Source organism: Enhydra lutris, unplaced genomic scaffold (assembly GCF_002288905.1).
Source record: "Enhydra lutris kenyoni isolate GAN:26980312 unplaced genomic scaffold, ASM228890v2 scaffoldscaffold12, whole genome shotgun sequence".
Classification (NCBI taxonomy): Eukaryota; Metazoa; Chordata; class Mammalia; order Carnivora; family Mustelidae; genus Enhydra; species Enhydra lutris.
Genome location: NW_019154096.1, coordinates 27,538,334 through 27,822,973, shown reverse-complemented (window position 1 = coordinate 27,822,973; position 284,640 = coordinate 27,538,334). Strand labels below are relative to the sequence as shown.

At 45.3% G+C, this 284,640-nt stretch overlaps 8 protein-coding genes and 1 pseudogene across 32 annotated transcripts in view; 3 read left to right on the top strand and 6 right to left on the bottom strand.

Annotated features, from left to right (window-relative positions):
• The window catches only part of LOC111145183 (vinculin), a 113,357-nt gene extending 56,329 nt beyond the window's left edge, over positions 1–57,028 (bottom strand). The window contains exons 1-2 of one of the 2 annotated variants that reach the window (XM_022499901.1): positions 56,724–57,028; positions 17,670–17,740 (exon numbers count right to left, since the gene is read on the bottom strand). In XM_022499901.1, coding sequence (XP_022355609.1) covers positions 17,670–17,740; positions 56,724–56,891 — 239 coding nt within the window. In that variant the 5' untranslated portion in view covers positions 56,892–57,028. The remainder of the gene's footprint in view (positions 1–17,669; positions 17,741–56,723) is intronic. The other variant, XM_022499900.1, reaches the window with a different exon arrangement.
• A 21,929-nt stretch (positions 57,029–78,957) lies between these two features.
• LOC111144991 lies at positions 78,958–81,889 on the top strand (annotated as a pseudogene).
• A 51,403-nt stretch (positions 81,890–133,292) lies between these two features.
• On the bottom strand, positions 133,293–139,158 carry LOC111144976 (plasminogen activator, urokinase). Of its 3 annotated transcripts, none has more exons than XM_022499620.1 (11): positions 139,038–139,139; positions 138,642–138,714; positions 138,097–138,130; positions 137,839–137,946; positions 137,335–137,509; positions 137,061–137,152; positions 136,671–136,887; positions 136,307–136,455; positions 135,594–135,734; positions 135,093–135,241; positions 133,293–134,414 (listed from the first exon to the last, which is right to left on the bottom strand). In XM_022499620.1, exons 2-11 carry the CDS (start codon positions 138,681–138,683, stop codon positions 134,238–134,240), a joined length of 1,284 nt encoding a protein of 427 aa, XP_022355328.1. In that variant the 5' UTR covers positions 138,684–138,714; positions 139,038–139,139; the 3' UTR covers positions 133,293–134,237. The 3 variants fall into 3 exon arrangements, with proteins under 3 accessions (XP_022355328.1, XP_022355329.1, XP_022355326.1); XM_022499618.1 differs by having other exon boundaries at positions 133,294–134,414; positions 138,627–138,714; positions 139,038–139,158; XM_022499621.1 differs by lacking the exon at positions 139,038–139,139 and having other exon boundaries at positions 138,103–138,130; positions 138,627–138,683.
• A 29,813-nt stretch (positions 139,159–168,971) lies between these two features.
• On the top strand, positions 168,972–222,827 carry LOC111145432 (calcium/calmodulin dependent protein kinase II gamma). Of its 10 annotated transcripts, XM_022500313.1 has the most exons (22): positions 168,972–169,135; positions 170,503–170,597; positions 181,724–181,783; positions 188,864–188,918; positions 189,783–189,848; positions 192,336–192,408; positions 192,553–192,655; positions 193,085–193,168; positions 193,795–193,889; positions 194,495–194,617; positions 197,639–197,722; positions 197,959–198,001; positions 200,560–200,622; positions 202,634–202,677; positions 211,864–211,932; positions 213,092–213,136; positions 214,713–214,761; positions 215,968–216,081; positions 218,141–218,216; positions 218,526–218,620; positions 220,107–220,351; positions 220,799–222,827. In XM_022500313.1, exons 1-21 carry the CDS (start codon positions 169,071–169,073, stop codon positions 220,337–220,339), a joined length of 1,734 nt encoding a protein of 577 aa, XP_022356021.1. In that variant the 5' UTR covers positions 168,972–169,070; the 3' UTR covers positions 220,340–220,351; positions 220,799–222,827. The 10 variants fall into 10 exon arrangements, with proteins under 10 accessions (XP_022356021.1, XP_022356022.1, XP_022356024.1 ...); XM_022500314.1 differs by lacking the exon at positions 200,560–200,622; XM_022500316.1 differs by lacking the exon at positions 215,968–216,081.
• Positions 222,828–223,391: 564 nt separating this feature from the next.
• Positions 223,392–231,786, top strand: LOC111145133 (N-deacetylase and N-sulfotransferase 2). Of its 2 annotated transcripts, none has more exons than XM_022499821.1 (15): positions 223,392–223,572; positions 224,222–224,359; positions 225,826–227,167; positions 227,360–227,447; positions 227,763–227,917; positions 228,103–228,288; positions 228,559–228,687; positions 228,820–229,002; positions 229,097–229,193; positions 229,781–229,904; positions 230,033–230,207; positions 230,450–230,569; positions 230,677–230,786; positions 230,958–231,060; positions 231,158–231,786. In XM_022499821.1, exons 3-15 carry the CDS (start codon positions 226,163–226,165, stop codon positions 231,281–231,283), a joined length of 2,601 nt encoding a protein of 866 aa, XP_022355529.1. In that variant the 5' UTR covers positions 223,392–223,572; positions 224,222–224,359; positions 225,826–226,162; the 3' UTR covers positions 231,284–231,786. The 2 variants fall into 2 exon arrangements, with proteins under 2 accessions (XP_022355529.1, XP_022355527.1); XM_022499819.1 differs by having other exon boundaries at positions 230,399–230,569.
• Positions 231,787–231,904: 118 nt separating this feature from the next.
• On the bottom strand, positions 231,905–245,962 carry LOC111145131 (zinc finger SWIM-type containing 8). Of its 6 annotated transcripts, none has more exons than XM_022499816.1 (26): positions 245,681–245,962; positions 243,411–243,564; positions 243,066–243,160; positions 242,716–242,888; positions 242,434–242,541; positions 242,237–242,318; positions 241,982–242,102; positions 241,544–241,745; positions 241,249–241,424; positions 239,886–240,879; positions 238,983–239,114; positions 238,670–238,849; positions 238,381–238,564; positions 238,072–238,170; positions 237,361–237,485; positions 236,401–236,641; positions 236,144–236,302; positions 235,817–236,045; positions 235,353–235,642; positions 234,973–235,196; positions 233,921–234,409; positions 233,512–233,695; positions 233,232–233,408; positions 232,938–233,057; positions 232,503–232,681; positions 231,905–232,382 (listed from the first exon to the last, which is right to left on the bottom strand). In XM_022499816.1, the coding sequence occupies exons 1-26, from the start codon at positions 245,886–245,888 to the stop codon at positions 232,179–232,181; spliced, it is 5,529 nt and encodes a 1,842-aa protein (XP_022355524.1). In that variant the 5' UTR covers positions 245,889–245,962; the 3' UTR covers positions 231,905–232,178. The 6 variants fall into 6 exon arrangements, with proteins under 6 accessions (XP_022355524.1, XP_022355521.1, XP_022355522.1 ...); XM_022499813.1 differs by having other exon boundaries at positions 232,503–232,613; XM_022499814.1 differs by having other exon boundaries at positions 232,503–232,613; positions 239,004–239,114.
• Positions 245,963–248,251: 2,289 nt separating this feature from the next.
• On the bottom strand, positions 248,252–249,517 carry LOC111145226 (coiled-coil-helix-coiled-coil-helix domain containing 1). Its single transcript, XM_022499987.1, has 3 exons — positions 249,375–249,517; positions 249,130–249,248; positions 248,252–248,548 (listed from the first exon to the last, which is right to left on the bottom strand). Exons 1-3 carry the CDS (start codon positions 249,496–249,498, stop codon positions 248,438–248,440), a joined length of 354 nt encoding a protein of 117 aa, XP_022355695.1. The 5' UTR covers positions 249,499–249,517; the 3' UTR covers positions 248,252–248,437.
• Positions 249,518–252,631: 3,114 nt separating this feature from the next.
• Positions 252,632–256,558, bottom strand: LOC111145225 (fucosyltransferase 11). 3 transcript variants are annotated; one of them, XR_002640459.1, is made up of 4 exons: positions 255,829–256,558; positions 255,070–255,695; positions 252,982–253,505; positions 252,632–252,737 (listed from the first exon to the last, which is right to left on the bottom strand). XR_002640459.1 is itself a non-coding variant. In XM_022499986.1 (3 exons), the coding sequence occupies exons 1-3, from the start codon at positions 256,534–256,536 to the stop codon at positions 253,358–253,360; spliced, it is 1,482 nt and encodes a 493-aa protein (XP_022355694.1). In that variant the 5' UTR covers positions 256,537–256,558; the 3' UTR covers positions 252,632–253,357. The 3 variants fall into 3 exon arrangements, 1 of the variants encoding a protein (XP_022355694.1); XR_002640460.1 differs by having other exon boundaries at positions 252,632–252,734; XM_022499986.1 differs by having other exon boundaries at positions 252,632–253,505.
• Positions 256,559–256,771: 213 nt separating this feature from the next.
• LOC111144815 (SEC24 homolog C, COPII coat complex component) lies at positions 256,772–279,967 on the bottom strand. 5 transcript variants are annotated; one of them, XM_022499314.1, is made up of 24 exons: positions 279,492–279,551; positions 277,553–279,308; positions 275,382–275,517; positions 268,467–268,642; positions 267,884–268,255; positions 267,241–267,377; positions 265,951–266,019; positions 264,538–264,649; positions 264,090–264,217; positions 262,772–262,910; positions 262,445–262,560; positions 262,148–262,272; positions 261,807–261,998; positions 261,505–261,598; positions 261,178–261,294; positions 260,651–260,821; positions 260,048–260,144; positions 259,800–259,945; positions 259,437–259,575; positions 259,174–259,292; positions 258,900–259,079; positions 258,464–258,655; positions 258,140–258,229; positions 256,772–257,994 (listed from the first exon to the last, which is right to left on the bottom strand). In XM_022499314.1, exons 2-24 carry the CDS (start codon positions 277,722–277,724, stop codon positions 257,854–257,856), a joined length of 3,360 nt encoding a protein of 1,119 aa, XP_022355022.1. In that variant the 5' UTR covers positions 277,725–279,308; positions 279,492–279,551; the 3' UTR covers positions 256,772–257,853. The 5 variants fall into 5 exon arrangements, with proteins under 5 accessions (XP_022355022.1, XP_022355018.1, XP_022355019.1 ...); XM_022499310.1 differs by having other exon boundaries at positions 259,800–260,144; positions 277,553–277,752; positions 279,492–279,553; XM_022499311.1 differs by lacking the exon at positions 279,492–279,551 and having other exon boundaries at positions 259,800–260,144; positions 277,553–277,752; positions 279,049–279,219.
• Positions 279,968–284,640: the final 4,673 nt, after the last annotated feature.

Sequence of the window (284,640 nt, the reverse complement as noted above, 5' to 3'; positions counted from 1 at the left end):
AAGATATATATACACAAAGACCCCTAGCTACTCAGTCCCATGTGATTTCAATTATCACTAATCAAGGAGATTAAGTTTATGGTGAATTTTTAATTAAAGAAATATAAGAGAAAAATAGATCCAGATATTAGAGATTGATTGCCATAAGTCATTTTGCAGGTTCTACTAGACCGCATCCAATCTTAAATTCCTTTAGTTTCATTCATTCATGTATTTGTTCTTCTAACTATTGAGGACCTGCTATGAATCCTAGGAACACAAGGTATTTTTAAGTCCCTACCTTCAGAAGGTCACCACCTCAGGAGGAGAAGACATACAGGTAAACAAAAATGCCTCAGTATTTAGAAGGACATCGAGCACATGCCAAGGGGACATAAGAGTGGAAAGGGTCATTTTCACCTGAGAGATTAGGAAAGTAGTGATGGGGAAGGTGCAGACGTCACTCCTGTCTCAGAAGCTCAGGTCTACTCACAGAGATGATCCTCTGTACAGCGTCTCTCTGCATTGTTTTTCCAATGGAACAATATTCTCTATCACACACACACACACACACACACACACACACACACACACACACGTAGTCCTTTCTGTGAAAAATAACATGCATTTGTCATAGACCTGGTTTGACTAGAGAGGGCAGTCTACTCTCACAAAGTGCGGGGAACCCATCTACTCTAAAGCCACACACCCTCAGTCTGCTCCTCCAAAAATAACCTAGCAGGGGCGACTTGGTGGCTCAGTCGTTAAACGTCTGCCTTCCGCGCAGGTCATGATCCCAGGGTCCTGGGATCTAGCCCCGCACTGGGTTCCTTGCTCTGCAGAAAGCCTGCTTTTCCCTCTTCTACTCCCCTTGCTTCTGTTTTCTCTTGCTGTGTCTCTGTCAAATGAATAAATAAAAATCTTTAAAAATCACCTAGCAAATCCCAGCTCACTGTTTTAACAAAGGGAAGAAGAGAGAACTTTGGAACAAAATAATGTAAAGGAAACAGTGCACTGGGCCTAATTAGACACATATTGCTCCATAATATAAACTGAAAAGCTCTCTAAAACATCAACAAATTAAAAGTCTACGCACTGCAAAAAAAAAAAACAAACAAAACAAAACAAAAAAAAAACAAACAAAAAAAAACAAATATGTTGGGGGTGGGGGGAAAAAACCTATGAAAATCCCTGTTTAAATAAAATCTGAATTTAATCAGTATAGCCATCAAGGCTATACACACTGTCACACACACACACACACACACACACACGCATGCATGCATTCTGTTTGCTAAAAACTGAAATGCTGTGAAACAGAACACCTAAAAATTTTATTTCACGGAAGTCGGATTACCCTGGAGCACACCCAAGGAAGCAGGTGTTAACATTTTGGACCTGTGCTTTCACAAGAGAGAGTTGGTCAGGCCACACTCACATCCATCTCACAAAACAACATTTGGAAGACAGGAAGGAAAGAGGTGAAAGAAGGAGATCATGATCAACTGGCGGGTGAGGCTCCCCCCCTACCTCGCCCCCATGGCCAGTGCACTCAGCACCTCCATCACCGCAATTTCCCACCAGGCTGGCCTTGGCAAAATTATTTGGCAGGCAAAATTGCCTGTCAAGGCTATTCCTGCTCTTATCTTAATCCTCGCTGAGACTTCCTTTCCTTCCCATCTGTGTAGGGTTTCTCAAAGGTCAAAAAAGACCCAGATCACTTCCAAGTCTGAGAAGCCTATCATATTTCAAAATTAAGAAATGCAAAATCAGAGCCATAAAAATGGTGGTACACTTAAGTGTTTACATCTAATAATTTTAATTGCACGATAAACACCTTTTTTAAGGATTTTATTTATTTATTGCGGGGGGCCAGAGGAGGAGGAAAAGGAAGAGGGAAAGAATCCCAAGCAGACTCCATGGTGAGCCCAGAGTTCAAGACGCAGGGCTTGATCTCATGATCTAGAGATCATGACCTGAGCCGAGACCAAGAGTCAGATGCTTAACCAACCAAGCCACCCAGGTGCCCCAAACATTCTTTTAAGAATCCCTCTTTTAGGGGCACCTAGGTAGCTCAGTGGGTTAAAGCCTCTGCCTTCGGCTCAGGTCATGATCCCAGGGTCCTGGGATCGAGCCCTGTCTCTCTGCTCAGCGGGGAGCTTGCTTCCCCCATCTCTCTGCCTGCCTCTTGGCCTACTTGTGATCTCTCTCTCTCTCAGTCAAATCAATAAATAAAATCTTTTAAATAAATAAGTAAAAAAATAATCCCTCTTTGGGGTCATAAAAGTAGCCAGTCCATTAAGTGTCAGCCTGAGGCTCAACTCACGATCCCAGGGTCCTGAAGTCGAGCCCCCCACGGGGCTCCCTGCTCAGCGGAACCTGCTTCTCCCTCTCCCTCTGCCTGCCGCTCTGCCTACTTGTGCTCTATCTCTCTGTAAAGTTTAAAAAACAAAACAAAACAAAACCTTTAAGACTCCCTCTTTTTCTCTATGACTACATATGTGGTATCATTTGAAAATAATATTATAGTCCAGACCTGAGCCCGAGAGAGAGGCCAGGGTATGGGGTCAGGGTCAGGCCCTCAAATTCTCTGTTTTCCCATATTTAGAGCCTAGCCTCAGTTGAACATATGATAAGTGAAAATGACTGCTGAGGCCTTGAAAATTCTCCCTTCACCAGGCATTTAAGCATTTAAATCATTAACCTGAGGAATGAGCTCCTGTGAAATTTCAGGCATCGGCAACTGAGAGTTCAGCCTATTTCTTGCGTCCCTCCTATAGGAAGTCCCACCTCTATAAGTAATTCATTTCATCCTCAGATCTTATTGTATATATACACAGGATTGAAAAGTAATAATAAAAATAATGGATGTGAATGGGATGCCCAGGTGGCTCAGTCGGTTGGTCAAGCATCCAACCCTTGGCTTTAGCTCAGATTATGATGTCAGGGTCCTTGGATGAAGCCCTATAGCGGGCTCCACACTCAGCAGGGAGTCTGCTTGAGGATTCTCTCTCTCCCTCTCTCCCTGCCCCTATCCTCACTCACACGCTCTCTCTAAAATAAATAAATTCATCTTCTAAAAAAATAATGTGAAGATTACAAAAGTCTCGGGAAGATGTGTGAAAATAAACAATTCTTCTATATACTCGCCACCTGGCACAAACTTTACTTCGAAACCTCAAAAGTAGAATCATCTCATGGCATCCCAGGACTAGGACTAGCCAATATGCTTTGGTCCTGGTGTTGCCATTTTGAGAAAGGCCAAGCATCCCCAGCCATTAGTCATCTAGAAACCTGAGTGAAGGCCACAAGAATAGTTAGAGTTTTTAGGAGGGAGTCGGGAACACTGAGTACAACGACGAACTTCAATCCAGTTCAAGTAGAAAGTACATGGTAGCAATTCACCCGCATGTACACTGTGATAACAGCAAAACGGGCTGTGCCAGCCCCATGCTCCCAGATTTATAGAGCCTCCAGGCCCCCATCCACCAATTACTCCTGGCCTTTTCTTAACTCAGTGATAGTATAGGACACTGCATGTATACACCCAAAACTAAAATTAGAAACCACAATGAGTCATATTTAAAACATCCAAAGCCTTTTAAGGGCCACACCAATCTCTCTTTGCTGAACATGTACACTGAGATACCAAAGCTAAAAGATACACAGAAATACCAGTGGCTCACTAAATTCTTTTCTTTCAGATGAGAGTAGGAGAGTAGGTGACCGGTTTTAACTTAGTCTTCAAACAAAACAGGATTCTGCCAGAGCCGAAAGATTAACTGAAGAGGAAGTGGCTTGTTGGAAAGGAAGGTTAAGAGTGTCACTAATGCCCAAACCACATGCTCTCTTCATTCTTGGTATGCCGCTTATTTGAAAGGTAGAGTATGAGTCATGCCCTTTGAATCCTTTAAAGCCTGAATGATTAGTATTGGTCTTTTTCCTTACTTCCTTCACGCCCTGTTCAAATCTGATGTCTGTGAAGGGAGAGGAGATTTGAGCCTGCAAGATTCAGGCAAGAGCGGGGCGCCTGGGTGGCTCAGTGAGTTAAAGCCTCTGCCTTCGTCTCAGGTCATGATCTCGGGGTCCTGGGATCAAGCCTGCATCGAGCCCCACATCGGGCTCTCTGCTCCGCGGGGAGCCTGCTTCCTCCTCTCTCTCTCTGCCTGCCTCTCTGCCTACTTGTGATCTCTGTCAAATAAATAAATAAAATCTTTAAAAAAAAAAAGAAGATTCAGGCAAGAGCTCTGCTACCTCTAGATCCATTGGCTCCTATGGTCCTATGGTCCTTCCTCCCTACGCTGCTGGTAGGATTACAGCAGAAACAGAAGACTGCAGAAGCAAGTGTGTCTTACAGATACTAGTAGGTTTTTAATGTATCTTAAAGCTATTGTGATGAATAAAACAAAATTTTATTTTAAAACATTATAAAATCACTGCATCTTTCATTCTTATCCATTTTTAAACAAATGGCAATAAAAATCTCACTATTATTATTTGAAGGTCCTTATGCTAAAAAAAAAAAAAAGTTGATAATCACTGTTCTACAGCAGAATGTAACGAATGAGTTAGGCGTCTAAATATCTAAATACAAAATGGAATGGCTATTCCATTCCAAAACAACTGCCAAGAACTAAGATATGGTTTACAAAAAATTGGAGATACAAGTCAACAGTAGACTAACATCAATCAATAGTTATTCTTTAAAAACGGCAATAAATGGGTGCCTGGGTGACTCAGTCAGTTGAGTGTCCGACTCTTGATTTCAGCTCAGATCTTGATCTCAGTCAGGGTCATGGGATCTCGCCACATAGGCCTCCATGCTCAGCTGGGAATCTGCTAGAGATTCTCTTTCTTCCTCTCCCTTTGCCCCATCCCCTGCTCAAGCACACGAACATGCTCACCCTCTCTCTAATAAGTATATAAATCTTTTTTTTAAAAGGGTAACAGGGTGCCTGGGTGGCTCAGTTGGTTGGGGCACTGCCTTCAGCTCAGGTCAGAGTCCCCGGATCAAGTCCCGCATCGGGCTTCCGGTTCTGCAGGGAGTCTGCTTCTCCCTCTGACCTTCTCCCCTCTCATGCTTTCTCTCACTCTCTCTCACTCAAATAAATGAATAAAATCTTTTTTAAAAATGGGGGGTAACAAATAACAAACTACTTGACAGAATTTAGGACCCAGGAGAATCATAACCTTGTTAACCACTTACTACTAATAATATTGCTTTGAGATATATAAAGCTAAAGCTGACAATTATGAAAAAAACTGACAAGCCTACAATTACTGTAGGAGATTTCAACATACTTCATCATAGACTGATAGTTCAAGCAGACAAAACAGTAAGGCAATAAAATTTTGATTGGTAATATTTAGGGGCTCCTGGCTGACTCAGTCAGCAGAGTGTGCAACTCTTGATCTCAGGGTTGTGAGCTCAAGTCGACTCCATGCTGGGTGTAGAGATTACTTAAAAATAAAATCTTAAAACAATTATAATAATAATGTTTATATGTTGACTTAATGCAAGCAAAAAAGAATATACTTTCTCTTCAAGTAAACATAGCACACTTAGCAAAACTGACATATATTATATCACAAAAGAATTTCCAAGAATTGATATTATATCCATCATGTTTTGGGCACAATGCAATTAAATTAGAAATAGAGCAATAAAAAGATAGTAAAAAGAATTTTGAAAATTTTAAAACGTACTCCTAAATAAAGCATATCATTAAAGATGAGATCACAACCAAATCACAACTATTAAAGTTTCTAGAGCTGGAAAATTCACAATCCCATCTACAACTGCATCAAAAAGAATAACAAACCTAAGAATAAATTTAACCAAGGAGGTGAAAGACCTATATATTGAAAACAACAAAACATTAATGAAATAAATTTAAGACACAAACAGGTATCCCACATTCATGGCTTAGAAGAATTAATATCATTAAAATATCCATCCTACACAAAGTAATATACAGATTCAATATAATCCCTCTCAAAATTTCAGTGGCATTTTTCACAGAAATAGAACAATCCTAAAATTTGTATGGAACCAAAAAAGATCCCAAATAGACAAAACAATTTTGAGAAAGAAGAACAAAGCTGGAGGCATGACACTCCCTGATTTCAAACTATGTTACAAAGCTATAGTAATTAAAACAGTATGGTATTGGCTTAAAAACAGACACATAAATCAATGGAACAGAGAGTTCAGAATAAACCCACATATGTATGGTCAACTAATTTAAGGCAAAGAAGTAAAGAATATACAATGGTGAAAGGACAGTCTCTTCAATAAATAGTGTTGGTAAAACTGGACAGCCACATGCAAAAGAATAAAAGTGGACCTCTACCTTTTTTTTTTAAGTAGGCTCCATGCCCAGCACAGAGCCCAATGCAGGGCTTGAACTCCCAACCTCAAGATCAAGACCTGAGCTGAGATCAAGAATCAGATGCTTAACCAACCAAACCACCCAGGTGCCCCCAAAATAGACCCCTATCTTCCATCACTCACAAAAATTAACTCAAAATGAACTCAAGACTTGAATATAAAACCTGAAACCATGATACTCTTAGAAGTCAACATAAGTCGTAAGCTCCTTGGCACAGGTCTTCATGATTTTTCTAATCTAACAACAAAAGCAAAGGCAACAAAAGCACAAACTACATCATACTAAAAATCTTTTACACAGCAAAGAAAGCCATCAACAGAATGAAAAGGCAACCTAGTGAACAGGAGAAAATATTTGTAAATTGTATATCTGATAAGGGGCTAATATCCAAAATACATAAAGAACTCCTACAACTCAAGAGCAAAAAACCCCAATCAATCCAATTTAAAAATGGGCAGAAGATATGAAAGGACATTTTTCCAAAGAAGACATACAAACCGCCAACAGGCACATGAAAAAGTGCCCTATATCACTAATCATCAGGAAAATGCAAATCAAAACCACAATGGATATCCCCTTACACCAGTCAGAATGGCTATTATCAAAAAGACTAGAAATAACAAGTGTTGAAGAGGATGTGGAGAAAAGGGAACTCTTGTACACTGTTGGTGGGAATTCAAACTGGTGCAGCCACTATGGAAAACAGTATGGAGGTTTCTCAAAAAATTAAAAATAGAAATATCGTATGATCCAGCAATTCTGCTTCTCGGTATTTACACAAAGGAAATGAAAACACTAACTTGAAAAGATATATGCACCCTTATGTTCACTGCAACATTACTTATTAGAATAGCCAAGATATGGAAACATCTTAAGTGTCTATTGATGGATAAATGGATAAGAAACTGCTATATATAATTAGGTATTATTTGGCCATAAAAAAAGAAAAAACCTTGCTATCTGTAACATGGATGGACCTCAAGAGTGTATGGTAAGTGAAATAAGACAGAGAAAGACAAATACCATATCACCTCTCTTATATGTGAAATCAATCAATCAAATAAATGTATGCATGGATAGACGGTTGGATGGATGGATGGATGGATGACCAACCAACCAAGTTCACAGATACAGAGAAGAGACTGGTAGTTGTGAGAGGCAAGGGTTGGGGGTGAGAGAAATGGATAAACTGTTTTTGTCCTTTTCTTTAGTTTAAATACACTGAATAATAATACAACATACCAATAGCTGCTTCCAAACTTGTAGTAGAACTTAGAATAAAATTAAGAGCCTAAAATATATTTATTTTAAAAAAGAAAGTTTGAACATAAAGACTGAAATATTGAAAATAAAGTATTTAAATAATAAACAATATGAAATGAATAAGTCATGGGAATAAAAGGTAGAGCATAGGAAATATAGTCAATGGTGTTGTATGGTGATAGATGGTAGCTACACTTGTAAGCACAGCACAATGTATAAACTTGTCAAATCTCTTACGTTGTACACCTGAAACTAATATAACATTGTGTGTCAACTCTTCAATTAAAAAACAAATTAAAAATAAAGTTAAAGTAATTAATTAATATGAAAGAATTTAATGAAATAAACCATACAGGGAAAATAATAAAATATAAATCTCTAGAAGAGTAATAAGAAAAAAGGCAGAAATAAATAATACTGAACAAAAAAGGTGATATAACTAGAAATGTTACAGATGAAAATAATAGTAAGTCACTATGAACTTCATACTAACAAATTTGTGAGCTTAGATGAATGGATAACTTTTTAGAAAAGTATCAGATTAAAAAAGTTGACTCAAAATGAATTTAAGACTAGAATTACATAAAGAAAAAAAAAGGACACTGAATGAGTAATCAAGTTTCTTCTACCAAAAGATACTAGACCCAGGGTTTTATATGCAAGTTTGGCCAAACTTTCAAAAAACAACTAATGTTTATTTTATGTAAACTGTTTCAAAAACTAGAAAAAGATCCTATTTTATGAAGTTAAAATAACCTTGACACCACAACTGGATGAGAACAGACCAAGAAAATTATAGATCAAGATACTTCATGGACAAAGAAGCAATATCCTTTTGAAATATTAGCAAAATTGAATTTAGCACTGTATTTTCTTTTTTAAAATCACAACCAAGTAGGGTTTATCCTAGAAACACAAAGATGGTTCACCATCACAAAATCTATATTCAGGGATGCCTGGGTGGCTCAGTTGATTAAGCGTCTGCCTTCGGCTCAGTTCATGATCCCGGAATCCTGGGATCAAGTCCCACATCGGGCTCCTTGCTCATCAGGGAGCCCACTTCTTCCTCTGCCTACCTCTCTCTCTCTCTCTGACAAATAAAGACAGAAATCTTAAAAAAAAAAAAAAAATCTATATTCATGAGTAGACCGGTCTGTCTCATAAAGGATAAAAAGTGCATTATTATCTCAATAGGTACAGAAAGAGCTTTAAATAAAAACAAGCAATCATGTTTTGTTTTGCTTTTTTTTTAAGACCTTACCACAGGAGACAAAAAAAAATTGGGGGAAAATGTTCTCTGAGAAAATCTTTAAAAAGCAATTACTTTATTTGAAGAAAAGGACTGAGAAAGATTGAGAAGCTAAGGAAGGAAACTAATAATCACCAAACGTCTTTTTTTTTTTTTTCAGGTACTTTCACATACATTATCTCACTCATTTAAGCCTCACAAAAACTATTAGCCCATAAGAAGTCCTTGTAATGAAGTGAGAGTCTTAGCATATTGGAATGAGCGCAGCGTGGAAGTCAGGCCAGGGTTTGAATCCTGCCTCTACATTGACGTACTGGGAGACTTTGCAACAAGTTCCTGAGTTTCCCTGGGTCTTAGCTTCCTCAACTACAAGATGAGGTGAATTAAGGATACAACTTAAAGTACCCAGTTCATAAAAGGTATTCAGGAAATGGAGCTATTTTTATAAGGCTCTTTTGCTGTACTAAGGAAAGAACAATAAAGATTTTAAACAGATGTGGGGAAAAAATTTTAATCTTGAGGGGCGCCTGGGTGGCCCAGTGGGTTAAAGCCTCTGCCTTCAGCTCAGGTCACGATCCCAGGGTCCTGGGATCAAGCCCCGCATGGAGCTCTCTGCTCGGCGGGGAGCCTGCTTCCCCCCACCCCACTCTGCCTGCCTCTCTGCCTGCTTGTGATCTATGTCTGTCAAATGAATAAATAAAATCTTAAAAAAAAAAAAAAAAGATGCCCATTATTTAAAAAAAAATTTTTTTTTTAATCTTGAGAATTTCTTGATCTGGGACTTGACCTAGATAGGAACAGTCAAGGTAATAATTAAGGGAATACTTGTGTCTAATTATGTATAGTGTTTCTGTTTGGTTTGGAGCAGCAAGGCAGACACAGCCAATGACCTCCATTCATCTACCAAATAAAGCAGTTGGAGTAAATAATCTCTAGGATTCCTTTTAACCTTAAAATGTTATGACTTGAACTTCTTTACAGCTTAAGAGTTGCAAGACACTGCAATACATCACAAACTACATCAGTAATATTCCTTCTGTGGAAATACTTGGGAAAAGTGTAAACTGTTATCGTCTATGAGTGGTATAAAATTAGCACTGCCTAAGAGAGAGGGATGGACCACATGATTTCGTGGAAGGTCAGATGGTGGAAAGAACACGGAATCAGAAGCCACGAGACCACCAACAGGAAGAGTGTCCTGCCACATAAGAAGCTGAGCTGACCATGGGTGTGTTAAAGTTGGTAAAACCTCAGTGTTTTACTGTAAATCAATTTATCAATACTTGAAGTTGTTGTTCTCAGAAGACGGAAATATGTAAATCCCTGGCCCAATAGTATGTACTTGATAAATGTGAGTTCCCTTGGTCCCTTGAGTTTCTTTCAATCATATGATTTTGATTACTCTGTAGAAATAGAAACCAAAGGGTTACATGTTTAAAGTTTGATTTATTTCTTAATCAGAAAGTATACAAAGTAAACCAAGGATCAAATCCCTGCCAAAGTGTTTGGAACTCTTCTGCAAATTAATAATCCTGACTCAGAGTTCATTACTGTAAAGACTTAAATCATTTTTGTTTGAGAAACTCTGTGAAAAACAGTAGTACACAATTATGTTTAATGTAGCAAGTTCAAAGGTGAACTATTTAAAGTTTGAGTGTTTGCTCTAGGTCAAAAATGCAGTAAGTCAGCCAGCAGATGTGAATAACTGTCTCGCAGAACCTTGATTATCTATGTTAAGAGACAAAAATCTTCTCTTAAATAGCAGTGGAAAGGATCACCAAAAAACTCAACTTGAAAAATAAAACATTAGAATCATACATGAGTCCCACATAAGCAAAGTGCACTGAGTGGTATGATCAAAGAATTAATTCTAAAAAGAGATATTCTGGGCACTTTCACTGAGAAGAGTGGTTAAAAATATAAATTTCACCACAGATTATTCTGAGTGTTCAAAATCATAAGCAAAGGAAAAGCAAAATGTAAGGGGGCTGGTGATCTAAAAATATGACACCACTATTTTAGGTCTAAAGAGATCTAAATTAAGTGAAAGCATGTTTCAACCCTTTGCAAATTTCTTCATTGTAGAACACAAATATCAATCAAGGTAAAATTGTACAAATATTACTGTAATTGGGGTTACTAACAAAGTTTAAGAGTTCAAACAGGGCAATTTTCTAGGAAATATGATTAATGGTAATCACGCAGATTGTTAATAGTACATACACCATTTCACATGGTATTTTAGGAACATTCTTTTATTCAATAGGCCTAGACATTACAGTATGTTTCAAAAATAATCCAAGCTGGTGAATCAACACAAGTTTTGATGATTTCAAGCAGACTGTTCAGAGCAACACTGAACAGAAAGTGGCAACCCTTTGCAGTTCTAAATCAAACTATCATTTGCCTGCCAATAGACAAAGCCACTGATGCCCTTTTCAAGGAGTTCATACAACAAGGACCACCTCATAAGTGACTCATTTTCATACATTCAGATACGGAACACCCTTGGATAGGATCCAAAAACTGCCTCCACATTCATTTCTGCCCCGCTGCAGAAATAAGAATGAAATTCCATTGTACACTACAACAGCAATTTTTTCAAGGCAAATAAAATAGTTTGCCATAAACATTTTTCACCTATAAGGAATCCATCTGGAAATAAATCCACACTGGCAGAAAACGAATCTGGTAGGTTCATAGAGCTTACTCTCCTTCGATAGCCCCTATTATCCATCCAGTATTTGGCTATGAATGGTGAAAAACCACTTTCAGCTTGTCATTTTACTGCTCAAGAACTGCAAAGCTTCTGGGACACCTGGGTGGCTCAGTTGGTTAAGCCGCTGCCTTCGGCTCAGGTCGTGATCCCAGGGTCCTGGGATGGAGTCCCACATCGGGCTCCTTGATCAGCAGGGAGCCTGCTTCTCTCTCTGCCTCTGCCTGCGGCTCTGCCTGCTTGTGTGCTCGCTCGCGCGCTCTCTCTCTCTCTCTCTCTCTGACAAATAAATAAATAAATAAGATCATTATTTAAAAAAAAAAACTGGACCGCTTCTCTGCTACCCAATTCCAAATTCCTCTGCCTGGCTTCCAAGCGCCTATATCACCTGGCAGAACTTACCTTGGCTTAGTTTCTACCACTCCCAACATGACCGTCCCTTTCCTCACAGGCCCTATGACTTGCTTCTGCAGTGCATTCCACCCGGACTGTTTTCCGTCTCCCCACATCTGTCTTTCCCAAATCCCACTTCCCACATGCAACCTCTTTCTTCTATTCCTGCTTACGGTGATAGCACTTTCTCTGCATTGCTATTTTATAGTGAAAGTCGGTCTGCATTACAGCTCTTATTTATTTATTTACTTACTTACTTGAGAGAGAGAGTGTGCAAGTGGTGGGGTAGGGGCAGAGGGAAAGGGAGAGAGAAACCCAAGCAGACCCCACACTAAGCAGGAGCCAGACACCAGGCTCAGGTTCACCACCCTGAGATCAAACCTGAGCCAAAACCAAGAGTTAGATACTTAATGGACTGTGCCACCCAGGTGCCCCTCCACATTACAGCTCATTAATTTGAAACTTCTTAAAGCATTTTTTTAAACTTCTTTTTTTTTTTTTAAGATTTTATTTTTAAAAAGCAATGTCTATACCCAACATGGGGCTGGAACTCACAACCCTGAGATCATGAGTTGCATGCTCTACCAACTGAGCCAGCCAGGCACCCCCTTCTTAAAGCATCTTAAAAGAATTTCTCTGCAACAGAAGTTTGTTCCTCCATGATACACAGAAGAATAAAAACCACATGGGAGCACCTGGGTGGTTCAGTTCATTAAGCATCTGCCTTCGGCTCAGGTCATGATCCTGGGGTCCTGGAATCAACCCCAACTCAGGCTGCCTGCTCAGGGAGAGTCTGCTTCTGCCTCTCCCTCTGCCTGCCAATCTCTTTGCTTGTGCTCTAAATCCTCTCTCTCTCTGTCAAATAAATAAATAAAATCTTAAAAGAAAAAAAAGAATATGTATGACATTCCCCCACATGTGTACCTGGAATTATGCACAATTTCCAGCCATAACAGCTATAATTTCACTAATATCTTTCTTATTAAAAAAAACATAATATAAAGCAAGTGAATATATTATAGTGCAATAAAAATTAAAAGAAAACAATTACCTAGTAAACAGGGATGAGAAGGATGTTTTTATACATGTGACTCTGAATGTGCTCAATTTATTTTAAAAAAACAAAGCATTTATAAATTTTGACATATTATTATTGCTAACAAATAACAATACATCTTACAAGTGATCACTCAAAATACACTGGTAAGAACTACCATCTATGTAGCACGTGGTGTGCTAGACATAATAGAAGATAATCAATAAATAACCAATTAGTACATCTAGCTCATTAATCAATTACACATAAATATTGCTGCTGCCTGATAATGATGATGATTGACAATGATGCAAAATACTCTTCTGCTAACAGTCTCTAAAGGAACAAATGACTTTTTACAGGGAAAATCTAACCAATATTATGCAAATCTAACCAATATTATAACAGTACGGCATGACCGTTACACTCCTCAAGTTTATGAAGATTGAGACAGTTTCTTTAGCAATCATCATGCAACCCTACACCTCCTGTGCAACAGTGTGGCTATTATTACAATCTTGGGTAAAATTAGTAAATTGTCAATGCTATCTGCTAGGGCAGTTAGAGATCAGACAACTTTTGCTCCACCCAAGAGAAAGCCTTTCTGTAACAGTGGAAATTTTGCTCTATATTATAATGTTCTCACTTTTACAATAAGGAATTGCCCAAGCACTAGAAGGCCCTCATTGAAACTTATAACTCAGATGTATAATTTTTAACTGATATTAAACCTATTCTCCAACATATCCACATGACCTTAACTGCCAGTCTCTCAAATAGACCATGATGTGATTTTGACAACCCCCCCAATCCTAAAAATGTCAAAAATCCTGAAAAATATATCTTTCCCTAAAAAACCTCTAAACGTATTATCAGATTGCTTAGGTATAAATCTGCCTACAGGCCAGGAGTCTTCTGTTTTCTCTAGTCCTGACATTCTAACATTCTAGGAGCAGGAATTAATCTAAGAATAAATTTTTAAAACATCTTTTAGTCTTTAGCATTGCCTAAGCAGACACTATTTAGAAGTCTTTGTAAAAGTGGATGACAGAGGAAGCTCTGTCATGCCCTGGAAACCTCCAAACATCAACCAAACAGCCCAAAAGAATGTCCTACTCAACAGTTCCAAGGATGTCATTAACTGCTTCCATCTGTTTCCCCTCTATGTCCCCTCCCCCTTCAAGCCAAGGCATCTACTAAAGTTATTTTCTGCTACATTTTGCATTCTAAAGAAAAGCAAGAAAAGCATGAAGAGCCATAATATTTTAAATTATGGAATATTTGCCCCCCAAATCTGTTTGACAACCATAGCCATTTTATTTATACTCTATCCTATTTCCAAGTAACATGTTAAGTTATGTACTTTTTAAACAGTGCTCAGTAAATTTTTCAGTTGATGGTAACATAGTGTTTTTCCCTGATTCCCCACAGAGACCAGGATTTTTCCCCCATGGTGGAATAAAGGTTAAAACCTCTGAAGGGTTTCATCTATTGATGATCCCTATCTAAATCAGCTGTTTAAAATTGCATAATTTTATTACGCATAATTAAAACTGCATAATTATGACTTTTTAATTCTGTCATTAATTCCACATTTGTTGGTTAGGATTCCCCTCATCAACTAGGGTTATTGGGCTACTCTGAGATAGTCTGTACAGGGGGGCAAGATAGTTACAATATTGGAGGAGGGGAGAGGACAACTTTTGACATCTATTCCCTTAGCAACTTCCAAATATACAGTACAGTACTGTTAACTATAGTTACTATGCTGTACATTATATCCCCAGAACTTATTTATCTTATAACTGAACTCTGTACCTTTCAACCACCTTCTTTCACTTCCCTCCACACACACACACACACACACACACACACACACATTTTCTTTATCCATTCATTCTGATGGACATTCAGGTTGTTTCTATGTCTTGGCTATTATAACAAATGTTGCAATGAACATAGGAGTGCAGATTATCTTTTTGATATAGTGATTTTGTTTCCTTTGGATGAATATACGGAAATAGAATTGCCGGATTATACGGTAGTTCTATTTTTAATTTTTTGAAGAACCTCTGGAAAGCCAAGATAAATGCTTTTTTTTTTTTCTCTAAATTACCAATTACCAATAAATAAATAAATAATTACCAGAGTAGGGGATTGGTGTCCTGGTTACCAAGGGCAATGAAGTTTTATTTTGTTTTAACGTTACCTACTTTTGGGGCGCCTGGGTGGCTCAGTGGGTTAAAGCCTCTGCCTTCGGCTCAGGTCATGATCCCGGGATCCTGGGATCAAGCTCCGCACTGGGCTCTCTGCTCAGCAGGGAGCCTGCTTCCTCCTCTCTCTGCCTGCCTCTCTGCCTACTTGTGATCTCTCTCTCTCGCTCTCTGTCAAATAAATAAATAAAAATATTTTTAAAAAGAAATAAATAAATAAAGTTACCTACTTTTTTAAAAATATTATCACAACTAAGACACACTCCTTAATTTTTTTTTTTAAGTCCCCAAGGAAGCCTATGAGAGCACATAGCATACTTCAGGGATATATCTCTGGGAATGAGCAGAAATGAGTTTCCTAAAGAAATTCTTTACCAAATGATATTCATAGACTTAAATGATAGGGCTGAAAGGAACTTTCTAAGGGGTTATATAGTTCAAATATCCACCTAATGTTGGAACCCTCTGTACATTATCTGCCCACACCGTGTACCTTCCAAGGGGCTGAGGGGAAAACAGGTACAAGTTAGACCTGTGTTTCTAACATAACATAAATATAAGTTTAACTACAGTGTTTATTGACAGCATAGGACTGATCTTAATATTACCACGCTGATTAAATGGCATGCAAACAAAGTAGGCTCATATTGGTTAGAACTGGAAGAAGCCTTGGGGGTTAATGAGTCCAATGAAGGCAAGTCAGACAAGTCAGACAAAACAGGCTCTACCAAAAAAAAACAAACAAACAAACAAACAGATGCTCTGGCCCCTTACTTCCTGACACATGAATATTTTGCAGAATTAACAGAAATACCGTTATGTAGAAGCACCCACTCAAGTAAGTTAGAAATAAGAAGACATCAATATGGGTGAAATTTTGCATCTGTTCAAAGAAAACAGAACATAAGGAGGATAAAAATAAAGGAATACTTCTCACGTTATTTAAAATTGTGATATGTAACATACATACTGAAAATTGTATAAAACATATGTATAATACAAAGAATAAAACAACCACCTATATAATTCAACACTTATATCAAGAAATACATTACCACTGTATTTATTTGTTTGTTTTTACATTATTACCATTTTAGAGGCCCCTGTGTGCCCCTCCCCAAGTATAACCCTCTTCCTTCCTCCCAGAAATACTACTATCCTGACTTCTGCAAGCATTATTTTCTTATCTTTATCCTTTTATCACATAAGTAGGCATTCCTAAACAACACAGTTTATTTCTACATGTTTTTGCACTTTAAATAAATGGGACCTACCTACATATCTACCATTCATTTCTCTTAATTATTTTTGAGATTCATTCATTTTTTAATTAAATTTAATTGAAATTCATAACATAAAATTAACCATTTTCAATCCTTTTCATTACTGATTAGTATTCTAATTTATAACTATACCATAATTGTTTTCTTCCATTCTACTATAAATAGATCAGAGGGTCATCATGAGTAATGTTGATACCAATATTTTCATATTGTCCTAGAGTACATGAGCATAAGTTTCTCTAAGAATTGCCTATCTTCTAATTTACTAACACCAAACTGTTTTCCAAAGAGGCTGCACCACTTTACATTCTCAATCGGAGTGTATGAGAGTTCCATTGTTCCACATCATTATCAACAACCGATATTATCAGACTTCTTAATTTAGAGGTCCTAACAGAATAATTTGCATGGCTCTGATGACTAATGAGATAAAGCACCTGTTCATCTTTTTTTTGGCCATTTGGGTTTCCTCTCTTTTGAGGTACCTATTCAAATCCTTTGCCCTTCCTTTTTGTAACTGAATAGATTTACCTTACTCTTGACTTGTAGAGATCATACTTTTTGGGTTTTTTTGCTTTATGCATCAGCCTTTACTTTTACATAGTACTTGACTGCCACAGAACAAAGCCATTGATCAAAGACAACATAATCAAGAACTTAACAAAGTTTTAACTAGTCAAAAGTTAGCATCTCTGCTTTTACTCAGGATAGGCCAAAACACCTGCAAATTGTTTGTAGGAGTTTGAGTGATATGTAAATATAACTTAAATTTAAAATGCCACTGGAAATACATTGCAACTAATTTTTTGAACTTTGTATCTATTGTTATTTCCTTATCTTCAGGTGAAGGTGTTCAGCATATTACCCAGATTCATGCCTGCTAAGGTCAGAATGTTTCTAAATCCTTCCCATTCCAGACAATGAAATTCAGAAGTCATAGTTTTATTAAAAATTATTATGTCAAAAATGCTTAACAGCAATGAATACAATCAACAGTAGGAAACCAGAGTGTTAAAAGATCAAAAGTCAAATTTCAATTGTAAATACTTAAAAAAAAAAAAAAGCTGTTCCTGGAATCAGTTAATTTTCTTTTCTAACAAGAGGATTATTCTGCTTAGCAAGAGAAGAATGTTTTAATTACTCACTTAATAAATGCTGGTGGCATATCTCTCTTCAAAATTTGATCCTCAGTGGTTTGAACAGTCTCTTTTCCAACCTACAGGAGAAAAAAGATTCACAATTCAATAATAAATTCTCAGACTTCTAAAGACTATTACTTCAACATATTTGAAACATATACTTTATATATAATCTATCCTTGAAGTTTTGGATTCAAAAAAAATTTCTAGATTTTTGAAATTATCAAGACTGTTCCCAGATATGCTTCCACAATACGCCTGGACAACAATATGGAGTACAAACATAACGTATTACCCCTTCTTCAGAACCATTCATTTGAAGGCATCCCTGAGCACAGTAAAAAAAAAAAAGAGAGAGAGAGAAAAATGCATCACTGAGATTTATGTGTATATGTTTAATTGACAAACTGCTATCTCTCTCTCTTTTTCTTTTTTAAGATTTTATTTATTTTTTGACAGAGAGAGAGATCACAAGGAGGCAGAGAGGCAGGCAGAAAGAGAGAGGGGGAAGCAGGCTCTCTGCTGAGCAAGGAGCCCGATGTGGGGCTCGATCCCAGGACCCTGAGATCATGACCTGAGCCGAAGGCAGAGGCTTAACCCACTGAGCCACCCAGGCGCCCCTCTCTTTTTTTTTTTAAATAATCTCTACACCCAATGTGGGGCTCGAACTCACAACCCCAAGATCAAGAGTCATATGCTCTACTGACTGAGCCAGCCAGGTACCCCATATCTCTAAAACAATGCATGAAGTACATGAATCAAGCAAGGTAAGTAGGCCAAAATGTCTATACAGAAAAAAACAGATGTTACTGGAACTGAAGAAATATGAAGAAATTATGATGTTGAAACTAGAAACCAAACATACAAAAATACACAACCTCACCATCATCTAATAAATTCAAACTAAAACAACATGATTTTTCCCCTAATTATAGAACAACTATAAAAAAATAATATATAATGCTGAATTCTACAATGGAATAGTTTTATACCTTTCTGGTGGAATTATAAACTGGCATACTCTCTTTGGAAAAGCATTTGCTGGTATGAATTAAGAAATACAAAAAATACCTAGGAATTCCCCTATAAGCAATAATACTAAATGTGGTAATAACAATATTTACAAAAATATTCATGATCATGTTAGTTATAAAAGCTGAAATGTTTTTTTTTTGTAATTTTTTTTTAAACATTTTATTTATTTATTTGAGAGAAGAGAGAGACAGTGAGAGAAAGCATGGCAAGGAGAAGGTCAGAGGGAGAAGCAGACTCCCCATGGAGCTGGGAGCCCGATGTGGGACTCGATCCCGGGACTCCAGGATCATGACCTGAGCCGAAGGCAGTCGCTTAACCAACTGAGCCACCCAGGCGCCCCAAAGCTGAAATGTTTTTAAACAACTAATCCAACAATGAGGAACAGTTAAGCAAATTAAGATCTATCTTTAGGTAGTATACTATAGGGCTATTAAAACAATGGTTATAAAGACGCAACACTACAGGAAGATGTTTATGACATTTTATTTCATTTAAAAGTTATAAAAATAATAAATACAGAATGATTAAAACAAACCAAAAAAATCTATATGCACGAAGTAAAACACTGAAAAAATACAAAACAAAATGTTAACAGTGGTTATAATGATGCTTAGGAAATTCTGTACCTGTATATCCTACATTCTAATTTTCTGAAATGAGAAGATACAATTTTTATAATTTAAAAAGTAATATTAAAATGTTACTTTAGGTTATTTAGATGCAATTATTTTCCATCTAATAGCTGTAGTAATTATGTCATTTCATATAAATCTTCCAAACAGTAATAGCTAAAAATATAAAAATATATCAAAATACTAAAAGTCACACTACCTAGATTTTGTTTATGTGCAGATACACTTATTATACCACAAATAGTACATATACTCACTTTCTTCAAGATTATTCCTATGTAGGGCTTGGATGTCGATTTTTCTTTCACTATAGTTATATCATATATCACAAAGTACTCTTAAAAGAGGTTATACTTGAATATAGTGAACAAGCAAATTCACTCATTTTATCAAGATAAAGCTAGGTAAAAGTGCTAAATCACAAGTATAAACCATAGTATAATGCAGAAATCTGTGAAAATTTTTAAAATCCGGAAAGGAAAGTATCTGCATCCTACTATTTAACCATTTAACTTTCAGTTGAATTTAAAGAAGAAAAATGAGTAAGAAAAATCCCTAAGTGCACAGTACATCAGCTAAAGAAAAATAATACAATAAACTATTCTCCCGGAAGAATACAAGTCATGCGTAAGTTAATGAATACAAGTTTTTTTTCTCTCAAGTTAAAAGCTCAGAAAAAAGCAAAACACATATACCACTGTGTAATAGCCAGTACTTTTGTAGACAATAGGCTGTCTGTATCATAATAAAAGCCTTTCAAATCAGCAGCTGGTTCTCTAGAGTTTCTCAGATCAAAACATGACAGAATATTTCCAGATGTATTGTTCACTATATTTTGCAACTAAAATCAACCATTCAAAAAGCTGTGGGCCATGATCTCCCAAAGTAAAAAATGAAGTTCAGCAAAAAAGTCACTGGTTCATACTAAGTATAAAGGGCCTAAAAGGACATTCACATTTAGACACATGGAGATTTCTTTTATTTGACACACACATAGAGAGAAAAAGGGAGGAAGAGGAGTGAGTTCCTCTTACGTCTCCTTTAAGAAGCATTCGGTTATTCAGCATTATTAAACATCAACTGAGTACAATTATGTAAGCCAGGCACTGTTCTACCACTGTTCTAGGTATAGCAGGGAGTAAAAATAAGTCTCCTGCCCTCATGGAACTTAAATTCCAGTAGTAGCTAGAGAGTACTCAAGTAAATAAATAAACCAACAAAATCATCCCAGATAAGGGCAATGCCATAGAGAGTAGGGGGTAGGAGTAGAGGGAGCCTACTTCAGAAAAAGTAGATAAAGAAGGTACCTCTCTGAGGAAGTAACACTGAAGTTGAGGCCCTGAAGCTGAGACGAAACCATTCATGCCAGAGCTGGGAAAGAACACTCCAGAGGGAGAAACAAGAAAATGACCCAAGGGCAGGACAGTCTGAGTGTATTCAAGGATGTGGAAGGAGGCCAGAGTGGCTAAAGCTCAGTGAGGGGAGAAGGTGTGGGGACAGGGTTGGATAAGAAGGCAAGTACCAGATCACAAAGAGCCCTTTAAGTCAGGTTAAGATCTGTGGAATCTTTTCTAAACACAGTAAGAAGCAGGAGTACTAAACAGGAGATTGACATGATCTGACTTTCTTTTTAAAAAGTCATTTTGCCTGTTATGTGGCAAAGGGATCTTAGTGGGCAAGGGGAGGCATGGTGACCAGTTAGGAGGCTACTGCAGTCTTCCAGGGGAGAGAGGGCAGTGCCTTAAAACAAGACATGAAAGTGGAAATGGAGAATTCGTTCTTTTGGAGGAAGAAGTAATAGGACGTGCACTTAGACTGGGAGGTACAGTGGAAGGGGAGTAGGCTGAGGGGAAAAAAATCAGGAATGACTTCTAGATCAATTAAGTGAAAGGTTTTTAAAAGCGGCAATGCTAGAAGACTGACAGATGGCTACAATTTATCATCAAAAAATAAAACAATCATGAGTAAATCCAAAAAAACCCATTAAAACATTTTTGCAAATAGCCAATATTCTGACCCCAGGGGAGGTAATTACTAAAGAATATTTAATTATTTTATGTCTCTATTTTTAAGGGTAGGGGTGGGTGGGGAAAGAAAAATAGATACTAAAAATTTACCCAGAGGCGGGCACCTGGATGGATCACTCAGTTATGCATCTGCCTTGGGCTCAGGTCATGATTTCAGGCTCCTGGAACTGAGCCCCAAGTAGGACTCCCTGCTCATCAGGGAGTCCTGCTTGTCCCTCCTCCTTTTCTCGAATAAATAAATAAAATCTTTTTTTTAAATGTTCAAGGCCACTTATCCAGAAGCTATTTTTAAGTATTTAAGTGACAGACACTAAATTTGATTCACTGTTCTAAGCTGCATTCATATTGTGGTGATATCCACAATCACTCCAATCTTCATACACTCAGTCCAGAATTAAGTTAGGTACAATGAATACATGATCCCATTTTTAAGGCACAACACATAAAGCATGACTATGTAGAATGAATGCCATTTCCCTTGAGGAATTGATTTTTAGCAATGCTGTCCAATGCAAACTTTAAGACAGAAATGTTCTATTTAATTTATCTTACCCAATACAGTAACCATTAGCCACATGTGGCTATTGAGCATTTGAAATATGGCTAGTGCACCTGAAGAATGAAGTTATTACTTTTAATTCAATTTTAATTAATTTTAATTTTTATAATTAAGATTTTTTTTTCTCATAGCATTTTAGATTCGTAACAAGATTGAGGGGAAGCTGCAGAGATTTCCCAAACATTCCCTGCTCCATAAAATAACAGCCTCCCCCATGAACATCCCTGCCAGAGAAGTACATTTGTTACTAGCAATAAACCTACCACTGACTACATCATAATCACCAAAAATGCATAGTTTACATGACAGTTCATTTGGTATGGTACATTCTATGGGTTTGACAAGTCCACAAGAACACGTATCCATCATTATGGTATCCAAAAAGAACCATGCCAATAATCCCTGTGCTCTGGCTATTCCTGCCTCCCAGCCCCCAGATCCCTAGCAACCACTGATTTTTTCTCTGTCTCCACACTGTCGCCTTTCCCGGAATGTCATATAGTCAGAATATCCAGTATGTGTAACTTACAGATCAGCTTCTTTCAATTAATTGCAATTTAAATTGACACATGTGGCTAGTAGCTACTATATTGCACAAGTCAGGTCTGTGGGACTTTCACTGTCTCCTAAAACTGGCCTTCCTGCCTCCAGACTTCCTTCTTCTAATACACTATTCACACAGCTTCTAGATGAACTTTCATTTCTACCTTTGCTAATGTGTTCTCTTCACAGAAGAAAGGAGCTGGGCCTGGAAAGGCAGAGGTTGACAGATGGAGAAGAGAAGGATCAGACAGCCTAAGCAGAAAGGAGAAAACAAGCAAAAGCTCAGATGTGTTTGAGCACATGGTTGACTAGACAGGAAAAACAGGCTGGTTGCACCTCAGCAAAAGAAATGAGGCTAGAAAGGAAAGCTCCAGTCACCCTGGGAAAGGCTTTGTATACCAAGCAAAGGCAGAGAGGATTATGTAACTTAACCTGCCTATTTATTCAAAGGTTGTCATCCTATCTTCTAGATCTTTCCAAGTCAGTGTTCTATCACTAAAGGATCAACTCAAGAAATTCCAAAGAAGCCAGTTCCTGAAGATATGCAGGACCAGAAAGACATCTTCTGTTTGTGATCAACTGGCAAAGTCTGTCTAGGAAAGCCAAGACAAAACTGGACATTTTTAAGCCATCACCAGGAAATGACAGGAAATGCACTTTTCTCCTCCTTCCCCACACTATCTAAACAGAAATAGTTTTTTCAGCACCCATTTTTTTTTCAAGTAAAAAGAGCAGAACAATTGGGGATTAATTCACAAAATGCTCTTTGTTAACTAGCAGGAATCTTCATGGCTTGCAGAAAAACATATTCCTGGAGTTCAGCCTTAGAATGGGAAGCGTATGATTCATATTACAGGCTAAACTTTGCAAACAAGCAGGTCAGTAATAATTTTTTTTAAGATTTTATGTATTTAAAAAAAAAAGATTTTATGTATTTATTTTAAAGACAGAGAGACAGACAGAACATAAGCAGGGGGAAGAGCAGAGGGAGAGGGACCAAGCAGACTCTGCACTGAGCACAGAGCCTGACTCGGGGCTCAACCCCATGACCTGAAATCACAGCCCTGAGATCATGACCCTGAGAACTGAAATCAAGAGTCCCATGCCTAACCAACTAAACCATCCAGACTCCCCTGGTCAGGAATAATCTTAACAAATGCTTCTCAAACCTGTACTGCACCAGTCACCCATACACTTGACTAGTGCAAGACATATGTTTTTGTTACACACCTGTTAAGAACACATTTGGTGATTTGGTTTCCAGTTCCAGCTTGGCTAATAATGGTAATGTGACCTCAAATAAATCATATAATTACTCACATATGTCTTCTAAGCTATGTGATCTCTTTAGGTATCTCCTTACTTGTCTACTGTAGGTTGGCCAAACTCCCTTTTAACTCTGACAAAGGAAATTTACCTTTATCTTTTCTACCTTAAGTCCTCATTAAGACCTCAAATTCTTTTTAGGAACAAAGCAAGGTATGGAACGATTAACAAATGCAAAATTTAAAAGCTCTCACTGCCTATATATTTTATCTATACACTTTATGATTGTGAGTTAAAGGAGATGCCTGATTTTTCTAACCTTAAATCTTATTATAAAGACCCACAGTTAAAGGGTTAAAAAAAAAAAGGCAAAGAAAAGAATGACAAATAGTCTTAGTTATAGTTTAAGTTCTCAGCAGGTTTTCCAGATCAGCATTTAAAAACAACCCTTTCGAAGTAATCTAACTTTACAATAAATATATTTTATTACTTCCAAGCTTATTCCATTGCTGAAATTAAGATTTGTTGGTTCTATTCACTGCTAAAACTATTTCTCTTTTAATTTTTTTCTTCAGAGAATTGCCTCTAACTCTTGAGGCCCAATTCCGCTCAATTCAATCAACAGGCTGTTGAGTGCCAACTATGTGTCTGCTAGGTGGTGGGAAGAGAATGAGATAAGAAATAAAGCATACTTAGATAAACTGAAATAATGGTAGTGAATGAGTAAGAGGCCTAGGGGCAATTTTTATGGGGCTTGGCAGGAAGCCCTGTTTCTTTTGAAGAGCTCTTACTTTGTTCAGTAGTTAATTTAAATATCTTTTGTTCAATATGTGACTTTAGTTCAAAATTCCTTGTGAGAGGCCTTTTGTCTTCTACTGTTGTTATTATTACTCCTTTTATCACAATCTACTCAATTTAGTTCAGTAATGTAGAGAGATTTGGTTTCTTTCCAGCAAAAAGAAAAAAAAAAAAAAGAGCTTGGCTGGTTCAAGTCATTACCCAGACTAAAAAAAATATGTTAATGCAGATGTCGCCCTTAGCTAAACTAAGAAAACAGGAAGACAAAACACATCAGGGAGGACTTGGGTTACAAATTTGTACAGTATGAGTGTATAGAACAGAGAACATCTATAGAACATCACATTTAAAGGAAGCAGGGAGATGGTAATCAACACAAGTTTCTAATGTATTTGGACAAGAAGATGCGAATGATGAAAATGTAAGCCTAATGTACAGTTAAAGTTATAGTAGGCCAACTATGGAGCTAAATGATGGAAACCAACTGACTGGGACCTGACAAGGGAATGTGCATCCTTCTGCCTATACTTAGTTTGGTAGGGCGCCTGGGTGGCTCAGTGGGTTAAGCCTCTGCCTTCAGCTCACTCAGGTCATGATCTCAGAGTCCTGGGATCAAGTCCCGAATCAGGCTCTCTGCTCAGTAGGGAGCCTGTTTCCCCCCTCTCTCTCTGCCTGCCTGTCTGCCTACTTGTGATCTCTGTCTGTCAAATAAATAAATAAAATCTAAAAAATAAAAAAGTCTTATACTTAGTTTGGTTCAAATCACTGTTTCTACAGTGAAAGCATTAGGCTGATCAATCCATTATACTGAATGGCTATTACAATACACAGCTGTGTCCAGTACCACATCTGGGTAATACAAGGACAATGACAACATACGTGCCCACCATCAGCAACATTTTTGGTTGTTTTCCTGCAGTGGGGATGGACTTGGGATTCATCCACTCCCACGGTACCTTTTGCATCATTCATAGATGATATACTAGAGTTGGGTATTTAAAAAGCTGTATATCCAGAAAAACTAGGACTCTCTAACCTACTCTGGTTTCCAACTCACTCACTTACTCAAGAACTTATTGAGTACTTCCTATGTGGCAGGAACAACCCTGTGTACAACACTGTGTGTGACGGCAATACAAAAATAAATGAGACTCAGTCCTTGTCTTTCACAGACAGACAAGACAAATGCTTAAACAAATCATTGTAACGCAGTGTAATGTGTCCTCTAATAGAGTTACATGCAAGCGTCAGCTCTGCGTCAGTGAGGCAGGAGAGGTTTCACAGAGGAAAAGAAACTCTAGAAAGGCGGGTAAGAGTTCTCCAAGAGTTATAGGATTTGGGGAAGAAAGGATAGCTTCCCAGTATGGCCAGTTCGGGGAACACAGATCCACAGGGAGGAAGTATAGAGAGGATGAGAAGTTGGAGAGGCAGTAAGGGACGTTAGGGAGGGCCAACAAGGATTTAGGCTTTATTCTGTAAGCAGTGGGAAATTATTTAATAGTTCTAAGCAAAAGACATTATTAGGTTTCCATCTCAATAAGAGAAATACAGCAGCAAAAATGAACCAAATATTTTTTAAAAACTACAAGGACAAGTTGATGCATTAGTTCATTTATTTGATCAAATATTTATATAACATACAATGTCCTGGTATTATAGACAGTAGTGAAGAAAAGACATATGGCCCCTGACCTCGCAGAGCTTAGAGTCTTCGTGAAAGATAAACTACAGATGAGCTAGGGTACAGATGGATATGAAGGCAGACTTAAGAGGTGCACCTACATAACACTCCAGGTGGAGAGTAAGGGAGAAATTTAGAATGACTCCCAGCCTCCTGACTCAAATAGACTTGGGAGTAGAGATAATATAGGAAGAGCAAACCACATCTGAGAGGAAAACTCATTAGGACCCATGGGGTGTTTAGATGGAGATAAGCAAATGTTCCGTAAGCAACTGAAGAGATGGTTCCTCCGTTGACTGGCCTGGGCTGAAGAAACAGACTGCAGCTGGTGGAAGAGTAAGTTGGTAAAAAAGAGCTGAGAAGGAAATGTCTGAGAGCCATGTGCAAGAAATGGCAGAACAATGCCATGAAAGCCAAAGGAATCGAGTTTCAAGGATGTGAGAGACAAGTAATTAGTGTCAACTGCCAGAGTTAATGGTTTCTAGTATAATCAGAGAGTTGTGCAAGCATCACCACAATCAATTTTTGAACATTTTCATCACCCCATCAAGAAACCCATTAGAAGTCACTCCTTTCATTTATCCCCAACCCTTCTCCAACCCCATCTAGCTGTAGGCAATCAGTAATTTACTTTCTGTCTCTACAGATTTGCCTATCTTTGATACAAATGAAATCACACAATATATGACCTTTAGTGACTGGCTTCTTTTTTGTTGGAGTATGTATCAGTACTTCATTGCTTTTTATTGACAAATAATTGCTTTTTATTAACAAATGTGGCTATACCACGTTTTGCTTATCATTCATCAATTGGTGGACATTTGGATGATTTCCACTTTTTGGCTCTTATGAATAAAGCTGCTATGAACATTAGTGTACATGTTTTTTTGTGGATGTTTGTTTTCATTTCTCTTGGATATATATCTAGGGAGAGAACTGCTGGCTCACATGGTAACTCTATGTTTAAACTCTTGAGGAATTGTCAGAATGTCGTCCAAAGAGGCAGTACCATCGAACATTCCCACCAGCAACAGTAATGTATGAGAATTCCAATTTCTCCACATCCTCAGCAATATTATTATCTGTCTTTTTTATCATAGCCATCCTAGTGCAGTGGTGTCTCAATGTGGTTTTGATTTGAATATCCCTGATGGCTAATGATACTGAACATCTTCCTATGTGCCTATTAACCATTTGTATACCTTCTTCAGAAAAATGTTCATTTAGATCCTTTACCCATACCTTAAAAACAATTTTAGTTCTGTGTCTTTTGCAAATACTTTCTCCCAGTCTGTGAATTGTCTTCACTCTCCTGATGGTGTCTTCTGTAGCACAAACATTTTTAATTTTGATGAAATTCAACTTACCTTTTTTTTTTTTTTGGTGGCTTGTGTTTTTAGTTTAGTATCTAAGAAGGCTTTGGATAACCAAGGTCATGAATAACTTCTATATTTTATTCTAAGAATTTTATAGCTCTTACATTTTTAGGTCCACACTCCATTTGAAGTTTATTTTTATGTATGCTGTATGGAAAGGGTTACTACTTTGTTTAAATAGGAGAAAATCAAGCATGTTGATAGGCTGAAGGAAAAGAAGCAGGAAACAAGGCACTGATTATGAAGCAAGGTCTCTGAAGACACAGGGAAAGAACCTGGAGAACAAGTAGAGAGACTAACATTTACCAGGAGGAAATCACTTCTTCCTTGGAGACAAGAGGGATGGTGAGGTAAATGAGTAAAACAGAGATATTAACTGTGCTGTGGGGTCTATGAGCTGTATCTTCTTAGGAATTTACAAAACACTAATTTAAGGATCTAACGTAATCTTCAGTCAGGAAATGTTTAATTTTATTTAATCCACCACTTTCCAAATTCTTTATTTCTTTTTTTTTTTAAGATTTATTTATTTACTTATTTGACAGAGATCACAAGTAGGCAGAGAGACAGGCAGAGAGAGAGGAGGAAGCAGGCTCCCTGCTGAGCAGAGAGCCCGATGAGGCTGAGGCAATACTGGGCTTGATCTCAGGAAACCTGGGATCATGACCTGAGCTGAAGACAGAGGCTTTAACCCACTGAGCCACCCAGGCACCCTACTTCTTAATACCTACTAATCTGTGATGGAATTTGGATTTGTAGGATATACTTAGGGAGACAGTGATCTAGACCACGAGTTACAAGCTAGTAGCCTTTGTGCATAATTTGGACCAAGGATAATTTTTGTTTTGGCCACTTTTTTTTTTTGAAATCAAGAAATTTCATAAGGATAAAAATTCCTGACATCTCTCGAAATATCAAAAGATTTGGCCATATCAGATCACATTTCTGCAAAAAAAAAAAAAAAAACAATTTTCTAGGACCCAAATGTCCCCTATTAGGATGTATACTCTCTGTATCCTTCCCTATAATCTTAACATCCAGACCTTTTCACTCATTTATATCACTTCCTGGTCCCTGTGGGTATTTGGGTTTATCATTTCTACACTAAGCAACCCTCTCAGTGTCTATACAGAGTGAAAATTCCTGAAGCCACTCTTAGAAATTCCTCATCCCAAGTCCTCTAAATATTTTCTCTTATAAAAGTGCTCTTCTTGTGAGAGCTATGAGAGAAAGACCAAGAGATGCATTTATGTCAGGAATGACAAAATGGCAGTGTATGGGCCAGGTGCAATCCACAGATCTATTTCGTTTGAACTGCACAGTGTTTTTTTAAATGAAAACTTCACATTAAAAAGAAATATAGGGGCACCTGGGTGGCTCAGACAGTTAAGCATCTGCCTGCAAGTCAGATCATGATCCCAGGGTCCTGGGATGGAGCCCCATGTCCAGATCCCTGCTCAGCAGGGAGCCTGCTTCTCCCTCTCCTCCCAGCTTGTGCTCTCTCTCGCTATTTCTGTCACTATCTCTATCTTTCTCTCTCAAGTAGATAAATAAAATCTTTAAAAAATAAAAAGAAATACAGATTTCTAGATTTTATTGGCTATCAGGAAGATCCAGTAACACGAGGCTGTTTCCATATGGTAACAATAAGCTGGAGATAATAGCAGTTTTCTCCAATCTTGTATTTTTCTTCAGGTCTTGTATTTTTCAGTTTACCACAGTCTCTGCCACTCCCCAGTGTCCTCTTGCTGGTCTGATTTACACATTTACCTATCTGGCTATGTAGGCATCTGAGTTAGTACCATCTAATTTAACAAAACATTCAGTTCTTAATTAGCACAATACAAGAGGCAAGATTCCCAACATCATGAGTGTCATGGGGAATTCTACTTATGCCTCAGCTATCTCCCTAATGAAATACCCCACTCTCCCCCAAATACATATCCACATCAAAAAAAAAAAAAAAAAGGACTGGAAGGAAACACAACACAGAAAGTAGAATTTCAGATAGTCTCTATTTTCTTCTTAATCTTTTTCTGTACTTTCCAGATTTTTAAAAATAGACTATGGGGGTGCCTGGGTAGCACAGTCAGTTGAGCGGCTGACTCTTAGCTTCGGATAGGGTTGTGAGATCAAGCCCTACAACAGGCACACTCCACCTATAGTCTTCTCTCTTCTTCTCCCTCTCTAAAATAAATCTTTTTTCCCTTCTCTCCTCCCACTCGTGGTTGCTTTCTCTCTCTCCCTCTCTAAAATAAATCTTTTTGCAAAATGACTACACGATGCTTTCATAATCAGAAAAATATAAACTAAATTTCCAAAATGGGTCAACAATATTCTTGATAAGTAAAAATCTATAAAGTAATAAGAAATCACCAGTGCCTAAAAGGTTCAAATTTTGACCAACTGCCAAAAACTGAATTTACATGTGTATCAATGATAACACAATCCCATGAGATAAACAGTAGATGAACCACGTCAGTGGCAAGTTCTATTGTCAAGCAAGCTTATTTGTTGCAACAGACTTTCCTTAGAACTAGTGTTAAGTTGCCTGGGCAGCAGCTGTTAATTGTAACCCAACATAAGATTGACTGTATCAGGGGTGCCTGGGTGGCTCAGTGGGTTGAGCCACTGCCTTCGGCTCAGGTCATGATCTCAGGGTCCTGGGATCGAGTCCCGCATTGGGCTCTCTGCTCAGCAGGGAGCCTGCTTCTCTCTCTCTCTCTCTCTCTCTCTCTCTCTCTCTGCCTGCCTCTCTGCCTACTTGTGATCCCTCTCTGTCAAATAAATAAATAAAATCTTTAAAAAAAAAAAAAGATTGACTGTATCAATTAAGACTAGATCAATGTTAGCAGGGAAGCCTGCTCACCAGATTCCTATTTATGGAGATGCTACGGGCAGGCTTCCAATTTGCAAATACCATACTTCGTTCTCTCCCTCAACTCGGGATTCTTCTGTATACTTCACAATTACTTACACTTGTGCTCTGGATGGCCACTAATTTAATAATAAACCACGTCATCAGTACTGGGAACTTCTTCCCAGCACCACTTTCTCCCGAGCCCTCTCAAGTGACAAAATATGCTCCTTCCATTTCACAGAAAATTTCAGAGTTAAAGAGAATCTGGGGGGCGCCTCAGTGGCTCAGTCAGTTAATCGTCTGCCTTCAGCTCAGGTATGATCCTAGGGTCCTGGGATTAAGCCTGGTGTTAGGCTGTCTGCTCAGTGGAGAGTCTGCTTCTCCCTCTCACTCTCCCTCTATGCTCGCTCTCTCTCAAATAAATAAAATCTTAAAAAAAGAAAAAAAAAAGAATGTGGCAGTCTAATCCAAATACATCACACAAGAAAGGAGGCTCAAAGAGTTAAGTTCTCTAAGACAGTTGCAGAACTTGAATGCGAATCCAAGACTCTTGACTCCATTTCCCATGTTTTTAGGTACTTCCTAACTTGTGAGCAAGACATTAAATGACAAATATTCCCACACCCATTTCCAGCATACCAAATCCTACTTAAAGCGATTTCTATTTTGTTCTGAAACATACAGAAGCAAATACTACATCACACAAAGTTTCACCTATTCTTACCCTTTAGTCCTACATTTAGGAAAAGGAAAGTAAGCAATAATTATGGGAAAATAAAAGGGTTGTTTTCATTCAATCTGCTTTAGTTTTTCTAACTTTTTTAGTTATTAAAAAGATAACTTAAACAAGAACTCAGTAGTAGTCACACTAATCTTATAATTAAGTAACTATTGCATAGTCATAAATACTGGTGGGGAGGAAAATATCATCGCATGACCTGAATGTAATCTTCAGCAGATGCTTCATGTAAAGAACAAATTCCATTGGGGTCGGGTCTAGATTGTTCTTTCCTCATAGCCTTGATACACAGTGACAGACAAAGTGCTCAAAAAATAGTGCCAACTAGGGACTCCTGAGTAGCTCAGTCTGTTAAGTGACCAATTCTTGATTTTGGCTCAGGTCACAGTCTCGGTGTCCTGGGATCCAGCCCTGGATCTGGCTCCATGCTCGTCAAGGAGTCTGCTTGTCCCGTTCCCTCTCCCTCTGTCCCCCACCAACAATGTGCAGGCATATACGATCTCTATCTCTTGCTCTCTCTCAAATAAATAAAATATTTTTTAAAAAAAATAAAAATTGCCAACAAAAACAAAACAAAATTAACATTTAATTCTACTATTTTCATATCTGCCCACATATACTCTTTACTCCATTCTAATTCATTCTATTTCTGCACAATTAACTCAGGAAGATCTACATTCTTTTATTTTCATTCAATCCTCAATATACTCACAAACTAATCCTCTATTAAAGGGACTAGCCGGCTCCTTTAAAAAAAAAAAAAATCATGGATGAAATCACGAAAAAAGAAAGCTAACTATTGCCAAGGAAAATTAGCTCGACTCTACCACCTGTCCTATATGCCTCATACACAATTATAAGGAAATAATGCATAAGAATGTGCTTTGTATATCATCAAAGTGTTATCAAATATACCTGTCTCTGAGCTATAAATGTTTAGTCTCTCAAAGCATCCCAGAGGCCCCATCAGCATCAAAACAGTCTCCATTTTCTTCTTACTGCTCTCTAACCAAATCCACTTTTCTCAAAGAACTACTGTTCCACAGAATTTAAAATATACTTTTTTTTTTGTTTTTTCTGCTTTAATAGCCAGAATTGCAAATGCATTTTTTCCTAACAGTTTTAGTTCACAAATATGCAGAATTTCAATAACAATGTAGCTTTTCCAGATAAGTCTGGGTATGTAGCTACCATTTGTAACTTTGTCCCTATGGAAAAATAACTCCAAACCTATTTGCAGATAAATTTTCAAAATGCAACCCATTTTTACGTAGGGAAAACTGGGGACCTACTGGAAGGTAACATGGGGCTGCTGTGGGAAAGGTACTGGGGCTTTGGAATGAATCTCTCCTCCTCCTCTGCTATTATTAATACTGTCCCTGGGCAAGTAACTTAATCTCTTTGAGTCTCAGTCTCCTAACCAGTAAAACGGGAAAAGCAAAATCTCTCTCAGCGCTAAAGAATGTAATACATATGTAAATATACCTAATACATATGTATCTTCCAAAGCCTGGAAGATAACAGGTACCAAATAAATATTAGTCCCTTTCTTCCCCTCTGCTTTTGTGGTATTCATTTGTAACTTCTGTTTCCTTTTTTAAAAAAATTTTTGTGAGGCACCTAGGTGGCTCAGTGGGTTAAGCCTCTGCCTTCAGCTCAGGTCATGATCTCAGGGTCCTGGGATCGAGCCCCACATCAGGCTCTCTGCTCAGCAAGGAGCCTGCCTCCCCCACTTCTCTCTCTCTGCCTGCCTCTCTGCCTACTTGTGATATCTATCAAATAAATAAAATCTTTAAAGTTTTTTTTTTTTTCAATTGAGCACATGCTGTAAGTTAGGAGCTCTTCATTACCTCCCTAAATCTTTATAACAACAACCCTATGAGTTAGGTACCTTTTACGATCTAGTTTTACAGATGACGAACAGAGGCACAGAGAGGTTCCTTGATTTGTCTAAAATTACTTGATGGTGGGGCGCCTGGGTGGCTCAGTGGGTTAAAGCCTCTGCCTTTGGCTCGGGTCATGATCCCAGGGTCCTGGGATCGAGCCCCGCATCGGGCTCTCTGCTCAGCAGAGAGTCTGCTTCCTCCTATCTCTCTCTGCCTGCTTGTGATCTCTGTAAATAAATAAAAAATCTTTAAAAAATAAAATAAAATAAAATTACTTGATGGTGTTGACTTCAGCATACACATTCTCTAATTCTAAACCACTCTACTGTGTATGTGTGTGGGTTTTTTGTTGTTTTTTTTTTAATGAGGGAGAGGGATCCAATGATGTGTAATGTTTCCTATTGTTATATTGCATGATTCTATAACTCTACGAAGCTATCAGTTGGCAAGGACAAGAAAACCTTCAGGCTCACAACGGGCAAATATAAACCATCAGGCTGCAGTCTAATCAACCCATATCTAATTGTTCTGGTTTCCCTTCCCAGAAACTGGAAGGTTTCCACAGGCAGGACGGTTAGACTCACTAGGCTGCAGCTGCTTCAGCTCCATAACTGTTATGGGCTTCGGAACCATCAACTGAGTCAACCTGGCCTCCATTCATTTTTAAAATTGAGCCAGGACTGACAAATAACATAGCTTTTCACTTTTTTTTTTTTTTTAAAGACTGATTTATTTATTTATTTAGAGAGTGCACATGAGCAGCGAAAGGAGTAGAGGGGAAAAGGAGCAGGGGGGATAAATGGGCAGAGGGACAAGGAGAAAATCTCTGGCTCTGCACTGAGCACAGAGCCCGATGAGGGGCTCAATGTCACAATCCTGAGACCACAACCTGAGCCAAAATCAAGAGTTAGACACCACCTGAGCCATACAGGTGCCCCCCACCTTTCACTTTTCTTTCTTTTTTTTTTTTAATTACAGGTGTGGTCAAAATTTGAAATAGTTTTTAAAAAATTGAAATAGTTAAAAAAAAATTTTTTAATAAAAAAAAATTTTTTTAATAATAAAATAAAAAAAATTTTGAAACAGTAATCCAATAGCAAAAGTCTTTAAGTCTCTTTACTCATGTTGGGAGCCATCCTGCTTGCTAACTGGAGATCATTCAGAGTCACTTCTACAGTTTAGTAATTAAATTTGGCTCCAGGCTGTAATAGACACTCTGACCCATTAAATTAGGGCCAGAAGCAAAATTACTCTATTTCTCCACTCAAGCCACAAACACATTTCTCACAAACAGCCAGAACTGGAAATCCAATGTTTCAGAGCATTCACAAGGCAAGTGGTTAAGGCTACCGATTTGAAATGCCCATAGAGGGGCACCTGGGTGGCTCAGTGGGTTAAGCCTCTGCCTTCGGCTCAGATTGTGACCTCAGGGTCCTGGGATCGAGCCCCACATCTGGCTCTCTGCACAGCAGGGAGCCTGCTTCCCCCTCTCTCTCTGCCTGCTTCTCTGCCTACTTGTGATCTCTCTCTCTTTAAAAAAAAAAAAAAAAATGCCCATAGAAAAGACCTGTTTAATGGTACCCACACTAAACAAACCCCCACCGTTTTACCTGCAGGCTTTTGTTTTTTGTGTTTTTACCTCTTCTTCTCAATGACTACAAACATAGTCAGTGTGACTACATATGGGCTGAGCAGGACTCAATTCTAAACTTGATGAAAAGTGAAATAAGAGCACAGACCAAACTGGCCAAGATGTACAGACAGAAAAAAAGTTGTCAACCAGCCCCAGCAATAGTGTTTGTGCCTCTGGCAGACTGTATTTCATCACTGCTCCTCATACAACATGAATAGATTAGACACAGCCTCAGTTTAATCAGAAGCCTTCTGCAGGAATATTAAGTTTATTTCCTTTCATTTCACTTGCTTACTAACACAAAAGATCAGTACTACAACCTACCTATTGAATAGCCGCCACAGATAACTAAACCCTTTGGTAAGTTCTGGCTCTACCATCTTAGATAACTTATGTCCAATTGGGCAAAAGGAAGAAACACAATTAGTCAGAATTGAAAGAATTACACTATCATGGGAGACCATTCATCTATTTTTTTTATTGTTAATGTTTTAAGCAAAGTATTAAAAGTCAATGCTAGCAAAGCACCTATACACTTAACTACAATCCTTTTATCTTCAGTCAACACTAAATATTAAGTTCACTCCTAATGATTCATTACAGAACAACAGAAGTCTGTATTCGTTCATAATTGGAAAACTTCCCAAATTGAATTTATGTGGAAGATAAAACAGCAGAGAATCCCTGGAGATCAACAATGTATAAGGTTATCACTGTTGAATTTGAAGTTAATGTGTGAATTCCTACCTGAGCAGGCAAGTTTCCATAAGCCTAGCAATCAAATATAATTGTGTTGGGGCAACTGGATGGCTCAGTTGGTTAAGTGTCTGCCTTCAGCTCAGGTTATAATCCTGGGTTCCTGGGACAGAACCCCAGATCAGGCTCCCTGCTCAGCAGGGAGTCTGACTCACCCTCTGTCCCTCCCCCTCTGCTGGTATTCTCTCTCTCTCAAATTCATAAAATCTTATTAAAAAAAAAAAAAGATTCTCTTTCTCCCTCTCCCTCTGCCCCCTCCCCTTCTCTCTCAAAAAACACAATATATATTTAGGACAAATCCAAGTTCTCCGTAGGGTATACATCATCGATTGCTAGATAGATATTGTGTAGGTAAACTCACCATGAATTCTTCTATACAGCTGATGCCATCAAAAATATTACATAGTGGTGCTGTATTTTCTTTTCTTTTTTTCATAATAGACATAAACTAGAGATGTTAAAGGCACCTCTTGTGTCCTGACATTTTTAGATTAATTTATTCTTTAACTTATGCCCTGAGAATTCTATGTGGAAGGCCATGTGTAGGTGACACAAAGATGCAGTTAAGGAGTTTATGGCCTGGAAGAGCATCAGCACTACAGGAATGCCAACAGGGAGATCGAACTTAGCACCACCAGGAGTAAGTGGACAGACAGTACAAGCTGTTGTTGAGATTAGGGCAGTCTTTGGTATTTGAGCTGAGCCTTAAAGCGTGGATATAATTTCTGGAGGGAAGAAGGTGTCTTAGATGGAAGAAAATGCAGTATATGCAAAGAAACACAACTGAGAGGGGCGCCTGGGTGGCTCAGTCATTAAGTAGCTGCCTTCAGCTCAGGTCATGATCCCGGGGTCTAGGGATCAAACCCCACATCGGGCTCCCTGCTCGGCAGGAAGCCTGCTTCTCCCTCTCCCACTCCCCCTGCTGTGTTCCCTCTCTCACTGTGTCTCTCTCTGTCAAATAAATAAATAAATAAAATCTTTAAGAAAGAAAGAAAGAGAGAGAGAGAGGGAGGGAGAGGGAGAGGAAGAGAAAAAAGAAACAGAACTGAGAAGGACTTGAATTTGCTCATGAAATGCCAAGCCGTCTCACTGGGCTAGCATAGGCTTTGAGGGAGGGCCACTATGGTGGGGTAGGACCAGCAATGGAATCTGATTTTTACTTTTCCACTGTTCAAGATACCTTCTTCAGACACCCTGTTGATCATGTCTGAGAATACAACTTCTCATTTTTAAAATGATAGCCCTCAAGAACTAGAATAAGGAGATTAGATTAATTTAGAAGACAACTGGAGGAGGTACAAGCTTTTGAGCAAGAAAAGTGTTGAGATCAGAGCTGTACTTAGATTTACTAAATAAACTGGCAGTAATGGATGGGAGTGAGAGACTAGAAGGTAACTATCAAAGAGGAGTACTATTAAAGCCTAATCTAGACTGGTAGCTTTTAGGAAGGAGAAGAAGAAAAAAGACATGGAAGGAAAAATCAACAGAACACTAGTCAGAAAAAAAGAAAAGAAAAGAACAAGAAAAATAAAAGAAAAAAAGAAGAGGAAAAGGTTTATCTGGCAAACATAATAAAAGGACTCGATTTCAGGACAAGGGGGAAGATGGGGTTATCGCACTCTAATTCCTCAGTGCCATCAATACATGACCACCATAGACTGAGGAAGTTGTCTGTGTATGGAAACTTCAGAACAAATAACCCATGTTGGAGCTCCCAGTTCAAAGATAAAAGTTTTCTGGTATAATTCAGGTAAAATGCAACATTCAAATTTCCATGTTAGAGATGCAGTAGAGAGTTTCAGAGATGATGTTTACTATTTATGGCTCCTTGTTCTCCAGAGACATTTCAGCAGCCTTCTCAAATTAGGAAACAGTATTCATCTGTGGTATATAGATACATCGTTGCACTCAGAATTTTAAAAAATCACTCTGCTGACTGTGACTGGGAATGTATATCTATTTTTTTCTCCCTCTGACAGAAAAAAAACTCCAGTGCTGCAAAAACAACTGATTTAGCATTACACTATCTCCCAAGTGCAAGTAATCCCACTGTATGAGAGTACTGCATGCCTTCCAGGTCTCATATTGTAAGGTGGGTGAGGTTGGAGGGACGACATAAGTAGCTCTAATTCATGACAGCATCTGAGAGAAAACACAGGCAAGCCTTAAGGAGAGATTAATTTCTACTGAGTAGCCTGGAAAGGACTTCATGGAGAAAGTGACAACCACATTTTAACAAGAGAGGAAGGGTGATTCCAAGCACTGAGAACAGTGGAAACAATAAGAAGAAAAAGATGTAGGAAAATACTGGATTTATCTTTTTACTTCAAAAGTGATACAAGTTCATTGTTAAGAGAAAAACATGAATTATGGTAAGAAAAAAATGTGTACCCTGAAATCCCACTACTCAATCCCACCACATTTTAGTGTATGCTCTTCCACACACAGGATAATACAAAATGGGATCATTCTAAATATATAACCCTACTGTTTTTTGCCTAACATCTTAGCACAGATATCTGTCCATGTCAACCTGGAATACGTAGTGGAGTGATTAAAAAGCCCAGGCAGGGGCGCTTGGCTGGCTCAGTTGGTTAAGTTGCCTTCAGCTCAGGCCATGATCCCAGGTCCTGGGATCGAGCCCCGCATCAGGCTCTCTGCCTGACGGGAAGCCTGCTTCTCCCTTTCCCACTCCCCCTGCTTGTGTTCCTTCTATCTGTGTTTCTCTCTCTATCAAATAAATAAAATCTTTAAAAACCCCTGGCATAGCTGAGTTCAAGGCCAAAGTATGGTCCCTTCCTTAGAGCTCTCACTTCAACTTGATCTTTTTCTGTTTTCTTCCAAGATCTCTACAGGTAGATCCATGCTACTAGCCACTGTATTTACTTTTCTTTCTTCCATATGAAATCAAAAAGATACGGGTATGATGAATTTAATAAAATAATTCTTAAAACCATTTTGTTTTACTGGTGCATTTCTGAAATTGAGAATACTGTGAATTCAACTGTAAAGTAATAAAGAGCCTCTCTAGAATTTGCCCCCCTCTTTCTCTGTTTGCAGTTCCCCAGTGCTTGAAGGCAACCCTCACTGGAGGGAGAGTATGTCTCACTCTCCAACCTATCTTTCTCACGACTACCAGGGTGAACTTTACCAAACCCAAAACTGTCCATGTTATACCATGATTTAAAATCCTTCCATTGCTGGGGTGCCTGGGTGGCTCAGTCGGTTTAGCGGCCGGCTCTTGATTTTGGCTCAAAGTCATGATCTCAGAATTGTGGGGTTGGGCCTCCTGCCGGCTCCAAACAGGGCATGGAGTCTGCTTAAGATTCTCTCTCTCCCACTCCCTCTACCTCTCCTCCCCTTCCCTCATAACTAATAAATAAATATATATATATATATATATATATATATATATATATATAAAATCCTTCCATTGACTAACATCCAGTGCTTGGAATGGTCTGCTTCTAGAAATTACCCTACAAATATACCTGCACAGGCATAAAATTACCCAACTGTGTCATTCATTGCCACAGTCAGAAACAGCAAAAGATCACAAATAATCTAATGTCCTTCCATAAGGACCTAGTTACATAAATTATGATACAATCATCAATGGAGTATTATGTAACTGTCAAAAGACTCAATATACATTGATAAAAAATGTTCTCCAAAGTATGTTAAGGGGCAAAAAAGAAAATCAAGGAACAGGTACGATAGGTCACCATTCGTATAAAAGGGGAAAACCTATCACCTGAATATGCATAAGCCATCTCTAGAAGCATACCCAAGACATTGGGTTTCCTATGTTCGTTGGTTACCTAAAAGGAGGGAACCTATTAGTTTCCTAATGAAACAGTGGCTGGAGTTCAAGGGTGGAGAGAGACTATTTACTAAATCCCTTGCCGAAACTTTTAAATTTGGAACCAGGTGGGGGCGCGCCTGGGTGGTTTAGTCAACATACCATTGGCTCCAGTCATGCATGATCCCAGGGTCCTGGGATGGAGCCCTGCATTAGGGTCCCTGCATCTCCCTCTCCTTTTGCCTATCCCCTCCTGCTCCCTTGCTCATGCATGCGTACACATCCTCTTTCTCTCTCTCTCTCTCTCAAATAAATAAATAAATAAATATAAAATCTTTTTTAAAAGTTTTGAACCAGGTGAATTTTTTACTTACTCAAAAATTAAAGTTGGGTTTTTTCTGATGGGTTAATATGGCACATAAGTCCCTTCCCAAACTAGCACAAATCTACCTTACTAGTCTCTTTACTAAAGCTGCCCCACTCTCTCACTGCTCATTCACACTCCTGCCCTGCACAGAAGGATTTCCCATTTTTCTCTGGCTGGCAAACTTCGTGTTTCAAATACTGGCTCTCTAAGACAGAATGAACTTCCCCTCCTGTCTTCCTGCCATTTTGAGCAAAAGGCCCTTTGGCCTGATTTGATCACATGTTTGCTCCCTGGCATCACTGGCTGGGTTCACAGTCTTACCTGACTCCATGAGAACATTCTACCCCTCAGGGACAAAGTCTAGGTCTCAGGGCAATAAAAAAAAATGATGAAATAGCAGGATTACTCATAGTAGCCAAAAAAAAGGAACCCAAGTGTCCATCAGTGGATAAATGCATAAGCAAAATGCAGTACATACCTACAATGGAATATTACTTAGCCTTCAAAGGATGGAAATTCTTTTTTTTTTTTTTTTTTAAGATTTTATTTATTTATTTGACAGACAGAGATCACAAGTAGGCAGAGAGGCAGGCAGAGAGAGAGAGATGGGGTTGGGGGAAGCAGGCTCACTGCTGAGCAGAGAGCCCCAGGCGGGGCTCGATCCCAGGACCCTGGGATCATGACCTGAGCAGAAGGCAGAGGTTTTAACCCACTGAGCCACCCAGCCACCCCAAGGACGGAAATTCTGATATAAGCTACAACATGGATGAACCTTGAAGACATTATACTAAGTAAAAATAGGCCAGTCATGGGGTGCCTGGGTGGCTCAGTCATTGGGCATCTGCCTTTGGCTCCACTCAGGATCCCAGCGTCCTGGGATCGGGCTCCACGTCAGGCTCCCTGCTCGGTGGGAGGCCTGCCCCTCCCTCTCCCACTCCCCCTGCTTGTGTTCCTGCTCTTGCTGTCTCTCTCTCTGTGTCAAATAAATAAATAAATAAAAATTTTTTTAAAATAGGCCAGTCACAAAAGGACAAATACTGTATGATTCTACTTATATGAGTTACCTAGACAAGTCGAGCTCAAAGCAATAGAAAGTAGAACTGCAGCTGTCAGGGACTCGGGGGAATAAGAAATGGGGTAAGGGTTTAATGGGTGCAGAGCTTCAGTCGGGGGCAATGAAAAGGCTCTAGAGGCAGAAGGCAGTAAGGGCGACAGAACAATGTGAATGTACTTACTGTCACAGAACTGCACACTTAAAAATAGTTAAAATGGTAACTTCCATGTTATATATAATTTTACTGCAACAAAAAAAATTAAAGAAGGGGCACCTGGGTGGCACAGTCAGTTAAGCATCTGACTTTGGCTCAGGTAGTGATCTTGGGGTCCTGGGATCAAGCCCTGTGTCCAGCTCCGTGCTCGGTGGGGAGTCTACTTATCCCTCTGCCCCTCCCCTTGCTGGTGCACACTCTCTCTTTCTCTCAAATAAATAAATAATATCTTTAAAAATGTAAAAGAAAAAAAGAAAATAATCAGAGATTTCTACAGCCTCAAGATAGTAATATTATCCTGACATTTCTTCAGATTATTTTTTAAGATTTTATTTATTTATGACAGAGAGAGATAGTGAGAAAGGGAACACAAGCACAAGGAAGCTGTAGAGGAAGAAGCAGGCTCCCTGCTGAGCAGGGAGTCCTGATGTGGTGCTTGATCCCAGGACTCTGGGATCATAACCTAAGCCCAAGGCAGATGCCCAACGACTGAGCCATCCAGGTGCCCCTTCTTCAGATTTCAAAAGTACCTTTCTATTCTCATCCCGGTATTAGCTCTTACAGGCTCTATGCTCCAACATATTTTTTTACCAAACCAAAAGAAAAAAAAAAAAAGAGAGAGAGAGAGAGAGAGAGAATACAATCTTTTTCAAAATGTTTGATTAAAGAATGAGAGACTATCAGAATTGCTAGCAGATTTTGAAAAACATACAAACAATTCTAGAAGTAAAAAATACAGTCATTTAAATTTAAAACACAGTAGATCAATTAAATTACATTAGACACAGCTGTATGAGAATTGTATGAGAATAGACCAATGGCTGATATGAATGCAAAAACACTGGAATAATATTTTCAAAGTGCTGGAAAAAAATTACTATCAGCCCTGATTTGTTGATCTAATGAAATTATGTTTCAAAAAGAAGACAAAAGAGGGCGCCTGGGTGGCTCAGTGGGTTAAAGCCTCTGCCTTTGGCTCAGGTCATGATCCCAGGGTCCTGGGATCGAGCCCCGCATGGGGCTCTCTGCTCAGCAGGAAGCCTGTTTCCCCCAACCCCATCTCTCTCTCTGCCTGCCTCTCTGCCTACTTGTGATCTCTCTCTGTCAAATAAATAAATAAAATCTTTAAAAAGAAGAAGACAAAAGATATTTTAGACAAATAGAAACTTAAGAGTGTGGACTGCCCAAAGATCCCATTAAAGATACTATTGTACGGTGGACCTCAGGAAGTAGAGAGATACACCTAGAAGGATGAGCTATTCATCATTTCTCCTATATCTCAAAGAAAATGGTAAATGTGAATAAATGGGGGGAAAAGCAACAGAATAAGAAAAAAATAGTATCTAATTTATGGAGTGAAGAAAGAAGACAGAACAAAAATCTTAGACAACCATATATAAAGGAACAATGGAACTGAAGTATTTTACAATCTTGATATTACTCAGGAAGACAGTAAAAATGCTAACTAATTTAAGACTTTCAAGTTAAATACACAGGGTAAAATTCTTCCAGAAAATTGGGGCACCTGGGTGGCTCAGTGGGTTAAGCCTCTGCCTTCAGCTCAGGTCATGATCTCAAGGTCCTGGGATCAAGCAGGGAGCCTGCTCCCCCCCCCCCATCCCCACCCCCACCTGCCTCTCGGCCTACTTGTGATCTCTCTCTGTCAAATAAATAAATAAAATCTTTTTTAAAAATTTTCTTCCAGGGGCACCTGGGTGGCTCAGTGGGTTAAAGCCTCTGCCTTCGGCTCAGGTCATGATCCCAAGGTCCTGGGATCGAGCCCCGCGTCGGGCTCTCTGCTCAGCAGGGAGCCTGCTTCCCTTCCTCTCTCTCTGCCTGCCTCTCTGCCTACTTGTGTCTACTACTACTGTCTGTCCAATGAATAAATAAAATCTTTAAAAAAAAATTTAAAAATTTTCTTCCAGAACATCACTATAAGACTAGAAATAATAGATATACCTTCCAAACTAGTAGTGGGACCAACACTTTCAACACATACTCCCATGCTGACAGGACACCTGAAATTCTAGCCCTCCTTTCAGGCAAAAGATACTAAGCCCATCTAATGTCTACCATAGTATGTAGTCATTACATATTTGTTACATTAATTTGGCTGTTCCAGAATTAAATGAATTCTTTTCCACACATTGATTATACTTCTCAACACTACCTAGAAGGCTGATTCCATCTTATTATTTTAGTGAGTGGCCTGATTATCCCTTCAATTTTTTTCTTTTTTAGAAAATAGGACAATGAATGCTTGGGATAAAATACCAAATCCTAAGCCTCATTTCTTGTTTCTAAGCTGGGGAAAAAACATATTTATATAAGTTCTATATATATATGCTTTTTCCCCTTACTATTGCTCCAAAGGAGATATGAATCAAAAATTTAGATGTTTGATTTTAATCATGGGAAAATGGCAATCAAAAGCTCAGGCACCTAAACTGTAAGTGATATTTTCCCCACAGTTGGTAAAACTGTATATCCCACAACATATGGAATTCTACTGAAAGCTTTCACTGGCACTTTGCCTTGTTAAGCAAAAGTTAGAAGTTATGCTAAGACATTTAAAAAAAAAGTGAACACTGCCTTTTCATTAGACTAACATTTAAAATAGGACTTAAATACCATGGAAAATATACTAATATATCTAACACTCACTGAGCTCTTAACTCTATGTCAGGCATAGTTCTAACCATTTTCATGAACTCATTAATCCTCCCCAAAATACACGATGAGTCAGGTAGTACGGGGGTAGCTTTGCTTTACAAAGGAGGACCATGAGAAAGAGATTAAATACTTTCCCCAATTTACATACCTCAAAGGGGTCAATCAATATCGGGATCTGAACCCAAGGAGTTTAGCTCCGGAGCATTTACTCTTAACCATTACACTGTACTGCCTCCCAAGATTCTTGTCATGTTTATATGCTAATTTGCCTTGTATCTGTATCTAAAGTCTGACTTTGAGATTTGCTAACTCATACCAGATACATTTTGCCCAAGTTTTCTATTCCATTTCTTTGCAAAGGATTAAAACTAATAGAGAATTCCAAATCCATGTTATATTTTTACTTACACTTACAAATTCTGCATATTCCTTTGTTGGGCAGGATTATTCTCATCTGCGCCCCAGGACTTCATGCCTGGAATTTATTCATTCAGGGAACAGGAATTGGATGGTCCTACCACATGTGATGCCCTGTGCCAAGCAACAATTTATAGCTACTTCCTAATTGGCAGTTAAATTTCACCAAAGATTCACTCACAGCATGATATATATTTTTCCAAAGAAGCATAAAACAGTTTTGGTAGGGAAGCAGTAAATGGCCTTCCCATTTGTTCATCAACAGATATTCTTCAAGACTCTACTATGTGCCAAAGTACAAGTACACTCTGATGGGTGCTGAAAATTCAGGAGCAAACACAGCAGAATCAGTATTTGCCCATTAGGGATCTAGCGGGGAGAAAGACATTAAATAAGTAATAACCACACAAATAATTACATATAACTGTGATAAGCAAAATAAGGGGGAAAACATAGGAATCATATGATAAGATGGACCTAACTCAATTTTAGAGATAAAGTCAGGGAGGTAGTCCCGAAAACACTGACATTTAATATGGAAGTTGAGGATGCGTAGAAATTACCCAAATAAAGAAGTACTGGAGAGTAGTTCAGGCAAAGGAATAGCACTGCGCTTTGGAGGAAATGAAAACAAGTGTGCCTGGAGTACCACAAGAAGATAACAGCTGAGGCCGGTGCTCAAAGGTCTTTTCCTCACTATGACAACCACAACTGGTTCATTTTGCCACTGGCCCACTCTTACTTCCTCCATGGCTCCAAGGAATAAATTATTTGCAGTACTAGCGCACAACCCTTTAAAATGAATAACTTAAATTCTGCAAACAATTTCACTGGTAGAGAGGATGTGGATAAGATACATCTTTTATAAGATTATAAATTTCATCTGTATTTTAACAACCTGAGGCCAGAGACCACATCTTATATAATATCCCACCATCATTCAGAACACCTAGCAATGTGCATAGCAAGGGTCTGATGACTAAGTCTGCCATTTGGGGAGAAGAGCTGTAAGATAAGAAATTTACGTGTTGGGGCACCTGGGTGGCTCAGTGGGTTAAAGCCTCTGCCTTCAGCTCAGGTCATGGTCCCAGGGTCCTGGGATCGAGCCCCACATTGGGCTCTCTGTTCAGCAGGGAGCCACTTCCCCCTCTCTCTGTCTGCCTCTCTGCCTACTTGTGATCTCTCTCTGTCAAATAAATAAATAAAATCTTTGGGAAAAAAAAAAAAAAAAGACCCTAAGTCGTACATGTAATTTCAGGTCACAGGAAAAGACTTTAAAAAAAAAAAAAAGAAAAGAAAAGAAAAGAAATTTACGTGTTAGTAGTCTCAATTTTTTCCTATGTTAAGAATTACTTCCCCATTCATATATCCTTATCTACTTTAATTGTATGAATAAAAACATGTTGTCTACCTTACAGATAAAAGATGAGCCAGTTCTTCAGAGATGGGTTGGAGAATGAAAGAAGGCTTGAAATATCGGGAGCTAGATAATAGAGGTCCCTCACCTCCCAACTCTAAGAACAAATGTGCTATTTCTCTTTCTTCACAGAAAGCTTACTTATGGGAATAAGTTAAACTTATTTCAAAAGAAGGAATGACTTTTACTTGGATTGTGGCCAACTACAATGAAATTCAGCCACTTTCCTCTTAAAAGTCATTCAACTGGAAATCTTATCAGTGGGAAATTCTCTAAGGGCCAAAGATTCTATTTTCTGTAACTTAACAGTATTTGTATAACATTTTTACTTCTAAGATTCACTACCTCTCATCCTCTGTACACACATACATCCCACAATCACACCAACCCAATGAGCTGACTCCTAACAGAAGTGACATAAAATTTTTTGGACTCTAAAAGTCCAAATAGGGGCACCTGGATGGCTCAGTGGGTTAAAGCCTCTGCCTTCAGCTCAGGTCCTGGGATTGAGCCCCACATCGGCTCTCTGCTCAGCAGGGAGCCTGCTCCACCCTACCCCACCCCACCCCAGCCTGCTTTTCTGCCTACTTGTGATCTCTGTCCGTCAAATAAACAAATAAATAAATAATCTTTAAAAGTCCAAATATGTAACCACACAATATAACATCATTTACGAATCTTTGTTTCTCGTATATAACAACACTGGAGGGCAGGAAAAGAGAATCACCATGCCTTCCAAAGGAGGCAAGAGACAGTGAGCTATCCTCATCAGAATGACTAGCTGGGATAGCAAGTATCAAAGCACAACACACCTATGGAAGGAATACCATGAGCAAGGGACTAGGATAAGAACAGCACTGGAAATATCAAGAATATAGCCCAGTGCTTGCCCTCCAGAAACCAACAGTCTAAAACAGAGATACCCTGAGGGAGTGGGGATAAGTGGAAAGAAAAGTCACAAATCAATCATCAAAGACTAATGATCCAGCATACGAGGACACAAAATCTACAAGGAACTGGAAAGAAGGCAACAAATCCCCAACTTCCTGAGTATAATTATCCAAGTCCCCTTTCATTCATTACTGTCATATTCTATCTCTCTGTCTGCACATAATGCACATACCTAAATAGACTTAATCATACTAAAGCCCCCATATCTTTAACAAGCATGTCCAGATTAGAAATTTTAATCTAACCTAGATTAGATTAGGACCGAGCCTATTATTTTGAAGTCATCTCATTCCATATTTACTGAAACAAGCAGTTAGCTAAGTACATTATGACTCCTTAAATGGCATAGGACAAAGTCTTGGGATATTGTATCAGACTCTGTTTCCTCACTTTTCTTTGTAAATTTTTTTTTTTTTAAGATTTTTATTTATTTATTTGACAGAGAGAGATCACACGTAGGCAGAGAAGCAGGCAGAGAGAGAGGAAGGGAAGCAGACTCCCTGCCGAGCAGAGAGCCTGATGCGGGGCTCGATCCCACTACCCTGGGATCATGACCTGAGCTGAAGGCAGAGGCTTTAACCCACTGAGCCACCCAGGCGCCCCTGTAAAAATTTTTTTTTTTAAGATTTTATTTATTTACTTGACAGAGAGAGATCACAAGTAGGCAGAGAGGCAGGCAAAGAGAGAGAGAGAGGGAAGCAGACTCTCCGCTGAGCAGAGAGCCCGATGCGGGGCTCAATCCCAGGACCCCGAGACCATGACCTGAGCCAAAGGCAGAGGCTCAACCCACTGAGCCACCCAGGCGCCCCTCTTTGCAAATTCTTAAATGGGAAAGTAATTTAAAGGGCTTGAGGTTTTTTTAAATAGTGAAAAAGGATAAGAACTGGTGCATCTATATATAGTTTAGTTTGTATTCATATCCAGCGAAACACAAATTGGTTGGGAGTAGAGAGAAAAGGAAATGAGAGAGTAAGACAAGTCAAGTTCAAACAGACTGAAAAGGCTGAGAAAACTGAGAGAAGACAGATTTTCTAAATTTCAACAATGAAAATGCAATACTTTTGTAATAAGAAAAATGTTGTTCCTTTTGGAAGACTATATGAAGGCTCAGCATGATAATAGTATACAGTTCAATATTATTTATATTACTATATGAAGGATATAAAACTTCAATTATGATAAAATACAGTGAAAAAATTCAGTACCTACATATTTTTTTTAAAGATTTTATTTTATTTATTTGACAGAGAGAGAGAGACAGCGAGAGAGGGAACACGAGCAGGGGGAGTGGGGAGAAGGAGAAACAGGCTTCCCGTTGAGCAGGGAGCCCGATGCTGGGCTCCATCCCAGGACCCTGGGATCATGACCTGAGCCAAAGGCAGATGCCTAACAACTCAACCCCCCAGGCAGCCCCCTGGTACCTACACATTAATCTCAACCTCCTTCCCTAATAAATCTTTTTGTAAATTACTAAGAAAAACTGAACGCGGGGAGAGGGCCCTGGGTGGCTCAGTCGGTTAAGCGGGCAGCTCTTGGTTTCAGCTCAGGTCATGATCTCAGGGCCAAGGGATTGAGCCCCACACAGGGCTCTTGGCTCAGCAGGGAGTCAGCTTGAGGATTCTCTCTCCGTCTCCCTCTGCCCCTACCCCCACTCTCTCTCAAATAAATAAATAAATAATAAATCTTTTTTAAAAAAGAAAAAACAGAATTAAGTTCAGATAACATAAGTTTTTTTTTGTTTTTTTTTTGTTTTTTTCAGATAACAAGTTTTGAATGATCAAAGTGTTTGCTTCTCTGTCTTTTACAGTCATTTTAGTACTTATTTAGTTTTCATTGGGAATGGTTATGGAGCAGAAGACTGTCTTTTTTAAAAAAGATTTTCTTTTCTTTTTTTTTTTTTTTAAGGGAGTACCTCTCATCCTCCAATACATTCACTTTCTTCTCTGGGTGTTTCAGAGTCTTATTACATAGTCAAACTTTACTCTTTAAACCTCCCTTTGATGTATTTATACTAGTATACAGAACTGAAGGCTGCTGAAGCTTACAAAGTCAAGGCTGAAATTTATATTTTCTCCTTCTAGTCCTGTCTATATGGGAAGGTTTAAGGGCAGACCTGCCCCAAAACAACATGAAGCAACTGAATGACCCTTCCTCGGCAAGAATACTGAGCATGTAGGATTATTCTAGAAAGAAATCCTGCTGCGATACCAGCTGATCACTAACATTTGCTGATTAAGGACTAAGACCTCTTTTGATACTGCTCTAATGCAGGTTTATTAGGTAAAAATGTACCCCACTGTCATGACCATGACACAAGGTTCAATGAAAAGGCTGGGCCAGATCAGTCAAAAAGCAAAAAAGACACAGTTCAACTTTATGATAATCTTTGTCTCCTGCCATATAGTTCAAGGAAGTGAGGATCTTTTAATGAGGAATTCAGGACTCACAATATGCTACCACACTGTAACCAGCAGGACTCCAAATAATGTATCAACACCTGGTCTAAATTGTTAAATTTTAAAAAGTAACTTCCAGGGGCGCCTGGGTGGTTCAGTGGGTTAAAGCCTCTGCCTTCAGCTCAGGTCATGATCTCAGGGTCCTGGGATCGAGCCCCGCATTGGGCTCTCTGCTCAGTGGGGAGCCTGCTTCCTCCTCTCTCTCTCTCTCTCTCTGCTGCCTCTCTGCCTGCTTGTGATCTCTGTCAAATGAATAAATAAAATCTTTAAAAAAAAAAAAAAAAGTAACTTCCAATGTTAAAAGAATGCAAGATCTCAATGTCTCTTTCAGATAGCAACATATTCTCATTTATGAATTTAGAAGGTGGCCTGCATAGTTGAAAGCACTCTGAGACAGAGAACCACAACCCAAAATAGCCTGAACACTTTTGTTATCTCAACCAATGGGCAGTTAGCCATTCATGCTTTCCTCTTAGTATATATATTTGTTTCAGACACAGCCCATAATAAATTCAATTAGAGTGTTCAAATTCAGCTGTGTCAGATATTTAAAAGCTGGAGAAGAAAAGTATTCATTGCACAAAATTTCTATTACAGTATTCTGCACATAAAAAATAAATACTATATACATGTTCACTTAGTTAAAAAAAAAAAAAAATCGTATTGTACCGCTATGGTCACAGCCAGGCACTGGAAATTAAGTAATGAACACAAAAGATGTGGTCCCTGACACTGAGGAAACTACAACGAAGCAGAGAAAACAAACCCTGACCAAGTATGGTAAATATTACCAGACCATGGATACATGCTATGCTGAGCTGCAGTAAAAAAAAAACAAAAAAGGAATAATAAAACCCTCTTAGTTGTGATACATGTAAAGCATAAGCATTTTATATGTGTATAAATGACCACTAATTAAATAAGTATCTGAAATGATCAAACTCCTTTTTTTTTTTAAAGATTTTATTTTTTTATTTGACAGACAGAGATTACAAGTAGGCAGAGAGGCACGCAGAGAGAGAGGAGGAAGCAGGCTTCCCGCTGAGCAGAGAGCCCAATGCGGGGCTCGATCGCAGGACCCTGGGATCATGACCTGAGCCAAAGGCAGAGGCTTTAACCCACTGAGCCACCCAGGCGCCCCTGATCAAACTCCTTTTTTAACAAATATACAAGAAATATTAAAATCCAAATAGTTCCCATCCCCATAAAAGTAGTTGTTTTAGGGGCACCTGGGTGGCTCAGTCATTAAGTGTCTGCCTTCAGCTCAGTTCATGATCCCAGGGTCCATGATCCCAGGATCAAGCCCCACATCAGGCTTCCTGATCAGTAGGGAAGCCTGCTTCTCCCTCTCCCACGCCCCCTGCTTGTGATCACTCTCTTGCTGACTCTCTCTGTCAAATAAATAAATAAAATCTTCAAAAAAAAAAAGTAGTTGCTTTAATGCTGCCCTTATTCCTGGACTGTAACAGAAGGATGCAACTTAAGATACTGTGCTTAATACCAACAAGACTTTTACTCTAACTTTTATTCTGTCCTCTCAGAGTTATACCAGTGCTATTTATAAAACAACTTTGGAAAAGCCCAACTTTCTACTGTGCAGATATATAAACAAATATTTTTTAAAAGATTTTATTTATTTGAGAGAGAGAGAGTACGCACACACACAGGCAAGCAGGAGAGGCAGAGGGAGAGGGAGAAGCCAACTCCCCACTGAGCAGGGAGCCCAACAAGGACATGGAGCTGGATTCTAGGACCCCAGGATAATGGCCTAAACCAAAGGCAGATGCTTAACCAGCTGTGCTATCCAGGCGCCCCTAAACAAATATTTAAATTAGGGCCCTACTAAAATTAAAAAGATGGTTGTAGAAACATTATTATCTTCAAAACTCTTCTGTTCTCTCAATCACATGAGTAAATGTTAAGTATTATTAGAACAAAGTTCACAATCTGAGTCATTCATTTATCTCTTTTGATTCAAGGTTTTCATTTTCAAATGAAACTTCATGATTGCCCAAAGAATCCACAAACCTACCTTAAATACTATGTAAATACAGAAATCCTATAAAAGTACTTTAAATACTATTAGTTCTAAGAGGCTTTCGAGCTGAGCAACCATATATACTATAAAAAGCCTTTATCTGTTTTGCAGGCATAAATACTTCTTTGCTGATCTGTAGCTACTCTTACGTTCTTTTTTTTTTTAAAGAAAAGCTGCAAAATGGAAATGTTGCTGTGAAACAGAACCCTACCTTCATACCATTCTTTTCATATATGGACCCTTCGTGCAGGCCTTGCCAAAGCCAGGCTTTTAACAGGTAATTGTGCCAGGCCCAGGTCACATGGAAACTCTATGACTAACAGCATTCTTGTTGCTTCAAATTCTAGGTGGAAACCTTCCACTGATATTTAACAGCTTTGCTCTAATTGGACACAGAATAGTGCAGTAGAGAAAGCAAAGGGTACAGAGTAAGAGAAACAGAGTTTGGGTTCAAGCTCTCCGACTAACTAGCTGCGCCACTGAGGGCAGATTACTCAAATTCCCTAACCTACAATATCCTCATCTGTAAAACTGGGACCATCACAATATCTACCTTAAAGGATTACTATGATAGTGTAGATGAAAGTGTTTTATTAACTATAAAGGATTATACAAATGTTCTTTGTAGTCACTTGATTACTTTTTTCCTTAATGTAGAAATATGTTCATTTTAAAAACTGGAAAATACAGAAAAATATTAAAAAGAAAAAAAAATCACCCAGAGGCCTATCACCATTGTTGTTATTTATTTTATTTATATTTTTCTTAAGATTTTTTTTTTTTCAGGGCGCCTGAGTGGCTCAGTGGGTTAAGCCCGTGCCTTTGGCTCAGATCATGATCTCAGGGTCCTGGGATTGAGCCCCACGGCTGACTCTCTGCTCCGCAGGGAGGCTGATTCCCCCCTTCTTTCTCTGCCTGCTGCTCTGCCTACTTGTGATCTTTCTCTTTCTGTCAAAGGAATAAATAAAATCTTAAAAAAAATATATATATATATATATTTTTTTTTTTCCTAAGTAATCTCTTGGGGCAACATGGGGTTCAAACTCTACAACCCTAAGATCAAGAGTCATATGCTCTTCCAACTGAGCCCAGCCAGGTGCCCTGTTGTTATTTATTTTAACTGAAAAATATCTAACATCAACCAAGAAAAAAAAAATTAGAGCAAAAATAATTTCAGATGCTAATATCGATCATTTACAAATGACAAAATTAATTGCCAATCTCTTTTTAAGAGCAGAACAATCTTCCCCATCTATCAGGTTAAAGACAATGCTGCTATTTATACCAGAGCTGGTCTCAAGAGGGTATGATATATGGGTGAGGCTCATAAAAGTCAAGGCCACAAAAACTCCCAAAATAAATATTTCATGAGCCCAAGGAGAAGTTACAACACATGCCCTCAGATGCAATGGAGAAGGCAAAGGGTCTGAAGCCCCTTTAATAAAACTACCACAACTATAGGGTCACAAAGACTGACAGATGGCCATGGGTCACTTCAAAAAAAAAAAAGAAAAATGTATATACCACACTACAAGCAGGCAGTCTAAGACTTCTGACTTTTTCACACTGCTCACAGAATCTCACCCTTGGAACTTCTTACCCTTCCTCTGTTTTTCCTTCTTTCTCTTAGCTCCCCTTCCTTGTTTTATTATTACATTAGAATCACTCTCTGTATTTAAAATGGCCTTATTCCATATAATGGAATATTATTCAGCAACAAAAAGGAATGAAGTTCTGATACGTACTATATGACCCCCTGGATGAACCTTGAAAACATGCAAAGTGAAAGAAGTCAGACACAAAAGACACGTTTTATGACTGCATTAACATAAAATGTCCAGAATAGGCAAATCCACAAAGACGGACAGTAGACTGGTGGTTGCCTAGGACTGGGAAGGTGGGGGATGGGAGAGACTGAGTGACTCAGGTATGAGGATTCTCTGTGAGGGGACACAAACTTCCTAAAATTAGATTGTAGTGATGGTGGCACAACTCTGTCAATGTATTTAAAAAACAAAACAAAAAGAACACTTAATTGTCTACTTTAGATAGGGGAATTGTATGCTATGTGAATTATATCTCAAAAAAACTGTTTTTTAAAAAATGGTCTTATTCAGGATTGAGTCCTGAGTTGAAAAAAGGACACGTGAATAATTTCCCATCCTACTCCTCCCTAAGTGTGCAGTCAAAGTGATGATTCCGTTGCAATAAGATGTGTGCGTTAAGTGACCAGACTACATTTGTTTAGCAAATACACATGAAGTCGTAAATCCAAATGAGTCTTGCCCCTCCAAAAGTAGTCACCCGACTGATGCCTTAAATCAAAACGTGGTCCTCAGATGCTCAATAATTCTATGCCTTTGTCTGGGTAGTTCTTTCTGCTTATAATGCCTTTCTTACCTCGTCTTTAAATCAAATCCCACCTGTCTCAAATGTTACATCCTCCATATAGCCTTCTGGATTCTCCCCTCAAAAGTAATCTTACCTTCCTCTGAACTTCCAGGGTACTTCACTTCCTTACAGTCACTTAGCCCTTTCAGTCCAGTATTGTACTTATTTTGTCCAGAATCCTACACTGCTTTGACATTAAAAGGGAGTCTCAATAAATACCTATTTGGTAAAGGAAGGACGATGCTTAACAATTGACAATTTCATCTTCATCTGGTAAACTTTAATTTTGGAAATATCCAAAGCTCATTTAGACTCAAGAATGGCACATAAAATAGTAGGGCTAATGGAAAGCCCACTGCAGATGAAATTTTCTTGACTAACTTGACATAGGTATGTAAATAATCTGAGAGAAATTCTCAAACAGAAGCACTGGAATAAAAATATAACCTCCCAAGGTAACTGAAAGAAACCTGAATTATGTAAGTTCCATAATATTCGTTCAAAAATCGGTTTCCTTATTTTATAATAACACCACATTTTTTCCTAGCAAAACCTGAGAGTTCTTTTTTTTTTTTTTTTAAGATTTTATTTATTTATTTGACAGACAGAGATCACAAGTAGGCAGAGAGAGATAGGAGGAAGCAGGCTCCCTGCTAAGCAGAGAGCCCGATGTGAGGCTCAATCCCAGGACCCTGGGATCATGACCCGAGCTGAAGGCAGAGGCTTTAACCCACTGAGCCACCCAGGCACCCCAAAACCTGAGAGTTCTATCATCAAGTTCTATTAACAATTCCTCTACTATATTTCTAATTAATTCCTTCTCCATTTTCCCTGCCATATCCAAAGTCCAGGGCCTCATTATATTCATGACCAACCAGTTCAAAAGGTCTCCTAATTTATCTCGCCTCCCACAGTTCTCTCTTTCCTTCAGCAATACTTATTGGGCCATCATGTGTGCCAGGGTTGAGGGGAGGAACCGGGGAGCACACAAAGAAATATCAAATGAGGCCTGTTCTCCAGACACAACCTAGTTGGGAACTTGACACATGTACATAATTCATCACAATATTCAGTAACATATATAAGGGCCACAATTGGCATTGAGAATTTCAAGCAGTGGGCAGGTCATCTGGCCTCCAGAGAACACAACCTATACAGTCTCCCTGAAACACTATTCTCAACCCCTCTCCCCTCCCACTGTCTTTGTTCATCTTATTGGATAAGGCCTTCTGTTAAAGTGCCCATATGTCATACACTGACTTCGTCTCTAATTTCTCTCCAACTTACTTCCTGAGCTACTCCAGACAATATACTTGTTGTAACCTGGAAATGACTTACCAGTACCTTTGTTCATTATTGACTAACAGCACAATCCTCCCAACTTTCTCTCGGCTAATTCAGATCTACCAGCAATCCCAAGTCCCTTTTCTTGTATGTACTGGGATATAACTGTACGTAATTTTTTTTCAGCTCCTGATTGGCATTATTTCTTTAGTATTTGTCTCACAATGTCTTCGCAGTGTTTCCTAACAAAGCATGTATCACAACCACCTATGGAGCTTCTAAAAAATACAAAAGGCCTTGAGACTACCCCATGAAGAGCTCCACAGTTAAGTCTGAGATGGGAGTTGGACATCTTTATTACTAAAAAGCCCCACCGGTGATTCTGATGCACAGCCCAACCTGAGAACTGCTGATTTATTACAATGCTCCCTACGCAGCATTCAATTCTTATTAATTCATGCAATGAAGCTCATAAATAACTTTTCTCTAAATAGCCTAACCAGATATCAACCTCTAGACTAAACTTGCTCTGTTCCAAGTGCAACATGTGGTTTTAAGATTTCATTTCCTGAAGTACTCCATGGAGGGACACTATTACCCTGTCTCTTTACATTGTTTCCTATTTGTTGAAAAATGGAGGCCTGGAATGCAGCCATGTTAGACAACACTACATAAGAATGTACTCTGGAGTCTTAGATTAAAATTAGATATAAAAAGAACAAGAACAATGTAGAACTAGATGTTCTAAATGAAGACAGTATTCTTACTGAATAGATTCTTTCTAAATCTATACAGAAAGAAGGAGGATTTGGTCAATAGAGTTCCCCCCATCTTCCTAATGATCAGTCTCTCCAAATGCCTGAGAAGGGCCCAAAGACTGAAGACTTTCAGCAGCTACAGTGCCCCTTGTGCAGTCAGGGCTCTAATCAGATAAGTAACCCAAGCCCCACCCAGACCCACAGTTGCCTCCCAACCTGCCAACTACCCGGACACAAACTATTTACACAGCCCGGTGGGGGAGCAGTATGAACTTTTTCCAAAGTTGTCCCTCACAGGCAGCAGCGGTCTGAGTCACCCACCCAGGGTGGTAAAGAAAGTGTGATATTAGTCAGGAGAGTTTTAAAAGACTGGTCACAGCACCTCTTTCCCCATTTCAGGAGTGAGCTCCGCCTCCCCTAGGCACCACCTAAGTTATGAGTCACAGCTCTGGGCTACAGGGGTCTGCAAGGGCCACTCAGACACCCACGAAAGTTGCGGGTCGGGGAGGAGACGCCCGGTCCTTCTCTCCGGCAGGGGCCGCAGATCCCAGATTCCACAGGCCTCTCCCAGCACTCCATCTTGCTTCCTGCCAGGAGGAGGGGCCGAGGAGGAGGGCCCCCGAGGCTGGAAAGGCCCCAGGGGGCGGAAGCCGTTTGACAGCAGGTAAAGCCAGGTGGAAATCTCCACGGGAGGGAATAAAATGAAAGGCGGCAGGTGAAACGAAAGAGGAAAGAGGATTCGTGGTCATGAAGTACTGCATAAAGAAATATAAAGAAATTACCCGGTGTTTGAGAGTGCCAGAGGTGTGAGCCGAAGTAGAAATGCCTAGGCAGGAAGGAGGAGCCCGGGAGACGAGTGGCCAGGAAGACAAGTGGACAAAAGAGCCAGACTCGGGGAGCACTGGGGGAGGGTGGTGGGTGAGGCAGGTTTCAGGGTGAGGGGCAGGAGTACTAGAAAGGTGAACAGCGCGGCTCAAGTAAGAATCCCTGGAAGGAAAGGCAGGGAATCCGTAGGGGAGCGCGCCAGCTCATAGGCCAGACTGGGGAGGCCTAAAAAGGATCTGAGAGCAAGGCTGTCAACGTGAGGGGCGACAGCCTGCTGAGTGAAAGGGGCCATCAGACACCCTAACAACTATCATTTACGGAGCGCCTACTATGGGTCACAGGCTGCGCTGGGCACTTTACAAATACCCACCTCGCTGAATCTTCACAACAAACCCGCAAGGCAGGCATTTTTATGATTGCCCCCATTTTAGAGATGAAGAAACTGAGGCCCACAGAAGCTCAGGGGCTCGCTCAAGGTCACAGAGTGGGGGGAATCGGCGTTCGAACCCATGACCATCTGGCTCCAGAGCCCACGCGCAAAGCCACAAGGAGCTAGCTGGTGAAGGGGACCCACTGGGATGTCTCCTGACCCCGCTCCCGACCCCAGGCCCAGAGCGCTCACCCGGACAAGGTTGCTGACGGCCGCCTGCACGGCGGCCACGGGCGCGGTGAGGTCAGGGATGGCTTTGCCGTCCACCTCGCCTTCCTCGTGCATGATCACCAGGTGCGAGATCTGCTGCGCCACCGGCTCCAAGATGCTCTCGATCGTGCGCGTATGGAACACCGGCATCGCGGCGGCTAGCGGGGCGGCGAACCGCGGGCTACAGAAAATTGGGAACGGCGGGGCCGGGAACCCGCTGAAAGACAGACTGCGAGCAGCAACTACGGAGTCCGGGCTTCCCTCGGCGTAACCAGCCCCGCGGGCGCCCCGCCCCCATCGCGTCGCCGCACCCAATGGCAGCACGGCTCAAACCGGTGCCGCCACTCCTATTGGTCCTGCTTCGAGATGCTCCGCCCTCGCAACCTCGCCGCCAAGACCCCGCCCCGCCCCCATTCCCAAGGGAGGGGCCTGGGATTGGGGCTGCGCCGCAGGGATTGCAACCGGATTCCGGAGCCCTAACGCGGGGCGCTCCTTATAAGGACATGGTGGGAGCGGAGCGTGCGGCTGGAATCAGTGGCCCCGCCCCCAGGAGCCACCTCCCGCTTGGGCTCTGCAGAGCTCCGCCCCTCTGCAGAATCACCTCAGCGGGGCGGGGTCTCCTTACCTCCAGCGGCGCTGGGGTCTCAAGAGACCACGGAGCCGTAGGTCTCTCTGCCCCGCCTCCTCAACTTTTCCCTTTGCACAATGCCTTCAAAATAGTCTTTCCATTTCTTCTCAGTAATACATGAAAATGTTTTTGGTAAAACATTCAAATAATAGAAGTGCATAGAGAAACAGGAGTGTCCCATTCATTCACACACACGTTCCACCGACTCCCTCAGAGATACTCACTGTTAACAGTTTAAGTGTGTAGCCTTCTAGACTTTTGCCTATTCATTTTCTTGTACATATATATTTCTAAGTAAGTGGGATTAAACATTTCCTGGAATTTGATATTTTTCCCCTTAATTAAAATCCCCCAGTTATCTTTCACCATTGATACAGGTCTACTTCATTCTTTTTTTAGTGGCTGCATGGTATTCCAGTGAACGAAATCAAACAATTTATATAACTAATTTCCTAGTAATGGATATTTAGATTGAATTCTGTTTTTCAGTATTAAAAAAAATAATTCTGCATGAGCATCATTGTACTTGTCTCTGTATTGTGCACGTGTGTATTTCTCTAGGATAGATACCTAGAAAGGAAGTGAAAATTTAAAAAGTATATACATTTTGCATTTTGATAGGACCAAATTTCTAATCCTCTCATAGTGCACTTTGTGTACATCTTATGAATGTCTTCCTCATCTCACATTCTCTCTTGCCCAAGCTTTCCCATACGGATGTAACACTTTCACTAATACATCCAAGCTGAAGATCTTCAAGTCAAATGAAAATAGTTGTCAAGGTGCCTGGGTGGCTCAGTTGGTTAAGCGTCTGTCTTTGGCTCAGGTCATGATCTCAGTGTCCTGAGATGGAGTCCCACATCCAGCTCCCTGCTTAGTGGAGTGTCTGCTTCCCCTCTCCCACTCCCTCTACCCTTCCTCTACTCATTCTATCTCTCTTTCAAATGAATAAATAAAATCATTTGTTAAAAGGGGGGGAAAAGAAAATATTTCTCAAGGTCCCACATTTTGCAAGAGGCAAAATAGTCATATAGACAATGGAATTCTTTATCCCTCTATTTTAAGCTAACATTTATTTAGTACTCTGTAAGTTCTAGGCATTGTATAAGCCCTTATTCAAATTGAGGTATATGCAGTATATATTATTTTATTCTCCCTCATTTTACAGATAAGAAAACTAAACTCTGCAGTTTACCCAAATTTTCACAAGGGTCAAGCTACCCAATTTGTGGGACCCAGTGCAAAATGAAAACATGGATCCCCTTGGGGAATCTAGGGAAAGCTGCTGTTAAAAACACTAAAATAGGGGCACCTGGGTGGCACAGTCATTAAGCATCCAACCTTTGGTTTTGCTCAGGTTCTGATCTCAGGGTTGTGAGATCAAGAGTTTGCTAGAGACTCTCTCTCCCTCTCCCTCTCCCTCTGCCCCTCCCTGCTCTCTAAAATAAATAAATCTTAAAAAAAAAAAAAGATTCCAAAATATAAAATTTGTTCCTTTCTTTGGCAGTCTCTCTCTCAACCTGTAATGGTATTTTTTTTAAAAGATTTTATTTATTTATTTGACAGAGATCACAAGTAGGCAGAGAGGCAGGCAGAGAGGGAAGAGGAGGAAGCAGGCTTGCCGCCAAGCAGAGAGCCCAATGCGGGGCTCGATCCCAGGACCCTGAGATCATGACCTGAGCTGAAGGCAGAGGCTTTAAACCACTGAGCCACCCAGGTGCCCCCCTGTAATGGTATTTTTAACTTACTATTTAATGTCACGTTAACCTGATCAGAGAGATACCTTTTAAATAAATACAGAACCCCACAGGAATTTGGGGGCCCATGCAACCCACTGGCTGCCTGGAGCCCCCTCCTGTCAGCTGCTAGACTAATGTACTGTTCCCAGCTAGAGGCATGGAAGCCACGTCCGGCATCTCCCCTTCCCACAGGACTTCCCCCACAACCCACAGCAGATGCCTGATCTCAAAAGGCATCTTTCCCTCCACACTGAGGCTTGCTCAGTAACTGGATCAAGGGAGGGAAGGAGGCCCACTGCCACCTAACAACTGCCAAACATGCTTTAGCACTAATAGCTTGAGTTGAGAATGACCACCATAATGCCTCACCCCTAGACACTATGGGGAGCACACTTGAAATCCTGCCCAAGAGGAGAAACCAGCCGTGATCATTGGACAGGAGTGGGGAGAGGGAGGTGATGTGGGGTGGGAATAGGGGACCAAGACATTGGGGGAGACGATATATTTACAATCTCCAAAAATCACTAATGGAGTTTCTCTTTTGAGCTTTTGCCTACATTTCTTTCTCAACTAGAAAGCCTTATCTGCTTGTCTAAGTCTTACCTACTGTGGTAGGTAAAATTCTAAGAGGTCTTCCTAGATTTCCTATCCCTGGTATAATCCGCAAGACTACAAATGTAATGAATTTCACCTCCATGGAAATGTTTGATATAGCACGTTGACTTTAAAATAGGGAGAGTATCCAGGCAAGTCTGACCTAATTACATCAGCCCCTTTAAAGCAGAAAGTTTTCTTTAGCTCTCCACGGAAGAAGAAGTTTAAAATTAGAACCATAAGAAGGATTTTACAAGCTGTCGCTGGATTAAAGTTGCAGGAGGCCACATGTCAAGGAATGTAGGCAGCCTCTAGGAGCTGTGAGTGGACTCTGGCTGACAGCAGGAAAATGTGGACCTCATTCCCACAGCTTCAAGGAACAAAATTCTTCCAACACGAAGAATGATCCTGAAACAGATGTTCCTGCAGAGCCGCCAGACAAGAAGAGTCCATTCGACACCTTGATTTCAGACTGCTTCTGAGCATTGAACCAAGCCACACCATGGAGGACAAATGTCTGACCTTTACGATTGTGAGACAATTCATGAATGGTATGAGGAATTTGTTACATTGCAATGGAATACTAATGTACCTACCTTCAAGGCTTACTTTTAGTTCTTTCAATATGACTTCCCACCACAAAACCCTGGCATAAACTATTAGTAAAAATCCTTTTTCATTCATAACACTTGCCACAATTATCACACGACCATTTTACATTTCTCTCCTCTATTACAGAGACTGCTAGATGTCCCCAATATTTGTTCTATTCTTTCTCCACAGGAACAAAACCCCAGATTTATAGCTAAGCATTTAGCCACGCCATTCCAATTTGACACATGGTGAGTTACAAAGCTTTGGTTTTTCTCATCTCCAAAACAGGGATAATAATCTTTTCAATCTTTTTTCATGCAAAGGGATTAGCACATAGGCAGCATGAGAAAGATGTTAAGCGAGGTCAATTCACAGCCAACACTGGACTAGGAACCATCATGAAACTAAGTCACAAATAATGTGGTGAAGACCATGTAGTCATGTACCAACTAAGAAGAGATCAGCATGGCCCTAAGGATAATAAAGAATTTATGGGACAGTGAAACTAAATCTGGCCTCAAAGGAAGAATACTGTTTGGTTAGGCAGACAAGAGGCAGATGTTCCAGAATGAGCAAGCCTGGATGTGGGAGCACATTCCGGGACAGTGATTACAATACAATTGTCTACCCTTTCTCATGGGGGAATACATTCCAAGACTCCCAGTGGATGCCCGAAACTGCAAATACTATCAAACCCTATATACCCTGTTTTTTCCTACACGTACATACCTATGATAAAGTTTAATTTATAAATTAGGCACAGGAAGAGATTAACAACAATAACTAACAATAAAATAAACAATTATAGCAATACAGTACAATAAAAGTTTGTGAGTGTGGTCTTCCACCCAAAATATCTTACTGTACGGTGTTCGCCTTTCCTCTTATGGTGCTATGAGATAATCAAATGCCTACATGATGAGATGAATAAGGTGAATGGCAGGCGACTATCAACCTTCTGTCATCTGTCAGAAGGAAGATTAACTGCTTCCACAGTTGACAGTGGATAACTGAAACCCCTGAAAGTAAAACTTTGGATGACGAGGACTACTGTCACCAGAGTACAGTGAACGTTCACACAGCTCAAAGATAAGAATGAAGGTAAATTTCCACAAGATTTTAACCTACCAAGGTTAAGGACTGTGTGACATTTTCTCGTGGTCACAGCCAGCTCAGCATTGCTCTGCCATGCAATTAGTCTGAAGGCCACCAATGATAGGGAACCTTGAACGAGATGTTAAAATTTAGCATTTCTCAGTTAAAAATAATCAGGGGAGGGTTTTGGATGGTGGCAGTTATTTTACAAAGTGCCCATTGGCATGGGGAACTTTGGATTCTCAGCAGTTCTCTGAGACAGGTGGAAAACCAGGAGTACAGCTTTCTTTTATTACACAGATTGGGAAATTGAGACATAGTAGCAACTGTCAGTAAGAATACAGTTTGCAGAAAATTTAATCAAGGAAAGAGCTGGATAGAAAATCTGAGTCTTCTGTATTTACTCGTATGTATTTGTTCAGTTTCTGTGCTCTCCTCCTGATTCCCTCTTGGGCCACTCTACTTCAGTCGTGTGTCTATTGGTTCACACCTTCTCAGTCCTCTCTGGTATACTTCACACCCACATGAGTAAGTCAACTCACACACACACACACAGAGGGATCTTCACTATTCAGACCACCTCACCAATCTCTTCCCCCACATTGTCCCCACATCAGAACCACACAGTAGCTCATTTAGAACTTCTTCCTTTTCTTCCCTAAATGCTTCATGTACACCATACTCCACCCCATAACCCCACCCAAAACCACAACCACTTCCCCCATCACTTTGAAAGCAACATGGATCTTCTTTTCTTTTTCTACCCTGTCTTTACTGAGGTGTAATTAACAAAACTTAATACACACACACACACACACACACACACATAGTGTACAACATGTTTTGATATAATATACATTTTGAAATGATTACCACAATCAAGATATTTCACACATTCATAATCTTATACAGTTACCATTCTTTCCTGTGCATGAGAATACTTAAGATCTACTCTCTTAGAAAATGTTGAGTATACAATGCATTATCATTAACTATAGTCACCATGATGTACATTATGTCTCTAGAAGTTACTCATCTGATAACTGAAAGTTTGTACCCTTTGACAAACATCTCCCCATTTCTCCCACTATCCTCCATACCCCATTCCCTGGTTATCACCCTTATTTCTTTTCTTTTTCTTTTTTTTTTTAAATTTTAAAACTTGATTACAGTTGATACACAATGTTACACTAGTTTCAGGTATACAACACAGTGACTTCACAAGTTTATACATTATGCTATGCTCACCACAAGTGTAGCTACCATCTGCCACCATAAAACACTGTTACAATATCAATAACTATATTCCCTATGTGTACCTTTTATTCCCACAACCTTTCTACTCTGTTTCTGGGTTCAACTTTTTTAGATTCCACAGATTGTGCATTTTATCTGTGTGTGTCTGGCTTATTTCACTCAGTGTCACATCTCCAGATTCATCCATGTTTTCGCAAATGAAAGAATTTACTTCTTTGTTAAGGGTAAATAATATTCTACTCTATACATATGCCACATTTTCTTTATTCTTTGACAAGCGCTTAAATTGTTCCATGTCCTGACTGTTGTGAATAATGCTGCAATGAACTTCTCCTCAAGGTCTAGATTTCATTTCATTTGGATATATGCCCAGAAGTGGGATTGCATTTTCCAAGAAGACAGCCAAGCAGCCAACGGGTATATGAAAAAGTGCTCAACGTCACTAATAATCAGAGAAATGTAAATCAAAATCACACTGAGAGGGGCGCCCGGGTGGCTCAGTGGGTTAAAGCCTCTGCTTTCGGCTCAGGTCATGATCCCAGGGTCCTGGGATCGAGCCCCACATCGGGCTCTCTGCTCAGCGGGGAGCCTGCTTCCTCCTCTCTCTCTGCCTACTTGTGATCTCTGTCTGTCAAATAAATAAATAAAATCTTAAAAAAAAATCACACTGAGATATCACTTCATATCTATTAGAATGACTATTATCAAAAAGTCAAAAAATAATAAGTGTCGGTGGAGATGTGGAGAAAAGTGTATCCTTATTCACTGTTGGGAATGTAAATTGGTACAGACATTATGGAAAACAGAAGGGAGGTCCATCAAAAAAAAAACAAAATAAAACTACCTTATGATCCTGCTCATCTCCTTTTTGACCAATTTTTTAAAAATTCAATGTGGATTTAAATAATTTTTAGCTTCACACTTTTTCTGGTGTTCTCACTGTTTTATTGCACTTCAACCTTCTACCTTGTGTGAGAAAGCTACCAAGAAGGCCATTAAAAACTATGTAAAATTTCAGCTCCCAGAGATAAATGCTAGTAACATTTTAACATATTCCCTTTCAGCCTTTTTTCTGTTCATATACATTTTTATGTATGTGTTCATTTTTTTCTCATACAAATTTTTTACTGAGATAATTTACACATCGTAAAATTCACCCTTTTAAAATATACTGTTCAATTTTTATTCCTGCTATTTTCACCTTAACATTATTATATCAAGAACATATGCTCATGACATTGAATATTCTTCAAAACTTTTTATATAGTTATTTTTAGCCATATTACATTTAAAGTGTGCAAGAATCATAACTTATTTAAACATCTTCTTACTAGACATTTAGGTTGCCTCCAACTTTTCTTTGTTGTGAATAATGCTTTGAAAAATAGCCTTGAGTTTTTATTTTTATAGGCACTGAATTACTGTTTTAACACATTCGTTACTTATGAGAGGGGCAGACACCATTGGTTGCCTACCCAATAGACATTCTCTCCTTCATCTTTAGCTTATAGAATCTCACAGTTGGAAGAGTTATATTACTTCTCTGTCGTTGCCTATAAATTACTCCAAAACAACAATCCTTTGTCCTCTGTCATGTTTTCTGTGCCTTAAGAATTTGGAAGTGGCTTGGCTGGAAGGTTCTAGTTAAGAATCTCTCAAAAGGTTGCAGTCAGCCGCAATCATCTCCAAAGCTCCCTTAGTCACATGTTTGGTACCTGGACTGGAAAGATAAGGAGAGCTGGGGACTTAAATGGTAGTGACTTTCAAGAAGCTCTTTCTAGGGGCGCCTGGGTGGCTCAGTGGGTTAAAGCCTCTGCCTTCGGCTCAGGTCATGATCTCAGGGTCCTGGGATCGAGCCCCGCATCGGGATCTCTGCTCAGCAGGGAGCCTGCTTCCTCCTCTCTCTCTGCCTGCCTCTCTGCCTCCTTGTGATCTCTCTCTCTCTGTCAAATAAATAAATAAAATCTTTAAAAAAAAAAAAAAAAAAAAAAAAAAGAAGCTCTTTCTATTTCTACATGGTCCCCCCACCATCACCTCTCAAGCATGCCAACTTCAGGGTAGCCAGACTTCTTATACAGGAACTCCGTACTACAAAGGCACATCTCTCAAAGGACAGCTAGGGAGAAGCTGTCTCACCTTTTCTAACCTAGTCTTGCAAGTCACAAATAGCACTTCCCACCTGAGTCATGCACAGGCCTACCCAGATATCAGAAAAAGAACAGAGAGAAGTATCAATGTCACATTTAAGGAGAACATTTGGGACATCTAACCTGCCAGAAGAGGTGCTCAGAAAGGGTGGAACCCTTCCCAGACCTAAGGGAAGAACCATGCATTGTCTGAACCAAGTATGCTAATCCCACTCTTTGTTATTAGTATAGACACTGCTAGCTGTCCACCCAAAATGTATTTCCCCTTCCTCCTATCAGAATGCAGCTAAACATACCAAATGACCCAGGCAGTCTTGCAGCTAGGATAGCCGAGGGATAAATTCGGCCTTAATGAAACCAAGTTAGGAGATCTAAGAAACCTTTCATTTTTCTGATGTAGGTCCTTGCCCCTTTCTGATGCACAAGAATACACCTCCAGGGATAGTGCCCGATGGGCATGGGCCAATCAATACTGTCTATCTACCTGCTCAGGGTGGGTGGTTCAGGAATGAGCATTTGATCCAATCTGGCCCAATGCAAGAAAGAGTGACTCCCAAGTACACAAGCTCCCAAAGACATGTTTTCTTTTTCCCTCAAGGCATGATGTGAAAATAGAATCTGCAATCATTTTGCTTTCATTAAGGAAAGGTTTGAGCTCTGAGGAACACCGTAGGAGCTTGAATTTAAAGGTGATGTCAAGAAGTGAGAGGGAGACAGAGAGAAATACGTCTGCAGTGAAATTTTTATTCTAGACTCAGTCCTCTCCTAAAGCCAAACTGACCTCAAGATTTTTCAGTTACTGAATGTATTAGTCAGGGCTCTCTTGAGAAACAGAGCCAGTAGGAATGAAAGAGACTTTTTTTAAAAAATATAAGATTTTATTAATTTATTTGTGAGAGAGAGAGAGGGAGCATAAGCTGGGGAAGCGGCAGGCAGAGGGAGAAGCAGGCTCCCAGCAGAGCAAGGAGCCCAATGCGGGACTCTATTCCATGACCCTGGGGTCATGACCCAAGCCAAAGGGAGACGCTCAAACAAGTGAGCCACCCAGGTGTCCCCGAAAGAGATTTATTATAAGGAATTGATTCATACCGTAATAGAGAAGGGCAAGTCCCAAGATCTGTAGGATGACGGGCAATCTGGAGACCCAGGAGAGCAATGTTTTCGTTCTAGTCTAAGTGTGAAGGCCTGAGAACCAGGAGAGCTGATGGTGTAACTCCTGTCAAAGGCCACCAGGCTCAAGACCCAGGAAAAGGCCATGTTTCAGTTTTAGTCTGGAGACAGGAAATTAAGCTAATGTCCCAGTTGGAAGGTAGTCAGGAAAGAAAGAATTCTCTCTTACTTGGGGGAGAGTCACCCTTTTTGTTTCATTCAGGCCTTCAGTTGATTGGATGAGGCCCAGTCACATTAAAGAGGGCAATACTGCTTTAAAATAAATTGGTAAATTTATTTTTTACTTATATTTATATATTTATGTATATTTATATATGTATTTATATTTTTATATATTTATTTTATTCTTTTTTTTAAAGATTTTATTTATTTGACACAGAGAGATCACAAGTAGGCAGAGAGGCAGGCAGAGAGATAGGGGGAAGCAGGCTCCCTGCTGAGCAGAGAACCGGATGTGGGGCTCGATCCCAGGACCCTGAGATCATGACCTGAGCTGAAGGCAGAGGCTTAACCCACTGAGCCACCCAGGCGCCCCTATTCTATTTTTTAAAGATTTTTATTTTTTAAGCAATCTCTACCCCTAATGTGGGGCTCGAACTCACAACCCTGAGATCAAGAGTTGCATGCTTTAGAGACTGAGCCATCTAGGTACCCCTTTTAGGTTTTTTGTCTGTTTTTTAGGTAAACTTTATGCCCAATATGAACGATCAAGAGTTGCATGCTCTATCCCCAGTCTACCAATTTAAATATTAATTTCATCCAAGAACGCTCTTCACAGAAAAACCCAGAGTAATGTTTGACCAAATATCAGGGCACCCATGGCCCAGGCTAGCTACACAAAATTAACCAGCACACTGAGCGAATTAACTCTTCTTGTAGTTTAAGCCAGTTTGATTCAGGTTTTCTTTCACTCGCAACCAAAAAAGACTGAACTGATACAGGGAGCCCACTGTGAGCCAGACTGTGCCAGGTGCACCAGAACAATGAATAAGACAGAGCTTCCCTTCTAGCAACATGTGTAGGGAGACCATTGCTTTTTCTTTTTTTTCTTTTCTTTTCTTTTTTTTTATTTCCTTAAGTAATCTCTACACCCAATGTGGGGCTCAAACTCGCAACCCTGAGATCAAGAGTTACACCTTCCACTGAGTCCCAAGACCAAAGCTTTTTTTTGAGAAATGGTATGAAAGCATAACATTCAGATAACCGTAAGTTGGTTGTCATTTTGACTGCAGCCTCATGAGAGACCCCAAACCAGAACCACCATGATAAGCTGCTTCTAAGTCCCTGACCCACAGACATTTATGTGAGGTAATAACCATTTTTGTTTTGTTGTTGTTTAGAAATTTTATTTATTTATTTGATAGAGCAAGCTAAAGAGCACAAGCAGGGGGAGCGAGAGTGGAGGAGGGAGAAGCAAGCTCTCTGCTGAGCAGGGAGCCCAGTTCGGGGCTCAATTCCGGGACCCTAGCGTCACCACCCAAGCTGAAGGCAGACACTTAACCAAATGAGCCACCCAGGGTTCCCTATTTTTTCTCGTTTGATGCCATTAAGATTACAGGTAATTTTTTACTCAGGAATAGATATATAATACACCCCTTCCCCAGACATGTCCACTGATCTGACTCCTATCATCATCATAGGTGACCTTTCCTTGTTCTTGAAATTTATATAAAGGAATTCATACAGTATGCATTCTTTTGTTCTTGGCTTTTTCTACTCACCATGATAGCTATGAGATTCATCACATGCTTCCATCTAGCAATAGTCTGTTGTTTGTTATTGTCCTATAAATATACCAAAATAGGGGCGCCGGGGTGGCTCAGTCAGTTAAGCATCTGCCTTTGGCTCAGGTCATGATCTCAGGGATCCGTCTCTCTGCTCAGCGGAGAGCGTGCTTCTCCCTCTTCCTCTGCCTGCTGCTCCCCTTGCTTGTGTTCTCTCTCTCTCTCTCTGTCAAATAAATATAATCTAAATAAATAAATAAACCAACATGTATCCTTTCTACCTGTGGTGGACATTTGATTTTTTTCCCCACATTTTGACTATATAAATGAAACTTCTATAAACATTCATGTAAGTCTTTTAGTTGGATACATCTATACTCCCTTTTCTTGGAAGCAATTTTTAAAATTGCTCAGTGGGTGGCTCAGTGGGTTAAAGCTCTGCCTTCAGCTCAGGTCATGATCTCAGGGTCCCTGCTTCCTCCTCTCTCTCTGCCTGCCTCTCTGCCTACTTGTGATCTCTGTCTGTTAAATTAAAAAAATAATAATAAAATAAAATAAAATGTAATATTTCTTGCTTTAACTTCCCCATACTACTGCCTACTCTGATATTTTATTTATTAACTTGTCCTGATGTTCTTTTGAAAATGAGAACTCAATCTCCTCTTTTAAACATCTCCAAAGAACCTTTAATTTGTAAATCTTACCTACTTATAATGGCAAAGGAATAATCAGAGGACACTATTTTCTTAGCTGTGTGGTGACTGAGTTCTAGCTCCCTCATTTCCATGCGTTTTTGTAATCCATCAAATGGAACTTTCATTCCCAGATTTTTATGTACAGAGAACTTGTTTCAGCAATGTTTTGCAGATCCCAGAATTATGCTAGTGAGTAAAACCACTACATAACAAAACTGATGAATGGCTCATTTTGCATATGACAGCAGTTCTCAAATGTTTTGATCTCAGGACCTCTATGCACTTCTAAAAATTATTGAGGACCCCCCAAAGATTATTTGTTTATGTGATTATATTTATTAATGTTTTCTGCTTTAAGTAATTGATAAAAATTTTACATATTTATTAATTCATTTTTAAAATAATGATAAACCCATCATGTGTTAACATAAATGACATATTTTATGAAAAATAATGTCGATCCCCTGTAAGTTTCTCAGAGACTCAAAGCAGTCCCTGGTCCATGCAATGAGTTCTTTTACCCCATCATATCATTTTGAAGCAATCATCTTTTATTTTGACTTTCCAACATCACATTCCTCTTTATTTGGTGACAAAACACTTCTTTGCTTTTCTTTTTTTTGAGTTTTTGGTGTATGGTGTAAGGAAGTGCTCCAGTTTAATTCTGCATGTGACTGTCCAAAATTTTCCCAACACCATTTGTTGAAAATATTGTCTTTTTTCCATTGGATATTCTTTCCTCCTTTGTTGAAGATTAGTTGACCATAGAGTTGAGGGTCCATTTCTGGGCTCTCTATTCTGTTTCATTGATCTATGTGTCTGTTTTTTTGCCAGTACCATACTTGATAATTACAGCTTTGTAATAGAGCTTGTAGTCTGGAATTGTGATGCTGCCAACTTTGGTTTTCTTTTTCAACATTCCTCTGGCTCTTCAGGGTCTTTTCTGGTTCCATATAAATTTTAGGATTATTTGTTCTACTACTTTGAAAAAAATGGACGGTATTTTGATAGGGATTGAATTAAATGTGTAGATTGTTTTAGGTAGCATAAACATTTTCACAATATTTGTTCTTCCAATCCATGAGCATGGGACATTTTTCCATTTCTTTGTGTCTTCTTCAATTTCTTTCATGAGTACTTCATAGTTTTCTGAGTACAGAATCTTTGCCTTTTGGTTAGGTTTATTCATAGGTATCTTGTGTTTTTTTGGGTGCAATTGTAAGTGGGATTGATTCCTTAATTTCTCTTGGTGTATAGAAATGCAACTGATGGGGTGCCTGGGTGGCTCAGTGGGTTAAAGCCTCTGCCTTTGGCTCAGGTCATGATCCCAGGGTCCTGGATTGAGCCCCGCATCAGGCTCTCTGCTCAGCAGAGAGCCTGCTTCCTCCTCTCTCTGTCTGCCTCTCTGTCTACTTGTGATCTCTATCAGATGAATGAATAAAATCTTTTAAAAAAAAAAAAAAGAAAGAAATGCAACTGATTTCTGTGCATTGATTTTATATCCTGACACCTTACTGAATCCCTGTATGAGTTCTAGCAGTTTTGGAGTGGAGTCTTTTGGGTTTTCCACATAAGGTATCATATCATCTGCAAAGAGTGAGAGTTTGACTTCTTTGCAGATTTGGATGCCTTTTCTTTCTTTTTGTTGTCTGATTCCCAAGGCTAGGACTTCTAGTACTATGTCGAATTGCAGTGGTGATAGTGGACATCCTTGCCATGTTCCTGACCTTAGCGGAAAAGGTCTCAGTTTTCCCCCATTGAGAATGATATTCACTGTGGGTTCTTCATAGATGGCTTTTATGATATTGACATTTGTATCCTTTATCCCTACACTGTGAAGAGTTTTGATCAAGAAAGGATGTTATACTTTGTCAAATGCTTTTTCAGCATCTTTTGAGGATAACATGTGATTCTTGTTCTTTCTTTTATTAATGTATTGTATCACATTGATTGATTTGCAGGTGTCGAACCAACCTTGCAGCCCAGGAATAAATCCCTCTTGGTCGTGGTGAATAATCCTTTCAGTGTACTGTTGGATCCTATTGACTAGTATTTTGGTGAGAATTTTTGCATCTGTGTTCATTAAGGATATTGATCTGTAATTCTCCTTTTTGATGGGTTTTTTTTTTTTAAAGATTTTATTTATTTATTTGACAGAGAAATCACAAGCAGGCAGAGAGGCAGGCAGAGAGAGAGGAGGAAGCAGGCTCCCTGCTGAGCAGAGAGCCCTATGTGGGGCTCGATCCCAGGACCCTGAGATCATGACCTGAGCCGAAGGCAGCGGCTTAACCCACTGAGCCACCCAGGCGCCCCTTTGATGGGGTTTTTGTCTGGTTTTGGGATCAAGGTAATGCAGGCCTCATAAAATAAGTTTGGAAGTTTTCCTTCCATTTTTATTTTTTGGAAGAGTTTCAGGAGAATAAGTAGTAATTCTACTTTAACTATTTGGTAGAATTCCCCTGGGAAGCTGTCTAGCCCTGGGCTCTTGTTTGTTGGGAGATTTTTGATGACTGCTTCAATCTCCTTACTGGTTATGGGTCTGTTCAGGTTTTCTATTTCTTCCAGTTCAGTTTTGGTAGTTTATATGCCTCTAGGAAAGCAGATTCTTCCAGATTGTCAAATTTGCTGGTGTATAGTTTCTCCTAATAAGTGCTTATAATTATTTGTATTTCTTTGGTGTTGGTTGTGATCTCTCCTCTTCCATTCATGATTTTATTAATTTGGGTCCTTTCTCTTTTCTTTTTGATGAGTCTGGCCAGGGGTTTATCAATCTTGTTAATTCTTTCAAAGAACTGGCACCTAGTTTCATTGATTTGTTCTACTGTTCTTTTCATTTCTGTTTCATTGATTTCTGCTCTGATCTTTATTATTTCTCTTCTCCTGCTGTGTTTAGGCTTTCTTTCATGTTCTTTCTCCAGCTCCTTTAGGTGTAGGGTTAGGTTGTGTACTTGAGACCTTTCTTGTTTCTAGAGAAAGGCTTGTATTGCTATACACTTTACTCTCAGGACTGCCTTTGCTGTATCCCAAAGATTTTGAACAGTTGTGTTTTCATTTTCATTTGTTTCCATGAATTTTTTCAAAATATTTTTTAAAAATTTATTTATTTGACAGACAGAGATGACAAGTGGGCAGAGAGGCAGGCAGAAAGAGAGAGGAGGAAGCAGGCTCCCCGCGGAGCAGAGAGCCCAAAGTGGGGCTCGATCCCAGAACCCTGGGATCATGACCTAAGCCAAAGGCAGAGGCTTTAACCCACTGAGTCACCCAGGTGCCCTGTTTCCATGAGTTTTTTAAATTCTTCTTTAATTTCCTGGTTGATCCATTCATTCTTTAGTAGGATGCTCTTTAGCCTCCATGGATTTGAGTTCTTTCCAACTTCCTTCTTGTGATTGAGTTCTAGTTTCAAAGCATTATGGTCTGAAAATATGCAAGGAATGATCCCAATCTTTAATACCAGCTGAGACCCAATTTGTGACCCAGGATGTGATCTGTTCTGGAGAATGTTCCATGCACACTAGAGAAGAATGTGTATTCTGTTGCTTGGGGATGGAGTGTTCCAAATATGTCTGTGATGTCCCTGTGGTCCAGTGGGTCACTCAAAGCCTTTATTTCCTTGCTGATCTTTTGCTTAAATAATCTGTCCATTTCGGGGAGGAGGGTGTTAAAGTCCCCTACTATTATTGTATTATTGTCAATGTGTTTCTTTGAATTTATTATTTGGTTTATATAATTGGCTGCTCCCATATTAGGAGCATAGATATTTAAAATTGTTAGATCGTCTTGTTGGACAGACCCTTTAAGTATTATATAGTGTCCCTCCTCATCTCTTATTATAGTCTTTGGTTCAAAATCTAATTTATCTGATATAAGGATTGCCATCCCAGCTTTCTTTTGACGTCCATTAGCATGGTAAATGGTTTTCCACCCCCTCACTTTAAACCTGGAGGTGTCTTTGGGTCTAAAATGAGTTTCTTACAGACAGCATACTGATGGGTCTTGGTTTTTGTTTGTTTGTTTTGTTTTGTTTTTTGTTTTTGTTTTTATCCATTCTGATACCCTGTGTCTTTTGATTGGGGCATTTAGCCCATTTACATTCAGGATAACTATTGAAAGATATGAATTTAATGCCATTATATTGCCTGTAAGGTGACTGTTACCGTATATTGTCTCTGTTCCTTTCTGTTCTGTTCTTTTTAGGCTCTCTCTTTGCTTAGAGGACCCCTTTCAATATTTCCTGTAGGGCTGGTTTGGTATTTGCAAATTCTTTTAGTTTTTGTTTGTCCTGGAAGCTTTTTCTCTCTCCTTCTATTTTCAATGACAGCATAGCTGGATATAGTATTCTTGGCTACATATTTTTCTCATTTAGCACTCTGAATATATCAAGCCAGTCCTTTCTGGCCTGCCAGATCTCTGTGGATAGGTCTGCTGCCAGTCTAATATTTCTACCATTGGAGACCATTGTATGTTATAGACCTCTTGTCTGGAGCTGCTTTCAGGATTTTCTCTTTGTCACTGAGACTTGTAAGTTTTACTCTTAGATGATGGGGTGTTGACCTACTTTTATTGATTTTGAGGGGGATTCTCTGTGCCTCCTGGATTTTGATGTTTGTTCCCTTCACCAAATTAGGGAAATTTGCTTCCATAATTTGCTCCAATAAACCTTCTGGCCCTCTCTCTCTTTCTTCTTCTTCTGGGATTCCAGTTATTCTAATATTGTTTTGTCTTATGGTATCACTTATCTCTCGAATTCTCCCCTCGTGGTTCAGTAGTTGTTTATCTCTCTTTTTCTCAGCTTCCTTATTCTCCATCATTTGGTCTTCTACATCACTAATTCTCCTGCCTCATTTATCCTAGTGGTAAGATCCTCCATTTTTTATTGCTCCTCATTAATAACTTTTTTGATTTCAACTTGGCTAGATTTTAGTTCTTTTATAAATCCAGAAAGGGATTCTCTAGTACTTTCCATGGTTTTCTTGGTTTTTTGTTTTTTTGAGCCCAGCTAGCACCTTGATAATCATCATTCTGAACTCTAGTTCTGACATCTTACTAATGTCCATATTAATTAGGTCCCTGGCTGTCGGTGCTATCTCTTGTTCTTTTTTTTTTTTTTTTTTTTTTGAGGTGAGTTTTTCCACCCTGTCATTTTATCCAGATAAGAATAGACAAATGAGAGAACAAAATACTAAAAGGTTAGCAATGACCCCAGAAAAATATACACTAACCACATTGGAAAAAACCTGAAACCGGGGGGAGAAGAAAGGAGGGAAAAATAAGAAAAAAAAACATATATATATACTAGACTGGCGAATAGAACAGAACCACACACTTGATTTTGGGTGTATTTTGGTCTGTTAGAAGAAACTGCCTCTCCAAATTTTAAAGAAAGAAAGACATATATATACAAAAATAAGGGTAAAGACAATGAAGGGATAGAATATGACTGTAAAGATGAAAATTTAAAAAGATTCTAAAAAAGGAATTGATAAGAAGTCAGTTGAAAAAAGGAAAAAAAAGAAGAATGTGATCAGGCTGGAGACTAGAGCAAAGCCATGTGTTAGATTTAGGGTACACTTTGATCTGTTAGAAGAAACTGTATTAAGGAGGACACATTTTGCATGGAGCCCTGGGTGTGGTGCATAAACAATGAATTTTGGAACACTGAAAAAATATAATAAATTTAAAAAGGGGGCATCTGGGTGGCTCAGTGGGTTAAGCCTCTGCCTTCAGCTCAGGTCATGATCTCAGGGTCCTGGGATCGAGCCCCACATCAGGCTCTCTGCTCAGCAGGGAGACTGCTTCCCATGATCTCTCTCTGCCTGCCTTTCTGCCTACCTGTGATCTCTCTCTGTGTCAGATGGATAAATAAAATCTTTAAAAAAAAAAAAAAAAGAAGAAGAAGAAGAAGAAACTGTATCCCTAATTTTAAAGAAAGAAAAACCCATATGTATATTAAAAATAAGGTTAAATACAATGAAGGGATAGAATATGACTATAACAATGAAAATTTAAAAAGATTTTTTGAGGGCACCTGGGTGCTTCAGTGGGTTAAGCCTCTGCCTTTGGCTTGGGTCATGATCTCAGCGTCTTGGGATCGAGCCCCGCATTGGGCTCTCTGCTCGGCAGGGAGCCTGCTTCCCCCCTCTCTCTGCCTGCCTCTCTGAATACTTGTGATCTCTCTCTATCTCTGTCAAATAAATAAATAAATAAATAAATAAAATTTTTTTTAAAAGATTTTATTTATTTATTTGGCAGAGAGCGATCACAAGTAGGCAGAGAGGCAGGCAGAGAGAGAGGAGGAAGCAGGCTCCCTGCCAAGCAGAGAGCCCGATACGGGGCTCGATCCCAGGACCCTGAGATCATGACCCGAGCTGAAGGCAGAGGCTTAACCCACTGAGCCACCCAGGCGCCCCAAATAAATAATTTTTTTAAAAAGATTTTTCGAAGAGGTATTGATAAGATAAAATAGTTTTAAAAAGGTCAAAGTAAGAAAGAGGAAAAAATAAAATAAGAAAAAAATAAAATTTAAAAAATTTAACTTTGAAAGACTAAAGAATCATGAGGGGAAAGCCATGAATTCTATATGCTGCATTCCCCTAGCCCTGGAGTTCTGCATTCTCATTGATAAGCGAATTTGGTCTAGGCTGGATGTTCTTGCTGATCTTCAAGGGATGGGGCCTGTGGCAGTGATTCTCAAATATCTTTGCCAGAGGTGGAATTGCACCACCCTTGCCAGGGGCCAGTCTAAGTAATCTGCTTGGGTTTGCTCTTGGGAGCTTTTGTTACCTGAATGCTTTCCATACAGGTTTAGAGGAGGAGAATTGAAGATGGCGGGCTCCCAGTCTCCAGCATGGAGGAGCCGAGAGCTCAGGGCCCCACTCCTCAGTGCCCCCTCGAAGAAAAGAATTCAATCCCTCCTGTCTCCCTGATCTCCGGCGGCAATCTGAGCTCACCTGGCTGTGACCGAGCATGTCTATCTCTAATGCACAGTCCCGTTTGGAGTCTCCAAACGCAGCAGATTCCTGCAGCACACTCCTGCACCACTACCCCCTGGGCAGTATCTGCCACTTGTGGGGTCCCTGCTCAAAGAGCAATGATCCAACTGTGCCTCCGATCATGGTTTAAGGTAACCCCGAGCTGGGAACCCCTTCCTCGGCTCTGTCTCTACAGCTGGCTTCCCCGCTCTGATACCTGGCAGCTCTGCCACACTCAGACAACCCTAGTCTTTTTGTGACCCAGCGGGTCCTGAGACCACACTGTCCCTGTGAGGGCTCTACCCCCTGCTTAGCCTCTGGAGCAACATCCCTCAGTGGAGCAGACTTCTAAAAAGTTCTGATTTTGTACTCAGCTGCTCTACCACTTGCCGGGCCAGCCCCTCCCCCAGCAGTCTATCTTCCCGTATATCACCTTAGATTCACTTCTCTCACATCCTACCTTCCAGAAAGTGGTCACTTTTCTGTTCCTAGAATTGCTGCTCTTCTTCTCTTCAATCTCCTGTTGAGTTTATAGGTGTACAGAATGGTTTGATAACTATCTAGCTGAACTCCTGGGACCTGAAAATATTTAGGTCTCCTGCTCCTCCACCATCTTGCTGCTTCCCCACTTATAACTTTTAAGTAATGCTTTTTATTTGACTTAAAAAATCTCAAGATCCAGTTTTTATCAAGGTAATCCTTTGTAAATATGTTGTTTTCATTTAGTCCGAAAAACAATAATGTCTTCCATTCATCTCCATTTTACAGAAGAGGAAACTTAATTTCAGAGAAATTGGGAAATTTACTCAAGGTTCACTGAGTCTTAGAGACAGATATTATACTGAGTTCCTTCTAGCTCACAATCTCATTCTTTTTATACTTTTTGAGATACCACTGAACCTTGAGTTTGCTAAAATCTTTGTTAATGATAATAATATGGATCTTTAAGCAAACTTGTTTGTCCTTTTTGTTTTTTTTTTTTTTTTTTTAAGAGAGAGCTCATGAGGTGGGGGAGGGAGGGGGAGCAGAGAGAAAGAGAATCTCAAACACCACACGGGGCTCAGTCTTAGGACCCTGAGATCATGACCTGAGACAAAATCAACAGTCAGATGCTTAACTGACTGAGCCCCTCAGGTGCCCCTATCGTTTTTGCTATTTAAGAAAATTGAACTGTGAACTGCTTGGTCAAAAAGTTGAATATACATATATGTTTACTATATGTTGCTCAAATTTCCGACACATATTTTTAAAAAAGTCTTTTCTTTTCTCTTCCTCTTTCCCTTCTTTGCAGCTGAGCTTTCCACTTTTCCAGTAAGAGGTGGAGGTTGGGATGTCCAGGGTTAGGCAAATAAATAAATACAGATTTTTCACTATCAGAGAAAAGTGTTACAACTATGGAAGTTAGGAAGTCCAGAATATATCCTGGAGTGTTGCATAGGAATTGGAGATATCAGTATTATGGCCTGATAAGATAGATAGATAAATATAAATCTAGGGGCATCTGCCTTTGACTCAGATCATGACCCCAGAGTCTGGGATCAAGCCCCTGTCTAGCTCCCCACTCAGTGGAGAGTCTGTTTCTCCTGTTGCCCCTACCCCAACTCATACATAGGCATGCTCTCCCTCTCACTCCTTCTCTCAAATAAATAAAATCTTTAAAAATGCTATAAAAATAATACTAATTCTGTGTGTATATGTGTGTGTGTTCTAACTTGTTCACTAAGAGGGTCTAGAAGCAATAGTATTCTGATAACAATGAGTTTATTTAGATCTTGATTTCTAGATAACATTATCCACTAAAAGGAACCAGTTCTCTGCCAGAATGACCAACTCCAGGGGAAATATAAGATGTATGTATTTAGAACATTTTATGACACTAAAAAGTTAAAAAAAAATGTTCGAAAAATGATGGAGACATGTCTGTGTAAGACGTAGCAACCAGTTTGAAGGGGCTACTGCTGGTCAAGTCTGGGACAAAGTGAGTACCAAAATAAGTAATGATACCAACAGATTGTAACTCTGTGAGTAAAAGAGAAATCCTGAAAAAAAAAAAAAAAAAAACAACGAGAGATCCTGAGTCCATATTGACATTAATTAATAGGAGAGAAAGGAAATTTCTATCCTACCTAATGAATCTAGAAGGAATAATAAGTTTGGAAAAATCCATATTTCATAATCATCAGAATAATTTATTCAGGTTAGAATAATTAATCAATGCTTAAACTGATGGAAATTTGATAAGAAACAAGATATTCAAATGATCTCAAAGATTCTTCATACAAAATAATTAATAATTATGTTACAGTAGAGAACCTGGAAGACACCATCTTAACTAAGTAATAGCAGTTGACATCACCATTAATGGAACAAATTGACATCATGTGGCTGCTCATATGATTCCAGGAGACTCACTCAGCATTACTTCTATGAGATTCCTGACAAAATGCATACATTAAAAAGAAACAGCAGACAAGTTCCCATAATTGAGAAACATTCTCAAAAGTAATTGGTTTCGGGGCACCTGGGTGGCTCAGTGGGTTAAGCCTCTGCCTTCAGCTCAGGTCATGATCCCAGGGTCATGGCATCAAGCCTTGCATTGGGCTCTCTGCACAGAGGGGAGCCTGCTTCCTCCTCTCTCTCTGCCTGCCTCTCTGCCTACTTGTGATCTCTCTCTCTCTGTCAAATAAAAAAATAAAATCTTAAAAAAAAAAAAAAAGTAACTGGTTTGGGCTCTCCAAAACTGCCAAAATCATGAAAGAAGACTAAGAAACTGAGAAACTTCCAGGTAAATAAGACTAAAGAGACAGGACAACTAAATGCAACATGAGATTCTATCTCAAATCCTGGACATATAAGGGGCATTACTGAGATCATGGGTAAGACTCGTATGGGGTATATAGATGAGATGATATTATTGGATGGAGTTAATTTCCTGATTTGGATTGTTGTACTGAATCCCTGCACTCACGAAATACAGACTGGAATATTAAAGGTAATGGGGCATCATGTCTACAACTTATTCTCAAATAATTAAGAAATAATAATAATAATAAGTGGAGGATCAAGATGGAAGATATATGGACGGTCTGTGTACTATTTCGTCACTTTTTTATAAATTTGAAATTATTTCCAAAGAACTACGGCAGTTTCTTCCCCCAAAGAACTTTAAGAACAGCAAAGCCATGAACACCTGTGGGATTAAAAGATTGGAAGAATACAAACCAAGGGGTGCCTGGGTGGCTCAGTGGTTTAAGCCTCTGCCTTCTGCTCAGGTCATCATCTCAGGATTCTGGGATCGAGCCCTGCATCAGGATCTCTGCTCAGCGGGGTGCCGTCTTCTCCCTTCCCCTCTGCCTACTTGCAATCTCTCTCTCTTTGTCAAATAAACAAATAAAATCTTTAAAAAAAAAAAAAAGAATACAAACCAAAAATATTCATTTCAATTATTTATGGCTACACAATAAAAACACTCCAAAATTCAGTGGCTTTATTGTCTTATCTGTCACTCTTCCATGGATTGACCGGCCTCAGTTGGGAGTCCTGCTCCATGTGATGTCAGATGAAGCTGCAGTCATTTGGGTCTCCATTAGACCAGAACATCCAAGATGGCATACCTACATGCCTGGAACTTTGCTGAGGTTGGTTAGGAGGGGAAGGGGAGAAATGGGCTGCTGGGATGGCCGAACCTCTTTCTCCATCCAGTCTCAGGGTCTCTCCCTTTCTACCTGGCCTCTCCAGATCACTTCTCTATGGGACATCCAACTGGGTGGAGGCCAGCAGTGCGAGTGGTAACAGAATTCACACAAGACAGAGCAAAGGAGATAGAAGTTTACTGAATATACTGCAAGAGAGAAGTGGGCAGGACAGTAAAGGAGACACTGTCAGGAGGCAGTGGTGGGGGGCTGCAGCTAAGAGGGAAGTTGAGGAGCTATGGGAACTGTGGAATTTTCCTTTTTTGGTAACTGTGTTAAGGTGTAAGTAACACATTGGTCAGCTAGGGCTTATGGATATTTTGAGGTGGGCCTGTTTGTATTCAACTAGGGCTTCACTGTGGGCCCTTCTAACCCACTCAGGTTTCCGTTGTTTAAGTAGGTTGCCTAAAAGTGGTCTCTACAATCTCTCCAGCAGGGCAGCCAGACTTTTTACATGGCACTTTAAGACTCCCCAAAAGTGCAAAAGCAGGGTGCCTGGGTGGCTCAGTTGGTTAAGTGTCAGACTCGTGATCTCGGCTCAGGTCTTGATCCCAGGGTCTTGAGATCGAGCCCCACCACCCCCCTACCCTGGCCCCACCATGGTGCTGGGCTGAAGCCTCCCTGAGATTCCCTTTTCTTTTCCCTTTTGCACAAAAATGTGAAAAAGCAAAAATTGCCAAGTATTTGCAAGGTTTATGTCTAGATCTGATGTTACTTTCACTGTAGTCTACTGGTTAAAACAAAACAAAGCAAAACAAAAAAGTAGAAAAATGTAGAGAAATGTTCAAAGATACAAAAACTGTATCATGCACCCATCATCGAGCTTCAAAATTTTGGATGACACTTTAAATCTAATTTAAAATATTACTAATTTTAGGGGCGCCTGGGTGGATCAGTAGGTTAAAGCCTCTGCCTTCGGCTCAGGTCATGATCCCAGGGTCCTGGGATGGAGTCCCAAGTCAGGCTCTCTGCTCAGCGGGGAGCCTTCTTCTTCCTATCTCTCTGCCTGCCTCTCTGCCTATTTGTGATCTCTGTCAAATAAATAAATAAAATATTAAAAAAATAATAAAATAAAATATTACTAATTTTAAAAAAGAGAGGATGTCTATCCAGATTCTATGTGAGAGGGGACCATACAAAAGCATATATAATAGGGAGCCCCTATCAATCAATAGTTTATGGATATTTGAATTGTTTCCACTTTTTGGCTATAATGAATAATGCTGCTATGAGCATTCACATACACATTTTTATGTAGACATGAGTTTTCATTTCTCTTGGGCTGACATCTGAGTCCATGAATATTTAAGTATATTTTAAAATAATTCTATATATTTAATTAATTCTATGTAATTAATTAATTATATTTCATTACATGTATACATTTAATAATTTTATATAATTTATAATATATCTGATTCATTGATATTTTCATGAGAAAACTAATGGTTATTTTCCAGTTATTAAACTTTATCTTTCTAATCTACAGTGAATAGTAAATAATAGTTCATTTGGGGGAAGACGATTAGAGAATTTGATGGGTCCTTTACTTGAAGGATAAAGGAGTTTAAGAGCTTAGACGCTGAAGGCAACTGCATGGTTTAAAATCCTGATTCTAGCTCATTCGCTGTAGCCAGACCGCACTCCAGGTTCTCCCGCCACCTTCACTGATCTCAGTGGAAAAGGAGATCCTAGCGCTTGTCATTGACAATGGCTCTGGCAGGTGCAAGGCTGACTTTGCTGAGGATAACACCCTCCCCCCACCCCTCCACCAGTTGTGTTCCCATCCATCATCTGGCAGCCCCGACATGAGGGCATTACGGTGGACATGGGCCAGAAGAACCCCACTGAACACAGCATTGTCACCAATGGGGACGACATGGAGAAGATCTGGCACCACACCTTCTACAACAAGCTGCGCATGGTCCCCGAGGAGCACCCCATGCTGCTGACCGAGGCCCCCCGAACCCTGAGACCAACCATCAGATGACTCAAATCATGGAGACCTCAACACTCCAGCCACGTATGAGGCCATCCAGGCTGTGCTGTCCCTGTATGCTTCTGGCCACACCACTGGTATTGTCATGGACTCTGAGGATGCAATATCCCACACTGTGCCCATCTATGAGGAGCACACCTTACCTCACACCATCCTGTGTCTGGACCTGGCTGGACAGGACCTGATGGACTACCTCCTGAAGACCCTCATAGAGGGTGGTTACAGCCTCACCACCACCACTAAACAGGAAATCCTGCATGACATCAAGGAGAAGCTCTGCCACATCGCTTTGGATTTTGAGCAGGAGGTGGCCATCACCTTGTCTTCCTCCTCCTTGGAGAAGAGCTATGAGCTGCCAGATGGGCAGGTGATCACCAGTGGCAACAAGGGGTTCCACTATCCTGAGATGCTCTTCCAGCTTTCCTTCCTGGGTATCGGTACGGAGACCACCTTCAACTTCATCATGAAGTATGACATCAACATCCAGAAGGACCTCTACACTGACATGGTGCTGTCTGGTGGGACCACCGTGTACTCCAGCATCAGAGATAGGATGCAGAAGGCGATCATAGCTCTGGAACCCAACATGATGAAGATCAAGATCATGTCTCCTCCTGAATGCAAGTACTCTGTATGGGACCACCATGTACTCCGGCATCGCAGATAGGATGCAAAAGGAGATCATAGCTCTGGAACACAACATGATGAAGATCAAGATCATCTTTCCTCCTGAACGCAAGTACTCTGTGTGGGTTAGAGGCTCCGTGCTAACCTTCCAGCAGATGTGGGTCAGCAAGCAGGAGTGATGAGTTGGGCCCCTCCACCATCCACCACAAATGCTTCTAAATGGACTGCAGGCAGATGCTTAGCATTTGCTGCATAAATGAACTCCAGAGTATAAATTTGCCCCAGTATGTGTGTATACCTCATGCTAGCCTCAGGACACTGGAATAAGACTTGGAGAGGAAATTTGTCCTTGAAGCTTGTATCTGATATCAGCACTGGATTGGAGAACTTGTTGCTGATCTTGACCTTGTATCCAAGTTAACTATTCCCTTAGTATATGTTTAATACCCTGCACATATCTTTGATTTAAACCCTTAACACGTGTGGCTCAGTCACTTCATCCTGAGGTTGATGATAACATGTTTATGGAAGAGAAATCCATTGACTTGAGAATCTGCGAGACCATGAGGTTCTTTTTTTTTTTTTTAAGTTTTTATTTATTTGATAAGGAGCACAAGTAGGCAGAGTAGCAGGCAGACGGAGAGGGAGAAGCAGGCTCCCCACTGAGCAGGGAGCCAGACACAGTGTTCAATCCCAGGACCCTGGGATCATGACCTGAGCTGAAGGCAGCCACTTAACAACTTAGCCACCCAGACGCCCTGAGACCCTAAGGGTCTTGATCTGTGCAAGGTATTCATGTGTTAAGAGCTGCTTATTCTCTAGAATTTCTTTAGAGGCTGGCAAGAGTCCTGAACCAGTTGTCATTTCTGTCTTGCTGGTCTGACAGGGTTGGGAAGATGTGAGCTTTAGGCAAACACACTTTCCTTTCTTTCTTTCTTTTTTTTTTTTTTTTTAAGATTTTATTTATTTATTTGACACAGAGAGAGAGAGAGAGAGATCCCAAGGAGGCAGAGAGGCAGGTGGGGTTGGGGGGTGTTGGGGAGCAGGCTCCCTGATGAACAGAGAGCCCAATGCATGGCTCAATCCCAGGACCCTGAGATTATGACCTGAGCCAAAGGCAGACACTTAACCCACTGAGCCACCCAGGCGTCCCCCACTTTCCTTTCTTAACAGATGTTTTCCTGCCAAAGCATGGTGGGTTGTTGGTTGCTTTGAGTTGGAAAATGGTTTGCATTTCCAACTATAAATTTATTCATCCTTTTAATTTATGTAAGGTTTTTATACACAATACTCAATTCTTTAAGAGAGGTCAACAAATTTTGGTTTCCTACTGTCATGTGAAAACATTAGGCCTCAGCATGCTTCACTGTAAATGAGCAAAATAAAATAAAGTGGGAAATAAATAGTGCTGAAGTAAAAAAAAAAAAAGTGCTGCAGTAAAGAAAATTAATAAATCAAATCAAATCAAATACTGTTCTACTATTTACAAGATGTGTGACCTTAAGGAAGTTACTTTACATCTCTGAATTTCATTTTCCTCTTCTGCAAAGTGGAGGAAAATATCATAATTACTTTATCAGGTGATTGTGAGGATTAAATCAGATACCTCTAAACCTAGTGCTGGGTACTTTGTAGGCATGTATTAATTGTTAGTAATTATTAGTAATAATTTATATGCCACTGAATTCTTACATTTTTAAAGAAGATTTATTTATTTTAGAGTGGGCAGAAGGAGAAGAAGAGAGAATCTTCAGCAGACTCTGCCCTGAGAGTGGAGCTGAGACGGGGCCTGATCTTATGACCCTGATTGCAGGACCTGAGCCGAAACCAAGAGTCAGTTGCTTAACTAACTGCGCCACCCAGGCACCCCTACATTCTTATATATATATATATATTTTTTTTTTTTTTTTTTTTTAAGATTTTATTTATTTGTCAGAGAGAGAGGGAGAGAGAGTGAGCACAGGCAGACAGAATGGCAGGCAGAGGCAGAGGGAGAAGCAGGCTCCCTGCCGAGCAAGGAGCCCGATGCGGGACTCGATCCCAGGACGCTGGGATCACGACCTGAGCCGAAGGCAGCTGCTCAACCAACTGAGCCACCCAGGCGTCCCACATTCTTATATTTTTATAATTAACATGCATTGCTTTAGAAATTCCAAAAACAGTTTTTAAATGTGTGAAGTCAACTTTACTTTTGAGTGTTTACTAATTTAAATGTTTTCTTAAGTTATCAAATCATGCTTTGAGCTGGAAAATTTGACCTTACTCTCTCAGTATTTCAGAGAAAATGGAGGTTGCTGACAAGGTCTGAATTGTACTTTATTTATTTGTTTCCATTTTATAAATCAAGGAGGGAAAATTTCCTGGGCACAAAAATTCATGAAGTCATGGTACCAATTTTTATCAAAATTGATCCTGAAACAATGACGAGCAGTATTAAATTTTCTTTTTTTTTTTTAACTTTTTTTTTTAAAGATTTTATTTAATTTTACTTGACAGACAGAGATCACAAGTAGGCAGAGAGGCAGGCAGAGAGAGAGAGGAGGAAGCAGGCTCCCTGCCGAGCAGAGAGCCCCATGCGGGACTCGATGCCAGGACCCTGGGATCATGACCCGAGCCGAAAGCAGAGGCTTCAACCCACTGAGCCACCCAGGCGCCCCGCAGTATTAAATTTTCTAATCTACAAAGAGTTCCTTTTAATATTCCATTGGTCATTTAGATCTTTGAAACAAAACAGTTCCAACTAAATTTCATGTTGACCCCTAAGGCTTTTTGTTTTAGTGCAAAAATCTCTTAATAATCAAGCATCTTTCCCAAGATCCTGTCTCATTTCCCTTTGGCTGATTTGAGCATTCCATTTTAATTCATTGCCTGTGGAATTAGTAATTATATGATTTCTCTTGTGACTCCAATCTTAAATAATGATATCCATTCAATAAGGCTTGTTCTATTTATATGGTCTAAATAGAAATTTTATTTTAAAGAGAAAACAGCAGCAATAATAGAAAGAACTGTTTTTGTTTTTTTTTTAAGATTTTATTTATTTGACACAGAGAGAGAAAGAGAGAGACAGTGAGAGAGGGAATACAAGCAGGGGGAGTGGGAGAGGAAGAAGCAGGCTCTCCACTTAGCAGGGAGCCCAATGGGGGGCTTGATCGTAGAACCCTGGGATCATGACCTGAGCTGAAGGCAGATGCTTAACGACTAAGCTACTCAGGTGACCTGAAATAACTGTTTAAACATATTCTAGAAGCCATTTTCTGGCCTGTTTTTATTGATTTATTCATGTTTCTGGTCAAAAGAACCAGAATGCAAAATGAGGAGCTTGTAAGATTCTCAACCAGCCCCTCCCACCAATACTTGGACTTAACTAGTGGCCACTCCCTAGGATCTCCAAATGGATACCAGGGCCATTTTCCAGACCCCAGGAGTCCTATAGCCTTTAACCAACCAAACTCTAAGTACCTACAAATAACAACTACTTTTTTTGATGCTATCTTTCTGTGTGTGTGTAACCACTTTGTTGAGATACAGTTTATAAACTGTGTAATTTACCCATTTAAAGTGTACAATTCATTGATTTTTTTAATATATTCACAGAGTTGTGCAATCCTTACCATAATGAATTTAGAACATTGTCGTCACCCTAAATAGGAACTCCATACCCATTAACAACACTCCCCTTTTTACATAAAGACAACAAAGCTTACCAAAAATGTATTTAGTCTTACCCTACTGAGACAAGAGAGACAGATCAGAAGGAAAGCTCAAACTGTTCACAGTGGTCTAATTTTTAAATTCTATAGTTGTGTTTTGTCCTACCTCAAATTGTGGAAAGAATATTTTTAAGGATTTTTAATATTTTTTAATTTGGGAAATTTATATTTTATAACTCAGAAGGTTGAAATTGGGAAGATACAGAATTTTCTAGCATCTAAAATTGTTCAAATGGGCACCTAGGTGGCTTGGTCAGCTAAGCACTGACTCTTGATTTCGGCTCAGGTCATGACCTCAGGGTGGGGAGATTGAGCTCTGCCTCGGGCTCCACCCTGGGTATGGAGCCTGGTTAAGATTCTCTCTCTCCCTCTCCCTCTGCCCCTTTCCCCAACACACACAATCGATCACTCTTTAAAAAAATGAAAAAACAAACATAAATAAATAAAATTATTAAAAGAATTAAAAGAATCATAGAAATAAAGCAAAACCCCGCCCTAGGCTAGTACTAATCTTTTTTCTGTCTCTATGAATTTGCCTAGTCCAGAAATTTCAAATAAATGGCACCATATAATATGTGGCCTTTTGTGTCAGACTTTTTTCATTTATCATAATGTTTTCAAAGTTCATCCATGTTGCAGTGTGTATCAGCACTTCATTTCTTTTTATGACTGAAATATATTCCATTGTAAGGATGTGCCACGTTTTGTTTATTTGTTCATTAGTTAATGGACATTTGGATTGTTTCTACTTCTTAGCTATTGTGACTAATGCTGCTATGAACATTCATGGGCAAGTTTTTGTGTAAATATATGTTTTCATTTCTCTTGGGTGTATACCTAAGAGTAGAATTACTGGACCTTATGTTTAACCTTTTGAGAAACTGCCTGATTGTTCTCCAAAGTGGCTACACCACTTTATATCAAGGCTATCTTAAGATCTGCTTGGCCTTGGGTTAATTGTTGTCCCATTTGTGTATGACCTTGGGAACAGACCCTTACTGTTCAGGTAAGAAAATTTGTCAAAGATTCTCACTATATTATGATCTGAATTTAGCAGACTAAAAGAGTATGAGTTTTTCAACATTTTTGACAATATGATGATGAGCATTCTTCTATCTAGAATGGAAAAAAAAATGATCCTGTTTATCAAGTTTCCAGAATTGTATAGACTCTTACGGAGCACTTGCTTCTTCTCACCCTAAAAGGCTTTAGGAACAGGTGGAGCAAGGCGTAGTGGTATAAATTAAGGAACATCACAAAAGAAAAAATGTCTTCATTACAGCAAAGAAATTCTTCATTTCACTTACAACAACATCCTTGGCTACAGAAGTGAGAAATTCATATGTGCTAATAAATTTTTGTTGTAGTCACTCACACCTTAGCATAAATTATTTTAATAATCACACTTTCCTCTTAATCCTTGGTTCAGATTAAGGTAGCAGAGGAGGTACTTTAAAAAGGATAGAAAACAAGTAATTGTAGAGCCTAAGAAGGGGAATTAGGACATACTACATATATTACATTTATTAGGTTATTTACTGCTTAAAACAATGCCATGAGATAAACAGTATCATGTTTATTTTTATTTCTTTTAAAAATTGTGTTTATTTATTAGGGAGAGAGAGAATAAGTGCACAAAGAGGGGGAAGGGTAGAGGGAAAGGGAAAAGCAGACTCCCCGCTGAGCCAGGAACCCCACATGGGGCTGGATCCCAGAACCCTGGGATCATGAGCTGAGCCTAAGGCAGACGCTCAACCGACTGAGCCACCCAGACACCCCTCATTTTTATTTTAAAAGAAAGGGAGGAGGCTAAGAGCACCTGGATGACTCAGTTGGTTAAGTGACTCACTCTTGATTTCAGGGTTGTGAGATCAAGCCCCTTGTTGGGCTCTGTGCTCAGTGCAGAGTCTGCTTGGGATTCTTTTTCCCCCTGTTACCTCTGCCCCTCCCCACTCATGCTGTTTGTAAATAAATAAATAATTATTAAAAAAAAAAGAAAAGAAAAGAAAAGGCAAAGTCTAAAAAAGTTAAGTAACTTACTGAAGATCACATTATATGTGGGGAGTCAGGATTTTAACTCCTATTTTTCTGATTCCAATAAATTAGAGCATCCACTTTCTGTCCTGAACAGAGAATAAACACTTGGAGGATGCTGGGCTGGGAAGGAGGGAATGTGGAGAGTAAGGGTGTGTTGAAACCAAACTTTGCCTTCTCTACAAATTTCTTTTTCCATGTCGTTCCTTGGGTTGCCACAACCACCTGCTGGCAGCTCCCCTAACCCCAGTGGTTCAGCTCTGCATACATGCTAATGGGTCCCTAAATGCTTCCTGGCTTTAGTGGAGAGTGGAGCTACTGTATTTGACTAAGTTAGGGTGGCAGCAACGGTTGCTGCCTGAGCCACACTCACTCCAGCAAAACTTCCTTATTTGGAAAAGTCTCTTCCATGCTATCTGGGCAGAAAGAATACAGACTCACATTTAAGAAAAACAAAACGCTTTGACCTACATCAGAAGGGACACTTGAAAACACTCAAATACAAAGAAATGATAAAAAGATCAAGTGTATTTCTTTCTTTTTTTTTTTTTAAGAGTTATGTATTTGTTTGAGAGACAGTGAGAGAAGGCAAGTACTTGTAAGCAAGCGAGCAAGCAGTGGGGAGGGGCAGAGGGAGAGAGACTCCTGAAGCAGACTCCCCTTCCCCAGTGCAGAGCCCAGTGCAGGGGTCAATCCCAGGACCTTGAGATCATGAACTGAGCTGAAATCAAGAGCTGGCCTCTTAACCAACTGGGCCACCCAGGCACCCCATGATCAAGTTTATTTCTAAATATACTTGATCACTGACTTTCGTCAAGTGGAAGGTGGGGAGAGGGGAGGAAAATGCTTCATCAGATAGCTAAAAGAACATTCACGAAGCCCTTTTTCTTTAACCCCAGAAGCTGTTCTAGTTAGCAGTAAGCTTTGTTTCTCAGTTGTATGAAATTTAGCACACTTCTTACTGGAACAAAGAAAAAATACATTTTGAAATTATTTTGGGATTCAACCCAGGAGGGACCTCAGTGGCAATACACTGTAGTATCTCAGGCAAGGTTTAGCATTGCTTCTCCTCCCCTGTGCAGAGGTTATATTTGAAAAGGGAGAACCAAAGGGATATTTGCAGGATTGGCCAGGGAGGTCAACCTGAGTGTTAGCTCCTATGGTTCCTGGAGCAGCTTGCTAGAGAGATGAAGAGCGGAAACTTTAAGTCTCAACTCTGCCACTAACTCGCTGGGTGAACGTGGGCAAATTACTTAACCTCTCTGGGGGGACCTCAATTTGCTCTTCTTTGAAGAGGGGTTGGACTAAATGACCTCCCCCAGCCTTTCTAGAATTGACTTTCTATTTTATGATTTCCATGATTTGGAAATGGGCTTGTTTAGGCTAAAGTGTGCAATAGAAACCATGGCTTTCCAGTGCCCTCTAGACACACCCCTCATTTCCTAACTTCTCTCCTGGTAGTCTCTCCCAAAAGACCCATTGGTATGCAAAGCACAATAAGCTGAATATCATTCCCGGTGCTTATCAAATTTTATCTGTCCCATGTTCCATTCCCTCAGAGTCTGCTTTCAACCACCTGGCCCTGAGTGATGGTGGATTAAATCGGATAAAATAACCTCATTGGCTAACACGTAACCCTCCTCACAAAATGCCTTAGAAATAACCAGCATATACCTCCACCCCTCCAAGGTTCCTAATAGCTGCATTTTGTGGAAGGAGACTACTGATGGAGGGGTCTTCCCATGCCCCTCAAGTTGCATTAATGTTGGATTGCCTTCTCTGACCAGTGACACCTGGAGAAGTTGTCCTATCTTGGCAGGAAGATTGTAAACTCAAGATGGAGATTTTGTTTTCCTCCGCATTAATCTGCAGCTAATGCCAGTGAACATTATCCTTGTTTAATTACATTCACTAACCAACTGACACAACTTCCCCTGGGAAGAAGCTTATCCGACTCTGACTCATGCTTTACAGCATGTTGGATTTGAGGAAATGGATAATATACGCCCCACTGGCTTTGGAATTTTAAACAGAAACCCACATGCCGCCAAGTCTCCAGCTTACTCCCAAATATGGGAGAATGTGTGCCCCAGCCACGATTGCAAGAGGCATGCTCAGTGTGACAAAAGACAAAACCCACGGTGTGTGCCGAGTGCCAGGCCAGGCATGGAGAACCAGAGCAAGCATCCACTTAAAGGAGAAGGAACCCCCCCAACCTCAGAGAAGGGAGGGAGGATGCCCCCTCTAAGGACTAGGTCCCTTTTCTAGAGCTATCTATTTTTTATTATTATTAACATATAATGTATTACTTGTTTCATAGGTACAGGTCTGTGATTTATCAGCCTTACACAATTCGCAGCATTCCCTGTAGCACATACCTTCCCCAATGCCCATCACCCGGCTACCCCATTGTTCCCTCCCCTCCAGCAACCCTCATATCTGATGATAACATAGCAGTGAATGTCTTCTTAAACGTGAAATGAATCACCAGCACCAGGGTCTAAAGAGGTGTGATTTCAAGGGGCCAAGCTTTAGAGGTTTTTAAAGCAGTACTCACAGACACAGCATGGCAGAACAGGAGATGAAATGATAGGAGCTTTTTGCTGAGCTGGTCAGGTCACCCTGCACCCAGACCACCGCAAGAAACCCTCTGGTAGCCCGAGTGCCCCAGGATTCTCTAGAATCAGAGATGTTGCCAGAGTAGAGCTAACTGGGGCAATTGTCCTTGTGTCTGAGCTTAGGGTGCAGGAGGCAGTGACCCAGAGCAGGAAGAGATGGTTCCTCAGCTGGAGGCCAAAAAAGAAAGGCTCCTGGTCTAATTCAACCCCCAACCCCAGTTCCATGGCTGAGGCCCACCCTCCTTTGGTCCTGCACCCCCTAAGGCTCTATATGCCCTCTTACAAACTGTCTTCCCTTTCAGGGCAGTCCCTGTTTGGTTTGTTTTGTTTCATTTTTAAATTTAAAAAAATATTATTTTTATTTTAAAAATGTGTTTGTTGAAAAATATCAAACAATAGAGAAATATAACAATAATTGCACCCGTTTACAGAGTATTTTCTTTGTATAAGACACTGTACGAAAGCATTTACTGGGCATTATTTTACTCAGGTATGTTTATTATCATCCCCGTTTACAGATAATAAGATGAAAGTTCATATGCGTGAAGCCAGTTGCTCAAAGTCACATGGCCAGTATACACCAAAGCTGAGATTCGAAGCCAAGTGCTTATTTTCCAAAGGCTGTGTGTTTATTCCACAGGCTACTTTAAAAAATACAAGAAAGGGGGAAATATCAACCCTAATCTACTACTCAAAGATAACCACTATATTATCTTTCCAGACCTCTCTTTACATAAATGTTTGTGGTGTTTATTTCTTTTTTTTTTTAAAGGATTTTATTTATTCATTTGACAGACAGAGATCACAAGCAGGCAGAGAGGCAGGCAGAGAGAGAGGAGGAAGCAGGCTCCCTGCTGAGCAGAGAGCACCATGTGGGGCTTGATCCCAGGACCCTGGAATCATGACCTGAGCTGAAGGCAGAGGCTTTAACCCACTGAGCCACCCCCAAGGCGCCCCTGTGATGTTTATTTCAACCTGATTTTCGGAGAATAAAATCTGGGGTTGATTGGGTTTCCAGGAAGAAGGAGAATGAGTAACTCACTGTAATTTATCCAGATTTCTCTTCCCCTTAAAAAGCTCTAGTTCAGGGGCACCTGGGTGGCTCAGTGGGTTAAAGCCTCTGCCTTCGGCTCAGGTCATGATCCCAGGGTCCTGGGATAGAGCCCCGCATCGGGCTCTCTGCTCAGTGGGGAGCCTGCTTCCTCCTCTCTCTCTCTCTGCCTGCCTCTCTGCCTACTTCTGTCAAATAAATAAATAAAATCTTTAAAAAAAAAAAAAAAAAGCTCTAGTTCAGGGAACCTGCACTTGGCTGAGTCCTGAGCCCTCTGCTGGTCTCCAAGAGGCATGGGTGTCATGGTGGGAGCTTCATGCCAAGCACACAGTAGGTACTCAATTGTTTCTCTCCAGTGGTATTATCAGGGACAGGTTTTTCTGTGATTCTTGGCCTCTGTTCCAGTGCAGGTTTTTAAGAACTATGAGTTCCTTCCCCCTCCAGATGGTGCTGGTGTTGGAGCCAAATAAAGAACCAACTGCCCAAGTGAACCTAGAAATGCAGACATGTCAACGCTCTGAAAAGCAAAATTGATGTCACTACTGCTGTCCTGGGACTGCCCTTTAGTACCCTTGCTGAAGGCACCTGGGTGGCTCAGCTGGTTAAGTGTCCAGCTCTTGATTTCTGCTCAAGTCATGATCTCAGGGTTGTGAGGTCAAGCCCCATATCGGGCTCCGCACTGGGCGTGGAGCCTGCTTAAGATTCTCTCTCTGCCTCTCTTTCTGCCCCTCCCCCCTCATTCCCCTCAAACAAGCAAACCAACAAACAAAAAAATCCCTTACTGAATTTGTAATGTTGGTCTTTCTCATGGCTGCTGACGGAAAAGAAGAGCTTCGCGGGTAGAGATAGTCCCAGGCAAGGTCAAACATGTGTAGTGTGGTAGTGGAGGAACAGAGTGGGATCTAGATTCAGTGACACTTCTAGAGCTCACAGGCTCTCCTGTCATCAGATCTTGCCTGACTTCAGGGGGCTGGAGACTCACCCATAGCCAATGAAGGGACTGACTCCCTGCTTGGTCATGAGATCTCAGAGCAAGCCGAGTGAATGAAGGCAGGCATGACAGAAGCTAATCAGGGACACAGGAGACCTGTCTTTCCTTGTCACTTCTCACTAACTAGCGCCTTCCCTACAACACATACAACCACACATATCCTCTTAAAAAGAAAACCAAAACCATTAAGTAGTAAATTTTATGTTGCATATATCTTACTGTGATGCAAAAGAAGATACCAACCCAGGTGAAATATTCTCTCTCCTTATTCCTATGTCTTCGTATTCCTTCAGGTGTTTTTCCCAAGCACTATAATCCACATGATTGCATTTGAATCCCTGACATTTGTGATATAATAAGAGTAGTTACCGCTAGTTTCCTAAACCAGAATTACTAAGGTGTTTTTTTTTTCTTTTTCTTTTTTTTTTTTTGGCTAACTTTTCGTGGAAGTATAACATATACAGAAAAGTGCACAAATCATAAATATACAGCTCCATAAATTTTCAAACAGCAAACACCTTCATATAACCAAAACCTAAATGAAGAAACAGAATGTCACTAACCTATCAGAAACCCACCCTGGACCCCTTCCAGTCACTAGTCTCTCAAGGAAAATTCCTGTTCATAGATTAAAACCATAGATTAGGGCGCCTGGGTGGCTCAGTGGGTTAAGCCTCTGCCTTCAGCTCAGGTCATGATCCCAGGGTCCTGGGATCGAGCCCAGCATCGGGCTCTCTGCTCAGCGGGGAGCCTGCTTCCTCCTCTCTCTCTGCCTGCCTCTCTGCCTACTTGTGATCTCTGTCAAATAAATAAATAAAATCTTTAAAAAAAAAACCCATAGATTAATATTTTTCTCTTTTGGAGCTTGACATAAATGGAATTATAAGTATGTATCTTTTTCTGTCTGGCTTCTTCCACTTAACACTATGCTTGTGATACTCACCCTAACTACCGTATGTAGTTATAGATTATTTTTTCCCCCATGTTGTATAATACTCCATCATATGAATTCACCATGATTTATTTATCCATTCTCTTGCTGGTGGACATTTGAATTGTTTCTGGCTTTTAGCTATAACAAATAATGGCACTATGAGCAATCTTGTATATCTTTTAGTGAAAATGTATTTTTCTAGAAAGGTAATTGCTTATCATAAGATATGCATATGTTCGACTTTGATAGACATTGTCGGATATTTTTCCAAGGCGGCTGTAACCAATTTACACTCCCACTAGCAACATACGAAAGTTCCAGTTGCCCTATAACCTCACCAACATGCACTGTTGTCTGTCTTTTTTATTTTCGCCATTCTGGTGTGATGCGTAGGGATATCCTATTGTAGTTTTAATTTGCACTTTCTGGCTGATTAGAGCATTTTGTCATGTATTTATTAGCCATTTGAATATTCTAGAGACTTTCTAAAGTTTTGTTTTCCCGGTTATTAAAGTAATACATGCTAACTGAAAAAGGTTTGGCAAATACAAAAAGGAATCATGATGTCTTTGTACTATGTCAACTCAGCTAAACTGGAACTACGTTTTTCAGAAATTTTTCCTTGTTTGCTTCTGGGCTAAGGTTGGCTGCAAGAAAATTTACATAAGACTTGAAGGGCAGATGGGAAGCAACCATGGTTATGCTCAGAAGGTCGGTATAGAGGTAGGCCCTTGTGCACCTCGCACGTGTTGTCTCAGATCTGCTGGCTCACCTTGTTGGCGTGGGAGAGCTATTGAACCCACCAGATCTCGTCCTTCAACCTGTTCAACTCCTGGGTCAAATGTGTGTTTAGCTCCATGCCAAAGGACCCAGCTCCTTTCGAAGGTCCCCGACATCCCTCAAGTTGGAGGTCAAGGAGGCAGTGAGAGACTGATGCAGGTTCCACATTTGTGGGTGCCACATTTTTGTGGGTGCCACATTTTTCTTGCAATTTCCGGTTTGCCCTCACTTCCCCATAGTTCATGTCTCTTTATTCTTCCTGACTACCTACCCTCCTGATCTCAGGCCCAGAACCAAAAACGTAAGCAGCAAGTGCACACAAGCTGTTCAACTAGTGCCCACAATCGCATAACATCAAATCCCTTTAATAAACCTCTGACTCTATGTCATCCTTAGAAGTTCTGTATCTCTAATTAAACCCTGATACAGGTGTTGAAAAGAAACCAACTTTATTACCTGTAATCCTACACCCAGAGAGGACCACTGTCAACCTCTCAGTGTGTATTATTCCTGCCTGGAGTATTTTCATGGAAAGAATGGAGCTCTGGAGAGGGCTGCTCAGAGCTCCACTGGCAAAATGGCAGAGCCCTGCAGTCAGAGAGCTGGTTTCATTCCTGCCAAGGTGGCGTTGCTTGCACTGGGTCTCAGAATCCCTGTGTGACCCTTCCCTCCTCCAGCTTTCCTGGGGCCCTCTGTCCGAGCACGAGCTCTGTGCCTGGGAGAGCAGCTTTTGAACACATCTTCTTGGGCTTGACAGCCACCTGCTTTTACAGCTTCCCCATTTTGTTCTGACCAAATTATAGGAGTTCCACCTTTCTGTTCCTCTTCGGAAAAAGAACAGTGTTTTATAAAACGAGTCATGCTGTGTCATCCACATCTAGAGAACCCACTGAGAAGCGGCGGCCACCAGGGGGCCAGGGAGAGTCCTAAGGCCTTCCTCTCCCCACCAAACCCAGCTTGGGGGAAGTCATTTAGAGACGGAGTCCTTTGATTTAAGCATTACTTGTCTTGAGAGTTCTCTTTTAAAATATAAGTGTTCCTGAGAGAGGCAACACATGAAATCCATAATCCTTCAGAATGAATTTCCCAGATGTCTTCGTAAGTGACATCGCATCACGAAAGCTTTGGTGGAGAATGGGCTGGGCAGGAGAGGCTGCGGGAGGCGAAGTCAACGACAGACTGCTTACTATGCAATTTGGCCAAGAGCCTCCTGGACACTGAGTTTTAAAAAAATGGATCAATGGCACTTTTTTACTCAAACCTGAGACTTGGGCCTGGGCTCATGTCTTCATCTGGAGTTTGGACCCACTAGGACAGATCAGCTTCTCTGAGAAGAACCAGTGGGCAGCATCCGGAGATGGAGTGCAATGTAAAAACTAGTGACGATGAAAAGAAACTGTTGACACATACTCTCTGAGTGTGTCAGTTCTGCCTGGCTGGTTTCTTGAAGAAGAACAAAAAGTGGATGTTGTAGTTAAGGTTTCTTGCTTTGCTTCATTTCCTCTTCCAACAGCCATCCCTCCTGTGGGTCTCACTCCTGGTTTATTCCTATCACTGCCACCCAAGGAGAGGGGACAGTTACCCCACAGGTTGGCTGCTGAGCTGGGAGCCCCAGGGAGGCAGGGAAGCCACAGCCCGAAGCCCAGGAGTGCCCAGGGATATCATTATTCCACCACAGCTAAACAAGGAACTGAGTGTTTAGAATAACTTCAAGAAAGTCGTGGGTGTTTCCTCTGCCAGAGAAACAAGAAACCACAGTGAGATAATGGATGACTATATTCAGTCACAGATTATCAGCTGCCATTGCTGCTTCCTGTTCAGAAAGCGATGAAACTTCTTTCTAGTCACTGGAGTCACATGGATTCTGCAAGTGACAGCATTTAGTGATGTGGGGCTTGGGAGCACTACTAATCAGAAGTGGAAATGGGTGCTTTTTTTTGGGCAGTGGGGACTGAGGCTCCAGGGCCCTGTTCTTGGAAGTGTAGGAGGTGAATTAGAAGCCAACAGTGAGAATAATTTTTGCCAAACTCTTGGTATTTTTCAGGCTTTTAGACTTAGAGATTTTTGTGCATTATCGCATTTGACTCTTGATTCTTAAAGACTTTATTTTTAAGTGCTCTTGACACCCAACATGGGGCTTGAACTCACAACCCCAAGATCAAGAGTCACATGCTCCACCAACTGATCCAGCCAGGCGCCTGTCTTTTGACTCTTAAAAATGAAGTACTATGCAATAGACAAGTATTGGTGAGGATGCAAAGAACTTGGAACCCTTGCATGTTGTTGGCAGGAATGCAAAATGGTGTAGTCACTATAAAAAGCAGTGTGGAGGTTCTTCAAAACACTGAAAATAGAATTAACCCCCAATTATGTGATCAACTAATCTTCAACAAATCAGAAAAGAATATCCAATGGGAAGAAGGCAGTTTCTTCAACAAATGGTGTTGGGAAAAGTGAGCAACAACATAAAAAAGAATGAAGCTGGACTACTTTCTCACACCAAATGCAAAATTAATTCAAAATGGATCAAAGACCTAAGTGTGAGACCAAAACCATAAAAATAACAGATAACAGAGGAGTCAAGATGGCGGAGAAGTAGCAGGCTGAGACTACTTCAGGTAGCGGGAGATCAGCTAGATAGCTTATCTAAAGATTGCAAACACCTACAAATCCAACGGGAGATCGAAGAGAAGAAGAACAGCAACTCTAGAAACAGAAAATCAACCACTTTCGGAAAGGTAGGACGGGCGGAGAAGTGAATCCAAAGCGACGGGAAGATAGACCGCGGGGGGAGGGGCCGGCTCCCGGCAAGTGGCGGAGCAACGGAGCACAAAATCGGGACTTTTAAAAGTCTGTTCCGCTGAGGGACATCGCTCCAGAGGCTTAACCGGGGTGAAGCCCACGCAGGGTCAGCGTGGCCTCAGGTCCCGCAGGGTCACAGAAGGATCGGGGGCGTCTGAGTGTCGCAGAGCTTACAGGTATTAGAACGGGGAAGCCGGCTACAGAGACAGAGCCGAGGAGTGACTCTCAGCTCGGGGTTACCTTGAACCGGTTGCAGGCTCGGTCAGCTCGGAGCGCGGCCGGAGGCAGGGTGACGGGAGTAAATCGGCGCTGTTCTCTGAGGGCGCACTGAGGAGTGGGGCCCCGGGCTCTCGGCTCCTCCGGGCCGGAGACTGGGAGGCCGCCATCTTCATTCCCGCCCTCCGGAACTCTACGGAAAGCGCTCAGGGAACAAAAGCTCCCGAAAGCAAACCCGAGCGGATTACTCAAACCGGCCCCTGGTAAGGGCGGTGCAACTCCGCCCGGGGCAAAGACATTTGAGAATCACTACAACAGGCCCCTCCCCCAGAAGATCAACAAGAAACCCAGCCAGGACCAAGTTCACCTACCAAGGAGGACAGTTTCAATACCAAGGAGAGCAGCGTAATTCCAAAGGAGGAGAAAGCAAAACACGGAACTCATGGCTTTCTCCCCATGATTCTTTAGCCTTGCAGTTAATTTAATTTTTTTTCTTTTTCAATTTATTTTTCTTCTTCTGCTAAATTTTTTTTAACTTTTACCCTTTTCTTTTTTAACGTTTTTTAACTAGTTTATCTAATATATATATATTTTTTTCCTTTTTATATATTTTTCTTTATTGGTTTTCTTTTTTTAATTGTTTCTTCCTTTTTTTTTTTTCTTCCTTTTTTTTTTTCTTTTTTTTCTTTTTCTTCTTTCTGAACCTCTTTTTATCCCCTTTCTCCCCCTCATGATTTGGGATCTCTTCTGATTTGGCTAAAGCATATTTTCCTGGGGTTGTTGCCACCCTTTTAGTATTTCACTTGCTCCTTCATCTACTCTTATCTGGACAAAATGACAAGGCGGAAAAATTCACCACAAAAAAAAGAACAAGAGGCAGTACCAAAGGCTAGGGACCTAATCAATACAGACGTTGGTAATATGTCAGATCTAGAGTTCAGAATGATGATTCTCAAGGTTCTAGCCGGGCTCGAAAAAGGCATGGAAGATATTAGAGAAACCCTCTCCGGAGAGATAAAAGCCCTTTCTGGAGAAATAAAAGAACTAAAATCTAACCAAGTTGAAATCAAAAAAGCTATTAATGAGGTGCAATCAAAAATGGAGGCTCTCACTGCTAGGATAAATGAGGCAGAAGAAAGAATTAGCGATATAGAAGACCAAATGACAGAGAATAAAGAAGCTGAGCAAAAGAGGGACAAACAGCTACTGGACCATGAGGGGAGAATTCGAGAGATAAGTGACACCATAAGACGAAACAACATTCGAATAATTGGGATTCCAGAAGAAGAGGAAACAGAGAGGGGAGCAGAAGGTATATTGGAGAGAATTATTGGAGAGAATTTCCCCAATATGGCAAAGGGAACAAGCATCAAAATCCAGGAGATTCAGAGAACCCCCCTCAAAATCAATAAGAATAGGTCCACACCCCGTCACCTAATAGTAAAATTTACAAGTCTTAGTGACAAAGAGAAGATCCTGAAAGCAGCCCGGGAAAAGAAGTCTGTAACGTACAATGGTAAAAATATTAGATTGGCAGCAGACTTATCCACAGAGACCTGGCAGGCCAGAAAGAGCTGGCATGATATATTCAGAGTACTAAATGAGAAAAACATGCAGCCAAGAATACTATATCCAGCTAGGCTATCATTGAAAATAGAAGGAGAGATTAAAAGCTTCCAGGACAAACAAAAACTGAAAGAATTTGCAAATACCAAACCAGCTCTACAGGAAATATTGAAAGGGGTCCTCTAAGCAAAGAGAGACCCTAAAAGTAGTAGATCAGAAAGGAACAGAGACAATATACAATAACAGTCACCTTACAGGCAATACAATGGCACTAAATTCATATCTCTCAATACTTACCCTGAATGTGAATGGGCTAAATGCCCCAATCAAAAGACACAGGGTATCAGAATGGATAAAAAAACAAAACCCATCTATATGTTGCCTACAAGAAACTCATCTTAAACCCGAAGACACCTCCAGATTTAAAGTGAGGGGGTGGAAAAGAATTTACCATGCTAATGGACATCAGAAAAAAGCAGGAGTGGCAATCCTTATATCAGATCAATTAGATTTTAAGCCAAAGACTATAATAAGAGATGAGGAAGGACACTATATCATACTCAAAGGAACTGTCCAACAAGAAGATCTAACAATTTTAAATATCTATGCCCCTAACGTGGGAGCAGCCAACTATATAAACCAATTAATAACAAAATCAAAGAAACACATCGATAATAATACAATAATCGTAGGGGACTTTAACACTCCCCTCACTGAAATGGACAGATCATCCAAGCAAAAGATCAACAAGGAAATCAAGGCCTTAAATGACACACTGGACCAGATGGACATCACAGATATATTCAGAACATTTCATCCCAAAGCAACAGAATACACATTCTTCTCTAGTGCACATGGAACATTCTCCAGAATAGATCATATTCTCGGTCCTAAATCAGGTCTCAACCGTTATCAAAAGATTGGGATCATTCCCTGCATATTTTCAGACCACAATGCTCTGAAGCTAGAACTCAATCACAAGAGGAAATTTGGAAAGAACCCAAATACATGGAGACTAAACAGCATCCTTCTAAAGAATGAATGGGTCAACCAGGAAATTAAAGAAGAGTTGAAAAAATTCATGGAAACAAATGATAATGAAAACACAACGGTTCAAAATCTGTGGGACACAACAAAGGCAGTCCTGAGAGGAAAATATATAGCGGTACAAGCCTTTCTCAAGAAACAAGAAAGGTCTCAGGTACACAACCTAACCCTACACCTAAAGGAGCTGGAGAAAGAACAAGAAAGAAACCCTAAACCCAGCAGGAGAAGAGAAATCATAAAGATCAGAGCAGAAATCAATGAAATAGAAACCAAAAAAACAATAGAACAAATCAATGAAACTAGGAGCTGGTTCTTTGAAAGAATTAATAAGATCGATAAACCCCTGGCCAGACTTATCAAAAAGAAAAGAGAAAGGACCCAAATAAATAAAATCATGAATGAAAGAGGAGAGATCACAACTAACACCAAAGAAATACAGACAATTATAAGAACATACTATGAGCAACTCTACACCAACAAATTTGACAATCTGGAAGAAATGGATGCATTCCTAGAGACATATAAACTACCACAACTGAACCAGGAAGAAATAGAAAGCCTGAACAGACCCATAACCAGTAAGGAGATTGAAACAGTCATCAAAAATCTCCAAACAAACAAAAGCCCAGGGCCAGACGGCTTCCCGGGGGAATTCTACCAAACATTTAAAGAAGAACTAATTCCTATTCTCCTGAAACTGTTCCAAAAAATAGAAATGGAAGGAACACTTCCAAACTCATTTTATGAGGCCAGCATCACCTTGATCCCCAAACCAGACAAGGATCCCATCAAAAAAGAGAACTACAGACCAATATCCTTGATGAACACAGATGCAAAAATTCTCGCCAAAATACTAGCCAATAGGATTCAACAGTACATTAAAAGGATTATTCACCACGACCAAGTGGGATTTATTCCAGGGCTGCAAGGTTGGTTCAACATCCGCAAATCAATCAATGTGATACATCACATTAATAAAAGAAAGAACAAGAACCATATGATACTTTCCATAGATGCTGAAAAAGCATTTGACAAAGTACAGCATCCCTTCCTGATCAAAACTCTTCAAAGTGTAGGGATAGAGGGCACATACCTCAATATTATCAAAGCCATCTATGAAAAACCCACCGCAAATATCATTCTCAATGGAGAAAAACTGAAAGCTTTTCCGCTAAGGTCGGGAACACGGCAGGGATGTCCGTTATCACCACTGCTATTCAACATAGTACTAGAAGTCCTAGCTTCAGCAATCAGACAACAAAAGGAAATTAAAGGCATCCAAATCGGCAAAGAAGAAGTCAAACTATCACTCTTCGCAGATGATATGATACTATATGTGGAAAACCCAAAAGACTCCACTCCAAAACTGCTAGAACTTGTACAGGAATTCAGTAAAGTGTCAGGATATAAAATCAATGCCCAGAAATCAGTTGCATTTCTCTACACCAACAACAAGACAGAAGAAAGAGAAATTAAGGAGTCCATCCCATTTACAATTGCACCCAAAACTATAAGATACCTAGGAATAAATCTAACCAAAGAGACTAAGAACCTATACACAGAAAACTATAAAGTACTCATGAAAGAAATTGAGGAAGACACAAAGAAATGGAAAAATGTTCCATGCTCCTGGATTGGAAGAATAAATATTGTGAAAATGTCTCTGCTACCTAAAGCAATCTACACATTTAATGCAATTCCTATCAAAGTACCATCCATTTTTTTCAAAGAAATGGAACAAATAATCCTAAAATTTATATGGAACCAGAAAAGACCTCGAATAGCCAAAGCAATATTGAAAAAGAAAGCCAAAGTTGGTGGCATCACAATTCCAGACTTCAACCTCTATTACAAAGCTGTCATCATCAAGACAGCATGGTACTGGCACAAAAACAGACACATAGATCAATGGAACAGAATAGAGAGCCCAGAAATAGACCCTCAACTCTATGGTCAACTAATCTTCGACAAAGCAGGAAAGAATATCCAATGGAAAAAAGACAGCCTCTTCAACAAATGGTGTTGGGAAAATTGGACAGCCACATGCAGAAAAATGAAATTGGATCATTTCCTTACACCACACACGAAAATAGACTCAAAATGGATGAAGGATCTCAATGTGAGAAAGGAATCCATCAAAATCCTTGAGGAGAACACAGTCAGCAACCTCTTCGACCTCAGCCGCAGCAACATCTTCCTAGGAACATCGCCAAAGGCAAGGGAAGCGAGGGCAAAAATGAACTATTGGGATTTTATCAAGATCAAAAGCTTTTGCACAGCAAAGGAAACAGTTAACAAAACCAAAAGACAACTGACAGAATGGGAGAAGATATTTGCAAATGACATATCAGATAAAGGGCTAGTGTCCAAAATTTATAAAGAACTTAGCAAACTCAACACCCAAAGAACAAATAATCCAATCAAGAAATGGGCAGAGGACATGAACAGACATTTCTGCAAAGAAGACATCCAGATGGCCAACAGACACATGAAAAAGTGCTCCATATCACTCGGCATCAGGGAAATACAAATCAAAACCACAATGAGATACCACCTCACACCAGTCAGAATGGCTAAAATTAACAAGTCAGGAAATGACAGATGCTGGCGAGGATGCGGAGAAAGGGGAACCCTCCTACACTGTTGGTGGGAATGCAAGCTGGTGCAACCACTCTGGAAAACAGCATGGAGGTTCCTCAAAATGTTGAAAATAGAACTACCCTATGACCCAGCAATTGCACTACTGGGTATTTACCCTAAAGATACAAACGTTGTGATCCGAAGGGGCACGTGCACCCGAATGTTTATAGCAGCAATGTCTACAATAGCCAAACTATGGAAAGAACCTAGATGTCCATCAACAGACGAATGGATAAAGAAGATGTGGTATATATACACAATGGAATACTATGCAGCCATCAAAAGAAATGAAATCTTGCCATTTGCAACGACGTGGATGGAACTAGAGGGTATCATGCTTAGCGAAATAAGTCAATCGGAGAAAGACAACTATCATATGATCTCCCTGATATGAGGGAGAGGAGATGCAACATGGGGGGTTAAGGGTGTAGGAGAAGAATAAATGAAACAAGATGGGATTGGGAGGGAGACAAACCATAAGTGACTCTTAATCTCACAAAACAAACTGAGGGTTAATGGGGGGAGGGGGTTGGGGGGGTGGGATTATGGACATTGGGGAGGGTATGTGCTATGGTGAGTGCTGTGAAGTGTGTAAACCTGGCGATTCACAGACCTGTACCCCTGGGGATAAAAAGATATTATATGTTTTAAAAAAATAAAACTTAAATAAAAAAAAAAAAAAAATTATAAAAAAAAAAAAAAAAAAAAAAAATAACAGATAACAGAGGCAGTAGTTTCTTAAACATTGACTGTAGCAACTTCCTCCTAGACATGTCTCCTGAGGCAAAGGAAATAAAAGCAAAAATAAACCATTGGGGCTGCATCACAATAAAAATCTTCTGCACAGTGAAGGAAACAATCAACAAAACTAAAACACAACCTACTGAATGGGAGAAGATATTTGCAAATGACTTATCTGATAAAGGATTAGTATCCAAAGTATAAAAAGAACTTGTCAAAATCAACACACAAAACAATGAATAATCCAAATTAAAAAATGGGCAGAAGACATGAATAGACATTTTTCCAAAGAAGACATAGATGGCCAAAAGACACATGAAGATGCTCAACAACACTTATCAGCAAGGAAAAGCAAATCAAAACTACAGTGAGAGATCACCTCACACCTGTCAGAATGACCAAAATTAACAACACAGGAAATAACAGAGGTAGGTGAGGATGCGGAGAAAGGGAAACCCTCTTACACTGTTGGTTGGAATGCAAACTTGTGCAGCCACTCTGGAAAATGGTATGGAGTTTCTATAAAAAGTTAAAAATAGAACTACCTTATGATCCAGCAATTGCACTACTAGGTATTTACCCAAAGAATATTAATTATAAATATATAAAAAGGGATACTGAGGCACCTGGGTGGTTCATTCGATTAAGTGTCCTACTCTTGATCTCAGCTCAGGTCTTGGTCTCATGGTTGTGAGTTCAAGCACCGTGTTTTAAAAGGGGGGTGGAGATTATAAGCACACTGATGTTTATAGCTGCATTATCTACAATAGCCAAATTATGGAAACAGCCCAAGTGTCCACCAAGATAAAGAAGATGTAGAGGGGCACCTAGGTGGCTCAGTCGATTAAGCATCTACCTTTGGCTCAGATCTCATAGTCAGGAATCAAGCCCCATGTCAGGCTCCGTGACCAGAGGACAGCCTGCTTCTCTCTCTCCGTCTGCCTTTCCCCCCGCTGGTGCTCTCATTTCTCTCTCTTCTCTCTTTCTCTCTCCCTCTCTCTCTCAAATAAATAAATAGATAAAAAAATAAAGTGTTTTTAAAAAAGAAAGAAAAGATGTGGTACACACACACACACACATACACACACACACACACACACACACAGGAATATTACTCAGCCATAAAAAAGAATGAAATCTTGCCATCTGAAATGACATGGGTAAAGCTAGAGAGTATTATGCTATGCAAAATAAGTCAGAGAAAGGCAAATATCATATGATTTTACTCATATGTGAAATTTAAGAAATAAAACAAATAAGCAAAGGGAAAAAAAGAGAGAGGCAAACCAAGAAATAGACTCTTAATTACAGAGAACAAACTGATGGTTACCAGACTGGAAGGTGGGTGGGAAGATGAGTGAATTAGGCAATGGGGATTAAGGCATGTACTTTTTTGTGATAAAACTGGATGTCATATAGAATTGATGAATAACTATATTGTACACCTAAAACTAACATTACACTGTATGTTAACTAACTGGAATTTGTTTTATTTTTTTAAGATTTTATTTATTTATTTGACACATAGAGAGAGATAGTAAGAGAGAAAGCACAAGCAGGGGTAACTGCAGGCAGAGGGAGAGAGAGATACAGGTTCTCTGCTGAGCTAGTAGTCCAATGAGGGGATCTTTGGATCCCAGGATCCCGGGATCATGACCTGAGCCAAAGGCAGACACTTAATCGAATAAGCCACCCAGGTTCCCCAACCAACCGGAATTTAAATAAAAACTTTTTAAAAATTGAAAATAGAACTATTGTGTCATCCAGTAATCCCACTACTGGATATTTATCCAAAAGAACTGAAATCAGGATCACAAATCAGTATTAGCCCTTCTATGTCCATTGCACCACTGCTCACAATAGTCAAGATATGGAAACAACCTAAATGTCCACTGATGGATGGATAGAAGGATAGAGAAAATGTAGGGGCACCTGGCTGGTGTAGTCAGTTAAGCCTCTGACTCTTGGTTTCAGTTCAGGTGGTGATCTCAGGTTCTTGGAATTGAGCCCTGTGTGGGGCTCTGTGCTCAGTGTGGAGTCTACTTGGGATTCTCTCTCCCCTCTCCCTCTGCCCCTTACTCTCCAACTCCCCCCATGTGGGCGCTCTCTCTCTGTCTCTAAAATAAATCTTTTTAAAAAGGAAAGAAAAGGGCACCTGGGTGGCTCAGTGGGTTAAGCTTCTGCCTTTGGCTCAGGCCATGGTCTCAGGGTCCTGGAATCGAGCCCCGTGTCGGGCTCTCTGCTCAGCAGGGAGCCTGCTTCCCCGTCTCTCTCTGCCTGCCTACCAGCCTCCTTGTGATCTCTCTTTCTCTGTCAAATAGATAAATAAAATCTTTTTTAAAAAAAGGAAAGAGGGGCGCCTGGGTGGCTCAGAGGGTTAAGCCTCTGCCTTCGGCTCAGGTAATGATCTCAGGGTCTTGGGATCAAGCCCTGCATCGGGCTCTCTGCTCAGCAGGGAGCCTGCTTCCTCCTCTCTCTCTGCCTATCTCTCTGCCTACTTGTGATCTCTGTACATCAAATAAATAAATAAAATCTTTAAAAAAAATAAAATAAAATAAAAATAAAAAAGGAAAGAAAATGTATATATACACACAACAATATTATTAAGCCTTTAAAAAGAAGGAAACTCTAAAAATATGTGACAGCATGGTTGAGCCTTGAAATAAGCCAGTCACAGGACAGATATTGTATGATTATACTTATACGAGGTATCAAAAATAGTCAAACTCATAGAAGCAGAAACAGAATAGTGGTTGCCAGGAGCCCGCTGGGGAATTGCTAACCAACAAGTTTAAAGTTCTAGGAATGCAAAATGAGTAAGTTCTAGAGATCTGTACAACATTGTGTCTAGAGTTAACAGTATTGTGTTGTGCACTTAAAAATCTGTTAAGAACGGATATCATGTTAAGTATTCTTACCACAATAAAATAAAAATACAAACTAATTTAAAAACTACCCTATGAGGGATGCCTGGGTGGCTCAGTCAGTTGAGTGGCTGCCTTCAGCTCAGATCATGATCCCAGGGTCCTGGGATTGAGTCCTCCATCAGGCTCCCTGATCACTGGGAAGCCTGCTTCTCCCTCTCCCTTTGTACCCCCCCCACCCCATGCTCATGTTCTCTCTCTCTCTCTCTCCCTCCCTCTCTCAAATAAAATAAATAAATAAATAAAATCCTTGGGGGGAAAGAAACACACCCTATAAGAATGGTACTATTATTATCTCCATTTTATAGCTGAGACAAGAGGATCATAAATGTTTAAGTAATTTGCCCAGGGGTCACAGTGGTAGAACTAGGAACTAGAATCAAGACTTGCTTCTCTCTCCCAGTACTTAATTGAACTATCACTTACATACACTTAATATGTATATACCCATGTGGCCACCACCTAGATTAAAATCAGAACATTAATATCATTCTGAAAAGTCCCCATAATCCCCCTCCCAGCAAGTACCCACTCCTCCTAACTTCCAAGGTAACCAATATTCTGATTTCTATCTTCATAGATTCATTTGACCTATTCTTGAACTTCATAGGAATGAAATCATCCTCTTCTCTCTGGCTTCTTTTGCTCAAGATAGTATGTCTAGAATCGGTCCACAGTGTCATGTGTATCAGCAGTTTATTCCTTTTTATTGCTGAACAGCATTTTATTCTATGAATATACCGCCCAATTTACTTGTCCTTCCTCTTGTAGATGAATATTTAGGTTGTTTCCAGTCTTAAGCCCTTTTGAATAACAGTGTCATGGGCATTTTTCTTAGGTAAGAAGTTTTACTTTACTAAATACTGCCACACAGTATGATTACTCCTCATCCCTGCCCACACATGGCATTGGTGGCCTTCTCATTTTAGCCATTAGGATGAGTGTGAGAATCAGCTCTTTCCGATTCCAAAGGCTGGCAGCCTCATAAAGCTCTGGGGCTGAGCTCCTGCTACATGCATGGCTCTCTGTCTTGGGTGGAAATAAGTGGCCTAAGTACCACTTACATGCTGGCAGCAAGAACGGAAAGTGGCTTTTCCAGAACAGCCAGGTCCCAGGAGATCTGCCTCCTCCATCATTTCTGAGGCGTGTCTGTCAAATTCAAGATCGAGCGTGCATGCCATTCTCTAGGAAAAGCTCTCTTAGAGAAAGCTCTCTATAGCTTCAGGGACAAGGGTGTGCCAAGTGTGCGGCCAGTGTGGTCAGAGCCTCGTGTAAGGTTGGGCCGTTCTTCACTGTTAACAACTTGGGTTGGTTCAAGCCAGAACATCAGAAGGCTCTCAAGGATGTCCTGGCCCAGGAAGCACTGTAGCCAGAAGCACAAAAACTCTAGAATTATTTTGTAGCTTGATGTTATCCCCCAGTGTGGCCTCGGGCAAGTTATTTAAACTTCTGTGACTCAGTCTTGTCAATTCTTAAATGGGGCAGTAATGCCTGCACTTAATATCTCACACAAGATTCTTCAAGAGCTTCTCCCTGTTCTTCACGGGTCTATTTTTCCAGCCCCTCTTTCCCGAATGTCCTGTATACTTCTACCACACTGACCTATTTAATGTTCATGAGCAGGATATCTTCTTCTTCTACTCCTCCACATTTTTATAAAAGCTGCTTTTATATGGGGTATTCCCTTTCTCTGGAATACTTCTTCCTGCCTAGTCTGACTGGCAAACTTCTCTTCATTCTCCAACACTCAGCATAAACAACACCTCCTCTGTGAAGCCTTCCCTGGGCATTCCTTGACTCTTCTGGCAGATGGATTGCCCCAAAACACTTGGTGTTATATAACCACTCATAACACACTGTTTTCTTCTGAGTCTTCCCCATCAGAGTGTGAGCTCCTTATGAGGAAAAACTCCTAGACCTGTGTCAGGCTGAGAGCAGTTGCTCAGTAAACATTTAGCGAATTAATGAATAAATCTTGAAAGAAAAGAGAATGTGGAAATAATTTTTTTAAAAGGAAATTAAGCCTTCATTATTGTCTTCATTCATAAAAATAAATTATGCATATTATAAGATATTCAAGCAAGAGAAGTAGAGGTTTCTCCTAATCCACCCCACATTCAGGGACAACCCTATCAGCATTTGCTTTCAGACCTTTTACTCTATGTACAACTTTTTTCCCAAAGCTGGGGTCATATTGTTCAGAACCTCTTTCTATTAATTATATCTTGAACACTGTTTAGAAATGTCTTCTCTTTTTTTTCATTATTATTCAAATATAAGTTGGAAGGACAAGTCTCAGTCTTTGTAAATGGGTCAAGGATAGAAACTTAAAGACAGAGTTTTTTTCTTCATTCACCCCTCTAGAAATCAAAAAAGTCCCTTATTCTTTCGTTCCTTTTGTTCTTTTTTTTTTTTTTTTTTTGGCGTGGAGCCCGCTGCAGGACTTGAACTCATGAAATGACCCTGAGATCAAGACCTGAGCTGAGATCAAGAGTTGGATGCTTTAACTGAGTCACCCAGGTGCCCCAAATCCTTTGTTATTTTCATTTTTTAAAAAATTTTAGGGAGGTTGGAGGGAGAGAATCCAAGCAGTGTCCATGCCCAACACAGAGCCCAACATGGGGCTCAATCCCACAGCCCTCATGACCTGAGCCAAAATCAAGAGTCAGAGGCTTAACTGACTGAGCCAACCAGTGCCCCAATCCCTTTGTTCTTTTTTTTTTTTTTTTTAAGATTCTATTTATTTATTTAACAGAGAGAGAGAGAGAGCCCAAGCAGGGGAAGCAGCAGGCTGAGGGAGAGGGAGAAACAGGCTCCCCACTGAGCAAAGAGCCTGCTGTATGGGATCATGACCTGAGCCAAAGGCAGACGCTTAACTGACTGAGCCACCCAGGTACCTATCCTTTGTTCTTTTAATTACAGAAGTAACATGCGTGCACTGTAACAAATTCAGACCACATAGAAATGCATAAATAAAAAAATAGATGTTTTCCATATATGTATGTGTATAGGTGTATGCACAATTTTTAAAGAAGAAAAAGAAGACTATACTATAGGTGTTGCTTTTTTTTCACTTAATAGCTCATGAACAACTTTCTATATCAATAAATACGTATCAACCACATTCCTTCTGATGCTTGCATAGTATTCCTTTGAATGACATACCATGATTTAGATGTTTTCTAACCCTCTGTTGATACAATATATCCATTCCAAAAATACTTATGGAGCACCAATAGGAAAAATTAAATATCAGGGTGGAGCTCACTGGACAGGTTTATCCCAGGATGCTGAGGGAGCCCAGAGGAAACAGAGACTGGAAAGCCTATACCTGATGACACCAGCAGCATTGGGGATGGAATAGAAAGTGTGAATCTAAAAGGCCAGCTGCCCAGCACTCTCCCTCCCCTTCAGGCCTTGCATCTCATTGGCAAGAACAAGACAGGGTCCTGGATCCAGGACCCCCAGAAGAAGCTTCCAGAACATGAGCTGAATGGAACAAGCATAGTTTGCTTTAGATGAACAAATTGATTTTGCAGAAACAGGAAATTTCTCTCATACTTTAAGTCCTAAAATAGAAGAAACATTCTGGGATGCACAGGGACTTAGGGAATTTGGTTAATGTTGTGAAGCAAAGTTGATGTGCACTTTAAATCTCACAATCTCAACATGAGCTCTTCTTCACTTCTCAGAAAGGCTTTTACTGAAAATCAAGCAATGGCAACAATCAAGAAATGGTCACACAGTAACAGAATGGGGTAAGAGAACACTTCTGAGTATTGCTGGTCTCAGAGCTGCAGGAAATGGAACCTTTATGCTCCGTTGGGGAGACTACAAATTGGGCAGCCTAGAGAGCCATCTGTGGCCTGACCCAGCCTTTCTCTTCAGGGGCTGCCTTCGGCTCAGGCCATGATCCCAGGGTTCTGGGATCAAACCCCAATTTGGGCTGCCTGCTCGGCGAGGAGCCTGCTTCTCCCTCTCCCACTCCTCCTGCTTGTGTGTTCCCTCTCTAGTTGTGTCTCTCTCTGTCAAATAAATAAATAAAATAAAATAAAAATAAATACTAAAGATCAAAAAGAAAGTAAGAATAAATACTATGAGTCTATATATATATGTATATATATATATACATATATACACACACACACACACACACACACACACACATAGTCCATACTGTACAATTGTATATAGGCACAGTAACGAGCAGATGTGCAAACAGTGTCTAACCACCAATAACAGTATCCAAGTTTTTCCCTGAACATCTGCAGGGCCACGCATTTTCATTCAGTGTAGACATTACAGAGGGAGAGGAAAGCTGCTCAACTACAGGAAATTAGATCAAACCTGGTCCTGGGAGAGCATGAACCTGGGATCCAGTGATGGTTGGAATCTGCAAGACATCCAGGGAGGTGTCTTCTGAGCCTGGCACCCTGTTCTTTCAAGTGGGCCCAAATGAGGTTGTCTTGTTTTTTTTTCTCGCAATTATAACATTTACATAGTTTTTAAAGACTTTTTTATTTGAGAGAGAGCAAGACAAGAGAGTAGGGAGGGGGTGTAGGAGGGAGGAGCAGAGGGAAAGGGAGAGAGAATATCCCAAGCAAAGTCAGAGCTAAGCTCAGAACCCAACACAGGGCTCAATCTCACGACCCTGAGAGCATGACCTGAGCTGAAATCTAGAGTCAGATGTTTAACCGACTGAGCCACCCAGGTGCCCCAACATTTACATATTTTTATTGTAAAATTGAGAAAATTCAAAAAAGTACAAAGAAAAGAACCAATAACCTATAGTTCCACTACAACCTAGAGATAAAAACACTTTGGGGTAAATTCTTCTAAAGTTAAAAATTCGGACATTTATAAACACATATGTATGCAATCATTGTCTATACGACACAAACCTAATTGATACATTTCCCTATTTTCATTTCTTTTTATATGCCTTTGCACTGGAGCTGTCTTTCACTTTTCTAAAGAAACATTTTATTTTGGAATAATTTTAGATTTACAGAAAAGTTGCAAAGATAGTCAGGGGGGTTCCTATATATCTCTCACCCAGCTTGCCCTAATATTAACACCTTACATATGCCAGAAGGTGGCCGATAATCAAAACTAAAAAAATTAACATCAGTATAGTATGATTAATCTAAATTTAGACACTGTTCAGATTTTACCAGTTTTTTCACGTATGCCGTTTTTCTGCTCCAGGATACCACGCTGTATTGAGACGTGTACGTTTTCACAAATTTCACCTACTTCTTAAGTTGCTACTGCAGGGAGCACTAACGTGGGTTCAGATTTCCTCCTTCATTTTTCTATCTCCTTGCTTTCAGGCCAAGCATTGGCCTTTCTTATGTGCTTCTCCGTAGACTGCCTTTGGGAACCCCATAGACGTGAGGTCTTCTGCTCACTGCCCTTTCCCTGAGTACAGTTATTGCAGCCGGGAGGTTTGCCTGTTAGGAAGCATCTCACCCAGGACTGGATTGGATCCTTCGGGTTCTGGCTTCCCGCATTGTGCATCTTCCTTATGACTTCCGTTGTAATTCCAATACCCTGACTTCCCTGAGTGTGGCCCCTGGGAGCCTAAGCCTTTCCCTGCTTTCTCACTCGCACAATTCCTATGTCGCTTTTAAATGTCTCCAAGAGTTCCTGGGAGGCTCAGTTGGTTAAGCAACTGCCTCTTGGTTTCTGCTCAAGTCATGATCTCCGGGTCGTGAGATGGAAACCTCGCTGGGCTCCATGCTGCGGCGTGAAGCCTGCTGAAGGTTCTCTCCTCTTGGAGCACCTGCGTGGCTCAGTTGGTTAAGTGACTGCCTTTGGAGTCCTGGGATCAAGTCCCGCATTGGGCTCCCAGCTCCGTGGTGAGTCTGCTTCTCCCTCTGACCTTCTCTCCTCTCATGATCTCTCTTACTCTGTCTCTCTCTCAAGTAAATAAATAAAATCTTAAAAAAAAAATATTCTCTCCCCTTCCCTCTATCCCTCCCCACTCCCTCTATCTAAAAAAATAAAATAAAATAAAATAAAAATAAAATGCCTCCAAAATGCCTGAAACATTTTGTGATGACCTTCATGGGTATTCTTTGATATGTCTATCCAGTTTTATATAGCCGTCTTCTATAAGGGAAGCTCCAGATGCCCTTATTATTGGCCAACTTTTGGGGGATAACTTTTTTTTGTCTCTGGTACAGAAAGTTGGGCAAACCTCTTCAGTTCATTATTGTACATTATTTCATCATCTGTAAGTAGGTGCCTTCTTTTATTTTTTTCCCCCATTCATCCCCCTACACACTCATCCTTCTCCTCACCCCAGAAGGGGCCTCACTGTAATGCATTTAATACCTGTCCTTGGGAGGTTCCTGGATGGCTCTGTTAGTTAAACGTCTGACTTTTGATTTGGGCTCAGGTCATGATGTCAGGGACATGGGATGCAGCCCCATGTTGGACTCCCCACTCAGTAGGGAGTCGGCTTCAGGATTCTCTCTCTCCCTCTGCCCTCCCTCCCTCTCTAAAATAAATAAATCTTAAAAAAAAAAAAAAAGCTACAAATCATATGTAACTCTTTTTTAAAAAGATTTTATTTATTCATTTGAGAGAGAGCAGGAGCAGAGACAGGGCAGAGGGAGAAACAGACTCCCCATCGAGCAGGGAGCCTGATGCAAGGTTCGATCCCTGGACCTCTGTATCAGGACCTGAGCCAAAGGCAGACCAATTGAGCCACCCGGGCACCCCTGTAACTTTTTTTTAAAAAAAGAAAATTGTTGTTAAAAAAAATATATGTTCTTGGGTATGTAGGCATTCTTAAAAGATAACATAGTGTTCTTTTCTGGATAGGTGTGATGTTAGCCTACATAAATGGTATTATGCCATAAATTTTAGTGTATTTCTTCCTTACATGACATATGTTTTTAACATTGTTCTGTGGCTCTAAGTACATTTGGTTCATTACATCTGACTGCTGCATAGTACTGTAAAATGGCCATCCATACACTTCACTTCATCCTTTCTCCAATGATGAACTCCTAGGTTGCCTCTTCACACATTCCTCTAACAAATATGCTTGCTTTTGTTCCATTAGGGATGTGTCTGCAAGTTTTTTCCAGGGCACTATACCCAGGAGTGGGATTGCTGGCTCTTTGGGTATAGCATATTTAAATTCATGAAATAGAGTCAGATGGCTCCTAGAATGGTTCTACAAGTTTATACTCCCCACCTCCTGTGGTTCCCTTTTTCCCACATTCTTGCCAACAACATACGACTTGTCTAAATTTTGCTACTCTAATGAACACGAAGTGATATCATGTTTTAATTGACATTGCTCAGAATGCTCCTAAGGTTGAGCATCTCTTCACACACCGGTGAGCCATTTTGATTTCTCTTCTGTGATTTCCTGATCTATCAGTTGTTCACTTCCCATTGGGTTTCTGGTCTTTCTCTTGTTGATCTGTGGGAGTTTCCTATACATTCCAGATAGTAATCCCGAGTCTGAGCAAACTTGATTCCTAAACACAGACTGCTCTAGAAATGGGCTTTTTCAATGGTTACACATATGCATTTCCTCTTTACTGTCCATTGATTTAAAAAAAAAACCAACCGCCCTCTTACGGTGGAGCCATAGTCTCTGGCCTGTGAAGTCCACAGTCATGATAAGGGTCTATGCAGAGGCCAGCCAGGGCTGACCTGGGCATACGAGCAGAGGGGGGCATGATTTAAGGAGCTGCTGAAACTGTTTCATGGCTGGGTAATACACAAAGGGAGAAAGAGGACAGAATTGGAGACAGCTGTTACCACTATCAACTTAATGGCCCCAAACTTCACACGTGAGAGTTCTTAGTCCATGTGAAACTGAGCTGTTTTTTCTATAGGTTTTTTTTTTTTTTAAGATTTTATTTATTTATTTACTTGACAGACAGAGATCACAAGTAGGCAGAGAGGCAGGAAGAGAGAGAGGAGGAAGCAGGCTCTCCACTGAGCAGGGAGCCCGATGCGGGGCTCGATCCCAGGACCCTGGAATCACGACCTGAGCCGAAGGCAGAGGCTTTAACCCACTGAGCCACCCAGGTGCCCCTTTTCTATAGTTTAAAGTTTCCATCTGCGATATTGGATGAGAAACAGGGTGAAGGGGGTAAAGCAAGCTGTGGTGATATAATCTGCTTTATCCATGATGACTACAACCTCTGTCTGGTTGAAGTGAGCCTTTGCTAGACCTAAGAGGCTCTCTTTTCTCAACAACCTGATACCAGCTTCTGTCACGAGCCTCAGCAGCAGCTGCAGTAAGCTGTGGGCTCCCGTGTGTTATTTTTATCCTAAATACTCACAGGATCCCATTTGGTCACCAGTATGTGCGAAGAAGAGTTTGGGGACCTGAATGCTTCCATCTAGTTCACAGGGATGAATGCCACATGGGCAAGAAGTGTTTTTAGTAAGTGGCCATAAGGCTCTCGCGTGCCCTCAGAACAAGGGTCTTCAGTAAAAGTTGGATCGGAGAACTCAGCTGTGGCCAAGAGGCCTCAGCGGGCTTCCTATTCCTCTCTCTGAATCAGAGCGTTCATGACCCAACCAGCTGCATGGAGGAGGTCTGACCTTCTCAAAGAGGGTCATGATCCATACGGAGGTAGGAAATAGAAGAGAAAAACTTGAGTCATTCATCCCCACCCAGCAACAGATCATTTCTCTCCCTGGGCTAAGCCAGCTTGCCCTCAGACCTGGACTTCCCTCCCCTCCTCAGCACCACTGTCAGAACGATTTCTAAAACCCAGAGCGTGCCATAAACAACCTTGAGGTAGCCAGAGCTTATCTTCTCTGAGCCCCCTTTGACAGCAAGGTCCACACACTGCCCCTCAGGCCATCTCACCCAGCCGAAGCTGTGGGCGCCACCCTATCCCGGCCGCTTTCACCCCCCAAGCCCAGCAGAGGCCGCTAGAGGAATGCGGATGGAGCCAGAGTTGGCCAGCGTAAGGAAGGAAGGGCTCCCAACAGGGCCTAGGGGCTGGTGTGATAGTCTGTCCTTCAGAAGCTCAGTCCAAGCACCCAGCTGGGACAGCGCTCTGAGCCTCCTGCTTGGCACTCCCTTTATCCCTCTCACAAGTGAAGATAGGGCCAGAGTACTTGCATTTTATTATTTTTAAAAATATGTTTCCTATTTCCATTTTTATGGTTCCTGATTTTTTTTAATGTCCCCCCAAACTATTAAAATTGTGGCTTATTTCAAATATTTATACTTAGCAAATTAAGCCTTGTGATACCCCCACCCACTCCCTCCACACACATACTGTAACATAATGGTACCATTCACAAGCTGTATGAAAAGAATTTACAGCACACTGCAGTGGACGTGGTCTGGTAATGGGACATGCTGGGGATGCATGATTTCTGTTGATCCCAGTAAGTGAGACTGAGGGCAGCTCTGTGACAGATACATAAGCCCCACATTTCAGGTCTGTTTCTGAGGCCCTTCAAAAATGGGAGGCCCTAGCCAAATGGGCCTCGTAGTCCACTGTCTGCTCTCCACCCCTACCCTCCAAGGACCAGGCCACAGTGAAATATTACACTTAGTGCAGAGTAAAGAGGAAAGGGGGTGTCAGAAGTCACCGGTACCCCTCTTCCAGCTCCCAGCCTGTCACCCTTAGGTGAAGGAATGCACTCAGCGGGCTTCAGGAATATAGCTGATGCCAAGAGGGAGGCTCTTCTGCTCCCAGCTGCTCTCTGTACAAGCCTCTAGCCCCTGAAAACCTCCTGTTCTGGGCCATTATTCCCATCCCATAGGCCCCAGAGACTTTTCCTGTGGTTGCGTTGTTTTTCTCAGAGCAGGAAGTCTTCCTGGAAATTCTCCAGGAATCCAACATCCTCCTCCTTACCCAGGGGACACTGGCCTCAGGCGTGCCGCCCCCCCCACCCATCCCACCTCCGCTAAGGGCTGGGACATGAGGCCTGGACAACAGGAAGTTATCTTCCCAGAGACCTAGTATCTTGCCCTCAGAGTGCCCTGGGCCTCTTCTCCTAAGCAACATTCAGAACAGCCTTTTGCAGTTGAAGAGAAAACAACAAAATCATATTGCCACAGGGCTGCTTGGCTGAATGTCCCTTTTCTCATCTGGGACCTAGAAGCTGAGCACCATGAACCCCGGCACCACATCCCCCATCCCCGCATCCCCTCCACCCCCACAAGATCTATGGCTTCTGCTCCGGTTCTCAGCACTTTCAACCTCTTCCTCTTTGTTCAATTGTCAGAATCCCCATCTCGTCTGGTTGGCATGGGGAATGATAAGGCTAATGGGAAAGACTGGTTGGACCCCAGTGTGTTCCCTGTCCTGGAAGATTGTATTATAGACTAATAGCTCAGGGTATCCTAAGAGTCTATACAATGCTAGTCCTCCTGGATGTTCTTGAAAAATGGGATTCTGTGGTCAAATATGTTCGGGGGACATCATATATGTATCTATGGTCCTTTATTCACAATGTTGAAGTTTTAAAAAAGTACCGAAAACAAAGGCTTCATCACTCAGGGATAAAACCTGACCTAAACGATGTGTAGTTTTTCTGATTCTTTATTTAACCTCCTTGGTGTGACTGTCCGTATGTTTTGGGCAGAAGTATTTGATTAGAGGGCCTGTTCCACTCCGCTGAGGAGGCTATGGAATAAATAGCATGTTCACTGTATTATCATATTAAAATATGAAAAATTCCAAATTCTGAATACATCTGGCCACAAGGGTTTTGGATACTGGATTGTGAATGCATAGATCCCCTCTACTGGATATGTATCCTATCCATAGCATTTTGAGGCTCTGAGCAACCTTGTAGCCAAGAAACTAAACTTAGAGCATTCCCCAAATTTATTTGGCTACAAAACTCTTTGTTCCATTTCATATCTATTAATACCTCACAAAATTTCCATGTGGACACACGAGATGTTGAGAAGAATTTGACTAACAGTGGCCTTTTAGATGTAGGAAAAGGTGGGTCTTCCTGAAAGCAATTAGATCCGAGGCCCTAGGGATAATTTTTCCTTATTCTCAGGGCTAACACTGTGGGCAAGACACAAAACTGGAGTAGGGTAAACTGAGGCAAGACTTTGATGACTCATGTGGGCTTGGGACAAGGACGGGGACAGCTAGAAAACCCAGTTAGGACAGACACATGTGTCAAGAGTCAAACCAGAAAGCCAGACAAGAACCAGGAGTGAAAGAGTTAAAAGTTCAGCTAAAGATCAGAAATCAAGAGATACACAGATTTTAAAGCAATCGGGAGTCCAAGTACCCAACACAAAAGTCCTGGAAACTAAGACAACATTTTGCCCCATCCTATGAGCTTTTACATGCCTCCTATAAAGACCCATACTCATTCTAGAGTGTACAGGTACAAAGCCATGTGAAAGCTCCTGGTGGTGTGTTAAATCAGTGAATAGACAGCTAACCCACTTAATGTCCTTTCCTGACCCAGGTGGAAGGAATACTAAGGGATTTGTAAGAATAGCAAATTCAGGGGCACCTAGGTGGCTCAGTTGTTAAGCGTATCCCTTTGGCTCAGGTCATGATCCCAGGGTCCTGGGATTGAGCCCCATGTTGGGCTCTTTGCTCAACCAGGAGCCTGCTTCTCCCTTTTCCATTCCCCCTGCTTGTGTTCCCTTCCCCCCCGCATCTGTCAAATAAATAAATAAATAAAATCTTTTAAAAAACAGCAAATTCAGGCAATAAGGACTTCCAGGGTATTTCTTGAATCTCTGGCTTCTGGCTGCTGTATGTTATCATTCTTTGAAATTACAGATTGGTTTAAAAAAAAAAATGGGCTCAGCTACCCGGGGCAGTAGGACCAGAGCTGGAAGCGTCTGCCTGTCAGAATATGCTAGTGAGGAGGCATTCATTCCCTTAGCAGTCTTGGGTCTGTTGGATGTCAAGAAACTCTTCAGAGTTGGTTCTGGGTAACAATCATTCATTAATGGCCATCTCTGCACTCTTAAGGCTGTGCTCCGAGGGGCAGGAACACACCGGGAAAAGCATGTGCCCAAACCACCACAGGCTTTGTTGCAGCTGACCCCTGCCTCTTGCTACTGTGAGTACAGTATGTTCAAGGCCTTTCAAAAAATGTCTCTTCCAAGTCTCACGCTCATCTTCTGACTATCTCCCTGTGCCTGCCCTCGATGGCTCATTCTCAGTGTCAGGATTTCTCAACCTTGGCACTATTGACATTTAGGGCCAGAAAATTCTTTGCTGTGTGTAGCTGTCCTGTGTATTGAAGGATGTTAGTTACCCACTAGATGCCAGTAGCATCTCCCCAGTTGTGACAACGAAAACTGTTTCCAGAAACCTCCAATTGTCTCCAGAGGGGCAAAATCATCACTTCCTGTTGAGAACCTCTGCTCTACACAATTGAGGAGGTAGCATGGCAGACTGAGTGCCTGGGTGAGACCCCAGTTCTGCCCTAGGCCAGCTGTGTGCCTAGAATCTATATGATTTCCTATGTGACCCTATAATATTTCTGGCTGAATTTAACCTCTCTGATCCTCAATTTCCTCATAAAAGAGAGAAAAATGATAATAAATATCTCACAGGCTTGTTGGGAGGGTTAAATGAAATAACTCATGTAAAAAGATTAAAGTGCTTGGCACAAAGGAGCATTCCAAGACCTGTGGGTTATTATTTACCCCTCAGGGCTCCACACCTGCTTTGAGGGTGACCACTAGCTGACTTTAAAACCCCTTATGAAACATTTCAAAACATTTCATTCTGACCTTCCCTCTGAAACTACATATCCTTGACATTGCCTCCAACTCAACATTCCAGACCTATTGACTACTTGCCATTCTAGGGAAGCAGCCAACCTTTTTAAGGCCCCTGGGGTCTTTGTAATGCAGGTAGGTTGCTCCTTGTGCCTGGTACTCTCCTCCCCTCCCCTGGCTAATTGCTACATTCCTTTCAAGTTTCTGTGTGGAAAGCACCAAGTCCAGGAAGGCTTCACCTCCCAAGTCAGGGCACAAGAGTCTCCTTTGTCCTCTCGTCGTGAAGCTTCTGATAGTCGTGTGGTCATTGCCCAGTTCTCTGAACTACTCTCCTGACAGGGATCCCTGTGAGGCCAGGGATGCTGTGTTGTTGTATGCAGTCTCCAGAACTCTGCATACAGCAGGACTTGATGTCCAACAGGGAGTTTGGGATGTGTGTGCCGTCAATAGCTAATTCCATGAACTTCTTCAGCACTAATACAGAAAAAAAACTTTTTCTCTTCCTTCCCAGATAACTACATATTATCCTTTCCACTTCAATAGGTAGTATTTGAAAGTGGAACAAAATTCGAGTTATCAAAAGGTATAGGGAGGGGGTGCCTGGGTGGCACAGTTGGTTGAGTATTGACTCTTGGTTTTGGCTCACATCATGATCTCAGGGTCCCGGGATCAAACCCCATGGCAGGCTCCACGCTTAACAGGGAGTCTCCCTCTCCCTCTGCCCCTCCTACTCATTCTCTCTCTCTCTCTCTCTCTCTCTCTCTCTCTCTCATATAAATAAATAAAATCTTTAAAAAAAAAAAAAAAGGTATATGGAGAAAAGTAAGGCTCCTTTTCCCATCCTCCAGCTACCTAGTCTCCCTACCCAGAGGCCGCTATAGGACCATGCAGCCTTCCACTGATGTCCCACTATGTACTCTAAATGGAGTTCTTGTAATTTAGTACCAGGATTTCCTATGTGCTACCCCAGTCCAGGAAGCCAGCATGAGTCCTCCCCATTCCCCAAATCCCAATTTCCATACTCAAGAAAATGGATGCATTGGGGCAGGAAACAAACTTTTGACTTTCTTCAAAGGCAGCTAGGCAGGAGGTGGCAGAGGGCAGAGGTGACAGACAACAAGGGGGAGATCTGGAAGATCCCAGCATGGCCACCACCCCCAAATCTCCTGAACTGTCTAGACACAGACACGGACACACGCATGTACATACGTACACGTACCCAGAATAAAAGCAGAAGCTGTGGGGACACTCTAGGGGACATCCCCTGGAGCACTGTCACCTGCAAAGCCTCACGCTCTCCCTCACTACCTTGAGAAATCTGAGGGAGAGGGAGCACCAGGCCCAACTTCAGGCTTCCTCCTCCCACCCCAATAAGCGGAAGCAAACTTCAATGCTGAGTCATTTCCCATAGGGTTGGGCTTTACCTGGGGGTCTGAGTCACTACACAGGTGTCAGTGAGGGAGAGGTGCTCTCCAACATGACACATCTGCTTGCCCAGGAAGGACATTAGCCACTGGGAGTTTCGGGGGCCACTACAAATCGGACCCCGGTTGCTAAGAACCCATGCTGTTCTGTGAAGGACTTTGCATTCCAGGCCAAGGGCAAGACCTTAGGATCCTTTGCTTGTCTAATAGCTTTTCCTCTCTCCCTCTCATCTCCCTCCATGGGGAACCAGCCATCCTGAGTTGCAGCTCTCAGCACCTCAGTGGGTAAAGCCACAAGCCTCCAGAGAGGGCAGGGGTAAAGTCCACTAGAGTCCCAGGCACTTGGTGGGCCTTCAACAAATGTTATTTGCCTTTCCCTCCCTGAATTGAGGAGAAAGTCCAGGGCCTGAGGGGCACCAGTCCATATACTGATCCCATGGGAGCCTCAGCACCTGACCAAACATCTCAACCATGCCAGCGGCTTTCTGAAGCTGGCCAGAGGTGACCGACCAAACCCTGGGAAAGGCTGGACTCTGTCCTGGGAATCTTCACCTTGGCTTGACTTTCACTGTGCCTACAGCAACTGTGTCCACTCCTGTTAAGCTGTGCTAACCATAATAGGCTAAACAATGACTCCCCAAAGATGTCCACATCCAAATCCCTGGGACCTGTGAATCTCAGCTTACATGCCAGAGAAGACTTGCCAGATGAAGTTCAGTGAAGGATCTTGAGATGGGGAGATGATCCTGGATTAACTGGAGGGGCCCAATGTCATCACAAAGGTCCTTGTAAGAGGGAAACGGAGGAACCAGAGTGAAAAGAGGAGATGTCATGATGGAAACAGAGGTCAGAGTGATATGGGACCCTGAGCCAAGGAATGCAGGCAACCTTTAGAAGCTGGAAAAGGCAAGAAAACAGATTCTGGGGTGCCTGGGTGGCTCAGTGGGTTAGAGCCTCTGTCTTCAGCTCATGATCTCAGGGTCCTGGGATCGAGCCCTGCATCGGGCTCTCTGCTCAGCAGGGAGCCTGCTTCCCTCTCTCTCTGCCTGCCTCTCTGCCTACTTGTGATCTCTCTCTCTGCCAAATAAATAAATAAAATCTTTAAAAAAAAGAAAACAGATTCTGCCTAGAACTCCAGTCTTGCTGACTCATTTTGAACTTTTGACTCCTAGAACAATAAAATAATACATCTGTGTTATTATAAGCCACTAATTTTGTGGTCCTTTATTACAGCAACAGTAGCAACTAATACAGATTTTAGTACTAGGAGTAGGGTGTTGATATAACAAATCCCTTAAAAACCAAGTGGCTTTGGAATTGGACAGTAAGGAGTGGACAGAAGAATTTTAAGAAGAATGACAGAAAAATCCTAGATTGCCTTGAACAGACTTGTTAGTAGAATTATGGATGTTAAAAACTCTGCTAGTGAGGAATGAGAAGTGAGGAACACAGTAGAAAAAACCTATGTTGTCCTAGAGAATATCTAAATATTATCAACAGAATGTTAATAAAAATATGGACATTGAATGTGAGATGCTGGTGAGATCTTAGAAGTGAGGAATATTTTATTGAAACCTAGAGGAAGGCGAGGAGGGGTTTTTGTTATTAGTGGTGGAAAATTTATCTGAATTGTATCCTTCAGTTCTATGGAAGGCAGAACTTGTGAGGAATGAACTTGGATATTTAGACTGGGAGATTGAACTTGGATATTTAGACTGGGAGATTCCCAGGCAAAATATTGAAGCTGCAACATGGCTAATTTTTATTCTTTATGGTAAAATGTGAGAGAAGGAGATAAATTGAGGGAAGAACTATAAACAAAAAGGAAGCAGGACTAGTAATTTGGGAAACTCTCAGCCTATCCAGATTGGAAAGGATGCTAAAATTAGGAGATTCACTGTCAGAAAGGAATACTCTGGAGAGAAAGCCAAAGGTGTGACTAGACAACCTTTTGTTAATGCCTTGAAAGGATCAAAAGGTATTCATTTACACAGAGGACTCTTCGAAAATTTTAGGCTTGTGACTCATGAATCCCCACAACCATCTCAGGGAAATCCAGAAATAGAGGTGGGATCATCCAGGAAAAATCTGTGGAGGAACCTTTTGTCTAATGAAGTGAATCGCTGTGACATACATTGGAGACCCACAAGATTCTTGTTAATTTTACACCAACATAAACACTGTCAACTCGGACTGAAAGAGACAGAGAAAAAACAAAATGAAAGAAGATTGACAGACTCCCAACATTCTACAGGCAAGAAACAAGATGACAAAATTACTCAGCTGCAAACAGAATTATCTGTCAAGAAAAACGTAGAACGACAAAGAGAGAGGGGTAGGCCCAGAGGCTAGAGTCTCGAGCCACAGAAGATTACTTCCAGGCCTTGAAACCTAAAGGAGTTTACCCAGCTATATTTTAGAATGTCTTGGGACCGGTGACTTCTTTTTTCCCTTCCCTTTTCTCCCTTTTTTTTTTTTTTAAGATTTTATTTATTGACCCGACAGAGAGAGATCACAAGTAGACAGAGAGGCAGGCAGAGAGAGAGAGAGAGAGAGAGAGAGAGGGAAGCAGGCTCCCTGCCGAGCAGAGAGCCCGATGTGGGACTCGATCCCAGGACCCTGAGATCATGACCTGAGCCGAAGGCAGCGGTCATAACCCACTGAGCCACCCAGGCGCCCCCCTTTTCTCCCTTTATTGAGCAAGAATGTCTAGAACTATTATTCAGTGCCTATCCCTGGAAGCTGATAATTTGTTTCTTGAGTTTCACAGGTTCTCAGGTGGAGGGAAAATGGTCCTCAGGATGGATTGTATGCAGTGTCTCACCCATATCTTATTTAGAATATTTCCATGGTGAGATGTGAGGATTTTGAGCTGATGAGGTTTAGATCAGATTTTAGACTTGAGTTGATGCTCTAATGGGTTGAGTTTTTCGGGAGGCTGGAATGGAGTGAGCGTATTTTGTATATGAGATAAATGTGAATCTTTGGGGCCCAGAGGGCAGACTGTGGTAGGCTGAGTAATGACCCTTGAGAATATCCACATCTTAATCCCTGGAATCTGTGAGTATGTTGGCTTACAGGGCAAAAGGGACTTTGCAGATGTGATTAAGTTAAGGATTTTGAGGTGGGGAGATTATTCTAGATTATCTGGGAGGGGACAATGTAATCACAGTGTATAAAGGTGACCCTCATAAGAGGGAAACAGGAGGTTCAGAGTGAGAGAAGGAGATGTGATGACAGAAGCAAAGGTTGAAATGATGTGGAGTCGTGAGCCAGGGAATGTAGGCAGCCTCTAGAAGCTGGAAAAGGCAAAGAAATGGACTATGCTCCCCTAGAGCCTCCAGAAGGGATACACCCCTGCGGACCCATTTTGGACCCATTCTGACTTCAAGAACTATAAAATAATACATTTGTCTTATTTTAAATCACTAAATTGTGGTAATCAGTTGCAGCAGCTGTAGGACACTCATACACTAGCCCTCTTCATTCACCAAGCTCCATATCTCCCAAGCCAACCTACTCACTCTTCCACCTGAGGCACTTTCCACCTTTCCATCTCCTCTAGACTTCCAACTTGACATTTATAACTAATTTCCACCCCCTGGGCTTCCACCAACTCTTTCCTTGACACAGCTTCACTTTTTCCTGTTTCCTGACCCTTCCCAGATCTGCATTATCCTTTAACTGGATGGTTTAACCCTAACAATACATTAAAATCATGGGGATGTGGCTGGGCAAGGTGACAGGTGAAGGAGGGAGAAGACTTGTAAAAAGTACTGAAGCTCCAGCCCAGAGAGATTAAAGCAGACTCAGGTATGTCATGATTAAAGTTCCCAGGTGATTCTATGTGCCATACCATCATTGAGAACACCTGCCCACCTGTTGCTCCAGGGTTATCAAACTTCCACATACATACGAATTACCTCAAGAACTCTGAAGGTAAGTGCCTGGGCCTCAGGCCCGGAGAGTATGGTTCAATACATTACTCAAATCGTACTCTTCTAACAGGCTCCCCAGAGGGTCAGATGCAGGTGACATTTGGAACTTGGAGAGACATTTCCACAGCCTTCTGTCTGCTCTCTCCCCAAGAGACTCAGCTAATTGATAAGATGAATCCCTTAGATCAATGATTCTCAATCTTTGATGAATATCAAAATCACCTAGGGAGCTTGCTAAAAATAGTTTCCCAGACACCAGTCGGGTTCGTTTAACCAGGTTATGGTTAACAAGCTCCTTAGGTGGTCTGGGCTCCTACTGCAGTCTGAGAATCAGCGCCTTAGATCAGAGATTCTCAAACTTGGGTATGGAACAGAATCACCGGCAGGGCTTCCTAAAACACAGATGGGTGGACACCCCTCTAGAATTTCTGATTCAGTTGATCTGGAGTAGGGTCTGATAATTCACATTTCTAACAAGTGCCAAGTGATACTGAAGTTGCTGATTTGAGAACCATCTTGGAGGACCACCACTTTGTTCGATTAAAACAAGCTAGATGCCCAACATGGGGCTTGAACTTGAACTCACAACCCCAAGATCAGGAGTCCCATGTTCCCCGAACCAGGACCCCCCCACTACCGCCCTGAGAACCACCACTTTAGATTGATGTTCTAAGCAAAGTGTTTATCTCACCATATGTGTCTCTCTCTGTCCTTTCTCCTAATTCTCTCAGCCATGAGAGAGCCTAGCCGAAGAGAAAGAAAGGGCTAAGGCAAATGGCCAAGCAAGTCTTGACTTGAGGGGGGTACAAGAAGGGCTATCAGAGAAGGGCTTCTGGTAAGCTCACCGTGGGCCATCCTGGCATAAATCTTATAGGTCTCCAAGGCCAGGGATGGTGGCCAAATTCCAGTGGAAAGTGATATGATCAATAGCTGTTAACTCCACATATACGTTCAGCCCCACTGGGACTCAAGGGCTTAGAGCTTCCCTGGCAGAGCCTCTCAGCCTGGAATGGTAAAGGTTATGCAGGTGTAGCGAGTAATAAGAGAAAACCTGAGGTCACCTCTTTCACCAAAGTAATTAGGGGAAAAGCCAAGCTGAGACTATAGAGTCCTGCTCACCAACAGTACTGACCTCAGCTTATGCACATGCTTTGGAGAGGAGAGCTAAAGAGACCAAAAAGCGAAGATGGGAAGAGCCAGGTGAGAGAAGAAAGTCATTCTCAGCCCTTTTTATTAAGAAGGAGTCAATAATTAAGGGCAACTGGGAGGCCACAACTGGCAGGGGGATGGAAGGATTGGGCTGGGAAGCCAACCAGCCAGAGTTCTTACAAAATCCACTTCATTTTCACACTCTGCATGCAGATCTTGGCTATGTGCTAACTGCACATGACCTGCTCGAACACCAGAAGTCACATTTCAGTTTTAGGAAGCCAGAGGGCAAAGAGCCAGATCCAGTCTGCAGATCCCCTTATATATGCCACAGAACCATCTACTAACTCACCGACTGCGCATCACAGGACTAGAAGTTTTAAAGAAGTTCCTGGAATCGGAACCACAGTCACAGGGCTGAACAGATTTGGGATGTTTAGGCAACAAGCATCAACGCCTGCAGGATTGGATAACATCACTACTTAGTGATTTTGATGACCGGGAACTTCAACTGGGTGGACCGAGTCCCAGAGACCATCAGCAGGGCTAACTTGCCCTGTAGATACTGATTCCCCCAAACTCCACCTGGTAATAACTCTAGTTTGTTCAACTACCTACTAGATATGGCTTTAGGGAAATCACTTATGGTAGAAACTCAACTATGAAATTATGCACGTCTTACCTGTCTGAAAGCAGGAGGCTAAGCCAAAGGACACTTCCTTCTCCTCCCACACCCCCTCTCCACCCCCTCCTGCAGCCAGGCACCAGGTTAATCCTATCTTCACAAAATCTTCCAGACCTTCACACTCTCCTTGCAGGCCACTGCCACTGCCCGGGTTCAGGCCAGCTCTCCAGCTCTCATTTGGTTCAGCGTTGTCTGTTCTCCTTGTCCATAATATCACCTAGGCTCAAGAATCTTCATTTAAGGGCGCCTGGGTGGCTCAGTGGGTTGAGGCCTCTGCCTTCGGCTTAGGTCGTGATCTCGGGGTCCTGGGATCGAGCCCCGCATCGGGCTCTCTGCTTAGCGGGGAGCCTGCTTCCTCCTCTCTCTCTGCTTGCTTCTCTGCCTACTTGTGATCTCTGTCAAATAAATAAACTCCTTAAAAAAAATCTTCATTTAATCCATCGTTCACACTGCTGCCACATGCCCCAAACTTTTTACTGAATTTACACCGTAATAGAGTCCAAAGTCCTTCACGTGGCCAGCACAGTCCTCTAGGCCCTCAGGTTGCAGCTCTCATCAATCCCTCCAGACAAATCTCCTTGCCATCTGGCTTTACACCCCATCCACTTGAACCACCTGCAGTTCCTTGAGTGCCCCCTTGCTTTCTCCCTCCTCTTTACTTCTGCACATGCTCTGTCCTCTGCTCAGATTGTCATTTCTCCTTTCCATATTTGCCCTCCAAGTCTGCACTCTTAGTCATCCATGACCATCTTGTACCTCCTCCTCATAGCTATGCTCTCACTGTACTCCATTCATTTGCGTGTCTGTTTCCCTGCTTAACCTTTTATCCCACTGAAGCTGAGACCAGAGCTTTTACCTCCACAGTACAGTGCCAGGCCTGCAAGCAACTCTCAATGAGTGTTTGTTAAATGAATGAAAGATAAATCAATGAATCAATAAATATCTTTGAGTCCCCTCTCACCCTCCCAGACCTCATCAACTTGGCCTGAGTGTCCTTCTGTTAAAAGTCCTTTTAAAAAATGCAAATGTCCTTGGGCTGGTAGCATATAAAAGTTAATGAGTTATTTTAGACTTTAACTGGGTGATCTGGCAGAACAAGAGCACCAAAAAAAAAAAAAAAAAAAAAAAGCCTCAGGAGAGGAGGTATAAAGGCAAGGGTAGGGAGGGCACCTACATTTCCTTTTAAATGCAAATAATATTGCCTCATATGAATATACAGTTTACAAAGAATGTTCACATATTTTATCTATGATGCCTGAATCTAGAAAGGTAGGTTGTAAGTGTTTTTATCTACATTGTACATATAAGCCTTGGAGATGTTTGTATCACCATAGGAAAAGACTTATGACAAAATACCTTATGACAAAATACCCAAAGGAAAAGGACAAGATACAAAGTTATGTGTAGATGGTGAACACAACTATGTAAAAAAGAAGGAAATAGGGGGCGCCTGGGTGGCTCAGTCGTTAAAGCGTCTGCCTTCGGCTCAGGTCATGATCCCAGGTTTCTGGGATCAGGCCCCGCATGGGGCTCCATGCTCAGCAGGAAGCCTGCTTCTCCTTCTCCCACTCCCCCTGCTTGTGTTCCCTCTCTCACTGTGTCTCTCTCTGTCAAATAAATAAAAAAAATTTTAAAGAAGCAAATAGGAACGAAGGAGAGAAATACAGCAAAATGCATCCATTCAATAAATATTTATTAAATGTCTGCTATATTCTAGACATCGTGCTAGATTTAAAAAAAAAGTAATGATCAAAACACATCGTCCCTCATAGAGGTTATAATCTGATGAAAAGGTGAACACTAATCAAATACTTATGCAACAAAGGTAAGAGTGCAACAACTGCAAGTGCATCAGAGAGGTGGTACTTGTTGCCATGAGACTATGGACAAAATAGAGGGATCTTATATAAATAGAGGCAGCCTAGGAAAGACTCCTTTGAGGAAATGATCTCTGAAGCACAAGGAAAAATTTAACTAGTCAAAGTCCCAGGCAGAAGAAACATCATGAACAAGGGCCCCGTGGTAAGAGAGGGACTGATGAGTCAGAGAATGGCACAGTAGGTCAAGACTGGGAGAGGTTGCTGCCAGGTGGAGCTAGAGAGGACGTAGAGGCCAGACGCTGCCCAAGACAGCCAGCCAAGAACAACAGGAGTCATTAGGCACACTTGTGTTTTTCAAGATTTCTCCAGAATGGATTGGTGGGGTGTGGGAGGAAAGGGAGTAGGGATAGAGTCAATGGGGGAGGCCAACTGGGAAGCTTTTGTGGTAGTCCAAGCAGGAATTGATGGTGGCTCAACAAATGGTGATGGTGTAAATGGAGAGAAAGGGAGGACTTCAAGAGCTATGAGGCAAATTGCCAGGATGGGATGAGGGAATGAGAGGAGAGAAGTATCAGGATGACTTCTAGGTTTCTGGATGTGAATGGAGATGGTGCCATCATCTGAGACAGAGAGTGATGGTAGAAGTTCATCGGGTTGAGACCTGAAGAGAGGGCCAATTTGGGGCAGGTTAAGTGTGAGATGCCCTGCAGGTGACAACCAAAAGGGGGTGTCAAGTAGACAACAGGAAATAAGGGTAGGTCTGGCTGGAAATAAGCATTTGCAAGTCAACTGTTTACTGGTGGTAATTTAAGCTTGGGTGTGAATAAGACTGTGTAAGAGAAAGTTTAGTGTGGGAAAAGGAGAAGGTCTAGGATGAGGCCTTAGGGAACCCAATATTCAAGGCCAAGTAGAGGAGGTTGATTGCAAAGGAGACGCAGGAAATCAGAGATGTTAACAACAGCTATGAAATACTATGAGAGCATTTTACTTTTACAGTTACTTTTTTTTAAATAAATAAATAAAATTTATTTGAGAGAGAGAGAGAGAGTGAGAGAGAGCATGAGAGGGGAGAGGGTCAGAGAGAGAAGCAAACTCCCTGCTGAGCAGGGACCCTGAGGTGTGTGGGACTCGATCCCAGGACTCCGGATCATAACTTGAGCTGAAGGCAGTCGCTTAACCAGCTGAGCCACCCAGGTGTCCCTACAGTTACTTTTATAATTGGGCGGAATTTTTTTTTTTCAAGATCCATCCATTTATTCTGGTGGTGGGGAGGGACAGAGGGAGAGGGAGAGAGAGAATTCCCAGGCAAACTCCCTGCTGAGAGCAGAGCCCAACATGGGGCTCTATCCCACAGCCCTGAGATCACGACAGGAGCCAAAATCAAGGGTCCAACACTTAACAGACTGAGCTACCCAGGTGTCCCTATTGGGTGAAAATTTTTAGTTGAGAGAAAAAAAACCCTTTTTATGGCTCCTTGAACTTAATTAACTTTCTAGATTTTGAGAAAAACAGTACCTGAGGGCAAGAGGTGATATTCAAAATATATAAGTAGCAGGACTTTAGAGTACCAATACTTGGATGGCAGCTGGAGGAGGAAGCTGTAACCCTATGGTTGCTGGATCACGAAGTAGAAAGAGGCTGGATGGCAGGAGGACATCTGGAAGGAATCTTGGAAAACAGCTATTTCATGATTGCTACCGATTACCAGCCCTGCCTAAGGGTCCTCACCTAAGGATCCCACCAGCTCCTTCCCCCGCTATTGTCTGCCTGCTCATGGCCAACCTCCAAACTCTTTTCTCTAGCACACCAGTTTATTCACCATTTCTTCCTTTTTTTTTAAAGTAATCTCCATGCCCAACATGGGGCTTGAACTCACTACCCCGAGTTCAAGTGTCACACGCCCTAATGACTGAGCCAGCCAGGCACCCCTAGTCATCATTTCTTGAGAATGCCTCACATTTTCATGTCCTCATGATATTCCCTATGCCTAGAATACCTTTCTCCCTCTTGTTTGGCAAATGTCTTTGCATCTTGATCGGCCCAGGTAAAATATCACCTCCTCTATAAAGTCTTCCCTGACTTCCCAAGGCAGAATTAACTGCTTCCTCATCATTGCTCCTTGCACTTTATACATACTTTTATCATAGCATTTATCACACTGAATTGTGGTCTTGGTTCTGTCTCCTTCACAAAGTTGTGAACTCCTTGAAGACTAGGACTATGTCCCATTCATTCTTGTATCCCAGCATCTAAAACAATGCCTGGTGTGCAGGCACCTAAAAGTTGTTTGGTTTTTTTTATTTCTTGAATGACTCTCAATGAGACTGCAAGGTTAGAAGAAGGTCTAGTCTATCTTTTCTCCCAATTTGCTATTTAAAACTCAGCAACAGGGGAGCCTGGGTGGCTCAGTCACTAAGCGTCTCCCTTTGGCTCGGGTCATGATCCCAGGATTCTGGGATCGAGCCCTTCATTGGGCTCCCTGCTCAGTGGGAAGCCTGCTTCTCCTTCTCCCACTCCCCCTGCTTGTGTTCTCTCTCTCGCTGTCTCTATCTCTGTCAAATAAATAAAATCTTTAAAAATAAATAAAACTGAGCAACAGTCCTGATGCATGCTACAACATTTATGAAACTGGAAAACATTATGACAAGCAAAAGAAGTCAGTCACAAAAGACCACATATTATATGATTCCAGTTTTATGAAATGTCCAGCATAGGCAAAGCCATAGAGACAGAAAAGATTAGGGGGTTGAGGGGAAGGGGAGAAAAAAGGAGTAACAGCTCACGAGTATAGGGTTTCTTTTTGAGGTGATAAAAATGTTCTAGAATTAGTTGTGATGATGGCTGCACCCTTCTGTGAATATAAAAATTATTCAGTTGTTCACTTTAAGGGGGTGAATTATATGGTATGTGACTTATTTCTCAATAGCACTGTTCTTTAAAAAAACACCTCAGCAACTTCTCCCACTATGTCTGATTTAAAGGGAAGGTTCAGATGTTTGCTGCTGGGGAGGAAAATGGACAGCCTGGGAGTGAATGTGGAGGGTAAGTGAAGTGTGTGGTTATTGTGGGGGTTGACATAAGTGGAAATAAAGTTGAGTCCTCGTGATAGAATGGGCCACAGAATATTTCAGAAGGAGGGGTTCTGGTGAAAACGGAAACCACTTCAATGAAATCAGGTTTCAGCAAAAAAGGATGAGGTTAGCTTGAGAAGAGTGAAATTTTACTTTGAAACTTGTTTCTGAGTATGGTCTCCTCACTTGGCCTGGGAATCGTTAAAGAGGAAAGAGTTATAATAGATAATATAGCATATCATATAACATATCCTATAATACATAATATAAAATATCCTATAGACATGGGTGGAAATTCTTATACACTTAGCCTAGAAACCCAGTATCTCTAAAGTAGGGAGCTTAAAAGGGGGGCTGTTCTCCTTTTCCCAGGTTGGGCCCTTCTGGGAGGTCAGATGTCACGGTGCTGGGTCTATGTATTCTGAAGCCATCTGAACACTGGGTCCGCCACTTACCAGCTGTGGTGCCTCGGGCAAGTCACTCAATCTCCTTCTGTGCTTCCATTTTCTCTACCATAAAGTGGGGTGATGATAGCACCTTCCTCACAGGACTGTTGTAAGGATTAAATCAGATCACATATGAAGAACTTAACAGTGTCCAATGAAGGGGCACCTGGCTGGTTCAGTCGTAAAACATGGGGCTCTTGATCTTGGGGCCATAGGTTCAAGGCCCATGTTGGGAATCGAACTTACTTAGGAAACAAAACAAACAAAACAAAAGCAAAACACAGTGCCCCGTACACAGTGAGGACTAGAAGAAGGCAGGCCCCAAAATGAGTGACAGCTTAGTATCTAGAGCTGCGATTGCTGGAGAAGTAACTGTTCCCTGGAGAGCCTTGAGAGAGATTAGGGAAGAGGTAACAACAAGGCCTGGTGGCAGCTGGGGCTGCGGTGGCAGCAATGGGGAGGTGGGGGTGTCAGGTCTGGGTGGCGGCTGGGAAATGGTCTGAGAAGAGTTAGCAGTGTCATTGCTCAACCTGGCCAGTGGGGCTCATACTTCCTGTTTTCAGTGTCTGTGAGCCCTGATGCTGGAACAGCTCATGTTGGAACAAGATCTTTCTTGGCCCCTGGATGGGTGGGGGAGACACACAGAGGCTGAAAAGCAACTCAGCCTGGGCTGGGCCCCTTAGCTTCACATCATGCCTTTTCTTTCTGGAAAGTTCCAGCTCCCAAAAAACCCACTAATGCAGTCCTGGGGTGGAAGAGTAGAGGGGGTTCCCACTCGGTTCTATGAGAATTTACATAGTTTGGTAATAACAGCCATCGTGTCTTTGTCTTTACTAGCTTCCAGGATTTGTGAACTCATGCATCCTTATAACAGTCCTAGGAGGTAAATATTATTATCTCTTTTTTACAGATGGGGAAACTGGGGCACAGAGACATTACAAGTCTTTCCCAAGGCACACAGCTAGTGTCAGAACCAGGATTCTAGTCCAGACCACCTGACTCTGAAATCCATGCTCTGAACCATTGTATCACAATAAATAAGATAACATGTTAGATTATAGGGATGAAATGCAGAATACTCTGGATCCCTGCCCTCCAGGGACCCATGGTCTAGGGAACCTCTGAACAGGAAGAACTTGCACTCTCAAACTCCACTCAGGAAACTGACTATTCATGCAAAGAACACATACTGACTGTATCTTGAATTTACTTGGCCCTTCACATATTCTGGCCAGTTGTCCCCAAAGGATCTCAACCAGGAGTGCTTATCAGAACCACCTGAGGATCTTCTGTAAATTCACAAGCCCTGGCACCAGCCCTGACCTGAATCACCCACAGTCTCTATGGGTGGGGCATCAGCATGCATATATTTTTTAAAAAGGTTATCAGGTGACTTGTTAAGAAACACTGTCCAAACCCAATAACATAGCTTGGAAACTCCAGCATTTTAACATCCAGCTGTATCTCCCCATTTGCCTTCTTTCTTTTTTTTTTATTTTTTTAAGATTTTCTTTATTTACTTGACAAAGAGAGAGCGGAGCGCACAAGCAGGGGGGAGCAATAGCGGGAGAGAGAGAAGCAGACTCCCCATTGAGTAGGGAGCCCAATGAGGGATGCGGGACTCAATCCCAGGGCCCTGGAATCATGACCAGAGCCAAAGGCAAATGCTCAACGACTGAGCCGTCCAGGCACCACTTGCTGCCTGCCTTCTACACCCTAGTTCTTCAGAAACCTATGTTTGATTCAAAATGTGTGGTCACCTCCATTAGGATGATACCTAGCTTTAGATTCCGAGTCCCCTAATATTAGGGATCATAGTGACTGGTCATGAGCTCCATCAACACACTGAGGAAACTTAGTACCAGCTCCTCACACAGATGATGGGAAATTGTTTTCTGTTCCCAGAATGCCACACTCAAGCTGGGCTGGGTTTGGGATCAGCAATTTTCACTCATGCAGATATTCTCCTTGGTTGAGGTCAGCCCCAGGATTGTTATGGGCAGAGTGAAGAGAATATGGCAGGACTTATCCTAGAGGATCACTGTGTACAGCTGTACAAGATGTGCACTGTACAAAGGCATCAGGCTAAGGAGGGAATTCATGGTTGTTATGTAGCCCACACACCAGGCTGTACCTTATGTGCTATGGAGAACCTACTCTACAACTCTTCTAGCCTCTATTCCCAAAGCCCCACTAAGTACAGAGATTCAGCCCCCAAGAAACTCTAGGGTACACACTAGCAATATTATTTTCCACTTTTTATGCTCCCCAACTCCTCCCATACAAGTACCAAGAAAAAACCAAAGTCTTCAGAAAAATCACATTTTATTGACCTTTATTAAAATTACAAAAATAGATATAAATAAAAATAGTAGAATATAATTATTAAATATTCAGTGTATAGGAGTGGGCCTCACCTCACCCAGTGAGGATTGGATAAACTCAGACAAAAGGTCAGAAGGGATAACTGGCCAAGAAAGAACATCTATGTAAAAGTGAAACTGAAAATTTACTGCTGGTCACAGGCATGCCCCAGAACGATACATTCATGGGCATGATCACATGACAGACCCAAGAGGCCCTAGGAGTGGCCCAGGACCTCCCAGACAGACCCTTCTATGTGTCATCATAGTCCATTCAGTTTAGGGAAATAGACTTGCAGTCACACACAGGGACACTAGCTGTTACACTGACTGCCTGTGCACAAGGGTGCACACATATACACCCATATATAATATTTCCTGATACGTTCATGGAATGTCAGAGCCCTTCCCTCAAGTCATTATTGTCTCCACTCCCCAAGCCACTGTTCCACAATGGCCAATCTCCCTCAAGAGACCTCGGTTCTTTTTGGCTTCCTAATTGAGAAATTATTTGTTTCCCAACAGTGGGCCTCATGAATGCCTGCTGTTGGGGGTTCTGGCTCTCCTTCTACCCATGCACAGGAAATGGCATTTTTTCTCTCCAGGAGGCTTCAGTTCAGAAAAAGACAAACAACTGGTCAACAACCGTCCTGGGTCAGGGCCATCCCTCCATCCTGGCCCCGGGGACTCTGGGCACTCAGCACCCAGGCCTGTAGCTGAGGATCAAGCTTTTGGCCCCACCCCGGGGGGGGCAGCACTCGTAAAAACCATCTCTGCGAGAGCCTGTCCTTCTCAGGTTCTCCCTTATATAGAGCCGAAGCAGACGCTTCTGCTGAAAAAATGACAGCCAGCATGGGAGTGGGTGGTACCCCTCGCTTCCCTTGACTCCCTGGGGAGCCTCAGAGGGTTAGGCCATTCTGTTGCCTGGCGTGCATGTGGATCCAAGGCAGGAAGTGTGAGACCCTTGTGTAGACGCCTGGCTTGTCCTTCATGGCACAACCACTGCCCCAGCTCACAATCCCCGTCAGAGTCAGGCGGCCTTGGATAGAGCAGACCAGGGGGCCCCCGGAGTCTCCCTGTTAAGCCAAAGACACAGAAGGTGAGCCCTGGGAAAAGGGAGGAGGGAGCCATCTGATCCAATCACTCAGTCATGCCCGAGAGAGAGAGAAAAAGAATTTCTTAGAATCCCCAAGTCCTTAGTGGCTCCCCATTTCCTACCATATCAAGTTTAAAATCCTCCACTTGGCTTTCAAAGCCCTGCTATCTGCCACAACTCCATCTACACTCTCAGACCCTTTTCCTCACCATGCTGGAATATACCATGCTCAGGCTCATTTTTGTATCTTTCAACTGGAATGGTCTCCTTTCTTCCCTCTGCCTCCCCAAATTCTTCCAGTCACCTTCTCTCTAAAGCTTTCCCATTATAACCACCTCATTGGTACTAACCTCCAGCTCCCAAACACTGATCATTTACAATTCATATCATATCCTGAGCACTGAGTTGTATTATTTTCTAGTGTTTTCCTCTTTCTTATGGTCCTATTCCCTTCCCTTCTCCAGTCTGAAGTGCCTAGCACAGAGCCAGGCTCATGACAAACGTTTGGTAAATGCATAATGATTAGTTTAAGACCTGAGCTCCTAATTCTGACTTCTTGGGGCTTTGGCTGGAGAGGGACTCTCTGAAGCTGTCAGGGATAGGCCCAGGAGCCCAGGGGAGATTTGGGGATTCCAGGAAGAGAGGATGGAACTCTCACCTGGCAGGAATCTGTTTCCCACTGTGGGTCAGCGGCACACAGCATTTTGGTGGTAACTTCGGAGCCATAGTAGTGTGGCTGCTGACACTCCTGGTAGGAAACCAGCTTCACAACAGTCATTTTTAGCTGCTCTGGATAGAGATAGTCAGCTAGATGGAGGAAAAAAGGAGAAGTTTACTTTAAGATGCGTCTGTACAGCCTTCCCACAGGGACTCTCTGCCAGGGAAGGGACCAAAAAGTGTCCCTACCAGGGAAAGCCTTTATTCTTTCCCCCACAAATCTGAGCCTTACCCCATGTATACCCCCTCACGCCCCCCCATCTGTTTACCTTTATGGCCCATCACTCCCTAAACAGTGCTCCCCACTCCCTCCCTGGACTATCTACTACCTCCACAGTGCTCCCATCTCTATCTCCACAGTCCTGTCTTGATCAAGTTGAGCTCACTTCCAGGTTATAACACTCCTCCAGAACCCTCTGAGCCAGCCCCAAATGTCACTTACTGTCATTCTCTTTTCCAAAGCCAGCGATCTCACAGCTCATGCCAAAATTAGCATCTCCACGCACTGGAGGCAGGCAGATGGTTTGTATGGACCTGGATGGCTGTGCACACTGGCCCGTGTTGGAGCGGATCTTCAGCAGGGCTGGGGGAAGAGGGAAGCAGGGGAGGTCAGGGAGGAAGATCTCTACCTGGCCAGGTGGTCACCCTCGCTCCCCTCCAAATGCTGAAGGACTGGATGTCTATCCCTACATCATTTAGGGTCAGAGGCCATCCTGGAAAGTCTGCTGGCAACTTATTACTTGAGACAAGCCTCTCCTGTCCCATGCCTCAAGGGTTTTGTTCCAGCTGCTGACACGGGCCTTGGCCAGCCAGGGCTGGTCTATACAGATGTATGGGTGGCTGAGGCAGATGGACCAAATTCAGCTCAATGCTCTAAGTTCCAGATCCTGGAACAGGCAGAGGTTGTATCCAACAAAAGAAGGGGCCTCCCCACCCATGTCACATGCTTACCGGGCCATTGCCGTCTAGAGGAGGCTAAATGTTTGGAAATTCAAGGTTTCTGCAGAGGAACAGTAGGCCTCTCCCATATGTCCCTTTGCTGTATAAAGCAGGATCTCCAGTTTCCCTGCAACCTCAACCTCCCATCTGGGTCTCTTCTTGGATGCCTCTTCTTCCAACCATCATCATTATGGCAGATAAGGGCTTTCCACTCACCAATATCATTGTGGTGAGCAAGGTTGTCAGCATTGTAGTCCTCATGCAAGATGAGCTTCTCCACCTCAAACATCATCTCCCCAGGTGTCCCGGAGTTACGCTTCGACCGACCCAGGTAGACAATGTAGTCCTCCTTCTTCGGGTGATTACTGTGGGAGGGGAGACTTGTCAGATAGATCTCATGAGATCTCATCTCGTCCCCTCCCCTCAAGGTGGCCTCAGAGCATGACTTGCACCCAAGGCCATGGACTGCACGGGAGGGGCCTAAGGGGGTACAATTTAAGTGGCATCCTTTGCTGGGAAGGAGAAGGAGATGCGTTTGGGGTAAGACAAGAGGGTCAGGGAGAAGGGATGGAGGACGTACATGAAGCAGTGTGTGGCGCTGAGCACCCAGCAAGGACTGATGAGGCTGCCACCACACAGGTAGGTGATAGAGCCTCCGTGGTGCCTCCTGTAGATGGCGGCAAACCACGGCTGGTTCTCGATGGTGGTGAATTCTCCGCCAATAATCTTAAAGCGAGGCCTCAGAGCCTTCTGGCCACATTGAAACTCAGCTTTTTCTGGAGTGAGGGGATTTTTTCCTGGAGAAGAAAGAGAAGGATGTCTTGGGGAGGCAAGTAGGAGAATGTCTCTCTCTTGTCTTCTAACCTCCCAGTTTTTCAAGGCCAGGCAGGGTCCCTCCTTGACCCTCCTGTGATAGGATAAAAGGACATATGATCTTCCCTACTGTCACAAACAGGTCAGTGACACTCACCAGAAGAGCATTCTGGCACCATGCACTCCCGGACAAGCTGCTTTAGGCCAACCTGCACATAGCACCAAGGACTTCTACGGTTGTTTGGGTTCCTGGTAACACAGAAAGGTGGGGAGGGGTGTCATTCCAACCCAGAATACATCTCTTTCCCCTCCAGGGAAAAGTCAACCAGAGGCTTGCTTTCCTCAGGCTATGGACAGCACTCTGGAAACACAGGGGGTGGTAGCGAGGGATCCTGGGGGGCTGTGAGAGGGTCTTTGCTGCCACCCCTCACCTGCAGTAGTTGTGTTTGCCCAGGCCCAGCTGAAGGGCATCGGGTCTGAGGGCGTGGTACTCTTTCAGAAGAACAGTGGCAGAGTTCCAGGCCAGGCAGGGCCGGCCTATGATGTCAGTGTCGGCCTTCCCTCGGTAAGAGTGACCATTCCCCTCAAAGCAGGTTTTCGTTGTATCTAGGGAAGAATGTGAGGATGAGAGATATTAGAAAGAAGAGGAAATTCAGACAGGCATTTTAGAGATCCTGTCAGGCCTCACATGTTTTCAGGCCCAGCAGGAAATGCCAGAAAGTGTCTTCTTCCATCCCCGTCTCACATTTGTGTGCCGCCAGAGATGCATGAAAGAGGATGGGGCTGTGCTTGACTGTGTATCACACCCAGGGATGAAGACCCCCACTCCACCTCCAGCTCCTAACTCCCCGCCTGCTCTCCCACCCCACCCATCTCTCCCTGCCCCCAAATCTCTGGTGCTGCCTCCTGCCCAGTTAGAGTCAGGATCCCCATACCTATCTCGCAGTGTTCCCCTTGGAATTTCTTTGGACAGTTGCATCGATGAATGTTGGAGAAGTACTTGTAGGACACACATGTTCCTCCATTCAGACAATGGCAGTTTGCTGGGGATCACAAAGGTGGTGAGGTAAGAAAGGAGCGTGGGAGGAGGCAAGGGGGAGCCAGCCCTGCAGCAGGGTCAGGGAGGGGCTGCCCCCTGAGGCTTTTCCAAGAGGTCTGTATAGTCAGATATTATGCAATGGGTGGATACTCACATGCACTAGACACTGGGTGAAGTTCATGGCTTCCCTGGAAGAGATGGAGGGGAGGGGAAAAGTTCAGCAAAGGTCCCGCAGTCCTGGGACTCAAGGGAAAGGACAAACTGGCCCCAACCCCAAATCTCACCCTTTCCTCCGGCTCCCTCTCTCTTCACCTTGTTCATATCTAACTAGCCCTCACATGGAAGATCATAGGTTTCTAGCAGGGAGAAACGGATTGACTCAAGCACGCTTCACATACAGGGTGCAAGGAGGCGGGGGTGGGGCGGGGAACGACGTCTCTGCGGCTTCTTCCTCCCTTCCCTGAAAGTGCGAACTCTCTTAGTTCTCAGGATTCCCACTGCCACACCTGTCCTGTTTTCCCCGAGATGGTCTGGTCGCCGCCGTTGATGGAATCCAGAGGATTCCAGCTCCCTGTGCAGCCCCATCCTCCCCCCACACACACACCCGAGTGCCACCCCCGGCGCTGCTCGGGATCCTGCAAGCCCCCTCGGCCCGCTATAGGTCAAAGCGGGAAAGCCACTTACTTCGGAGTCGCTCACCACTAGGGCACAGAGGAGCAGGCACGTCAGCAGGATTCTCATGGTGGCGAGGCTGGGGCTCTAGGCAGCGCCTCTGCAAGGGAGGGAGAAAGTCAGCTTGACACAGAAGCCGAGGAGCGAGAAAGTGGGCCGGCTGGGTTAGCGCAGTTCAGGGCAGGAATCCCTAGGTCTCCTGCGGGGCGCACCGGCGGTGGCCAGGGCCCCTAGGCCTGCCGTCTCTCCCCGCTGGGGGCTCAGGGGTCCGAGCACCCACAGAGGGTGCACAGGCACCGCGAGCGGTGAGTCAGGCTTGGCCGCGGCCGAGCGGGGGCAGCCGGGGACCGCCGAGGCAGCGGGGGTTGGGGGAAGGGACGCCCGCAGGAGCAGCTCTGCGCAATTAGGGTGGCCCGCACTCACCGGTAGCTGCGGCAGGAGGGACACCGAGCAGGGACGGCGGGATGGGTTGACACTCTGACAATCCGCGAGGCTCTGGGGCTTCCAGTCGCGGCGCTGTGCTGCCGGCCGGCTGCAGGGCTCTATATCAGGACCCGCCCCAGCCTGGCCCCGCCCCAGCCCGGGATCTCCCCAATGCTTCCCTTCCCTCAGCTTCCCTGGGGACTGGCGCGACCTGGACCCGTGGGCTTCCACAGCCTTGACCGAGAGTGAGGGGCAGCGCGGTCCCCAGCGGAGGGGAAGAGCGAGGTCTGAACAGAGAGACCTAGAGGCATCTCAATTCCTCAACTCCTCTTCCCATTCACCTGGCTTGGGCCCCTCTCCAGGGCAGAGGCCTCCGAATCGCGCTACAGAGACTCCCCTCCAGCTCTGCTGACTCTTCCCAGATCCCCTAAATCAGCTCTTCTCCAGTCTTTCCACCTTTGGCCCCCAACCGCCTAAGAGTGATTCCAAACCGTGGGTATAGGGGCATAGTGTGCAGCTCCTAGAGTTAAGCCTCTTTCTCAACGTGAAAATGCACTTGACAGGGGCACCTGGCTGGCTCAATCCGGGGAGCACGGGGGACTCTTCATCTCTGGATTGTGTGTTCCAGCCCCAGGTTGGGTATAAAAGATTACTTAAAAATAAAGTCCTTGAAAAGAAAGAAAGTGCACATGACACACGCTGGCTAACTCCAGCTGACAGGGTCTTCCAATACTAGCTCCCCAAAATTCACCAACATAACCAGCGGATAAGACAAAGTTGAGTTCATTGCTCACGGAGGTAAGGGCCTTTGGTAGTGGCTGGCAGGGGCAGCGTTTAGGCAAGATGGGATTTTACTGAGAATTTGCCAGTTTGGTTTAAGGGGGGTGTTTGAAAGTGACAGCTTGATAAGGATTGGCTATGGATCATGGTATAATATTATAGGATTGTGAGAACAAGTCTAAGGGCACAAACTATTGATGCTTTTTACTGAAGTGTTGATGGATATTCCAAAAAGCTCCTATAACAAGCAATCCCTTTATTTGCCTGGCCCAGAGTGTAGGTAGTTAATAAAGACAAAATAATAGGAAAGCCTTGTTAACATAGGCAGTAAGCTGTGGAGGGGTAGGAAGTTCTGTTTTCGCATCTGAGGAGAGGAACTGGGGAACTGGAGGACAAGAATGAGATTTATTTTTCACTGTATGCCCTTTCGTGCTGTTTAAATTTTTTTGAAAGCTTACCTTTGTATCCCCCATTCCAAAAGTCTCATTATAGATCTTTAAAAAATGCATATGTATTCTAGACTTCATCCTAAAGCCTTGCTTCTAATAAGATAAAATAATTGTTTATCCAACAAGATTGGCCTCCAGGAAGACAGACCGTGTGTAAAGGACTCCACCCGCTCTTCCTGCCTGAGGGCAAGCTCACAGAGCTGCATAGACACGCACAAGCACGTATTCCTCAGACACAGTTGAAGGAGCCCAGCGGGGACTTGGAAGCTCAGTCAACCCCATCCCTTTCCCCTAGTGTTGGGAATCAGGGCTTGGGGGAGGTCACTTCTTTCTACCCAGAAGGACTGTCCCCCCCTAATGGGAGGAAAGGGGGTTGAGTCCCTGTAACTCACCAGGGCTCTAAAGCCAGGCCCAAGGCTTGGTCCCTTTTTCTGCCTAGGCCTACAGCATTTTGTTGCTTGGACCTTGGGTCTGGATCCACTTGAGAGGGCCAAGAGGATGGCAGGGAGAAAGCCATCAGAGTAGGGAAGAGGAATGCTTCTCTGCTCTGCTCCTGTCAGAGGTATCAGGATGCCAGCCTCTGCTCCAGGTAAAGTGCAAGTTAACCATCCAGCTTTCTTGAGGAAGGTGACCCATTACCCTCTGTAGAGAGTTCTTCTGTGCCCAGCTGAGCTGCCAGCATCTCAGGGAAAGGACTGAGTCAGAGGTGCTATAGGTCTCAGAGTGGGCCTCACTACTTCCTCTAAAAGCCTGAAGCATGTTTTGTTTGGATTTAGAACCCATTAATTGCAAATAAACGTGATCAAAATGTAAACAGAGATGTTGCAGCCTGAGGACTTACCCCGAAACTACTAAGTTAAGTATCAGGAAATTCCCAGCACACTGTCATGATTCATAGAGCACCCCCAGCAGCTCTCATGACTCCAGATTACTTGGCTGGAGGCTGTCATGCTCATTCTTGAGAGCAGGATGACCTCATTTCCTCCTGGACAAAGAGGCTTGGAGACCGTTATGCAGCTGACACTCTTCTTCCCCTTCCTTCCCACTACAGTCCTTCACCTGGTACCATCCAAAAAGCTTAAGTTAAGGCTCTTAACTTTCTTTCCACTCTGCCATCCTTTGGTGCTTCCTGAAATCTTCGTGTCCGTCTTTTCTTGCACAGCTGTGCTGGTCTTTCCCATTCTTTGAGGACAGGGACCACATCTTAAATATATTTGTCTCTTCCTCAGTACTGGGCACAGGCCTTGCTCACGTAGGTGCTTAATGAGGGATGGATCAACAAACAAGTGGGAACAGAGAACTTTGAGGCATCCTGTTACTTTCCCTACTCTCTTTTCCTCTTGCCATAAAAAAATAGTACTGGTATTATTTCTGTCTTGTGCTGAAAAGCACTTTGAAAAACACTTTGTGGCATAGCTGGAAACCATTATTCCCATTTTGCAATGAGGAGAACAAGGTAGAGAAAAGATACAGACTAGATGAGTCGGCAAAGCCAGCACTAAGACCCAGGTTTTCTGATCCTTGTTGCCATGCTCCATACCTCACTGCCTCCATGGAGAGGGGTACAAGAGGTGTACAAGACAGAATACTGTGAAGATGAGGGCCAGGTGATATATACAATATTCTGGCTCAGAGAACCCTCTTGCTTCTTTTGGAGACTGCCTTCCAGAATACTCCTCAGGCTGTGGGTCCCTAGTTCCTGAGAAACCCTTGGTATAGTATGATTTAATTGCTTGCCTGAGTTCCAGGAACTAACCTGGTGATCTAGGCTATCTGAAGTTTTTGTCAAGGGTAAGAGAATAAGGAACATGATTTCAGAACTTCATTCCGTTCCTGACTCACAGAGTCAAACCACCACTCTGCCTCTGTGTTTCAGGGGGCCAAGTCGGATGTGGCAACAGAGACTAATAAAGGAGCCCCCTTTCCTGAAGCTTCTCATAAAAGAACAGGGAGATGTCAGCTGTGCAAAGAGAACCAGGATGTCCAGACTTGACCCTGAGACTATGTCCAGGAAACTGGGCCCCTGAAAAGGCTATTTTCTGACCAGTGGGACCTAAAGGGAAGTTCACATCAAGTCACAGGACATATTCCTGGGTTGCTACACCAAGAGTGATCAACATGGTACTATACCAAGAGTACAGTGTCTAGTCCCAGGTCTACCACATCCAAGTTCAATAACCTTAAGCAAGACACTTAACTCTCTTGCTCTCAGTTCCCTATCTGCAAAACAAGGCAACACCCACTCTGCCTGTGCCTCACACTGCAGATTGAACGGGATCATGCTTGTGTGGGAAAGCATCCATTCATTCCTTTATTTATAAATATTTATAAATTTGTAAATTGCTTCTGGAGTGCCTGAATGGTTCCATCACTTGAGTGAAATCTAACACCTGATTTCAGTTCAGGTCATGATCTCAGGGGCCTGAGATCAAGCCCGGGTCTACGCTGGGCATGGAGTCTGTTTGAGACTCTCTCTACAACCCCCCCCCCCCCCCCCCTGCTTGCACATGCATTTTCAAATGCTCTCTCTTTCTCCCAGAGAAAAAAAAAAAAGAAGGATGAACTTTGTAAACTACAATTCCTACCCTGAGTGCCTGCCTTGCCTTCTTGACTATGGCTGTACTGGTTGAGAAGACCAGCAATTCTCTGGAGTGGATCCCAGAATTCCAGTTAAGTCGGGATGCTGTGTCCTTAGCCAATTCCCAGCAGCTGGCAAGCTGCATGTGCTGATCACTCCCCATCGCCCTGATTCCCATTACCTCCCACCCTTATCCGCTGTCTGTGGCTTGAAGCTCTACTGTTTTCCCCTCTGTACCCAGGGCAGACGGATTCCTCTGCAGTTCTGGGAAAGAGGCCCTGAATGCTGGCCACGTAGCTTCCGTGGGTCTTTTGTTCCTCCCTGCGTTTAGCTTAGCGCTCAGGGAAAAGATGCTGCTGTCACAGCAGGCACTGAAACACAATGGGGGAGGTGCTGGAACTGCTAACCCCCATCAGCCTGTGGAAAGAGTGGAAAGAGCAGGGCAGAGGAAGCCAAATACTTGCTTCCTTACTCATGGAAAACGGAGAGCCCAGGGGCTGCACCCTGAGGTTATACTCTGTCGTCAATAATGCCCTGAACAGAGAGGCTGAGTTGGTCCCTCCAGCTTCAGCCTCTGACCCCTACTCTTTCTCACCCTTCCCTGCCTCACCATCTCTGGCCCAATTCCTAGTCCCACCCAAGCCAGCTAGCTCAGATCTCTGCGCGAGTATTTTGAGCCCTGGCCAAAATTGTCTTTGTCATTAATCCAAACCCAGTTACTTCCTCAGTCAGGAACTTGTGACCTTAAAGGAGTGTTGGTCATGGGTTTCCAGACCTAGATCTTGAGTTCCTTCCAGGAACCAAAGCTAGGTCCTGGTCCTGGAAGTTCTGCTTGGGTTACCATGGGGGATGGCAATGGCTACTTACTTGGAAGCTGAAGGGAATACCCAGGAAGAAAGGATTAACAAGGCAAACTGAAAACTGGTAGGTAGGGCCAGAAAGTCAATGATGTTTAAGGAAATACTTTCAGCCAGGAGCTAGTATATTCAAAATTTTTGCACAGAAGCAAAATCACATAACATCCATAGCCCATATGATGTATAATTTCATGTGTTCATGGTTTCCGCAAGCTGGATTCTATATGCTCCTCTGTCTTTAAAGCAAGTGCGAGCATTCCCCTTTCCATTACACAGAGAGGAAAATGGAGGGCTAATGAAGGGAAGTGAATCATCTAAGTTCATTCACTGAAAACGATGAGATTCAGAATTCACGGATTTTGAAGAAACTCATGACACATTTCCACCTTCTCCTCTCCTAAGTCTGAATCCTTACTCCTCCCTTCCTGACCAGCGTCAACCTCCACCCCTAGTCTCTTCATCTTCCTACCCACCTGCAGAAGGTACTTCTTTTCTCCAAGCGGTGATTGGTAACAGTGTGATGAAGCAGCCAAGTCCTGGGGGCCAGGGGCAGGTGTGTTTCCTTTCAGAAGGTATATAGGATGAGATGTATGGAAGTCTGTGAGAGGAGGGAGCAGGGACAGAGATCGGAGCCTTTGAGATAGGTGTGTTTGCAGAATGAGCGGAAAAACAGCATGAAGGTATTCTGACCAGGAGGCTCCTCTTTACTCTGAGGGCAGTGATGGTGGGAGGTGTGACAGCAGTTCAAGAAGGGGAAAGTGGGAGGTACCGGGCTGGCTCAGTCAGAAGAGCATTTGATTCTTGATCTTGGGGCTGTGAGTTCAAGCCCCACATTGTGGGGGAGAGATTACTTAAACAAACAAAATGAATCATTAAAAAAAAAAAAGAAGAAGTGGAAGGCTGCTTCCCACAAGGGGATATTATAATCTATCCTTTGTTAAAGATAAATGATATAACTGACTTGTATTTGCTTAGCATTCATTTCTTTTTCAATCTTAACACACAACCTTTAAGGAAGCTATTATCTTCCCCATGTTGTGAATGAGAAAACGGAGACTCGCAGAGTTTAAGCAGTTTACCCAAGGGCACGCTATAGGTAAGTGGTAGACTTGGGACTTAGTCCCCTACTTGCTCGATTGCAGGAGGTAGAGAACTATCTCTGATGCAGTATCACATTCTTTTGGGAATGTGGGGATGCTTGTTCTTACACCTGGGAATCTTCCTACTTCTAACCAATGGTGCCATCCCAGGGTAGCCCCAGCTGTCCAAGTCATGTCTGTGTCGGTTCCTGCCTACTTAGGTCGAGCCAGACTTTAATAAAAATGCTCTTCCTTTTCCTTAATACAGCCAGCCACAGCTGAGGCTGGTCAGAGAAGCCATCACTGGGTCTTCTGGCTGTGCTTATAGCTATGTGGATCTCTGGGAACATCAATGGCCAGTTTTCCTTGTTTGCGACCATTATTCACCCATATTAAATGATGAGGATAGCCTAGGCTTCTTCTGTGGGGAAATGACAGTAGCATCTCTTCTAATGCATTGCATTACGTGCAGTTTACTTAGCAGGGCATTGGGCAATAGTCCTGTGCATTATCTCACTTAATCCTCAATGAGGGAGATGCAACACCATCCCACTTTATGGATAAGGAAACCAAGGCTCTGAGCAGTTACAATCACACAGCCACGCCAATACCTGGCAAGTCAAAGCTAGATTTCTGACTCCAAAGCCGGTGTTGATTATCACTATGATAGTGTTATCTCTTTACCCCTCCCCGAGGGAAAAAAACGTACCCTGTTGAATGCATGCCCAGGAATCTGTAATAATAAATATTCACTAATGTTGGATTTTCTGACCTTGTTTGATTATAAGAATCACCTGGCTTTGGAGTGCCGGGATGCCTCAATCGTTTAAGCATCTGCCTTGGGCTCAGGTCTTAATCCCAGAGTCCTGGGGATCAGGATCAAGCCCTGCATTGTTGTTGTTGTTGTCTATTGTGGGGTTCCCTGCTTAGTGGGGAGTCTACTTCTCTCTCTCCCCCTGCTCCTCCCCTCCCTGGTTCCCCCACTTGTGCGTGCCTGCTCTCTCTCTCTCTCGCTCGCTCTCTCGCTTTTTAAAATTTATTTGACAGAGACAGAGAGCTCAAGCAGGGGGAGCAGCAGAGGGAGAGGGCTCTGCAGGCTCTCTGCAGAGCAAGGAGCCAGATATGGAGCTGGATTCCAGGATCCTAGGATCATGACCTGAGCCGAAAGCAGACTGAGCTTAACAGACTGAGCCACCCAGGTGCCCCCCGCCCCATACTCACTATCTCTCTCAAATAAATTTTTTAAAACTTAAAAAGAAAAAATTACTGGGCTTGAAGATTGAAAAAATGTAGAATGTCAGGTTACTTCCTTGGAAATTCTGATTCATTAGGTCCAGGTTGGAGCCTAGGAGTCGATTCTTTTTTTTTTTTTTTTTTTTTTCTGCATTGGGTTCCCTGCTCAGTGGGAAGCCTGCTTCTCCCTCCCACTCTCCCTGCTTGTGTTCCCTCTCTCACTGTGTCTATCTCTGACAAATAAATAAATAAATGAAATCTTTTTTTAAAAAAAGGTAATGTAATAGTTCCAGTTAATGTTCTCTTGAAAATTTATAATTTGTGGATTACTGGGCAGTTTTACAGGCCAGTCCCATCAAACCACTTTAGAAGGTATCTCTAAGATGCTTTTTTTTTTTTAAAGGTTGTATTTATTTATCTCAGAGAGAGCGAGAACAGGAGCAAAGGGAGAGGGAGACTTCGAAGGAGAGGGAGACTCAGACTCCCTGCTGAGCAGGGACACTGCTTCAGGGCTCCATTCCAAGACCCAGGGATCATGATCTGAGCTGAAGGCAGATGCTCAACCAAATGAACCACATAGGCACCCCTCTAAGTTGCTTCTTCTTCTTTTTTTTTTTTTCAAATTACATTTTTTTTTATAAACATATATTTTTATCCCCAGGGGTACAGGTCTGTGAATTGCCAGGTTTACACACTTCACAGCACTCACCTTAGCACATACCCTCCCCAATGTCCATAACCCCACCCCCCTCTCCCAACCCCCCTCCCCCCAGCAGCCCTCAGCTTGTTTTGTGAGATTACGGAGTCACTTATGGTTTGTCTCCCTCCCAATCCCATCTTGTTTCATTTATTCTTCTCCTACCCCCTTAACCCCCCATGTTGCATCTCCACTCTAGGAGTCGATTCTTAATACGCATCTTAGAAGAGCCTTACCACCAAACAAGCTTGGGGAAAATGTCAGTCAGTGCTTATATAGGGAGTGTTGATTGAATTTTTTACCTGGGAAATGCCCAATTAAATCACAAACTTTCTATCTACTGGGGCTTCTACTCCAACCCTATCCTTTGAAATGAGGGCCCGTATAGAGGTGGGAAAGATCCAGGGCTGGAAGGCCAACTTTTGGGCAGAATTTCTCAGACAAGGATGAATCAAGAAGGGAATGTACACCTGAGAGTCTTGTGCAAACCCAGCCACCCTGAGGCAACTTTTCTAAAGAATCTAGTCTCAAAAATTAATTGCTTCAGCACTCTTGTACTTTGTTCTTTTTTTAGATGCTAGTGATCAGTTCATTTTTAAAATGCCAAATGGGGGATGCCTGGGTGGCTCAGTTGGTTAAGCAGCTGCCTTCGGCTCAGGTCATGATCCCGGCATCCTGGGATCGAGTCCCAAATTGGGCTCCTTGCTCGTCAGGGAGCCTGCTTCTCCCTCTGCCTCTGCCTGCCATTCTGTCTGCCTGTGCTCGCTTTCTCTCCCTCTCTCTCTCTGGCAAATAAATAAATAAAATCTTTAAAAATAAATAAATAAATAAATAAAATAAAATGCCAAATGGATGGCTAGTGGAGGGATTTTTCCATATAGAAATTAAGAGAGTCTGGGGAATGAGAGCAACCCTCAAAGTCATGGCAGTGGATGAGAATTTGGTTCCTGAGGATCTTAGGAAAATTGGGAGAAACTGGGTAGAGGGGAGAACAAAGCAGAATTGAGACTAGCTGTACTTTCTGAGGAATAATTCCTGACCTTTCCTTTAGTCATAGTTCCTGCAGGCAACCTTCTGAATGCCTCGATTTTTGTTTTTCCTCTCTGGGATTTTCTGGTTCCACCTGAGTAAAACAGGGTTTCCAGAGCACTGTCCCTTGGGACAGTGGGAGCATGGGTGGGAGAGGGTGGGAGCGTGGGAACTATCCTCAGCAACAATGGGCCCAGCAACTTGTGGGATGACCATGATGTTTGCATTTTTAGTCAAGAAGGAAGCAACAGTGACATGTGACATGAGCAGACCCTCTGCTCCATGGCATACTAACCTAAGATTTTTTCAGTCTATCCTGGCAGTCAGCTCATTCTATTTGTAAAGAAAATTCTAGGGGTACCTGGGTAGCTCAGTTGGTTAAGCGTCTGCCTTAACAACAACAACAACAAAAAAATAGTGTCTGTCTGTCTCCATTCAGGTCATGATCCCAGGGTCCTAGGATCGAGCCCTGTATCAGTCTCCCTGACAGAAGAAATAAATAATAAATAAATAAATAAATAAAATCTTAAAAAAAATTCCACCCAAAGTTCAAAAATAAAAGAATTAAGCTCAACTCAAGGTGTTAATGTCATTCAATCAACCAAAAATTACTTTTAAATACCTAAGGTGGACCTAGTGCTGGGCTGGGCCCTGAGGGTACACAGAAGAACATATGTGATCTGTACTCTGAAGAAGTTTAAAGTCTGGTAAGGAAGACAAAATGAGTGTACATGAAACAATTAAAATGCCATTAAGCAAGATGGGTACTATTTAAAAAAAAAAAAAGAAAAAAGAAAAGAACAGCGTTGGCAAGCTGTGGAGAAACCGGAACCCTTTGGCACTGTTGGTAAGATTGTAAAATGGCACAGCCACTATGGAAAAAAGCATGGAAGTTCCTAAAAAAATTAAACACAGAATTGTCATATGATCCAGCAATCCCAACTCTGGGTATATATCCAAAAGAATTGAAAGCAGGCTCTCAAAGAGATATTTGCACACTGATGTCACTGCAGAATGGTTCACAATAGCCAACAGGGAGAAGCAAGCCAAGTGGCCATGGACAGATGAATGGATACAAAAAATGTGGTCTATACACAAAATGGAATATTATTCAGTCTTGAAAAGGAAAGAATTCTTGTCACATGCTACAACATAGATGAATCTTGAGAACATTATACTAAGTGAAATAAGCCAGTCAAAAAAAAAAAAAAAGCAAATACTACATGATTCTACATATCTTTAGATATAGAGATTTCCAAAGTAGTCAAATTCATAGAAACAGATAGTGAGGGGCGCCTGGGTGGCTCAGTGGGTTAAGCCGCTGCCTTCGGCTCAGGTCATGATCTCGGAGTCCTGGGATCGAGCCCCGCATCGGGCTCTCTGCTCTCTAGGGGAGCCTGCTTCCTCCTCTCTCTCTGTCTGCCTCTCTGCCTGCTTGTGATCTCTCTGTCAAAATAAATAAATAAAATCTTCAAAAAAAAAAAAAAAAACAGATAGTGATAGTTACCAGCGGTTAGGAGAAATGGGAAGTTGATGTTTAATGGGTAAGATGACGTTCTGGAAATCAAGGGGAATATACTTAACACTACTGAACTGTACATTTAAAAACTGTTAAGATGGTAAGTTGTATGTGTGTTTTTACCATAATTAAAAAAAAAAATTACAGGGCACCTGGTTGGCTCAGTCAGTTAAGCATCTGCTTCGCCTCAGGTCATGGTCCCAGGGTCCTGGGATGGAGCCCTGTGTCAGGCTCCCTGCTCAACAAGGAGTTTGCTTGTCTCTCTGCCCCTTCCCACTGCTTGTGCTCAGGCTCTCTCTCTCTCTGTCTCGCAAAAATTAAATAAGTACAATCTTTTAAAAATTTAAAATAAATTTAAAATAAATAAAAATAAAATAAAATAAGTTACATTAAACACTCTGACCACTGACCAAAATTGCAGTAAAGACAGAACAGACACACTGAAGTTAGAGACTTCCTAGACCTGACCAGATCATAAAGGATGTGTCATACTGGATTGGTAAAGCACATGGGGAAAAAGAAGTTCCAAATAAGAGTCCTGGAAGATGAGAGAAGCTGCAACTTTGTATATATTCTGGAGAGTAAATAACTGTGGGTGTGTGTGTGTATGTGTCTACACATGTATACAAGTAGTGAGAAATCTGGCACAATTAGGAAGAGTTTACACTGAAGATCAGTGAGAACAAAGTAGAGCTAGGAAAGTTGAGGTCTGATGGTAAAAGTTCTTAAAAGCCAGGTGGAAGTCTGTACCTGATACCATAGACTCTAGGAAGGCACTATTAGTTCTTTTCTTTTTTTTTTTTTTTTTCCTCTCTTTTTTTTTTCCTTTACTTTTTTTTTTTTTTTTTTTTTGAAAAAGAAAGAGAGAGAAAGTGTGTGTGAGGTGGGGAGCGGCAGAGGGAGAGAATCCCAAGCAGACTCCACACCAACCGGGGCTCGATCTCATGACCCTGAGAGTTGGACCCTTAACCAACTGAGCCACCTAGGCTGCCCACGGCACTATGGGTTCTCAAACAAGGATGTGTATAAGGTTTCTAGCAAAACTGAAAATCCCTACCAGTCTCAACTGAAATAAGTGAAGCAAAAAACAGTGACTTGTCTGGGCTTAGGCTGGAGGGAATGGGAGAATGAAAACTCCCCCAGGGCTGGGTGCCGGAGTTGGATGGAGGATTGAAATGAAAGGACAGCAGAAGGGAAGTGAGAATGAAGGAGAATAGAGGAGAGCTAAGCTGCCTCCTCATTCTTGGTCTTCAGGAGCTTTGTTTTTCCAAACTTGCAAGATCATGTGTTTTGATTTAGAAAGAGCCTTAGAAATTTCCTTTCAACAGCTGTACCATGAAATCCATATTTGAAAATCAACACAATAGTCTCATGGGTTAGAGTGGGAAGAATGAAGGTAGAGAGTCCCACCGCCCAATCCCAGTGGCACCTGTCAAGTACAAAGGCCCTATCTTGGAGCACAAGCTGAGAGCTTTATCGTGAGGAAGAGGGTGACCGCTCGTGGTGAGGGCTGTGGTTTCAGAGTCAGAGAATGGAACCCCATTCCCAGCTTGGTTGCTGACTCCATCTCTGCACTGGGGTGAATCACTTCCCTCCGTAGGTCTCTATTTTTTTCCACCTGCTTTCACAGAAAACAGAAAAGATCAAAAGAAAAAGAAATGTACATAGGCACCAAATTTGAGCAAAGAGGTAAGGCCTGGGCTGTAACAAAGCTTAGAATGTGCACCCACGTGGGGACCAGGTCTGACATGCTCTGCTCTTGACATCAGAAGTCCACGGAGAGGACGTAAGTATTAAACAATATAAACAAATGTTGCCCCAGAGAGTCTGGGTTCTGGGAATACAAACTGGGAATCCCAACCAAAATTCCAGGTCTCCAAGTTCCCCTCAAGGAGTCATAAGGCTTATGCAGGAGGTGAATCACCACACCCAGGATCTGTCTTGGAGACCTAAACCACCGAATCTGAGCCCCAGCAAAGGAAAGGGCTCGATTCAAATAGCTTGAGGGTTGTAACTAGAACATAAGTGGTTCCCTTGGGTCCTAATGAGACCAAGAAACAATTTTGCCCAAGGATCTGGATGCTGTTCTGGTTCTGAGGTCAGTAGCAGGTCAAAGCCATAAAGTCGGTCCCCATGGAGTCCTATGGTCTCTGGTCTGGAAGACTACATGAATTAAAGAGCTCAGAACACCGTGGGCCTAAAGATACTGAGTTTGTATTCCTCCCAAAGCCGATATTATTTCTCAGTCCAATTCTCCATAAGCAAAAGGCAGAGAGATGGGCAGCGGCTTGTTACAGTTTAGAAGAAAGACCAGAGGGTACATGGAGAAAAACGTGTGTTGGCCGCTTTTCAGCGATGGTGGTTTCTCTGCCACAGGGAAATGCTAATCCTCACGGCCAGGGGAAGTTGAAGAGCCCAGGGGGAGGAGTGGACCCTCGGAATCTGGAATGCTAGAAACACTATGTGCAAAAGGGATTTCACATACCACTTTGAAACCATTAGGATGGCTGTTACCAAAAAAAAGTGGAAAATAACAAGTGTTGGCAAGGATGTAGAGAAATTACAACCCTTGTGCATTGCTGGTAGGAATGTAAAATGGTGCAGCCACTATGAAAAACAGTTTGTCAGGTCCTCAAAAAGTTAAACATGGAATTACCATATGATTGGATTTCCATCCCAGGTATATCTCCAAAAGAACTGAAAACGGGGCCTCTAAAAGATACTGCACACCATATTCACAGCAGCATTATTCACCATAGGTGAAGCCAAAAGGTGAAACAATCCAACTGTCCACTGACAGATGAATGGGTAAACAAAATGTGGCCTATACATACAAGGGAGTATTATTCAGCCTTAAAAAGGAATGAAATTCTGATATACGCTACAACATGAATGAACCTTGAAAACGTTATGTTTAGTGAAATAAGCCAGACACAGAGATCACATATCATATGATTCCACTTCTGGGAGGTACTTAAAATAAAAAAATTCATATAGACAGAAAGTAGAATAGAAGTTACTAAGGTAGGGGCACCTGGGTGGCTCAGTGGGCTGAGGCCTCTGTCTTTGGCTCAGGTCATGATCCCAGGGTCCTGGGATCGAGCCCCGCATTGGGCTCTCTGCTCAGCGGGGAGCCTGCTTCCTCCTCTCTCTCTGCCTGTCTCTCTGCCTACTTGTGATCTCTGTCTGTCAAATAAACAAATAAAATCTTTTAAAAAAAAAAGAAGAAGAAGAAGAAGAAGAAGAGGAAGAAGTTACCAGGGTTGAGGGGAGAGGGTTTGGAGAGTTATTGTTTAATGGGTACAGAGTTTCTACTTGGAAGGTTGAAAAGTTCTGAAAATGAGTAGCAATGATGGTTGTACAACAAAACGAATGTACTTGATGCTACCAAATTGAACACTTAACAGTGGTTAAAAAGGTAAGTATTATGTCTATTTCACCAAAATAAAAATTAAGTGATTAATATTTTTAAATGGTTAAAATGGTCAATTTTATGTTATGTATATTTTACTAAAAAATGATTACCAGAAAAGAGGGGGTACACAGGAATCTACCAGGTACTGAGAATAAGATTCAGAGAAACAGGGCATGAGAAGATGGCCACAATGATGTTCAGAGTCAGGAGCTGAGATGGGGATAAGAACTGGGATGGAAACAAAGAGCCTGTCCATGAAGGAGAAGGATAGAATGGGAGAGTCAGAGATGAAAGACAGAGAAGTTGACCAAAATGGAGCCCTGTTAGGGAATAGGGCTGAGTATGGAGAAACAAAGGGGGATTGGCAGGTCTAATTTTTTCAGTGAATCTGAAGTCTGGGTCTTTTCTTTGGCAGGCACATGGATTTCCATGTTTAACCGCTACAGGGCCTGTGGGTGATGCCTCTGGGACCTTCATCCCCTCCACACTGGTCATCGGGCTGTTACCCTCTGAGGCTTCCTTTCCTGTCTCCTTTTAGAGCTGACAGACACCACAGTGAGTCAGTTCTACCAAGACTTGACTCATTTTTGACCCAGTTTTGGTGATTAAACACAGAACCCTGGAATTTGGCACTATGGCTCAAAAGGTATGGGGGGTACACGGTTGCAAGACCCAGGTTCCTAGCTGCTTCCTGTTGCCTTCCCATTTCTTTGTAAAGGTTGACATGAACTTCGTTTAGATATTTTATTATTTTTAAGTAATTTCTACTCCCAAAATGGGGCTTGAACTTACAACCCTGAGGTCAAGAGACGCAAGCTCCATGGACTGAGCCAGGCAGACACCCCGGAAATGAAATACATTTAAAATCAGAGACTCTTGAGTCCAAATTTGGCTTGCCTCTAACTAGCTATGGGACCTTGGGCAATTTACTTAACCTCCGAAAGCCATGGTTTCATCACTTGTAAAATGGAGCTACGGAGCTCTGCAGCCTTGTGGTGGGGATTAGATGAGATAATGTACGAAGAGCTTCTCAGCACTTTGCTTGTCACAAAGAAATTGCCCAGTAAATTAAGGTATTATTATTACGACTACTATTAGTACCCCGAGATCTTTGATTATCTAGGATTGCTTTGCCACAAAGGCAATGAAGATTTATATCTGGAGAGTCAGTAACCCTGATTCCCATAGCCCTGGATTTAGAGCAAGAAGACCTGAATCTGATCTGGGATCCCCAGTTACTACTTGTGTGACCTTGGGCATTTTCTACCCTCTTGATTTCCTCATTTGTAAAATGGGGATGATTATATAGAGTTGTTCATTTCAAATTAAACTCTATGTGTAAAGGCTTTATAAATAAAAACCACCAAAAAAAAAAAAATCATGGATGTATACCGTACTCAGGATCAGAAGCAAGCTATGTCTGGGCCAACGTTAAGGTCAATGTGGGAATCAAGGTTGGGCTCAGGACAAGAGCTATAAAACAACTATGATAGAAATCAGTGTTGGCCTTGGGGTCAAAACAAACTTTGGGGCTAAAATAGGGAGGGAGTCATGAACAGGATAGTAAGGGGTTGGGCGGAGTTTTTAGTTTGGAGCTAGGAATCCATGCGGATGGTGCCCACTGTCTGAGCCCTGAGGGGTACAGCAGTTCTGTGCAGTGATTCAGAGGCTGCTGCACTCCCTGGGATAAGGCTCTAATCCAGAGAATTTGGTTTGGGGGAAAGTAGAGTACAGGACTTAACAAATCCTGAGAGACTTATAGAAGAGTAAGCCTTTAGGCAGGTAGTCCAACTGTAGTAGTTCAGCATCCTCATCTCCTTCATTCTTCTCCTAGCAACCGGGGAAGTAGCTAAGTCTTATTAAGTATCATCCCATCTCCAGGTGTGTCCTGCACAGCGCTGGTCCTCACAAACATCCCTCCTCCATTACCCATCTTCTTTCATCCGCCATCTACCAATCATCATCCATTCCACAAAAATTTATTGAATACTTACTATGGGGCCAGCACTCTGCCAGACCTTGGGGATCCAGTAATGGATGGAGGCAAGCATGTTCTCCGTCCTCATGGAGCTTCAGTCTAGAAGGAGAGACAGATAATGCAGCTGACTGCCACCTTCTACATTTGTGTGCATTAGTGGGTGGTGGCAGATTCTAAAATCAGTGCATGAGGCAAAGATTGGAAAATTATTCTTGAAAATGCCTTACATTGCCAGCACCTTGGCATTTAGAAGCACAAAAGCCAAGAAATAACATCTATTTCTCTTTGCACCTTGGGTGGTACCCTGAGATAGTAAATGTCAAGATCTGGCTTTAATGGTGGAGTGTGATTTTAAATAAAGGGATTTCTTTGTTTCTGGATCTTTCAGCTGAGGGTAGAAAGTTGGGTTTACATAAGTTAATGTTGTTAATGATGGGACTCCAGCGTAAATACAAATTACACCAATATGTATGTAATTATTATAAATATGTAGAGGAAGAATACAGTGCACTGTGAATATGTACAGTGGAGGGACATAACCTAGTAAGGGGTAGACAAGTGAATGATATGGAAGGCTTCACTGAGGAGGTGACATTAAACTGAGTCCTAAATGGTGAATATGAGTTAGCATGTCATAAAGGGAAAGAAAGGACTTTCCCGGGATGCCTGGGTGGCTCAGTCGTTAAGCGTCTGCCTTCAGCTCAGGTCATGATCCCGGGGTCCTGGGATCAAGTACCACATCAGGCTCCCTGCTCGCCAGGAAGCTTCTTCCTCTCCCACTCCCCCTGCTTGTGTTCCCTCTCTCGCTGTCTCTCTCTCTCTGTGTCAAATAAATAAGTGAAATCTAAAAAAAGAAAGAAAAGAAGGAAGGAAGGAAGGAAGGAAAGGAGGGAGGGAGAGAGAGAAAGAAAGAAAGAAAGAACGAAAGAAGAAACAAACTTTCCAGGCAGGGGTATTGACCTGAGGCAGAAAGGAGCTCAGTGCATCTTAGGAACTGAAAGCCAATTAAGATGATGTTGAAGAGATAAAAAAGGGCCTCCCCAAGTCAGCCCCCAAAGTGAGGACCTATTCAACATGCTCTGAGGCGATGTATAGAACATCACAGAGGTAAGGAAGCCTGAGACTCAGAAAATTAAATAATTCAGAGTACAGGGCTAGAGAAACAGAAGTCATCAGTCAATATCTTTTGGAATCACTGGGCGAACTGCCCTGTGAGATGCAAAGAAAAATAAGAAACAGGTTATTGGAAACAGGAACAGGAACATTCACAGTGATAGCTCTGCAGAGCCTATAGAGAGACCTAAACCAGGAGTCACAAATGCAAACACCTCAGAGGCAAAGCAGGTCCCAGCCAATGACTGCTGGGTTTGCTGGATAAACATGCTAATACTTTTGCCTCTTGGATGAGAGAATTTTGAGGCCTGTGTCCTACACTGTTTCTTTGAGTTCCCCAGGAGAATTAAGCTCCAGATGTCCAGATGGTAATTTCCTTAGTAACCTTAACCTTATCCCTTACCTTTCCTGTCTCATTTCCCCACTCCCTACCTGGAGTTTCCTAGGATCACCTTCCCAATAAACTACTTGGAACTAAAAACTTGGTCTGGGAGGAACCAACCTAGGACACAAAATGTTAAGAAACATTTGAAATCCGGATTTTTTTTTTAAGATTTATTTATTTATTTATCTTAGAGAGAGAACAAGTGAGGGGGCAGAGGAAGAGGGAGAAAGAATATCCAGCAGACCCCTTGTTGAACACCTCTTGGTCTGTTGACTAAGTGTCCATCGCTTAACTGACTAAGCCACCCAGGCATCCTGAAATCTGGATTGTTTTATGTTAAAACCTCCCAAATGAAATTGTGCAAGTCAACAAAAACAGGCTGAAGGGCTGGATTTAGCCAACGGACCATCAGTTTGGGATTCCTGACCTAAACTAAGACTTCATCTTTTTACAACAATCCCCCAAGAGAGGAATACCTTTGGCTAGAGGAAAGTGTTTAAGGCAGAGTTGGATGAGAAAGTTCTAAGGGTGGGACTCAGGGCTGCATGAAATGACCGCTTCCAAGATGGGGAGTTAGGGAGGTCTCAGCGATGAGGAACGCTGCTTTGAGGTCGGCAGCTCCTGCCCCTGGCTCCCCGCATGCCTCCTCCTTTGGATACACCCAGTCCCTGGCTCCCCGCATGCCTCCTCGTTTGGATACACCCGGTCCCCATGCAAAGTCTCAGAGCAGAGTCAGGCCCGGCAGCGGCCTATCCCAAACTGGTTCTCTAGCAAGAGTGACAAGCCAGAGCCTGCTGGCCGCAGGGTCCTCAGAATCACACTCTCCTGGCTCCCAGTCACAGCCCTTCCCGGAACTGTAAGACAGCTGCCTTTCTGCAGGATCTTAGCCCAGCTCGCCTCTGGTGCAGGGAGAGGCCTCAAGAGTGTGTGTGTGTGTGTGTGAGGAGCTGGTTGGGGAGAGCTGTGAGCCCCCACCCCCAGCACCTCTAGCCGCCAAGCCAACTTTCTAGGCAGTCATTCCAACTCAGCCACCTAAAGTGCTGACAGGAGGCACTGTCATCCTCTGTTGCATGGAGGAAGACACACCAGGCCCTGGAGGGGTGAGGGCTGCACCTGGCCGGGATGCCCAGACAGGCCCATGGGTGACAGGCCACACCTTATGCCCCAAGCTGTCTCCAGCCGTGTTTGCAGAGCCTGGGCTATTTTAGGTTCCTTTGTCATCACTGCAGGCAAACTGGACTGGAGGAGTCTGATTAGAAGGGAAAGAACCGGTTTAACAGAGCTGGGCTGGGGGAGGCTGCTTCCCTAGGTTGGCACCATAGCACCCAGCAGAAAAGCCTGTGTTGCTGCTTCTGAGGCTCAGGCCTGGGTTAGGATTCCAGCACTGGCTTTAGAGCAACTTGACAGACAAAAGAGGCAAAGAGGAGGACTTTGAGGTTCAAGGGCCAGTGGCTTTAATGCCGTCTTAGGAATAACCATGACAATAATAATACCTTATTATAAACATGCTGGAAAGTATTTAAGTATCCTTCAGAGAGATGATCTTATTTGATCCTTACTGCAGTCCTTTGGGGCAAGCAGGCATTACCCGTCCCACCTTAAATATAAGGAATCAAAAGACTCACCAAAGTCAAAGTGGCTTGCTCAAGGTCACAGTCTTAAGAAAGTGACAATGGCAGGGCCTGAATCAATCGCAGCAGGGGGTTTTGGGAATCCAGCTTTGCACATCTAGAGGTCTTTGGAGGAAAGGGGACTGGAGGGGGTGGGAGGGGGACTCCTGACCTTCTACTGGGGGCCCCAGGACATGTGGTGCTTGCTGGTTCAGTGGCTGAGGAGGGGACCCTCCCACAGAGCCTGCTGGTGGTCTGCGCTACAGGACAGTCACAGTGAGCCTCGGGTAAGCTTCACCTCCTCTCTTAGCTGGTGGGTGAGAAGGGTTTTTCTCTTCCCCTCATGCCGCCCCCTGAGTCAGCTCGCTGGCATTGCCCTGGCATGTCCTGGGCCCCACGCCCAGGCAGTGAGAAGGAGCTGGCAGATTGCCCAGGGAATGCTGCTGTCTTCACTCCAGACAAGTCCTAGTTAAGACCCCTTCCCCGAGGAAGCCCAACAATGGCTGCATTGGGAGCTTTGACTTGTAGGCATGGGGTGAATCTTCCTCACCCCTTGGACTTCCTGGCATAGATGGTATGGGGCACACACCTTTAACCTAAGGTCTGCAGCCTAGGACGGGATGCAGGGACCAAAGGCATTTTATAGACCGGCTGAGCCAGGCTGCCACCCCAGAGCCCTGCTTGGGTTTCTGGTCACATCCAAATAGCTAGGGAGGGAGTTGCTTTTGGACAGAAAAGGGGAAAAGAGAGCCAAGACTCCAGTCTGAAGCTGCCTCAGCTGTTTCTGGGGCTCTGACTCAGAAGCTGCTTCTCAGGAATGTTGAGCACATGGGCCTCTGAGCCCCTTGTCCAGGCACAGTGGAATGAACAGCTGGGGCGTGGGGGCTGTTTTATCCTCCCCTCTGTTCTCTGAGGATGTCTCTCACAGAGAAACCCTACCAGGATAGATTGAGGGCTCATCCTGGAAGGCTCTGGTCTCCCTGTCTAGGAAGGAAGCCTCCCCGGACCACATCAGCCCCAGGGATGGACCCCAGCAATGAGGGTCTGTAGCCACTGATTTGTACTTGTGAAAATGCTGTGCTACATGGGTGTCTGTCTCTTCCCCCTCTCTAATGACCTCATCTCCCTAACTGTTGCAACTCCTTGACTTCATGCTTCTGGTAAAAAGAGATAACCTAAGCATAATCTTCATTTGATAAATATGTTGGTTGACAAATAATCTGAGAAAAAGGAACAAAGAAAAGAAAGAGGCAATGAAAAAAACAGTGAGAAAACCTGCAGTCTGGGTCACACCCCAAAATCTGGGGACTCTCCTTTCCTTTCCAAGCAAAGCTCCCGGGCCACTTGGAAAAAGGAGAGAAGAAAAGCTGTGGAGAGGTGGCCTGGCATTTCCTTGCCCCAGCACCCCCCCCAACCCCAAACACCCTCAGATCTGCCAAGATCTGCCAAGGAAGGGGGTTCCCCGGTGATTCTCCAAATGTGGACAAAGGTTCTTTTCTCTGCCTCTCACCTTTATTAATTTCATTTCTCTAAAGCAGGTAGATATCCCATGGGATAATCCACACCGAAATGAGACCCAAGGAGAACTAATCCTGGAACAGAAATCATGTTAGCTACTTATAATACAATATAATGTTTTTAGGCTTGTCTGTGTACCTCCTTAGAACATAAGAGCTGGGAGGGCAGGAACAGAGTCTGTCTTGTTCACCAGGCTAGTCCCAGAATCTAGCACACTGCGTGGTACACAGCAGGCGCTCAGTACGGTGCTCCGTGCATGTTGGTAGATTTGGCTAATTGAGGGGCATCTGGAGCCTGCCAGCAGCTGCCATCAGCACCTTTTATTTTGGAGCTAACTTATTCCAGGTCCGCGAATCTGATGAACTATTGCAAGGAATTGGAGCCAGATGCACTGATAGGCTGTCTCTGCGCCTGTGGGCTCTCAGACAGACTTGGGACTGGAAATGACTCCTGGGGTGGGGTCTGCTGAGTAATCTACAGCCCTGACGTCTCTCTAAACCCGAGCCTACTGCGGCCTCTAGTGGACAAGCCGAATCACTGCCCTTTTGTGGGGGGAGGTCCAACTTCCTCATTTCTTTGTCCCCCAGGATCTTCAGGTTCTCCACCTGCAGGCTCAGGGTCAAGAGTATACACGATGGCACCACCAGCAAGACAATGAACCATATCATAACAATAGATCAGACATGGAACAGAGCAATCCATTAAAAAGCACCCTTTAAGTCCAGTACATAGTAGTCTGATAAAAGCATGAGGAGGGAGGAAGAGGGAGACATGAGAATAAGCAAGGACTCTGCCCTTAAGAAACCTATGCTTTAACCGAGAAGGCCAAACTAAAATTTAAAACAAGCAAACAGCGAGCCTGTCATCAGGTGCCAAACACTTCAAGAGCTGAGTTCAGAGGACTAGCTTAACTTCTCCGTGCCTCAGTTTTCTCATCTGTAAAATGGGGATATAAAATTTACCTTGCAGGGTTGTACGAAAATTATAATAAGACGACGAGGGGGAAACATGGCATTGTGTTTCTTGCTGTTATTCAAGTAATCTACGTTCAGCATTAAAAAAATTTAGAAAGCAAACCTAAGGAAGAGGAAAAAGTTCACACTGATACCACAATCAGAGATAAGTACTATTAACCTAAAGATGTACATTCTTAATGTGTTAAGCATGTGTGTAGAAGTAGGGGCATTCTGGGAGCTGTGTGAAATCACAAAACCAACTAGAATTACAGAGTTTCTGGGAGGTTATGCATTAGCATTCATGCTTAATTCTGAAGGAAACAGCATTTCAGCAAAGACACGTCCTACTGAAAGCAACATTATTTCCTGCAGCTCTCTGCATATATGTTCATCTTAGCAGAGGGCCTTCCCTGATTACCCTATGTTAAATAGCACCTCTACCCCCCTTTCCCCACCTTGCTTTCCTTCATAGCATTTATCACCACCTGATGTATTAAATATTTATTTGTTTATAGTTTGTCCCTCTCACCGGAAGGTAGGCCTGCCAAGGGCAAAGACAGCATCTATGTTGTCCCCTGCTCTACCGGCAGCACAGAGACAGTGCTTGAAAAAAGTAGGTGTTCAACCAATATTTCTAAAAAGAAAGCACGAGAAAGAAAAGTGAAGTATAAAATAGAGTTGGCGGGGTGCCTGGGTGTCTCAGTGGCTTAAAGCCTCTGCCTCAGGCTCTGGTCATGATCTCAGGGTTCTGGGATGGAGCCATGCATTGGGCTCTCTGCTCAGCAGGGAGCCTGCTCCCCCTCTCTACCTGCCTCTCTGCCTACTTGTGATCTCTCTCTCTGTGTCAAATAAATAAATAATCTTTAAAAAAATTTTTTAAACATCTTTAAAATGGAGTTGGCAAAGGTAGGAGAGCTACTGCAGCAACTCTGGAGGGTGAGGTAGGCCAAGTCTAGGATGGTGGGAGGAAAATGCAAAAGAAGGAATGGGCACAAAGACATTTAAAGCAGAAAATGTGCTGGTGTTTGGTTCCTGATGACACACAGGATGATCATAATAATAACTACCATTTATTTGGCATCAGGAAGTGAGCTATTAACCTACAAATATTATCAGTAAATTATTATAACCACCCTATAGTGAACATTGCGACATCTTTATTTCACCAATGAGGACCATGAAGCTCAAGGAGTTCAAGTAACTTGGCCCAGGTCACACAACTAGTGAGTGGCAGAATTCAAACCCAGCTCTGCCCTCTAAGTGAGATAAGGGATGAGTCAAAGTTGACTTGGAGATTCTGAACATAGGTCATTGGCGGGAGAATCATGTCATTGTCAGAGCCAAAGGAACTATAGGAAAAAACTGGGCAAAGCAAGAGAAGCAATTATAATAGTTAATTTATTGAGCTCTTGATATGCAAGGCACTATTTTACGTTTCTCATGTACTAATCATATACTCCTCATAGACCTCTATGAAGTGAGTGCTATTGTTATCCCTATTTTGCAGGTGAGAAAACCAAGGCCCAGAGAAGTCATAAAATGTGCAGACTCCCATAGTTAGTAAGAGGCTAGGATTTGGCTTCATTGTTTTTAACCGCCATATTATACTGCCTCTCAATCTGACGAATTTGGATTTGGATCATTTTTAATTTGGGGGGACAGCAGGACATTCAAGTGGGAATACCTGGTAAGTAATCATCTCTAGCCGAGGTCTGGGATCTAAGAGCCTCTCACCTGGTCTGGTCAGAAAGTTGGACATTGGTCCTTCCCGAAGCCCATCTCTGCCCTGCCCAGAGCCAAATACTATTAACATCTGGCTCATCCCCAGATTTATGTTCTTTTCTTGACCACCCAGTTTCCCATGCACCTGCCAAGCCCTCAGCATCTCAGCACCTGACTTACACTCTCTTTGCTACCAGCAATGACCCCTCACTTACAACTCCATCTGCCAACATCCTTCCCCTCCTTTCATCTGCTCCAGTTTGTCCAATTGTTGCAACATGATCTACTTACCCCCCTCATTAAAAGTCCCATAGTATTTTGCTTTGACCCTCTGGGCATTTACTGAGTACCTACTAGATCCTGGGAACTTAAGAAGATATGAGGATGAACATGAACAGACACAGACCCTACCCTCGGGAAGTCTGTAGTCACACAAACGTATATATAAGATTACACTTGGGATAAGTGCTTTGAAGAAGTGGTGATGGAACTTTGGAGGGCTGTCATTCAGGGATCCGATCTGGTCAAGAGACCAGGAAAAGCAACTCTGAGAAAGTAACACCTGAACAGGGAACTGAGGTTAGCCAAGGGGAGGGCAATGTGACTCAGGTAGCCATTTGTACTCATACTAATCTTCTGTTATATCATTGTTTTATTATCATGCTTATCTTCTTGCCTCCCGTGGGTAAAGCTCCTTCAAGGCAGGGCCTATTTCTGGCCCATCTTTTTATCCCTTGTAAGAATTGGGCCTGAAGCTTGCCCAGGGCAGTGAGACTGTTGTCTAAATGGACAGAGGGATATTGGCTCTCTCTGCAGAACTCCTCAGCACAACAGCCACAGAGCCCCAGTAGTGCTAAGGGGTCACCCTGAGCCCACCTCCAGTACCTTCCTTTGTGGTAGACAAGGAACAGCATCACTTCCAGCTTCGGGCCCATTTTTATGTTCACCCTTGATAAAGGTATCTTCTGGCATTAAGCTGGGGTTTCAGGTGTCCTGCCTTTGTGAGCATGGAGGCAGCCTGCCCTCCTGGACTCCCTGTGACCCACAGTTTGGAAGGAGCACCAGGGGGCTTGTACCAGGACAGTGGGGTTTACTGGGGCCTCCCAAGTCCTGTTAGCATATGGCTTCCCGCTTGCCCACTCTGTTCCTGCCACACAGCCCTTCTTTCCACCCCTTAAAAATACCGTGACCATTTTCATCCCAGGCCTTTGCTGCAGTTCCTTCCACCAGGAATGCTCTTGTTCCACACCTCCAAGGACTATTTAGGTCTCCCTTGTAAGTCCCTTTCAAGGGCAGCCATGCTCGAGTACCTCATTTAAAGGAATTCTCTATTCCTCTCCCACTCTATCCCATCGCTTTATGTTATGTTCTCTGTAGAACTTACTCTAAGCTAAAAGGACCACTTTCTAGGTTCATTGCCTGCTGGCAATACAGACCCTATTCCAATGTAAGTTCCATGAGGGCAAGAATTTTGTCAAATTGTTCTCTTGGGTTTCTAAGTGACAGGAACTGAGAGGTGATCAAAAAACTAAAGAAATGAATGACTGAGTAAGTATCTGGATTCAGAACTAGGATTAGATTGGGATAAATCCACCTTGGGTTTAAAATTCCAATCTAGATCCCATTGTTGGTATGAGTACATCTGAACTGAACCACCCCCCTCCAATGCAATTTCCCACTCCCCCCACCTCAATACCCATTTCTATTCTCTTCAGTCACATCATGTCCTACAACATGTTAGTTGTTTGCTCTTAGGCAATCTACTTTCCTTCCCCACCCCCCACCTTTTTTTAAGTAATCTCTACATCCAATGAGGGGCTCGAACTCACGACCCCGAGATCAAGAGTCAGATGTTCTACCGACTGAGCCAGCCAGGTGCCCCTAATTGCTTTTCTAGATTCCAGTCTCCTTTTCTGTAAAATGGGGCTGATGGCTCCTACACTCAGAGTGTGGTGGTGACGGTGAAATGAAAAAGGGTAAGCTAGAGGACTTAGTGCCTCCGCCTTTCTGGTAGCAAGCGCTTCCTAAAGGTTAGCTACAATTGAGGTTTTATTATCCTCACCACAGGTCTCTTTCTCATTCAAATTCCTCCCGCCTCAGCCCCTCCCTTGAGCACCCTGTGAGCCTCAGGTCTTCCCACCAGGGGGCCCCACATGCCACTCTTTCTGCACTGACCGTCCCTGCTAGTGCAGGCAGCCTACCCCTTACCCCATTATCTCCCTTCTTTCTCTCATGACAGTTTTGTCATTCCTCTTCAGGTGCCCCCTCTTCATCCTAAATATCTCAGTCTCGTGGCCCCAGTACTCCATTCATTCTACAAATAATTATTGAGCACCTACTATATGCCAGGCTTTGCTCTACCTGTTAAGGATGCAAGGAGAAAAATGAGGTACCCTCTGTCTTCAAGGAGTGCACAGTCTCTAGGGGGATGGTGGAGAGGAGGAGAGGCAGAGAGAGCCCTGACCTGGAGTTGGGGGTGGGAAGGGGGGAATCAGGCTGCCCTTTGGAACCAACCACCATTGGAAAATGGAAGAGAGTTTCTCCTGGCTGGTCCCTCAGTACCTCCCTCCAGATACCACAGCTCCTCACAATATATACTCCCACAACTCACCCGAAATTCTGAACTCATCTCATCCCCAACACCTCAGACCCTGTTCCAAACACTTCAGTTTTTCACACCAAAGTTTTCCGCCCACAGCCTGAATGTCCTTAGCCTCTCACCCCAAAAGTTCATCCCCTATGCCCAATCTTTCAGACCTCAGCCCCCCACTTTAAATTCCTCAGCTCCTCTTTTAAGAAATATCGTAGTTACTGGTTAAATCTGAGGTTCCTAATCCTTTTTTCAGCTCTTAGACGCAGCAGGGATAGGAAAACACTCCCGCTAAGGACAATGGTTGTTGGGAGTAGTTACTGAGAATGGGGCATGTCAGCTATTCCGTGCATGGTTGTGATTTCACGTGTTTTCCATGGAGAGAGGAGCATCTCTCACTAGACCCCCCTCGTTTAGGAATCGTTTATTTAAATGTTTTCGTTTGTAGGGGTGTCTTCCTGGCTCAGTTAGAAGACCATGCAACTCTTGATCTCAGGGTCATGAATCTGAGCTTTCCAACAGGTGTAGCAATTACTTAAATAAATAAAACTTCAAAAAGAAATGTAAGTGTTTTCATTTATCTTTCTCACTCTCTTTTTTTATTTTAAAGATTTTATTTATTTATTTATTTGGGAGAGAGAAAGAGAGAGCACGAGCAGAGGGAGGGGGATGGGCATAAGGAGAGGGAGAAGCAGACTCCCGGCTGAGCAGAGAGCCCAACAAGGGGCTGGATCCCAGGACCCTGAGATCATGACCTGAGCCAAAGGCAGATGCTTAACCAAATGAGCCTCCTAGGCATCTCTTTCTCACTCTTTCTTATCCCCATTATCATATCTTGTCACTAGTTTGAAATACATTACTACTAAAAATTTTCTCAGAGTCCTTGGGGAGAGGCTATGACCTCATCACCCCTAATTCTCCAAAACTAGCCATAGAATCTTAGAATTGGAAGGGACTTCAGAAACCACTGGTCCAGTGATTTTCAAACTTATTTCAGGGACTATTTTTAGCCTAGAATTCTTCTTCAAGAAAATCTTATGCAGTACCCCAATATATAGGTTGAGCAGCTGCTGAGGCAAAACCATATAACCTGTAGGTTTCTTTGGAACATGGATTGAAAACCCCTCACAGGCACAAGACTAAATTGTCTTCAAATGTGTTTTACAACATCCCTCAACAAGCAGGTTAACTATTCTTTGTTTCCAGGAGCATCGTTCCCCTTGCATTTAAACACCTCACTTTCAATTGCCCTATTTTCCTCAAGTCTGAAGAATAAGTACCTTTACAATCTAAAATCGCATTCCAGGGTGCCTGGGTGGTTCAGTTGGTTGGGCATCTGCCTTTGGCTCAGGTCATGATCCCAGAGTCCTAGGATGGAGTCCCATGTCTGGCCCCCTGCTCAGCTGGGAGTCTGCTTCTCCCTAAACCTCTCCCCACTCATAATCTCTCTCTCAAATAAATAAACAAAATCTTTTTTTAAAAATTGCATTCCAAAATTAGGGAGGGAAGCTTCTGGCATTCAGGGGGCAAGTTCCATGGTGTAATTTTTGGAGACTTCGAAGAGAAAGGTTGGAAGAATGACAGAGGGTCCCACCCAGTGGAGCACCTCTGGTGATTACTGGGGCATCGATTTCTTGCGTAATCCCCTGTTCCCCATGCTGTGGGCACTGAGTGCTGGTGCTGCCCAGGGGACTGGCTGCAACCGGAACAGCGCAGCTCCAGGACCCCATGAGGTTGCCATAGATACTGATGCGCAGGGAGCTGGTGAACTCATTATTTGTATGTATCTTCCCTCTAATTGCTGTGGGGTAGCTGGAGGTTGTGTGGGTGCTACAGCAATGGGGATCAGGAGGGTGTGTACCAGGGTGTGTATTTGTGTGTGTGCACACAAAGATGTCTATAGGCTCCAAATGGCCACTCTGGCCACGTCAGAGTCTGACCAGTTGACAGAAGTAGGGAGAGAGGGAGAAGTGAGTAGATGTAGAAAGAAAAAAGGAGAGATCGATGTGAGTTTTGTTTTAATCGTGAAGTCTAATTTTTCACTTTATTTGGACCTTTTAGAAAATGAGAAGTAGTGCCCAGCAAATAGTAGGCAGTGGATAAACATTTATTGCATGGCAGTCAGGTCCACTTACATGGCAGTGTGGGTCCTCCCCAAGGCTTCCCCCCACTATTTTTCTCATCACTCTTCCTTGTACCCACAGACTCAATGCAAAATGCTTATACGGTTACCCTCTAAAACGCAGCGTTGAAGGCTCACCCTCGGCGGGGAAGATACCCCTCTCCCAGTGGGCACCTGGGAGTTGTAGTCCTGATTTTACGTTTCTCCTTGAGATAGCCTAAGGGATGGCACTGCAGCTCTAGTTTGTTCTGATCTCCCTCCATCTTCTCACTGCACCTTACATTAATGAATATAAAGTTTCAGCACGAGGAGGTCAGAAACCAAGTTGTCCTGAGGGCTCAGGAAGGGCACACTGATGATTAATACGCAGCCCCTATTTCTGGAGTGCAGACTAGCCATCTCTGCTGCCTTTCAGGTGGATGACAGAAACTCAGGACTCACTGTCATCCCGACGACGCATAATCTCATTGCCTTGACCCGCGCTGGGACTTGGAACTCGGCTCTCACCCCAGTGCTTTGAGATAGGAAGTGGCCTTACTCCCCAGCGTCTCACTTCCTGTTGCCCTGGGGACGGGTGGAGCATGGTGTTCTGTCTCCTCAGCCCTTTCCTCTGGCCCTCTCTGCCCTCCACCAAGCAATCTGTTAAAGTTTTTCCTCTCCTATTCCCTTAATCGCCCCCACTGGGCAGTCTGGTTTTCCCCAGCTCCCAGGGCTGTTGGGTGAGGAAAGGAGGGGAGACTTCTTTGGGAGCTTTGCTCCACCCACCCCCCCACCCCCCCAGGGAGGCAGCCTGGGAGGCTGGGAGGCCTCTCAGCTGCCTTCTCGGTGAGCCAGCCTGCTGACAATGGAGGCCTGACTCCCAGTGGGCGTCCTGCTGTAATCAAGACTGAGCCGCAGCAGTTGGCCCAACTCCATCCTGCCCAGTTGGGACTGGCCCCTGACTTGGGGTACAGCTGCCTGGGCAGGGAGGGTTGGGAACCTGCCCAGCTTGTTTCTCCTCCACAGAGACAGTTATGTGCCTCAGTCCTAGTGTCCTCTGACAGTGGCAACAGAGAAAGGGATGGTAACTCCCCCTGCCATGGCCCCAAATAGTCCCTTCATTCCACAAATGTTTACTGAGGGACTGGGGCTACGTATACAATGGGCAACAGAGGAGGCAGAGGCCCTGCCGGGTTGGAGCCTACAATTTAGTGGGAAGGCAAATATTAAACAAATAATAATAGCTACCTCTGTTCTAATTAGGTGCCAGGAGCTATTCAAAATGCTTTATGTGATTTAGCGCATTTAATACTCACAACACTGTGAGGTAGATAATATTATTCTTCTCAGTTTTCAGATAAAGTATTGAAGCACAGAAAGGTTAAGTGACTTGCCCAACATCACACAGCTGGGTCAATGAGTTGCCCAGAAATCCAAGCAGGCAGTCTGACATCAGAATTCACTCTTCAGACAACCACATTCTAGCTCTACTAATTGTCATAGCAGTAAATTAAATATATCATTACAAAATGTGATGAGTGCTATAAAATAAAAATGCAGGGTGCCCTACAAAAAAATGGGGATTTTCCCCCCCTCTTTCCCTCCACTTGTTCTTCTAGCCCACAACCGCACAAAACCTTTCTAATCGTTCCCACCTCATCCCTTTGGTTACTGGCCTGAGAGAGAACATTCTCTCATCGCTAAGGTTGGAGTGTGGGAAGGCAGAGCTCCACCTGCATCGTTGGCCCTGGCCTGGTCTCCCTGAACAAACTGTGCCTGAAGGGTTTTATCTAATAATGGCCCTGATGCTTACACAAGTCTAGACTGTCCGCTTCCAGAGGGAAGGCTGTTGAGGGAGCTGGCTCTGCACAGGCTGGGGGCGCCTCCCGGCCGCGCAGTCTGACAGCGGACTTTTTGACCTTGGCCCTCTCACCACATCCTGTGAGCCGGGCTGGGGTCTAAAGACGGCTAGAAAACTCGGTGGTCCAGACCCCTACACACTCCCAACACACACACATAGCACGCACATCCCCAGCCCTTTGCAGGGTCTGCCCTGGGACAAACCCCACAGGGCGTGAGGCTTTCAGCAACCTTCGGGTGGCCCAGGGCTGGGACCACCCCCCTCCCTCCCGGCTCCCCTACGCTCTCGGCCCAGCCCGGGCGGCTCCCGGGGCGGGGCGGAGCCGGCGGCAGGAGGCCCCTCCCCGGGGGCGGTCCGGGGGCCGGGCGGGGGGCCGGCGGGGCTGGGGGCGGGGCAGGCGGGCGGGCGCGGGGGTGTCCCTCCCTCCCTCGCTCTCCCCGGTAAAGTCTCGCGGTGCTGCCGGGCTCAGCCCCGTCTCCTCCTCTTGCTCCCTCGGCCGGGCGGCGGTGACTGTGCACCGACGTCGGCGCGGGCTACACCGCCGCGTCCGCCCGCCCGCCAGCATGGCCACCACAGCCACCTGCACCCGCTTCACCGACGACTATCAGCTCTTCGAGGAGCTCGGCAAGTACGGCCCGCCCGCCGCCAGCCGCGGCCCCCCATCCTGTCCCCGCCGCCCGGGCGCTATGCGGCTCCTCGCCCCGCCCCCCGGCCCTGCACCGGCCGCTGCAGCGCCCCCTCGGCCCGCCCCACCCCCAGCCTTTCCCGCCCGCCGCCTCCGGCGCCCCCTCGCCCCAAGCTCCCTGCCCCGCAGCCCCCTCCGCGCCCTGCAGCAGCTACCCGGGCTGCTGCACACCGCGCTGCCGCGGTGACTGCAGCCCCGGGACCGCTCCTGGGCGCCCTCCAGCCCCGCCCCTCCCTCACCCTTCAGGCGCCCCCCATTCTGACCCCGCCTGCTCGCCGCGCCCCCTCCTCACCCTGCTTGGGAGCTCACTCAGCACCCTGTCCCATGTCCCATGCGCCTGGCACTCTAGACCTTCCCCGGCCCTGCAGCTCCAACCCCGCTGCGGTGCCCGAGTGCGGGGGGATGTTGGATGTCCGGCCCCGCCCCCCGCTAGTGATGCTTCCAGGATCCCAGCCCCGCTGCTGGGCAGTGCTGCAGCACCCCCTTGTCCCCTCCCCCTATCCCTGCAGTGGTCCCGGGAGCCGCGCGCCGCAGCCGCAGCATCCCCCTCCCCTCTGCACTGAGCTGGCCGCCGCAGCAGCCCCGGCCCCCCCCCCCACCCCCACCAGCGGCGCCGAGCCCGGCCACTGCAGCCCCCGCCCTGCCCGCCCCCCTAGACGTTTCCATAGCTAGAGAGTGCGAGCTCCCATTTGGGGGGAAAGTAATGGGGAAAATCATGGGGTAGGGGAGCTATTGATGTCTGAGACCCACAATTGGATCCTCTGTTTTCCTGCTGTCAGTTGAGCTAGGGATGCAGTGGGATGAAGCCTGTCCTGGGGGGTGGGGGGTTTGAGCCTCACTATCCTCACCTACCCCCATGACTGAGGGAGATTTCCCTCTTGGAATCATACCCTCTTCCTAATCTCTTCTTCCCCTACCCTCAACTATTCATGCTGAGAAAAGAGCAGGGTCTCTGTCCCTTCTCCTGGTTCTCTTGGCCGGGACTGCAGGGCTGTCCCTGAGATGCAGCAGGTGTGTGTTTTAAACATTGCCCACCAGCTCCTGATGTACAGCCTGAGGTTGGGGCTGTTGCTTTGTCCAGCAGCTAGACATGGGGGTGGGATGGGGTGGTCCTCCAACCCACATCCGTTCATTGTCACGCAGTGGCCACATCCTTCTGCCCCACATTAGAGGGTGATGGTCACAACGCTGGTGTGTATGATTTTGACTAAGGGGCTGGTGATGGGAGCATCACTGTTCTCAGACCCGAAGTGTGTCTGTGTCACTCTGCTCTGCTCCGTGTCCCAGTTTTTTCCCCCTTCTCCCTCCAGGGGTGCTTTCTCTGTGGTCCGCAGGTGTGTGAAGAAAACCTCCACACAAGAGTATGCAGCAAAAATCATCAATACCAAGAAGTTGTCTGCCCGGGGTGAGTGTTCCCCCATCTGGGTCTCCGTAGGCTGCCTCCAAGGGCTGTAGCTCTGAAGATGCTCCAGGAATTGGGAGTTGTGTATTTTAACACCTGCAGAAGAAGTGGAATTTCAGGGTTGGTTGACTTGGAAACCAGACACGGAGTGACATGGGGAACCAGAAGTGCTCAGGTAGAAATGAATGAGAAAGATGTAAGGCATGTAGGTAGCGACAGGGAGGAATGGTGCCTGAAGGCTCCAAGGAGTTTGGTTTTTAAGGGAGGCGGAGATATGGGGAATGGTGGTATCATGGAATGGAGAGCTCTTAATTTGGAGTCTCTGTGTTGGGGGCAGTGGGCAGCCCCTCCAGGCCTGTCCTTGTCCCCGTGCCCCAGGGGTGACTTGGGATGGAAATGCAGTAAGTGAACAGCTCTGACAAATCCAGCCTCCCCCTGCCCACCAGGCGGCAGAACAGACTCCCAAGGGAAGGCAATCTGTAAACATCAGGGGAGGCTGCTACTGGCGAGGGCTTCTTCGGGAACAAATCCTGCCAGATGAACTTGATTGCTTTTTTGATCAAATTACAAAGTTGGTGGTGCAACAACAGATGCAGCCTGTCCTGGGTGGAGGGTGATGCTTCATGGTCTGGAAATCTCAGTGGCCTGGCCAGGGTGGGCGCAGCATTGCCTCCAGGTCCAAGGATTGTGAAGGCGCAGGCGTTGGAGCTGATTTGGGAGATCCTCCCAAGTACCTGAGGCCAGGAGGGTGAGGCCCTGTCTTTCACACCTCGAACCTACACTCCTTGAACCTTCTATTGGGTGCTTGCCAGACTCACCTCATCTGATAGGTATAGACCCAGCAGTGTGTGTGTGAACAGGTCTGGGGAGTACAGAGGTATGTGGATGGGTTGTCATTGAGGGCCGCGGGGTGTAGCAAGGGACAAAGGTTTTTAGACCCAGAGAAAGGAGTTCGTATGGGGCAACAGGATGCCATACATATATTAGGAGCCAGGACCGATGCCCTGGGGAAGGTGAGGGCTGTGGCTTATAGTGACCCAGGCGACTCCGGGAAGAGATGTAGTTGACGTCCCTAAGCATCAGAGAAGCTATTAAATTCCTCAGAGATGACAGTGGGCTCCTGTCATGTGTCCAGTTGTTCTGGGACCTGTTTAGCAAGGCTGCCTCTGCCTCCTGGCTGAGAGGGCTTCTCTTCATTCCCCACGAACAGGGCTTGTCTTGCTGTCCCCCTCCCAGCCTCCATCTCTTCCTGTTCCTCTACACTGGCTATAAAGTTGACTTATTTGTTTGTTTGCTTTCTCTCTGGGTACCTTGAGTCGGAGGCGACGGTTGCCATAGAGATGTGTGGGCAGTCAGATGCCCTCCTCTCCTGGGGTAGGGGGATGACACAGTGGGCTGGACTCCTTGGCAGACATCCTGTGGCCACGGGTGTAGGGCGCAGGCGGGGACGCAGCTCAAGAGTGGACGCCTCCCTGTGCCCACACAGCCGAGCCCTGGTGCAGCAGAAGCGGGGCTGGTGTCTGTGTCTCCAGTTAATGACACAGTGCTGATTTGGGAGATCCTCCTCATTTCACCAGTGTCCCCTGACCCAGGGGTGAGGGAGGGAGAAACACCGGGAGCCGCACTCTGGATTGTGAAGCTCACTGTCGTGGTGACTTTGTGGAGCTGCCTGCCCTCGGCTCTCGTTCTGTCCTCCTTCCCTACCCTCCTGAACTTCCCTGACCTGTGTCATCATGTCCTATTCCCTTCCTCACCTCCTTTCAACCTTGTCTTGTCTTTTCCAACTGACAGCTTGCTTTCCCTGCCCAAACTGGATGAGGTTTGATTTCTCTTTGATTTTTTTTTTTTTTTTTTTTGGTCCCTCAAGGAAAGGATTCTTGTGTAAGATCATATGCTTCAGACATCAACTCCCCCTCTCTCAAGATGCTTATGCCAAAACTGGGGCTCTGTCGTGTGGCTTGTGTACCAGGTTAACCTAGGGACAGAGGCCTGGTCCTGGCTGATGGGCACAGATGCCGACAAGACGGGTCAGGAATCTGTCAGTGCCAATACTGTTTGGAGGTGGGAGAGTGGGAGGGTGTTGTCTTGGAGATGGAGGGACCAAGCCGGGGGCTGTGCCGTAGGTGTGGGCCCAGGGGATGTGAGCTCCTGGAGAGTTGGGCCAGGGTGCCCACTAGGCTGCCCGCGGGGTTAGGGAGTGAGGGCCCATGGCTTCCCTGCAGCCTCTCAGTTTACGCTGTATATTTTATAAAGGTGCAGCAGCTGGGGCTGGGTTTCACTCTTCGTTGTCTGTCTGTCTAGGGCTCCGCAGGTGTTGGATTTCTGTGTCTGGGAACGTGGTGGTCCCACCAGTCATCCTTGGGGCTCTGAAGGGGCTCCCTCTGTTTGCTGAGTCTTTCTGCCTTTTTTTCTTTCTTGTTTGTGATTTTCTGTGCTGCGAATCGAAGGGAAAGAGAAGGGTATCAAGCTGCTTCTCCTTGGCATCCTCGGCAAAGTGCTCAGGAGGCATGGGGAGACATCACCAGGTCTTACCGGGGAGTTTGGATCTGGGTGGGAATCCTTCTTTGGCTCCATTGTTTCTTGTCGATGTGGCCTCAGAGGCCCACGTTCGTAGCTGTGTTACAAGGGAGGGAGTTCGTGTGGCTGGGCATCGAGCACCATTTCTGTCTGCAGGCCTGTCTATGTAAAGTCACTGAAAGTCATATAACGTCACTCCCTCTGCTTGGAACAGTGATAGGTGTGGAGCTGGGCCTCTTAAGGGAGCCCGCGGTTCCAAGCTTAGCTCTCCACTAGGCTGAAGGAGGCATTTAAAATAGGCTTGGATGCAGGAGCTAGTGGGCCAGGTGATGGCAATGATAAGTCGTTATTTTAAGATTTAAGAGCATCCCCCCAAGGAGCCTGAGCCCTTATGTCTTTTTTTATTTTTAAATCTTCAGATTCCCTTCTTATCTTTATTCATATGCATATAGATTTTCACCTCGTGGAGCATAACATTTTATATCCTGCTCTCTTGCTTACATCCAAAGCGTTTCCCCATATTGCTATAGTTGAAGGGCAAATGGTCCTTTCTTCTTCCGTAGCTTAGGGTTTATCTTTGGAACAGTTAGCATCATAAGGAACCTCTGTATTTGGACCATTTATCTGGAGTCCAGTTGCTGTTACTACTGTGGATACTTGGCCTTACTAAGAGGTGCTACCAGAAACAGTATTTTGAAATCTGTTATAGCACTTGCTGTGTTTATTTATTTAATCTGTATACGCCATGTGAAGAAGTTTCTGTAGAGGCTAAATGTAAGCAAAAGCTTTCCTCTTCCTGCGGACCGGGGAGGTAAAGGGTTGGGACCATATGTTTCTTTACCTTGGTGTGGGCAGTGCCCAGCCAAGTACCTGACACATACCTAGCCTATACATGTCAAATGAATGGATTCAGAACACTACGTAACTAGTCATGGTTACTTCTTGGCTTTGGCTCTCATGAAACTCAGAGTTGAGTTTTAGGAACGCTTATATCCTGGTGCTGGCTTGGGTTCCCCCTTCTGATCCGTGGAACCTGGCATAGGCGTGACATGGCTATTGGATAGGACACATGAGGTTAAAGACCTGTGCTTGGGGCATATATAGTGGGTGGGAGACGTAGGAACACAGTGTAGCTTATGATTCTTTCCTCCCTGTCAGTAATGACCTTATAGGGCAATGTTGGGACTTCCTCTCAGCAGCGATTTTCAATTTTAGTGTGCATAAGGATCACCTGAGTACTGGTTAAAAAATACAGATTCCTGGGTTCTATCCACAGGGGCCTGGGGTTGGACCCCAGAATCTACACTTTAAACAAGGGCCCTAGTGAATTTCATACACGGGGTCCCCCAGCCACGCTTTAGGAAATGCCGTCTGAAATCAGCAAACGCACCACCAGTCGCTCTTGTCATGTTCTCTGAGATTTCCCAGACAAACCTTGGCCCAGCCTTCTCCAGGTGGCATCTCTGCCAGTATGTGGCCATCTGTGCCCATGGGTTTTTCTGAGATTAGGGGCCTTCTTCTGAGCCCCCAGACTGGGGTGTCAGCCTGTGTCCAAGGCTGTAGCAGGCTGAGTGGCTAAGGTTGTGGCATGTTGGCCGCCAGAAGGGCAAAGGCTGTCCCTTTCTGGGTCCAGCTGGCCCTGGGGACTGAAATCAGATCCCCCTGGGTGGTGCCAGCTGTAAGTCCCCACCCCCTTAGTGCTGGCCTGAGTAGCCCCCATGACATTTGTGTCCCCTGTGGTATCTCCAAGTGAGACTTTCCTGTTAAGGATCTGGGTGAAGCGAGGGGAGGCTGGGAGGGGAGGGTGAAGCAGCAGTGCAGGGCTGGGGTGGCGGGGTGGGGGGGAGAGCAATCTGTGCAGCGCTGGAACGCTGGGACTCTGCTACTTGAGGAAGCATTTAAGGAGGCTGTATGCAAAGCTGTGCTTTCCTCCTGAGGATAACAGGCCAGTCAGTTTCTGTTGACAGAGAAATGGGCATCCTGTAAATAAATGACTGAGCTTCCACTGACTTATCCCCCTAAGAGGATGAGAAAGCAGCCTGAAGGCCCCTTCTCTGTGCCAGAGGCTTCTGCTGGGTTGGTCTTGTCATTCTGTCATGCTGTGAGCGATGTGACTTAGTTCGTACAACACTGGCCTGTCACCCTGCCGTTCCACCCACCTTCCCAGAGCGACTTTGGGTACTGGCCTCATGGAGTGGGGATGGCGGTTGGAAGGTGGCCCCATCCTTGCTCTCTCCGGGCTGCCCTAGTCTCTTGTCAGAAGCTGTGCTCTAAGCTTCGAGGCTCTGCTGAAACCCTAGAGGTGAGTGGCTGACCCCATTCTCTGCTGAGGCTGGAGACAGGGAAGGGGAGGAGTGGGTAGGACAGGCTCCTGCCCCCAGCTCTGTGCTTGCTCTCTGGACAGCCTTGGCAGGCCAACAGGGCCCTGATCCCATGGGTGCCAAAAGGGTGATGACAGGAAGAGATGGGCACTTTGCACCTCTTGAGTGCCTCTCGGCAGAGGCCTTTTGTCATCTGCCCGTGGCCAGAAGGATCTGCCCCAGGGCCAGTGGGGAAACCAAGGCACAAAAGATTGGTCTGTTTCCTTTGAGCTGTAGGTATGCCAGTGATTTTGCCAGTGCTCAGACCCCAGCATCCTCCAGCAGTACGGTCTTCACCTATCCCGTGGCTCCTCCCTTGAAAACACAGATTCTGGGCATTTTGTTCCTGTGATACATGCTGCTCTCTTATCTCCACACCTCCAGCTAGGCCCAGAGCGCTAAAGCCTGGTGGAGCAAATTCCTCTCTTTTGCTGGCTGAGGCCCTGCTCTCATCTGTACCCACCTCTCTGGGTATAGACCCCTCTGTGGTGGGGATATTTCCATCCTCTCCCCCTACCCTCCAAAACCATCTCTACTTCCTGGGTCCTATCAGCAACAGCAGCAGCAGCTTCCCATCTGCTCCCCTCTTTTCTCCTCCCTCTTTCCCCTCCCCCTGCTTGCTGCTGCCCTGGGAGGAGCTATTTTTAGGGGCTGCTTCCTGGGATGTTTTACTTGGGGCTGGTTACCATGAAGGAAATGTCACCAAAACAGTGGGCAAAGGCTGCAGGCACCCAGATCCCGGCCGTGGGCATGGAGAACCAAGCTGCTGACCCTGTTCTGGCCCGGAGAGAATCCAGAGTGTCTAGAGGCAGAACGCTGCCTTCTTGGAGCTTGCGAGTGACCCCACGGGGATTTTCTCCATCCAGGCTGGTTTGGGAGACTTTCACTGTGGGGCACTTCTTAGTGCCTCTCTCCTCTCCCTTCTTAGTTAAAGCTTCTCTTAAGAGACAGAGGCCACATTGGGGCTTGGGTCTCTGTGTCACCTGGTGAAAGTTGCTTGAGTGAGGACTGAGGAGAAAGGGAGGATGCCAGCTTCAGAGACAGAGCCTTAGGGGATCATGCGAGCTCGTTTTGGGCCCCGTCCCACTGTCCTCACAGCACGTGGCTGGTCCCGGGTGTGTGAGTGTGAAGGAATTCCAAGCTGTGACCCCGGCGCGGACATGGTGGGTGGACTTTGCTCTTAATTGGAGACTCTTTGCACCTTTGGAGTGAGACTCAAAGAGGAAGGGATGTGGCATCGCAGTGTCAGGATGAGGTCAATGGGATGGTGGCCTGGGATTCCCACTGGTCCGTGCCCAAGGCCAGGGGCTGTTTATAAGCAGCTGGAAATGTGCACTACAACACCAAATCCCTATGGTGCCCTTGTTCCTTCTCCTGAGAGTGAGGCCCCGGGGGCCAGACGGAGGCCTCTGCCACTTGGGAAGGAGGAGGAGGGCACTCCGGAGGGCAGCAAGAGGAGACGCTCCTTGTGGAGCATCTGAAATTGGGCCATAGGAAGCTGTAGGAATCTTCTCATCATTCATCGGGATCACAGGCACAGATCCTTGAAATACCCTTGAAAAGTCAAGGTGTCATTGGGATTGGAACTTGGGGAGGGTCCTCATAGCTGGCATAGGGCTGTGTGTTCTTTTCCATCACAGAGGTTGCTGTGTTTAGGTGGCAGGAGGCGCTTAGGTGAAGCTAGTGCTGGCATTTATGGTTTTAGAGAAATGTCACTAAAGCAGTCATGTCCCTGCGGGGCCATGGAGATCAATGGCCAGCCTTCCCTGGCCCCCTGTCCTGTTGGGGGGAAGGCAAGTACATCTGGAGTAGGCTTCTGGTTTGGATTTAGGGGAGAGGTGGTTCTAGAACCCTGCCTCCCCTTTGCCACATGCCATCTCCTCACTGCTTCCTCTTCTGCCTCCCTTGGTACCAACTACCTGGTCACTCCTTGCCGCTCTTCCTGTGATGGGTACTTGGCCTGGACCAAGTCTCAAAGTGCTGGGGCCAAAGGCAAGAGAGGCAGGGCCTCCAGGGATGCTTGTTTCTTGGGCCTGGCTCTACGCTGGGTGGGCTGTTGGGGAAGGCCTGAGCAGGTCCCTGATAACGGCCACTTCTGCTTTCTGCTCCTGTTGCTACCTCTGCTATTGAGGGGGAAAACCTTGCAGAGAGATGTGGTTGGAGCTGGGCTGAAGGTCGGCAGGGGTGGGTCTCTCCATGGCAGTAGCACACAGGCGGGCAGGAAGTGGCCCTGTGCAAAAGCGGGAAGTGGCTCTTGTCAAACAGGAAAGGGGGGCTGGGCCACGTGAGGGGGCGGGGAATAGCCCAGCTGAAAGGTGGGTGGGAAAAGGATCAGCCTTGGAAGGCCTAGGAAGAGCGAGCTCTGGGGTCTGTGGAAAGAGGGGTATCTTGAGGGAGAAGGCCATCTTTGGGACAAAAGCACCAGCTGGTGTGTTATCCCCTCAGGATGCCCAGACAAGCCCTGGCGTGGCCACTGTGGACTGACTCAGTTCAGTGGCTTCACCCTTTTTGGGGCTGTGATGCTGTACTTTAGCTGGGACAGCCCTTGCCATTGGGAAAGATACTCTACAAACCATATTTGTTCCTGAAATACCACTCTGCTGCTGGGGTGGAGCCCTCTGCTTTTTTCCCCAGACGGCCCAGTCCTGGAGGGGACTCCAGGACAGGAGGTATGTGGGGGAAAGGGGCTGGAGACGACAGCAGGGAGCCTGGGGCACGGTATAAGGATGCAAGGAGAGGATGGTAGGCAAAAACCACATGGCCCGTTGACCAGAGCTTCTGGAAGACAGGATGCCACAGCCACCAAGCGTGAGGCTGAGGAAGAGGAGGGATCCCGCAGGCAGTGGCACTTCTAAGCTGTCCTCTCTCGAGAAGCCCCCGTTGCTAACCTTTCCCCAAGGTGGGCCCCAACCAAAACAGGCAGGAATATCTCCCCACTCGGGATGGCTGCAGCGAGCCAAGGCAGAAGGCTCTGCTGGTGTGCTGGGGACTCTGGCTGCCCAGGCTGCGGGAGGCTCGGTCCGACTCGCTGTGTGTCTCTGGCAATAGCCACGGCTCAGATTCTCCTTGGGTGCCAGGCACTGCACTGAGCATTTACCCAATTACCGCATTTAATCTGCAGAGAACACCGCCTCCGTTTTCAAAGCGAGGAAACTCTTTCCCAAGATACGTGCCTGGCTCCTTTTGTCACCTCCTTCAGGTCCCAATCAAACGTCATTTCCTTGCTGAAGCTTTCCATGACTGTCCTATTTAAATGTGTGCCATTCCTCTTCCCTGCTTTATTTTCCCACATTGCACTTGCCACAACATTTCATGTCCCATCCCCTTCGTCTCGTCTGTCCCTCCCCCAACCCAGCCCCGCTGGAATATCACCTCCATGAAGGCAGGGATTTTGTCTTGTTTTGTTCAGTGCTGTAGCCATAGCATTTAGAACAGTGTTTTTTGAAAGAACGAAGGAGGGTCAGATGGATTTAATAACTCACCTGTCATAAACATGCTCAGACTGGGGCTGTCTGACTCCAAAACTGTGTGTTCATGGATGGAGTACATGCTAAGGACCGGCGCCTAGACCAGGAGCAGCCTGGGATTCAGAGACGATATGGGGACTCGGCTCCTTGGAGACAGGGTTGAAATAAGTGGCTGACAAGGACCCTCTGGGCACTGGGCAGCTCCTTCGAGGAGCTCGAAGTATGAGCCTGTGTCTCTCCTCTCCCGGCTCTGAGTCACTGGTGAAGCCAGAGCACCCTTATTTTTAGTGCTGTTGCTCTTATGGGCCTGCAACCATTAGCCAGTAAGAGACTTAAGGGAGGAGATAAACATTAATCTTCCAGGCCTTCCCCTCAGCAGCCTCCTCCGCATTGCAAGATACTGTTCTCCTGCAACTGCCTGGGCAGCTAAGCCCAAGAGTTTTGGGTCAGAGGGCGGCGAGGTGAGTGGTCAGAGGGTGGAAGCTTTGGGGCTCCCTAGCTTGGTACTTCCATCCCGGGTCCAGGAGCTGGGAGGAAGGTGGGTAACCTTGACATCTTCCCAGCCAGATCTGGAAGAAGCAAAACCTCTGCCACTGGGCAGGGTTAGCCCTACTTCCTCAACCCCAGGGTCTGAAGATCCCCAGGAACGATGGATCCCAGGTGGTGTGGGAATGTGGCGTCTACCTGTGGTTCTCTGGCTGCATCCTGGTTGGTGGTAATGCCAAACCTGAGGATGGAAAGGAGGGCCTGACCCAGATCTTTGGGCAGCTGGGACGGATTAGCTGGGCAGCAGGAACTAATCTCCGCCTGTCCCCACCTCCTTCTTCCACAAAGCAGAGCTATTGCTAGAGGGAAAGTTTAGGACAAAACTGGGGGTGACTGCTGAAACAACAAGTATGAATTCCTTTTGGTCTGTAATCCCTGCATTATCTCAGACTACATTATTTTGCCAGGCCTGGGTTTGAATCCCAGTTCTTGCCATTCCCCGCTGTAGGGCCTCAAGCGAGTTATTTAACTTCTGTGGGCTTCAGTTTTCTTATGTGTGAAATGGTGACCGTCATGGCGCCTACCTGGTAGGATGGTTGTGGGGTTCATGGGGAGCTCTGCAGAGGCTCTTTGCTGTTGAGCTGGAGGTAGCGTGGAAAGAACCCCTACCACGGGAGGCCGGAAGTGCCTGGCAGGTGTGGATATGAAGGCACTTGCCTAGACCTGGAGAAATGCCTCCCAAATCCCAGAGTCATTACCAGGTGCTCTCACTCTGTCCTGTTATCCTAGCACAGTGATGGAGAAAGGGCTCCAGGCTCAGACTGCCGGCATCCACTGCCTGGGACCTTGGATGGGTCACTTCAACTTGTTAAGCCTTAGTTTCCTCATTTGCCGTGTAATGGAGTTCATCGGCTCCTTTACTTCACAGGGTCTCGGTGAGGATGATCAAGTAAGATCACCCATGCTTCTGCCTGGCGTGTAGTGAATCCTCAGTAAACAACGCTTGTTAGTACGATTGGTGTTATTGATAGACCGATACAAAGCCCCTGTTGTGGCAAGACCTTTAGGAAGCAGCACTCAGAAAGGTCCCACCCTTTGAAGAGCTTGTGACCAAAAGATACTGGACATATTGTATGATGTGACAATTCGAAGACATGTGGTGGAGGATGGGGGGATGCTCAGAGTGAGGAGAGGTCACACCTGCTGGCCGGAACAGGGAAGACTTTGTGAAGGAGGGGACTGTTGGGCAGGATTCCAGCAGGTAGAAGGGGAAGGGCTGCTAGGCCGTGCTGCTTTGAGTAGTGGTGTCCTCTCTTTCTGCTTCCTGGAGTTCTGCCTTCCTGTGGAAGGAATTGACTAAGGCAGCTTGTTTGCACTGGGGGACTCCTGGATTCTGGTCCTTTCACCAGAACAGAGTAACCCCCGTGCCTGAGTGCCAAGAGGCGAGCACTCACAGCAGGCTGTGGCCAGCAGGATCCTGGGGAGAAGCAGGATGACTGTAAAGTGGGCAGCATAATAGCACCAGCCTCATAGAGTGGTTATGAGAATAAATTAAAAGATGTTTTTCTGGGGCACCTGGGTGGCTCAGAGGGTTAAGCCTCTGCCTTCGGCTCAGGTCATGATCTCAGGGTCTTGGGATCGAGCCCCACATCGGGCTCTCTGCTCAGCAAGGAGCCTGCTTCCTCTTCTCTCTCTCTGACTGCCTCTCTGCCTACCTGTGATCTCTGTCAAATAAATAAATAAAATCTAAAAAAAAAAAAAAGATGTTTTTCCCTGGTATAGAAGTAAGCTCTCAAGAAATGTTAGCTCTGCTTATCATTTTGTCAAATCATTATCATCCTCATCATTATCTTGGTTGTCAGCCTCATTATGTTTCAGGGATACTCTGAAGACCAAGTCAGAGGATATTTGCACAATTCCTAGCACAGTGCCTGGTCATGTAGTGGGTGCTCGGTAAAATTTGGTTATTAGTAGCACCTCTATCAAGAAAGAGATTCTGGACGCCCTGGCCCAGTGAAATCCCTGCTGTAGTGAAAAGGGTACCAGAGTTATAGTGGAAGACCTGGATTCAAGTTCTGACTCTGCCTCTCACTAACATGAGGGACTTTCCTAGGGCATTTCCTCATTTGAAAAAAGTCATAATACCTGTATCTGGGATTGCCGTGACTTGCTCCATTAATTTGGCAAATTAGTAAGAAGTGCATAGTTGGTGCCTAATAACTGAAGGACTATGAATAGCCAGGTGGCCACAAATAGAACAGATGGCTGATGGGTTTTGTCTTCTCTCTTCTGCTTTTAGATCACCAGAAACTAGAACGTGAGGCCCGGATATGCCGACTTTTGAAACATCCAAACATTGGTAAGCACCTTCGCTTGGGGTATTTCTTGGGCATCTGGTAGAAGGTAGGGAGAACAGAGATCCACTGCTTTGGTGTCTGAAACCAGGTCTGACCCTGGACCTTGGCCTGGTATAACTTTTTTTTGTCCAAGTGGGATAGCAGTTGTGTCTTGCTCAGAATTCTGGAGCCTTCTGCTCTAGACACCTGAGGGTCTCCAGCCCTCCAGTGCCATTCAGGATGGGAGGTGCTGGAATAGGTTTCAGACTCCCTTTCTTCCCCTTCTCCTTCCGTCTTTGGGCTGAGGTCCAGGGTCCACAGCGTGTGAGGCTCCGGGCTAGTAGCCTGCCAGCGTCTCTCACCAGGGGCCTTCCACAGCCATCATAAAAGGGTCCGGATTTTGTTTCTGGACTTGAAAGAGTTTTGTTCCTGTTACGGTGTCGTGCACACTCTGGGGGTTTCCATGGTGCTCCCGTTTGTATTCCCCAGAGCCAGGAAAGCAAGCTGCCCACCCGCCTGGCTTCTCTGGAGAAGGGGTGGCAGGAGCCACTCTCATGGGGAAGGAGGAAAAATTAAGAGGATTTCTCCCTGCTCCCACCCTGACTTGGGGGACAAGAGCACATTGTTGGTTGTTCTAAAGCCTGAGGAGGTTTGCCTGCCACAACCCACTCCGGCTCAGTTTTACATTGTTCAGCTGAAATAGTCTTTGCCAAAAGCGTTGGCCCTGATTTGGTGCTTCTTGCAGTGGGGACAGAAACCGGGCTGGCTGCAGTGTCTGAGCAGAAACCCCGGTCTTAACTTGAGGCAGGGCAGGGAGCATCTCCTAGGTTTCTCCCTGAAAGCCCTGAGTCATCACAAAGAACAACACGTGTTCCTTACTCCTCAGGCATGGCCTAAATATCGGGGATCCCACAGTGCCCCGGAGGCCGCCTGCTCTGCTCTGCTGGAGGCCAGGGCTGGGAGGTGACTTGCTGAAGCTCGATGCTTCCTCCAGAGCTGCCCAGCCTCTGGTCTCCCAGACCTCAGGCTGGGAAGCTTAACATGAGCTCTTACGTGGGAGAGCCGAGGTCGTACTCCAGCCCAAGGGGAGAGGAGCAGCTCTGAGGTACCAGAATGCCAACCATGCAGGGCTTTACAGATCGCAGGTAGCAGCTTGGATTACACCTGAAGCAGACTGGCATAGCCAGGGCTCAGCTCTGCTGGTGCGGTGTGTCCCACTGAGCCAACACTGCTCAGCCGACGGGCCCCGGGCTGAGAACTATTGGAACTCCCTGGGTGAGCTCCGAAGTCAGACGCTACCTGCAAATAGCACGATGGGGACCAACGTGTCACCTTCGCTAGGAGAGAGACAATGAGAGGAACGCCTAGAGCAGCAGTTGCAAATTTGGGTGTGTTTTGTTTGGCCGGCTCAGCGGTCTAAAAATATTTTATTATTTGCCAGTATTTAAAAATGAGATTTCGCATTTTGGGGAAAAAAATTCTGTTTCCCAGTCTTTCGAATCAGACATCGGGGCTCTGCTGAGCCTGCCTCTATATGCCGCCATAATCGGCTCAGGCTGGTCAGCGGCTGTCCCCGTAGTCTGCCAGCCAACTGTCCTTTGCTAACTCCCCATTACCTCATGTTTGCGCTGCCTACCTGGAGGCTTTTGAGCTTGTGACCTCTAACCTGGAAGTTTCATAACAGGAAGAAGGAACATATGGGTGACTAGAGGCATCCCTAGAAGGATTGGGGTAAGGTGAAGACGGTGGAGAAGTGACCGGGAAAGACAAAAATGGGATTCTAGGCAAAAACAGTCGTACCCTTCTTACTATGCCTTTCTAGAAATTAAATACATACTTTTGACCTTTTAGACCTCACTTGGTTTGGTACCTCTTTCCTTTTTATCACGTGCCCCCGCTGGACCCAGGGACCTAGCCGTTGGGGGACCGTCTACCCTAGCCATCTACCCTGTTAGGGCGCCCGAGAGATCCAAGCCAGGCCGGGCCAGGCACACTCCATTCATCAGCATCTGATTGCCTAGAGCTGTGCTTCATTTCACAGCTGCTCCCAGATCCTGAGGGATGTTGGTCTGAGGCCTTATTCTGGGGTCAAGAGCAGTGAGAGCGAAGGGGGAGTCAGGACTGTGTCCTGGAAGAGCTGGCCGGCCAGGCTCTATGGCTTCCGGTGGGAACCGGGGCTCCTGGAGATGTGGTGGGGCGCTGGATCCGGGAGGCTGAGGTTGCTATGGCTCCCGATCTGGCTTGTGGCAGAGAGGAGGCCGTTCTGTGCCCTAATTCACTATTCTTCCACTCTCTTCGCTGCCCTGTCCCTCAGAGCCGTGGCCCTTTTGGCGCCAGCCTCTTTAACTCCATCCTGCAGGGATACAAGTGGACCAGCCCACAAGGGGCTCAGAGCTGAGGAAGCTCAGAACAGAGAGCACACGGTCCCCTTCTGGCTACAGTCAGATTCAGAGGCACTTGAACTCAGGAGGATATTTGGTGCAAGGAGCCAGGCATCCCCAGTTTTCTTCCCTAATCGATATTCTATCCCAGAAGTTAAAAAGCTGCTGGAAGAGCAAACGCTCATGTAAACTGCAGAGTCTGGGTGACAGCGATGCGTAGTGTAGGTTCATTGATTGTAACAAGCGTGCTGGTCTGGTGGGGGTACCGGTGGTAGGGAGGCCGTGCGTGGGTGGGGGGCCAAGTGGTATGTGGATGTTTTTCGGACTTCCTACTCAGTTTTGCTGTGAACCCTAAACTGCTCAAAAAAATAGTTTATTGATGGAAAAAAAACCAAAGCTTGTCAGTTAGGAGGCGTGCTGTAGAACCTCAAACAACTTGGGGAGGGTGGCCAGAGGTGTGGAGTGGAGAGGAGGAGCCGGCAGTCCTCCTGTCTCCAGTCTGAATGGAGCGTGTTCTACCTGTGATCTGCTCGCCTCCCTGCTTTAAATTCCTCTAATGAATAGACCCTGTCTTCCTTCGTGCTGAGTTGCCCCAGCAGGTTCAATCCCAGTCTGGCGTGATGATTTAGAGCAGCACTACTGAGACTTTCATGTGCTCAGACATCACCAAGGGATCGTGTGAAGCTCCGGTTCTGATTCCGTAGGTCTGGGGAGGACCTGAGCGGCCTCTGGAGTGTGGTCTCCAGGGCAGGCTCCCGCTGCTGGTGTGCGGGCCGTGTGTGGGGAAGCAGGGTCTGTGGCTTTGCCGTCCTGTTGTCCAGGTTTGCATGTGGGATTGGCTGGTCTGTAGCTCTGACTTCCCTCAGAATATTTAGCCTCTTTGTCGAGTTTGAGGGTTCAGCAGGCAAAGGAAGCCTCGGCTTAGAAAGAACGGAGGCGATGAAAAGCAGGACCGCAGCTCCTGGAAGGGACCTTCCCTAAATCCTCAGCGCCCCAGCTCAGTTCACAGGGTATTTACGCCAGGCTGCCATTTACCTTGGACCTAGAGCCCATTCAGCTAACAGGAAGTGGAGCAAAAGCAGGGGCAAAGAAGAAGAAGAACACCTTGAGCCCTGACCAGGCCCTCCTAGATCTGTGCCTCAGGCAGTCCTGCCCACCTGCTCCTGGGGGGCAGCCTCGGTCCCCCACCAGCCCCCCGGGAAGCAGGATCTCCTTTCCACTGTGCTCTTGCTGCAGACACTTTTAACACTGACACTTTCTCAGAGCTTTTTGAGCCAAGATTTGCTAGTTAAAATGTGGCATATTGCTGGGTGGTTTCTAGAACCGGAAATAGCCACAGCATTTGGGTTATGGCGTTGTTAGTCCTTGAAGGTATGAAACATTAAGTTAAGGTATTTAGGTGTTTGGACCATTTTTCTCTCCACAGTTTTTAAAGAAAAATAGCTAGTTTTATTGCTGAAGTGCAATAGATGCTTTTTAATCCTTTTCCAGGTCTTTCTGTCTGAGGAGTTGGTCTGGCCCTCCTTGGCCTTCAAGCTATCTAATCACTGTGGAATGGACTGGGTGTCAGATTATTTTTTTTTCCACACCTCCATAGCATCCTTTACTTCTACTTTGTAGCCTTTTCCGCAGTAGGGCGTAGTGACATCTTTGTGTAAGTGCGGGTTTCACTCCCGTCTTCCCCATTGACCCGGAAGCTCCGTGGCAGCGGGGCCAGGTTTCTCTTCCTCACAGCCGAGTCCGTGGCATGTGCAGCCATGCCTGCTTCCAGAAAGGCACCTCATGGACACTGTCGAGCAGATCAGAGCAGCCAGAGCTAGTGGGGACAGGTTGGAGTTCCTCTGCCCAAGAGGACAGAGAAAGGGACTCCCTTGCAGGCAATTCCACAGTGTTAAGGATCTTGATGTTAGTTTGTTTTGACTTCAAGTCTCAGTTCTGCCACACGGGATGACCTGGGATGAGTTCCTTTTGGGACCTCAGTCTTCTCTCCTGTCAGATGGGGGTAACAGAGGTAATGTGAGAGCTTAGAAACATAATGTAGGTAAAGCACTTGGCACAATGTCTAGCACCTAGAAACAACTAAATGGTAGTGATCACTTGGGTTGTTATTATCAAGATGCTGCTGGGTAGGCACTTAGAGTGGCACAGTCAAGTTTTTTCTCTTCTCAGTTCTCTTAATTTTCTTTACAAATGGAAAAAAAAAAAAAAAAGATAGTATCTTGTTCAGCTATGAGGCCTTTTGCACCTGTCCCTTCTTGTCTCAGTGGTACCTTGCTCTGGGGCACACATCAAAGCCATTCTCTGGGCTGGGTGTCCTGGAAGGATTAACCAGCTCTGCTGCTCTTCTCTTCTGGTTCCCCTGCCCTGCTTCCTCCCACCTGAGCTCCGTGTGTGGCCTTCCTGGAGAAGGGCACATGCCCATGCCTCCCTGCCTTGGCATAGGCCTGGGCACCTGGACTTTTTGCAGCACTATCAGCCCCACTGTGCAGGATGAGGGGGGCAGACCTGGGGGCCGGGGGCAGGGAGAGGCAGGGCCACCACGGGGCAGGACTGCCCTGGGAGTGGTTGTTAGCATCGTAGCTGCTGTACTGTTAGCTTGCCGTCCTGCCACTGTTAGTCACCTCCCTAATGAAGCTGGTCTTTAGCTTCTGGGACAGCTGATTTCCAGGGGATTATTTGTATTACACACTTTAATGCTTTTTAATAGCAAATTTTTAATTAAATGTAAAGTCCTTTTGGAAGCAAGGGAGCAGCAGCTGCAACAGGACTCCCGTGTGTAACTCCGACTTAGACGAGAGAAGCACACGTGAGGAGGGGGCTGGCAGGCTGTGAGGGAGCTCACTTGAGCATGCCTGGGTTGATTGGGGGGGAGGGAAGGATGGGTTTGACTGTAGCTTCCTTCTGTCATCTGGGGGCCTAAAGAAGTATGAACTTGCTCGCCCAAGTATCGGAGAGAACAGTTGGAGGAGGAGGGCTTTTGAAGTACCCCCCTGCCCTTGATGCCATTGATAAATCACAGCTGGGGGTGGAATTTGGGGCAACCAGATCAGAGTTGAGTGACCAGATCAGATTAAATAAAGCAGGCAGTAGGAAGCGTCAACAGTCGCTAGGCCCTCCATCCAGCCCTGTCAGGCCCAAGTCCTCATTTTTGTTGGCTGAGAACCACAGAGCTGCAGGAATGGCCAAGGGCCTGTCTTCTGTGATCTTGCTGTGGTGGGAGAGGCTGCAGGAAGACACCCCAGTCCTGAGGAAACAGTCTGACACCAGAAATGGAACCTGTTGTGTGGGGCGGTTGGCAGCCTGGGTCCACCAAGGAAGAGACATGGTGACTCCCGTGTATCTGAGAACTTTGCGGGTCGGTTTGGTGTCAGGTCATTCCTAAAGTGCTCTGTGAGGTACTCCTGAAAATGCCGAGGGCTGGCGTGAAGGTCAAATAGAGGTTCCCCTTCTGGAGAGTTCAGGTGAGGGAAGGGACAGGGACTGCCTTGCCACAGTATCGCCTTGTGTTTGCATGAGAATGGTGCTCAGGGGTTGGCATTTAAGCCTGAGGTGGCTTTGTGGGCAGAAGCTTGAAGAGGAGACCTCGGAAGACATTAGGTTGGTTTTTTGCCCAGGAGCTCTGGAGGCGGGGAGTGGGAAGGGATTCTGCTTGCCAGCGTTTTCCTGCAGCTGGTGAGCTGCCCCAGTCTGCTCGGTGCCGGGGCCTCCCGGACCCATCCATGCTGCTGCTGCAGCTGCACTCCTGGTTAGTCTCTCTCCCAGGCTCCATTGCTCTGGTGCCTGGCTGTGCAGGCTTCACCACATTTCTTAGAGGGAGCAGTGGTGTAGACCCATCTTTGGAGTCAGAAAGAGCTGGACTGATATCTTGACCTATTGCATCTTTGGCCTTCAATAAGATACGATGTCTCTGAGCCTCCACTGTCCTCATCTGTAGGATGGGAGGACTCCTTCTCTCGGGGTGGTCGTCCAGAAGAATGAACTCCTCAGAGACACCCCCTGTGTCCTTCCTGAATCCCACCATCTAGCATGGAGTCTGATGCTCAGCAGGCACTCAGTAAATCCTTGTAGAATAAGTCGTATCTGCAGAGAACCTAACCCCAGGCCTGGCATGTAAGAAGCACCGAATAAACAGTGATTGTTGTCATTGCCTAGTCTGCCTGTTGCCTCCCACCCTCACCATCCATTAGCCTCACTCCCCACGCCTTCCTGCTGGACGCTACCTTTCCAGCTTCCTTCCTGCCCTTTAATTCCCTGTTTGCCATCTATTCCTGTGGAAGGGCTCTCAGGCCCTCCCGTCTTATCATCCTCTATCCCTCCATGGTCAGCCTCCCTCAGGCACCCCCACTCTTGCCCCGAATTACACGATCACACAGCAGGTCCCAGGACCTCCTTCTCCAGGACTAGCCCCTCTGGGAAGGTTCCTGCTTTTCTCTGTTTTGTCTTATTTCTTAGCCACAAACCTCTCTCTTGCCTCCGTCTGAGGCAGTCCGAAGTGGCAGCCGGAGCACTGGACCCGGGGTCTGGTGGTTTCTCTGCTCTGTGGCCATGTCACCTCACCTTGGGGGTGGGGTGGTGATGGGCACATTGCCACTTCTCACTGCTGTCAGAAGACCATCCAGGGAGGCTGGCAGGCTGGGGCAGGGGTGGGGTTGCTGAGAAGGAGAGGAGTAGGTTTCCGAGGTTTCTCTCTGTTAATCTCTGTCCCCCTCTCCTCTCTTGCAGTGCGCCTCCATGACAGTATTTCTGAAGAAGGGTTTCACTACCTCGTGTTTGACCTGTAAGTGCCTCTTTCTGAGGGTGTGGGGGCCTTTCCCTCCAGCTGGCTCACCATGAAGGCTTGGAGAAAGACCTGAACTAGGTCTTCAGCTTCTGCCGAGGCCCCTCTCCTTTACCCGAGGGAAAGGATTTGATTTTGACCTTCCTCTGGTAATGGTCAGGTTGTGGAGGGGACTGCATTGCTCCCTCACGGTCTCCCCAGGGCTCGAGACCCCGGAGGACATTGCGCTCGCATTTCTGTTCAGCAGCACACCTTGTGCAGACGCTTTTTTCCTTGTTTCTTGGTGTGTTGTCTTCTGTGGAGAAACAGAATAGAGCTCTTCGCATGACCTTAAAAATTCTGGGAAATTAAAGGTGGCTTTTATTAGTCATAAGCTGGACTCCACTTGGTCTCTCCTCCACTTTGGTTGTGGTTTAATATCTCAAAAGTAGCTCTTCACCTCCTGGAAATGCCTCTCCAGTATTTTCGGGATCCTTGATCTCATTATTCTTCAGCTCTAGGAGTAGGTCTGTCCTTCTTGGGCAGCTGCATATCTTAGTATTCATATTGGTCTCAGACAAAGCTATGACTTTCTGAGTAGGTTGACAATTTTCTCTTAGATCCCTGTATATTCATCTTTGCCTGAGTATTAGCTGATCTGTGGGTTATAGGCAGAGACGTGCAGGAGGAAGGGAGGGCCCATGTTACCCCAAGGAGAAGCCCCATGTCATTGAAGGATCAAACACTTTCTGGGTTCTTGGAAGGAATGCATGTGGAGTTGGGATTTCCTTAAAAGCTATTCCGTGGTGTAACCTGTTGCCTGCTGGATGCTGGGGTTGGCCCCCTGACCTGCCTCCTCTGACGCTCTCTGTCTGTTGGTTGCAGTGTGACTGGCGGGGAGCTGTTTGAAGACATCGTGGCCAGAGAGTACTACAGTGAAGCTGATGCCAGGTTAGGCAAGGGTCCTTGAGTTCACTGTGAGTCTCAGCCACTTCGGGGGGCGGAGGGGCAGGCATTGGGCCTATTTGAAGAGTCTTTGGATATAGATCAGAAGAGCTCCCTTCTGGACAAAGGTTCCACACAGCTGGACCTGAGCTGCATTTTATGGGTGATGTTAGAAGTTAGAGCCTTTTTTTTTTTTTTTTTTTTTTTTGCTAAGCCCTTACAAGCCTCCTTTACCCCTTCACCCCAGAAATACCTTTTCTTTGCACTGCTGTGTACTTGCCAGCCTGCCCAAGGGCCCCTCCTACTCTTGCTTCTTTTCTCTGACCAATTTGACTGTGTGCAGGGCACCCTGAGAATGTTCCAGAGATGGAAGAAACGTGGTTTGCGTTCTGAAGGAGTGTAAACATCTGGGCTAATGAACCAGGAACCTTCTCAAAAGAGATTCCAGCCTGAATCCCTTAGTCTCTTGACCACCACGACCAGCCTTGATGTGGGGCTCCTCAGGCTGGAGAACCGTTCCTTGGCCACATCCCTCAGCCCTCAGCCGCCCCTGTGGAAGCCCTGGCAGAATTCCGCCCACACCACAGCTCTGGGGTGTTTGTGTGGCCAGTCCTTCCTGCCTCGGCTCCTCCCCCGGCCCCAAGTTTTCTCTGAGGGTGATGTCCATACAACCTGGTTTTGATCATCCTGCCTGCAGCTTATCTGGCATATGTGGCAGCTCTGGCTGCCTCTAGAGAGTGGGGGAGTACAGCTTCCTCACAAATTTCTCAACTCTGAGAGGCCAGTGTTTGCTGATCAACTTCAGATGCTTCAGCCTCAGGAAAAATTCTCAAGTGGGGAGATGAATTCCAGTGCCAGCAGGGGAGGACCGGACTTCGGGGCAGGAGGAGGCGGTGATAGCTCTGGGAGCCCGGCGGGGAGGAGGGCGAGCTGGCTAGGGGGAGGGGAGGGGTGGTGTGTGACTGTACCAGTGGGCTTGGCCTGGCTCTGCTGGGACACTTCGCACTTTTGCCATTTTTGGCCAGAAGGCTCTCCCTGCTAGCCTGGCTCTGTTCTAATTATATATTTCTGTGGAGACTTGCCTCTTCAGCTCAGTCTTAAAGTCTCTTTGGCCTACTCATGGGCTGTGTCTTGAAAGGAGGCCTGAGCCTCAGCCTCCAGGAGCCCGGTAAGACCCCTTGGCTCTTGTGAAAGCCTGAGAATCAGATTTTAGAGGAGGAGTCAGAAGTCCAGGTCACCAGCCCAGCATCCCTCCACAAGCCTGCTCCGCACACATGCTAGTACCTGCGAACAGGGGCCTCATTCTCTAGGCCAGTGATCCTCAACCTCAACACTACAGATATTTGGGGTCAGTTAACTTTTTGTTGTGAGGGCCCCTCCTGTGCATTATAGAGTTTTAGAAGTATCTCTGGCCTCTAGCCACTGGATGCCACTAGCATCTCCACCTTAATTGTGACAGCCAGCAATGTCTCCAGGTATTACCAGATGTCCCCCCAGTTTTTACCCTTGCTCTAGATCGCTAATGCTCCCTGCCAGGAGTTTGACTGCAAGTGTGGCCAGATGTTTAGGAAGGTGGGCAGCCTGATTAAAGAAATGGCAGAGAGGGCATCTGGCTGGCTCTGTTGATGGACCATATCAACTCGAGGTCGTGAGTTCAAGCCACATACTGAGTTCAAGCCCTGCATTGGGTGTGGAGCCTATTTGAGAAAAGAAAGAAAGAGAAAGAGAGGGAGGGAGGGAGGGAAGAAAGGAAGAAAGAAGGAAAAGAAAAGAGGAGAGGAAAAGGAAAGGAAAGAAATAGGAGCTATAGGTGACTTGGGTTAGTTTATCTTTTTCTATCAAAAATCATTACCAGATCCTCCTCAGTTGCCCTGTTTGGAACCTTCTTAAGGACATCGTTTCTTAAAGGTCTTATATCCTCTACTAGATGATAAACTTCATGGCAGGCACAGGGTCTTACTGATCTTCAGAGTCTGTGTGGTGGTCCCAAGCACAGTGCCTGGAGGTAGTCAGTAAATGTTTAAATAAATGAATGAGTGTGCCCCCAGCGAAACAACTGAGGTACAGTTGTATTCTCCTTCCTAAGATGCAACCGCAAGCCTCTTCTCTAAGGAGAGGTACTATAGGGGGAAAAAAAGAAGGAAGGGGTTAGATGGTATCTTTTGCTCAGAAGTATCCCCAGTCTCTTGGAAATGGACTGGTGATATTGGGCCTTTACCGTCCAAGGAGGTATGGTGAACTCTCTTCTAGTCTGTTCTCAGCCATTATCTAGTGGGAGACCCCTGATAAACCACTTAATATGCATGGCCCTCAATTTCTTCTTCTGTACAATACGTTGAACTAGATGATGTCCAGAGTCCCAAGCTTTTAGCTGTTGTTCAGGGATTCCCTGTGACTCTGGAACCCAGATTTCCATGCTTGCATCCGTAGTGTGTGGTTGTGGATGAGTGGCTTAACCCTGCACTGACATTCCTTCTCCTTGTGCTTTTGCAGCCACTGTATACATCAGATTCTGGAGAGTGTTAACCACATCCACCAGCATGACATCGTCCACCGGGACCTGAAGGTACTACCCAGGCTCCCTGTTTGTCTCCTGCTTGTGAAGCGTAGGCGCCACCTGGTGGCAGATGATGGGACTGCGGGGACCCAAACTAAGCTTCCTCAGGGCCAGAGAGCGGGTGCTTCACCAGGTCTTCTCTTCCTTATACAGCCTGAGAACCTGCTGCTGGCGAGTAAATGCAAGGGTGCCGCCGTCAAGCTGGCTGATTTTGGCCTAGCCATCGAAGTACAGGGAGAGCAGCAGGCTTGGTTTGGTAAGAGTGACCCTGTCTTCCTGGAATGTGGCCCCCGCCCTTCCTCCTCTTCCTGATCTGCTTTCCTCTTTCAGAACTGGAAGCCAGACCCTTCACGGCCCGTGTCTCAGAGACTGGAGAAGGGGGGGAGGGTACGGAGTGTCCCCTGGCCCTAGGTGACTCAGTGCAGTGAGTCTAGCTGTTGTCAGCCCGCATTCTTGCTGCCTCTGGGGAGAAATGGGAGTTCCTGGTAGGCACTCGGACTTGCCCTGTGATTTTATTCTGAGCACTACAAGAAACCCAGTCTGCGTCTCTCAGGCCGCCCATGTGCTGAGAGCTTATATACCCAAAACAGCAGGAACGAGGAGGGACCTGGAGGAAGATTGCTGATGTGGTTTTAACAAGAGAAAAAGCAGGTTCAGTGTGCCTCTGCCCTCTCTTCTGCTACAGGTTTTGCTGGAACCCCAGGTTACTTGTCCCCTGAGGTCTTGAGGAAAGATCCCTATGGAAAACCTGTGGATATCTGGGCGTGCGGTAAGCCCATTCCACACTCTCAGTTTTTTGGTGTTAAGGGCCCTCAACTTCCAGCGATGGTGAGAAAGAGGCATCGCTATTCCTTGGGGGCCCCACAAGTGTCTGGTGTCTGTGAAGTCATGGTGTTGGCTCTAGGGCCCCTGGGATGTCTGTTGTCATCACACGCTCCTCCCCAAGTATTTCCTGGATTATCCTCCAGCCTTCCTTTTTTTAAAGATTGTATTTATTTATTTGCAAGAGAGAGAGCACGAATGGGGAGGAGAGGGTGAAGCAGTCTCCCCGCTGAGCAAGGAGCCTGATGCAGGGCTGGATCCCAGGACTCTGGGATCATTACCTGGGCTAAAGGCAGCGGCTTACCTGACTGAGCCCCCCAGATGCCCTATGCTGCATCCTTCCTAAAGAGGGACTGACCCACACCTAGAGGATGGGGTATGCCTAAAGACATCCCCGATGTGGCTTGCTGACATGGGGAGGGAAGCAAAGCAGAAGGGGCCAGCATTTTTAGCTGATAGCCACTTCCACCTCTAGTATAACCTTGACTTTCCAGGTGGCTGAGCCCTCTGTGGCTTTTCTTGGTTCCTCAGTGGAGTCGGTGACTGACCCCAGTGACCTTTGTTCTCTCGTAGGGGTCATCCTGTATATCCTTCTGGTGGGATACCCTCCCTTCTGGGATGAGGATCAGCACAAATTGTATCAGCAAATCAAGGCCGGGGCCTATGATGTAAGGACTGGTTTGTTCTTGACATTCGGGCTGTTTCCACAGGAGGGGGCATATTTAGTGTGTTGTGGGGTACAGGGAGTGTCAGGGGACTTTGAGGACCCAAGGATAGGCATACAGGTCTCAATTCTTGCCACACCCTATCCCAGGAGCAACTCTTTTCACAGTCTTCCTTGGTAGCTATAAAATCAAGAAGCCCACCGAAGCTCTTTGATCCATTATTTGCAGAGAATGGCCTGAAAAGTGTGATGTGCCGCCAACATAGGGGTGAGAAGTGGCATGGCTCCCTCCACTGCAGTGGGCCCTTGGGCACACTGTCGAGCCAGTTTCCTTCTAGTAAGGAGATGGGGTTGAACCAGGACATGTTAGAGTCCCCTTCCTGCTCTGACTGGATATTCTGGCATTCTAACCGTGATTCTGTCTTTCTCTCCTAGTCCTTTAAGTTGACACGGGTGCTGGGATGCCCCGGAACCTCCCCAGTTCTCGGCGGGGCAGGTTTAGCTAGCACAGAGTATCCCGATTATAGGAGCTGGGAAAAAGACAGAGCCTCCCTTTCAGGGTGTGAGGCTCACAGAGGTTATATGCCTCCTTTCCCTCTTCCTGCTTAGTTCCCATCACCAGAGTGGGACACGGTGACTCCTGAAGCCAAGAACTTGATCAACCAGATGCTGACCATAAACCCTGCAAAGCGCATCACAGCTGACCAGGCTCTCAAGCATCCGTGGGTCTGTGTAAGTGTCTTCACCTGGGGTAGAGCGGCTCAGGGATGTCAGCCCTTAATGTGCCCTCTTACTCTCTCCAAGCTACTGTCTATAAGCAGGGAATGACTGTTCTGGGCCCTGAGCCGGGACCCAGCAGAGAGGGAGGGGGACTGGGTGGGGCCCCGGAGGGATTCAAGGAAGCAGGTGGCCTCATTAGATTCAACCTATCTTGCCCCCCACTCACTTGTCAGGTGTGACTTAGTTCTGATATTGAATGAGGGCTTAGGTTAACCTTTCGGACTCTGGGTAGTTGAAGATGGAAAGCAGCTGGCAAAACCCAAAGTGAATTGCCAAGTTGAGGGTACATATTCAGATCTCAGCTGTCGCACGACTGTAACAGAAATGTGACCAATATCCAACAAATAAAGAAAAGGGGCCTCTGGGAGTTAAAAAGAGTATCTTGAAGTTCATGACTGAAAGAAAAAAACTCACCCTAGGAGAATTGCCCCCCACAACCAGCTGTCAATGTGGATCGACATACTCTGTTTTCATAAATACTTCTGTAAAATTCTATAAAGTGAAGTGTGTTTTCAAACTAAGAAGAGGGTCTGCTACAGTTAGGCCTTCTGACAACCATGATGCATTTATGTATTTGTCCTTTCCCATGTTTACTGAATGCCTCTTTGGTACTAGTCACTGCCTGGGTCCTGGAGATAGAAAGATGAGTGAGGCGTGGTCCCTTCCCCCATAGACCTTAAAAATCATCTGGGGAGCTAGGCACTCAAACAGGCAACCATTCTGCAATGTGAGAAGTACATAAAAGAACCTAACGAGTGCACAGCAACTCTTGCTACCTGGTGAGCAGTGAGATTACTGAAGGCTGCATGGAGGAGGTGACCCCATCCTGGTTCTTGGCAACTGACTGGGAGTTCCTCAGGATGATAACCTGCAGGCAGAGCTTAGCATTAGCCAGGGTGAAAGGCCATGGGAAATTGTGGCACGTTGAAGGAATGTTAAGTAGTTTAGTTGTAGATGAAGATATGCCTACAAAAATGCAAGAGAACAAAGCCAGAAAGATTCCATGACATACAAGTTTCTGCCTAATGAGTTTGGATTTTATTCAGGAAGCATAGGGAACCATTTAAGGGATTTAAAGAGGGAACAAAGGAGCGCCTGGCTGGCTCAGGCGGTGGAGCATACAACTCTTGATCTCACAGTTGTAAGTTTGAGCCCCACATTGGGTGTCGAGATAGCTTAGAAAAAAATAAAATCTCTCTGTCTCTTTTTTTTTAAAGATTTTATTTACTTACTTGACAGAGAGAGAGAGCATGCACAAGCAGGGGAAGGTGAAGGGGGAAAGGGAGAAACAGGCTCCCCGCTGAGCTCCCTAGCCCAGTGTGGGGCTCAATCCCAGGACCCTGGAGATCATGACCTGAGCAGAAGGCAGACACTTAACTGACTGAGCCACTCAGGTGCCCCCAAAATAAAATCTTTTAAAAAAATAAATTAAAAACAGGGACGCCTGGGTGGCTCAGTTGGTTAAGCCACTGCCTTCCGCTCAGGTCATGATCCCAGGGTCCTGGGATTGAGTTCCGCATTAGGCTCCTTGCTCGGCAGGGAGCCTGCTTCTCTCTCCACCTCTGCTTACTGCTCTGCCTGCTTGTGTGCTCTCTCTCTCTGACAAATAAATAAATAAAATAAAATCTAAAAAAAATTTTTTTTTTAATCAATAAATTAAAAACAAAACAAAGAGGGCATGAAATACACAGCTAAGAAAGGTCACTTTGGAAGCTGTGTACATAATGGAAGTTAAGAGGAGGCTGGGGCAGGGAGTTCAGGAAGCTGTTGTAATTGCCTGAGCAAGACTGGATGAGGTCTCAGCTAAGGGTAGTGATAGCCTGGGTGGCGTGGCAAGGAGTAGACAAATTTGAGACATGTTTGGTAGGTAGACTCAAAAGGATTTAGTGACCAGTTGGATTTAGGGAGTGAAGAAGAGCAAGGGACCCACGGGGACCTCCAGATTTTGAGTTGGTAATAAGCAAAGGTTGTGCCATTTACTGACTCAGGAAACCGGAGGAAGAGCCAGTTTGTGAGAAAGGATGATGATCTTAGTTTGACTGAGTGTGGTGTCTGAGGACCTCTAGCTGGAGACATCAGTTGGGTAGTTAGAAATGTGGTTCCAGAAATTAGAAAAGAAGTTAAAATTGGAAATGCAGGTTGTGGTCATTTCTGTGTGGGTGGTGTGGAAATAAATGGGATTGTTTTTACACGGATCGAATTCCCTACGGACTTGTATTTGCTTCAGTAAGAGAAGGAATAGCCACCGAACACCAGCACGTAAAGACAGGCAAAGTTAGAGGCGCCAGCAAAGAAGGCTGGGAATGAGAACTTCTGTGGCAGAAGGAGGTTCAGGAGCAGGAGACCCTAAGAAACAGGTGGTCTCAGTAAGGGAGCATCTGTAATCAGATGCCACAGAGTCCCTGATAAAGATGGGAAAGATTCCATGGACTCTGACCAGTTGAAGCCCAGTTTCATTATTTCACTAACAGATGCAGTGGAGTGAGAGACTGAAACCTTTCTTCAGTGAGGTGAAGAGGGCATGAGGAGGAAGAGAGAAAGAAATGGCATTATACAGAGAAGGTCATGAGTCAGGGGAGTTTTTAAATTTTTAAGGAGAGGCCCAGGCACGCAGTAGGGGCTCAGTAAACAGTTGCTGAAGGAGTGACTGCATGGGGATCACAACACACAGGATACTCTCTTCCGTTCCATAGCTTCCATTTCCCAAGGAAAGAAATGGTCCCAAGGGTCTCATGCACCCTCCTCATCTAGCATCAATTCTCCGTGGTGTTTTTGTGTTTGGATTGTTGTCCTTAAATAACCTTGAGTTTGGGGTAGTGCTTTTCTTGTAAAAGCATTTTCAAATCTATGACTTCATTTTAATCTTCAGATCAACTCTGGGGTGGCTGAGCACACAGCCATCAGTGCTGGGACTAGGGTGAGGGGCAGGGGGCCCGGCTGGAGGGCTCACAGGCCTGTCTGTTTGGCTTCCAGCAACGATCCACAGTGGCATCCATGATGCATCGTCAAGAGACCGTGGAGTGCTTGCGCAAGTTCAATGCTCGGAGAAAACTGAAGGTGAGTCTTGCCTTTCCTGGCTGCTGACATCCTGAAACCGTAGCTTTTGACAGCCCACCCCCTACCCCAGCACAAGAGAAAGCCCCCTTTGTGGCTGGAGCTGAGCTGGGAAGGTTATACCTGTTGGGGGGCCCCAAAGACCTGAGGGCTTGAAGCTCTGGCCAGCAGCTGCCCTCTGCCTAACTTTTGCTTTTCTAGAGTCCAGCTGAATTCACAAGCCTCTCTTCTTTTCCCAGGGTGCCATCCTCACGACCATGCTTGTCTCCAGAAACTTCTCAGGTATGTTTCCTCAGCCGTGCACTTTAATTCTACTGAGGTGAGTGGGTCAGAATGGGGTGTTGCCATCCCAGTGCTGGGTGTCTCAGGCAACACCTTGACCAAGATGAAGAAGACCCTGTTTTGAGGGGGCTGCTGCTGCTGGGTCCTACAACTTGACATTCTGGGGGACTTCTCTTGGGTTCACATTGATGAATTCTATTCCCTACACCCTCCCAAGGAGTAAACTGCCCAGCCTCCCATCTCCCTTGCCCCTGGGGATTCTTCTTTAATTCTCTAAAGACTCTCAGTGCTTTAGGATTTTAGCCGGTCGATAGGGTATTGGACAGTGGGCTGGGGAAAAGAAAGAGATGAGGTGTAATGAATCTTCTCACCCACCATTAATTTGTCTACTGGGACGATCTCTACTTCACTGTGTCTAAGTGGAGATGACTAATAGAAATTTTTCCAGATGTTTAAACATTTTACAGAGACTGTGCTTGTAATATGCTTTGCGATACTAGCTGTAAAAGTGAAGAAAGAGAGAGCAGCAGGATGGAGGGAAAGCAACTTACTTAAATTTGACGGGGAAGTTGGGGGAGCTGGGACCAGTCATTTGTAAATCACTTGGCCTTTCGTTTTAAGATGCAAGACACTCCACCCACCCACCCCACCCCATACCCCCATCTTGTTTGCCCTCAGTAGGGAAGCAGAACAGCTTTCTGTGAGGAAAAGGTTAATGTCAGAACTTAACTGAAGACAGAAGGTCTCTTCCCACCTTGCCCACCACCCCCCACCCAGCCTCCCCAGCCCTGCAACCCTCCAGCCCCACTGTTTTGGTTGAAGACTCCCTTCTCTCATTCTCATAGTGGGATTCCTTCCCTTGCTTTCCTTCTACACTGATATGGAAACAGGATTGTATGGCAGCCGCCCTGGGCTAAGGTTGCTCCCTTGAGCTTGAGGGGTTTGTCTGTGCTGGTTCAGGGTAACCTAAGGGCCCTGGGTCCGAGGATACCACAGGTGAGAAGTCATAGGGCTTCTTGAGATCTAACCGAAGCAAGAGCCCCCAGGCACCAGAGGGGCAGGACTGGCGAGTGTGCCAGGGGCGTGTCCCACCTCAGGTCCATCCCCTGTGCTCCTGGTTTGGGGCTCATTCTTATGTGGGTATCCATGAGGGGAAGACTATTGCTATGGATTCAGCTCTCACAAATGAGAGCAGGAGGGCACAGCTTGGCTGCCTCCAATGGAGATGGAGCTATAGTTCCACATCAGGCTTCTCCTCAGAATTACTGGAAGCTTCTACTTTCTCAGAAGTGTGAGAGCCTTTCTAGAGGACGCTTGAGGGCATTTCTGTGCCCAACTAGAAGGGTGATCTGTTCTATCTCCAAATGGAAGAAATGTCATAATAGGCTACTACTTCTTTTCTAGACTGGGAAATCAGTAGCATGTGCCCTGTCCCATGGCCTCCATCCACATCAACCTCCCCCACCTCCATTCCATTTCAGGAAACTGGTATCCTGGTTTCAGGAGACTGGCCTCTCTGTGAGGACAAAGCACTTTCACTCATTCCTAAAAAAGCCTCCTCCTGTCCTCGTTGCCCAGACCTTGTCTGCCTTTGAGCTCACTTTGCCCTGGGTCAGAGGAGACTGAAAAAGTGCTGCAAGCATTACAGGATGCCCTCTGCTGCCCTGACTCTGGAACAGGTGGGGGCGGAGCCTATCTCTAGAAGCTTCTCTAGAAAGAGGTGTCACCAGGTATAAAATCAAGAAGGAAGAGCACGTGTGTGTGTTTTTTAAGGCATGAACTAGGCTGTTTCCTGAGTCTACCCCAAATAGGGGGTGCAATCTGGACTCTAGCAGGTTGGCTAATCGTGGAATCAGGGCTTCTAGAATGTATTGCTTCAGCAGCTTTTGTTTTCTTTCTGGAGGCTCATTTCTTGGCATCTTCACCCTTGGAATACTGAAGTACAGGCTGAGAAAAACTGTCCGTCCTGGCTACCTGCCTTGAAGAAGGAAAGCAAACCATGTCTCCAAGGAACTGGAGGATTAGGAGAGGGATAGGGAATTGGGGCCCATCAGTGAACTTAGCTGCATGAGGGCCATGTGCCCTCCGTGGGCCCCAAATGTTTGGAATATGGCCAGAGGAAAGGGCTCTCTGATAATGTCATCATTTAGGTCCCCTAGAGAGGGCAGGTCTGAAGCTGAGTCTCCCTTTCCTCACAGCCTCGAGCTAGGGCTCGGTTGCCTCAGAAAGGACCCCTCCTCTCCCCAGTTCAGGCTCTCCCTTGTAGACCCTCCCCTACGCGCTCACGGACCAGGTGCTAGAGCTGTGGTGATCCCTACACCCTGACCGAACCCCATCCTCTCAGGCCCCCAGACTGCTGCAGGGCTGGCCGCACCTGCTCCTCAGCCTGCCCCCGGCGCCTTCGCTCCCCCAGCTCGGCTGGCTTGGCCACGCCGCCTGGGCCCTGCTGTGCGTGGGCGGCCAGCGGCTCCCGCGCCTCGTGCTGGGGCATGCTCGCTGCTGACTGGCCCCTGTGGCTTTGCGGCAGCTCTGTGCACTGAGAGATTGTATCCCCTCAGTTGGCAGGCAGAGCTCCGCCCCCGCCTCGCCTGCCGCGAGCGCCGCCGGCCTGGCCGGGCAAGGTACGTGGCATGAGTCCCCTGACCGCCTGCCTCGGCTCCCTGCCACCCCACCAGGAGGGCCAGCATGCCAGGCCTGCTCACCAGGGAGGCGAGTCCCATGCTTGCGGGCTGAGATGGGCATGCCGGACGGACCACCTAACTTGGCATCTGCGAGCGCATTGGTGTCACAGAGCCCCCTAACCAGCCGTGCATGCTGGGCGCTTGCCAACTCTCAGGAGGCAATAGCCTGGGGACGTGGAACTGGGCAGCAGGAGGCTTTCCTCCAGACGGCCGAGAGCCTGGCCTGCCTGAGGGCTGCGGCCAGTGGCAGCCCCCCAGAGACAGTCCTGGGCGTGGCTGGAGCTGCCCAGTGCTAGGAGTAGGCAACTTCAGCACTGCTGGGAGACCCACAGGGGAAGCCGTGCCCCTCGAAACTGTGAAGTCTGGCATTTGCAGGCCTCCAGGTCTGAAAGGCTGTGGAGCGTAGAAGCTGTGGGGAGAGCCGTCCCTGGGTTTGGATCCTAGCCCTGCCACGCCCCAAGCGAGTCTCGTCAACCCTCCCAGCCTCCGTTTCCTCCTTTTTCTGGTGGCGCTAATAAATAATGTGGCGATGGTTAAGATCATGTATGTCAAAGGCTCTCAACCCTGCCTGTAGAGGACAGTTTGTCAAACGTCCTAATGCGGACACCTCTACCCCAGACCAATAAAATCAGAACCCCTAGGGCATGGGATAGGCATAATGATTTTTGTTGAGCTCCCCAAAAGTGATTCTAATGGGCAGCCAGAGTTCTGAACTCTGATATATATAAAGCACCTAACACAGTAGGTGGTCAGGCATCATAGTAAACACATTAAAAAAATAAGTTTCAGATTACCCCAGCATGACTGGAGATAGGATCCTAGGCCATTTGGGGAGGTTAGAATTCTTGTGAGGGAGGGATCCCTGTTCTCACTGGAAAGAGATGGGCCCCAACTTGGGTAGGAATCGCCACCTGAAGGGAAGAACGGCAGCAGTAATAGTGACAATGGTTTACACTTAGTGAGTACTTGCTACATGCCAAGCACTCTGCCTAGTGCTTTTCATGCATGGTCCCCTTAGGTCCCCACCCCTTCCTGTTACCTAGGCCCTATTTTATCCCATTTTCTAGATAAAGAAACTGAGGTTCAGAGAGGTTAAGTAACTCACTCAAAGTCATACTGGGAGCAACTGATAGAGCCATTGAAGTCCAGGTGGCTCAGACAGTTGGGCTCTGTGCCTCCCAGACTCCCCCATCCACTGTCTGCTACATTCCTGTGGCTTTGGTGACCAGCAGGTGTCACCAGCCTTCCTACACAAAGCCCATCAGCCTTGAGCCTCTTCCTGTGCCTGGCTAGAATCCATTTAATACCTCGCTATTCTGCCCAGCCTTTCCTGCTCAGTGGGTCCAGAGAGTAGACTGAGGAAAGAGGGGTGGATAGGACCCCGTGATCCTGGTGAGGACCTGCCCAGTCAAGGCTTCAACCCCCCAGCAAAACCCTCCTGTAGGTGGTCCTGGTCTCTGTGTCTGTGTCTGTCTGTCCTCACGTCTGGTCTCCTTCGTGAACTGTGACACTCTCGTTTCTTAAGAGCTCTCAGGAGATGTCTTGCATCCTTCCAGCTTGGCCGTTCTGAGGAACTCCGTGGCATCTAGGGACAGAGCCCTCACTTTTCACCCTGGCACTCTGCTTCCAGACGTGGGTGGAAGCGGTTGAAGGCAGAGTTCCCAGTACCCCAGGCAGCTCCTGTACTGAATGTGGTTTCTCCTCCCATGTGCAGTGTGTCCCTGTCCTCTTCTGTGGCAGGAGAGATCCTGGGGTGCCACCCGGAGGGTCTGAAGCAGCTTGAGATGCCCTTCTTGCTTTGGGGCTCCCAGGAAGGGCCTCTTCCAGGGGCTTCAGGAGACTCCTGGCCCCCTTGTCAGACACAGCAGACTCTTGCGGATCCGGCTGCCAGACTTCAGGCTAGGGAGAGCGTACAATGCAAGAGGCTTGATTTTCCTTTTTGTTTTCACAGCTGCCAAAAGCCTACTGAACAAGAAGTCGGACGGTGGTGTCAAGGTAGGTGTCTGCATCCCTGTAGCCCGAGACTGGCCTCTCTCCCTACAGTCTCTGTGGGGGGTTCTTAGCTTTGTTCCTCCTTTCCCCCAGGAACCTTCCTATCCTTGCTTTTCTGCTTTAAAACCAGAAACCTTTGTGCTCAGAACAGCAGGTTCCATTGGCCTGAGAGGGCAAAAGAAAGATGCATTTCTTTTGACCTTAGCTTGAACGTAAAGACTCAGGGGAAGTGATCTAAATTTTGGTTTCCTAGAGCTCAGTCCTGAACCTCACGGCAGACACATGCCTCCTCTCCACGACTTTACTCTCAGGGTTTTTGAGGTCACTTGGGTAATCTTCTTTTTTCCTTTTTCCTTTTGGAGCACAGACCCTTTATATGAAATGAAAGCAAAGTAGGCCTGGTTGACTCAGGGTACAGGGCTCGGAACCTGAAGCCACTATCCTTTTAATTTTTCTGTCTTATCTCCAAAGCACTTCCAGAACCCAGCTCAAATGCCACTAAGTGAAAAGTGTCTTAAACTTTCTAGAGGCATAGGCTCCTCAGAAACAGGCAAAAGAGGTGGTATATCACAGCTCATTCCCATTTGGTGAGGGAGCTTTTCCTGTAGGATCACAGCAAGAGGAGAGGGGTCCCATGGGGACCAGCGGAAAGCCCTAGTGGGCGTGGCTGCTTGGTGAAGGGGAAGGAGAGGTGGCTAGGGGTCCTCACAGGGCCCAGAGTGTTCTGTAAATGCTTTGGGGGCAGAACGGGTCCTGGGGCTAGGGCACTGGATAGGAGTCTGTACCATCTTGAAGCCTACCAATTTACACCATCGAGTATTTCAAACGGTGAAATTATCCAAACCTTTATATTCCAACAAAAGCTTAAATTGGGCCTTTCCCCAGGATCTTCTGTCCCCAGCTGAGATACACACTTGTGCCCCATTCCCCTCCCCGCTCTCCTTCCTCTTTCCCTCATTCTCTGCATGCCTGCTTCTGTGTGCTTCTGCACCAAGGAGGGGAGCTTGAGCTCCACACACACCAGCTGACATGGATCTGGGGGTGACTAGCAGCCTCCCAGTAATAGGGACGTGAACTGGAATGGGTGGAACCAAGTTAGGAAAAGGTGCCAGGCTTAGTTGAAGAAAGCGTTTGCATATTTCTATCCAGGAAAGAAGCTAGAATCAGTTATACTTTACAAAGTGTTGAGTAAGTTCCTGTCAGAGGCCCAGTGCTGTACTCAGTTCTAGGGGCCCACCAGAAGGAGAAGAGGTTGATGTAGTTTTCATCTAGCTTTGAGAAGTCGCAAGGTTAATTGAAGAGGAAATTGGACACACCTGGAATCAGCTAAGCACTGACTGGTCTGTGGTACTGGATCCTACATTGCATGGCTCCATCCAAGAAACTACTGGGCAAAAACTTACTGGAGAAAACTTAAAGGATGTAGGAAGATTGGAGCCCAGTCGGCGATTGCCTCGAGAGAATGGGATTGGAGGCGAGGACGGGGTGGAAAGACACACCTTTCATTTTTTACCTTGTACACGTTTTCTTTAAAAGGAGAAGGTGTTCCTGCTATAACTTAAAAGCAACAAAATATTTTTATGGTTTCTATTCTATATATTGATGTTCTTTGCCCAACTGGAACATGGTGTTTGTGGTGGAAGGATGTCGAAATTACAGCTGGATTGGTCTGGTTGGGTGGTGGGTTTGGAGGTTTGTGTGTCAGACCACAGGAAATGTAGGCCACTGAGCAGGGAAGCTATGGTGAGAGCAATGGTTTCAAAGGATTTGGCTGAGGGTGTAAGATGAATAGAAGAGGGTGGGAACTAGACACAGAGGTCTCAATTAGGATTTGTTGTAATCTGGGCATAGGGTGAAGAAAAGGTGGTTAAAAATAGAAAGGACTGATGTTGAAAATATTTAACCACCAGAAGAACCCAGGCACTGACCAACGGGAACAGGCCCTACCTATGGAGAACTGGCCCTGCTGTCACCAGGGATGCAAGGCACTGACTAGATCTTAGCTCCCTGTAGAGATGTGTCAAAGTTCACACCGGATGTGTTAGAAAGGACCCATCAAGGATGATGTCAAAGCTCCTTGGATGTTGGAAGGATTAGCGGTACCTCAGCTAGAAATGGGGGTGGTTGTGAAGGAATGCCCATGATGACAGCAAGAGTTTTACTTGGACCCCCCTGAGATGAAGAGACAGGTGGAGATCTGTGGGGAGAGGACTTTTAAGGTGCTGGGAAGTACCTGAGGTGGCCCAGGAAAGAGGTCAGCACTGGACATGCTGATGGGGACTCGTGTGAATGAATTCCATGAGTTCACTCCCTCAGCCGGTTCCATGCTTTGGGAGCTGGGAAGACAGCGACATAATCCACCCTTTAAGGTGTTCAGAGACCTTAAAGGGGAGAGACAGGGGAACCAGCAGTGCTGCATGCTCCGGGCAGGTCTGTCAAAGGAGGTGTGCTAAGGGTGGGCCCTGGAGGAACAGATACCAGCATTCATGCCAAAACAGGAAATCTTCCCGAAGGTGATGGCCTATAAACTGAGTTGAAGGATCTTGCTAGGTTGCAGTGAGCAGGAAAGGGGGAAGAATATTCCAGGCAGAGGGAATAGCGTAAGATAGAGAGGTTTGAAACTGCGATGATTCTGGGAACTTCAGTAGCTCTGAAAGGCTAAAGGAAAGACTGATTTCACTACTTTGTGAAATAAAATTAAATAAATAAGATAAATTTCACTATTTTGGACCTGAAATAAAGCAGTAACAGCCAAGACTGTGGTGAAAAGATGGATAAAGGAGCCATTGAAGGATAGGTTTCTGATGGAACTTTGTAGAGGGCTGGCCCCAGGGATGAGTGTCAGGCGCAGCCATGCAATATTAGTGTAAGGAGCTAATTTAAAAAGATACAGCTCTCAGGGTCCAGGCTGGAATTCAGATTCAGGAAGACTTGGGTGGGAGGCAGAATCTGAATTTTAATAATACTCCCCTTCTCCCATATGAATCTAAAGTGTGTGAAGGTTTAAGAGTTCCATAAAGACAAAATTTCAGGGCCATCTGTCATTGAGAGGCTGGAAGAAGAAGAGTCATCAAAGGAAACAGAAAAGACAGAAAAGGTGGGGGAAGAACAGAAGTGTCAACAGTGTTGGACCTTACAGAGCACTGAGAAGGATGAGGGCAGGGCCAGCAAATGGTTAAATAAATCACTTCAAACAAGAACATGTATGGGGAAGCTAGTGTCTGACCCTGCTATGCACTCAGTGAGTTTTGTGCATGAGAAAAGACTTTGAATATAGTGGTGGGAACAAAGGCAAAGATGCAAATGTTTAAGAAGGGAATGACCAACCAAAATTGAAAGGCCAGAACAGGTTGAGGAAAATATTCACAGCGGTGTGATGGGAAGGGTTAATATTATTTTTCTACAAAAAGCTCTGCCTAGCAAACAAGAGTTCCCTCTAAAGCCCAGTAGACAAATGGTCAGAGAAGTTGCGCTGACAACCCAGAGAAAAGGAGGTAGAACTGGTTAACAAACGTGGAGGTTTAGCCTCACTAGTATCAGCGAAATGCAAGTTGAAATGAGCCTACATATTTTGACTCTTAAGTTTGGGATAGTAGAGTAAATTGCAATGGCCCTTTCGGAAACAGCCTGCGTGTCAAAAGCTGTAAAATTATTCCTGCTGGTTTTACCCTTTAATTTTACTTCTGGGAATTTCTCCCAAAGAAATAATTCAAGGTTGCACCTGGCTGGCTCAGTTGGAAGGGCATGCCACTCTTGATCTCGGGGTCGTGAGTTTGAGCCCCACACTGGGTGTAGAGATTAAAAAATAAATGAACTTTAGGAGAAAAAAGAAATAATTCAAAATATGGAAAAATTGAAAGCAGAAGGATGTTCAACATAACATTATCTCTAACTGAAAAAAATTGGAGACGATTTCAAAAGTCAATAAGATAAAGACTAAATAATTACAGGAAACCCATTTACTAGACCTTTACAGAGTTATTAATTTTTTCATGACTATATAATCATATGTTTTATATCAAGTGGACAAAATGGGATATAAAGCAGTATGTACACTGTCATCTAAATTTTGTTTAAGAAAACAATATGTTTGTCGAGTATATTCAGTATATATTATGTGGATAGATGAAACCCCATGAAGTGTTAATAGTAACTTCACTGGGTGATGGGAATTTGGGAAACTTTTATTTTATAAATTTTTCTGTGTTTTCTACCTTTTTTATGTAGACCATGCATTGCTTTGAGAACCAGAATAAAAATCAAAATACTATTTGTTTTAAAAGTAAGGCATCAACTTGGATATAGCTTATAATGGTATTTTTAAATTATGTAAGAAAAAAGACTAGCAAGAGAGGTAGGATTATGGATGGGTTTTATTTTTTCCCCTTCTTTGTTTTCCAAGTTGCTCTTAATGCGGCTGCAGAACCTCTTAGAATGGGGAATGTGTATATAACAATGAATGGCATGGTTGGACGGAAGTGCTACAAAAGGTAGTGGGGGACGACAAAGCAAGATGTGTGCGGTTCAACTTTTCTGGACTCTCTTGAAGGTCAAGGTGATGACCCGTGTGTATGAGGGAGGCCTGTGAGTTTGCTCAGAAGATGCTGACCTGTGAGCAGCCTGGGTCTTTTAGAGACCACACCTTGCTTTCCCAGCATCTCCCTTCCCAGTTCCTGGTGCTTAAGGTCTGTAGGAAAGTTTCCTCCTAGCTGTCCGAAAGCTTTCACAAGATGCTGGAACATTAGCCCTGGTTTGAGCATTGAGTCCACTTTGTGCTCTCGAGTGTAAGGACTCCAGGTTCTGATTCGGTTTCTCTGAGAGTGGATACAGGGACCCAGGGTCTGTAGAAGAATGACAGCCACTTGCGAGGACAAGACTGGAGGGGCCACAGACTCTCAGATCCTGAGAGGCCCCTAGCTGAGGACAGTTAGTGCATTTCGCTCGTCCCAGGCCAGAATGGCCATCCAGTCTTTAAAAAAGTAATAAAGGAAGAAAAGAAAAGAAAAAAACAAACAGAAAAAGGGATATAGCCATTTCCTTAAGTACTGTTTGAATATTTGTTTAAGTGTGGAAAGTAGGTTTGAATCCTTTTCTGGCTTCCAATTTTAAATAAATATTTAATTTGTAAATAAAAGTGAGATGTGGTTCTTTATAAATGATCTGGTATTTAAACAGTGCTGCAGTGTGCTGCTTGAGAGGGGCTCAGCTGCGCATGGCTGAGGACAAAGCCCTGAGAAGATGGAGAGAGGAACTGACAGAAGTCTACTAACCCAGTAGAAACCAACCCTTGACTAGAAAAGGATTGTCTTGGGTTTTCATGCAGGACAGTTGAGGAAAAAGAGAGCCCGCTACAGTTGGGACTCTCCTCCCCATGAGATGAAGCAGAAATTTTTTTAAAGTGTTTGGCTGCCTACACAGGCCTTTCGCAGCAAGCGCCTGGAAATCACCAGGACCAAGGGTGGGCCTGGTCTGTGCTCCCAGAGTTTTCACTCCATTGATCCTGGGCAAGTTAGAGATCTGTGTTCTGGTTTAGCCTGAGGGAAGACCAGAGCCAGCAAACCCAGTTCAACTCAGCAGAAGTTTGTTGATCGTGTGCTTCCTTTAAGGGATTTTGCTAGACACCAAGGAGATGACAGAGGTGGACATTCCCTCACACTGTAAACACTCTAGTTGGATAAAAGGATAAGTATGAAGGTAAAGCAACTTCCTCTTTTTGAGGAATAACTGGAAATAAAATCCCACATTGGGCATAAACAAAAGGCTAATGCAAAAGAAGCCCAATTCAGGGGCTGGCTGGCTCAGTCAGTAGAGCCTGCGACTCTTGATCTCAGGGTCACGGGTTCCAGCCCCATGTTGGGCATAGAATTTACTTTAAAAGAAAGAAGGAGCAGCCCAATTATTTTTAGGCTTCCTTTTTCTTTAGATATAATTTTAAATTCTTTTAAATACTTCTAGTCCTCTTCTTTTGAATTAAATATTGTCCTGAAAATGTCCTCTAAAGTAGGATGTCAGCCTCTGGAGGAACGAAACATTTATCTGACACGTTCACTGTGCCTACAACAGTAGTCAGACAACAGATAGACAGGTTCCAAGGGGACTTCTGTCTCCCAGCAAGCTAATTATAAACTTCTTAAGTGCCTTTCACCTTTTAGACAGTCTTCTGAGATGTATTTTCAGTGTTCCATGTGGTCTTTATTTTTATGCTCTTGTTTCACATCTGAACCTAACGTCCGTGAGCAGCTGGCCAAGACTGAGAAATCACTCCTTTCAGCATCCCTGCCTGGTTTCCGTCTTGACGTCTTTGTGATCACTCCACTTTTAGTCACCAGGACTCCTGTTCCCTGTGTCCTGCTAGTTGCAGAATGTAGTGAGATACTGAAATCTTCTGGATAAGCGCGGCCATACTGACAAAGGGATGCCCCCGACTCACCGTTTATCAGATGATTTTCCAAAGCGCACCGTCTTTATCTGAAAAGCAGTATAGGGATGCAGCAAAAAAGGTCTCGGTTCAGGAGCCCAGGGTTTCCAAAGTCGAGGATGGCCTCGAATGGCTTTTTACTATTTACCTGGTAGATGCTCAGCCGAATTTCAGGCAGACCTAGTAATGAGAGAAAATAAAACACCTTACAGGGAGCCAGCCTTAGAAGCTCAAACTTATAACTTTGCAGCCAAATGTTACCTTTATAAACTCGTGACTTCACCTTCACAAAGCTTTCTATGAGCAAGGCCAAGAACCTTAGAATATACTCAGTCCATGTCTGTGAGCCTGACGGCAAAGGGCCCAGAGGCATGTGTGTGCCTGGTGGGCTAGGTGCTGTGTGAATCCTTCTGGTGCTGGGCTCCAGGTCCCCTTCTTCCACTCTTTTCTCCGGACGCAGAGCCCACGCTGGTGCACTAACCTGCAGCATCTCTGTGCTTCTCTTCTTACCTCCTCTTTCCCCTTCTCTTTCCCTTTCGCTGTGGTGTGTCCAGAAAAGGAAGTCGAGTTCCAGCGTGCACCTAATGGTGAGCCTTGCCTGCCCACCCATCTGCCTAGTCCATGCTGCCTGTGCCCGCCTGCCGCCACGCAACCCCATTCCGCCATGTGCGTGTGCTCCACTCATCCTCACTGCATGTCTGTGCTATGCGGGCAAGCGCGGCCTGTCCTGACAGGTGGGGGCCGTGGCCCAAGGTCTCCTGGTGGCCTAGCCAGTGGGCATCGGAGTGCGCGCTGTGGCACCCCCTCCCTCGCCAACCCCCCGCAACCTGAGTTTGGATTGCCTCCAGCAGCCCAGGGCAGGAAGTGAAGCTAGCAGGGACTCCGGGCCAGGTGGCAGTCCCAGGGAGAGACCCTTGCTCACTGTTGCTCAGGAAGAGAGGCCCTGCTCACTGGGCACTTCCCACACACTGGCATCTGGTGGCTATCTGTCTGGTGGGCAGAGGAGCTGGTCGCAGGCTCACAGCCCCAAGCCTCCCTCTCCAGGCCTGTGCCTCTGGGCAAGTGCCTGTGAACAGGCCACTCTCAATGTTTCATCCATCCCACCCACCCCTGGGGGTGGGGGACAGCTGAAAGACTAGAGAGGACGCATCTTCTTTCATATGGAACACAGGCCACCAAAGGGAGCGTAGCAGCCTGAATCATTATGAAACTGAGCTTTAAAGTCAGAGGTGGGGCCACATGAGTGACATCTCCACCCTCTGCGGATATGGCAGTTTCAAGGGTGCCCTGGAGTCCTCACCCCCAGCCAGGGTCCCTTTCTCATCTGGGCTTTGCAGGCAGGACAGCCTTATCCAGTCAGGCCAAACAGGTCGGACTTAGTAGCTGAGCGAGAACAGCTCTGCTCCTTCTGGGGTGGAAATGAAAGAGAGCAGAGGTCATGGGAGTTCAGACCCACATCCTGACTCTTCCTGGGACCCCTCTTCTTCAGCCTGCAGGGTTCAGTGGGGATCTGGTGGCATTTGGTCCCTGGCTTAAGGTTCCATGCTAGCCCTGGGTTTGGGACATCTCCGCCATTGACCACAACCTAGGATTGGATGCCTTCAGGTCTGGTCCAAAGAGCCATAAAAAGAAGCCTCCAAGCAAGAAGAAATAAGACAGTCTGGATAGCTTTCCGTGTGTGTCCTCGAAGAGAAGCAGCACATCCTACCTGCCAGGGTGTCATTTGTGCCCGGCTGAGAGATGGTAGCTACATGTTTGTCTCTCTGTCTTCTGAAGAACTTGCAGGCGTCAGGCTGTTCCTTGGTGGCCACTGGTTCCACTGGGACTCCCAGTGAGACCCAGTACATTGGTGAGGGCATACGTAAGAGGTTCCCTGCCCTGGAGATCAGTCTCCTTCCTTCCTTACCATCCTTCCCACACCCTACCTTGCTGTGCCACTCAGCGTCACGTTTCAAAAGGCAAGAGATGTCCCAAGATACCCTGGTGGTCTGCTGCTGTTAGGAATGTTGGCCCACTGGGCAGCCTACTCTCCCAGGGGCTGGGTTCTGGGACTGCGGCCACAGCCACCCCCAGCCCTGGATTCACCTGCCCCTCCTTGGAGCTCTACCCTCACCCCCAGTTGTGTAAGTTCATGATTTATCAGGCAGAAAGGCCAACAGCACAGCCCTGTGTCTGCTCCCTGGCATCACTGGGTGCATTCCATATCCAAAGTCACATTCTTCCGTTTCCTCTCTCGATGCCATCTTCTAGGCAAGGTTTTCCTTCTCTTCATGTTCCTCCTCTTTTCATATCAGGCTTCAGGCGGGTGTCTTAAGGGAAAGGAAAGGCAGGTGGCAGGTTGAAAGGGCAGCGGGAGCCTACCCATGGATAGGGGACCCAGAGTGTCTGCATTTTGTTCGGCTTCCTTACAAACTGCCCTTCTTTTTCCCTGTGAAGTGAGAAGATCCTGAAGTTCTTTGGGTAAAACATGATTGTGCAATGACATGGCATCTGGCATAAGCAAAGATTTCTGGAAACATGCTTTGAAACAAGTCTTTGGCCCAGTCCCACCTTAAGGATGCCTCCAGAGTTAGGTCTCTGGGCCCCTCCAAATACTCCCATCCTCCAGTGGATCATCTCTCCAACCATTGCTCCCATCCACACAGTATTACAGAGGCCAGCTCAGTCCTAGCTCCTCCGGGCCAGGCCGGGGGGCAAGGGAGGTCTGGGAGTCGAACCTGAGCAGTTTTGGCGACTCTAGAGGAACTAAACCATCTGTTTTCTTGTCTCAGCCACAGAGCAACAACAAAAACAGTCTCGTAAGCCCAGCCCAAGAGCCCGCGCCCTTGCAGACGGCCATGGTACCTCCTGACTCCGGCTTCTCCGCCCCTGCCCCTGGCTGCCTCCCGCTCCTTCTCCCTTCCTCTTCTTGCCCTCCCTCCCAGGCCTCCTTGGCCTTGACCTTCTCATCCCTGTAGAGCAGGCTGCTTTGTGTCCTGCCCTGTGGGCCCCTTCCCCCTCATTGTCCCATGTGCCATGCTCCTTCCTGCACCTCGGAACTACCGCTCCTGCTCCTTCTGCTGTGGAGGGTGGGGAAGAGGGGTCAGGGCTCTCAGCTAAACCTCTTAGCCCCAGGCTGGGCCCCCTTGGGTCTGCTGTGGGGGCCGGGAAGGTGAGTGGCTTATAAAAGAAGAGGGTAGGAGCTTTCTTGGGACCTGTCGTTCATTTCCTGGAGGCCTCCTTGTAAAACCTGCCTCACCCTCTACTTCGCAAAGCTACGAGCAGGAAGGAGGACTGGGGTCCCCCACCTCTGGATGGTGCTGAGGTCTCTAAGATCCTGGAGAGCCCCATGCTGGGGGCACCATGTGCTCCCAGAGCTCTTTCTGCTGGTAGTGACTAATGAGAGAGTTGGCAGGGGGGATGCCTGGGAGAGAAGGAGGGGTAATTGTGCCTGCTGCTCCTACTGCCTGCAGCCCTGGACCCTTGCACTGCCTCGGGGCACATCAGGGACAGGAAGTCTGGGGAACACAAAAGATGGTAAAGCAGGCAGTTCCCTGGCTCAGCTTGCTGAGGGGGCGTTCTGGGTCTTTCTGGGAGACTTTAGTCTGGTCTGTGTCCCTACCTCCTACACACCCCTTGGTGAATGCTGTTGGCAGGGCCTGGCCTGTGCCCTCAGCCCCATGGCTCCTCCAGCATACTTGTTCCATGGGGAAAGAACCCTCAGATCCAGCAGGAATCACGGACAGAGGCTCTTGTCCTCTCCTCTTTTCTGGTACCTGCTCTTGCTAAGTTCCAGCCCTGTCCTTCTTACTCAGCCAGTACTGTCCCCTAAATCTGAGGCTTCCTAGCTGCCTGGGACTCAGATGAGCCGGGATATTTTGTCTTATAGGAATAGCTGGTGGGCAGGCCTCAGTGGTCATCATAGAGTCTATGAGGGACTGGGCTACGGATGGGGTCCCTCAGGAAAGAGCCAAAGGTCTGTCCCCAGGTCAGGAGGATAATTTTCATCTTCTCTCACAGGAGCCACAGACCACCGTGGTACACAATGCTACAGATGGGATCAAGGTGAGTGGCTCATGAGCTGGTCTCCTGCTTTACGGATCAGCAGGAAACAGGTGGACTGGGTCCCAGGGTCTAGGGTCCTGCAGATGGCAGCCTGCAGGCCGCGCCTTGAGGCCAAAGTGTGTGCGGAGTCTAGGCTGGGGATAGCTTATACCTGTTTGTCACTCTGTTCCCTGGAAGGGCATTATACTTTACGCCCTCTAGTCACACAGGCGGGGGTTTGAATCCCGGGCCACTGAGTCAGCCACTATAGCACTCTGCACCTCAATTTCCTTATCTGTAAATGAAGGATAATAACAGTGGAGTCTCCCTCCAGGCTTAAATGATAGCAAACAGCTAGAAAAACAGAGACAAGAATATAATCAGACCCTAGAGCATCCTCCATTGCCTCGCCCTATTATGCCCTCAATACCCTTGTTGTCTACTTGGCACCCCCTTAGTAAATATTTATTGAGCCCCAGACCATCCATGGGTCTGGTTTGCAGAGGTGACACAAGACAAAAATCTCTCTCCACAGGTGTAGGGGAGGCAGATAATAAACCCCATACCAAATAAGTCAGATAAAATCCAGTAGTGGTAAGTGTTACAAAGAAAATGACACAGAGAAAAGAGAGGGGGTGAGCAGTGCTTTTCTTTAAGTGGTCAGGGAAGGACCTCCCTCAGGAGGCAAGTCTTTGAGCTAAAAACTAAACGGTGGGAAGGAGACAGCCAGGCAGACTCTGGGGCAGAGTGCCCTAGACAGGAGAGCTGTAAGTGCAGGGCTTAGCCTATACGCAGAACAGAGGAAATGAAACAGAGCCTACAGCGTAGGGCCGGGGGAGAGCGACAGGAGTGGGAGACGCTGGAGAAGTAGGCAGGCGTGCTACATAGCACCACATGGCCGGATGCATCTTCTTCCAGCAGCAAGGAGAAGCTATCCCAATGTTCTTTGCCGGGGAGTAATAGTCAGTCTAATTGACACTTTGGAAAGCCCCTCCAGCCATGTTGTGGGCAGGAACTTTAGGGAGGAGGCAGGCATGGGTGCAGGGGTACTGGGAAGCAATTGTAGTCTGGGTGCCAGACACTGGTCACTTGGACTCAGCGTGTAGCTGTGCGTTTGAAGAGAAGACGTAGGGGTGCCTGGCTGGCTCAGTGGATAGAGCGTGTGAATCTCCAGCACAGGGTGGTGCATTTGAGGCCCACATTGGATATAGAGATTGCTTCAACATAAAATCTTTGAAAAAAAAAAAAATGAAGAGAAGAGGTAGGAGACAGGAGGTAGGACTGACAGAGCTGAATTTAGATTGTATGATTAAGATATAAGGGAAAGAAAACCAAGATTCAACCTAGAATCAAACCTAGAAGAGGACTCTAACTTTTAACAACAGGATAGATAGTGTCATTTACTGAGTTGGGGAAGACTAGGGAGGGAGTTTAGGAATCCAGGGTTCTGTAAAAAAAGTCAGATGGCAGGGGTGAAAATCAAACCTTCTCTGATTCTTCCTTGCATCTCCTGCAGGAGTACACTCTACTTTTGTTCTGTTTGGTTCCTCCGGTGTAGGGCCTGAGTGTATAGAATCATATTCTTTTTGGCCTACAGGGCTCCACGGAGAGCTGCAACACCACCACAGAAGATGAAGACCTCAAAGGTAGGTGCTGGCCCTTGGTGGGGAAGGGACCCTAGCAGTGTCCCAGGTACCTTGGCTCCAATGGGCACCTGTCTTGTCTGTACCCAGAACTGAGAATTGACTCCTTCTACTCCAGGAGAGGGCTTTGGCATAAAAGCTCCTTCCCATGGGCTAAGATGTGAGGTCCCTGGCTGGCCTGGTTGGGTTGGGCAAGAGGCTTCTCTTCTTTAACCCCCAAGTCTAGAATAGCTAAGCTAGAGCTTTACCTGAGGCTTTCCGGGGCCAGGGCTCAGAGAACTGTCCCTGTTGCCAATAGTGATGTGACATCCCAGTACAGGAACGTCCGGAGTCCCTGCAGAAGTAGCCCACAAATACAGTAAGTCATTAGGAGGGTGACCCACCATCCCGATTTCCCTAGGACTGAGGCGATTCCCAGGATGTGGAACTTTCACTTTTAAAACTGGAACAGTCCTGGGTACACTGGGATCAGCGACTCTCATCACAAAGTCTTGGCATGAGTGGTGGAGTCAGAACCACATTTGGCCATGTCCTGATGGTCCCGTGAGGACCACCAGCCTAAGTGTGGACCTGGCCAGAGGGCCAGGGGGTGTGGGAGGGCGTGGCAGACCAGACCACAGGGAATCTCAGCTCTGCTGTTCGGTTTGGCCTCCTGGAATCGCTGCCTTTGCCAGCAGTAAGTGACCCGAGGCCAGGCTCACAGAACAGATGGAGAAATGCAGAAGGACAGAGCTGAGAGCACACCCAGGGGCAGTAGAGGGCCACTAAACCGTTGGGAACCAAAAAATAGAAAGCATAAACATATAAGGTAGTGAAGAACAGTACCTCTAGGGCTGCTGGGAATTGGGCCAGAGCAGTTCAGTTCTGGGGGTGCTGTGGAGTAAGTGGCTCCTTCTTGGCTCTTGATTTTGTAGCCTAGCCCCCTACATCTTCCCTGGGAGCAGGGGTCCTTATAACAGGCTATTTGAAGGCTCCTCTGGGAGCCGCAAGCCCAAGTCTGTGTACCTTCCTGGGGCTGTCAGCTGGGAGGCCTCTCTGGCAGGGGCGGCAGCGTGGGATGTGGTCCAGTGTCCACAGCAGCCCGAGGCGTTGCCTTGCCCCGGCTCTGCAGTGCCACGGGCTTGGGTCCTGTCTGGCTTGCTCGCTCACCTGCCTTGTTCTGTTTGTTTTGGCTGCTCTGCCTTGCCCTGCCCTGCCCTGGCTGGCTAGCTGCCCCGCTCCGCACTGGGAATGGCAGCTCGGTGCCTGAAGGACGGAGCTCCCGGGACAGAACAGCCCCCTCTGCAGGCATGCAGCCCCAGCCTTCTCTCTGCTCCTCAGCCAGTAAGTGTGAGGGAGGCACAATCTGGCTTCTGTCTCCCTGGCTCATCCTGAAGCCCCTCAGGGATTCCCCCACCCCCCCACCCCGAGCTGTCAGCCCAACCCAGCTGTCTTAGTAAGCTTGGGGAGCTCAGCCTCTGCTGGGTGGGGGAGCTGATTGGAGGTGCTGTTAATAGCAGGCAGGGGCCTCTGAAACCAGGGCCCAAAGACATAAAGAAGAGGGGGTGGAAGAACAGGGCATGGTGGGAAGGAACAGGAAGCCCCTGGGATGTTCAGTGGGCCTCGCCTCAGCAATGAGCCAGGAAGAAAGGCTGAGTCAGAAATCAGGTCAAAGGTGGTGGGAGCGGGGGTGGTGATGAAATTGCTGTAGCCAAGAACCATGTTGGGATGTGGTGTTGCCTGAGGCTCAGCATATCATATTAAGAGTGTGAGGCTTGGGGTGAGACAGACCCCAGTTTAAATCCCATCTACGCTACCTTTGGAAATGTGTGAAGTAGCTTACACCTCCCAGAGCCTCGGCCTCCTTATCTATGAAGTGGGAGTCAAATAGCACCTACCTCAGAGCACTGTCATGAAAAATAAATGAGATAGTAGAATGTCTTGATACGATGACTTGCTGGGTTAACGGTAGCTCATATTTATATTTTAAGTTGTGTCTATGTAGAGAATGCCTTTGTCTGCTTCTTTTCCTTCTACCATCTATCCTTTTAGAGTTAATGAACACAATCCTCTTCACCCATAGGGCCCCAGTCAGGTCCTGCAAATGGGTTTGGTGGGGTTGGAGAGGGTGTGTATGTGTGTGTATCTATGTGTGTGTGTGTGTGTGTGTGTGTGTGTGTGTGTGTGTACACACTTACCTGCTTGCCTCTGGGAAGTCGATAGAGCTCGTTTGTTCCCCTAACATGCTGCTTACTCCCCGGAGCTGTCTCCCTGACAGTGCTGGTGGCTGTGGGGCCCCCACCTGGCTGTGTTTTTGGCTGCACTGCCCTCTCCCAGCTGTGCCTCTTGGCTGTGCTATCCTAATGCTCACATTTGTCTCGCAGCCTCTCGCTCTTATGAGGAGAGGCTTGTGGCCTGGTCCAGCCCGGGGCTCTGGTCAGGGTTAGCCTGAGCTCAGTCTTGAGCCCTCACTTACCCTAGCGGTGCCCCTGCTGATAGTGGTGCTCCCTGTCAGGATACAGCCAGCAGCAGTCCCTTGGCTTTGGATGGGCTGGGGGTGGGGGGCTCTGAGGCCACCAGTCTGCCTGCCTATCATTCTGAACCTTGTCTTTGTTTTCTTGAGGGACACATCCTGGCATGAGAGCTGGTGTGAGATTTAGAGCTTTCCCAAGGCTCGTCCAGGGTAAATGGAGCCATCTCCTCAGCGGGAAGCTCCACTTTAAAAAAGTGTTTATAGTTCCAAGATCCCTTATCCGAGAAAAGCCCTGTGGAGGAGATGAGCAGGGTGAAGAGAATTAAGCTTCCATCCTGGGGCTCTGTTCATCCTTTTAGCGCCCTTATCCCTGGCTAGATTCTGCTCTCAGGCTGGCTGCTGCCCAGGGCTAGGTTCTGGACCACTGAGTGAGGGCTGGGGCTGGTGTGGTGGTGCTGGTAATTGAGACCTGACTGAGCCCCTTCAGGTGAGAGAAGTAAACAGGTAGTGGAAACAGCCATCTTGGGAGATGCTTCTTTGAGAGGCTGAACGTGCTGGGGATGGGATACATGGACTCTGGGCAGAGTATTAATGATGGCCAGATTCCTCAACTGTAAAAGATAAGAATGTTTTCTGCATCCTGGTTGTTGATGGAGAGGGAGACAAAGGCTAGAAAACCATACCTAATGGGTAGGCTTCAGGAGGAGGGGGCTGTTAACTCTGTAGACAACAGAGAAGGAATGAAGAGAAAAGTGGGCTCACTCTTCCTGCGGAGGGACTTAGTGTTCAAGACAGGGAAGAGGGATGTCTTTGTCACAGAGATCACAGGGGATTCTCTGAAGGATTGGGGAGGGCTCTCTGTCACTTGGGAGCTCCCCAGTCCCAGGCAGGTAAATTGCTGGATTTCCCCCCCCCCCCCGCCCCGCCCAGTGCGAAAACAGGAGATCATTAAGATCACGGAACAACTGATTGAGGCCATCAACAATGGGGACTTTGAAGCCTACACGTGAGTAGAGACCCGTTTCCTTGTGACCTAAATTTTCTCTTGAGGCCTCCTCTCCTCCCCAAAATCAACTTGGACCCTGGGAAAAGAGAAAGCCGGGCCTTGGGCACAGTGCCTGAATTAAACACCCGGCCCTTGGGCTGGGGTCTCTCCCGGGCAGATACCCTGTGATAGTACTCCGCACCCCCTAAGGTCTTAGCCATCTTGTCAGGCCTAGCCCACAGCTAACCTGCTGCAGGACAGATGCCACTGACAAGAAAGAAACACAAGTCATCCCTGTAGGAGACTGACAGGCTGCTTTTCTTTCTGCAGGAAGATTTGCGATCCAGGCCTCACTTCCTTTGAGCCTGAGGCCCTTGGTAACCTCGTGGAGGGGATGGATTTCCATAAGTTTTACTTTGAGAATCGTGAGTGGGTTCGTGCTGCTGATATACTCCTGCCTGCCCCTTCACCCCCTTTGCCTCTGTCCCTGCTCACCTTCTCCTCTTCCCAGTTGCCCGCTTTTCCCTTATTTGACCTGCTTTGGCTGCACCCTGATCTATGCGTTTGCCTCCTTGTACCCTGAGGATGGTCTTAAACTGACATCTTTGAAGGACCTGCTCCAGAGCCCCACGTGCGCCTTCATCCTGCAGCAGCTTTGTGGCAACACTGGTTTCACAATCAGGGTCTCTGTTCCTTTAAGCCTCACCTCTTTCCATGAACACTGGAAACCACTGAGATCAGGTTGACATGATGTCAGCAAGTAATAACGAAAGCTCTCTATCTACAGGTTTCACAGTAGAGGAAAGTAAAACCAGGATAAGGATGTACAAGCAAGTAGCAGGGCACTGTAGGTGATCTGTGAGATCAGAAGTTGTGGCTTGGGTCCCTCCTGAATATGGAGGGAGACAGTCCTGCCTAAGGGGCTGTGCACTCTGGACAGTTCGTGGAAGTCCCAGGGGAGAAGATGAATCACCACCTCTTCCTATCTTTCTCTCCACTCTCTAGCACCCTCCTCCTCCCTGTTTTTTTTTTTTTTTTTTTCTTTTCTTTCCTGCTTTATCCTAGGCCTTCCCCATCCTGCCCCAAGTTTTATTTTGTCACTGTTTTCTCTACTAACTACCATCCTCTCCCTGTCTCAGCTGCAAATGTAAGCCTTTGACTATCTAAGTAATTCTGTTAGCCAGAAGCAGTTTCAGAGTTTATAGAAGCCCTAGAGTGGGTCTCAGGTAGCCCCTATCCAACATCTGAAATGAATTAAAATGTGAATCTCATTTAAACCAATTCAATCTGCCGTGTTTGCTGATAATGGCAATACAACTTCTTTTGGCTTTCCCCCAGAAGAACCTGGGAACCCTGGGAACATCCTGAGCTTGGTGCTTTGGTGATTCTGTTTTAACTTCAGACATTTTTTTTTTTTTTCTAAATCACAAATGCACTTTGAAATCTTAAGCTCTGGATTTTGCTCTGCAGCCAGTTAGGGACAAGCCAACCCTTATGAAATCTAAACATCAGCCTGGAAGAGTGGAAAGATCTTAGGCTTTAGTTAAGAGTCAGCTGGTCCTGAGTTCAAATGTTGTGTGATTTGAGCAAATTACTTAACCTCCTTGAGCCTGTTTCATTATCTTATAATAAATACTGACCAAGAAATATAGCTTATGTATGTAAAAATCCCCAGCACAATGTCTGATTAAAGTAGCAGTTGCTATTATCATCGTTCTCCACCTCTTTCTTCCTTTTGGACAACTGAGACTAATGTTCTGGGATTTCCTGGCCTCTGGTGTGTGGGGGACTTAGAGACTCCCAGAATGGTTGCTGGAGAGAGGGTGAGACCCAGAAGCGCAGGCTGGGAGGGAAATCAGTGCCCAGGCCTGACGCCCTCCTGCCTCCCACACTCTGCCTTGCCCCCTGCAGTTCTGTCCAAGAACAGCAAGCCCATCCACACCACCATCCTGAACCCGCACGTCCACGTGATCGGGGAGGACGCAGCTTGCATCGCCTACATCCGCCTCACCCAGTACATCGATGGGCAGGGTCGGCCTCGCACCAGCCAGTCGGAGGAGACCCGGGTCTGGCACCGCCGGGATGGCAAGTGGCTCAATGTCCACTATCACTGCTCAGGAGCCCCTGCTGCACCGCTGCAGTGAGCTCAGCCACAGGTGCACCTGGTAGGGGGGCGAGGAAGGGGACAGATGGGATCAGAGAAGGAAGAGGAGGTTGAAAAGTGGCACTGGGGGAGGAGACGTGGACCGTCCCAGGGGAGTGGCAGAGGCCGTCAGACAGACTTAGGTTTGGCTCCAGAACTCCGAGTTGAGTGACTTTGGGCAGGTGATTTCCCTACCCTAAGCCTCAGTTTCTTTAACTGTCAAAAAAGAGAGAGAGAAAGAGAGAGTGGTACCTACTTCATTGAGGATTAAATAAGATACTCCTAAGTGAAGCATTTGCTCAGCAAATGTGAAGCGATGTTATATTTGAATGCTAGCTTCTCCCCCATCCTCCACCTTCTCAGGCAGACTTGGCCACGTGTGTCGTGTGTTGAAGTCCCTGGAACTCATCTGTGTGCTTATTGTCCTTTGTTCTGTTACCACATCTGTCCTCTTTGACAGGGACATTAGGAGATCCCAGCCGGAGGTCAAACCTTCGCAGCCAGTGGCTCTGGAGGGCCTGAGTGACAGCGGCAGTCCTGTTCGTTTGAGGTTTAAAACAATTAAATTACAAAGCGGCAGCAGCCAATGCACGCCCCTGCATGCAGCCCTCCCGCCCGCCCTTTGTGTCTGTCTCTGCTGTACCGAGGTGTTTTTTACATTTAAGGAAAAAAAAAAAGAAAAAAAGATTGTTTTTAAAAAAACAAAACAAAACGGAATCCATACCATGATGCGTTTTAAAACCCGATAGCCCTTGGGCTGGCAAGAAGGCAGGAGTTTGTGTGACACCCGTCCTGGCATGAGCAGCCGGCTCACCCGCCAGCCCTGAAGAGGTGAGCCCGGCCTCTGGCCTCCGTGGACCCAGGGGACCAGGCGAGAACTCTGACAGAGCTCTGGGGGCTGTGATGTGACTGCAGCCCCTGAGGTGGCCTGCCTGCCCCAGGTCTAGGAACGGACTTCTTCTGAACTTGCATAGCGCCTAGAATGAGGCTGATGAGAACATCGTGGCCATCAGACCTACCTGGGAGAGAACACAGAGCTCCCAGCCTGCTGTGGAGGCAGCTGAGAAGCAGTGACCTCGGGACTGAGGGCCTGGACGTTGCTGTACTGTTTCGTTTAGTGTAGAAGGGAAGAGAATCGGTGCTGAAGTGTGACCGCTGCAAACCAGATGAGAAACCTCGTGTTAGTCTGACATGTACTCACTTACTTACTCATCCATTTCTCTAGGATGCACAATGCACGTGGGCCCTGATACTGAGGCCCCATACCTGCAGCTGGGAAGAGGGAGGGGTTGCTGCTTTGCTTTGTGTTTGTTTTCTTATAACTTAGCAAGGAGAGAGCCAGGCCCAGGGCAGGGCTCTCCTTGCTGCCTTTGGCGGTTCTGTTTCTGTGCTGATTTGGACCATCTTTGTCTTGCCTTTTCATGGTGGTGGTCCCCGTGCTGACCCTCATCTGGGCCTGGGCCCTCTGCCAAGTGCCCCTGTGGGATGGGAGGAGTGAGGCAGCGGGATTGAGTTGATGGTTGTTTCTATGCATTCAGGCTGCCCTCAGGACTGCCTCCCTTCTTACTCTTTCCTTGCTGCACGTCCATCTCTTTTCCTGTCTTTGAGACTGAACTGACTGCTCTAGCAAGAAGAGGTGTTCTCTTTAAAGAGGCTTCTCTACTGACCAACTGAAGTATATGACTTACTGCTGGACAATCTGCATGGGCATCACCCCCCCCCAACCTGCATGTATCCAAAAGAGGTGTCCAGAGCCAAGGCTCCTACATTCATTGTCCCTCTTTGTGCTCAAGGAGTTCCATTCCAGGAGAGAAAGATCTATACTCTAAACAGTTAGGAGAGAAGATAATGGAGGAGCAATTGGTCATGGCCTCGGTTTCCCCAAAACAACTGTGCAGACTTACCTGCACAAATATCTGCACTATTGGGGGAAAGGTGGGTAAACCCAGCTTCCTGGACTACGTGTAGGAGGCACAGGAACTGGGAGAAGAGGCAAAGCTACAGATTTACCTTGGAGCCAGCTGAGAAGAGAGCAGACTCACAGGTGCTGGTGCTTGGGTTTAGCCAGGCTCCTCTGAGCACCTCATGCATGCCTCAGCCCCTGGGCCCTAGCCCTTTCTTGCCCTGCAGCCTGCAGTACCAGCACGCAGACGCCTTCACCACAGGGTTTGGTTTTGCTGGCTTGAAGACAAACGGTCTTGGAGTTCATTAAGACCCATAGCTTCATATGGCTGCTCCAGCCCCACTTCTTAGCATTCTTACTCCTCTTCTGGGGCTAATGTCAGCATCTATAGATAATAGACTATTAAAAAAAAAAATCACCTTTTAAACAGGAAATGGAAGGCATTTGATGCAGAATTTTTGCATGATGACATAGAAATAATTTAAAAATAGTTAGTGTTTGTTCTGAATGTTGGTAGACCCTTCATAGCTTTGTTACAATGAAACCTTGAACTGAAGATATTTAATAAAATAACCTTTAAACAGTCCATTGTGTTACTGCTGTTGGAGGCTTATAGCCAAAGGCTTAAGAGTTTAGCAGCCTGGGTTACAAGGCTTCAGATGGAGAGATGGATGTAGCTTCTCCCACTCCCTTGGGGCCCATTTTTGAAGAAAACTTGCTCATAAACTCATCGACCACCAACCGGCCCACCGGGCTGCACAGATGAGTTTGGGGGTGGGGGTGGGGGAAAGCTGCGGGCCCTTCACTGGTGGGCCAGGGGTCTCGCCCCGCCCCCGGGCCCCGCCCGCGCCAAGGGCTGCCCCGCCCCCCGGCCCCTCAGTGGGTCGACTCGGCTCCCCCTCCGCCGGGCTGAGTGGACGAGCCCGCAGCCTGGGCCCGCCCCTGCCCGGGGAGTCGCGGCGCCCGACGCTCGCCAGACTGTGCCACCGGGCGGGGAGGAGGGGGTGCGCCTCTGCGGGCGGGGCGCGCAGCCCACCGTCCCGGAGTCCAAGGTTCCACAGAGCGCTGCGGAGGACCGTTCGGCTGCCCGGCATCTCGGCAGTGCGGCTGCGAGGCCCGGACTCTGAGGGGACCTGAGCGGGCGCCGCGAGCGGCAGCGCGCCGCCTCCCCCCCGGGTGGGAGCGGTGGTTGGGCCCGGCTGCGGCAGAGCGTTCGCTCGGAGATGGCGGAGCCGCCGCGACGCGGCCCGAGGCCCCGAGAGCTGGGAAGCCGGGCAGCCCCGGGACGCGGCGGAGCCCGGGGCCAGCGGGGACGCCGCCTAGTCCGCCGGGTGAGCCGCCCTTGAGGGTAACCACCCCCACTCAGAGTGTGGCCCCCACCCACGGTTCCCGCAGTTCCTCCCCTCACAGACTTCCTCTCACTGTAGCCACCATAACCACCCGCGGGGTTGTCCTGGGCGGCCCCCAGTGCGGCCCAGAGCGCCCCGGTCGTGCGTCCCTTCCACTAGCCTCCCTCGGAGTGGCCTCAGGGCCCTCCGTACGGGGCTCCTTCTCCCTTCGGGCTCTCCCAGCCCAGCGCCTGCCTCGATGTCACGCCAGGCTCTTCTCAGCGCGTCCCTTGCCTGGTCCCCAACCAGCGCTCCCTTCATATCCACCTGTGACCTCATGTTCCCCCTCAGCAGGTACCCCCCCCCGGGGTGCCAACCCCGCATTCCCGTGTCGCGGCTGGGTACCCCCTCCTCCCACGGCGTCTGCACCGCTCGTCTCCCCGCGCGGGGCCCCCAGCCCTGCCTTCCCCAGTCCCTACCACTGGTTCTGTCGCCCAGCCCGGGCCTGGGTGACCCCTTTGGTTTCTGCCTCAGAAACCTCCCGCTGTTGCCCACGGGTACAGCATACCCTACCCCGCGTTCCTATCCCATCCCACACTCTACCCCATAGCTCCCTCAGCGCCCCTTCCCTGAATATTGCTGCTGCTTCTAGGTGTGAAGCCAACATGCAGTGGTTTAAGATCCCCGGCTGTGGAGCTTGACAGGCCTGACTTTGAATCCCAGTTCTTCCACTGACTGAGCTGTGTGATCCTGGGCAAGTTTCTAAGCTTCTCTGGACCTCAGATTACTCGTATGTAAAATGGGGGTAATAATAGTCTCTACCTCTTACCTACCTCCCAGGGCTGATGTGAGCATTAAACATATGAGAAGCTCTTAGAAGAATGTCTGACAAAGAATAAGCTGTCAGTAACTATTTACTGTTATTCTTAACATTAAGGGGTGAGATACCCTGAGTGTCTCACCTCAGTGATGACTTTGCACTACTGTGTTTCCCCCCAGGAGTTTCCTTTACCTCTTAAGATTCCCTCCTTTCCATCACCATTTTGATTCTCTCCCAGCTTGCTTTTCACATCAGTTAATTTGACCCAGGCCAAAGCTGAACTGTTTTTAAATTGTCTCTCTCAATTCTGAGAAACCCTGTCTCTGCCTAATCACCCCCTGAGATGTGTATGTCTGGGAGGGGGTAGTAGAGAAGGATTGCCAGCCACTGCACTTACTAGGAATGGCTAAGCTAGAGAGAGCAACGATAGAGCTTCTAGAAGCAGTCTGTCTATTGAAGAAAACAGTCTTCAAAATTAGGTCTCCCTGAAACTGTTTTCTGATCACATTGTCCTTACCCGTCTCTTATTGGTTGGATATGACTTAAGCTCCTGTTGCTCTCATCCAGCCCCACACAGTTTGCTCTGTTTTTTTGTAACGGGATTCAGTCCCTCATATCTCCACAGGCTGGCTCAGAACCTTTCTGAGCTGTTCAGTGATGGGATATAGTATCACCAAGGCTGAGTTAGGAAGGAAAACTGAGGTGATAGGGAGAGGGACTCTGGACTCAGAGCTTATCTTAGACCCCTGTGATATGGCCTGCCCTGGGGGTACATTTTTATCACCTCTCCCACACTGGTGCAGGTGAGGTGAAGGGCAGGGGATGAGTACTTTTCGAAAGCCATGGAAAATAGAGTCTCCAGGTTCTGGGTTTGGAAGCGAATAGAATGATTAGCTAGCAGCATTTCTCTGGCCTCTTCAGCAACCCCCACCATAGTGTTCTCCTGACTGCAAGTTCGTTAGTGCTTTTAACTTGTGATGTTGGGTTTGATTGATGAGGAAGATTAACAGACTCATGGGTTTCCTCTTATCTGATCTTTCGTTGGAGCACAGGACTTGTGGGTCTTTCCGTCTTTTCCTCCCAGGCTGACCACTGACCCAACTGCTCCGTTGTGGGCTGGAAACTTCTTTCAGAGCAGGTTCATTTTCAGTCTCCTGGGCTGTTTGGTCTCTTGCTGGTGGAAGATTTGTTCCCTTCCAACCCTTGGATATACTCCTCAGGAAGGAGAATTTAGACAGTATTCTAAGAAAGGGAACAAGCTATGAAGTGAAGGTGTGAGACTCAGATTGTAGTGTTCTTCTACAGAAGCTTTTTTTTTTTTTTTTTTTTTTTTTTTTTGGGAGAACAGATCATCCTGTAAGCAGGAGGTAAGAGAGATGGGTGAAGAGGGGAATGGATGAACGAAGTAACCCTTGATTTCTCTGTCTTACAAATAGTGAGAGCAGAGATGATGAACTTTGTTGACCTCTGATGTGAGGAGCTCAGCAGGACCAAGAGTGGAGCCTGGCTAGATTTGCATCCTGAAGCCATGGACCAGGGGGCCATGGTGACCTGATATCAATGGACTTTGTCCAGTTGCCCCCTGTTGCCCCTTCTAACTCCCCTACGCTAAAAGTAAGGGAACTTGACTCCAGCTTTTCAGGGAACTGACCCTGAGGAAATCCTTTTCCCTTGTTTTTCTATCCTTCTACCCTCCTGCGAGAGCCCCAGCCTATAGAACTCCTACCTCCCATCCCCTGAGGTAGTCCCCATCCCTACTTCCCCTTCCCCGCCATGCTCAAGCTGTGGAAGGTGGTACGCCCAGCTCGGCAGCTGGAACTGCACCGCCTCATACTGCTGCTGATCGCGTTCAGTTTGGGCTCCATGGGCTTCCTGGCTTACTATGTATCCACCAGCCCCAAGGCCAAGGAGCCCTTGCCCCTGCCCTTGGGAGACTGCAGCAGTGGTGGGGCAGCTGGCCCTGGCCCCGCACGTCCTCCAGTCCCACCACGGCCCCCCAGGCCACCAGAGACAGCACGAACTGAACCTGTAGTCCTTGTGTTTGTGGAGAGTGCATACTCACAGCTGGGGCAGGAGATTGTGGCCATCTTGGAGTCTAGTCGTTTTCGTTACAGCACCGAGCTAGCACCTGGCCGAGGGGACATGCCTACACTGACTGATCATACCCGTGGCCGCTACGTCTTGGTCATTTATGAAAACCTTCTCAAGTATGTCAACCTGGATGCCTGGAGTCGGGAACTGCTAGACCGGTACTGTGTGGAATATGGTGTGGGCATCATTGGCTTTTTCCGAGCCCATGAACATAGCCTACTGAGTGCCCAGCTCAAGGGCTTTCCCCTTTTCCTACACTCAAATTTGGGGCTCCGGGACTACCAGGTGAATCCTTCTGCCCCCCTACTGCATCTCACACGCCCCAGCCGCCTGGAACCTGGGCCACTGCCTGGTGATGACTGGACCATCTTCCAATCCAATCATAGCACATATGAACCAGTGCTTCTTGCCAGCCTTCGGCCAACTGAGCCCCCTGTGCCAGCACCAGTGCCTCGCCGGACCCGGCTTCCCACCATCATACAGGACCTGGGGCTTCATGATGGCATCCAGCGGGTGCTCTTTGGCCATGGCCTTTCCTTCTGGCTCCACAAACTTGTTTTTGTTGATGCTGTTGCATACCTTACTGGCAAGCGCCTCTGCCTAGACCTTGACCGTTACATCTTGGTGGACATCGATGACATCTTTGTGGGCAAAGAAGGTACCCGCATGAAGGTGGCTGATGTTGAGGTCAGTCTTTTTCCTGACTCAAGTTTCTTTCCTCAGAAGCTGTTTCAGGCTCTGTCCTTTCAGACTCCCTTGACTCTGAGCTTGTCATAGGTATTAATCCCTGCCCATTTTGGTCAGGAAGAGCATCACTTTTCATTTTTCTCCTACGTAGTCTGCTCTCATGATTTCTCATGTTCCTGCCACCCTTCCCAGGCTCTGTTGACCACCCAGAACAAACTCAGGACCTTAGTCCCCAACTTCACCTTCAACTTGGGCTTCTCGGGCAAGTTCTATCATACTGGTAAGTGTATTCTCCTGCTCCCTCAGCATATCAAGCTTAGTTTGATCTGACCCCTCACTGTTCATCTTCCTAGGCAGAGAAGTTGGAGGAAAGCGTCAGGGCTTGGGGACCAAATGTTGTGAGGAGCTAGCAGTGGATATGAATTTAGGTTAGCATGGGTGGCTGGAGAGCAAGTCAGCAGAGGGGGCAAATCGGCTTAGGTAGTCAGAGGTCAGCAGTCTTGTCCTGAGAATGGGAGGTGGTCAGTATTATTACAGAACAGAGGAGGGCACATGGCCTGACTGGCTGTGGTCAGTGGTCAGTGTGTGATCATAGGGACAGAGGAGGAGGATTCAGGGGACGACATGCTGCTGAAGCACCGCAAAGAGTTCTGGTGGTTCCCCCACATGTGGAGCCACATGCAGCCGCACCTGTTCCACAATCGCTCCGTGCTGGCTGACCAGATGAGGCTCAACAAACAGTTTGCTCTGGTGAGACCCTTGGATCTCTTTCCTATACTTTTTCCCAGAGATAATGCTTCCTTTTCAACCTTCTCCTAATGGGGTGCCCTCTCCCTACCCTGTCCATTTTTCTTTCTGTGGAGGCATCCCCACCCTCTTTACCCTCTACTCCCTGAACCTCACCAGGTCCTGGTGAGAGTCTATGCCATTCCCAGGAGCATGGGATTCCCACGGATCTGGGGTATGCTGTGGCCCCCCACCACTCGGGTGTGTACCCCATCCACACGCAGCTCTATGAGGCCTGGAAATCTGTGTGGGGCATCCAGGTGACCAGCACTGAGGAGTATCCTCATCTCCGCCCTGCCCGCTACCGCCGTGGCTTCATTCACAATGGCATTATGGTGAGGGACCCTCAATACAAACTTGAATCAAACTCCTGTGTTTAGACAGCCACTAACCTGCATTGTCCTATGTCCTGTCAGCTTCTAGTCCAAGTTCACATAGTAGGGGGTAGAGGGGTAAAAGTTATAATGCGCATAGTAAGTTCTATTGGTATAAGTCACTCCTCTGCAAACCCAGGGAATCCTGATGCTGTAGGGACTTTTGTCCCTTACCTACTTTTCGTTCCACCTTTCAAATCTCATCTGTCTCTTTCTTTTCCTGCTTTCTAGGTACTGCCACGGCAGACGTGTGGCCTCTTCACTCATACAATCTTCTATAATGAGTATCCTGGAGGCTCTCATGAACTAGACCGGAGCATCCGAGGTGGAGAGCTCTTTCTGACAGTGCTGCTTAATCCGGTAAGGTGCTGAGAGGAAGGGCTAGAAGACTGGCAAGTCAAAGTGTATGTAGGCTAGGACCTTTGCTCACCAAGCCTGATTCAGAGGTGGGGTAGGCTCTCCCACTTCTGACATGCAGGCACCCCCTTGCAGATCAGCATTTTTATGACCCATCTATCCAATTATGGAAATGATCGGCTGGGCCTGTATACATTTGAGAGCCTGGTGCGCTTCCTCCAATGCTGGACACGGCTGCGCCTACAGACCCTTCCTCCTGTCCCTCTTGCACGAAAGTACTTTGAACTGTTCCCTCAAGAACGGAGCCCCCTTTGGCAGGTACGGATGGAGCTCTGGCTGACCAGAGAGACATGCTAAGGGTGGTAAGGGTTGAAGGAAAGATTAGACATCTGATTCTTTGCCTCACTTTCAGAATCCCTGTGATGACAAGAGACACAAAGATATCTGGTCCAAGGAGAAAACCTGTGATCGGCTCCCCAAGTTCCTGATTGTGGGACCCCAGAAGACAGGTGAATCATCTCTAGCTAACTATTTCTTGCCCTGCCTTAAACCCAGAGGATTCTTTGGCCAAAGAACTCCCTTCTCGTACCCACCCCTCCTTTTTTTTTTTTTTTTTAAGATTTTATTTATTTATTTGACAGAGATCACAAGTAGGCAGAGAGGCAGGCAGAGAGAGGGAAGCAAGCTCCCTGCTGAGCAGAGAGCCCGATACGGGGCTCGATCCCAGGACCCTGGGATCATGACCTGAGCCGAAGGCAGAGGCTTTAACCCACTGAGCCACCCAGGCGCCCCCCTACCACTCCTTAATCCAATCTCCTGAGACAGTGCTTCTTAATTCTGGTGGTACCTCAGAATCATCTGGTTGTTTTTGTTTTTGTTTTTGTTTTTAAAGATCCACGAGTGATTCTAATACAGTCAAGGCTGAGAACTACTATTTTAACCCTTCCTTGGGCCTTTCTTAGTCTTTCCTTCTCTCACTGTAGTTTGTCCAAAGGGGCTATTACTACCCAGAGTAGTTATTTTCTCACCTTCTTAAAGCTCATGTTGTTGATCTGGCTGCTTTCCCACAATACTTTGGACTTTCTCTCCCGTTTAGGGACCACAGCTATTCACTTCTTCCTGAGCCTGCACCCAGCTGTGACTAGCAGCTTTCCTAGCCCCAGCACCTTTGAGGAGATTCAGTTCTTCAACGGCCCTAATTACCACAAGGGCATTGATTGGTGAGACTGAGACCCCTTGGAATGCTTCTCAGAGGAACACTCCCTTCCCCACCCAGTACCCCATTCTAGCTTCCACTAGCACAGCTTACTCTGCAAATTATCTGCCTCATATCTGTACTACTCCCTAGGTATATGGACTTCTTCCCTGTCCCTTCCAATGCCAGCACTGACTTTCTATTTGAAAAAAGTGCCACCTACTTTGACTCAGAGGTTGTACCACGTCGGGGGGCTGCCCTCTTGCCACGAGCCAAGATCATCACTGTGCTCACCAACCCTGCTGACAGGGCCTACTCCTGGTATCAGGTGAGCCTGAAACTAGGGCTACATTAGGGCTTAAGGGAGATGGTGACTGCTAGACAGGAAGCAAGAAGGTAGGGAAACTAAACCAGTTGCTTTGGGGAAGGATTCCTATGCTGTTTATTCACTAGATCAAGAGTAGGGCAGAATAATTGTCACATCACCCATCCCTTCCCTTCCTATTCCTTGTCCTTCAGCACCAGCGGGCACATGGAGACCCAGTTGCTCTGAATTATACCTTCTACCAGGTGATTTCAGCCTCCTCTCAGGCCCCTCTGGCACTTCGCTCCCTGCAGAACCGCTGCCTTGTCCCTGGCTATTATTCTACACATCTGCAGCGCTGGCTGACTTACTACCCCTCTGGACAGGTATGATCCCCCAAGAGCCCTTGTTAGGGTTCCCCTTCCCCTCCTCTTCCCCTTCAGCCTAGAGGCTTCTAAGGAATACAGAGGGAACCCCATCCCTGTCCCTTTAGTTGCTGATTGTGGATGGGCAAGAGCTGCGTTCCAACCCAGCTGCCTCAATGGAGAGCATCCAGAAGTTCCTGGGTATCACACCCTTTCTGAACTACACACGGACCCTCAGGTGGGAGAGTATGACCCAGGGGAGGAGGAATCTGGGGGAAATGGGGCAGCAGGTTGACCATGTCTGCTTGGAAGAGACATGTGTCCCTATGAGCTGGGAGAGGTAGTGTACATTTATGGGGCTTGAATTTCCTTTCTCCCTACCAACTAGTGGCCTCTTCCTGTTGAGCAGATTTGATGAAGATAAGGGATTCTGGTGCCAGGGACTTGAAGGTGGTAAGACTCGCTGTCTAGGCAAGAGCAAAGGCCGAAGGTATCCAGATATGGACGCTGAGGTGAGTAAAGCCTGGGACAAGGTATTCCTCTCTGCCTCTAAAATCTCATCCTTGTCCCCACTCCTTACCATTTCTGCCTCCATTTTTCTCCTATTAGTCCCGCCTTTTTCTTATGGATTTTTTCCGGAACCACAATTTGGATCTGTCGAAGCTGCTAAGCCGGCTTGGACAGCCAGTGCCCTCATGGCTTCGGGAAGAACTGCAACATTCCAGTCTGGGCTGATGTCCGGGCCTCCTGTACCAGCAGAAGCCCCCTGGTTCCCTAAAGGGCAAGCCCAGAGCAGGGCCCACAAGGGGGATTAGTGGCCCAGCCCCTACCCCTTCTACCTCAGTGGCCCCGAGGCCTGGGATGGCTGAGAAGGGAAGGGAAGTCCTTTCCCATAGCTCTGGGGTCTTCTAAAGGGGCTTCCCTTGATACCCCACATCATGGTACTAGGCACCTTTGACCCATGGTCTTGGAAGGTGGGCAGGAATGAAAGGGTCCAGGCAGGGTGTAGAGGAACATATTAATCCAGTGATTTCCCTCTTCATCCTCAGCAGTACATCTATACCTGACTGTGGGAGGGACCCCCTACTGTGGGATCAGTGGGATCTACCTGTGGCCCAGCCTCCCTACTGTCATTCACATTGAATGGGGATGAGGCTGGACAGTGGCTCATAGAGCTAAGTATGAGCCCTAGCTGTGGGCTAGAAATGTCCTTAATAAACATCCTTATTTTTCTGTTTTGTCTGCCTCACTGGAGTGGGAGAAACTTAAGACTAAAGCAAATAACAGTCTTTCCCCCCACATCGCTTCAAAGCTCATCTGCACATGGAGGGAAGGAAGGCGAAGTCCCAGGCAGACTAGAGTAAAAAAGAAGTTTATATATTTATAAATGCCAAATAAATACCAGAGGCCACCCAACGCCCCCTCCCAGACAGGGTGGTCTCCCCCAACCCTAGGCTTCTAGGGTCTGAGACATCTTGGCCCCAAGCTACAGCCCAGGAGCAGCTGCCAGTCTGGGCTACCAGAGAACTGAGTGGGGATGATCTGTCCAGCCACGATTCACTCCCTCTGTGTGAGGGGCCCCCATAGCCACAGGCCTGTCCCCCCGTATAGGACCCTAGAGGGGCCAGATTCATGGGGAGAAGGTGGTCATCTCGAGTGAGACCCGCTGCCACAGCTCCTTGGTCTGTTTGCTGCGCTTGAGGTTCTGCAGGATGTCGTTGAACTGCATCATGCCCATGGGTGTCAGGCAGAAGGCGCTGCGGGCACTGCGGATCGCGTTCACAAAGTCGTCGTAGTCGGCAGGGGTCAGGTGAATCAGGCGGTGGTGGATATACTGCAAGAGGATGAGCCACTAAGCACAGAACCAGGCCCATCCTCCCTGGCCCGTGGGGGAACCTGTTCCCTGCCTGCTCAGGAGGGGCTCCCCCCTCCTCCGTCCATCCTGGGTCGGCACCTGCATGTATGCCTGCTGGCAGCGCTGCACCAGTTGGTGGAAGGCCGGGGCACGCAGGTGGTTGTGGGCATGAGCAGGGCTCAGCCGCTGCAGCGTCTCCATGACGATCTCCTGCAGCACAAACGGGCTCAGCACCCCCTTGGCTGCCCCCACACAGAACTGGTGCACGTAGTTCACTCCTGGGGGGCAGGGGGAGGGGCATGAGACGGGGGTGGCCACCTCTGCCCTAGGGACCCAACTTTTCTCTCTCAGCTCTGGCCTGGCAGAGAGCCTCCCTCCACCCCAGGAGCTGAGGTAGCCCCCCACCCCCCGCGCACGCACACATACCCGACCAAGGCCTCAACTCTGAGCAAGAGCTAGGAAGGAGGTCTGGGATAGGAAGGTGGGGGAAGTGGGTGGGGGGCGGACAATGGTCCTGGGGAGAGGAGGTGTTACCCAGCTTTGCTGCCAGCCCCAGCAACCATTTGACATCATCAGTGTAGGGGGGGGAGCGGGAGAAGTTGTTGGGGTGATCATTATGTGCTCGGCGACCCAGCATCTCCAGTGCCAGCATTCCTGGGAGAAAAGGGTGGGCACATGGTGGGGGTACATCCTTTCCCTCCTCTACCCCAACCTGGTACACCTGATCCCACAGGAAACAAATCAAGAGCTGTAGGGAGGGAGGGAGGTGTCACCAAAGAGCCTGTGGCACAACTGCAAGTGGGGGCACAAAAGGGGACCTCCTCTCACCAACACGGTAGGCAGCGTGCAGGTGGTGTAGGCTGTGTGGGTTGACAGGCTGACTGTGTGTCTCCTCCTCGGGTGGTGGAAACCCCCCGCTCACCAGAGGGCTGGGCTGCGTAGTCAGGGCAGGCAACGAGGCACCCTGGATGGCTGGAAACGTGGATGCTGGATGGACACTGCTCACTGTGGGAGGGATGAAAGCCATATGAGCAACTCACAGCCCACAGAAGGACAGAGAGGGTTCCTCCCCCATCTCCCCTGCCCAGTGGACCTCCCCTCCATTCACCTGTTCCCTGTCCCCACAACTCACAGGCCACACTGGTGGGCAGTGGGAGCCCTGGCTCTGTGTGGTAGGGATGTACTGTGATGGGTGCCATGGAAGGGACGGGGAAAGACACAGCAGTGGCAGCAAGTGAGGGGGGAGTCACTGAGTAAGGGTACTGAGCCCCCAAGAAGGCAGGATGCACACCCTAAAGATAGGGAGAAGAGAAGGAAATTATGTTAAGATGTAGTTCTCCCCCTTCTGCCCACAACTGGGTGTCCCTACATTTCTTAGATGGCCTGGGTCACCCAGACATGTACTACCTCACCAGGACAGCCCTATTATTCTCCCAGAGTACCCCACTCCAACCCCACATGAACTCACAATTCTTCCACATGCCCAAACCCAACCCCCAGTAGAACACTGGTCTCACCTGTGGGTATGCAGAGCTGGGCACAGGGAAGACGGCAGGCCGGGGCATGTGAGGCATTGGGTGGGCAGGGTGAGCTGGGTGGGTGAGGTATTGAGGGCTGCAGGGCAGGTGGGGCTGTAGAGCAGTGTAGGGGTGCAGGCCAGGGGAATGACCATGCCCCAGTCCTGGACCTGGATATAAACTGGACCCCACTGAGATGACTGGCACCACTGTGGCTGCTGCTGTCACTGCCGCCGCTGCCACTGTAACCGGCTCAGTCCCTGGGCCCCCCCTGCCCTCAGGCAGCCCCCGCCCAGCCTCCCCAGCTGCCCTGATCCCACTGGCACTACAGCTTGTAGCCCCTTCCCGGGCTGTGGATGAGCCACCTGCTGTCTGCTCATATAGCCAGAACCACTGGTGAGCAACCTCAAACAACACTTCGGGGTATACACCCCCACCCTTAGCCGCCTCTTCCACTGCCATGCAGGCCTTCTCCAACATCAGGTTATCCTGGAAGGAAGGGCACAGAGGGTTAAGGGGGGGGAGGGTCTTTACTCAAGCACGGTTTAAAGTAACATTCCAACATCTCCCTCTCAGTTGGCTGGTTCCCAAGGAGGCATCAGAGGTTAGGGCCAATGCTCAGAGTCTGTGTCAGAGCAGCAGATGTTTCACACAGGCACTGAACAAAACACCTGCTGACCAGCAGAAGACCCAGGTTATAGTCCCAGTTCCAAACTAACTTAGCCGCACACTCCCATTCAATTCCACTGTCTCCCCAAGACCTGCTTTCTAAGGATTCCAGCCTGGTGATCACCTTGGTCCCTAAAATATAGGCCTCCATTTCCTTATCTATAAAACAGAAATAATCCTAATCCCAGAGTTACAAAGTAAAAGAAGTAATGGATATTAAAATGCATTAATATTAATATGTCAAGTATCACCATAGCGGGACAAACTGGACAATTTGTGACTTCAGGAACTGGGAATTAAGAGCTGGGCTGTTAGTTTTCCCCATGCACAGTGCCCCTGCACGGATGCCTCAAAGCAGGTCCCCAGATTGCCTGTAGAAATACCTGCTCCTTGCACTGCACCAGGGCCCGCTGGATCTCATTGGGGTTCAGTGCATGGGCATGAGGCAGGCAGCTTAGGGCTAGCTCCGCTGCTGCCCTCACCATATTGGAGTCTCGTGCCCGTGATGCCCTGTCAGCCAGGGATGCAACCTCAGGGGGTGTCAGGTGTCCATCCCAGCATTCTACCAGTATAGTCAGAGCTGCACTGCCAATCTCCATTGCCTGACCTTCAGGGAAAGGAGCAAAAATCAGAATGGGGTTAGTATGGGCACCAATGGGGAGCGGAAATGGTGTCTTTTATCAGATCAGTAATTCCACAAGGATAAGACTCCGCTCTATCAATTAACCCCCCTCCCATACCCAAGTCAAGACGCTGGGTTTACCTGTAATCCAGGAAACGTGGGAAGAATAAGTACGTGAGAGCCAGTTGGGAGAAACAAAGTTGTGCAGGCCAAGGGCATAAAGCCCAATCTCGAAGGCGCAAAGGTGCAGGTTGCGGTGAGGACCCTGGTGGCCCCCTGAGGAAGATGGATGTGTGAAAATGGAAGTGCTGCTGTTGCCCCCTGCCTTGATCAGCACCGTCTTCGCCAACTCGAAGTAGAAGTGTGCAGCTGCCTCTGATGGCTGATTGGGTACATGAGGGGCATGACTCTCGGGACGGCGGCCCTTGTACCTGAAGGGGCAATGGGGTAGGGACGGGGATTGGGGTTTCTCTGAAACGGGTATCCAGGTAGGGTGGGAAAAACCAGGGTAAGTAGGGTCACTTGGGGAACAATAGCTAGATTACACTAGGGATGTGGCTCTGAGGGTGGGCCAGATGAGAGGAGATGGTATTTCTTACACTAACCTGCCAACTTCAACGGTCTTCGCCCGGGCCCCTCCACTGGCACTGGCCCGGCGACTTCCACTGGAGGACGAGGAGCCCAGAGAATCCGAGGAAGAGCTGCTAATGCTGTCACTGTCCTGTCCTCGGCCCCAGGAGGTGGGGGCCCAGCCCCCTCGAAGTGGCCTCCGGCTTAAGGTGGGAGAGCTATCCGATGTGGTTTCAGGGGCACTGCTATCAATGCTGGCCATACCTAACCCCCCAAGACAAGTGAATCTCAGAAGCTAGAAGTTCCAGAATTCAGACTTCAGGAATATCCTTCCCTCCATTTCATCCCACAGGCTCTCATACCTGTATGTTTCTTCTTAGGCCGCCCTGGGGAGCCCCAGCCCCGTCCATTGTAGCCTCCACGACTGCCAAGTGCCAGGCGGCTGGGAACCTTCCCTTCTGGCCTGGGGGTCAAAGCTGCCTCAGATGGGAGACCCTCACAGGGAGAATGTGGGGAACTTTCTAGGTGGGGAAAACAGGACATTGGGATGAGCTCAGGAAAGAGGACCCCAACACAGTTCCACACCATTCATCCCCCCTGCCCAGTGCCCCCACCTCACCAGGCACATTCTTCTCTGTGAAGCCCTCAGTGGGGCCTGGCCCAGCCCCTGCCACACTCCCTGGCTGAGTAGGCCCTGCAGAGCCCGAGGTCAGCGGTTGCAATGTCCCTGGGGCAGATGGGCCCCCATGCTTTGAAGGAGACCTCTGGCTGGCTGTGGCTGGGCGGCTAGATGAGTAGAATGAACTCAGTGTCTGGGGCTTATGCGTCTGGCTCTCTCGGTCCAAGAGTTTGTCTAAGATCTGGAGAACAGAAGCAACGACAGGATGCCCTTTATCTCCTGACTTCAATTTCTATTACCTTCCTCTCTCTTTGAAACAGCTTAATATTACCTGTTCAGGAAGCCTTCCCCAGTTACAACCACAGGAGAACCATTCCCCCCGTGCCAGGATTGGGGCTAGCTTACATATCTTGATAACCTAAGACTTAATCACAGGACTGAGTATATTGATACTCAATAAATATTGAAATAAATGCATAACTGACTCTATGCCCTCTGTTTCTCTTCTTCCATCCCCTGCTCAAGCACTCCTACGAGAACCACTGGTCTTTTTTTTTTTTTTTTTTTTTTTTAGTTTTTTCTTTTATGGTTTGTTTCGTTTTGTTTTTTAGTTTTGTTTTTAATTTTAGAGGGAGAGTGTACATACAAGCGTGGCAGGGAGGGGCAGAGGGAAGAGAATCCCAAGCCAGCTCCACACCCAGTGCAGAGCCCAGCACAGAGTTCAATCTCATGACCCTGAGATCATGACCTGAGCTGAAATCAAGAGTTGAATGCTCAACTGAATGAGCCACCTAGTCCCCGCCCCCAGCAATTTGGTCTTGGTCTTTATGAAATGTCTCTAAGATTCTCCCATTAATCTCCTATGAGCAATATAGCCCTTTCCTCATGGTACTGGAATTCCTGAGAAAGGTGGTAAAATTTGCTCTCTGCCTGTCAAAATCCCAGTACCTCAGTCCCTACCTTTTTGAGCTTGGCTTGGTCATCCTTGTAAGTGATCATTAGTGCCAGTGCCAGGTCACCCTTCTCCCGACGTGTGCCTTCACACAGGAGGGGATGTTCTGCCTCACTCACTGTTGTCTTCATACCTGCAAGAAGAAGGGTCTCATAGGGCCTGAGAATGGCAATAACTCTCAAGACAGCAAAGGTGAACAGGCCAGGGCTGCTGAGCCACCAGCATCTGAGCTGAGTAGTTCTCCTGGACCAAACCATAGCCCCTGTGGAAAGTCCCCAGTGCCTATTACATCTAGCCTTAGCTTCGATCTGCTTTTAAAGACCTTCATAACCTGACCCACTCTACCTTCACAGCGTACCCATCACTTCAAGGATGTTGGACTCATCACTCTCATGAAGACCTGATTGCCCCCATGTCTTTATTCATGGTGTTTTGTCCACCTATCAAAAACTTAACTGATCTTTTAACCCACATTCCATATTCTACACCCTCCCTGAGTCCTTTTCCTAGATTTTTGTTTTGCTGCCCTTATAATACCCAACACCCAAAGCACATATTTTGTTCCTAAATTCTTGACTGTCTCATAGGCACTACTTGACTTATATAGGTCATTCTGGTTGTCCCACTACCCTACAGTCCCTTCAAAACATGGCCATGTCTCACACCCAAGCCTGGGCCAAGCTTAGCTCACAGATGTGCTCAAGATATGCTAGACTCACCTAAGGCAGCAACTGCTGCTTCAAATCCCAACTCCTCATCCCCAGGCATCTCGTTGTTCCAGTTACGACTCGGAGGCCGGGAACCCGTGGGAGAAACCACTAGATTAAAGTTGGAGTAAGTCAGCCAGACAGAAGCATCACGGGAAAGAATGAAATATAGGGAACCCAAGACCCTTATCATTCCAGACCTCTCATGAAGCTGCCTGATGGGTCCTAAAGGCAATTCAGAGCCTTGGGGCTCTTGGTTTCTCCTTAGAGAAAACTACTCCTACCCAAGATTCCTACTTGCTGTAGAGTCACGGGCCATACCTGGAGCACAGAGAACGTCAAAGATGAAACTGGCCAACATGAGAGGCAAAACGGGCCGATAGTCACAGAGCGTCCCCTCCCGGAGCTCCTCTGCCCGGCACCGCATGGTACTCATCTCATTCGGACCCAAAGGAATCTTCTTGAGCAGAGCAGCCACCTCAGACTCCTGGTATGCCAGCTTCACCTAACAGTGTAAGAAGGAGCTCAGACCTCCAATACTTCCATGGAGATCAAGCTGCAAGGCTCTGAGAGACGGCAGTACAAGGCTCAGAAAGAAAGAACCTCTGACCTCCAAGGCCTTGGTAGAAGCCGGGGGCCTCTGCAGCTCCAAGGCAAACATGCCAACACGGAAGGCCAGGTTGTGGTGCTCCGGACGCTCACTTAGCACTGTCAACAGGAAGGCTGCCTTGGTCAGGGTGTTGGTGGCCACCCAGGTCTGACGGCTCGTAGACACCTTGTTTTTCTTGCCCTGAAGAAGTACAAGGAGGCAGGCAGATGAATCTGACTCATCTTGGTGGAGGGAAGAGGACGCTCTCACTTGGGATGGGGCATAGAAGAGGGTTAGGGGTGAGCGGAGAAGGAGGTAGGTGGGGGTCTCTCACCTTGGCAGGGGGCGGCTCTACCTTGAGGTCGGGTGGGTTGGCTAGCAGGTCCTGGGCAAGCTCCACGGTGAGGCGGGAGGCCTCACTGCTGTAGCCGTGCGCATGCAGGGCCTCAGCACAGGCAAACAATACCTGGAGAGCACATGGGCAGCACGCAGACTGAAGCCCTACCTTCCAGGGGCAGGGCACCATACTCACCCACGCAGCAAATATCCTGTGAGTACTTGCTACATGCTAGGCCCTATACTGCCCCTGGGGACACCACAGAAACCCACAGTCTGATCAGAGAAACAAACACACGAACACACAAACCAGCGTGAAGCCAGCTACCACAGGGAAGGGTCAAGAGGGAAAACAGGTGGGAAAGATACCTCACTGGGGCCTGGGGCAGAGGAGCAATCTCAGGGAAAACTTCCTCAAGGAAGTGATCTCTAAGATATCTGAGACCTGAAGAAGGAACAGGAGCTGACCAGGTAAGGTGGGGGAAGAACATTCGCGGCAGAAAGGCCAATCTGTGCACATGTAAGGATGCAGAAGAAAGCACATGGCAAGCTAGAGGAATGGTTCAACTGACCAGCATGAAGGACAGAACAGCTAAATGAGTCAGGAGAAGCACACAACGATCAGAACAAGTGGAGCCTCACAGGTCATGCCAAGGACCTTCATTTTTAAACTCAGGGCAATGAAAAATACTGAAGACTTTTAAGTATCAGAGTGACACCATCAATTCATCAATTCAGGAAAATCAATATTGAAGCAGTGAAGAGAACGGACTGCAGGCAGGGAGGCCAGCTAGTAGCCTACTGCCAGATTCTAACAGCCATGCTCTACACTCCTGACACCCCCAGCTACAGCCAGCTGGCCCTGCTCCCAGCTGTGGCCAAGGAGCACCCTCCTGCTCACCTCCATGCGGCTCTCCTGCTCCAGTGGCTTCAGCCCGGCAAACAGGTCGTGCTCCTCCCCGGCCCCGCCCTCGGCCTTCTCCTCCTCGCCCCCAGCCCCATCCTGGGCATTCAGATAATATGCCTGGTAGTCATCATCCTCCTCTCCGACTGCGGTGGTTGCCTCTTTAGCTTTGGGGAGCCCACTGCCACTCTCATCTGTGGAAGGGAGGTCGTCCCGAGTACAGACCTCCCCAGGCAACAGGCCATGGGGGCCAGCAGAGGCTGTGGGAGGCTCAGGCCCTTCTGAGAAGTACACACCACCATCTTCTTCATAAGTATCTGGGGGTTCAGGAAGGAAGGTGGAAGGACCTCGGGAGCCACTGGGAGGAGGGCAGAGTGGAGGGCTCTCAGGGAATCCACCAAAGGTGCTGGCCTCTGCACCCAGGGCCAGGCTGCTGTCATCCAGGCTCATCTCGGCCAAATCTGGCTCCAGGGAGCTGTCTTCACTGCTCAGCCGTCGCTTGCTCCCACCGCCTGCTGAACCCTTGCCCCCACTGCCAGCCCCACCCAGTGCCTTGGCTTTGCCCCCACCTGGACCCATCTTATGCAGAACCTTATCTCCCCCTTCAGCAGAGAGGCGGCGGGACCCCCGCTGCGATGAGGGGACCCCCTCACCCAATCCCTTGCGCTTGGCCCCAGGCTCCTTGGGCCGCACAGCTGGCTCAGAAGGAAGAGGTCGGGGACGCTCCCGTGATTCCTCCAGGGCCCCAGATCGGGAGGCACCTGGCCGAGGTGGCAGGGCTCGGGCCCAGCACAGTGCCAACTTCCGGTCCGTGCCGCTGTAGGTGACACCGGGAAGCGGGTAGGCCTCTTCCCAGTTGAAGTAGCATGCCTCCACCGCCGGCCGGAAGCCAGGGAAGAGCCGCTCCAGGGTCTTTTTGTGCTGCCCCCGCTTCACATTCTCAATCACCTTCAGCTGCCACTGGCGAAGCTGTGCACACAGTTCCCGGCGGCTGTGGGAACAAAGTTGGGGAGGTTGGGGGGGGGCGGCTATATTCTGCCCTGAGAAGCGATGGAAGGAGACAGAGCAGGCATAAACCCCAGAAGGGGGTGCCCAGGGAAGGGCCCAGGGAAGCACTTCTTGAACAAGCCCACACACATCACTCCAACACTCAGATACTAGGGAAAGTGGGAGCTATTTAGGGGAGGGAAGGAAGAAAGCCTCTCAGAAAAAGGACTCCTAAGTCACTGGTAACCCTAACGCTCAGCACCTGCCATTTCCCAAGGACGAGAAGAACAGGACATCTCTATGTGTGCAGGAGACAAGGGCCGGATCTGTCCCAGGCTGTCCCAGTACCTGCACTGCCCAGGGAGAGACTCACCGCTGAGGGCTGAGTGCAGGGTCCAGAACAGCTAGCCTCCACAGTGTGACCATCTCATCGCACATGCTGGCACACGCGTGGGCTGCGACCTCTGACTGCCCATTGCTACGCCCTGTGTGCCCACTGGCACTGCTGTGGGAGGCGGAGGTGCGCACGCTATACCACCAACCTGTTATCTGGAAACAAAGAGAAAGATAGAGCAGCCCTCCCCCGCGCCCCTGTCGGCAAGAGGGAAATGAGGTCCAGGGAGGGAGAAAATGAACCGCAATGGGGCTAGCCAACTCCAGAGGGTTACCTGTTCGTAGGTGAGGCACTGGTCAGTGAGGATTTCCAACAAGGGGGCAGCATTGCTGTCCCTCCGTTTGAACATCTCCCGCACAATGCTAAGCAGGTTCCAGACCCCCTCTGGCTCGCGGCCCCTCAGAGGGCGCAGCAGACATGCCCATTCAGCAGCGGCTGGAGGCTCCGTGGAAGACAGGTACATGGAGTTCACATCACTGTGAAGGCAGTGGAGTGGAACATGCTGACCCCAAGATGGGGCTGCCTTTGACAAGTCAAAGTGCACCTGAGCTTTGACCCAAAAGGGGTCCTGACCCAAAATACAAGGTGTAGGGGGAAAAGGATGTCCAGGACAAAAATTCTTGGAACACAGGTATTCACAAAACAAAGGAGCTCTCAACAGCCTGAGGGATGCTCCCTTCTGCCACGGATGCAGGCGTGAGATCCAAGGTACCTGAAGACCACAGGCGAGGGTCCACAGAACTTGTGCAGAGTCTTCTTGATGTTGTCGGTGAGTGTCGATTCATCCAAATACCAGGTACTCTGGTCAGAGGCGGATGGCCCTGCTGTGGGGTCTGGGGGTGACAGGCAGTCAGTTGCTTAGAGATAGGGACCTGGATTTGCCTGACAACAGCACACTTCGAGGAAGTGGTGCTCTGCGCTACCCGCCTCCTTCCCTCCTACTACCCTGCCTTCGCTCCACACTAACCGGGGGCTCCACACACGGTATTGATGGCTGTTGACTGGGAAGAGAGGAGTTCATCCAGAAGCCGCTGGGCTGTGGGGAGGATCTGAAGTTGAAAGGGACAAAGGCATCGGTGACCCAACGAGGCAGTGTCTAACACGAAGGCTCACATGCGATCCGGAGCCTGGAGTTGGATGTGAGGGTGTGCCAACCTCACTCACCTGCTGAGGGAGCTCACTGATGAGGTACTGAGCAAACTTCTGCAGCTGGTCCCTCTGCAGCCGAGATAGGGACTCTGAGACCGGGGCACGCAGGCAGACTGCAGAAGCCTGCAGGGGACACAGAGAAATAGAACAAGCTGAGAAAAGGCCTGCTATCGCTGGAGCTGCGGAAAGAGAGGCAGATTAAGGGGGGCACGGGGGCTCACGTTGTGGCCAGGCATGCAGCGGAGAAGGGGGGGATGGAGCGTAGGATAGGACCGGGATAAATTGGGAGGGCCTCACGTTGTGGATGCGGAAGAGACAGAGTGCCACGACGTGAGTGCACCATTTGGCCCCAGCCCCACAGGTGCAGCTGCAGGAAGTGACCCGGCAGCGGTCAAACATCACAGCCACGTTGTAGGCCCCTTTGGGGGGGACCATCTGAGGTGGCACCACTGTAGCACTCAGGTGGAACCCTGGGGAGAAACATGGGCATGGTCAGGGAGAGCCAGCACGACAACATTCTCTGTCCGCAACCCTGGCCCTGCAGTTACTCTGACAACCTGCTCTAGCTCCTTGCAATAGGTCCTTCATTCCTAACAGAGGGGGGTGGGAGAAGCAGGGGCTGCCGCAGGGCCAGAAGGCACCCTTACCTATCTGCAGGGGGTCTTTCACAGCCCTCATGCGGAACAGCTGGTCCCCTCGCTGGAACTCATCCGCACTGCCATTGGCTAGGCATGAATACAGCCTGGTAGTGAAGAAGAGGACACAGCCACAACTCAGCAAACAACTTTCTAGAGACCCTGCCAGAGACCACAAGACCCTGGGCACTCTCTCCCCAGTGTCACTCCCTCTTGGGGAAAATCCCAGGCACTCTCCTCCCCTTGTCTTCTTCTTACCACAGCCCCAAATACAGTATCTCCTTTGTTCTGGTGGAAGCCCAGTACACAGTGTGGAATATCAGGACCCACTCCCCACCATCAGTCTTTTAGCCTCACCGGATATCCTCTTCATTCTCAGGGAAGCTCCAAAAAGCAATTCGGAGCTGTAGCTGCTCAGGCACTGGGGGATAAACTTTCTCCACCACTTCAAATGGGATATGAAATGCCACCTGCTTTGCTGATAGCTCCACCAATGGGATCACCAGTCCATCTTGGAAACAAATGTTTGGGTGAGGGTAAAGAGAAGGGGAAATGAAAAGGGCCATGATTACTTGGCACCAATGCCAATGCCTAACTTCTTGGGCCCCACATCACTAGGAAGAAAGGGGAAAGCTGGATGAAAAAACCAAGGGACCCTCCTGTTAGGATTTATTAAGCCTTATGACTCCCATCTGGGGGAGGGGAACTAATCAACTGCAGCCCGCAGCCTGCTACCTAAGGTCTAGAACAGAAGATACCAGGGATATCCTAGAAAATCCTGGCCAAACAGGTGTGTTCCAGAATCCTAGCAAGTAACCCCTCTCACATGGCTCAGCATCTAATTTCTCTTATACCTAGCATTTTAGATTCATACTACGTTGTTAACATCTCTCCTCTGACGTTCTCTTCTCTAATTGCTTTTTTACTATCCCTTTTTCTCTAGATGACTCTACACCTCTACCCAAGGAGTGAAGATGGGCCAGAGCCCAGAGGAGTTAAGAGAGGGAACTCCAGCACAAGACAGGCTGCTTGTCCTGTGGCACACCTGAACCTTGGCTTCCTACAATGGAAACCTGGGAAGGAGGGTGGGGAGAAAGATGGGTTATCCCAAGAGAACCTAAGTGCTCCTGTTATCACCTGGAGTGGGATGGAACTGCCACTCAAGATTTCCTACAGTGTTTTAACCAAATAGTGGTAAAACACAACAGACTGCATGCATATCTCCCCAAATTGCTAGTCAGATTAGAAAACAGATCAGAAAATCACGAAGCTGAAAGAAACCTTTTTTTTTTTTTAAAGTTAATCTCCTTATTTTACAAGTGAGCAATTGAGGGTAGCCCAGGAGGGCAGGGGGCTTGGGCAATGATATGCTTTCCTAGATGTTAACCTATTCAGGAAAATATCTATATGCTGAAAAATTTCACCAACATGACTTGGGTTACTTGCCTCAAAGCAAGGGAGCTCTAAACCCCAAGGCTACCCATACATACAAACGTGAAAGAAGCAAGGAGACCGTAAAAGACCCACAGTGAAACTGCCTATGATCTCTGTGGGCGTGTGGGTGTGTGTACACAGAACATATGCCACTGCTCCAAATGAAGTTGAACACTACCACTCCGAACAAGTGACAAGTGTACATTTCTCTCTGTGCTAAAAGTCTCTGTAGGACAGTTTGGAAAACAGGATTCTTGGAATGGCCGGAGTAGAATCACAACCCCAACTGCTGAAAAAAGTCAGCATGCATTGAGGCCCAGAACAAAAACTGTGCCATGAGGAAGGCAGGGAAAGGATGTGGTGAGTCTTGAGCCTGTGGAGCTTCACTTATCATCACTGTCCCCTCAATCCCCTTTCATAAGTGGAAAATTCCTCACAGCACTAATCAGTTAATTTACTGAAAGACCCAAGAGTGAAAGACACTTACAGCAAAAAGCAAGAAGAGTGTTCCATAAGGAGATCTAGAGGCAATTACCTGCACTCTTCTCCGGCCCCAGATGATACAAATTTAAGTAATCCAGTGGTCCCAGCCTCGGCTCCTCACAGATGTTCAACATGGCCGAGAACCAAGCCTCTGATGTGAACCTATGTAACTATGGAATTTCCTCTCACAGGCCAGTTCACCTCCACTTTCCTCTGGATGGAATCCCCTCTTGGTGTAGCCAGATCAAAGACCGTCATCACCCTTAAGAGGAAGCTCCCAACGCACTTTGCAATGGGGCTGACACACCTCAAGTGGTCCCTTCTTCACAAGACACCTCTTACCCACCTTCTTTTCTGTTTTCTGGCTCGCCACGGACTGAACTCGGTGAGTATTCCCAAGTCAGACAAGTTTTTTCTCCTACCCCATCTCTAAGGCAAATGAACCACAAAAGATCTACTTTCTGTCGCTAATCCTATCCAACCCAGGATTTCCCAGCCACCATTCCAAAACACACACATGCGCGCGCGCCGGCGCGCGCACACACCCTGATGTGGAGAAGCCAACCCCAGGAAGACGGGAAAAGCGAGTCCAGAAGTCCGTTCTGAGCTTGGGACAGCTCGCGGTCCGGGACAGCTCCCGAGCACGGACAGCTCCCCAGCAAGGCCTGAGCAGAGCCAGCCCGCTCCCTTCCCCCTCCTCTTACTCTCACCTCGCATTCTGGTACCGCCACTGCCACCTCCGCCACCGCCGCCAGTGGGGGAATTGGGCCCCGCGGACTGTTTGCGCCATCCCCGCCAGTTCTGGCAGAGGCTCTCGGCCTCGGAGATGAAGGAACAGAGCGAATCCTCCTCAAAGCGGTCCGAATCTTCGAATGAAAAGCGCTCTCCGTCCTCCCATTCCGCGAACATCAGCTCCATGGGGCCTGCACCCCCCGGGGCCGGGTCCCCCCCCGCGGATCCGGGGCCTGGGCCGCCGGCCGGGGGCTGAGGGGAGGCCCGGGGCCTGAGGGGCGAGCCGGGGCTGGGGGTAGCCGGGGCGCTCAGGGCGGCCGTGCCGGACGAGGATCTCAAGCCTGGAAGGGATATGGAACCGGGCCTCGCCCAACTGCGAGGTGCGAAAGGGGATTGTGGCCAGTATCCGAGACTCAGGGCCCGGGCGAAGCGCTCGGCAGCCGGGGCCTCTCGGCTGCTGCGGCGCCGCCTCCCCCATCAGCTGATCTGAACTTCCGGCCGCGCCGGCCACCACCACTTCCGCCTTCACGCGCTTCGGAACCGGACTCTGTACGGGCAGATGTAGAGGATCTGTTTGTTTAATTGCTGCATTTCCTGCCCTTTTTTTTTTTTTTTTTTTTACCTCGAACCCACCCTCAGATACTGTAAGAGGAACCCAAACCCCAGAGGTATATAAAATGACTACAGATCCCAGCAATAACTCGGCATCCATACTGTCTCCAAGGAATAAACAGCCGCCATGAATGCTGGGAATCGTAGGCTGTCAAGCGATAACACAAGAACTATTGGGTGGAGTTACTGTTTTAACTCCGGATAGGCCTTGGGTCCGCATCACCTTCTGGGAGTTGTAGTTCAGAAGGCTACATTCCATTAGACTTGTTATAGGGTCTCATCAGGGAAGCAACGCGAAAAGAATGCAATGATTTCAGGAAATGGTTGTAGTGTTTTGTGAGTGGGTCCTTTGAGTTCAGATGTTTTTAGCCTTTTTTTGTGTGTGCTACGGACCCCTTGGCAGCCTGGTGAAGTCTCTGGAACACTTCTCAGATTGTTTGTAAATGCACAAAATAAAATACAAAAATTAAAAAGGAAACCAATTATGTCGAAATACAATTTTAAAAATAATAAAACAAATTTGTAACATAGTAATACTTCTTTATTTACACATTAAGATCGATCCAGCAGTAAGTGTAGTAACTACCATAATTTTGAAGCTAGTGATGGGTATGATACCAAGGTATCTGCAAACAACTATATGAAAATATGATCTCACATAAGAATTGCTGATACTGTGGTTTGTTTTCCTCAGTCCTGAGATGCTAAATTTCAGTTGTGGCTAAAGATAAAATTTGTTTTCTCATTCATGTCCACAGACCTGTTACTGGGAATCTATTGACCCTAGGTTAAGAACTCCTGAGTCCAGTCCAAAGTGCCTAAGCACTGAGCTTCTTCCTACAGCTAAAAGCCTCAGCTCTCAGAACCAGGTAACTGCCCAGTGCTATACCCACGGTCTATGAGGACTATGGGAAGAGGTAGCTGTGGGGGTCACGGAGGCAAGACCCTTTCTTTATCTGATTAATCATCCCACTGGAGGTTTAGAAACCCCACTGATCCCTTTGTCTATTTAATCCTCTAATATATATAGGAAATGTTAAGTCAGTTATGCCTGAAAGGGCAGAGTATACATTAAATACTATACAATTGTTTCAAATATCAAGTGGTCACAGAAGTTAATGCCTTCAGCAACTAGGTAGATAACTTAATGAGAGAAGTGAACAGGTGATAAAGAAGATAACTGCCAAATAAGTTTCAGTTTCACCATTTGGGAGAGGCCAATGCCAGGTACCTGGAGAACAGAGACAAATGATAACCAGCTCTACTTGATTATTGCCATGCAGGAATAAGAAATCAGTATTGCCAGGGGCGCCTGGGTGGCTCAGTTGGTTAAGCGACTGCCTTCAGCTCAGGTCATGGTCCCAGAGTCCTGGGATCAAGTCCCACATTGGGCTCCCAGCTCCATGGGGAGTCTGCTTCTCCCTCTGACCTCCCCTCTCATGCTCTCTCTCACTCTCTCTCTCTCTCTCAAAATAAATAAATCTTTAAAAAAAAAAATCAGTATTGCCAGATTTTTTTTTTTAATGGAAAGCTCCAAAGTGGATTTTTAATGATATTTTTTCCTATTTCGAGGTGGTCTTCTAATTTAAAAAGAAATTTTTAATTGTGTTGGCTAAATAAAATACATCTGCAGCAACTTTGGTCACCAGTTTGTGAACTTCTGATTATTCTGGGAGCATCTTGCAGGGGCTATGCACAAAATAGGCAGTTACGAAATACTTACAGATGATGGTAAAAAAAAATTCTGCATATAGGCAGACTTCAACTCCCTTATTGCATCCAAAGGCAAGAATACTAAATGGTGTAAACTTCAAATGCAGAACAAGAATAAATATGTCCTGATCCTGGAGCAAATCAGGGAGCAAAGAACTTCCATTCTCAGGAAGAATACAGAGTTCAAGTATAGAAGGCAAACCTAATCTACAACAAAGGCCAACTTCTCTTCAGAGGATTTTATTTCAAGATAAAGCATAACTTCCACCCTGACAATGATTACAAAAGATGAAAAGATGTCTTGCCTCCTTTCACCTTTCAAATAGAGCATGGCAGTGCAAACGTCTCTAAAACACCTCTGCATAGTTCTCAGTAGCTACAGTCCAGTCATAGAAAATGCTTCTCCATTTTCAACTGACATGAGATTTGTTAGGAAATCTCTGTAACAACTTATTGAGTTTCATGGGGGGTAAATTCCCAGATTCTCCTGTATCCTGGACTGATCTCATCTTTCGGGCCCCCTGAAAAGACAGAAAAAAAAAACAAAAATGACAGCTCTAGAGTTTATCCTGACCTAGGCCAAAAGTTCTCACAATGCTGCAAACCACATTAACATATTAACCAGCCTGGAACTATCTGTGTCATCTATCCAGTCTCCTTTCAAAAGGGACTTGGAACCTACAGATGACAGTATGACCTGAGCTACCATGACAGCTAGCAACTAATTTTAGGCTAAAAACCAAACAACCTGCCCTTCACAATATTTAGCTCTATTTCAGACAATAATATCTATTTGAGGAGCATTTTAAATTTTCCCATTCATTCCTCCATTTAATACAACATTCTGTAAGATGGGTATTAACATTAACCTCCTTTTACATCTGGTATAGCTAAAGCCTAGAGCAGTGAAAGAAATCGCTGAGTATCACAATGCCTTCAAAACCTAACTTGTTCCACTGTAGCGTGAGTGAAATCGCTCCCACAACTTTCCTCGCCTTTTTGGAATGAGAAGGTCCTATCACCTAGCAAGAGGCAAGAACAATTACTTGTATCCCCGCCCCCATTCTCCTCCCAAGGGGGCACCCTAAGAGCCTTCTGTCACCTCAGCCCTAGAAGCACAGTCGAAGAAATCCTGGATCTCTTTTCTGCACGCTTCGTCGCGGAATTCATTCTGCTTCCAACACGCCATCATCACCGACATCTCTGTGATACAAGTCGCCTCTGGAGGAGCAGAACGAGAGCACCGTCAGTCACAAGGAAACCTTTTACCTTAAGGCCCTCCCACCCAGCCGTCCGGTGCATCCCTCCGGCTTCCGCTCTGGAGCCTCCCTGGCTCCGACTGCTCACCGCCCTTGTCCCGGCGTCGTTCCCCAACACGGTTAGCTAGAATGAGGGGCTTGTTGGGCTTCAGTATAGGCTTCCGCGGGTTTCCCAGCCGCGGTAATCGACCCCGCAGGCTGGGCGTCGCCATTGCGCACCGAGCTCCCGGCAGGCTCTGCGTCGTCCCGTACGTGACCCTGCGTGACCCCAAAGAGCTCGACGAGCGTAGGCGCGCAACCTGCGGGAAGCTGGGAGGCCAGTTTGGTCTCTTGGCCCTGTAGGCGGGACGCTGGGATCCAACACGGGTCATTCGAGACCTGTGTGCAGGTTAGGAGAGTCTTTGGGGCTCGTTCGCAGATCTAGATCGCTCTTTTGTGGGCTCGCGGCCCTGAAGTCTTTGGGCGGTACTAAGCAGGGAACATCTAGTAAAGGACCTGATAAAAAGGACCCTCGTTTATGGTGGGAGCTGGCTGAACTAGAGTATGATTGACATAAGCAAGGGCAGAGGATGGGAGCGAATCAAAATATGAGACTTAAAAGATGTTTGATTTGGACAGTTTTGTGTTTTGGCAAGTCTTCAAGAACTGTTGGATTTTACTACCTTTAAAACCACCCCAAAACCGTAAAGAAAAATTAGGGTCACTTAAACAGTTGCTATTACTGGGACAGCTGGGTGTCTCATTCAGTTAAACGTCCTGCTCTTGATCTCAGCTCAGGTCTTGACAGCGGGTTGTGAGTTCAAGCCCTTCATTGGACTCCACGATGGGAGTGGAGCCTACTTATAAATAAATAAAAATAAAGCTGCTACTTCTGTATCTTACTATATATCCTTTGCTCTCCTTTGTAATAATCTCATTGGGTTAGGTGGGGTTTAAGCATTTTGGCATTTATCATCTAATTTAATCTCTCCAATCCTGTGAAGATACTTGGTGGTATCATTCCTATTAATAGATTGGACCCACCAGTTGTGATGCCTAGCTTCATCAGACTTGGTTCTAAGTGTCTTTAAGCTATTTACAAAACTCAAAGATGTGCCAGGGATTCTCAAGGCCTTTAAAAATAAGCTTCAAGAAATGGTTCTGGTAATGGAAGCTTAACTTGAACAGCTTTTAGTTCATATGAGGACTACTTCGGAGGAGCAATATTTATTTGGTTGTATAAAATTTAGTGTGCTAAAATTAAAAAATCATTTTATCACTGCTAAAGTTAAAATCATTTATCACAGATGTTTAATATTCCCACTGATCTCTGCAAGACTGGTTCTTTTTCTTCTGTTGAGTCTCAGTTCCTGTCAGAAAGGCCTTCCCTGAGCCCGCCCCCCCCACACCAAGCTGTTGTATTTTTTCCATAGCACATATCACAGTCTGAATTATCTTGTTCACTTATTGTTTATTTACAGCTTTGCTTACCAGCAACACCCATTTAAAATAAGCACCATGAGAGAAAGGGACCCTGTCTTACTGAATCCCCAGTGCCTAGAATAGTGACAGTAAATACTCGTTAAATGAACAAATGTTTTGACATATTTTTCCAAGTCTCCAAGTGTATCATACTCAGCCCAGAAATATAACCAAGCAGAAGACACTGTTTAAAAAGAAGTCATTTATTATACAAAATGAAACGTAAGAAAATAGAGAACTGCAACATACAGATTAATAATGGCATCAGTCCCGTACTCCACTGCCACCCCAGCAGCACATATAAAACTGATTCCTAGTCAGACATTTCTTCCACCAATAATCTTGAGCCTGTTGCTGTTCACAGAGCAAGCTGGGCCCAAACCAGAGAAAATTCACATTGTTTGCTTTCTCTTCATATTGGTTCTGCTTTCTCTTGCGGAAACATAGCAACTGGTTTACTGTGGTCTTTTATGAATACTTCTATTGTGATAGGATTAAAGGAGAAAGTCTGGGAAGCACTGTGCACAAAGCAGGCATGAGTCTCAAGCCACAATAATTCATAAACTGGCCCACTTTGTACATAAAAGTGCTAAAGGAATGCCAGTGTGAACTGGTCTAATTTGGAGAGGTAAGGATGGTTATACACTTGGCACTTACCCATTTTATTGCACATCATGAAACTTGATTCCTAACCTTAGTTTGCATTTGAGTAGTATGTAGTTTGCACTATAAATCAGCACCTGCATTTAAATAGATTGCAAATTCAGAAATCAGAGTCCTGAATTTGACTTCTTTTGTGGGTCGCTACTATTTTAATATAAGTATGTTTGAAGGTCTGTCTTTCCCTCTTGTTCTTTTCTGAACAAGCTCAAACAGGTTAAGCAAACTTTCCATGCTGTTGTGAAGGGTATTTTTTACTAAAAAATAAAATGGAAAAAGAACCACCCTGGCAGTGAAATCCAACCCCAATTACAGCTGCCACATCCTTAGATGTCACAATATTAAGGGTGGGACCCTAGTTGTTGAAGCATCTAACATACACACACACACACACACACACACACTTCTGGTTGTATATCAGTGTGTATATGTGTATATGAAAGTACATACATTAATTCCCAAACAGATAAACTGATAGGCTATGGAAATTCTCTAGTGATAATTCATTAATACATTATACAACCAGAGTAGCGCTAAAAGTATTCTTTCTTATTCCACTGGCCCAGAAAAACCTAATGGTCTCCCTGCCCATTAAGCTTTATATTCAAACCACAGCAATAAAAGGGTTTGGCTATACCCCAAAATCTGCCTAACAATTTTTTATTTAGTCAGCCACTTGTGGCTATCTCTTGCCTCAACTCCCCTGGAGAGGACCTTAGGTAGGCTCCATCCAAACGCAGTCTCAGTAAGTACTACAAAGTTGTACAGACAGATACTGGTAATAGAATGATGTGGAATATTCATTCCACATAAAGTGAAAAATGCTACATAATATGAGGTAATGACTACAACTATATTGCTGGGCTGTTTTTTCCAACATAATTTTCATGAGTCTTTGGGGAAAATGAGACTTTGGTAGCATATAAAAATAGTAAAATAAAAGAGTTCATTAGGCAGACAGAAAAGACAAAGACCTATAAAAATCTGCAGTTTGATTTACACTGGTCTATTTTAACATTCCAAAATCATTTAAATATATATGAATGATATATACTCTGTCATCATTTCCAGCCTTAGTCTCTATCCGCAACCTAAAATAGAGCAGGACAATTCATTAAATTGACATGGCATATATTAGCCATTGAATCTTTATGAGATGAGAAGGAATTCATGATACGCTCTTAAGGGAAAAAAAAAAAGGCAAATCAGCAGTAAAAAAAGCTGTCAAGTCTATAGCCAGTTTAATGCAGGGGAGAATGAGTGTGGGGATGGTGGCAAGGGGAGAATGAGTGTGGGGATGGTGGCAAGGCTCCTGCATCTTCATCAGCTACTGTGGAAAACCAAGAAAGAAAAATCCATTTAAAATAAGAAGTTTGACATCAAAGACAAGCAAATGATATTAAAAATACAACTCTAAGAACCAGAATACAACCCACCAAGAGTTCTGCTTCACCACCAACCTAACAGGTTATAAAGCAGGATATGAGGAAAACAGATTAGGAAAGGTACTGAATAATGAAGAGTTTTAAAAAATAGCATCAAAGTTTTAAGACCTTAAATCTGACCCATCTTACCTCATTCTTAGACAAGTACCAAGGTGTTGTTCCAATCACAGTTGAGAGAATGAGATGGCTAGAAAAAGATGCAGTTCTTTTACAATTCTGTTCAATCAGCACTTTGAAACAAGTGGGTGTTTCAGGCTTTTGCTTCCCATTAATCCAAGAACTGGAGACCTCCACCTCTCCTTGAAGACAGGCCCTATTACCACAAGCTGAGACAGTGGGTACACAACATTAGGATAAAATATCAGTGGCTATAAATGGAACTCCTTGAACTCATGATAAGACAGTGTTCATTAAGGTTGTGCAGCAGACGCCCCTCATGTCCGATAGTAGAATAAGGACTTCTGTCTCCTTAACTCTACCAAGTTAAAGGCTCTTGCAAGGATAATTAGAGATTTTTGTTCCTTTTCATGAAGATCTCATGTAGATAATCCCAAAATTTCATCTGCTTTGTCTCATTGTTGTGGATCATGGCAGTGAGAGCTTCCCCCTGGTCCAGACCTTGCCAATAATCTTGCAGCCACATCTCCTTCCAGCTGAAACATCAAAATGGGAGTTGGATTATGGAACCTCTGCACAGCTATGGTCCTGCCTTCTCTGAATGGGTCAAAGAATCTTAAACAGATACAGTAATCTCTGGCTGAGACAGGGCACTGCTTTGAAGGGAATGAAATGTGAAGTAAATCTAGTAGTAGTACAGGTGACAGTAAGCTGCAAACACGTTATCTATCACACAGCCCACCCACAATGAGTGAAACTTCCTGACTTGCCCACTCCAGGTTTCCAAATGTGGAAGGAGTTCAGAGGAAGGCAGGGCAAGGGCCAGAGTTCTCTGTAAGAAAAGCCAGGGAGCCTCTAGATGGTTACCTTATTAAGTTGCACCTTTATTTCAATAATCAAAATGAAGGTGCCGTGATGCCCAATGTCTAGATAAAACATATTTTATTTTTTTTAATATTTTACATTTTTCTTCTAGTAAATCATACTATGTTCAGCATATACTAGATACAAATTACTTCATGGAAGGCTCCATTCCCAGAAGAAAAAAATTTTGCCAGCAGTGTATATAAACAGCCCTCTGCTGCCATCTACTGTGCAAGTCGGTCTCTGCGGCCAGTCTAGCAGCCTTGCTTTCTGAAGCTTAATAGTCTTCTTATCACCTCTCCCCAAACAGATGTGGTTTGCTGCACGTTGCTTCAACATTTTCACACTTCCCATGCTGACCTTGTTTCCCAGTGCACCACCTTCTGCCACTTACTGCACAAGCTTCCTCACTTTTCTAATTCACACTAATTCACACTGCCCACCATTGTTCATTATTATTTATTGAAAGCAGTCTTTCTCTCTTGTTTAGGGCAAATGTGTAATTTATCACCCAAACCAGGATACTTTTAAGAGTGAAAGGAGATGCTATTAATAATTATGCCAGGTTATGGGTTAAAGCCTCTGCCTTCTGCTCAGGTCATGATCCCGGGATTCTGCTCAGCGGGGAGCCTGCTTCCCTTCCTCTCTCTCTCTGCCTGCCTCTCTGCCTACTTGTGATCTCTGTCAAATAAATAAATTTTAAAAATCTTAAACAAAAATAATTATGCCAGGTTAACAGATGTAAACCCTACTGCAGATAAACCTCTCTCAAAATACACATCTTTGTATTGCTCATCCCCACCCCCACCCTTTAGAAGGTGCTAAATAAACAGCTGAGTTGATTTTCAGGAGAGTCTAACTCCTGAGCCTGGTATTCAGGCTATGTATAGCCTGGCCCCAGTTTATCTGCCCAACTCTGTCTCTCATCACTTCATCTGAATAGGCCCCCTCTGCTCTGATCAAAGCCTTTTTTGACCTGTTGCAAACACTGTTCACATAAGCTGACCTCATGTTGTCGCCTTGAATGATATTTTCCTTTGCATCTTTTACTGAGCTTTTTCAGTTTGTCTTATCTCCCCAACCAAGACTCTTGACACCTTAAAGGCAGAATAAGTCCATGTCATAATTTCCTTATACAACAATCCCCTAAGCTAATACTAGTTCACTGCCCACAGCAAGCAAGTCACTCAATCAGTCATTTGATTTGATGGCCACAGGGTCCTCAGCTATCCTTACCTGTCATTCTCAGGAATCTCTTCCACACTGCCAAAACCAGGTGTGGGCACTGGGCAATCCATGTGTGAGGGCTGGGCAATGTGAGGTTCAGGGCCAGGGACATCCTCAGGAGAGGCTGCGTGAGCTTTCTCGACCTCCAGCCGAGCCAGTTCATGGTCACAGACGAAACACTCGAAGCCATTGAGGTAGTTAGGCAGCAAAGGATCATTCACTCCCCACTCCCGATGCTTCAGACTATCCAGAAGGAACTGGTTGGTGATGCCCCCAGGTTGCTTATATGCCAGGTATTTCATGTATTCCTCATCATTCTTGTCCAGAAAGTCAATAAATTCTGCCAGCTTCTGTGGTGACTCAAAATCATCAATGAGGATGATGGAGTGATTGTTGGGCATCCAGTCCCTCACAGAAGGAGAGCCGCGATACACAGGCACAGCCCCGAGATGCATGGGGCGCCACAGTTTTTCTGTCATGTAGTCATCACAGATGGCATTTTCGAGGGCCAAGTGGAACTTATAGCGAGACAAGAAGGCCAAAAGCTCTGGATCCTCGGTGGTGGCTGTGGCTGTGTCCCGTAACCGCGGAGTGGGCAGCTCCCGATTTTGCAGGCATTTCCCATAGGAGTCCACCTGAGCGGGGTAGAGTACGGCCGTCAAGTGGGTGCTGCATGTCCGCCGGGACGCCAGGGGTGCGGGCCTCAGCCGCACGCGCCCCCTCGCCCCCACTCCCAGCCCCGCCCCGGCCCCGCCCGGCCCCACCCACCGGGATGTAACGCATCAGCTCGCGCACGTAGCGGTCCCGGTCCGCAGGCACGTCGCAGTGGGACTGCAGATAGAGCAAAGGCGCGTAGCCGCGGCGGCGCCACTCTGCGCGCTCCTGTAGCGGAGGCGCCGCGCGGCGCAGGTAGGCGGTCCCGGGCAGCCACTGCAGCGCCAGCGGGTAGTCCGAATGGCGGCTGAAAGTGGCAGTGAGATTGAAGAGGCGGATGCCGGGCCCGTGGCTCAGCACGAAGTTGTTGAGGGGTGACTCCTCGTGCAGAAGCGCCCAGCTCTGATGTGCCAGGCGCGGCAGCGGCGCCTCAGACGCGCGAAAGTCAGTGCCGTAAAAGAGCAGCGCGCGCGTCCGTGAGTGCCACCGCACCCGGCGGTCCCGGGACGCCAGGCACGCACCACGCGCGCACTCGATGCGCTCCGAGTCGCCCGGGAAGTGAGGAAATAGGCCTGGGCTCCACCACAGCAGCACCGGCAAGTCCACCGCCTCCTCCCTCCCTGGCCGCGGGGTCCCTGGACTGCGCGCCACCCCGACCGCGCCCAGCGCTGAGGGCGGCCGGAAAACCGCACCATCCCATGGCTCCGTCCAGCCCGCCTCCCTGCTGGTCTCCCTCTCAGCCACGGGCCCAGAGCCGCTGACCGTACAAATACTAAGCACTCCAAAGACAGCAAGCGCAACCCCGCTGCAGCCCGCCGCCATGTCCACTGGCAGCTGCCCCCTAACCGCCCCCCACCCACCGCCCACCAAACCCGCAACTCCTCCCGGCAGCACTAGACCCCGCCCTGCGGTGAGTCGCGACTCGACAAGGTCCTACGCCCGCGGTGCGTGTGACGCATGCGCAGTTCTGCTCAGCCAGCCACTTCCTGGGAAGTGCTAGGCCTAGCCGGAATTAATAGAGGGGACAGTGGTAAATCACAAGTAAAAATGAGACTAATTGTTACATCTTAATTTATTTTATTTCTTTACAAATTAAAGATGCATTGAAAAATAAACCAATGAGGAGAAATGAGAGGTCCAGAGCAGGGGCATCCCAGGCTGGGAGCAGACAAGCCTGGCCACCATCAAGCCTAGCCCTTGTCCTGCCCCAGCCAGTTCAGGTTGGAAGGTAACTATCAGCCACTCTGTCAATACCAAAGCTGGAGTGGTGTCCCGGCAGGAGAGAACAGAGCTCCAGCAGCCACTGACTCTCTCCCCAACAACTCCCAGCTTGGAGAAGCAGTGTTTCCAGTGGGAACTCAGAGTGGGATAGGGGCTGGCTCTGTGAGGTATTGCAAGTTGATGACCAGGCTCTCTAGAGAACCATCCAGTGTTGGAGCCTCTCCAGCTGGAAAAGAGGCTGGTACCTCTCCCATGTCTTAATATGCTTTGCAACTCATTTCCCAGGCTCATTCATCTCTGACAATGTGCCTCTATCCACTGAGTGATCAACGATCATTGCAGGAGAGAGAGAAAAGCTAATCAACCACTCTCCCTATCTCTGACTTGGTTGCCGACTTCCAGACCCAAGAAGGACTGACCAGCCACTTCTCTCTCCACTGTATACCCCAGCTCTTGTGCACCTGTATGTTTCATCCCTAATATAGGAAGTTGTTGATGACACTGAGCTGAATTAGTCCCTCCCCCCCCATAGTAACCCTGGGATTCCCACTCCTTCCTGCCTGCCCCTCTCTTCTTGGAGGCTGGTCCAAGGGGACACATAATATTGCCAGAGTCTGGGTGCCTCCAAATCCCCCAACACCGAATCATATACAGTGAACTGAGAAACTACATTCATTACGACAGGATTAGCAGGAAAAGGAGGGTAATGCAAGGAGATAGGGGCACCTTCCATCAGCAGGACATGACAGAGTGGTTGGATACTTGATCCCAGAAAGGTGTCTCCTTATACTTCCCCCTCCCCCCAAAGAGACTGAGGTCAGCTTACATGACTTAGATAAGGAACTGTTCCAATTTCTCTGCCATCCTGGAGTACTTTCGGGAAGCTGGCTGGCACCCTATGCCATTTACCCACTTGCTCTAGCTCAGTAGCTGCCGAATTTCCTTGTGCATATGACAGAGAAAGTCCACATAGGATGCTCCCCCGCTCAAGCTCTTGTCTTCCACCAGGAAGTGCTTGAACAGCATCTCCAGCTTGTCTTCCTGTTTCACCACGATAAGCTATGGCCAGAAAAATAGGGTCATGAGGCAGGGCCAAAAGAAATTAAACATGCCCTAAATTCCCATTATCCAATCACTTATTCCCACTCCCCTTCTAGGAGTGGACTTGACAAGGTAAGAAATCCAGGATTTAGATCAGTGTTACCTTCATGTACCGTGATCTCTGTGCCCTTAAGCTATCAATGAGGCCTCGCACCTTCTTGGACAGCGGATTATCCAGAACTGGCAGAACACTCTGCAACACAAAATTCATTTATCCTTATGGTAAGATATTCTGAGTCCAGTAAAAAATGGGGCAGCACAGGTTTATTCATCATCTGTAACAAGCCCAGGAATAATGATAGCACAATCCCTCCTCTTCAAATGTTCCCTGCTATTAAAGCAGACTAGCACACAAACTTTATTGGCTCCCACTCATATCCCAAAATGCATTTCCACACCCATACTCCCCTTGACTCCCTGCCCTCACCAAGCCACTGGTGATCTGACTGAAGGACGAGACACTGAAGAGGCTCTGGACAACACCCTGTTGGACACTTGCTCCCACCCACAGGAAGAGGTTGAGCCCGTTCTCCAGCAAATATATATCCCCATTGCTTAGACGCTCTTCAGATGCTCGAACTGCTGGTGGTTCAGTGGCACTCTCAATGGGAGACTTTGTCTAGACAAAAGGAAGGGGGCAAAAGGTTATTTACCAAGGACTGAAAGACACATTTGTGGCCCCTCCCCATGAAATTTCAGAAAGCTCTATCTCTCAGTAACTTCTTCAGTGTGAAAATTACATCAGATAATGCAGGTTAAAAACAAATTCACTAGTGTCAGACAACAGATAATAATAACCCTTCCCTTCCTTCTATGATGCCCCGTTCTCAGGATACAATGTTTCATTCAGCCCTCAGTCGCACCAGTGGTAGAAGCCGAGGATAAAAGAAGACATTGGTCTCAGCCACATCCATGGAAGTAACCAGCTGTCGGACATAGGCACGGTCATCAGTAGTGACTTCAGCTCCAGGCTGCAGGACATCACTCTTCAACACACAGTTCAGGTAAACTGGGAGTAGCTTCATGCACTCAGGAAGGATCAACTGCAGGAGTTATCAAAATAAAGTTAATGATCACGAGCAATCTCTCCTAAATGCAAACATTTGTCCCAACAATTCCTCCAGGGTGCGTGCCCACCTGTCCCGCCGAGGAGGGGCTGGCACAGTTCTTTCTATAACAGGCCAGGATCTGGGCACACTGAGTGATGAGAGTATCACGAACAGTCTTCACGGGGCTATTGAGGACCCCCCGGTATGCTGGATGGGAAATGGAGACAGTACAGTCACCGGCTGGCCACCCCATCGCACCTACTTTCCTGACACCACACCTACCTGGGAATGCTGAATCACTGACAATCACCTTTCAGCCCCAATCCCACTTCACCCCGCCTCTACCCTCACCAAACTTGGCCATGTAGTTGATGAGCGTGTCAGTCTCACAGTTTCGGTACAGATCAGCCAGCTGTGTGCAGCAGTTCAGGGCCAGATTGTGGATGCGGAGCCGTCGCTGCCCAGCACAGCTGGTGTAGAGCAGGGCACACTAGGGGAAGGGAGAAAGGGAGAACTCATACCCCTCCCTCACCAAAGCCCTCTGTAAAACTGCTCCTTTGCTGGATTATTAAGCTAGAAGAAAGATGAGCCATCCCTTCCCTGGCCTCTTCTAGCCCTCTCCACCCCCCTCGTACCCTCTTCCCTGCAGCCTATTTATATCCAGTACAGTGATACTTGACACTTTCTCCCCAGCCCCTGCCTCCTGCCCACTACCTGCAGGAGGGCTCCACTCTCTTCATTGAGCCGATCGTCATGCTTGAACTCCACAGTCACCGTCTTGTCCCCATCTAGCCCAGCCAGCTCCACATCTGTTGTGTTGCTCATGTAGAAAGCCCCGAAGAAATCTACAGCACGGATACCTGAGGCCACAGGGATGAGGTCAGGGCTGCAGATATCACAGCTGCCACTTGTCTCCCTCCCAGGTTTAGTCCCCCGCCTGCTCTTCTCCAACCAGGACTGACCAGTGCTTGTCCGAACGCGCATCACAGCATCAAAGCCAACAACCTTCTGTACGTCCCGACGCAGGTCACTCAGGAACCGTTCCTGGTCATTCTCCACCTGCAGCCCCCCAGGCGCAGAGTCACATCACTGACTACATAACAACCTGCAGTCTATCTCCCTGCATCCCTCCACTCTACAACCTGCTGAATCATAATAACAGTAACAGTGAAGACGATGATGATGATGGTAATGACACCTTCTAAGCATTTACTATGTGCCAAGCACCACATTAAGAACCTTATGTATAACTACTTGATTCTAATGACAAATCTTAATTAAGAAGTATTAAAACCCCATCTTACAGATGAAGAAACAAAAGCAATAAATGAGTAATTTCTCCTAGGTCATATTGCTAGTATTCTGGGAGGGCCAGAATAACAACCTAGGACTGTTTCCAAGCCCCATGCTCCTAACCACTACCCTTATGGCTCTCTTCTTTATATTATAGGGTTTCTCCGCCACCGGGATTCCTATTAAGGAGTCAGTAGCTAAAGAGCTGCTCCACATGTAAGCAGACATTCCCAGTCCCGCTCCCACCTGCTACCCAGAGTCCTATGCCCTACCTGAAAGCAAGCATATTTGTAGACAGAGCCACCCGTGAGCTGGGGTACAACAGAGAGCGTGGCCACATCCACATACTGGTTAGGGAAGAGAAAGAGATCTACACAACAGCCTTGAGCCACACACTCTTTGGCCAGGGTCTGATAGGCACCTGTCTGAGGCTGGAACAGAGTCTGTAGAGGAACAGAAGAAAATATTCAAATAGCTCCACCCTACTTGAGAACTATGTATTTAATATGGGATATTCAAATATATGCACAACTTCAGATCTACTTCATAGGTATTTGCAACAGTAGTAGAACATTCTCTTAAAAAAAAAAAAAAAGAAATCTATCAAGGGCTTTGGGATGAAATGGGGCAGAGAAGTACAGGAGCACTGGACAAAGTTGGCAGTCATGGACTTGACATGTGAAAGAGTAGAGTGTCTAGTCCTAGTACCCCATCAAGAAAGTTAAGAGTATTGCATTGCAAAGAATCACCACCTTCCTCTGTCATGGAAAGTCCTCCCCTCCATCTCCCAATCCCATACCTTCTCCTTGTCTGTGTTGATCAACTTCCTATCGTCTCTATTCTTCAGTTTCCCTGGGGCCTCTGCAATGGGCAGGGAGGTATGGAACAGAAACAGCTTCCCTGCACACTCAGCAGCCTAGGAAAGAGAAGACTACTTGTTCATTCTTTCCTTTATTCAGCTATTATTCATTCATCCTTTCCCTTGTCGTTATTCAGTGCCAGTTATGTCACATATGCTGACTCACTGGACAGTCTTCAATCACTAAAGAAATAGTAATTATATCCCAGTGTATAAGATGGTCAGAGGAAAGCAAGGCAGAGGAAGTTGTCAGGGTTCTAACCTTACCTTTAGAGCCTCCATGCCAGCCTGGATAACTGGGGCAAATACTGTCTCTGTCTCCCTTGTGTCTGCAAACATTTCAGGAATCTGATCCAATAAGCTGGAGAGACAGGTGATGGGAAGCAATCAAAATTGCTATCCAGACTCAATTCCTCAGTCCTTAATACTCTGAAGAATCATGTGGCCCCCTAGACTGAAAACTCCTGAGGCACAGTCCCTGTCCATCTGCTGACCCTCTGCTCAGCTGTCTGGCTTCCTGTGTTTGTTTCCACCCCACTCCCACTTTACCTCTATAATCTGGCTCTTACCTGGTAATGACTGCCCGAGACTCACTGACATTGACAAGGAAGCCATCCAGCAGTGGCACAAACATGTCAGCCACATCAGATACAACCATCATCTGTGGCTGGGCCAATGAGCTCTTCACATTGTAGAAGTGGAGCACCTTATTATAGGTGACGAAGCCAACTCGGATTGCTGACTCTTCTGCTCCGCCCTCCCTGTAAAAGGTAACATCGTTACCCACACTTGCCACCTTCTTCACCAGCCAACGTCATAACCTCAAGCTCTACCTACTGAGTCAAAAACCCAGAACCACCCACACCCCAGTGATTATCCAAGGGATGCACCTTGTCTCCATAAATCTCACCTAGGTAGAAAGTCTATCAGTGACTTGAGCTCCTCACAGAGGAGCCTAACAAGACCACTCCTGATGGCATTGTAGGAGACATCAATCATGAAGATGAAGGCAGGAGGGCTGGGGAACTTATTGTTCTGCAAAGGAAGGAAACGTTGGGGAGAGACGGGGACTGGTAAGCTGGCTAGTTGACTAGAGAGAAGTCAACATCAAAGGGGACAACGAAAGAGTAAGGGAAGTGAACACAGCAATTCTTAGCTCTCTCACTGTCCACTACCCACTGCTCCTCCCCATGCTACTTTCCGTTACCTTGCAGTAATCTACAGTGGCCAAGAATTCATAAGAGCCCAGGGATAGCTCAGGACGGTCATAAGCATCCACACGTTTGCCGGTATGATCCAGATGTTGAAAATACTGGGGGGGAACTGTGGGGAACATGACAGAATATTACTCAAATGTCTATCTCAATCTTAGTAAGTCTGGCTTGGCTGAGATCACTCTACTGCCCCACATCCCCATACGTGCCCTACTTCCCCAGTTCCTAAATAAGGGAACCTCACCTATCTCACTAGAAAGAGAGTAACAGAGACGCAATACAGAAGAACATCCCCCCAATCCCAGCCCTCGCGAACATACCATCATTGATGCAACTGCAAAAGCAGCACTGGAAGCGCCTCCCTCCCTCAACGAACTGCATGAAGGGACACATATATGCTTTGCAGCGGTTGCAGCGCAAAGGGCCAGATTCCCCGTGGTCCACGACATACGGTGAAGCCTAAGGAGCAAAAGGGAGGGGCTCAGAGAGTGGAAAGTTACAGTGGGTTGAGACACGTGGCAAGAGATAAAGAGGAACAACCTGAAGGGAGGAGGGCATGGCTAAGATATTTTGCCTGAGGAGAGAGTACAGTAAAGGGGAATGAAGATAAATGATGAAGGTGCTGGTCATAGGAACTTCCTTAAGAGTTCAAATTCTATAGTTCCCTCTTCTTATTCCTCATCTCCAGAATTCCACTTTTTTGAAAGAAAAGAACTGTGAAACTGGCCCGACCAAATAAGGAGCTGCCATAGGCATGTAAGGAGAAAGCCAAAGATAACCTAGGATTCTCATTTCTGGCCCTGTCTTCAATTCTCCTCACTTTTTGCCCTAAGGATCTTAACTCTGCTTCCTTCCCCAGCCAAGTATCTCTAACAATGATCTCCTCCACCCCTGGGTTTCTGTGACAACTACCAATGTCCCAAGCACATGTCACCCTATAGATAAGAGATCAGCACCCAAGTGTCTAACCATCCCCATTGAGACCCAGAGACAGAAAAAAAAAAAAAAAAAGCAGAGCAAGATGGAAAGAAGCAGGATATAAACTGCACCTTGAGCTTCTAGTTACAGAGAAATCTACCCTAAATTCAGTAAGCTAGGAATAAACACGATGGTATCCTACCAAAGCCTGGCAGAGCAGCTGACAAGCTCACTCTCTCTTTTCATGCTGATTTCAGGTACTGACGTGATAAATCAGGGCCCAAGTCAGGTAAGAGAAGGACTACTGGACCCTAATCTACCTTTTTTTCTTATATGCTGTCCTAACATTCCCTAACTTAGCTGGAATGACAGACAGTAAAGAAGAAAAACAGGATAATGTACTTATAATCATCTGGAGATGACCATGCCATGAGAGGTGTCTGCATTCGGCCATCTCCTCCCCTGTAAGTTGGCCATACCTCTTTCATAGTTTGTCTCCCATATGGCCCCTGCTCCCCTCCAACAATTTCTTGGGCTTTTCCCTTCATCCCAACCATAACTGTCAGGCATGGGCCCTGGGAGAGAAAGCTACTGAAGATACTCTCCCTTCTCGCCCAACCAAGACTTCTTCCATTATGACTGCCAGAATCATTTCTAGGAAGAAGTCTTCTTCCCCCTCTTCCTCCCTTTCATTATACTCTAGTCCCTTCCCTGACTTACCTCCTCTGGTGGCAGCCTTGCCAGTGGCTTGATGACAGCCGCCAAAGGCACCTGAGCCTGCTTAGCCATGTCAGATGTGCAAGGGATGTTATAGGATGTGCATCGGATATATCGGGGACTTGCATTCCCTAGAGGAGGCAGAAAACCAGGGTCAGACCAAAGAATCCCTCCAAACACCAGCTCTCTGTTGCTGATCCACCCATCGCCCCACAAAATGCTAAATGGTCAGTGAGGCCATGATCTCACAGTAGAGCCCTAGGTTGGGTTCCATGCTCAGAAAGAGTCTGCTTGAGATTTTCTCCCTCTCCCTCTGCCCCTCCCCATGTGCACACTCCCCACTCCCCCCACGTCTCTCTCTCAAATAAATAAAGCTTGAAAAAAAAAAAACTGATAAAAGTTTAACCATAGTAGAAAAAGCCCTCTAGAGAGAAATAAATACCCTCCTTACCTTGGTCTTTCACCAAGAAGTTGGTGGTGACTAAGGGTGGCACCTGTCCCCGTGCTCCAGTAACAAATGGCTCTGAACCCCGGTTGTTCCTGTCATCCTCAATAACCTGAATCTGTAGGGAAGAACTAAAATGAATGAGGTGACAGAAGAAAGCAAGTACCAGGTCCTGGAGAGCCAGGAGAAAGGCTAGAGCTACAGCATGGAAACTAGTAATATGCCAAGAATACCTCATGCACCAGGTATGCTCTCCTTCTGGAGATCACATAAGATGCTACAAGTCCAATCTTTCATTCTATAATCAACAGCAAAATGCTCAGCAGGCAACATTGAGAATGGGCTTCTTTATGAATTACCCTGATCCCCAATCTGTGGTGACCACCCCACTATTCCCCCCAGTCCAGGAAAGCTCCAGGTCTCATCACAAACCTTCCAACATGACTGGATTCCACTTCCCTCCCCCAGCACACCTCCCCTCCCAATCCTCTCACCAAGACAAATTCTGAGTCAGAGCAGGAAAACAGACAACGGTAACCATGTAAAAATGAATCTACCTGGAATGACTCTAGACTCAATGAAAGTAGAAGGGACAGGGTGAGGAGAGGATTAAACAGAAATGACCAGGTAAGGTGAGGAAGCAGATGCTGCCTTATTTTCAGGTAAGCATCAGTGTGTCAATATGGGAGAAGAGGATTAAGTACCTGATCTTTACAAGCCCAATCCTCAGTCCCCCACATTTTGACAGACCCAGCAAAGGGGAAAAAAAAAAAAAGATTTTACAAAGTTGGCAATCATAACTTTGTGTAGGCTAATAACCTTTGGTCAGTTACTTTAAGATGGTTTGGTAAAACCAGAAAAAGTAAACGGAGAATAAGACTCCATATCCTTAAGAGTTGAAGCTTAGAAATGTATCAGAGTCAAACAAATTCTCCCAATGAGAAAGTGGCCCACGCTTTCCCAAACCAGCAGTCTCTTCCCCTGTGAGAAATGCCAGTATCCCAAACTTATACATTTGTAGTCACCTACCCAAAGTTTCTCCATAAGCTGTAGACAAATCAATCCCAAAGGGGAAGAACCTATCACTCCACTTTGTCCTGTTCTATCAAATGTCACATGCAGGCTACTGGAGGACCCAACCGGACTAAAACCAAAGCTTAACATGCCACCTGACCCCACCCTTAGAGCCTGATCTAACATCCCATACTCAAAGCACTGCTAACAGCTTGTCATTTCATTACATGGTGACTTGAGACATGCAAATCCTTCTGGTGGGTAAAAGCGAGGGTCTAGAAAAACTAAGGGAAGAGGATGGAGAGGGATGAACATGGTGGATGAGGTGAAGATGAGGTCACAGGCATGCATGGGTGGCATTAACACAGGGATGACACGCACACACACACCACCCCCTGCACTTACTGGACTAGGAATGGCATCAGGGTCTATTCTGTGCCTGGTTTTCTGCTGAGGAGGCAGCTCATTGAGTTGCTTTTAGTGTTTTAATAATAAAGGCAGCAGGGGAATACAGGGAGGGAGACAAAAGAACAAGAAGCAGATGTTACTTCTCTCGACCCTGATGAGTTAGACATGAACAGCTGGAGCCCAGCTCATACTACTGAAATCGGGCCCTCTCTAGGTCAGAAATTCCAAGCCTCTCTGGCCCAACACATAGGCTTTAATGGCTCAGACTATGATGTACAAAGATAAGGGGGCAAACAGTAAGCAAGCAGGGGTTTTACAGGGAGGGGCTGCAGGGGAGAAGCCTTAAGAAGAAGGAAGAAGGATATTCCTTCCAAAAAGCCAAACCTCCCATCTAAGGACTGTGCTAATGCTTAAAGAAGCTTTTCCTTATACCAGACCAGACTCTTGTTCTCCCTGAAGGAGGGGGAAAGGAGAGGCTGCTTAATCCTCTACAGTCCCTCTTAGCCAACAGGGTCCTTCACCATGGTAATTCCCCAAAGGAAGAGGGAAGAGAACAGAATGGAATATGACAATGGCTAAGCATGGTGAGGTAACTGACAGAGCAAATGTTGTAGACAGAACTATAAAGTAGCCCCTACTTAGGAGTACAGTCCCAACCTCTATTCCAAGGAGGATAAGGAAGGCCTAAGGATTCTGATGATGGCTCTAAGGGTGAGAGTCACCCTCTTCCTGGGAAAAAACAGCTTCCCCACATTGCCCTTATAAACTGTAGATCACTTCTCATCTACACAGCAGGATTCTAGCCAACAAAAGTACTGGAGGTTTCCTCCTAAAACACTGTTCAACTAGAGACAGAGAGAAACCAGTGTGGCTTTCCTTCTCTTAACACCTACCATCAGCTAATTCCCACCAGCTCCACCCATTAAAAAGACTGCCATCCTACCAAATCTAAGAGGATAAGACCTGGACCCAGCTATTACTCCAAGGGCAGAGGTTACCATGCTATGTCCAATAGTGACAGAATGCAGCACTCAACCAGTGCTCTACTGACACTACTGATCACTCTTGGCTTCCCTTCCTTCCCTGCTCAGCTATGGAGCAAAAGTGCCCCCCAAAAGACTTCTGGGGGTTCAAGTTCCAGTTCAAAGGAACTGGTTCTATACCTACAAGAATATGAACGAAAAGGGAAAATAATCAGAAAACGCTAGGCCAACATCTCTTCTACGTTGACTCACTTATCTGGCAGCCAAAAACTCTGTCCCTAGGACCACATAAGTATTGACTTACAGGGCTGGGGATGGCATCAGGATCCAGGCGCTTAGGAGGCAGTGGTTGAGGAGGCCCAGGCTGACTGCCAAAGGTGGGTGCTCCTGGGTAGGGACTTCCATAATTGGGCTGAGGGCCCCGGGCTGGTCCAAAGGAACCTGAGAGACAAGGGCACAAGGTTGATAAATTCAAAATCCCCTCCCTATCTCTTAGGGCCTCAGGAAAATGACCAGACTCCTATAAGTGTAGAATTATGAGGTAATAACCATTCAGAGAAAGACCACACTATCTAAACTAAAAGAAAAAAGAGGGGCGTCTGGGTGGCTCAGTGGGTTAAAGCCTCTGCCTTCAGCTCAGGTCACGATCCGAGGGTCTGGGATCGAGCCCCGCATCGGGCTCTCTGCTCAGCAGGGAGCCTGCTTCCTCCTCTCTCTTTGCCTGCCTGTCTGCCTACTTGTGATCTCCGTCTGTCAAATAAATAAATAAATTTTACAAAAATAAATAAAAGAAAAAAGAATGTCTTATAAACCCTACCTCCTAGTAATAATACCCTCAAACTATCCATCTAGTTCACCACCTAGCAAGCAATACTAAGAACAAACAAACAAAAACACCTGACTAGCTGAAGGCTTTGGCCCCTAGACAAACCTTGCGGAAAACTCACCATTTTGTTGCAGCTGATAGCCTGGCTGCTGGGAGGAGTGCATAGGTGGCGGTGGTCCTGGGGGCCCAGTCATTTGGGTGCCAGGGGGCAGAGCTTGAGGAGGAGGTGAGGACACATGGTTGGGCTGGCTCAAAGAGGGCCCCCCAAAACCCTGTCCAGATAGGAGTGGACCAGTCATCGAAGGCATCCGAGGACCCCCTGAAGCTGGAGATGTGAAGCTGGAGGCCTGTGGTGGGGCAGATCGCTGGGGAGGCTGGGCCCCAAGATGACCCTGGGCCTGGCTAAGGGGAGGAGCCTGGCCCTGAGGATAGGAGCCATACAGACCAGAGTTGGGGAAACTTCCTGAGGCTGAGGCCAGCGATGTTGGTGGGCCTGAGAAGTAGAAGAGGTAGAATCAGATCTCTAGTCATTTTGCCTTCTTATTCAGTAAATTGCTCCCTTTCCACATGAGAGGGGCAGGAATGATTGTCCCATCTGCTGGCACTCAGAAGCACAAGAAATAAAAGGGATGCAGGTATACCCCAGAGTCTGATGCTTCTAAAAAGAAGGGGACAGTCACATTCCTGTGGTCATAGCTACTCACCATAGCCCAGCCCCACGGGGGGAAGGGCTGGGGCCACAGCACCACTGATCTGCATTCCAGCCAGCTGGGCAGTCACCTGTGCACTCGTGGGGGGAGGGCCATAGGGCTGAAGCACAGTTGGCTGGCTGACCACAGGGGCCAGTGGGACTGACCCAAAGGGCTGAGACCCAGGGAACCTGTGAAGACAAGGAAGGCGGAGGTGACACGCAGGCTGGGACCCCCTTCAAAGCTGGCAGGAGCTCCACATCATACAAGAAAATGTACTGTTCTACAGCATCTTACTATCATCTGGGCTCTTCAATGGTTTTGTACTTTTATATACTTGTAAATATGTTATGTTCCTAATGATCTGCACTATGATTATTCATGGCAAATCTTGCTTTCCATTAGGTTCACTCCACAAACATATGCCAAGCACCCTCAGATCAAATGTGTACTAGATTATCACCTCCTCTGACTTAATCCTTTGTGTTGAAAAACCACCTCAATAAACAAACAAACAAAATACCTCAGTACTGTTAAACAGAAGCCCTGAAGAAGTTGAAAGGGAAAGTGTGCAGAAGCATTAACACAACAGGCACTTAACCAATGTGGGATCAAACAAATGCAGTTTGATTGTTTAACTTTTAAACCAAAGTACTTAACTACTTTATCCTGGCAAAGGTGTTAAGAGCAAAGTAGGTCAGCTGACTCTGACATTTTGTACTAATTAGAAAGATGATGCCAACTCTACCAGAAGGGGACTAGAGAAACAGGACATAAACCAGATAGCCTTCTAGCTGGGTTTATCTAGTAAAAGCCTCATTACTTGGATAGCTACACTGGACATTCCCATGGCATTAGATGGCACATTAAAATATAAATACAGAATCATTCCAGTATCATTACATATCCATGAGGAACTGCACTGGTGTTTTATGATGTTATTACCGTAGAAATCTACAACATAGATTATTATACATAACAAGCTCCATATGGGATTTCACAAATGAATCAACTTCTTCACAACAATAGTCAGTTACACTGAAATTCTGATTTATTCTTTCTGCTTATTTTGTCTCTACTAAAAAATTTGTACTTTATTATATTTGTTTAGTTCCTACAGTGTTGCAGTTTAACACTCTTCACTCATTCATTCATTCAACTACTATTTTCTGACTGTTATGCCAGTGAACCTTATACCTCCCTAAGCTCTTTGATGGGCTTTGCATTTTTTGTTTTCCGTACCACAAACATACTATTAGCTCCATGGCCAGTGCTCATAAATCCTTGTCAGAATAATTATATTCCATGGTTACTACTCCATTAATATGTATAACTATATCAACTCTATCAACTACCCACTGTTACTCCACCACATGCCCTAGTAATATTATCTGTAAATAGCTTTACAACTTACAAAGCATCTCTAAGTGCTTTAATTTAATCCTCACAGCAAAATGAGGACAGAGCAGATAGAAAAGACATGAAGAGTATAAGCAGCAAACCAACCTAGGAACTATACAGCCCAGACCTGATCTTAGTTCAATGTACTTTACTTTTAATTGTAAAATATAATGGAAATAGAAATAATACATAAAACAAATATGTATTAATGATTATACAAACACCAACGTAACTAAAAAGCAAGTCAAGAAATAGAACACTAGGACCAAAGGCCTCGTGTGCCTCTCCCCCATCACAGCTCCCTTTCTTCTCCCAGAGGTTAACTACTTTCCTAACTTCTTAATATTTATTTCCTTGTCTTTAAAACAACACAGTTTAGGGGTGCCTGGGTGGCTCAGTTGGTTAAGCATCTGACTCCTGATTTTGGCACAGGTCATGATCTCGGGGTTGTTAAGATAGAGTCCGAGGGTCGAGCCCTGCTCTGGGCAAAAAGAGTCTCTCTGTCTCTCCCCACCACCAAAACAACAACAAACCATAGTTCAGTTCTGTCACTTTTTTAAACTTTTGTATATAGAATCACATCATACATACTCCTTGGGTTTGGTGTCTTTTGTTCAACCATGATTTTGAAATTCCACCTAAAATGGCATTGCCTGTCATTACTAAATGCTATTCCACTAAATAAACGTCATAATTTACTGAAGTATTTTAATGTAGATGGATATTTCAGTTTTTCTAATTTTTTAATATTACAAATAACATCGCTATGAACACTCATATATACTTGTTTATATATACCTGAATTTTTCTAAGGCATATATCTATGAGTGAGTTGCCAGCTCACAAGGTATGTATTTCTTTAATTTTAACAGATAATTCCAAATTATTTCCCCAAAGTAGTTGTTCTAATTTGCATCCAACCACCAGTGGGTAAGAGATCCTACTATTCCATATCCTCGGCAACATCCGGGACTATCAGACTTTTTAATTTTGCCACTTTGATGGATACATAGTAGAATCTTATGCTTTTGATTTGTACTTTTCTCATTACTTATGAAGTTGAATAGCTTTTTAATATGTTCTCTTTATCTTATTGTACTACTAATCCTCTGATAGTACCTCAGAGAGAGGATCATCTGCTTATGGATTGTGGAAAGGGAAACTACTGTAGTGGTGGCTTAGGGTTGAGGGGGAATGAAGGACTAGCAAAATAATAGTAACTACTGAGCTAAAGGATATGGTGTTTCTTCTTGAGGTGATGAAAATGTTCTCAAACTGTGGTGATGGTTTCACATATCTATGAATATACTAAAAACCACTGAATTGTACACTTTAAATGGGAGAACTACATGGCATGTCAGTTATATCTCAATTATGTTGTTTTTAAAAAAATCCAGTGAGGGCACCTGGGTGGCTCAGTCAGTTAAGTGTCTGCCTCTGGCTCAGGTCATGATCCCAGGTTCCTGGGACTGAGTCCCACATTAGGATCCCTGCTCGGCAAGGAGTCTGCTTCTCCCTCTAACCCTCCCCCCTGCTTGTACTCTCTTTCTTTCACACTCTTTCACATAAAATCTTTAAAAAAAATAAAAAATAAAAATCCAGCCAAATAAAATTGCCCTAAAACCTCATACCTTCCTCAAGCTTTTGCTCCTCCTATAGCCAAACATTACCAAAGAACTGGTCTATGCTACATCTCTATGTCTTTAGTTTTTATTTCCCTTTCTTTCATTTTTTAAGATTTTATTTATTTATTTGACAGAGAGAGATAGATCACAAGTAGGCAGAGTGGCAGGCAGAGAGCGAGGGGGAAGTAGGATCCCTGCTGAGCAGAAAGCCCAATGCTGGGCTCAATCCTAGGACCCTGAGATCATGACCTGAGCTGAAGGCAGAGACTTAACCCACTGAGCCACCCAGGTGCCCCTTCCCTTTCTTTTTTTTTTTTTTTTTTTTTTAAAGATTTTATTATTTATTTGTCAGAGAGAGAGGGAGAGAGAGCGAGCACAGGCAGACAGAAAGGCAGGCAGAGGCAGAGGGAGAAGCAGGCTCCCCGCCAAGCAAGGAGCCCGATGTGGGACTCGATCCCAGGACGCTAGGATCATGACCTGAGCGGAAGGCAGCTGCTTAACCAACTGAGCCACCCAGGCGTCCCCCCCTTCCCTTTCTTTTTAAAGAACCTTCTCGGGGGTGCCTGGGTGGCTCAGTCATTAAGCATCTGCCTTCAGCTCAGGTCACGATCCCAGGGTTCTGGGATCGAGCCCAGCATTGTGCTCCCTGCTCAGCAGAAAGCCTGCTTCTCCCTCTCCCACTTCCCCTGCTTGTGTTCCCTTTCTCACTATGTCTCTCTCAGTCAAATGAATAAATAAAATCTTTAAAAAAGAAAAAAAAAAAAGATCCTTCTTTCTGGGTTTATTTTCCTTTTATTCCTGAGCCCATCCCTTAATAATTTTCTCAACCAAGGTCTATACATGGTAAACTCTGAGACTGTTTGTAAATGTCTTTATTTGTGCTTTCTCTCAGCTAGGTATATAATTCTACAATGACAACTGTATTCCCTTAATGCTTTCAAGGTACTAGTCCACTATCTGCTCTCCTCTAATAGCCTCTGTGTAGCCTAATCAATTTTCTTTTTTCCCTCTGAGAATCCTTTACACCCCAAGCTGAGGAAGTGTGGTTGTTTCACATTTCTGTCTATAAAATACTCCAATAGTACCGACACCAAAGATGACATTTTTTTTAAAAAAAGCTTTGAGGGACGCCTGGGTGGCTCAGTTGGTTAAGCGGCTGCCTTCGGCTCGGGTCATGATCCCAGTGTCCTGGGATCGAGTCCCACATCGGGCTCCTTCCCTCAGCGGGGAGCTTGCTTCTCCCTCTGCCTCTGCCTACCACTCTGTCTGCCTGTGCTCATGCTCTCTCTCTCTCTCTCTCTCTCTAATAAATAAATAAAATCTTTAAAAAATAAAAAAAAATAAAAAAATAAAAGCTTTGAAATATAATTTCCATACCATTAGCTTTATTCCTTTTAAGTGTACAATTTAATGAGTTTTAGTAAATTTTATAGAGTTGTGCAGCCATGACCAGAACGTAATTTTAGCACACTTTCATTACCCAAGAAGTTCCCTTGTGTCCATTTGCAGTCCTAAGACATTCTTCCCACCACTTACCCACAGTCAGCCCACAAGAAATAAGATTCCTTAATATCACCCAGTACCAATGTGCAGATTTTCTTCCTAGTCTACCTGTTCACTGAAGGTGCGGCCCAGGACCGCACTTCACAGATAAGGTCTCAAGTCCAAACACCAGTGCAGAAAAGCCCAAGGACTCATCCCCCATTCCCAGTACACCTCCTTAAACTGAAGTCCTCAAGTTCTCAAAATGATCATTCCCGCCCTCTCCACAGGCAGCCATGGTGTCTACTTACCACTCTGATTTTCAGTTCTCACTTGGTCTCTGGTACTTAAGGATTTCACTTTTTCTTTTTAAGCTTGATTATGCACTTGAAAAACATTTTTTGCTTCTATATCCTATCTCCTTTCTAGATGTTTGTAGCAAAAGGGTTTTCAGATTGTATTAATCTACTACCCAACTGAAACTCTTTGACTCACTCCAACTACATAGCTGTCTTCATATCTCACTGAAATCACATTTGTCTATGATGCCAAACCTCACCCAACACAATGATCAATTCTCAGTTCTTCTCTTACCTTTCAGCAGCAAATAACATAGCTGATTACTCTCCTGCCTTCCTGAAATACTTTCTTCACCTAGTTTCAGGATGCCACGCTCTCCTGACTAATCTCTGATCTCACTACTGCTCTCATTGTCTTTTGATGGCCCCTCCTCCGATCTCCTTTTAAAATGCTGGTAAGCGGGCGCCTGGGTGGCTCAGTGGGTTAAGCTGCTGCCTTCAGCTCAGGTCATGATCTCAGGGTTCTGGGATCGAGTCCCACATCGGGCTCTCTGCTCAGCGAGAAGCCTGCTTCCCTCTCTCTCTCTCTCTCTGCCTGCCTCTCCATCTACTTGTGCTCTCTCTGTCAAATAAATAAATAAAATCTTTAAAAAAAAGAAATAAATAAAATAAAATGCTGGTAAGCTCCAAGGCTCTAAGGCTCAGTTCTCAATTCTCTTCCTTTTTTTTTTTTTTTAATTATTTTATTTATTTACTTGTCAGAGAAAGAGAAAGCGAGTATGCACAAGCATGGAGAGCAGCAGGCAAAGGGAAAAGCAGGCTCCCCTCTGAGAATAGAGCCCTATGCAGGACTTGATCCCAGAACCTGGGATCATGACCTGAGCCAAAGGCAGATGCTCAACTGACTGAGCCACCCAGATGACCCCACAATTCTGTTCTTTACTGTCAGTGATCACTTTCTAAATGACTTCATCTAGTCCTATGCCATTAAATAACATCTCTATGCTGAAGACTCCCAAATTTTTATCTCTAGTCCTGACATTATTCCTCACCTGCAGATCTGTATATACAACTACATATTCAATATCTCTACTTGGTAGCTAGTAGCTTCTTAAACCTATAATGTACAAAATAAAACCCTTCAATACATCCCAAAATCTTCTCCTCCTCAAATATACCTCACTTCAGTAAACAGCACCATTTATCCAGTTGCTTAAGCCAGCAGGTTAAAAGACATCCAGACTTATTCTTTTTCTCTTATCTCACATCCAATTCTATTGACTCTACCTGTGAAACATATCCCAGATCTCTTTCTCACCACCTCTACCACTACCATCCTAAACCTGAACTACTACAACAACCTCCTAATAGGATTGATTCCCTACTTCTACTCTTGAATCCATCAAGGTCACCTCTTTTTATTTTTTATTTTTTATTTTTTTAAGATTTTATTTATTTATTTGTCAGAGAGAGAGAGAGAGGGAGAGAGAGCAAGCACAGGCAGACAGAATGGCAGGCAGAGGGAGAAGCAGGCTCCCTGATGAGCAAGGAGCCCGATGTGGGACTCGATCCCAGGACACCAGGATCATGACCTGAGCCGAAGGCAGCCGCTCAACCAACTGAGCCACCCAGGCGCCCCAGGTCACCTCTTTTTAAAAATAAATATTTTTTTAAAAATTATTAGAGAATGAGGACAGTATATCCAAAATTTTAAAAATATACTGTTTTTAGTAATCACATTTGTGATTGTGTATTATTGTACTGAGACCGTTGTATATAAGAGATAAATCTGAGATCGCCTTTTCCTGTTTCTCCCTGAGGGTAGGTTCTGCAGGATTGTAGCAATTATTGAAGATATATGTCTAGTCAAGAAAAAATTCAAGTTCACAGAAAGAGAAAGAATACACAAAAGAACTTAGGTATGAAGATGGGTTAATTATCTACAGAGTGGACAACAGTAGCACCAGTAACCTGGAAAAATGAAAACAAAATACAAAAAAGTGGAGGGAAGTGAAAAGAGGATCTAAGAGAAAGGCAAAGAAAAAGAAAAGGAAACAGGCCCTCATCCATTCCTAATTCTTCTAGTTTCATCAAACCAATTTTAGGTTGACCCAAACACATACCTCTGCATCTGAACAGTGGAGCTTGGCCCATTCTGTACATCTCCTTGGCCAAACTGGCCATATGCAGCCTGGCCACAAGGGGCCTGTGCTGTTGAGGCTGGAGGTGCCTCTGAAGAAGGCGGGGCTCTTGACACACCTGAGGGTAAAGGACAGAAACTAAATGATTGGGAAATAACTTTCTTCTCCACCCTGAGCAAGGAATGTAAAGCAAGGATAAATAAGCTCAGACCTTCGCTGGCCCAATACTATAGCTTTGCAATCAAAAGGATAGAATGAACATGTAACTCTAGTTATAGCAGATTCTGAACATGGATGATCAGTCAGTGTCTCCACTCTCCTAGACAGATATACTACAGGTGAAGCTGTAAGCAGAGCTACAAGAATGTAGAGGCTTCCTAATCACTATACACTCTTATTCAATCCAGATCAGTCTAATGTTTTTACCCTCAACAAAGAGTCACCTCTTAAAAAAAAAAAACAACAACTTTTATTTTTAAATATTCTCCACACCCAACATGGGGCTCAAACTCACAATCCCAAGATCAGGAGTCACATGCTCCACCAACTTAGCCAGGTAGGCACCCTAGAAAGTCAACTCTTTTAAGAAAAAGATCCGACTCTGGAACTCAGAAACTTAGAGCATATGGGAAAGTTGATACAGAAGATGATCAAGTAATCTATTGAACCAGATTGTAAAGAAAGGCTCCTCTTGGGGAGACCATTCTGTCAACCTCTTTTTCATATATTCTAATTATCTTAACCATCTTCTTTTCATCCACTTCTTGAGTGTTGATGCTTCCAATATCACATGGCTCAGGGAAATGTTCTCACAGTTTGGAGACTGAACCAGTGGTTCAGTCAAGACAACTTATTTGCCTTCCCATTAGTACTGCCACCTTTGTCTTCATAAAAGCTGTACTCCATCCTTTTGCTCATCAGAGATGCATCGAAGCTATTTCTACTTCCCCCAACAATCCTTTCTGCATACCATCCCCAACCATCCTTCCCACATGAAATGCAGGGAATTAGTAAGTTGGCACACCACTTTAGAAATATTGCTGACCCCTGTTCAAACAGTTGTTTTTCTTTTGCTCTGTTAATCAGTAGAGATTTGACAATCTCTGAACCTGCTCACTAGCTATCACAGAACCAGATATGTTTTCCTTTCATTAACAAAACTTCCTCTTGAGGCAATGCCAAACTCCATCTTGATAAGCCAGGACTTGAGAGTTTGGAGATGGACTCTGTCCAGCCAAAGTCTCAACCCAGAATAAGGCTCTTCCAAAGACCTGAGACCTAATCTCACCACTTTACAAATTTTTTTCTAAATTATAATTAAAATGGTAATACTTCATTCATTTCCCAAATTTTACTTATGCCTCCTCGGTGTCTTCTTTTCCCCATATCCCTGCATGGAACTTACTATCTTAAAAAGCATAAAATGTTTGGCATACCCTAAGTCTTCAGCTAGCCTAATCAAAGATCTACTGTTAGCCATTTCCCAAAAAGCCATATGGACAATCCATAGAGTACCAGCTGCTCTTCTTGAAAAAGTAATGAAAAAGCCAAACACTGATCCTAAGGCAGGACCAGATTAGTCTTCTCTTATTGCCCTGATATTACAGAGCATCTAAGAAGCAAATGAAACTCAAGCAAAGGCAGAGAATGATATGAGCAAAAAGATAGGAGAAGCCCACAAACACCATACTTTTTATCCATGAATTAGTTTCTCTGTCACAGGGTCATTTACGGATAGAACCATTAATTCAGTGAGAGGCATTATCAACATATATGAAGAACAAGTGGTTTCAGGGAGACTTTAGGTCAACAGGAAACATTCAGTCCTGGTTACAGGCTCTAGAGGAGCTGTGACCACAGCCCTGCCCTCCAGCCGTGAACAAAGTAGGCAGTTGAGGCTGTACAGGGTGACACTCACATGAGGTGAACTGCCCCTGAAACTGAAGATGTGCTTCCACTAGATGTCTTAAGGCAGAACTCCATAAAAACAGGGAAGGGCAGACTGCCCACAAAGTTCTCAATGCCTGAGAGCCAGAGTCATGTTCCTCAATCCCAGCCACCCCAACTCTCTAGGCAGCTTAGGTAGGGCAATACCACCCAACCTGAACACTACTGATTCCCATCCTTAGCTCAAAGGAAACTTGGAAACATACCTGGGGGAGGTGTTTGCTGATAGCCTGGTACTGGGCCATTGTAGGCTCCATAAGGAGTTGGGGGGGCTGTGGATCCTGGTTGCCCACCATAACTGGATTGATGATACCCTGGGTAGACAGGCTGGGACTGCCCAAATGGCGGCAGAGGTGGAGCTGACTGGTTGACATTCATTATGAGTGCATCCCCAACTCGATCTCACCTAAGATGAAACAGAAGTGAGAAATTAGTCGAAATCAACTTTCTAAAGACAGAGCAATTATAGAGGGTAGGAAGTAGACACAAAAAAGGACTGACCTTATCAGGCAGTTATCAGCCTAATTGTTCCCATACTACCACAGGATCTTTATCATTTTCTGTCCCAGCCAGTAGCCAGATTACCTCCTCAAAGTAAAGATTTGTTACTGTGAACCCCATGCTTTGTCACTGCCAAAAGGATATAAATTTCAACTTCAGACATGCCCAATGGAATGGGGCAACAGCCTCCATTCCCCAGTGGTAATGATTTCTAGTGTCTAGTCACACAAGGAGTCCTGCTACTGATGAACTACTGTGATATTAAGTAAATGAAACAATGTTCCCACTTCTAACTCATTCACTCTAGCATGGGCTCATTCAACAAAAACTGAATACCCTCTAATCTGCTAGTCATTTGTAATCACTCAGGCTACACATACAAAACATATCAGCTAAATTCCTTCCTCCTCAAAAGACAAATTTTAGAGTAACTGATTAGAGAAATGAAATTCTTTGGCTGAACCGCAACAATTCAAATGCTACTCCATTTCCAGTCTTTCCACCAAAAGAATGTTGGATTTGAGAACTGAAGCATTAAAATTATTAAATGTAAAGGATACCCCAAAACTCTAGTAGGGTACCAGACACTATTAAGTGCAGGCCAGGCACAAAAACTTCTCACAATAACCTAGGAAAAGAGTTCAAGGATCAATGACAAAGTTAAATTTCATGTAAAAAGATCATTTATCTAAGCTTCAAGCAGAGGAGCTAGGAGTACCCCAAATCCTATGCACTCCTCCAACTATTCTGTTTCTGCTTTCCTTATTGCCTGTCATGAATCTAGGCCACCACTAAAGTTATTACAATCTTGCCCAGCAACAGAGGAATGAATTAGAGGGACTTTTCCAGGTCCTTCCAAGAATAAGAATGTCTAATCACATCTAAACAACCTGATCATTCCAACTCCTCTATAGACAGATGGGGCACAAGAAAGCAGGACAGTTCACAGCTGCTGCAGTAGAACAATGGGCCTCTCCCATTTGTTAGAAAGGGTCATCTTGATTATAGAAAAGCTGAGCTGCTTCTGGACTAGAATTCTTTAACCTTACAACCATCCCAGGAACTGTTCTTCCAAATCCTAAACCTTGTACAGGTCACAACACAGCTTGACGGATGACCCCTTCCCCTCTATCTTCCTAAAGTCAGGGTGGGGGCGGGGGTCGGAGGAAAGGAGCTTCTTCACCAGGCAATAATCTCACACCCAAGAGTTTGGAGTAAGGCTCAAGTCTGGACTCCATTCTGGGTAGACAGCCGAGGGTGACAACCCAGGGGGCGGGGCAAGCTTCCTAGAACTCTGAAAGTAGTCGAGCTTGTGGAGGCTGGGCGCGCCAGGCATCTAGACCAAGAAGACAAACTAGCTTCTCGGGCCATGACGAGAGGGGTGGTCCATTAAGCATGGAGATCGAGCGACTTGCGCCCTTCAACAGGCTCCGGGCAGGAAGCGGGAGCCGGAACCTGGGCCTGGAGGAGAGAAGGGAGGGTCCAGAACTGATCCAGGATTATGGATGCGTGAGGCGAGGGTCTCTCCCTGTGCCCCGCCCCCAGGCTCCTCCCTTCCTTCTCAGACCGGACCCCGATCAGGCCATGATACTCCGGCTTCTCCCCTGCTTTCCTACCCACCAACCTCCCCATGCCACTCCTCACCCGGCTCCAGATCCAGGTTCGACTTCGTTCCTAACGTCAAGGCTCCCAGGCCCAACTTCCGGTTCCGAGGGGGCCGGAGCGTCGTCCCCGGAAGTTCCTCCCCTACGCTCCGGGGCCGAACACTCCTTCTGCCACGTCTGCAGTAGACGCGAGCTCAAGGACCCGGATGCCGCGCATGCGCCACCGCCCCCTCCCATCATGGCTGCCCCCGCATTCTTATGCATTTCCGCCTTTTATTTATTCTCAGATGTTCTGGTCACTTTACGGTCCCACTAACCGATACGCGATCTAGAAGGCTAAGTCAAACTATCTTTAGCAACGCCCCCACAATCCTCCTATGACGCATTAGTGACCTCTGACCTAGAATCCTGTAGCCACTTCCTGCTGACCCCTGACCCCATTGATTTCCGTCTACAAAGTTGCTTTCACCTATGACTTTTGCTGGTTACGAGATTACGGAACGTAATATGATAAAGGGTACTAACACTGCTTTCAGACTTCATGTCTTCGAGTACTGGCTTTGCAGTCACCAGCTTCGGCAGCTATCTCTGCCTTAGTTTCTTTCATCTGTAAAATGGGAGAGAATATGAAATGCCCTTCAAGGAGGATGGATTTAGACAAGTCACATAGATCGCCTGGCACCATAGCAATCACTCAGTAAATGTCAGATGTTGTTAATTAACCATTTTTATACAGTGGCTTAGTTTAGATGCAGGGCTCTGCCAGAGCCTGATGATCTCTGCACTCAGAATGCCCCCAGCCTCTTGGAAGAGCTACAATTCCTGGAGTAATTATTATCCCATTTAATGAATAACAATACTGTAGCTAATAGTTGTAGGATTTTTAAAAATACACATGACTTCACTTAATCCTTTGTATAACAGTTACTCATTTAACAATTTTCATTTTATTTTATTTTATTAGCACTGCTGTGTGCCAAGCCATGTTCTTGGTTCTGGAAATACAGTAGTGAACAAAAGTTCTTGCTCTCCTGTGATTGACAGTAAGTAACAGTTATTCTGAGTCACGAAGTGGTTCATTCATTGAAAAAAAAAATTGCACTTCTATTCTGTGCTGGAAGCTATATTAGGCACTGAACATGCTTTAGTAAGCAGGCCAATTACTCCAGTCCTCAAGAGTTTATAGTTGAGCTCAGTGGTTCTCCAAGTGTGATCCTAGGATCAACAGTATCAGTATCACCTGGGAACCTGTTAGAAACACAAATATCAGACCCACTGTAGACATATTGAATGAGAAATTTGGGAGGTGAAACCCGGTAAGACAAGGTTTTAGGCCCTCCAGACAATTCAATAGCATACTGAAGACTGAGACCTACCAGTCTAGATTAGTAATTTGCCAAATTCAATTAACATTTGTTGAGCACCTGTCTTAGGCTATGCCCTTTGCTAAGCATTCTCACATAATTTATCCCATTTAATTCTCATCTCAGCAAAGGAAAAATATTTATTGTATTTATAAATATATATGTATATATTATATGTATACTATAATATATGAATATATTAGTAGATTATTTCATTACACAATCATCTAATCCTGTACACATTACTATATGTAATTAATTATATTACATATTACTACATGTAATTACATATTACTACATGTAATTGTATTACTATTATAAATAATTCATATATTACATGTACATATATTACTATATGTGATTAATTATATTGCTATATGTATTAAATATACAAAATATATTAGTAGATTATTTCATTACACAGTCATCTAATCCTGTATACACTGTCTTATTTTAGGGAATTAGTAGCTTTAAAATTTTTCCAGATCTGGGTGGCTCAGTCGGTTAAGTGTCTGCCTTTGTCTTAGGTCATGATCTCAGGGTCCTGAGATCGAGCCCCACATCCAGTTCTCTGCTCGGCAACTGCCTCTCCCTCTCCTTCTGCCTGCTGCTCTGCCTACTTGTGCACTCTCTCTCTCTCTCTCTCTCTGTCAAATAAATAAATAATATCTTTTTTAAAAAATTAAATAAATAAAATAAAATTTTTCCAGGTGAGGGGCACCTGACTATCCCAGTCAGTAAGGCATGCAACTCTTGATCTCAAGGCTGTAAGTTCGAGCCTCACACTGGGTATGGAGACTACTTAAACATAAAATCTTTTTTTTTTTTAGATTTTATTTATTTATTTGACAGAGAGAGATCACAAGTAGGCAGAGAGGCAGGCAGAGAGAGAGGGAAGCAGGCTCCCCGCAGAGCAGTGAGCCCGATGCGGGGCTTGATCCCAGGACCCTGAGATCATGACCCGAGCCGAAGGCAGAGGCTTTAACCCACTGAGCCACCCAGGTGCCCCTAAACATAAAATCTTTAAAAAAATTTTTTTTGCCAGGTGATTCTAATGTGCCCTCAAGGTTAATTGAAAGTCGCTAGTATTGGGGCGCCTGGGTGGTTCAGTGGGTTAAAGCCTCTGCCTTCTGCTCAGGTCATGATCCCAGGGTTCTGGGATCAATTCCCGAATCAGACTCTCTGCTCAACGGAAGCCTGCTTTCCTTCCTCTCCCTCTGCCTGCCTCTCTGCCTGCTTGTGATCTCTGTCTGTCAAATAAATAAATAAAATCTTAAAAAAAAAAAAAAAAGGAAAGTCGCTGGTATTGCACAATGGCTGACATGTAGCAAGTAATAAATACTTGACTAGTGAGTGAAAGGATATTTAGAGGGGCTCCTGGGTGGCTCAGTCGGTTAAGCATCTGAGTCTTGATTTCCACTCAGGTCATGATCTTGGGGTCATAGTCTCAGGGTTGTGAGATCAAGCCCTACCTCGGGCTCTGCACTGGTTGTGGAGCCTGCTTAAGATTCTCTCTCTTTGGGTTGCCTGGGTGGCTCAGTGGGTTAAGCCTCTGCCTTCAGCTCAGGTCATGTTCTCAGGGTCCCCCGCATCGGGCTCTCTGCTCAGCGGGGAGCCTGCTTCCCCCTCTCTCTGCCTGTCTCTCTGCCTACTTGTGATCTCTCTGTCAAATAAATAAATAAAAATCTTAAAAAAAAAAGAGAGAGATTCTCTCTCTTCCTCTCCCTCTGCCCCTCCCCCAGTTTGTTCTCTCTCTCTCTCTAAAATAATAATAATAATAATAATAATAATAAAATTTAAATTTTGAGAAAGTACATTTAGATAATCTTTTTACTGATGAGGTCAAGTTACTCCCCAAGCTAATAAATGGTGGAGCAAGATTCCAAGTCCAGTCTAGACACTAAGCCCCAAGTATTTTCTGACTACATGATACACCAAGGCAAACAGCATTTAGCACACCAGTAGAGCAGCTATTCCAGGAAACTCTATAGCTTTTGATAACTCTACTTACAGCATCATTATGTTATGATCTATAACAGAAAGAGATCTCTTCGACTACATTCATTAAATGGAAACCTAAAAATAAGTAAAAAGTTTATTATTAACATGGGTTGGCATGTTTATGGCACACCATCTGTAGCCATCTTTCCATGACCACAATGTGCACCAGAAGAAGTTATTTAATTTAGCCAATATTTACCCATCACATCAGGCATTGCTCTCTGGCCTGTTGATGGGCTATTGCATATAGTCCTTTCAAATTTCTCACCATCAAAAAAGAATACAGGCTTATAAACAAACTACAATATTGACTGAGAAGTGCAATAAAAATATGAATGAGATACATATGTTGCCCAGAGAAAGGAAGGATTAATTCTATAGGAAGGATATTGGGAGATGGGCAGGAAAGGCTTTATGGAAGAGGCAAGAATTCAAGTGGGGTAGGGCTGATTAGAATTCCTCTACATTGCCCAGCATTGCACATTAGAATCATCTGTGGTACTTCTTTTTTTAAGATAGATTTATTTATTTATTTATTTATTTATTTATTTATTTATTTGAGAGAGAGAGAGAGAGAGAGAGAGAGTACACAAGCAAGGGGAGAGGTAGAGGAGAAGCAGACTCCCTGATGAACAGGGAGCCCAAGGTGGACTCAATCTCCTGACCAGGAAGATCATCACCTGAGCTGAAAGGAAGAGTCAGATGCTTAACCAACTGAGCCACCTAGGCACCCCTTCTGTGGTACTTGTTAAAATGGCAAAACTAGGTGCAACAACATGGGTGGATCTAGAAGGTATAATGCTAACTGAAATAAGTCAGAAAAAGACAAATACCATATGATTTCATTCATATGTAGAATTTAAGAAGTAAAATAGATGAACAGAGAAAAAAGTAATAATAGACTTATTATATATTTATATAAATAAGACTATATATAGACTTATATATATATATATATATATATATATATAAATGACTTATATATAAAAAAGACAATAGAGAATAAACTGATGGTTTCCAGAAGGGAAGTGGGTGGAGGAATAGGTGAAATAGATGAACTGATGACCACTGAGTAATGTATAGAATTGTGAAATCACTATATCGTACATCTGAAACTAACACTGTAACGCTGTATGTTAACTATTATACAGGAATTTAAATAAAGAAATAAATTTTAAAAGAAAGAAAAATGTACAAGATTTATACAAAGAAAGTTTAAAACACTTCTGAGGAACATAAGATCAAAACAAATGTAAATGCATCCCATTCATTCATTCACTCATTCACTAAAAATAGCACTTACAGCATGCCAGGCATTTTTCTAGGCTTTGGAGATACAAAACTGAACAAAACAGAGAAAAATCCTTGCCATCTAGGAATATTCCAGTGGGTAGCAAAATCTAACATGAAAAATATGTCAATTCTCCCTAAATTAATCTATAAAGTTCACAATACCAATAAAAATGCCAATAAGGGGGCACCTGGGTGGCTCAGTCAGTTAAACATCTGCCTTCAGCTCATGTCATAATTTCAGGGCCCTGGGATGGAGCCCAGTGACAGGCTCCCTGCTCCGTGGGAAGTCAGCTTGTCCCTCTGCCTCTGCCCCTCTGCCCCTCTGCCCCACTTGAGCTCTCTCCCTCTCTCTCAAGTAAATAAATAAATAAATAAATTTAAAATGCCAATAAGATTTTGAGGAAGCAAGATATATTTAATATTATTGCAAAAATGGAATGTGCATCCTTGCAAAGATTCTGTAAAAAACAAAAAACCAAAATCCAAAGTATACTGTGATCCCAAAGTATACCTGTTTAATGTTGCTATGAA

Coding starts and splice junctions, on each gene's coding strand:
- LOC111145133 (XM_022499819.1), top strand. CDS start 226,163: ATGCTCAAGCTGTGGAAGGTGGTACGCCCAGCTCGGCAGCTGGAACTG. Junction 229,003..229,096: donor AACGGAGCCCCCTTTGGCAG/GTACGGATGGAG, acceptor CCTCACTTTCAG/AATCCCTGTGATGACAAGAG. Junction 230,208..230,398: donor GGGCCTACTCCTGGTATCAG/GTGAGCCTGAAA, acceptor CTTGTCCTTCAG/CACCAGCGGGCACATGGAGA.
- LOC111144815 (XM_022499310.1), bottom strand. CDS start 277,724: ATGAATGTCAACCAGTCAGCTCCACCTCTGCCGCCATTTGGGCAGTCC. Junction 266,020..267,240: donor CTGATGCCATCCCCAGCCCT/GTAAGTCAATAC, acceptor AAACACTAAAAG/CAACTCAATGAGCTGCCTCC. Junction 257,995..258,139: donor AGAGATCACGGTACATGAAG/GTAACACTGATC, acceptor TTCTGGCCATAG/CTTATCGTGGTGAAACAGGA.
- LOC111145226 (XM_022499987.1), bottom strand. CDS start 249,498: ATGGCGACGCCCAGCCTGCGGGGTCGATTACCGCGGCTGGGAAACCCG. Junction 249,249..249,374: donor ACGACGCCGGGACAAGGGCG/GTGAGCAGTCGG, acceptor CTGCTCCTCCAG/AGGCGACTTGTATCACAGAG. Junction 248,549..249,129: donor ACTGTGCTTCTAGGGCTGAG/GTGACAGAAGGC, acceptor CTGTCTTTTCAG/GGGGCCCGAAAGATGAGATC.
- LOC111145432 (XM_022500313.1), top strand. CDS start 169,071: ATGGCCACCACAGCCACCTGCACCCGCTTCACCGACGACTATCAGCTC. Junction 192,656..193,084: donor AGAGCAGCAGGCTTGGTTTG/GTAAGAGTGACC, acceptor CTTCTGCTACAG/GTTTTGCTGGAACCCCAGGT. Junction 211,933..213,091: donor CGCCCTTGCAGACGGCCATG/GTACCTCCTGAC, acceptor CTTCTCTCACAG/GAGCCACAGACCACCGTGGT.
- LOC111145131 (XM_022499813.1), bottom strand. CDS start 245,888: ATGGAGCTGATGTTCGCGGAATGGGAGGACGGAGAGCGCTTTTCATTC. Junction 238,565..238,669: donor CTTCTACCAAGGCCTTGGAG/GTCAGAGGTTCT, acceptor TTACACTGTTAG/GTGAAGCTGGCATACCAGGA. Junction 233,409..233,511: donor GTTGTGGGGACAGGGAACAG/GTGAATGGAGGG, acceptor TCCCTCCCACAG/TGAGCAGTGTCCATCCAGCA.
- LOC111145225 (XM_022499986.1), bottom strand. CDS start 256,536: ATGGCGGCGGGCTGCAGCGGGGTTGCGCTTGCTGTCTTTGGAGTGCTT. Junction 255,696..255,828: donor AGCTGATGCGTTACATCCCG/GTGGGTGGGGCC, acceptor TACCCCGCTCAG/GTGGACTCCTATGGGAAATG. Junction 253,506..255,069: donor GAGATTCCTGAGAATGACAG/GTAAGGATAGCT, acceptor TTGATGTTTCAG/CTGGAAGGAGATGTGGCTGC.
- LOC111144976 (XM_022499618.1), bottom strand. CDS start 138,683: ATGAGAATCCTGCTGACGTGCCTGCTCCTCTGTGCCCTAGTGGTGAGC. Junction 137,947..138,096: donor TCACCCAGTGTCTAGTGCAT/GTGAGTATCCAC, acceptor TGTGATCCCCAG/CAAACTGCCATTGTCTGAAT. Junction 134,415..135,092: donor GGGAAACAGATTCCTGCCAG/GTGAGAGTTCCA, acceptor TTGGCTTAACAG/GGAGACTCCGGGGGCCCCCT.